The sequence below is a fragment of the Dromaius novaehollandiae genome, chromosome 1 (genome assembly GCF_036370855.1).
Source record: "Dromaius novaehollandiae isolate bDroNov1 chromosome 1, bDroNov1.hap1, whole genome shotgun sequence".
Classification (NCBI taxonomy): Eukaryota; Metazoa; Chordata; class Aves; order Casuariiformes; family Dromaiidae; genus Dromaius; species Dromaius novaehollandiae.
Window position 1 is genome coordinate 187,563,410 of NC_088098.1, and position 222,411 is coordinate 187,785,820.

General features: G+C 38.8%; 2 protein-coding genes across 4 annotated transcripts; one reads left to right on the plus strand and one right to left on the minus strand.

Moving 5' to 3' along the window:
- Positions 1-55,943: 55,943 nt before the first annotated feature.
- Positions 55,944-197,560, plus strand: LRCH1 (leucine rich repeats and calponin homology domain containing 1). Of its 3 annotated transcripts, none has more exons than XM_064504849.1 (19): positions 55,944-56,395; positions 120,548-120,692; positions 125,843-125,969; positions 132,008-132,113; positions 132,698-132,834; positions 134,124-134,251; positions 136,134-136,218; positions 140,362-140,467; positions 141,976-142,091; positions 146,195-146,262; positions 147,316-147,399; positions 150,069-150,105; positions 150,838-150,951; positions 152,824-152,871; positions 154,209-154,281; positions 168,990-169,099; positions 173,559-173,696; positions 176,050-176,127; positions 194,907-197,560. In XM_064504849.1, the coding sequence occupies exons 1-19, from the start codon at positions 55,963-55,965 to the stop codon at positions 195,018-195,020; spliced, it is 2,247 nt and encodes a 748-aa protein (XP_064360919.1). In that variant the 5' UTR covers positions 55,944-55,962; the 3' UTR covers positions 195,021-197,560. The 3 variants fall into 3 exon arrangements, with proteins under 3 accessions (XP_064360919.1, XP_064360921.1, XP_064360920.1); XM_064504851.1 differs by having other exon boundaries at positions 56,052-56,405; XM_064504850.1 differs by lacking the exon at positions 194,907-197,560 and adding an exon at positions 184,295-184,509 and having other exon boundaries at positions 56,052-56,405.
- Positions 197,561-201,507: 3,947 nt separating this feature from the next.
- On the minus strand, positions 201,508-219,713 carry ESD (esterase D). The gene is made up of 9 exons (XM_064504853.1): positions 219,560-219,713; positions 217,009-217,084; positions 213,983-214,071; positions 211,900-211,998; positions 209,052-209,176; positions 208,142-208,261; positions 206,230-206,328; positions 202,808-202,975; positions 201,508-201,732 (listed from the first exon to the last, which is right to left on the minus strand). Exons 2-9 carry the CDS (start codon positions 217,074-217,076, stop codon positions 201,652-201,654), a joined length of 849 nt encoding a protein of 282 aa, XP_064360923.1. The 5' UTR covers positions 217,077-217,084; positions 219,560-219,713; the 3' UTR covers positions 201,508-201,651.
- Positions 219,714-222,411: the final 2,698 nt, after the last annotated feature.

Consider the following 222,411-nt stretch of genomic DNA (forward strand, 5'->3'; position numbering starts at 1 on the left):
GTTGCTCCTTCATATCTGCCAATACCACTAGTTGAGGCTATGCATTGAAAGAAAAAAAAAGAGGTATTATAGAGCTGTTATTAATTTTCATTATTTGGGAATCCAATGTACAACACAACCCCACAAGCAGTCCCACTGATACAGCTAAGGAAGTGTGTGTTTGTTTGTATGTGTGTTTGTGTGTGTGTGTGTGTGTGTGTGTGTGTGTGAAGAAAAAGCAACTGGGAGCAAAGTATGCAGCTGGAAGCTTCTTAAACCAGCTTTGCCATCAAAGAAAATGGATCAGGGAGCTACAGCTATATCACTAGGCTAGGCACTTGTAGCAAGCTGGTTTCCCCTTTTTCATTACGCCCACCGCAGACACTGAGTATCTCACAGCTAGGAAAGAATTTGTCCTTCTGACAAAATTCTTCTGTAGCGGTTCAAATGCTTTCACCTGGATTAGATGATACAGAAAGGCATCCAAATTAAATGTGCTGAGCACTGTGTTTTGCAAGTGGAGAAAATTAGAAAAAACATGGGATTACTAACTGAAAGTTTTTTTAAAAGCTTGATAAGGCACAGCTTGTTTTTCTCCAGTCTTTGCAGGGACATTCAAGAAAACTAAGTGAATCAAGTAAAAATGTGAAGTTGGTGCACCAAATTTACGTTAAAGCTATTCCTCCATTTCAGAAAAAGAGGAACAAAAGGAAGGGCATGGTTCCTTTGGATTTGAGGGGTTAGCACCCAATGTATAAGTGATAAATGTTTCATTCTCAGAATCACCAGTGTGACTTCTGACATCTGAACCTTATAAAATTATTATGAAATTAGAGAGCTGCCTTATAAGGAAGTGACACTTCATCTGTTCTGGAGAGAAACAGTTCCTGGGAAGAAGTGAATGTTGTCACAGGGTGTCTTGCCCTGTGAAATGTTAGACTGGCTGCTGAAAGAGGTCTGCTTGTCAGAAGCAGACCCCATAAAGCTTCCCTATCGTAAAGCCTGAGAGCATTCAGTCACGTCTTCTCATGCCATTTCCCAGGCCTGCAGGGCCGCTACTTGAAAGGTCAGTTTCTAAAATAAGTCCTGGTGACATCTGCTGTTTGTTATACAGAAAAAAAAAAAAAAAAAAAGCTTTTATAAAACAATCATGAAAAAATCATTGCTGAATGAGGAACGGCAGAAGCAAGAAAAATGACATCAGATTATTAGATATTTTTGTTCGCTTCATGGCTGTTCTTCCTACCATCAAGCTTATAGGTCATTATCTACAAGGAACAGTACACAAAGCTTGCACAAGTTTAACAAAAAGGGCTTTTTCCCCTCCAGCATTTTGTCTTCACTGTAGATGGGAAAGTAGCTACAGTAAGAGCACTTCATAGCAGTTCACCATGTTGATGGAAATGCAGATGTTCACAGTTCAGCATCTTTGAAACAGATGACTAGCCATTTGCTTACTTCTGCGTTCCATTTTTAAACAGGAGTTCTGCTATTTAGATATCCACTGTCTTTTCAGCTGTAACTTCAACCATTCGATGTGCTGAGCTTATTTAATTAACTTCTGCTTTTCAATATTTGCAGCAGTAAATTGTTTAACTAAATAAATTTAGCAAAATCAGTTGAAGTTTTTCTCCAGTACAGTCATAGCACTTGCTTAACTAGGCTGACTTACAAATTGATGCAGCGTTTGTATTGCAGACAGAGCCTAAAGACTCATTTTTGGAATAGCATTCGCTCGCACAGGGTCCCTGAGGAATCATGAGGACTCCACTCAGGCACGGCCGTCCACCCAGGCCAACCCAACAGGAGCAACACAGTTGAATGCTCCTTCTCTGAAAAGTTTCCTTGTTATAACAGAACTGTTTCATTCATATAATAGATATATTCTGTTCACACATTAGTCTGTTGACAGAGAACACAGAAATACCAAGATACTCTTTCAGAGAGGAAAACTTTAGAACCACCAAGTGCTTAAAAGAGAGGCAATGCCTGCAGTGAAAGGTAATATTTTTTATTAGACAAAATGATACAGTGGTGAAGAACAGGCCAGCTTTCGTGACTACAAGAAGCCCTTCATCTTATTGATGTTCTGTCCGCACACCCAGTTTCCCCTCACATTGCTGTCGGATCGGCTGGTGTCACCCACACCGGGCTGCCAGGACAGGGGCTGTGTGGCTTTCCCCGGCTCCGAGGTGCGGAGCCACGTGGTTCACTTCACACTCGGGTTGCAGATACCCACTTCAGCGCTGGTCACCCTAAGCTCAGCACATCCCTGGTGCGCTTCCAGGATGGGATTCAGCTCCTCCTAAGAGAGACATCGGAAAGAGATCAGGAACCTATGCTGTAGGCATTGAAGTTAGGGTGCCAGCTTCTGCCTTTAAAGGGTAAATACTTTGGTTAAAGCATTTTACTGAATGCAAAAGCAAAAATCCGGTTTGGCTTGATGTGGGTAAAGCTCATTACAAGAAGTGTTTCAGGTGTAGACTTTATGCCGCCTTTCTTTACCAAGATACATCATGAAAACTTTCCTTCCTGAATTCACTTAAATAGTGACAGTAGGTGATGTAACTTCATTGAATTTAGTTATAACTCTGATTTCCTGCCACTTTTCTTTGTGTGGCCTAGGGAGTTCTGTAACAGTGATGCAAGGTGTTTGGGGCTTGGCCTTAAAATGTCCCACGCATGGCCGAGTCTGTGCCAGGGGTTTGTAAGTCTGCACTTGTCTCCTTGCTATTGCAGCTCCCTTCATTTCCTTGCAAGACATAAATGGTGTCAAACCATAGTTTTGCATTTGGTGGTAGTGCTGCCTTTCCAAGCAGCTTCATTCTCTCCTCTCTGTCCACCACTACCTGTTCCCCCTGCCTCCCTGACCCCTCTCGTGTAGCAACATGATAATTTGCACAGCTGAACCAAATCAGGGAATGGGACAGATCAAAAAGCTCTCCTAAAAGGCTTGTTTTCCAGCCAGATCAGCTCCATGTTCTCATTCATCCTGTGGCAGCCGAGCTGCTGCAAGGCAAAGGGGATGAGAGCTCCATAAGCCACTGTTGTCATTTGAGAAAAGATCTGTGTAGCCATAAATTAACTTAAATAATTCAGAAAATCTTAGTAGGGAAATCTCTAAGGTGTAGATACCTGCTGTTGAAGCTGTAGCTATGCCTTCGAGATGACCTGCCTGGTATTTTTCAATTCCCAAAGATTTGGGAGGGCCATGGTGGGGTTTGATCCTGAGCAACACTGCACCCTCCTTGGTCCTTCTGCTTTCCTTAGACGTTTTGGGGGGAGCAGAGGGTCTGCAACACTGTACAAGTGCCAAATATCTTCTCAGGGCTCAGAGATGCAAGTCCAGTACCCTCCCTGGTTCACATACTGTAGAAAAAGGGGATGTAGCAGCAAAGCGCAGGACATTCGCAGCAGTGACACACTTGGGTAAGCAACCTGTGCCCAAGCCTTGGTTGTTTCAGCAGCTTCCTCCAAGACAGTTTACAACTGCTGTCATAGTATTTGCTTTTGTTTAAACCTATTAAATCCATTGAAGAGTTGAGCCATAACTCAAAATCTTCATATGCCTTACAAAAGGTAGCTTGCGTGTTTTTATGTATCAGTCACTGACACTTCCTCTTAAATTCAGAGATAAATCTCAGGGTATAAATATGCAGCAGCAGCAGCCCTCCACTTTCCTCCCTTAAATATCTGTGTCATCTTGTTGTTAATCTGAGCAGGTCAGAGAAATTTTCATTATGTATTTTTTTCTTTCATAAAAAAAGAACTCTATCTAAATAAAACCATTTTGATGGAATCACAGTGATTCTACTAACAAATAATTTGCCTTTTTTGTTTGAAGGAAAAGGAATAACAAGGAATGTCAGAATTCCAGTTCAGTATTATTCAGGTAGTATGTTAGGTACTGCCATACATATTTTCTTTTCTTTTTCTTTTTTCTGCATAAATGAGAATATCAGCTGGTTTTAATATCATTGTATGAGACTACATCACTTTTTCCAAGATATTTAAACCAGCTGTTATTCTAAGGGCAGGTCTGTAGCTGAAAATCTTTGCTGAAATATTATATGGGTACAGTTCAACAGACAAAATTTTCCTACTGTGTGTGCAGTTTATATGAGTAAACAGAAATCCTAGCCCATACCACCTATTTCAGCCCCTCAAAATTACAGTCCTGCTTATATGTAGGCCTGCAACAGAACTAAATTTCAGAATTTCCTGCAAACCCCAAATCCTATATCTCAGTCACCTACCATTAAAACAACTTTTCAATGAGTCACTAGGTCCTGGTGTAGTTTTTAACCCTCTATTATTTTCTCCATATTAGGGAACCGTAATATTGGTAGCTGAACAAGCGAGCTTTTGCGGCATTTCTGGTTAGGACTCCTTTGAGCAAAGGAGATGAACTAAGTGTGCAAGTTCCCACTTGGCGGCCTAATCTGATCTAACAGTTCACTGCTGTCAAAAGGAAACCACCTTCCTGCGTTAAAAAAATTAGATGTTTTTTGCGGGTTAGGGGGGTGAACTAGCTGCAGAAGTGTCTGACGTGACCTGTCACTGTGAACGTGGCAGGACCATTGGCCTTGGGAGAGGCAAAAGGGAGGGAAAAGTGAAAGGGGTCTCCCAATTTTAGTGGTGGAAAGCTTTGATGTTAGCTCAGCACTAGCAGGTGTTTTCACTTTAACCATGTGTTGAACACTGCGAGTCTTTCTAACTTTTGCTTTGGTATCTCCTTCTACTCTCCCTGGCTGCTTCAGGTGCATTTTTGGGCAACTCTTCAAAACCACCAGCAGGAACTTGTGCGAGTAGGACTTCAGCTGGCAAAATCCTTTAACCCAGATAAAATCTAAAGTGTCTTTAAGACACAGGGCAACCAGTTATGAGAAAGGCGGCTTCTCTCACAATACAGAAGACAGAGTCCACGTTTCTAATTAGCGATTTGGCAATTAGACACCAATTTGTAAATCCACAGTGGGCGGTGGGTGGCAGAGGTTTGAGGAGTGAAATACTGGGCGTGCCTGGGTTCCCAGATGAATTTGCGTTTTAAGCTGTTTTCAAGTGCAGGCTTGTCACTGAGCTTTGCTGTGTGCACAGAAACACATAATTTGTTTTAGCACTCTGGAGACAGAGTTCACACAGCTCCAAATTCTCATTAATGAGGTCTATGCAAATTGCAAAAGCCAACCCAACCCAACTCTTCATTTCCCAGCCTTGATGACGGTCAGGCAGGCTTCAGATGAATTTCATCTTATGGAGGCAGGAGAAGATGTGTAAATAAAAACGTATAAGGAGCAGCTGATAACTCTTCAGAGAAGGGCTTTATTCAAATATGGGTCTTGCAGCCTGGTTCCGTGCTTAGGTATACCAATTTAAAACACAGTGGTTTTACTGAGAAAGGTAGAGCTATAGGGGTTGTAGTAGTGCAAACCAACATCACTAAATAGAGAAGTCAGTTATGTGGCAGAAGGCTTGAGGCTGTGTGTTTTTTAGAGTAGTTAACGTCTGAGTGTTAATTGTGCAAATTACGTTGGAGCTCCAGGTGGCATCTATATACCTTCCAACAGCTGAAGTTTTCACAGAGTTCTTAAAAAGCGTTTCACAGTGAGGGTAAATTATTGCACTAGATAACAAAAGCTGTTTACTGGGGGGCCGGGGCACCACCTTTTACACAGGCCAAGGAGTAAAGTGCTGCGATATTTGAAACGTAGCAGTGTGCTCTCTAAAATGAGCTGTTAACAGCTGCTAAGAACCTACAAATTTTGGAAGAGGCAAGGTCGTAGGGAGAGGCAAGTGTCTTTGACCATTTGAGCAGCTGAGTTCAGCTGGAGAGTAAACAGGCAACCTTTGGGGTTTGCAGCCTTTTATCAGACCTTACACATGCAATGAGTATATTAACCACAAGTGGCTTCGTGTCAAAACCAGAAACATTTGAAGTTACAAATTTACAGCTTATTGACACCTGGGTAGGACTATTTAAATAAACCTTGTTTTTATTTGGCTGCCCATCTGAACAGCTGAAAAAATAAAAGTAACAGTCGTCTCTTTTTGTGAAAATTGTAAACATCAATAATTTAATTTTGTTTTACAGCAAACTCTCCCTGGGAATTGCGAAAAATGCTGCATTTCAGTTACAGAGAAGCAGAGAGCTAAACCTTCGGAAAGAGGCAGTATTCGCGGGCACATTTCTTACTGAGGAAGATGCGGATTTGGTGGGTTCAATTCCTTCCTCATTCAAAAAGGAACTGTGCTGAACTTTGTGTAGACCGCTTCAGGCACCAGGTTCTAGGTAGCTCTGGCTTGCAGTTATTAGGTACCTGAGGAGTTATTAATCTGACAATTAAGGATTCAACATTGAAATAAATTTGCTGAAATCCAGTGGCAGTGCTCATAAGTGCATGTGTTACCATTTTGTCTTCTTTTGATGCTGACCTGTTAGGACAGATGTCTCTCCTGTTACATCTTTCCCTCTCTGGCTCGTTCTAGTTCTGTTTTTTTTTCTTCTCGATCATGTCTGCAGCATCCACTACAGTGCTTTTCAACTCTTTTGATGTACAGACATCCTACACTTTCTTCAGTGGAGGAGCGTAAATGTAAGTGGTGGATGGAAGCCACCATACCCTTGGTAGAGGCCCATACCCTTGCTTTCCTTAGTTGCTTTTCACAGACTCATTAGAAGTAGCCCACAGACACCTCATAGAAAATGAGCGTTCTAATCGGAATGCAGAGATCTTGATATTAATGAATGGCCCTAAAGTCATGACGTAGCTGTGAAGAGAGAAGCTACTGGGTTTTGTTTTGACCTCTGTGACTTACAGAAACCAGATGAAGCCCTGGCAGTGGCTGTGATGCCTGAAGAGACAGATGTCACAGCGGTGTTAGAAATCAGGAGGACTCCATAGGTCACTGAACAGCCCTCGAGTACAATTCGGGAACCACAGACCCTCCTAAATGCAGGAATGACAGCCAAGTGGTCAGTAGGTAAGAGCTACAGAAGTGGGAAGAACTGAATTTTCAGAGATCATTTGTGTATGCAGAGGCTATTCCAGACGCAAAAGATAGATATCCATTCTTGCAATCTCACAGGCATCAAGCCATGGTATGATTCTGCTCTCAGTGATATCAGTGGAATTTTTTTCTCTGAATACCACAAGTAAATGCAGGGCTTGTTCTTTTGCTTCTGGCATGCAGTGTTTGTTACATCCTCTTCTGCCTTTTTTTTCTATTCACTTTCTATTCTCTATTTAAATGATCTATATTTGTTTTCTTTCTTCCCTCTTCTTGACATTTTGATTCCCTTTTATAAAAGCTAATGACATATTGGTGCATACAAAAGAGTTGCTCTGGCTTTGTGGGATCAGAGCCTTGGGTTACAAATCTTGCTGTATGGGATGAAATGACTATTCTGCAGAGTGCCGCCAAGGCTAGCATCGTAGGGTGCTTGGGTAAGCCCATGCTTGGCCAAGGCTCCCTGCTATTTCAGTACTTCCGCAGTGGTGAACCAGCCACAGTAGACCGATATTTCAGGGAATACGGATGAGGCAAATCGAGATAAAGAAGACAAGGACATGCATTTAGAGCTGGGAGAACTTGGAAGGACTTCGGTGCCTTGACCAGTCTCGCCAGCGCTCCCGTGCCTGGCATTCCCAGGCTGACCTCAGACGGGACGTGTCCCCTCGCCTCTAACTATCACCATACTGCTGGCTGAACCTGGTCACCGACCCCAGACCTGCTTGGCTCCCCTGGGTGCTGTGGGGCCATGGTCACCTCCTGGCCTGCACTGGGCCACCCTCGGCTCCCAGCTTTTCCTCGCCTGGATGGCCCGGCTCTCGCGGCTGCCTGGAGCCCCGGGCTGAGCACCGTGGGGGCTGACCCCTGTCTTGCCCCTTGACCCCAAAGTAACCTCCAAACCCTGCAAGAGACTAAAGGCAGCCAAGGTACAGAGGCAGGTCTCTGACCCCACTATGCCCGCAGCAAAGCCTGCCCCCGCTCCCCAAACCCCTCAGTGGAGACCTGGCAAGGCAATGGGCTTCATCTTTATGATCTTTATCAAATGTGGCTCATTTTTACCATCTACCGAGAGGCCTACCCGAGAGGTAACAGCTGCTCAGAGGTGATAATCTCCCAGCTTTTAGGGATGGCCCTAAATTGGGTCACCCCTTGGGTGGAGCACCATGACCTTTTCCTCCAGAGCCATGCCATTATCTGTTTTTCTACTTTGGCCTGATAAGCAGCTGGTTGGATCCAACTTAGCCCAAGACAATGGTTGCTAATGGCCAAATCATGTACGGAAAGCATAGCTTGTAAGAGTGTGTGGCAATGCAAGTCATCATGGAAAATTGAATTGTTCTCATTATCAATTGAGACCCTAAATGAAGGAAATCACTGTGAATAAGTAATGATGAAGGCATTGGTAGTAATGTGAGCTTCTCCTTATGGTTAATGAGGTGCAGGAAAACCCCCATCAATTCTCAACATTGCTTAGTAGCAGTAAGATATGTGATAACAGAAAAAATGTGCTACATTTAATGAGTTGATAATTAAGGTGTTTTAGACATTTGCAGCAGTGAATGGAGGAGTTAGTTAATCTTTGAATATTATCAAGAACTAGACAGCTGTTTAAAGAGAGATTTCCAATTATCACTTTCCTGGAAAAAGGGCAATGAGTTCTCGAAAAATGCTTTCTGCTCTATTTTTGACAAGACCCACTTTGTGCAGGTCAATTGACTTAAGAGATGTAAGCAATCTGTGGAATAAAATGTGCTAGGATCCTCAGAATAGAAGGGATGCCTGTGTTTCTGGTTTTATTTAGGAAAAAATATTAACCTAAATAGAAAGTAGATGGAGCGATGGAGAGCCTTGGAATTGTACAATACTTGACCTGTTGTTGCAGATAAGGTGGTTGTGGCTGTACAATGTCTGGTGCTTGTGTGATCAGTGTGAGGTTGTTAGGACATGCTGTTAAAGAAGCATAAAATCAAATGGTACAAAAGCACAATCAGAATATCACAGATTTTCCTTTGGGTTTTTGTGTGATCTTGGGGAGGGCAGGCTGTTCGTTTTTGGAGAGCCAGCATTTAGGAGCCAGGGAGCTCCTCGTGCAATCTTGTTTCTTTCAGCCTTAGCAAGAAAACAGTTTCTAGCACTGCTGAAAAGCCAGAGGCGATTTATGCTGGAAGAGCAATTTCTGGATGTAGTGGAAAGCCTCTGCTTTCGCTACACTTCTTCAGTGTCCTTATTGACAGTTGTCCGAAACAGCTTTAATTCATCACTAGAAGGCAGGGGACACGGGAGTAGTATAACACAAATTATGCCCAGGAATTGTTCCAGGGACATTGCCAAACCAAACTGACACCCTCCATGGACTCAGATGGCAGAGAGACATCATCTTTTGCAGCCAGCTATGCCAGCCGGGACAGGAGGGAAGGGACCAACCGTGGTACCTCACATTAGATGAGTTCAGGCCATCACAGAACAGTCGCTCCGTGTTTCGCGGCCTGTCCCTTTGCTTTGGGTGGTACGGGGCTGGCAATGCACAGCTGGGGACTCTGGCCGCGTGCCATGCCTGTGCACGGACTTCCCGAAATTTGAGTTTCAAGTTTAAGAAAGGGGAAGCAGCTACGGAAGCTTGATACAAAAGTCTCTATTTATAGGTTATTAAACAAAGACAAATGCTTTCAATTCCAGCAACACACGCAGAGTTTGCAAATATTACTCCCTATCTGGTACTTCACAGAACAGTGTTTTGGTTGTTGTACTACATTTCCTACCTTACATTTTAGGAGGTAAGCTTTTATTTCGATCAGAAATATTGGCCTCTGCTTTTTCAAAAATGGGCATCAGATACTACTTTCCCTGGAATGACTCCTGGAGTTAAGATGCTGATTATACTTGTGTTAGTTTTATATAGTCACCTCTGGAGGGTGAGTGAATGGACGAAGCTGTGTTGGGAGGCCAGAGGTTGATGTTTTGTGTTAAATTTATTGAACAGCTACAGAAGAATCAAAGACAGTGCGGTGCCATTGAAAATATAACTCATTTTGTTCTTTGATGTTTATAACATCACTACATGTGTTAGGAATGAGCAGATATGTATCATTTCCTGACATACTGTTAAAAGGCCCTGGAATATGCACAACTGGAATTAAACATCATCTTCCTCACATTGGATAAATGGAGAAGAAAATCTGACAGTTTTCGGAAGCTGGTAAAGACAATGCACTATCAGCAGATAAATCTGCATTTAATCTTAATCCTAACTGCAATCCTCCCTCTCCCAGGGACTTGCCACTACTGCTGCAGGTATGATGTGTCTGTTGAAAGTTCAGCAGCGCTCCACATGGCGTTTGCAGAAATTTTGCTTGCCTTGGGCCAGCTGCCCAGCAGAGGGAGGCAAAGCCCACCAGTGCTGCGCAGAAATCAGACTGCCTTCAATAGACTAGTGAAGGATCACTCATACCTGGATAAAAAGCCTCGTCAGTCCACCAGAACAAAGCCTGGCCAAAAAACCTGACTGTCTACAGCAACTTCGGCATTTTGAGGCTCGCTCTCGCCTCTCAAAGGTAACCTGTGTAAAGGGGGTGTGCGGCAGCACCAGGGTTGCTGATGCTCTGCAGCATGCTGCAAACCAGCCCTCCTCAACATGCAGAGCCAAAACTTTGCGGCCAGAAACATGCTGGGCCAAGAGCCTCAGGTTGGTTTAAGCCATTGTGGAGACTTTTTCCAAACCTGATATGCGAGAAGGGTGCATTTGCCTAACCTCGGTTTTGTCAGTATCTTTCTTACACCACATTGTCGTATGGTGGTTTAGCTTATTTCGTTGTACAGAAAGATTTATCCTACATAACTTGTCTTCACAACTATTGTATCCGAATACTGCTCTCTGCAAAATAACCCAAGGGAGACTCATAGTACTTCTACCTCTAAAAGGCCAGCTAATGAACCATTGTGCTGATATTACTGGCAAGTATGAAATAAATGAGGTAATGTGTTTGCCTTACCTCCACCTGGCCTGGCAGAGCTTGCTGGCATCGCTGTGTGTCCTCAGTTAAAGTTACAGTCCACATTTACAGCCAGGGTATGTGCACAGGGTGATACCCCATCCACGTTTAGACTGTGTAACTGCCAGAAAGATGTAGGGAATTTTGTTTCAGTAACAAAAATGTTCAACTGCCTCATGATGTCAGTCTTATCAATACTGAATTTCAGGAAAAAGAAAAGGTTCAAGAGCAATTCAGATGGAGTAAAGAGAACATCAGGAGGTAAATAGCAGAAAAATACTTTACTGAGCTGCCAGTGGTAGGCTCAGAAATCCTGTTAAATAAGGCAAGTGTTCCCCTGTCACACAGAGAGTTATAAGGACATATATGTGTGTATGCAGTACATTCATGTGTTCGTGTGCCTGTCTAGTGACTAACCTTTGGATGTTTAAGTTGACATTTGTGGAAATGCCCAGCTGTACAAGAAGTCTACACTGAGATGCATTTGGCCTTGTTTTCACTGGCTTGGCATTATCGTGGCTCTAATTCATTTCAGCTGGAGCTGAACTGGAGCGGCTGGTCCGTGCAGTGCACTGGGCTCTGTAAGCTCGGCCAGGCACGCTCTCCCCAGCATTGTACGAGAAGCCTCAGCTCATTTTTCACTGAGCTAGCCTGGGTGCAACACAGTTTATCAGCTCTGCATTACACTAAGAAAGCTGTACATCTTCCAGATGCAAAGACAGCTATATTTGCAGACATTGTTGTGCACCTAAACCAGTAAAATGACACTACCTGAGCTGTCAATGCAATGTCAATGCTTATAACCAAGCGTAGTTAATCCTTGAACCCAATAAATCCCTCAGGGATGCACAACAGCTTAGTACCTGCAGTATTAAGACTACCAGCTAGATATGCACTTCTTGAGGTCAAGCCTGCTTTCATATGCAGGCTTTCATCTCCGCCATTACCTTCTGTATGAAGTGTGAATATCCACACATGTATTCAGCCAACACATTTGGTGGGCCCCAGACCATTTCCTTCTGGTTGTGACCCAACTGAACTTTTCTTTTTATAGTCTGTCAAGCAGCTCCTCCCTCACCCTGCTCTTCCTGCCTGTGTCGCAACATCTGAGATGAGTCCTAGCGTAGTACTTCGCATGGCGATATGTAGAGGAGGTTTGGGTGAGAGCTGCTTCTCCTTTTTTGCCATTTCCACAGGCTGTGTCGGATCCGGCCCAAAGTCTTACTAGCACCTCTGGGCCTGATTTGCATGATGCTCAGGCGTATGAGCCTAAGACCAGTGTAATCGTGACTGGAGTCCCCCGCTATATAGACGCACCGAAATGAAAGTCACCAGTGCCGAATACCCACGGGTCTTCCAGCAGAGACTCCTTCAAAAATGCTAGGAATCCTTTTCATAATATAGGCTTGATTTAGGTGCTTAATTCTGCCTGTCAAATTTCATTTCAGGCATCTGGAAATGTTGAAGGGGTAACTTTGTTCTTGCAGTTTTACATGGGGAAAGGTATCATTTTCCTTCCCATAAGATAAGGCCAGGATAAAAATTTAAAGCTGATGCAGTCCCTAGTGCCTTCTCTTGCAAATTCAGCAGACATGCAATGGTGCACCCATGCTTGCTAGGGCATAAATTCATACCGTGGCCTGACCAAGTAGTGTACGGACCTGGTATCGGTAACCATGGAGCCATTGGAATTACCTGGTTGTACAAAAGTACAAAAGTAACCTGACAGGAGAATCAGACTGCAGTTCAGTTAAATAGTCCCTCAGCCACAAGTTCCCTCCCCAACACCACATTTCTCTGCCCCATCCACTGTGCAATGCAACAGCTTGTGTGGCTGGGCTGTAAGATGGATTATTGAAATGATTTAAGCTAAAGAATAAAGGAAAAGTTTATTTTTAAACTGAGATCATTTAACTGCTCCTGTTTACAGCACGGCTCCAAAACCAGATGCCTCAGCACAACTGAGGGGAGTGTGAACTGCAGCGTGTGGGTGGGAATGAAGGAGTGGAAAGAGAGAGAGCAGCAACTTTTTTAACCAGTTTTGCCACTGGCAGAGCTTAACCCCACAGATGCTCCGGAGGCATCGTCCTTTCTACACCGACCTCTTTATACTTTCCCCTGCCACCTTGATTATTGTGAATTTGAGGAGACTTCCCAAATGGTGCTAAGCTACCAGAACAGACCATTATTTTCCTTTCTGGAAGAGGACTGTTTTGAAGGGGAGAGAGGGAAAGGTGACCTCATCTCCTGCATTCCAGTTATTCTCAGCTGTTGCAATGCCCTTGACAGGGGCTGTGGCTGGGAAGGGGAAGGGGGAGCTCACTGCAGCTGAACATAAGTCATAGGAGAACCGAGATGATAACTTTTGCACTGTTGATATTGGAGGTTGTCCAAGAGTGCAGAAAAAGGCCCTAAAGCCCTGTCTGTTCCCTGCCACCTCTTCTGTTCTTGGCACAGGAATAAATAAGTCACAATCTAATTTTAGAAATGGACAGGCCCCCGGAAAATCTGTGTACATATTCCTTAACTTCAGGTAAACACCCCCCCGTAACTTGTGCCAAAAGTTATTTCTCAGCCTGGCCTTTTCAGAGCGCTACAACATGCCCTCGCAGCACAGAAGAGGAATGACTGAGCAGGGAATGACAAACACAGAAAGGATCAAGCTGTGCCCGCTAAATCCTGAACGATGATGCTGAATGTGTTTCCTCCTAAATGGGTCTCATCTGACTTTGCTGCCTGCAGGCACAGCCCTGAGGGTGAAATTAAGATATTATGCAAAGTCCGGGATGCAGCAATAAACTTTTCTTTCATGTTGGCAAGAATCATGTGGCCAAGGTACTGTCCAAAGTTACCCTTTCAGTAATTAAGCAACATGCTTAGCCCATAATGGAGAGTTAATAGATTGAACTGATGCTCTATTACCCGGTGGTTTGACTGCACACAGCAGCTTTCATCCTGAGGCACTCCAAAATCTCTGTGCTCAGGCTCGTTTCTCTGACAGCGAGTGCTGAAATTACGCCGGGCTGTCCCTCAGCCCGGCAGCAAGACCTCACGCTGCTTGGCATCGCCGCGGGTGCCTCCCTTCGGAGGTGCCCTGCGGTACGGCTCTGCTCCTGTTTGAAGGATGCAGAGCTCCAAACCGAGCACTGGGCTTTCTTCTCCTAGGCTCCTAAAGGCTGGATGTCACAGCACCGAGCATCGCAGCGCTCAAAGGCTCTTGTGGGTCTCGCCCTAGTTGGTTGGAGCTCCCTGCTTTCTCTCTCCTCTGAATTAACTCCAAAGCATACAACAGTGCAGGAGTCCATTTCAGCGGCACAAAGAATCGAGTCGACTTTCACAGGGCTTGAAGCTGAATTTCTGAAAAATCTGTGTCAGAATTGTGCCTTTTTGTGGGAAAAAAGAGGCAAAACATTAAGCAACCAAATTTTTTTAGTCTAAAAAACTAGACATTCCAACCCCATCTTCAGCCCAGCAAGTCTGTAAGGGGGAGGTTTAATGTTTCACTGCTTTAAAACAGACAAATATTGGTATCGCTCCATATTTATTATTCTGTCTATATTTAAAATTCATACATAAATTAATTTTCTTAAAGTTCTGGGTTTATAAGAAGTTTGGAAGTCTGACATGTTCAAAGTAACCCTCAATCCCTTCTGAAAATGAGAGTAAATTAAACTCAGTGGCTCATTTACCCTCAGCATTATCTACCAGTTTTGAATAAGACTTAATGCAGAACAATGGAGCTATAAAACAGAGAGTTACCCAGGACGTGCCATGGTCTTTCTTTCATTTTGCAAGTTAGCTCCCAGGGCCAGATGGCCCCGTCCGCATTGCTAAAGCAGAGCAGAATTGCTCGGAAGGCTCAGCCCAGAACTGCTACCGGCGTCTTGCTCTGTTGAGGAGGTATATCCATAATTTATTCATGCTCAAGCACGGGCTAGAGTTTCAAATACAATATACAAACTGATCTGGAAGACCTACATGCAACAGTCTGTTGTCATTAATTAAACTCTAAAGGCTTCGATAGGTCCACAAGCCCTGCTGCAGTGATACGATCCTAGTAATACTCAGAACTTATTAATAATGGAATTTAGTAAAGCAGAAATGGAATACCCACATCTCATACTGATTTACTAATTAGTTAATTTATGCATTATCAATTGAATCCTTTTAAAGTCTCACTAGACACAAACGCATATGGACATACAATATGTGCTTGTCTATCAATTTAATGAATTGTCATTCCAAAAGCCTAGTTTTAAAGTATCACTTACTTCCTTGGTAGAAGAAATAGGATTTTGCAAGCAGCTCTTTTGAGTTTTATGTTGTTTCTCCTTCATCTTGTTTTTCATAATGAATTCAAGAAATGTCACACGTACAGGAAACAGGGTAATTCTAAACTTAACCAGATTGCTTTGGCTGGTTGCTGCTATCATTTATGAAAAACAGTGCTTTGATGCGCGGACAGTGCCACTGAATTCAGTGGAGCGAGTAATTTTGAGAAATATGATACTCCAGGGGAATGTGTCAGACTTTACCCACAGGTCGTCTCCACTTCAGGACAGAGACAATGTCTAGCTAGACATTTGAACAGCACACACAGTCTCCATCCCGACTGGCAACTCTGGGCACTGCTATAATACATATTAATAACAATTTTGTTGAAAGGCCTTATTGTAGCCTTTGATTTGCTTTGGCCCAGCCACATGAGAGGACATCCAAGTAAGAACAAAGAATACAGACCATGGCCAGGGATGGAGTCAGCATGTTAGGAGCATTTGGGGCCAAGAGCTCAGGGCCCCAAATACACCAGTCTGCCATCTGATCTGGATGTCTCATTTGGAAAAGGCTGTTAAAAACTGCAGAGAGAAGAGCCGTAGAAACAGTCAAGACTGGAAAAGTACCTAAAGGAGTGCAAGCAGGAGAATCTCTTTTTTGGCATCTCAAAAAGAAAATTAAGAGATGACAACCTTGCACTCTATAAGTACCTTCACTGAGAGAAAATACAGGACTCTTCAGGAGGGAAAGGCTTAACACAAACAGATGGCTGGAATTTAACCCATTTAAACCAGCAAGTAAAATTTTAAAATGGGGCATGAAGTTTCATGTGAGTGTGTCTCGCTATTGCAACTAGATATGAAGGGAAGAGATGGACGGCTCATCTCTAAGGTCTTCAAATGAAAACTGAAGTGTCAATTGTTTGTCTTTTATGACTCCTAACCCCCTTTCCAGGATTCCTGCTTTCAAACATAATGTTTAAAAATGGATTCAAACAAGAGGTCTCTTGTATTTTGGTTACATGCACTGATCCATAGATCTCTTAGTTGTTCCACAGTGGAAGGTTTTTCTTGTTTTTTCCCACAAAGAACTTTCTAGGAATAAGAGCCTTTCTGCCTTAAGTTTCACTGAAACAGAAAATTTGTATGAAAAGGTTTTGATTTAGACAAATTGGTATTTTTGGTTTTTTTTAAAAAAGTTTCATTCAAAAATTCCCAAGCAGCTCTAATAAGAAAATCTTATCTCAACATCTTGGATTTTTAGTCCACACAAGAGGCACAATGAGGCAGCTTTTATCATAATTTATGACTTTAGTGTTTTTCAGCTATCAGAAATGAGTATTTATATCCTAAATGACATCCTGATATATCAACATGTTCCTGAGCTATATTCAACAGTTTGACTTTTCCAATTTGGTTAATTTAAGTTTGAAGCTCCTGCTAATTCTGCAGTGCATAAATGTGGAACAGCAGCTAAAGTTCTGTCTGCTTTCTTCCTTGCAGAATTTAAGTCAGGAAGAATATGCAATATTTCAATTGCATTTCTGAGATCCAGAATAATTCCTGCTCTTCAGAAAGATGGTATGTAAGGAGGATGTTTAGGGGCAGAAAGGCAGTGAATTTTGTTGGAAGAGGCTTTACTGGGTGTCAAGCAAAGTCTTTAGGAGGAACCCTGCTTTTCAGGAGCTGCAATGCCAAGGTGAGGCAAACTCGTACAGCTGGGAGGAGGCTCAAATTGCAGTAATCCAGCCGCTCACTGAGATTTCACAGACAGACCTTTTCCCACACAACCCAGCTGATCAGTCCTGCTCTATTGCTTGTCTGCAGAGATAGAAAAGGATTCTCACCAGCCCCTGACCTCTGCAGTCCTGCAGGGGCCAAGCTCCAAAACCCACAGAGCTAGGCATCCTTAGGAAAGTGCATCCAACTAGAAATGCATTAGGAACCAGGGGGAATTACCAGCTGAGCAGAAGTGTGGTGCTGTGAATAAAAAGCTAATACATTCCTTGCACATACACTGAGGGTGACATTGTATAGGAGCAGGGAGGTTGTTTCCTCTTGAACTGCTCCTGCTAGAATCATTACTGTGTTTAGTTTGGCCTAGTAGGTAGAAGTTGAACCTAGGTGTGTCAACACTAAACTGGAAAAAAATTCCGATTTTGAGGAGCAACAAGCCAGTAGCTGATTTTTCATAATCAGTAGTTGTCAGTTTAACTGAAGACTACTGGCTTACTGTGGGGACAAGCAGAGGCTGTATTTTAAGTGCTTGTTTAGTGCATTTTGGTCCAAGAGCGTTGGGGGAGCAGGGCAGCTTCAGATACACAGTCACAGGTCTTCGGATCTGAAACATGAACTGCTCTGGGGAACACCATGGAATCCCAAAAAAACAGTGACAGTGATCCTAAATATCAATACTGTTGGGTATTGCTAACCTGTGTTTTCTGCAGGCGTTACCGTAATTTCCATGGCTAGATGCTAGTGCAAGTTCTTGATGGACAAAAAGAAAACCTTAGATTTCCTTTGGAAAAGTGGCTGAGCTGCTATGTGGGGCAGCGACACTGCCCTTAAAGCTGTTAATTCAGTTCTTGCACATTTAATCCATCTCTTCAAGTAAGAGGCTATGAACCGAGCTGCTTGTCTCCAAAGATACTTGCGTGAGGAGTCTTCTGTCCTGGCCGGTGGTTGCTGGCAGGCTAGATTCAGTTTACACTCCACTTCCATCCAGCCTGCCCCTTATTTTATGGGGTAGCCAGACACTCGCTGCCCACACAGCCAAATGCCTCTTCCTTCGCTGAGGACTGTGCACAGGGTGTTGCCATTGCCTCCAGCTCTGTGTGAGTGGGCCGGGGCATCACCACCATGCCTCCTCCTGCACCTCTGCACCGTCCCTTTGGAGAAAGGCAGTGCTGCAGCATGACCCTACCCGGTGAGGCATCTGCCAAAACTGGGATCTAGCCCCAGGGCTGTGGTGGAGCCACCTCAGTTCACACGGCTAAGAAAAGGCCAACGCATGTTCATACAACACTAAGAAGCATAGCAAAAGGTGACAAGTTATGAAGGCCACAAGAAAAGCAAATGGAAATTTTAAATCATATCAGTTTGGCTTAAATCACTTCAAATAATTTTAATAAGTGGACAAACAAGACTAAGATGATGTCAGAAGCATATTATATTTGTCCTGCCTGACTGAGGGTATACAACACACATACTATGTGGCTAGAGGGATATAAATCATTAGACATAAATCCTCTCTGGTGGGCTGCTCAGTGCAGAGCAGCCTTTCTGACAGCAATGTTGATGGTGTTTATCTTCAAATCAGGAAGAACTTCCCAGGCCACCCCTCCACAGGCCTCTCCTTCATTTTGAAAACAATTAAAATAAAACAACTCTCTTGTTTTGCTAACTGAAGTACGGTTAAATCTTAATTTCCAAGAATCTGTCTGGATTAAATCTTTTTCTGAGAATATTCATCATATCTTTGCACTTTAAAGAATTAAAAGACGTCCTGTTTCTAGTTTCTTTCAGACAGGAGAATGATGCTGCAGGGCAGAGCAAGATGAAGACTATGAAGCTCTCAGCACCTCCAGCAACATGTGGAACAGGCAAATTTTATTTTGGTTCCTGGCAACACTTTCGAAAATGCCTTCACTGAGCCAGAGCCTGACAACGGTGCTGCACAGAGATAGCTCCAACAGCTGCATTAAACTCATATAGAGGTACCGCAAAAGAGTCCTAGATTCCTGGGTCAGTGAAAATCCAGAAGCTGCTTCCAAAGAGATTCCTGCATTAGTGAAGGACAAGAAGCAGCAGTGTTTCGACATGAGATTTCACAGGACAGCTGGTTTTATCACCTCCTGCTGCCCCATGGGGCGGTTTTTCTTCTGTTCCTTGTCACATAGTCCTGCCTCTGTTCTCATGTGGCCTTTGGTCTCGCCTGGGCTCCTCGGGAGCTGGTTTCATTCACTAACCCTGCCAAAAAAGCTTCACTTTGCTGCTAGCTTAGTCTTCTGCTGAGACAGTGAGCCAACTGTCTTGACTGAGGATGAGGTGAGAGGCACCTACTGGCAGCCATGAGCCGCAAGTGCGTGGTGTGCGGTGTGTGTAGGCTTGTGTGTGGTGTGTATGTGGCGTGTAGGCATGTACGTGTGAGAGGTGAATGGGAAGGAAGAGCAAGACTGGCCTTTTCGGTGGCGGTGAGCTCAGGCAGCTGGTGGAAACTTCCCCTTGGGAAACTGCATTCCCTTTCTTCTGAGGAAGACATCTCTGTCTGATTGAGTAGAGCATCTCCCAGCACCACAGGGAACCTTATACTCACTCGGGGCTGCTATCAGAGACTGCACTGAATGCAGGACAATGCTGAAAGCAAACCAGCATCCATCCATAAGTGTTTTATAAGGCAGTCTAAAATATAACCAAAGACCAGGTGAGCTTTACAAAGCAAGGGCACGTTTTAAGCACTATGTGCATTTTCCCTCTGCATTTTACAATGGCAGCAGCTTCTGGACTTCTGATCACTTCAGTGCACAGAATCCAATATTCTTCATATTCGTAGCACCACAATGAACATCTGTTCTAGACAGAGGCTCTGCCTGAGGCTTCTGCAGTCCTTTCACTGGACTAAAATATAAAACTGAGTAACATGACTGATTATAAGTCATTTTAGGTAGGTCCACGTAGGGTGTTTTTAATTTATAAGAGGTGCATACCTTTCAACTTGTATATGTTTTGTGCCAGGACTATAAGCATTGCTGATTATGCCAGCACTACTGCATAGCCGCAAGCAAGAAGGACAATGAGAGTACTATGTCCACATCCACTGCGAAAAGTGTCAGCAGAATCCTGATGAATAGAAACTGAATTTCCTGTGCATTTCAATTCTTATTGTTTCTTAGGTGTTTTACTGGCAGCTTGTGATGTTAGAACACGAATATCAGGGTTAGAATGATTTATATCTCCTTTGATTTTCATAGCACTCTGGCTATGTATACATTGTGCCCTGCAAGCAAAACCGAGAAGTAAATACGAGGAAAACCACGTCCTGACAAGAAAGAGTTACAGCAAGAAATACTATGATTATGAATGCAATGAGACATAGGGGATTTCTTTTATTGTATCAGTGAGATTGTATTAGGTCTGGACTCTGCATTCAACCTGCCCAAGGCAAAGGCCATTTATACACGTATAGGGAAACATTAGCTATGAGGTGGAGGAATATTTTTCTGGTAGAGCACCAGTGTAAACACCAGGATGACAGTTCTATTTAACATCATGCCCAAAGGAAGAACGAGTTTCTTCTACTTTGGCTCACTCCTGATGTGTTGATTTCAGCCCTCAGTTTACATAGTAACAACTCTGCTGAGGGAAACACAAATGCATAAATATGCCTTGAAGACAGACCACAGATCATCATCTCGTCATAAAATGACCTGGCAAGATCACCTTGTCTGCAGGACCATTTGGGGCAGTTGAAAGCTGACCCAGATTCCTCTTTTCCAAATGCTTTAAGAAAGGACCATCACTCCAATGAAAGGGTCCCTGCAATAAGAAATTGCAGTCCATTCTTGCTGCCACTTTCCTCTCCCTTCCGGGATACCAGTTTGCGGCTTCTCTCCTATGGTGAGGTTATGTATAATGCAGTATTTCTTTGCTCCTGCTGCTTTGGCTCTGAGCTCAACAAATCTAGCCCAAAGCCAGAGCTGGCCCTTGCTCCTCTGTAGTTGCAGGCAGTGTCCATGTGGCTAATCCCTCATCTACGCTCGCAGGAGGCAGCAGCTGCTTGGTCAGCAAGCCCTGCATACAAGTGGATGTTACCGATGAGTCAAAAATGTCCCCATTGATTCTGATAGGAAATTTGGGTGATTGGCAGGTAGCCAAGTCACATCACAGCTTTGGGAATGCTGTTCCCTAATTAATCTGTCCTAGCCAAGTGCCCAGTGAGCTCACAGAACTGACCTGATCCTCCTTCACCTGTCAGCTGTACCACCCATGGTCATGAAGGGTCTCACAGCTCCACCCCAGAGGGTTGGTGCTCCCCATCTCCAGAGGCAGCACACATCTGGCTGGTGACACACATCTGGCTGGAGCTCACACATCTGGCTGACAGCATTTCCTTTCAGCTGTGTTTGGAGCCAGCGGAGCACCTGGTGGCACCTCTGGGGGCGGCTGAGCAGCTGTGAACATCCCAGGTGAAGGTGCAGTCAGCCAAGCTTCCCGCAAGGGACCACCCTGTGTCTTATTCTCTGCAGCCTACAAGAGGAGAAACCTCCACTGACTCTACACTCTACTGCGCTCTACGAGAGGAGTGCATCCGCTGAGCCATGGCAGAAGTTAGCACTCGGCAGCATCCAGGTGTTGGAGGCATTTTGCAGAGTGGGATTCCCCCCAGTGAAAGCTAATCATACAAAAAATAACCACAGAGCTTTAAAAAGCTCCTCCTGTCAAGTTACCCTGAGGTGGTACCGAGTGCTACAGGCGAAACAGAAACCGTGGGCAGGGCTGCGTGTTAGATATGGTGCCTGTTAAAATGCAATACTAACACAGACCCCTCTTTTTTCATCTGTAACCTGAGAAAGAGACAGCCTGCGAGGAGGAAAACTTTGGACAGGTCACTACCAGCTGTGTAAGCAGCGTGTGCTTGTCACTTTTAAGAACCAATGTGTTTTATTGCAGAGCTCCTGTGAGCACAAAAATGGAAAGAGAGGTAAATTGAAAGGATTTGAAGTTTAGTGATGTGTCATTATTAGCACCTGATAAACAAATGCTAACTTTGGAAGACACCTCTCTAGTTACAGATAAGCAGAAAAGAAAATAGTATTTTCTTCTAACTATTCCTACCTCATATATAACATAATATAGCAAAGCATGTTATAGAGGTCATCATTTGATTTTAAAAGCTGCTTAAAAAATTTACAAAGACCTTTTCTCAGTTGTCTAGAGTTTTAAAAATGCAGGAGAGATTTCATTTTTGTTAACTTTGGATACATGAAAATGTCAAGGTATATCTCCAGATGACGTTTTTCTCCATAAGCTTGCATTAAAAGAATTTTTAAAATGTTTTCCAGCTTTTAAAAGTTACTCTGAACATTAGATAAAGATTTCCCAATTGCACGTTTTGCTTCTTGAAGGATCACTTAGATGTGGTTGACAGAGAGATATTATCAGAAGTTTAATATTACTTATATTTCTTTCACAGTGTGCCACAAGATACTCTTTATGATATCCTTAAAATGAAATGACCTTATAATATATGTGCTGAAGTTAATTATACCATGCACTTTTTGAGAGGTAAGTCACAAGATAGAACTGATAATTCTTCAGTCATAAATTTAGCTTTTATCTAAAATATCTCTTAAAGGAGAAAAAAAAAGCATTTGGTCACATGCTCAAATATTTGACTTCACATTTTAATTTCAGTGACAAGAAGCCTTTTGGCTGATTAAAAATGTTGACTTTGGCTCAGAAAAAAATACTAACTTTCAGAACACTGTAAGTACTCCCAAATGGCTTCAATCTGACAGAAAGCTGGATATGACATATTTGCATAAGGATTATTGTACACTGAGAGATCCAGCACAGCCATCTGAGCATGTTTCAGGAATATTGTATCAGGAACGAGAGTGAATCCTGCTTCTCACATGATCCTAGACCTTTCAGAGCTCATTAAGTCCATTCCTACTTCATATGCAAACTAAATGGAGTATTTTTCATGTGTGAACCTGTTAAAAGTTGGCTGGGTTTCAGACTCAAGTAATTTCAGTTCTTCTGGGAGGACCTGTGTTAGCCAATTTCGAGGCACAAATGATAAATTGAAATGTCTGGAAACTAATCAAAGGGCTAGAGGAGAAGGGCTGCAGCAGGGCCGGGCTGTGGGTTGGGTGAATTTCTCTGGCAGGATGCGGGTGACCCAAAGCCACGGGGGACTCATGGGGGACCTCAGCCATCCCGAAGGTGGCCGGCGGGAACGCGGCTCACTTTGCATGCGGCGTTGCTTGTTGAGCTGCAGGAATTCAATGGCTTGCCACTGCGGGAGCAGTTCCTAAAATAAAGAGAGAAGCTAGGCTTTTTTAGCGTGCTTATGCAAGTATTGGATGGCACTTGGTATGCAGTCGGGTTTTTCACTGTGTGCAGTCAGCTTCCTTGGTGTGTGAGCAGATTTCTCACATAGAAAAAAAGAGGAAAAAAAAGACATGGATAAAATGCTATTTCTAAACAAAGCTTGCAGAGGACTCAGGATAAAATACAGTGCCACTCAATCTTCTTCCAAAAGGATGAATTTCAGTTCAATGACCCCTAAAACACACCTACTGAATCCACAGGAACAACCAAAACATCTCTATTTTTTTTATTTGGAGACAAGAGGGAAGGCTTGCAATACAGGCCCCTTCTATCTTCCCTCTTGAAAGACAGTTCTGTGATTCATGGAAGAATGTTTTCATGACTTTTCTGACTTTAAAAATCTACTTTGGAGTCCAGGGACAGGAAGCTACCACTACTAATATTTTACCGGAGCCTGCGGGTTGTCTGCAAGTGCAGGTCCTTCTATAGGCAAGGGCTGTGCTGCTTGCGGTATGACTTTGTCCTGATGTCAACATGTGACTTGTCTGACCAAGCCAAAGTGTGATAAGATTCACAACATGATTTAGCAGTGCAGGAAGAGGGAAAACAATGATTGTTTTTGAGAGTGTCAGGAAAAAAAAAACAGCTCTGCAGAACTTTTTTTTTATTATTTTCCAGAGTAACTCAAGCTTATAAAAAAGAGCTTGTTCTCAGGGTGAATTTTTCTTGTGGGTAATTATTTGGACATACATAAAACTGGGTCAGTGGTTCCCACCCTTTCCAATCCATGTTTGCACTTACTGGATTTCTGCCAAACTGTTCAACAACTCTCATTACCTTCAAGAGGACATGAACTGTGACAAATCAGACCTACATAGCTCTGTCACTTCAGCAGCAGTCATACTAAGAACACAACTGTCTTAGTGACAATCCAGATAATTTTAACTGATCTACAGTTGCTGGGACATGGCTGAAAGCTTGGCCTCCAGTCTCCACATCTGTCAGGGTGATTTAAAAATATATGTATTTAAAGTTTTAAATGCTGAATGATAGGTAATTACAGAACCCAGTGAACATTCAGAATAAAACATTGAATTCTTTTTATGTTGACAGATCTTGTCCCTCGATGACCTTGGATTGCACTGCTGAAGTATTATGAAACTCCAGCTGTAATATACTGCATTGCAGTTCACGGACATTTTGCTAGTATTTCTCTGGACACAAAGAATAGTTTTTTTACCTATGACTGGCCATACCTGGTGCCAGCTGAGGCTGTGATCATTCTTGTTAAAACTCTTTGGGCTCATTACACTGCAGGAAAGATGGGCAACATTCACAAGAAAAAGCACTTGCCAAAGGACAATATTAGCCCAGCTACAGCACTGTTGCAAAAGTAAATCTTAAGTGCATGTGTTTGTGTGTATGCATTTACCTATCGAATGCAGGGATATGTACAACTAGTAACAGCATTGGAGGGTAACGGTAGATATATCCCAGCCCATACATCTAAACTTGATAAGTATATCCCCTAATAGAAAACAGCATCATTTTAGAGCTGAAAAAAAGCAGTCTGGGAAAATCTAGTTCCACTCCCGCATGAAGGCTAGTTCTTCCATCAACAGTATGCCATTCCCCTGTGTGCCTTTCTGTTTCTCGCTCATTCAATGAGGTGACCCAAATAAGACTGTGCGTGTCCATATTGTGTCTTCCATAACATGAAATAACCCTGGAAAGACCAAAAAAAAAAAAAAAAAATACCCAAGGTTTTATAACTCTGCCATGGACATTTCCAAGCTCTGACAGCCCATGACAGCCCATAGGGGACCCCTCACAGAGGATCAGTCTCTTATCTTGCTTGTTCCATAGGATTTGTCCTCAGGGGAAAATTCAATTCCCTTGGCCACCCAACACAACACATCACTCTCATGCAAGTACTGCATTCATAACTCTTCAGGCAGACACAGAGCTTCCTTAATAGGGGTTAATACCTTTGAAGTCATGATCTGAAACATACTGCTGGCAGCAAAAGCCAGGATGTGGGAAGCAAGACCATGGGACACAAGCACCCTGCAACCAGTAGGTCACTTCCTGCTGACAGTAGGGTTACCTCCTACAGGCAACGCCATAAATCGTGTAACCCAGCTGCCGCCAAGTTGAGAAAGCCACCTCTAAACTTAGAAATTCAGTCTTCCACCTATAACTCCATGCCATATTCGCTATGGCTGAATCTGAGGAATTCCTGTTTTTTTAAGCCCAGCTCATAAAAAGTAATGTCCTAGATCAAAGCTCTACTTTGATCTGCAGAACCTTTTCCTTTGTCTTGAGGCACCAGCCTCAAACACCTCAAGGACATCTGCTAATGAGTCTGAAATTAGTCTGCCCTTTGTTCTGCTGAGCAGAGCTAGATGGACAAGAATAAGCAACCCACAGTGAGCTTCTGCAATAGCACGCTGGACAGTTTTTCATCCATCTCAGGTGTTGCAGGACATCCTTTCTCCCACCTGACCTATTGTTTGACTCAGGATTTCATCAGTTGCCTTTAGTTCAATCCCTGATTGAAAACTTCAGTTAATGTTGTAGGAAACATTTCACAGATCAACTCCCTGGCCAGCTAATCTCGAAAAACACTTCTTCCTCAGGGCCAGAATGACCTCAGACTATTGTCTTTTTCAAGAAAAACCTTGATAGTACTCAGGCACAGATTTCTGCTAATCTTGAGCTGATGGAGAAAGTTTGGACTTCAGGTAACCTGTAACACAAACCCAGGTGTACAGCTATGTGCAGTATGGATGCTCTAGGAATACTGTGCCTGTCTTAGATACTTCTGCTGCTGTTCTAGTCACACGTCACGTAGTGATAGGAAAGACCTGGTCTTTCTAGAAAGGATCCTGATATTTCCAGCCACAGGGATAACTAGGATTTGTAGACACCTGAATGTGTGCTACTCTTGTGCAGGTGGGTCCCTACTGCCAAATCTGATGCACGATACAAGTATACATAGACTATGTGTGAGGAAGCACATCAGGTTTTTCTGGCTTGGACAGTTCAACCTGCTTTCTGATGTACCAAAAACTATTGCGCCTTGCTGCAAACTGTCACCACCCCAGTGTTTCCCTCATAAACCTATGATGGCTTAAAGAGTTCCTGGGCCTTGGGAAGAACTAAACAGGGCAGCTGTCAAAAGAAGAGGGTATTTCTATAGAAATAACTGGCTCAGGAAAAGAACTCAAAAGATGTGAGATTCCCCTGCTATTTATTGCTTTAAGGAATAAGGAGGCTCATGGTGCGGACCCTTAGCTGGGTAGGGGAAAAGGGGTGGAGAGTTGCATGGCTGATAAGTTCCCTGACTTGCAAACTTAATAAATTTGAAAACTTTAATTAGGAAATAAAACTGAAGCTCAGAAGAAACCAAGAACTAGAATATCATGTCTATAATTTGGTTTTTGGTGCACAGGCTAAAAAAAATGCCATCCGAGGTCTTGCAGAGCTCTGAAATATCCCAGATGTTCACTGGGAACAAATGTATGGTCTTACAGAAGTGTGCCCATGCATAGGCACGCAACCAGCAGCATGCCAGCAAATTAAGAGGGCACATAGGTTACATGAAGAGGCAAATATCAGGCAGATCCAGTGATTCCTGTAGTTCCCAAACAGATTGCTGTCAAGATAGTAGCTAGAAAAGAAAAGAGCTAGATTATAAAGGCCAAAGTTGAAACGATACATTGTTCTGACACAGAGAGGCAAATATTGCAGTGCACTGCAGAGAAACAGCTGGAGATTAGCAGTTAATACTCTGCCACCAAATCTGATGGGTTTCCAGGCCTCTGCTCCCTGTGTCCAAGGCCTGCTCAGTACTAGTGGGCCATGTTTTAGACATGACGACCTGTAGCGTATTAGCAGACTTCTATCACTGAGGTTTGTATCACTTTCTGACCTTGCCCCCAAAGATTATGGGTGTCATGGAGGGAAGAGTTTTGCTGGGAAATAAAAATGGAATTAAATACAGGGTAAACACACAACATGGATCTGCACAGTATTCCTGCTACATTTGCAAGCAATTTATTTGACTCTTTTATTGATTAAATATTCTGTTTTCTGACCAATCACTGTGTTAATCCATTCACTTTACCTGATCCACTTTGGTATAAGCATATCTATATGTGTGTGTGTGTGTGGATTTATGCTCAAATGAGTAGCTGCTTTAACTCCTGCTGGACTGTCGTTACTTGAGTCACGTCAATCTATATACAGATCCCAAGTCCAAGACTGGCTGCTGGAATTCAACATTTTAATGTTTGAGCAGTTAGGCAGTATTAGGAAACAGATAAAAAACCCAGTGGATATAGGTAGTATTCTTCTGACAGCATAGTAAATGCTTAGGGGGGGGGATTTTTTCTTGCTATTGAATGGTACTGACTCTGAGGGATAAAATGACAGTATAGGACCTGTATATGTATCTGGGGGGAGGGATGTTGCAACATCAGAAAGACACAGCAATCTCTGTATTTCTAATGTCTATGTTGGAATTAGGTCTCCCAGGCTTCCTTTACAGCCAGTGGAGAGAAATGGGCACTCTGATGGCACAATTTCTGACCTAGCTTAGGATGAGGTGACTCACTCTCTAAAAGCATGTGGTTGTCTCCACTGAATGTACAGGGAAGTGGAGGTGACTAGCTCAGGCGGTGACTAGTTACATTTACTTTGGAGATAGTTATTTTTCATCAGATGAGTGAGAAGTCTGAGGTGTCCTCTAAACAACTGCTGGCTTCCAGCAGTGCCACATACCTTAAGAAAACAGCTGGAGAAAAGTGTTATCGTTTGGGAGTGCATAACAGGCAAAGCCAGTCTGATCATTCCATCTTTGCATCCACAGATGCAAAAATAGATCCACAGAACTATATCATTTTAAGCAGAAGTCAAAGATTTTATGTTTTATTTTACTCTTCATTCGTATACATAATCCACTGATAGATATGCTATTCTAATCCTCTTGTCAGCTAGAGCTTTGTGGGGTTTATGTGCTCTAAAATGATATATCCTAGCAACACCAGAATTAAACTAGCTGCAGTGAGACAAGAAAGCTCCAGGAATGTATAAGATATACAGCTGCTCTCAGCCAGGTTTCAAACAGCTCAGTGGCCATAAGATGCATCCTGACAGTGGCATGAATCAAAAGAGGCTTAGACCACTTCTTATAGTCACATTTCCATATCCCTACTATCGCGTTCGTCATTATGTTAATTGGTAGAGACACTGTCACACAGTTATACTGGTAGCTCTCAAAGTTGCTCTCTTCAGGTCTGCATGCCACAGCCCCATCTCCCGGTGTCTGTCCTCCCCACTGGCCGCCAGCCCTCCCTCACCCCCAGGGCTACCGAGGAGCTCGTTCTCCCTTACCACTTTTGGGTTTTTTTGTGCACCCCTGCTTTGCCCTCCTGCTCCCCACCCTCCCGCTCTGCCGTCCTCCCACCTCTGCAGGTCTTTTCCCCGCTCTCTCTTTCCTTCCCCTCTCCCTCTCATTGCTTGTTATTCACTTGAAGCCAGTAAAAATGATGCCAACATCATCTGGCAGAGCTGAGTTAAGACAGAGGGGGCTGTCTTATAGGAGGCAATAACTTCACCATTAATGGGCTGGTTAAAGGTGATAGTTAGGTTAAGTGGACATCACGTCACACTGGATTTGTCTCCCACTTCTCGTCTAGTTCTCTGATTCCCACCTAAATCAATGGGCTCTGCCTGTGGTTGCCAAGAAGATACCATATAATTCTGCAATTGACTGACTTCTTCAGCATCCTCAGTCCCCAGGAAAAGACTTGTCCCTTGAATAAAGGGCTTTACTTTGCTCTGAAAAAAAGAAAAGTGAATATAAATGCTTACTAATTTATTAGATGATGTTTTCCAGAGGTCTGAATTCACCTATGTCCATGCAGTCTGAGCTCACACAACCATTCCCCATATAGACGCTTCATTCTCTGCCTGATCTCTTCTTATGGGGGGTCTCAAACTGAAATAAATGAAAAAAAGAAAGGCCATATAAAAAGCAGCTCGTCTGATCAGACTATCCATTCTTCAGCATGTCAACTTCCAGCTTTCAGAACAATAGGAATCTGTAAATATGTTAATACACGCATGGATAGTATATACTGCTATACCTGCAACATTAACAGGCCATGCTTATAGCACTGCCCAAATAGTTTCCTGGTCCAGAAGTGGTTGATAGTATATGTTAATGATTAGTGTAATCGGTCTGTTAATTACTTGTTCTTTATCAGAAAACTCCTACTAGGCATAATTTTTCCCAGCTTGCTAATTTATCACTGCCATCACAATATCTGGCATTTGGCCACTACTGGAATTATTTGATTCTGAGAAAATTAGAGCTTTTATTTAAAAAGAACATTTTAAAAGGCTTGAACTGTTATGCAATAAGACTTGAAAATGCAAATTAAATAGGCCCCAAGGGCTCAGAAACCAGAAAGAAAATTAAAAGAACATACCATTTATTAAAAAAAAAACTTTCAAGATTTTTAAGCTGGTTTCCTACTACCCAAGAGTCTGTGCTTTGAAATTCTGAGCCTGGCAATGTTGCTAAACTCAAAAAACTTCTCAAAAGTAGAGATCTTCTTAAATACCCTTCCACTGAGACCTTGTGTGCTCCATGCTGAGTGACCTATTTTTTTACAGTGTCACAACTTCCTGTGAACGTATCATGCTTTGCTCAGTTCCTCTCCTCTTGCTCCCTTCTCTTTCCCCTCAGCATAAGACTGAACATTTGCACAGCTCCTGACTCCTTCCCATTCACTTTTGCTTTTTTTTATTTTGCCTGCTGCTTGCTCAGACTTCTCCCATGTCCCTTGTGTGTAGCTGCAAAGAAACGGCCAGCTGCAGAATTACACTAAGGCAACCCAAAAGGGGAAGGTGCGCTGGCCAGCCCAGAGGTGCCCAGGGAGATGCCATGGGACCACGGCAATTCCTAGCACCTTTGCCAGCTTCCCCTGGGCCCCCCACAGCCGCTGCCTCCTCCACTGCATCCTCTTCTTCAGAAGAGCAGCATCTTGCACCCACGGCACTGCAGTCCCCCTGCAAGGCAGGGCTGCGGGCAGATGTCCCTCCTGTGGTGCCATTCCTGCAGCAACATGGGTTATTGCATCCCTCACATCTCCTGCATGGCCTTGGCTGCCCTCACGCTTCCCCTCCTGCAGCCCTCCCGTGGCTGGTAGCACCTCTCCTATTCCCTGCTTCCACGTTCTTTTTGTCCAGCCTTTGTTGGATTGCCGTGCCAAAAGCAAGGGCGTAGGTGGCCCAAAGGATGCATACAGGCAACCAGTGTAACAGGTAAGTTAACCTCCTGTTAATATTTGTCCTAGCTTTTCCAGGAAGTGGCTTTGGCCATATTGATGTCCCTTTCTGTAACCGGTCAAACTGCACCGGCAAAAAAATGTCCAGGCAGATAAGAAGAGGTGCCGGCCCTGTGCGACAAACTCTCCTACCCTGCCTGCTCTGAGAATTATAACTTGATAGACATCATGCAAAATAATTGCTGTGTCACTGCGCTGAATTCTTAAAGCCTTTCTTGCAATTTTTACAGCACTGTTCCTGCCAGCATACACTTATCACCAAAATGCTGCTTTCCTCTGATTTTCTGCTTTCCAAAGGAGGGCAAGAATATCCTGCTGTGAGTGGGAGCATACATTAAATCTGCAGATGACTTCCTGAAATGAGATTTGAGGACAAAACCAGGTCTGACTACACATTACAGTGGAGCTGGCTTATTAGCACAAGATTTCCATAACTAAGCGTGCCAAGTATGCTTTCTAATGCCAAGGTGAAGGTACTATTGTGTGGATGCTGTTTAAAAGCACATCCGTACTTCTCCAGACAAAGTCTAGTTCAAATAAATTGAACCAATCCAGCAGTCAGTGGTAAGAAAGGTTAGAATTGCACATTCATCTCTTCTTTGAATGACAGTCCACTGCTATTCCCATTTCAGCATTTGAGAAACATCTGAATTATTCCCTGGCATATTCAGTGCAGGACACTGGAGCTGTATAAAGGACATTTGATGAGTGATTCCATGCTTATTGCCCCGGTGGCAAAAACCATTTCATCACCACTGAAAACCTCCATCTGAGATAAACTGTTGTCCTCTTCAAAAGAGGGAGATCAGCCAGTCACTGTTCATCCTCACAGGTCTTACAGCTGGCTGACAGGAAAGAGCAGAGAAGCTCCCTCAAAAAAATCTGGGGAGCGTTTTCTGTTTTGTAGCCTGCAGAAGGAGCTGATACTCTTCAGGCAGGGTTAATAACTCTCTTCCAAAGGAGAAGTGTTCTGGTGTTTACAGGTTTCTTACAATGATATAACTTGAATGGTTAATTTTTAGCACTGTGAAAAGGCTGACGGACCAGATTTTGTCCCTGGTCCTAGTAGTCAATAGGAAGAGTCTAGTGGGTATTGAGGATAAACTAGACTCTGGCCTTGTCTCTGCCCTACGCATTGCTCCTGCATGCTGAGTTGAGGTCATGGTCTGCCCAGTGCTTCATGCTCAGACTGCTTCAGAGCTCTCCCTCCGGTCTGGGCTGCTGGCACTAAACAGTCCTACCTGTTTCATCCGGATACTGAAGTTCTGTTCTATTTGTGCAAGCCTGTAGCTTGCCTGTACTGTTATGCAAATTTTTCTTTGCAATGTCTTCTCCTGAAAGGGAGGTTGTCATTTAGCCACTGATCTCCATACCAGAAAGAGCCTCCGTCCAGTGGCGGGAAGTTTTCTGCCTGGGTGTTGACCAGAGTACTTGGAAAGCTCTAGAAGTTAAAGGCACCACCTAATGCCAATGCTATTTTCTATCTAAAATGTATAAAAGGAACTAAAATAGCCTATCTCTCTGAACTGCAGATCTGTTTAATATTCCTCCCTTATCTGCAAGCAGAACTTCTACCAACATTAGTCAGAACTTTATATGCAAAATACAGTAAATTGCAGAGTCCTCAATGCAAGCAGAAGAGGAAAACAAATATCAAGCATAAGAGGAAAAATCTGCATGTTAAGCACCCAAGATCAGAAGTCACAGCTAAAAACTTTGGGGGTGATCCTTCTGGGCTTTGTTTTTTTCCAGTGAATGGGGTTTGCAGCATTGTATGTGTATATTCATTTGTGTCTGGCTCATTCAGATATGATAGAGCATCATATTATGGCTTATGAATAAATACATAAGCTGATCTTGACAGAGAGTCCCAACAGATGGCAGAGTTTTGAATGCATGCCTGACACTCAAAAGAGCATCCCATGTGATCTGGCTTGTGTTGACTCATGGTATAATCAAGGATGCACATATATGGGAAAAGATGTTAGGTCATGATAGCGTGCATCATGCATCCTAGTGCACAACCAGGATGACTGTTGTGTGTATAAATAGCAGGAAAACATGCGTCCACTTGTGAGCAGGTGAATCAGGAGCTTTGTACGAGGGGGATGGGGAACCAACGCTATTGGCATGCTGCTTGGGGACCGCTTTAGGAATCTGCAAGCTGCACAGGAGGAGGCTCTCCAAGGCACTGATGGGTTTATGGAGGCAGCTCTGCACTTGCTGGCCGTGGAAGGCCTCTAACATGTCAAAGCAAACTCTTCCACGTGAAATGCAGACTGGCTTGTCTCAGTGGTAGCAAAAAGTGATGAGAAGAGACATTCAGGTAGGTGCATGAGGGGAGAGCGCAGCAAGCCCTCCCTTGAAATGTGATTCTGGCCTCCTGCCCAGTCCTGAACTGAAAGCAGCAAAGCTGGTATGACAGCCCTCAGAAGTGTGTGTGCTGGGTGTGGGGAGGAGGAATGATTTTTATTCTTGAACCGGATTGCCACAGGGCCATCTTCTCTCTGCATGTCACTATCTCTCGGACGTCACCCAGGCCCCTTCCAAGCAGGACCCCAGCTGCCTGCTGTCTCTGCGTCAAGCCCTGGTCCGAGGAATGCAGCTATGACCACTTGCAGTACACATTTCTCTCCCGCTGACTAACTAGGTCGCTTTAACCTCATCCCTTCTGGTGAAGGAGCTGTGCTGTGACTGCTGTGGGATGGCACCCGCAGAGCTGATCCTTTCTGACAAACGAGCAGTACCACAGTCATAGCGGCCTATCTCCGAGAAGAGAAAATTGCCTGGAAGCGTTCCAGCACGTCCTAACGCAGCCCTCCATCCCAGCAGCCGGCACAGCCCTAAACTAATCAGCAAAGCAGGTTTTGCAGCTATGGGGCAGCGAGGACATGCCTGGAGTTCCTGTGTTCTTGACCAGGAAACCCCATGGTTGCTAACAAGTCCATCTCTCTTTATTTGGAAAAAGAAAGAGAGAGAAAGAGAAAAGGCAGCGTTTTTTTTTTTTTTTTTTTTTTTTTTTTCCCTAGGATGAGAGGGCAGGTAGGAATACTCTTTTGAGGAAAGTGTAGAAACAGGATTTCCCTAGCCAGATCAGGCTGGTTCAGTCTGGGATAGATAAAAGTATGCTTTGAAATGAGATTGAGAGCTAGGGAAAACTCCCATTTTCTGCAGGGAAAAAACTCCCATGGACTTCAGAAGCAGTTTTGTTTAAATGTAGCCACCAGCATGTGGTCCAAAGAAAATGAAAATTGCACGCAAGTGAACAGCAGAGCAGTCGTGAGATCCAGAAAGCCTTTCTTCTGCCTTGTTACAGATGTGGGAGGTGTCAAGCAGGACGCTAAGACCCAAGGTTCACCTACCTATGCGACAGACCGTGCTAAAACATCTGCTGTGATTATTGTGCTTCTAGCGAGAATGTAACCAAACTGGAAGAGCCAGACTGAAACTGGCCAGCGCAAGGCAGCCGTGTGCCTCTCGGAGCAAGCAGCACAGGAGATGCAGCTCGGGAGAGGGTGTGCAGCCAATGCAGGAACAGGGCAGAAGGAGCAGGAAAGTGCCCTAATCGCAGTGCCTTCCCCAAGGGCAAACCCTGACAAGTCTGTGCAGCTCGAGATGCCAGCTCCAGCTGGAGAGGGTTGCATAGAAGTGGTTTTTGTCCCTGAGGACTGATGGGGTGCTTGAGCCCCCTGCATTACCCCACTGAATTCAGTGTCCTGCCAGTATGGCATGTGGCATGACCATAGGGCTGGGGCTGAAATGTTCCTGGAAGGCTCTATAGTCCCCCACACCTTGCTGAGGGGCACTTATGATGCCTCGGCGAATACAGGCCCCACACCATTGCCACAGTGAAAACCTCAGCTCTTCTGTTCACGACTATTTCTGTAAAAGACACCTCTTCAACCTGATCCATGTACAGGCAAGACCACATGGTTCCAGCATTGAACAAAGCAGGAGGTGAAATGTCTCGATAGCTATGAGGATCCCTTGCTGGTGCTACCTTTTTGGTCCTGCTTGAGGAAAGACCCTTGCTTTAAAAACCCTTTTAGATGCTTTCTTGGCCTTGGCAGGGGATGCAGCTGGCAGTGGTGTTGCGGTCGCCCACATCTCCCTTCCCCAGCCGCGCGGCGGAGATGCGGAGCCCCAGGAGATGCAGAGAGAAGGCTGGGGAAGCAGGGTCAGGGCAGTCTGAGTTCAGGTGGGGCAAAACCAAGGCAGAGCTGCTGCCGGGGCTGGGGCAGAGGAGGTGGGCGCACAGCACAGGTTGGCAGTGAGGGTGGATTGGGGACGGTTCAGAGGAGCAGGGCAGGTATTGGGGCAAACGTATTAGGTGACGGAGAAGGCAGGCTCCTTTTGGACTTTGTGTTAATTACTTACAGAGCTTTTAAAATTAATTACCGGGTGGAAGAGTGAGCAGATGCAGGGGCAGCTACACATGCACTTTTCCAGGCCAATTTAAAAACATCCTGGCGATGCTTTGGCCTTCTGAGGGCACCAAACCCCTCTCATCTGTTACTTCTCATTTACAAGTCACCTTCTGTGGATGTGGTGGCTTTACATGCAAAGACAAGAGCTTTTCTTGCAGTTTCATCCCAGACATTGCTCAAGACTAGTAATCTAAATGTAAGGTCGGGAGGAATGATCTGGAAAGGGAGTGACCAAAGACGCCTTCAGAAGACAAGCAGGCTGTCAGCGAGGGCTCAGAGCACAACCGGCCCTCGCTAGGCATCGGCAGCTGAAAGAAACAGCAAGATAAAAAGCTGAAAAAGGCAGAGGGATGTAGGAGGATAAGAACAGCAGGGTGGGATAGGTGACACTGAGAGCTTTCTGATGGACATCAGGTGTAAGGGTGTTGTTACAAGATGTATTTCATGTTCTTACCATGATTAACACTGGCCCCTGAAGGCTAGTAGGGAAACCTTGAAGCTCTGGCTACCCGGCTCAGCAGAGCTGAAAGGATGGTGAAAGCTGAAGAGAAAATTGGGAAGAGGCAGATGACAGCAGATAAAATGAGATGAACTGCCCCTTAGATGTGTCTTATTTTCTCTTTTGCTTACAGAGGTGCCTGTTCAGATATAGACATATCCTCCTGGACATCTCAAATTAGGCGACACGGATCCATCCCAAGTCGCTTGCACACTCCCTGCCACAGAGGCAGCAGTGGCTCTGGTCTTGCAATAGAGATGCACCAAAAGCTTCTGCCTTGCTTTTGGCATAGATGGAGACTTCTGGCTGCTGCCATATCCCTGCCATGTCCCTGTCAGCATCAGACAGCTGGTTCAGCTGCCTGTGCATTCACTCCCAATCCCCTTTCGGTTGAGATGTGTCAGGCTTCAACAGGAAATGACTATTAATGACGTTTTTTAAGCTAATGCAGATCATTTTGACTGAATTGTATTAGGGAACAATCTCATGGGCAGTTCACTTTTCTCTCGCAAGAGAAGAGAGTGGGGAGCGAGTGTAATGAAGAGCATGGTCACTTGGGTTCCAGTTCAATAAGGGACTTCAAATGCTTGGCCAGGTTTAAAAAAAAGTGGCTTCTCCATCACGTTTTGTGTAGAAGGCCATCCACGAGCTTGTGCCAGTAAGGAGGTCTTCCAGCCTTGGCTTCTTGTGGGACCTGGGGGGAATCTCCCTGCTCCAGGCTTGGGGGGGATGCCCTGCATGTGTTCATCACAGCCAAAATGCAGTACTTCTGCTTACACAGACATAAAACCTCAGTTGGCCCAGGGTGTTTTGAAGTTGCAAACTGCCTGCGTAGGCTGGGATGCTTCCAGACTAAGTGGGGCCTGGACAGCTGTTTTCAGCATTGCTGCTCTGGATTTGGGTGACAAATCCTGCCAAAGGCCAACTTTAGGCATCTGTGTCTCCTTCAGATCCGTCCCTTGGTGAACTTCATACTAATGTGGTCTCAAGGGACCCGACCTTTGGGGTCTGCTCCTGTACTCTAACAATAGCACAGTTCTCACTTTTCCTGTGTTTGTCAAGTGGACAAGAAAATGTTTCTACAGTAGCATGCAAATTTTAGAGATTTTTAACAAGGAAATATTAATTTACACTGTGCTAAGATTAGGTAATTTCCTTGCAACAAGTGATTTAAATTCTCTGTGCTGTTTTGCCACTTTGCAAACGTAAATAAAGCTCCAAATTCTTGAGCTTTCTCAGCCCATATGCAGCTAACAGTAGGAAAAGAATGCAGTTTTTGACAACTAAACTTCATGAACGTTTTAGTATAACATAAGCCATTCCCTAAGTAAAACTGCCAAAAGCACTAAGATATAGAAGAGGGGGGTTGGACAATAATTAGCTTTATCACTTATGATCTAGCATTTCTTTAAACCCTTCTTCACTGTATGTCTGTAGGCTAGAATATGTTTTCAGTGTCCTCTAAACTTGTGCACTGAAGTGGTGGAGCTTTTGAGGGTGAAGAAATCACAGTGACTAATGCAGGCTCTCTGAAACATGGCTTTCAGTGAATGAACTGGAACATGGCCTGTTGTAACCAATTGACCCCTCTGATTATAGATTCAGTTTATTTCACATCTATAGTGATGTAAATTCATGGAGGGCAATGGAGTTTGATTAGTGGAAGTGAAGGGAGAACTGTGCCCTTGAAGCATCCTACATCTAGGCAGCCCTTTTATATGACAGAGGCATAATAATATCTTGACACATTCTTACTTTTTATATGTTTCTCAAACAGATGACAATACGTTCCCATAGCAGCCTGCAAAGTTTAGGTATGAACCTGTGTATTTTCCATTTTATTTCTGATTCAGGCTCAGCTGCAACTGAAGTTTTTTTGACATGGGCATACAATGATTTAATAACCAAACTGGTACACCACAGCCTGTCAAATTAACTTGTGGTTGGCTTTAGAGGGGCAGGGTGAAGGGAAGAAAAAGGCAAAACTGTCTGTCATACCACATCACTCTATGTTGCATCACTGCTTTGAACTAATGTCTAGATACAATTTTTTTTGTAATAGTTCCAGTTCTGGTTCCAGAAAGACTTTGAAAGAATGACTCAGGTTTAAATCCTGCTTGCAAAAAGTTCAAGCCACTTTTTGATCGGGCTACAGATCCCTTCTTCACCTCTGAGATTTTATTGCTCTTGAAAATTTATGAGCTAAAATAAATTTTGTTAGGCCCAAATCTAGAGTGCAAGAAGGATCTTTCTTTTTGGCAATGGCAGCATATTGCAAGGAGCCGTCTTTGGTTTCCCAGCTAATGAATTGCCGATACAGGACAATTTGCTGCTGGAAGTGGTCTCAGTGCTTGGAGCTGATACCATCCTGGAGCCTAGAGAGAAAACTGTGTGAAAGATTCCTGATGCTAACTACAGTCCTGCCTCTGAAGACTGGTGCTAACTAAAACAAGGCAATTTGTTCTCTTTTGCTACTTTCCGCATGTTTAAAAAAACCCAAACAAACAGTGAACAAGACTCAGAAAGCCTTTCATAACTTGTCAGGTCGTCTTTACAGGAGGGGAGCTGACGTCCTCCTGCCTGCTAGTGAACGCTTACAGGACAGCATTCAGTCAGATGGAGTCCTTAGCCAGCATTTAGTGAGCTGAAACATTTCTAAGCAGACATTTTTATTTGAACATAAAAGCTGAAAATTCTTTGGAAAACTGAAGCCAAGTGCAAAGCTAAGAAATACCTACATCTGGGGCAATGGTTGGAAATGCAAATAAGTTACCAAGGGTTAAAATAAATTATAGAAATAATTTCCTTATAGCAAAATTGTGCGTAGCAAAGCAAGAAAATGCAGAATAAAGGATCAGCTTACCAGAAAACAAAACAAAACAAAACATGGAAACCATATGGTCCAAAACCATATGGAAATGCACAGCTGAGGCACCTAATCGATCCTACCTTTGTCCTTGTAGTGGAACTTGGCACTCCCTGTGCTTATGAATTATAAATGTAGCTATGTTTACTACAGATCAGTGTCTTTGGTCCAAATAACATTAAACTAGTTGTTAAAGCAAAATAGACTGTTCTGCTTATCCTGTAAATAAAATGTTAAGTTAAGGTAGTTTTAATTACAGATTTTGAGATTTTAATGTGCCATAAAAATCCAAAATTTAAAAATCCCAAACCCTACCGATAAAATGAGTCTGTTAGGGGAGCTACAGGGTATTCCCTCCAGCAAAGCTGCACTGTCTGCATGGCAAGGGTGCTCTGGGAGATGCTTAGCAGACGGCGGCTCTGTCACCCAGCCTGATTGCTCTTTGTTCTTCCCCGAACCATTTATTCTGTCTTCTCCCCTAGTTCAAACACCCAGCCCCCCTCCCCTCCCCCCAGAAGAAGAAAAATAAAATGATTACTTGAAACTTCAATCAGCTCCCTTGTCTGCTTCGCTGCATGGCTGCCCAGATAACTCTGTGGGGGGAGGCAGAAAAAATAGCGCAAAAGCTGTCACCAGCACTGAAAGGAGCCGCTCCTCAAGTGACTCCGTCAGCGTAGCAGCTCTCTCCAGCGCGGCAGCAGAAAGCAACCATTAGAGGCCTTTAAGCCTCAAAGCAATTGGAATTCCCCTGTCTCTTGGCGATGCTTGTAACATCTTGCATTAAATTTGAGGATGGGCTGCTTTGTGTGGTTGCGGCCTTGGTGTATGGAGATGGTCCACCTGAGGGCAATGACCTACCTTCCTGCTCTTCCTCCTATGGAGCTCTCAAAATAAGCCTTGGGAGAAATACCTGGGAGAAAGAGTTGAGAAATTAGCATTTAAACTCTGACCAGCGCTGGTGTTGCTAGAGCTGAACTTAATCCTGGTAAAGTTGAAGGCAAGGCAGGGCCTCTTCCCACAAGAACATTTTTGTTTGGTTCTCAGTCCTGTCGTTCCCATCTTGAAGTCCCCCTTATGCACCCTCACCAGCAGTGGGGAGGAGGGCACCACAGCTGAGGCCGAGCTCCGTAGAGGGCAAAGTGTCCTAGTTCCTTACAGCTGAATCACATTACGACATTCAAAAGGTAATAAAACTCCAGCCTATTGCCACATATTGGAGACATGCAAGATTGGAATAAGATGCTTGTGTTAGAAAGATAAAGATTTAGAGAGCTGCACACAACTGTGGGATGTAATGAGGCTGTTCTGTTCCTTCCTGGTAGCATTTGATTCATGTGGTGTGTGGCAAGTTTTCCGCAGATTCATTGCATGCGGTGGAATCTTACCAACATTTCTACTTCATGACTAAGCCCTTTACTTCTCTTTAAATTTATAATTTCCTTTCTGAAAGCTCTTTACGACTTGCATCTGATACTAATAGGGAGGTATTTTCATACTTTTATGTGCATTACTTATTTGCGAAACTTAAGGTTGTAAGGTCCATGAACTACTGAAAGCATTTCTTCTTGGATGCCTTTGGCTTGAGTTTCAAGCTAATTTTTTGTGCAATATGGATATCATCAAGAAAAGCAAGTTTACTGCTGTCTTGGACCTTGAAAAATGTGCTAAGCAATAATAAAAATTAACCCTTTTATGACCTTTTCCCATTCTAGAGGCTGTTGTACAAAAAATAATGGAACTGCATTCTTTGGACTAGCAGTGAATTCTTTAATTATGAACCACTGCTATCTCTTGTATAGACAGAAATACGGAGATGATGTTTGAGGTCTCAGAGCTGGAAGCAGTATTGCTGATTCTGGCCAATGACAGCATCCATGTTTTTTTCTCCCTGTATTACTTGCTTTTGCCTACCCCACGTTTCCTTGGGAGGCAAACAAAACTCAGGGTGTTTGTCTCGAAGCACATTATAAATAATGCTTGAAGAAAATTTTTATCAGTGTAATGCGTAAAGAATAGCCTAATCAGTCAGTTCTCATAACTTTGCAATAACAAAGCTTATTCAAAAGTATAGATTTAAAATATCCAAAGGATGACAGAAGATTAATGCTTTTAAGATTGCCAAATTTCTGCCATCATTTTCAAATTCTACCGCATTCAGCTATAACCAAGCATGTGCATAATCCAGCTTTTGCAAGATGCTGAACGTTGGAACATCTATTTCTACTATATCCTTTAAACTGCCTCACTGGAAACAAATGGGTACTGAGTCATTTTCATTGAGGAATTAAATGCTGTGTTGCTGTCTCTGTTAAAAATTAACAGGAGATTTTCAGTACCCAGGCTCATATTTCTATTGTTCTGAATCTATCTGTATTCATAATCTACATTACTGATAAAAGGCCCAGACAGTGGAATTAAATATTATGGAAATACAAATGTTGAACATTGTTTCCATGTGTTTTGGCAGTAATGACTCAGAACTATGCTGCTATCTCTAGATGTATCCTGCTTGTATGCTCTAAACTACGCCCTGCAGTTCTGCTGTGTTAAATGCCCTGATCCCCAACTTGGTCTTCTGCAGAAGACATTCAACTCAAGCATGTGAATACTCCTGGGAAGGGTGGACATAGCCAGTCTCTGGAGCTCTAGAAGGGAGAGGGTGGAATTGTAATGAGAATGGAATTATGATTGCAGGGAGGGATGTTGTGGACCAACACATCCTTGTGTTGCTAGGGTTGCAGAGCAGTGGGATGGGACCAGCTGATAGCAGAAGGTATCTTGCAGTCCCGGTAAGCAGTGGCTCCACAGAGGGCCTCATCTGTTTAGACACGTCCAGCAGAACTGGACATCACTGCAGACTTGTGTTTTTGTGTGATTTTGACACTGATTTTTTGTCAAATCAGAAACTTGCCCTCAAAGTATGGTTATTAACAGTGCCTTTGCTAATAGCTGAGGATTAGGTGGTTTCCTAAAGTTTTAGCTAAAAACAATTGCACTGGGACTATATAAAGCATGAATCCTTTTGAATTAGTATTGCACAGTCTTTGCTATTGTACTTGCAGTAAGTGTCAAAGTGCACTGAGAGCCTCAGTTTAACAAGTTAGATCCTGAGCATAATTGCTATATGATTGAGCTTTCATCATACATATTACCCTGACCCACTTTTGGAGCATACGCCTACACTGCATACAGGGCCTTCAGGGCAACAGAGATGCACTGAACGGGCCTTGAATGGCAACAGAGATGCACTGAACGGGCCTTGAATAGAAGTGCTGAAGTGCTAAGATGCCTGCAGTTGTCCAGCTAAGGCAGCAGTCAGCCCAAGCCAAAATGCTTTGATCCTTGAGTGGGATTGGCAGCTCCTAGTGAGTGGCCACAGTAGATTTGAGCAGGGAAGAGGCTTCTCATTTCTTGAAAGAGAGAATTACTTTCAAACCTGCCTATAAGATGCTGATCAACACAGGACACCTTCTCACCTATGGTATGGGAGATGTGGCTCATGGTCGTGCTTCTGGTGGAAGCATGGCAGGGTCCTGAGTGCTGGTCCAAGCTGAGTTATTGAACCACTTTGGTCCAGCTATTCTGACACAATTCAAACTGTAAATTTCTTCTTGCCACATTCCTTTTTTTCTTTCCCTAGAAAAAAAGTTTTGGCTTTGACAAATCAACACTTCTTGACGAGAGATTGTTTCCCAGTTGTTCCTGAAGCTGAGCACTCTCAAACACCGTCAGTCCGTGTGGAAATGCAGTGTCAGGATGTTGCTAACTGCACATGCTTTAAGAGAAGCTGGTCACTATGACATGAGGTTGGGACATCCCAGAGGTGGGTTCTGGCACTTATTCTGTGATTTTGGGTAGGACATTTCAGGCCAGATTAAACAAAATATGTGAAAGATTGCCCAACTTCTGCTGAAGGCCTCCCCACTGATGTGTGTAACTCCTACTACAGTATCTTGGCCTTACTCTTTCAGATTCCTGTCTGTAAAATGAGACTTCCCAACCTCACTGAGACAGGCTGCTGCGAAGAAAAATATTATGGTGTGGACTAAAGTGAATAAGGTAGCTGAATTCCTAAGGTAGATAAATACAGTAGGTGAAATCAGAACAAGAATAACCAGGTGCGTATTTTTGAGATTGTAGCTCCTTGAGAAGATGCTCCAGTGCTAATGCTGAATTTGTATTTTGTTTAGGAATTAATTTTACAAGAGGGTCACAATAACATGCACAGAATCTGATACTTTCAAATAACCTGTCTAGATCTATATTCATTAATGGTTAGGACCATGGAAGAAAACACTGAGAGCCCTGTTTGATAAACTGTTGGAAAACAAAACAAAACAAAAAAACAGAACAGCAAAAGCAACCCTTACTCCCGTCCCCAGTAAAACATGACGGAAACACTACTGTGCATACTGGCAAATGTCCCTGTAACCAGTACAACTCCTTGCTCAGGAGAGCAAGGTGCTTTGGACACACAAAAGCAAGGCTCGTTGCAGGAGGCTCACTGCTTGCTCCGGGTGTTTGGTGAGCAGAGAGACCCTTGCTGCAAGGTTGCTGTTTAGCACGAGACTCTTGTTTTCTAGCTCTTTTCAGAACTGGCTTTACTAGGTCAGACTACAGGTCCATCTCGCTTAGTCTCCCATCTCCAGCTGTGCCTACGTGCGGATGCCTAGGAAAGAAAGTAAGAACACAGCAAGCATGTATGATATTTCTCATCAATAATCTTCTGGCTATTTACAGCTCAGAGATTTCCTGAGAGGGAAGTTTTTATATATTATAAACATTGTACACTGACATATTTTCTATATGTTTCTTAACCATTGGTGGATTTCTCTTCCATGAGTTTATCCAGTCATTTTCAGGCGGAAATACAGCAGAGAGCATTAGTCAATAGCCCACTTTCAGGTTTTTGTAGTGAAAGAATCTGCTACAAGTAGCTTTGTTTTTCTGGAAAGGTAGCTGAGCTTCAAAGAGAGAGGAGAAAGGGTTTAAAAGAAAGAAAACATCTTTACAAGGAGATGGACAGAAGAACCAGTGACATTGTGTGAGTTTTTTGCTACTGCTGGTTAGGATTCAGGGAAGAGGAAACCTGCAACTTAAAAAAAAATAAAAAGGCCACTTGTGCTCAGTTTGCACAAAATGAGGCCAGGGCAGTCTTTGGCCGTGACTGGTGCAAGTCTCAGCTGGCTGAAGTAACCCTGCTCCGATGCACTTGAGCACGCAAGAGAACTGTCTTGGTGCACATCTGTTGCAACTTAACGCTCTATTATTTAGTGATTATTGGAACACGGAAAGTGAACGTCCCAACTCTTCTTTCCTTCTCTTTGCTAAGTTTCTCTCCATCTGTGTAATTACTTTAGTATAATTCTTCGGGTACAATGCTCTCTCCCAAGTTGGTCATTCCTATAAATTTCTCTTATTATTTCCTATTTCCTGTTTGCTCTTTTTGTTCATATCCTTATAGTATTCTCATTGTTATTCTTTTTTTTTACATGCATTAAAATAGATCTTGAGTTCTAGTGGGGAGTGATATGTGAAACCAACTAAAACAGAAGTATTGAGGTTTTACTTCCCTTAAATTTCTGGTGTGCTTTATCTTTCCTTTAAATAATTTTTAATCAGTAAGTGCCATTTCAAAATGTCCTCCCTGGTATTATGAATTTGCCTCCAAAAGCTCCTCAGGCTCTTTTCTTCGCAGCGGTTGGTTTGCACTTTATTGATGCTATTTGCTCTTATTGATTCCCCATAGCTTTCAATTAAATGCCCTGTGTAAATGCAGTGGAAGATAGAAGTAAATGAAATCCTTTGCATACTTAATAAAGATTTTATAGGAAACCTAAAAATAAAAAGATTTATGTTATTGGTGTCACTGTCTACTGTTCTTTGTCCAAAGCTTTCCATCATGGGCTCCTGTTTTCATTTACTTATAACTTTGCCAAATTGTAACAATTGGGAATGAAAATTTCCCTGCTGGGCATCTGCTCATTTAGCTGAAATCTAAGTGAATAAATAAAACAGTTCAGTTACTTTCAAGAATGTGGCTAGAAAAAAAATGTATTGTTTTGATGATGTTAATTTCTGTCTTTCATTTTGGGAGCTCCAGCTTGCTCCCATGCTTTATAGGAGGAACTGAAAATTAATGGTAGATGATCTTTGTGTATTTTTTATCTCCAGAACAATAAGCCCCAATATGGCCCCCTTTTAGGGGAAAAATGCAGTTAGCACAGGCTCTGTAGATGTGTGCTGCAGCTGTGAGCTGAATACCTTAGAGAGTCCATCCGAACTGGACACAGCTCGTATTGGACGGTACAATTGCAATTCTGGGCTCCCGCGGCCTCGGATCCTGTCTTTCTTGGCCTCTCTATGCCCCCTTTTTTCCAACTGGTGGCAGTGAGGAGGGGGAAGTTGTCTGGTTTAACGCAGGGAAGAAAGGAGCTAGGGTGGGAGAGATGCGTGAGCAATCTGGGGCAGGGAGAGGGGAGGGGGAGACTAGGGGAAATGAGGGGGAATTTGGACTGGCTGACAAATAGGACTGAACAAGGAAACAGGAATGGGGAAGAGCTGAGGCTGGGCGGGAGAGCTGAGAGCAGAAGAGGTCAAATTTGGGAAAGGCTGGGGAGAAAAAAGCCTGACTGCTCGCATGCACTCCCCTGCAAAGCCTAGGGGAAACCAAGAGCAGGGTAGAGGCTCGTACAGCCCTCAGATAGCTGTGGCTCTGGCTGCTGAAAGGTGCCTTTCCTCTCTAGCAGGGGCCGCTCAGAGGACGGCCGTCTGTCCTGGCTCTCACACACACGCCGATGTCCTACAGACCTCTGTCACTCAGCGAGTCAGCAAGCTCCAGCCCCGGTGCTGACCCTTGCAGGTGAAGGCAAAATCAGGCAGCAGGGAATCAGCATGTTCAGGCTTTTTAAAGAAAAAAAAGAAAGAAGAGATTTTCTCTGCCCTCCTACCTTCTTCCCCTAGCATTATTTTGGAAGAACACTGTGTTTTGTTGCAAAATCAGATATTTAAAAGGTAGGAACTTTTGGAATTAATATCATTTGTGTGACTTTAATTTAGCTGTTGGCTTTGGCATTATACTACCATCTCTGTTTATAAAAAGGAACCAATGGCTACACTGGAAAGCTTCGGTTGCCTAAGAGCCAGTGATCTGATTACATTCAATACAGGCAAGCACTGTGTACTGGCCACCAATAATACTTGTACTGGTTATCCTGAAAGTTAATTTCCTGAAGCAGGAGAAAATTATGAGCAAAGTGTATGGGAGGTAAATTAGAGGTAGAGAAGTGTAAATAAATATGGGAATTTGTTTCAGAGAAGTTTGTTTAGATGGAAAAAATTTCCCCTTTTGTCAAGGAGGGAGTGTTTGGCCAAACATCCCTTCTGATTTATTAGGGAAGGAAATCAGCCTTTGGAAGGACATCATTTCTGCAGTGAGCAAAAAGGGGGAAAGAGCGATCAGTATAAGTAGGAAAGTATTCATTGCTGAAAACAGGTAAATGAAGATTTCAGAGAAAAATCTGCAAATGACAGAGCTACGAATAATATGAAAGCACTCAAAGCATATTGGGAGCAAAGGAAATCATGACCATGTTTTAGGTCTATCACTAAAAACAGTAGGCAAAATCGATATCAGTGATGCAGAAAAGACAGAAATATTAAAAAATACATTCTTTATTCAGAATGGAGCAGGATTTGCATTTGTATGATAGGAGAATAATATAGGACTTGCAGTGCATTAGCAATTAAAATAGATGTTAAGAAAATGCCTTGAAATCAGGGCTAAATTCCAGGAGACTAGAAGAATAATGAGGCTGTGCCAGAATTCGAAGGGTAAGTGAGATGATCCACTAATTATAGGCTTGTTAGCCTGACATCAGTTGTAGGCAGAATGACAGAAAAATGACATGGGGTTTCAAAGGAACTGACATCTACAAATATAATTACTACCCATCAATATAGATTAATGAAAATTAATTCTTGTAAAGCAAGCCTCATTCCATTCCTTGAGGAACTTCTATATTTGGCTGATAAAAGTACTACATTATGTTTAGATTTGTTAAGACTTAATACCGGATGGTATTCTGTTTAGAACGTGAGCACTAGCCAATTTTCTGAGTTTTTATTGCAGTGGAGTTGCAAATGTGAGGCACACCTGGTAATTAACCTTTTCTATCTGACTTGAAGTCACTCTTACTTACTTATCCGGTTAGATATCTGTGGCCTGACCAAAGTCAGTATGTGTTTGAGGCAGTAGATAATTTGGAGATATCGTGAATGAAATATGCAGTCCTGCTGTCAACAAGTGCCTAACATAAGTAACTCCAACCCAGCTCTAGAAATGCATTTTATATTTCTTCATCATATCTTTCCTCCTCCCTGAATCCCAGTTTTAACAAACCATGGAAGTGAAATGAACTACGTTGACTAAAATCAGGCAGGCTCTCAGAGAAGCCATCCAGACAGAGACAGCCCAAGGAAGGCCTACGGGGACGTAGACATTTGCCCTGTACAAGCCAAACCCACCCAGGGACCAGACCACACATTTCTGTGCCCCAGCATTAATGGGCAGTGCTTGTGCGAGAGTCATGGGCCCGTGTAACAAGCCACGCGAGATGACACCTAGACCATCTCGGGTGGATGACATACCTCTTATCTCACCTGCCCATCCACCCTGGAAAGGTGGGCTCCTAGAGGTGCGGCTGTCTTTGGCTCACAGTCAGAATGAAGGATTATAAAGCGAAAAGCGGCCCACAGCTTCCTAAAGCGGCGGGAAGGAGCAAGAAGATCCCACGTGGAAGAGAGCTCTTCCTCGCTTCCTCTTTGTCAGGGTAAAGGCAGAAAAATCCTGGAGATTTACGGTCCCCCACTCTCCGCACATCACCGCGTGCCAGGAGCCTTCCCAGGACATATTTAATTCTTGCTGAACCCAAAAGGAGGTAACCCAGCTCCTTGCAAGTCTGCGTTCATAATGCCCATGTTCTAGGACTGAATGTGTAAATGAAGACTTTTAAAAGTGAGAATGAAAACTCAGCTACACAGGCTGTTATAGGATGGCAAAGTAGGCATAGCTTCACTACATGTGGCTTGCTGGGAGAACCCAGTTCTGATTTGCAGTAGGACTAACAGGCCTGAAGGACAACTAAGTGGCCATAGATGAAAGACAAGAGTAACTTGCTGTTGGGCTGTGGGAGCTTGAACTGGCTTATACATAAACTAAGAAAGGTGACTTGTGACTACAAAACAAAACTTTTGAAATGGTTTATGAAGCATATCTCATAAATATGGACTTAAATTAAAGAGAGGGGAAACTTTTCAAAGCAGAAGGTATTTGCATTACAGTTGCAATCACTCTGACAATTTTCCAGTTAAATATGTTGGAAAAATCAATTGCTTCTTTGCAAGCATGCAGAGCGGAGAATGCTTTGAAAAAAAAAAATCATTAAAGCACTGATTACCATCTCTAATTTCTCTCTCCATATTTACTATAAAAATAACCTCTATCCTCTGTCTGACTGTCATGCAAGACCTTGAATGTTTTACTTGACCAGCACTTGGCTTCCTATAAGAATATTTTCTTCAGAGTGCTGGGAATATGTGTTTCACTTTGTTTGCTAGCTGTCTTTCTCCTTCCTAGGCAGCTGTAGAGGGTCCCATGAAACAGGTAAAGAACATACCCTCTTTCCCAGCTGTATGCCCAAATGAATTCAGGGAATGCCAGCAAGATCCCTGAAAGCTTTTCCTCGTGGATTTCTGCTGTTTCTCTTTCATTTATTTAGAACCACTGAGCAGTAGTAATTTGCACTGCTGCTTGGGTGTTTTAGTAATAATGGTGTTTTCAGGGCTGCAGGCAACACATGGAAAAACAATCCCTATTCTAACTGCTACATGTAATGCAGGCAGTACAGGCTGCTCTGTGTTTTACATATTAACAGAGATGTACAGCTCCCAGATGGGGGGATGGGTGGAAAATTGCTTTTCCTTCCCCTTCCCTCCACGTACTCTTCATTTAGCTATGCCATTTTAGTGTGCAGCTCCCATTGTTAAAAACAGAGCGTAAGAAATCAATTCTAAGCAAGCATTTGAAGGTGCTAGGCAAGGGAGAAGGCTCCAACAAAACAGGGGGAAAACAGAAAAGGAAATTCAGGTGAGGGTGTCCTTAAACAGAGGTATATTGGGAATACAGTGATTTGTGCCCATCTGGATGGATTTTGCATAAAGGTGAGCGCTTTCCACTCCCAGCAGCTTCTGGAGCGAGGGAGGACACTCAGCACCTCCTGGAGCCAAGCTGCTGTGAGAAAGTGGCCGGAGCACCACTCACCCCTCCGTGCCTTCCTGGCCTCCGCTGCAAGCAGGATATGAAACACTGCATCCAACTGGATTGCCTTTATTTTGCCGTGTCAAAGATCAGGCTGTAACACTATTTGCCAGCAAGAGGGAAAAGTATCCTGCAGCGTTTGGCTGGAGGAAGGGGAGGAGGGGATAAAGGAAGGCGTTCTGCCTGCTCCAGTGCTGCAAGAGCCTGGATTTGCCTCATGTAAACAGATTTGGAGCCGTCTTTTGCAGTCAGTCTTACTAGAAACACTGTATGCCATTTCCTCCCAAGGGGAAGCTATTATTTTGCTCCTTAATATTATGTCTCTTACTTCACCATACGCACTCAGTCACCAAGTGTGCAAGCCTGTGTGTATGAAAAATGACTTGCTACCTGTAATGGAAGAGATCCTGCCCAGCAGCTCCTACTGCACTGTCTGGCGCGAGGAGGTCTTCATCTGATGGGCGTCTCCAGGCCCTGCTTTCATAAATATAAGAGGAACTTGCCCTAAACAATGATCAGCTACTGCAGTTCCCTCAAGTATCTCCTTTTCTGAAGAGTGAGATACGGTCATGTTGTTGCATGATTTGGGAAAGGACGGTCTCAAGTCGCACAGCCTTTGTGCCCCGCTGTTTCTCAGCAGCAGCCCCCGTGCTCTCCCTGCAGTGCCCTGGCAATGTTATCCTTTGTAGAGTGTGGTTTGGGGGATAAAGCCCTTCCACACACTCTCCCTCCCAGCTTAAAAACCACCGTTTTAGAGACTTTAGCCCATTCTGGCACACAACACTACAGGCACCATGTCAACATAGAAAGTATTTCTGTTTCTGGTTTTACCTCCACCGCTGATGTTTAAGATTAAGCAAGTGTTGGCGTGATGGAGGCTTTGTTAGGTGCTGAAAGAAGACAAGACTGCTCTAAACAGACTGTAGCTAACTGGGAGTAAAGTGTCTCTAAAATATTGTTTATATGCTTAATCACTGTAGGGTTATTATAGTTATTTTGGATGCATTAGTGACTTACGCTGAAACAAGCTGAGTCTTTGTCTCTCAAAACAAGCAAGCGCTGTATTTCTTGGTAGTTATGTCAAAATTGTTGTTGCTGGGATGTTTAACATGAACTGCTCAGCATCTTGATCTTTATGAAAGGGGTGAGGACATAAATTGTGGTTAAATTGGAAACTTTGATCTTGATACTTTGCTGCTTTTTTCTAAGAGCTGTCCCACAATAGATGTAGGATAGCAGGGGGAGGGTAAACGTGAATTTAAGTTGTTTTTGAGCACCCCAGGATCTGCAAAACACTATCGGCTGCTCCAGCATCATGTATTAATTAGAAAAGATTTGGAGGCTGCTCTTAGACGTGCTTTTTCTTTTTATGTCATGCAGCCCATAGTTCTTGAAATATGAAGTGTACTGGGTATCCCCCCTCCTAGTCGAGCACATTCCTTGGCAGTGCATCAAGGCAACGTTCCCCCACAGGCCAAAATCTGCCTCTCTATAACAAATACAGCTTCACTTCCATGAAAAGTGATGGAGTTAAAATTGAGGGTCCGTGTGACTTGAATGGCAAGACTTGGTCTTCGATGAAATGTTAGGTATTGGCATCCTTGCTGATGTCTGGGGTGTTGCCAGGACATCCAGGGAGGAGATTACTCTTTGCTGGTAAAAGTCTTATTCTGCTGTTTCTGTTAAAGCAAATAACCCTTGTTCCAGTGACAACAGTGGCGATGTGAAGGGACAGCTACTCTGATGGGACTGTAGGCATCTTGGAAAGCAAAGATGCCCCTTAGGGGTGAAATACCTTTTGATAATGAGATGTTGGTGGTAGCAGGAATCCATATTTTTGTGTAAGCTTATTGTTGCCAATCAACTGGTGATAGCAACATGGCTGGAGTGAGGGGGGGGGGGAGCATAAACACAGGTGGTAAACTCAAATTAGTTACCTGACTCGAGTCAGGTGAGTGATTTTCAGCCACTGGGGTAGCTGGATCACTGCTCTTAGTGAGCTCCCAGGTGTCTCAAGAACTTGTTTATACCAGAGAGACTGTTTGCATGGCTTGCAAGGGAAAAAACTTGGACTTAAATTGAGGTATTCTTTCATTTCCACTGCTGCTTTTGGCTGTTAGGCCTTCACTTTTCCCATATTTTTCACAACTGGTTACTAGGTCATAGTTATATTTGGTCTCACTATTTCTGCTGTTCTTAGAGGCATGTAAAGCATTTTATTTGCTGTCTTTCCTGAAACCATAAATATGGGATTTACAAAATCTTTGCCTTGTGTGCCCCTAAAACTTTCTAGGCTCTACCTAGAAACTGGTGCCCTAATTGATATCTTCAGTCTTCCTGCATTTTCTGGATTTTGCAATAGATTGAGGATTTTGTATTCGTATCCAATTCTGCATGTCTGTGCTGGTAGTCTGCTAGGGGTAGGAAGTCAGATCTGCACAGTTTTCTCACCAAGCAGACAAATTAACTGTAGTATTTCAATAGCACACACTGGAGGCATTGTGCAACTGCCAGCAGCATCTTTTCATAAATGCTGTCTCATTGTTTAGTGACAGTAATCAATTGTCTCCTCTATTTTTATAAGAAAATAGGTTATTTCTTACTCTGATGGCTTCTTCTCCTTGCAGATGCTGTTACAAATGTTCATGAATGCAGACTCCTGCAAGACATCCCTTTCCCAGCTTAGCTAGGTCTTTGTTCTGTTGATCTTGGTGCAAAAACTATTGCCTTTTCCTTTTCCAAGAGCAAGTCTCGTACCCTGGTTACAACCCCAGGAATCTTTAAAGAAGCTCTGTGGAAGCTGTATTTCAGGAATGGATTCAAGGTCAGCATGGATGTAGTTACCTCTCTATCAGTTTGCACATTTCAAGGTCATCTGGGAAGCTTGGAAGAAGCTCTGTAAGTTTACAGCTGCTAATAGTCTTTGAACTAAATTAACATTTCAGATATGGGCATGTTATTAGGTTGCCTTACGTGTTTAGTCAGGTCAAGGGTTTCAGGTATACTAAGGCACTCAGTTTCATCTTGGTTTTAGTTTACCGTTAGGTCTATCTTCATGACCTCTTAGTTGTGAGCTGAGGTTTCGGTCATGATCTCTTGCAGCTTCGGTCCTGTTGTACATCTGTACAGCATCATCACCATGACCATGCAGCTTGCCAGTGCTATTAGCATATACAGTGCTGTTTGGGATCAACAGTGCTGAGCTGACCCTCACTGACAACCACCCAATGTGGTTTTTGTGCCTGCTGCCCACTGGGACTTGGGACACAGTGAGGGAGATGCTTCCCTAAGCTCCCAACACTTGCCATGATCAGCCCTTAGCACCAAGATGTGAGGTACTGCTTCTGCATCAGTAGCAACTGGATAATTCTGCACCACTTATTGCTTGGATCTATGCAAGAATGAACCTTGGCTATCTTCTTTATTATTTTTATTATTATTATTATCATCCTGTGATGCAGGTGCTACATAAGTGGACTCATTTGAGCTCTTTCCTGATGTACCTTGTCTGGCAGATATCCCAGTCCTTCAAATGTGTATTGATAATCTCTTTAGCAGCTTTGCTGCAAGGAAGCTACAGTGCACTGTCTGCTCTGAGCAAGCTATTCATCTTGCTAGTGTCTATGAACCATTTGTCCTAGGTGTAATGTAAGCAGGTTCAGGAATTTATGCTTTAATTGAAAGGAGTATCTTTTTATCTGTCCCATCTGAAGCTTCAACCTGTGTGATTTTACTCTTGGAATTCATCTAATAATTTTCTTTGTCCTTGTGCTATTTGCAGCCATACTGTCAAGGATGTGTAATGTAGCTTTTCTTCGTTGTGACTGCTATTTTGGGTGGCACCGAACTGAGCTCGCCTTGCAAGTGGAATGATGTCCACTGTCTGTTTGGGGCACTTGGCTTATTGTGTGTGTGTGTGTTGTTTCTCTCTTTGTACCGCAGAGCTTGTCCGTCTGGGATATTCCTGCAGAGTAAGTCTTGACGTAACCTGGCTGCATATGAACTACTCCATGCTAATGCCTCTTGAGGATTGTTTTAGAGCACATGCAGAATGAGGTAAATTTCTACACTTTTAAGTAAAGTATGGCTCTCTTGCTGCACACTGAAGTCCCGTAGTAAGTTAAAATAGAATAGGTGCTCCGTACTAAGTTTATATGCTACCTTGTGATGCACCAGCTCCCTCCAGATAAGATAGACTCTGATCTTCATAAACCATGTGGGCTTTTCTTTTGTTTTCTGCTAATTTAGAGTCACAGACAGGCAGAAACTTGCTCCGTGTCTCTAAGGCTCACAGTCTTTCTCCACTATGGTGCTTTCTGCACATCTTTGATAGGATTATTTTTTGTCACAGTCATTAGGTATGACCGGATTTGCAGAACAGTCATCACTGCAATGTTTTTCTTCTTCTGCACCCTTAAGTCTGTCTTCTGCATTTTCTTCTCCTCTGGCTTATTTTGTGTGCACTTGCTGAAGAGCATCCTCTTTTTTCTTTTTCTTCTGGAGTTAATTTTTCAGCTGCTTTAGCTCTCCAGACTGGCTCACTGAAGAGTCAGACAAGTGCAAATACTGTCATATAGGAAATGGCCAGACTACATAGCTGGAGGCAAGGAATGGACAGCCCCTTTCAATGACAGCTTGCCAGTGTCAGACTGTACCTACTTTGTGATCCAAAGAAAGTCAATATATAGAGGGTGACCTTTTATATACATCTGCATGGGGGCAGGAATTCAGTGTTGCTGTGATTGATTTCTTTTTTTTTCCCCCTAGTGTTTTCAATTTCTGATTCTCTGTATCTCTAGGAACAGAGTTACATTTGGCACAGCATTCAAGCATAGAAAGAGAGACTCAAGACTACAGCTTCAGTGCTGTATTTTTTTTCCCTCAACAGTCTTGATAATTGTAACATCTTTCAAAGTGCTGCTTTCAGGAGTTCTTATGCAATATTTGATAAGCACAGGTCATGCCTGTGACTCAGCAGTTCAGAGCAAAAAGCAGTTTAAACCAGACCTACTCCTTGATTATGGCCTTGTGCCCTCATATTGCTCTAAGGGGGAGCCTGGACCTTCACCCCTGCTGGACCGTGTGCCAGGAGAGCCCAGGGTGCCTCTGTCCCTTCGCTGTCCTCATCCTGGGAGGACAAAGGAGACAAGAAAGAGCAAAAAAGCCTTTTAGTTTTATTAAAATCAGTACTTGTAATCACTTTGTCTTACCAGAAGTGCAGGAGGAAGGAACACAGTGTCCCTCAGGCGGGAAGACTTACCAAAAGACCTCTTACCTCACTGTAAATCGCTGATGCTGGAAGATGATTTCTTTCTTCATGTTAATCAGGTTCAAAATAAAGTTCCATGATGATGGATAATTTAATACACAGGAAATCTTCTGTGCAAGGTCATATACTGAGTCATAAAACTTCTGATTTTTTTAGACCTCTGTAGCTATCAGTGTAAAAGAAGATAATGTTTAATTTATTAGAGTCTCTTTTTTTTTGGTAAATTTCTATTACAGGAGAAGCCTTGCAGCTGCTCTTATTTGCAGTTTCTCTCAACTCGAACTACTGTTTGATGCTCTTTTTTAAATGCTGTGAAGATGTAGCATTCATCTGTTTCCTTATGTTTTCCAGCAGTGATGCAAAGACTGCATGCAAGCTGGAAGTGAGCCTCTTAACAAATCCAGAACATGCTGTGACTAGTGGAAATTGGTGGGAAATATTATCTTAATAGCCTGACAACAAACTAAAATGACAAGCTTTGTCAAAAGTAACATGATATATGGACATAACTGATGATGTAATGCCTATTGTTTTCCTTGGGGAAGATTTCCGCTGCATCCAAAGGTCGCTTAGGGAAGCGGTGTCAAGAATTGCTTTCTGGTACCCCTGAAATTTTCTCAAATTTGTGGGACACTGGAGTTGTTGTGCTGAAAACTCAAGATCTCTGGGTAAAACCTGAAGAGCTGGCAATGGCAGGTGTGAAGGGAGTGTGGACTCAAATTCAGCTCGGGGCCTATACTTTACTTGCAGTATAAATGTACTTACAGGAAAATACCCCCCCTTCCTCCCCATCTAGCCTCCCAGCGCTGTCCTTCATGTAGGGCAGTCTCTTTAAAAGTGCTGCTGCCTGCAACACTTTGGCAGTGATGCAATGCTAAAGTACAGAAAACCTGAATGAAAAATGCTGATACTGAGAGCTGCACCAAGCATATCTTAATTATAAAGACCCAGTCTTTTATGGGTGCTTTGATGCTATTATTTGAACAAATCCACCTCTAACACCCTATCTCCCTGTCTTAATCTGGGCTGTTTCTTGTTGCAACAGCTGAGTTTGCTGAAATCTCTGTTTTGCGAAAACTGAGAGTTATCATTTCCTCGCGGCAACTGTCTTCCTTTTCCCTGTAGCGTTCAGTGGTTGAATTTCCTGGAGCCTGAAAGGCTTTGGTTTAACTTCAGCCATCGATCACAGCGCAGGGTAACTGGGTGAAACGCAACGGCCTGTAAATACAGGTCATGCATGATGCCGTGACGGTCCCTTTTTAGCTTTGAACTCCGTAAACTCTGCGGAAACATGAGGACTCGGCCCTCGCCCGCTCCAGGGCTCAGCTTTGCAAAGCTTCAGAAAGGGGAATTAAAAGAATAATAAAAAATAATAAAAAAAGGAAAACGCTTATTCCATTGAAAACCGAACTGACGCGAGCGTGGCTCCCGGGCTTGCTTTGCTGTGCCGGACCTCGGCGCGGAGGGCCTCCCTTCGGCAGGCTGCGCCCCAGCAGCCAGCCCCACGCGTGTGCACACGAGGGAGCGCCGGCGGGAGCGGAAAGCCTCCTGCAGGGCACATGCTCCCGGGGCCCGGCCCAGCGGCAATGGCCGCAGCAGCTTCTAATTTTCGAAGGGGGCCCTGCGCCGTGCGCGCGGGGCCGCCCAGCCGCGAACTGCCGCTTACGGAGCCCCCCGAGCGGGGTGGGCGCCGCAGACCTCCCGGGGCACCCGTGGGAAGGGAGGGAGGCGGAGAAGCCGGACCGAGCCCCGGGGGCAGCGCAGCTCCCACCCGTCCCCTCGCACAGGCGGCAGGAGCTGCCCGGCCGGACCCTGGGGTGCTGCGCGGCACCGCGCCGCCGGATGGCGCCGCAGTGCGCCCCCTCCCTCCCCACGCGCCGCCGCCGGGCGAAGCGTTGGGGTGGGGCGAGGCGGGGCATGCGCAGTGCTGCGCGCGCGCGCTGCCGCTGTTGCCTCCGCCTCCTGCCTGCGCTGCCGCCTCCCCCCTCCCCTCCCCCTCCCGGCGGAGCCGCCACCACCATAGCGAGCGGGCGGCGGCGGAGGAGGCGGCGGAAAGGGAGAGCGAGGCCGGGGCAGGTCCGGCGGCCCGCGGGTACCCCCAGCGGCGAGGCGGGCGCGGGGGAAGATGGCGGCGCTGGGAGGCGAGTCGCAGCCCTTCCCCGCCGCTGCTCTGGCCGTGGCGGCGGCGGGTGGCGGCGGCGGGTCGCTGGGTTTGCAGGCGCCGCTGAACCGCGGTCTGGAGCGGGCGCTGGAGGAGGCGGCGCACTCCGGGGGGCTCAACCTGAGCGGCAGGAAGCTGAAGGAGTTCCCGCGCAGCGCCGCCGCCCTCAGCCACGACCTCTCCGACACGGTGCGGGCAGGTGAGGCCAGGCGCGGCGCCCGGGGGAGGGGGGCGGCGGTGCCCGCCCCGGGGCCGGGGGGAGCGGGCAGCGCCGGGGGCGCCCCCGGCATCTCCGCGGGGAGGGTCCTCGCCGCCCGGCCCTTCGCTCGGCCTAGGGGCTTGCTGTCCCCGCGCAGAAAGTACCCCTGCTCCCAGCTCTGCGTGCACTTCGGCCTTTTTTTCCTTTTTTCTCCCATTTTTTGGGTGTGTGAGGTAGGTGTTCGCTCCCGTATGGCTGGGTCGCTGCAGTCCCCCCCCCCCCCCGCGTTGTACGGCCACTTCTGCTTATAGCGGTTGGTGAGGCAGAGCTGCCCCCGCCCCGTGGCGCTTGGGGGGGCAACGGTTGCTCGCACCTGTCCTTGCCCCGCTGTCCGCCTTGGGCACCGGGGGAAGGTGCGCCTCCCCTGTGCCACCGTCTCTGCCGGCTGCGGCTGTCCTTTGGAGCAGCTGCCAGCCCCGCATTGTGTGCGTCGGGTGAGGAATGCTTGCGTGCACCCGCTTAGAGACCTGCTGCGCCTTCCTTCCTTCCCACAGAGCCACCTGTCACTGGAGGGGATGCCAGCTCACATGTATTAAAATCTGCATGTAACCATGTAAAGGCAGTCATATGCTTCTGCATGCGTCACCTATTTGCACCCTACAGAAGGAGATGTGTCCATAGGAACACTTTTGCTTTGCAGCCACCTTGAAGAGTATGCTCACTTTCACAGATGGTACTTGCCTCTGCTAAGATTCATATCCTGCTCTTATATCCTTACAGTAATGTAGCCATATTTCCACCTCTGTATGTAATGCTGTCTTTCAAGCCAAATGTGGGGAGAAATCACTGTCTTCACATGCAGTATGCATATTCTACAGTGCGGGACACCATAATTACATAAATCTGCAGAGGAGACAGACCTATCAACACAGCATGTAGCAGGGGTAAGGGGAAGTGTATCTAGTCTGCATTTACTGTGTCCTCACACCCTCCTTCCAACGGGAAAAAAGTCACACTTGTTTCTTGCCTAAGGGACCAATTATTCACAAAGGGTCTTCTCTATTTTTCCTACCCTTATATGTGCAGGGAGTAGGAACCTAATCCATTCTTTACATTGTGTCTCTAGGTAGAACAATGCAAACCCTCACCAGAAGAGTGTATTAGCATATTTGTAAGTTCTTTAGTGTGCTGCCTCCGCATGCCCTGTTGTGTCCCCATTTGCCTACTGAAGATAGCTGTGCTGTAACAGTGAAGGAGCAGACAAGTATCCACTTGTTACTCTTCTTATCCCACAAAACAGCAGGTGCCATACCTGCATGCCAACATGTGATAACATGTGCCTAGATGCTCACCCACTCCTGCTTATGAGGGTATTTATGCCTTCCTGTTTACAGAGACAAACCGACTTACTGCATACTTGTATGTATCCCTACCTATAGGAAACAGAATAATGTCTCTGATGTGTAGTAATTTCATATTTAACCATTCTTTAGCTCTGTCAGTTGTTTGCTCTTTCTCAATGGATTGCACAGTGTTCTGCCTGAACACCCATTTCATATCAATAAAAGAGGAAATATGAAGGAAACTTGAAGGAAACCACATGAATTAGCATGCTAACCAGTCACTCAGTAACAGATTTGACACTGAAAGGGATAAGACATGATAAGGGAACAGTGTGCAGTTAGAAGAATGACTTTTAGCTTGTCTCCCCAAGCAAGAGATTTTTTCTCTTTTGTTCTTAAAAACTGTAATTTAATGAAGACATCCTGTGATACCAGATAGGCATTTTAGAAATTCACAAAGTTAGCTTGTTTGATCTAAGCTAATACTGATCCAAATTGTTGGTAAACGAATTTATGTATTGCAGAGCAGTTCTTTGATTGGTAATGAACACATGTTGCTATCAGTACATTGTATAAGCATGTGTTGTATAAGCATGAGCTGGGTATTGTATGTATAGGTAGTGCATGCTTATTACAGCCTTACTTGTTCTAAGTCTTCTATTTTGAGGAAAGCTCAGGGAAAAAGCTGTCTTTGCCTTCAAGCATTGATGTGCTCTTATCAGAGTTTACGTAGAAGACGTTCAATTGGAAATTAAATGTATAATGGGATTTTTGTTCTATTTTTGCTTGGTATAAAAGGCAGCGTAGAGCAGCCCATGTCTCAATTTTGTAGCAGCAGCAGTCCTTTACTCTTTGCCCCGTTTTAGGAGAGCTGTGTGTGTTAATATACAGTTACTTTATGTTTTCGTTTGTAACAGCTTGTTGTAACCCCTTAATGTGGATTGTTTGCCTTGTGAGTTAAGTCATATGTTGATATATTTCTGAAAGATCTGTGTTCCTTTTCACTTGTTATGTTACATAAGTAGAATATATAAACAGAAGATACACTTGGCTTAAGCTCAGATTTCTGAAACTCAGGACAAACTCTTGATGGGAATTCGCTCTCTTTCCCTTTCCATAAACGTACATAGTATAAAAACAGTGGGTTTTTTGCACTACTTGGAGTATGTTCTTGCAGTGGGTGGCTCTTACTTTCAGATTTGGTGTACTGACATGTCTCTGAAGCCCCCAAACTTTGATGTTTGGGGAATGGGTAGTTATTCCCCGTTAAAGCTTTTTTGCTAAGGAAGGGTAATCTCTATGAAAAATAAAGACAATCCATATTTTAGAAAAGACTAGTCTGGGGGATTGAGTTCAGGGGTCTGAGGAGCAGGGGATTTCCAGAAAACTGAAACCATGTCTGCATTTTGACAGTGTTTTAGTATTAGATTCTGGCAGTGTTCTTGGATTGAGAAAATGATGATTACAGATACTCTTGAATAAATACTATCAAGGCTGTTTTCTGGAAAAATTCTGAGTGCTTTAAGTGTGTCTGAGGAAGATAGTAGGGTTAAACTTGAAATTCTCTGTACATTTGTTTTTTCTGAAGTTACAAGTCAGATTTTTATTTATCGATAGATGCATTTACTAAAGGGGCAGAACTAATAGCTGAGACTGAATTGCTTGACTTCTCTAGTTTCTGTTGCAGTTATTCCCTAGTAACTGTAGAGTTTTAACTGTTCACTTCCTATGTATGCAGTCTTTTGGTATGCTTTTTTCTTCCATGACCTTTCTTTGCATTGAGTACATCTTGCTTATAGAGATCCATCCTATAATTCTAGGTACAGCTTTCCAACGCTTCAAACGTTTCTTCCTCATTGTCTTTGGAAGGCTTTGCTCAAAAGCTGAGTGACCTAGTAAGCTGAACTTTCAGAGAGCATGTTGCATACAGAAGAGAGCTTGCATGGTGTGCAGTGCTGTTAGAAGAAAATAAAACCTCTATGTAAAGTATCTTGAGTTTAGTCAGATGTTTTAAACCACATCAGTGTGGATGCATTGCAAAAGCCATTTCAAAAATAATAAATGCTATTCTTATCACTTTTATTACAGGCTGGGTTATGCAGAAGACAGTGGCACAGTAATCATATAGTTCTTAAGTAATTCTATGCAATTATATTCCTCAAAACCACTGGGAATGCTAGAAGCATATTAGCTTATAAAAGAGGAAGAAAAAGCCCCAAAGCTGTTACTTAAATGCGTAACCATGGTTGCCTGTGTCACTTCAACCTCTTTCTGTAGGCTTTGGCTGTATATCTGAAGACAAATCCTGGGCACTGTCTCTGGTGAATACCTGTTTTATCCATTTCGGTTGTGTAGGGTAGGCACAAGAAGAAGGATTACTTGCTGCTGCTTTTTGTTTTTAGATGCAAGAGAAGTAAATATTTTTCAATTAGGTGTTTGTTAGACTGTTTGAAAAGTAATGTGAACTGAATTATTTGAACATTAGCTTGGCTAGTATGAATTTCTGGGAGGTGTGTTTTTTTGTTTTGTTTTGTTTTTTCAATCCTTGAGAATACTCACTACACTAAAGAACTCCTACATGCTGTTTTTTAAAATGTTTCTGTCTGGAAAAAGGTAAAAATCAAAAGAAGAAAATCGTGTTCTGTTTTCTGCTTCATGTTCAACAGTCGGTCGCTGCAGCCTTCCTCTGTTTATTGAAGATTTCTAACATTACTTATTCTGTCTTGTACAAAAACCACTGTACTAACTATATTAGGATGGGGGAGAGGAGGAAGTGGATATTATCCTACAGCCAAAACTTATGGATGTAATTATTTTTGAGGGCACTATATAATATTTCATTATATCAAAGATTAAAAAATGAACAGAATTTCAACATTATGTGCCCACTAGTATAAACACAGATTTCAGACTGTAACTTCGTAGTGTGATCTGTCTGGACAGCTCTGTATTACCATATTCTAGTTTCTTTTTTTTTTTCTTTTCTTTTTTTTTGACAAGCAATACTTCATGAAAGAGCCTTATCAAATTAAAGGAGCTTTTTAGCAGTACAAACATGGCTAGCAACGTCTAACTGCAGCATTACTTTGAAGACTTTAAGACATTAGGTCTTTTTGTTTCTTTGGGTTTTTTTTCTTGTTCTTCCCCAAGTCTGTCCTTCTTGCTTGTGGATCAAATAAGCAGCAAGACTATTGACTCCTCTTGAAAAGAGCCTATTAGTGGCTGCTTAGAGTCTAATCCATTGTGTTTTTGAAAGTTACCTCTTTTGTCTGGAGATTTATGCCTGCATAGCTGGAATGCAGTTAGTGACTGAAGATGCTGTTTGACTATTTTTAGTGAAAAATAAAATGAAATAGCTCAGAGTGGCTTTTGTCACCTGAAAACAAATTAGAAGTAATCAATTACCTAGTTACTATGTTTCAGAATGTGGCTTGAGTAGATTACTGGCCCTCTGCCATTGAGGGTGTGCGTGTGTGTGTGGTGGTGGTGATGGTGGTGGCGATTTGTCTCCCTCTTTAGTGCAGTGTGGTTTTTTTTTCTTTTCTTTCTTTCTTTCTTTTTTTTTTCTGGCTGGCTTGTTTTGTGATTAGAGAAGCTCCAAAACTAATGCAAGGGCTAGGAGGTAGCAGAAAGATGACAGCCTAGAAATCACATGATGGGGAGGGAGGAAGGTGAAACTCCTCTCAGCAGCAGCAAGCTCAGCAGCTTCTAGAACCTTTACACTTAGTATTAACTTCCAATTTAGGATGACTGGTTTCTAAATGGCTCTGTGTAAAACTGCCAGAAGAACATGTTTGACCATGCTGTGCATGTAAATGGATACAAACTGATTGATCTTGTGGAAATCTTGTCACTTTGTGTGCCTGGACATCTACCGTGGAAACTGACTCAGAGCTGCAAAGCTGCTATTATGGTTGTAAAGATGCTACAGGTTTCTTCTGACATGCTTCCAGCTGAACAACTTTGTTTTTTGAAGACCCACTAGCATGTGATCAGAGGCACTGTGGGAAGTAGAAACCAAATATTCCTGTGTGGTTTGTGTCTCTTCTTCCTTCTCCTGGTCTTTCTTTTGTGTCCTTGGCATAAAAGACATCTTGGTTTAGACATCTGTAAAAGAGGAGGGGCAGTGTGAATGTTAATACAGTTACTGTACATATGTGTTGAATCCTTCAGAGAAGTAGAGAAGTGAGAGGAAGAGAACAGGGTAGAATCAGCTATGACAAAGTACAATAAATATCTGCCCGGTGGAACTACGACTTGGAAGTGGAAGGGGGTGAGTGTCAGTGTAATATAGGATAGAGTGAGGAAATGAACAAGAAAATGGGTAGAAAGGAGATATTATTTGAAGTCAGAGGGTAAAGAATCATACAAAATGAGGGAAACTTTATGAAGTACTAAGTGAGGAAAAATGTATGAAGTGGTAAAAGGGAAAGAATGAAGAAAAAAAGATAATCAAGCAGGAGAGCTGTACATTCTTAGTTGAATATAACGGTTTGGGATTTTTTTTATGCCTCAAACTGAGGGAAAATGGGTTTCTTGAGCAGTTACATTAATAATGATAATTAGAATTTTGTGAACAGTGAATTACAAAAAAGGAGAAAATCATTTGACTGTAAGATGCCTGACATTTACAGACCTTACACTTCAGATAATGGTTAACTGTCAAATTTCAGTCTGGGAAGCTTAGCACACCTTTGCTTGCAGCAGGAAAAGCCTGTGGCTTTTTTGCAACTTGCAAAGAGTTGCAAGAGCAACCAAGACCCAAGGACTGATGTTCTGTACATTAGAATAACCATTCTTGGAAGTATGGAGTTAGAAACTTCCCCAGGCCCATAGACTGTTCATTCTGCATATGTTTTTGCTGATTCTGTTAGCATGCATCTCTGAGGATTTATGAACATCCCTAAGCAGATTAGATTCACAGTTAAAATCAATATGATATAAATACTTCAAATGGCACTTTTGAAACCAAATGGGTACCTGTCTTTGCCTCATTCTAGTGAGACCAGAATACAAAAATAACAAAAGCCATTTATCATTCTCCCATGTTTAAAATTGAAAGAGCTGTAAGCGTTATTACTATATTCAGAGTGCAGATCAGTGGCAGAAGTGGAAATGTGTGTTAGTGCTCTGCTGACCATATTTTGTGGTGTATCATACACACATCAGAGTGATTCCAGTACCTGTAAGATACTCTTTGGAAAGGTACTGAGGAGTTAAGCTTCTGGAGAAGTAATTACTTTCTGCTAAATTTGTGGGTAGAGGCATTCTTGTGGGAGAGTTCAATTCTAATGCTTCTCCCCACCCTCTTCCCCCAAGGGTGCCTTGCTGGCCAGCATGCCTTTTTGTCCCTTTCTTCCCTTGTATGGTACAGAACACCATAATATCTGAAAACCTCCTAACTATTTAAAAATAGAAATAACAGTAACAGTCTTCCTTCCTTCTATCCCAGTTCATAGGATAAATACTTTCTAGAGGACAAAACACCCCCTACAAAACTTGTGAGTTAGATGATGAGTTTGGCAGAGCTAAATGAGAGTTAGTTTTGCATTTAATTTGGAACCTGAGGTTTGTGCGCACTTTTGAATCTGCATGAAATGTTTCATGCTTAGCTGAACTTGTGGGAATTCTGACTCCCTTAGTTACAATCTAGTTGATAATTTTATGATGCCTGTGTAAGGTAGCTCTTCTGGGCAAGTTACTGGGGGTAGCTGAGGGTTTTTAATGTCAGGATAGAGCTCTTGAATTGGACTTTACGAGAAGCAGAACAACAGCAAAACATCTGAGTACAATGTTAACAGTGACCTTTGTGGCTGAAGGAATAGATTTTCTGTTGGTTTTGTGCAGATGTGTTCATCCCTAGGTGCAAGTTGCAGGAATTGTAATATTTGAGTCTAGAGGAGGCAGATTTGTATGGTGGTTTTCTTTTTCTTGGTTTGGAAAGACCAAGAATTGGTTCTTGGTAGAATGGAGGGAATTCTTTATATTCAACAAATATCAGAAGATACTTGTTGCCAGTTACCTTTTTTTATCTTTTGATAAGCTAAGATATTGGAATACACCAACTGCTTGTATGCATATGTTACAAATGTTGTAAAAGTTATTGATGTCTCATGTCTCACTCCCATGGTTTCTGCACTTTCCTCACTAATCTTTCCCTTTCCAAATGGATGTTGTTGACATCAAGGTAGACTTGAAACATCTGCTTTAAAAGCTGGAACTTTTATTTCCTTCCAGAACTGCAGTGCTGTAAAGTGTGAGATTGGTAGAAGCTTTAATTTCTAGTTTTTATATTTAACCATAAAGGCAAGAGTCAGGCCTTTTCTACTTATGTAGCTCTATAAATCTTTTTTCTGGTAGACAGAGTCACTGCTGGGACAGCTGGCATTAATATGTGGTGGAGGATTTAAGGTAAATAATTTTTTGTATTAAACCCTAAATTTAGCATAAAAATTCTTGGAAGCATATTTAAACATTACATGTTCATTGTTTTCTTTATATTGCAAATTATAATACAGTAGTATGTTTCAGAAGTAGCCAAGTAACTACAAATGACAAAACTTCACTTTGATTTGTCATTGTGTATATTTAGATATTTTTGTTTCTTTTGTTTTAACATGTAAAGTCTTCATCTTTGGCTGCTTTGTCTGCAGTGGCATCATGCCTGTGTGGCACTGTATCAGACAGGCAAGAAGAAGAAGAAGAAAAAAAGCAGATAAGAGAAACAATGAAAAAACACTTCAGTGTGATGAAGAGGAAGGCACAAGCGACAAGTTGGATCTGTTGTTTGGTGAACAGAAAAAAACAGATTCATAAAATGTGTACAAAGATAAATTGATACTGAAACTGCTGGAAAAGTTTTAGAAAAGAGGCAGAAAATAAGGTAGGAAAAGAAAATTGAATCAGAGCTTAATCTGAGGAAAGAGGTGGGGAAGAATACCTACTTATTTGAGGCTTACAGGAAGTAAGGCAAGCGACTAAGAATATGAATAATACTGTTCATTTATAGTAAAAACCTTGACTCAATTTAAAGATAGTAGAACTGCTGTAATGGTAAGGGAAATTATTATTAAAATTACATTTTTAAACTTTTTCGTAGTTAACTGGATATAAATGTAATGACATACAGGATAAACAGAGGGTAAAACTATTGAGTGATTGACATGTAGTACCAGTGCAGTCTTTACATTAATGTATTTTGAAAATAGCGAGGGCTAGCTGAATATATTCAATTCAAGCTTTTTAAGGCAAAGCAAGTACAGTAACAGCAAAGCTGTCTTTATTCAGTGAATGAGGAGGAGGAGGAGGAACAAAGTGTCATTCATATGTTCTATAATTAAAGAATACAGACAGTGATAAAGACTTCTCAGATGGAATTTATGGTCAAAGATGAAAAAAGAAGCCTTCTCAGAGCAGCCAGGGGATGATGGTACTTGCACTGTTTGTTAAGCAGCTGCTGTGATTAGTTGGGAGAAACTTAAACCCAGGTTTCTCATGCTTGTCGGATGTTGTATTGCTGGGATGTGTGTTTTTGTGGGTTTTCTTGGTGGTGGTGAGTTCATCCCAGTTCAAGAAAACTCTTTTTTTTGCCTTCCACTGTGTATGGTGTCTTTTCCCTACTTGGTAAGTATTGCCTACATTCTCATTTCCAAGATTTGAATTTGAGTTTGGCCAAATGCCTGCTGTTTGCCTGCGTCCTATTTACCAGGCAGTTCAGATTTTTTTGTGTTAATGAGGTGTCTTTGTTTATCTCTTACACACTTTGTGTCACTTGCAAGTTTTAACAGAGGTATTATTTTCCCCTGCCTAGTGATTAAAGAAAGGTGTACCGCCAAGAATTTGTTCACAGGGCCTATCTAAAATGGTGTTATGTGTCTCCCTATTTACAGTTATATTTTAAGTTCTGTTGTACCACTATGTAATTTCTATCCATCATTATACTTTGCTACTGCATTCAGTGCCTGGTTTTTGACCTCTTAATCTCTAGGTAGAAGGTGATGTAGTTCCTTACTCTAAATATGCAGAAACAATGTGCTTTACAGGATTCTAGTTGTATTATAATGGATCTTTTCATTCATCTGAACTTTCAGATTTGAGGAAATGTCACCATGTTAATTTGACAACGCCTACTTTCATCCATTATTTCGTCAAGGTCTTTTTTGAGGGGTGGGAGAAGCTGATCATTCTGAGATTTTGTTTTCTTTTCTACCTCTTTTTTGTAAAAATAGGCATGTTTCTTCCACATCATTGGAACTGCTTTTTTTTCCCCCTATATGCATATTGAAATTAAACATAAAAAGTGCAGAAGAATCTATGGCAAGCTCTTTGAAGAAAATCTTTGATTTAAGTTATGTGGGCCTGTTGATTTGAATGAAAAGATGAGCTAAAATAAAACATCCAATATTAACTTCAGTTTGTCAAAATCTTAAGGGAATTTGGGGACAAGGCAGCTGCTTCCTGGTTAATTCGTTTTTACCATCATATTGCAGCTTTTACTTTATGTTAAAATGTGTTTGTGTTCAACTTTTAAAAGATCCTGGTTTGTTGACTGAATCTGAGGGTAGAGAAATTAGTCTTCTGAATTCCTTGTATTTTGATTTGAAAACCTTTTATGTGATTATACTGAGTGTTAATTTAATAACTTTAAAGATGCTAATTTCTAGTTTTAGTTGACCTAGAACAGACCTTGTTCTGTGTTTCTGCTAAAAATTACCTTGCAAACTTTGTTCTTTTCAGTCAGGAATTTCTTTGTTTTAAAATGATGCAGATAATCTCTGGTTTTATAGATTGGAAAAAAACTGAGGAACAGAAATTTTGAATGGGCTTAATCCAGATCTCAAAACAGATTGAGGACAAAGCTGTGAAAGAAATTTAGCATTGGTTCCCTGGCTTTTATTTTTACAGCTTAGTCAAGACAGTGTAAGATGTGCATAAGAATGGATCTTGAGGCATTTTAACTAAAACTGTCTTCTGGAAGATGTTGGGATAGTAGTAAAGGCACAAGCTTTGAAGCTTTCATTGCGATCTTAAATCCTGAGAATGATTTTAAATGTATTAATGCAATGCAGAAACAAAGAGCTCACTTCATAGTAACATCTGGCATGAAAATGTGATGTTAAGATTCAGAAATGTTCAATCTCTAAGAGTCTTGCTACAAATTTGCTAGCAGTTAAGATCAGGTAATATGAATGAGAGTATGAATTTAGGGAAAAAAATTACTATTTTGGCAAGAAGTACTGTAGTCCCTCTTTCCGTTTTTATGTCTTTGTACATTTGGCTTCGTAGAGAACTGAGAAGGTTATTTTTGGCCTAGTTCCCAAGGCTAAAAATGGCTTCTGGAATCTTATAGCTCAGTTTGGTGTTGAGCAGTTCTGTGTGGTAGTAAAATAACTGCAGTAATTGGTAGTCTGACTGAAACATTTTAGTTATGCACTTAAATATTAAGCTGTGGGAGATGTAGCCATGTGATACTTCCAAAATCCATTTCATCAGAAAAATGTAAGCTGTATTTATCTATGAAGCAATGATAGTCTGAAAAAAAAGGCTTTTCTACGAGTATTCTTTAAAGGGGAATAGGAATGAGTGTAAAGTTTAGCCTCTACAAGGAAAGGCTTTAAAATGAAGAAATGCTGCGTGGTATTATTATGACAATACTGAACCATGAATGTTGTATTTGAGACTATATGTGGGGAATAGAGCTAGTCTGTGAAGTTGCTGTTATCTAGAACAGGACTTTTCTCTTGTGCTAACATTTATGAGAAGAATAAATACACCAGTGACTATATATGAATGTGTGTATGTATTAAATGTAGGATTGGGAATGATTTTTGAAAGGTTTGGGTGATGACTATTCTAAATCCTGATTATGTAAAGAGAATAATGAGAGGCTAACTCTTTATGTGTGAAAAAATCTTATGTTAGCGAAAAGGTAGAACTACTCTGAAAAGGCCAGATATAGCTTCCCTCTGCTTCCCTCCCAAATCTGAGAATTTTTTCCCCAATTGTCTGTATTTGAACAAGTGGCAACAATACTTGGTGCTGCATGAAAGCAAAACTCTCCTGACTGAAACTTTTATACAAATACAATCATACCCATTTTTTGTGAGATCAGCATAGACTTAATTTTGCATGAGAATCATTACTGCAGTAGAAATCGCTCATTAGCACCCGTAAAAGAGTTGCTCTAAAATCTCTTGAGAAATCAGTCTTGATGTTTTTAATGTTCTAAATTTGTAGTGTATGACTTTGTTAGCACAGTACTGTAGAAATACACCAAAATAAAATGAGGTTCTATTCAAGTTTGGTCATGCAGATTTGAAATGGCCAGACCAGTGGTTGACTCTGCAAAGACTATCCATCTCCAACTTTACTGTTTTTAAAATACAAATACTTTTCTTTTAAATCACCTATGAAAATGACTCATTCTAAATTAGCTGCTGTAGCATACCTAATGGTAAATCTTTATAAAGATTGAGTTTTGCTTACCTGGACTCATCAGAAACCTCATCAGTTGTCTTAAATACAGCTGTCTCTGTAAGGCAGAATATTTTATTTGTTTTGATGGCTCAATAGTCTAACATGTGCATTTCTTCCTGGCAACCTCAAGCCAAATAGGTTTATTGAATTTGTTTGCTGACTATGTTCAAAAATACTTTCCCCATGGTAATTAGCGAAGATAAATTAGCTTATCAGTTAATTGTATTTGAAAAAATTATCCTATCTTTAAAAATCTTCCTTCCCTGTCTCCATAGCAAAACCATATTATTTTTCAATGTTTTCATGATAGAGAGATAATTTTTGCAGTGCGTAAATATTCTTCTGCTTGTAATTAATTCAGCTTGGAAAAAGATTAGGTATCTTTTGTGTCCAATCTTAGTGCAGTTACCATATTGCACTGTATTTGTGTGTGTTTTAAATACATTTAAATTTTTCAGAAAGTTCTGTTCCATCTGCCTTACTCTATACACGATATGGTCTACTTTTTCTTGTATTTCTAGATCCTTCCTTGCTACATGAAATAGCAGTGGTCTGAGCATAGACCAATTAATATGTGTAAAAGAGGTTTTGACATAAAGAGAAATAGATTACTTTTTTGGCAATTTTTCTGATTAAGTTATTAATTGAAAGATATGTGAATGTAACTACTATATGTCTTTCCCTGAAATAGTATAATTCAATTCACATTAAAAAAAAAAAGAAGCTGGTAGGGAGCAATAAGGTTTAATAGAAACTGTTTTCTTTTAGAGAAATTTCTTTAACACTTCAAGTCACTTCTGTCATTCTATACCAGATGTATCTTGGCTTATTTCATGCAGCTGTTTTTATTCCAGGATTTTTGGACTATCTGTGTTGAAGCATGGAATAATTGATATATCTTAATACTAAAAGAGACTTTTATGTTGATACAGTTTGACCCTCTGCCTAATGCTGGTCATAAATTTTACTCACTGAGTCTTTGTATCTAGACCAAAAATTTATGGCTCATATACACTGTCTTGATTTTAAAGTATGCCAGTGATAATAGTATGATTAATTACATGTTTCCTTTAAAAAATAAATAAAAGAAATTGCACACACTATTCTATATTTTAATGTCAACTTCTGACTTTGTTCTTGGTTTTTTGTTTAACTGCTAGATCAGCTAATCCACTATATCAGATATTTATTCTTCTGCAGTTGTTTATAAATCACTTTTTAACTTTGTCTTTAATAAACTACTGGCTTTGAGTAATGACGGGTAATTCCTATTATTGTAATTCCAGATGTTACTGCAGCTGTCCATGTAGCCTTCTGTTAAAAGGTACTGCCCATCTAGCCAGGGTGATAACTAAAGGGTACAGAAGTTGGATTTAAACTAACTGAATTGTGGTGTTGAGCTGGCACTCGCTTCCTTCTGCTCTCCCTCTTCTATGGAAGATAACCTCAAATGGGGGAGTGGAGCAGGGAGCTGAGGCAGGTCCTATCTTACGTTGCTGCAGGGAATGTTGCAAGGCTTGTGAGTCAGTCCTAAACAGATAAACCTTTTGGTTTTCTACAATGAAGTGGGATTTCAGATCCCAAATCTTGCAGTTTTGTGAATTTGGGGTGCATTAACCTTTTTATTATCTTTCGCTTAATAATTAACTAAAGGATTAGACGCAGCAATTCATGAGGTACATTGCAGATACTGTCAGTAGTAGATATAACGTGTTCTGCTGTTAGTGCACCCAAACTCTCATGGTAGTCATTTGCATCTAAGAGTCAGTGGGGGTTTGTGATTATCGTCACTCCAAGCTTATGTTTTTGCTTCCCAAGACTATGATTCCGTGCTTCCATGCTCTTTTTTTATTTTATTTTTTTTAAGCTTTCATTTGACAGGGTATTTGTGTCTAGCCTGCCAAGTGTCCCATACCCTCACATATCTAGGACTTGTCCTTGCTATTATTTATTGGATCATTAACATCTGTCACCTACAGATTTTATCAGCAATGACTCTGAAATCTAGGGGAGAAGACCTGGAAAATCTTGAATGATGTTGGATTGAAAACAAATATGTCTAAAAATTCCGTGATACTGTATGCTTAATGACCTGCTTTCTTGAGTATATTGTTCAGTTTCTCTGACACATTGGATTAACACTCTACAACAAGTCAAAATGACTAATATTCTGGAATGAACAAACAAAAAATGCTCATTTTTAGCAGACAGTATATTAATATCAAGTTATAGAACATTTTTTTCAGTGTTATATGAATTTAAACTTCTGTTATCTTCTAAGCTATCCAAGTATTTCTTTTTATGGCTTGCAATAATGTTACATCCTTATTTTAAGTTAGTGTGACTTGGTAGCAATCTGCAGAGAGCAATGATTAACTGATTAACTGCTTGCACTCTAATCTGAGCTGTTGAACTGCATGTGCTTCATTGTTTTTAAACCTGTTAAGATAAATGAAACCATGAGTGTTTTTTAGACGATCTTTAAAAAATTCATTTCTGGGTTAAAATACGATGGACCACCTGACTCAGAAAACCATTTGTATTATAGGAAAGAAATGTAGTCCACTGGTTGCTTTCTAAAGCACTGTAATTTATGTTGTTGGCCTTGCTTCAGCAAATACTTAAGCACATCCTTTTGTGTTTTGCTATATGAATTAGGGACATACAGGAAAGGTTGTTTCTAATGTTGAAGAAGGTTTTAAAACAAATAAATGCAGGGAAGCTGCTTTTTGATTAAATTAAGAATTCCTCCTTGAGTATCCGTTCTAGAACATTGTTGCATGACAATTCTGTTTATAGAAACAGGATGTTTTGGTTTTATGAAATGTGGATTTCTTGGGAACTCACTTTGAGAAAGTGTTTGCCTGCCTCCACCCTTGGTGGAATGCAGATGACATCAGATTTTTTTTTATGTACTAGTACTACAGCCAGTACATAAAGAGCAGCTTTAGAAGTATCAGTAATGTAAAAGGGATTGAATGCTAAGCTGTTTTACAGTTTAAGCTGAATTGGTGATGTTGATATTCAGGTGATCGTATCTGAGGTGATAAATACAGAGTTGGGAGATTAGTTCAGGAAGATTAGAGAACAAATAGAAAAAAATATGAGCATCTGTCCCAAAAAGCACGTCAGTGATAAAAGGTGGCTTAGCTTTTCGTAATACAAACTCTGGGATAAATGGAGATGCCAGTATTTAGTGGTATGTGACAGTTGCACCTAATCATTTTTGTTGTTTGTATGAACAGTTTTTTATTAGGCGAAAACAAGGGTTGAAAGAACTGGAGGGAAGGAAAATGCGGATGGAAAGGGAGAAAGAGAGAGGACCCATATTGTTTACTTGTTCCACATTTTCATGTCTTTGTTCCCAATTTTAGCTCTGGAAGTACCTCAGGGGCTATATGCAGATTCAGCTGGGATGAGGGGTACCCAGCTGAAATGTGGCCCCTAGAAGAACTCAAGAGAATCCTCTTTCCTGCTTTTCTTTTTTCCTGTTTTCTTCTTCCTTATTTTTCCATTCTCTTCCTTCTCCTGCCTTATTAGCTTTGTACTGGACCATGCCCTGTTTCGCCCTCTTTAAGAGTTTCATTTACTTGAGAACTTATAACTAGTGTCTGTGTGTACTGCTGTGTGCATTCCAACAGCTGTGTATGTTGGCCTTTTCTCCTTATCCAGGGTACCTGAGTTTCTGCTTCATACAGGAGTGACTTGGAAAAGGGAGGTAGGTAGCTGACTAATGTCAGCTTTTACTAAGCGTTTTTAAAGAACTTGTGAAAGAGGAGTTGATAACTGTCCATGTACTGGCATGTTCTTGGGTAACTTTTCGAATAGCAAGTTTTAGAACACCTTGAAATTAAAAAGTGAATAGAAGATGCTAATGGTTATTTCATATTAAATGTTTATACTAGAACATGCTTAGCTGACTTATTTGGGGCTTTTCAAATCTCTCGAGTAAAAGCCTACTTTAACCTGCCTAAGGGTTAACAAAGAAACATTACTCAGTACTGAAGGCAGTTTGCATTTTTACCTATAACATTTTAAATTTTCTAAATGATTGCAGCATAGGTTGCACTTTAAATCACTTTGATCTTTCTGAAACATACCCCTTAATGCTTTTCTTGGATGGCAAAGCTCTGTGATTCACTTCTTCTGATCAGGATCTCTATCTGCTCTTTTCTCCCACTTGTCATAATTTTGGTTGAACTGGTATTTGATTTTAACAGTAACTTTTCCCTTTGGAAAGTTCTGGTTAAGATCTGATTATAGCTTCACAAACATAGCTTAATTAAAAAGAGTATTCGTTTGTTAATCAAAAGGCACATATCAGTTAAAATACAGGGTTCAAATAATAGAAACCTACAGGCTAGCTAAATTTCAGGGGAAGATAAGGTAATTGAGGTTGGAAGGGATGCCTGGAGGTCATCTTGTCCAACCACCTGTGGAAAGCAGGGTCAGCTGTGAACCTGTTTAACCTGTCCTTGCTGGTTAAAGCATATTTGGCAATGCCTGAGCTAAATTAGTTATCAGGAGCTCTGAAGATTTCCTTTTGCAAATGCTGCACAGCAGAGTATCTGGAGCGCTCCTTCTCAGCATCTCTTTTCCTCTTTAAATCAAAACCCTCTTTCTGTAGCTTCAGGATAAGACTTTGAACAGGGCAGCTGATCTTTGCCAGACCTCTGTTGTGTGGAAAAAGTGTGAAGTATTACTCCTGTAGTAGATTCCTAATATTTGCTTTGTGAACCTGAGGGAAATAAATTCTGTTTACAACTATTTGTTTTATATTTGTGTGAAATTTATTACTTGGGCACCTTTTTCCCCCTGACTTATTTACTCAGAAACCTGGTTGTACGAGTTTCTGCTAGTGTTATGTGTCAATGTAAATTCTCATATTCTTTGCATGTATTATCATACGCAAAATCTCATTGTTTGTCAAGGGAGTACTAGGGAAGATCTAGGAAATACTGAACAAAGGATTTTTATGAATTTTAGAAGGGATTTTACAACATTTTAAATAGAAAACGGTTGTCTTAGTAATCATTTTAAATCATATACTGTGGTCCAGTGTTTGAAAACTGTTCATTAAGAACTTGTAGCACTCAAGATTGAAATGCTCATAAAGAATATTAAGAAACACAACTTTATTTGTGTTGAGGTAGCATTTTTTTTAAGTTCTGATGGCAGCTGTGGAAGAAAGCATGTGTTTAAAATTATTTACTAAACTATTTAAGTGGTATGGCTATAAATTTTAAATATTATAACAGATCATTTAAAATTTCCCAAAGGACAATTAAATAATCCTTATTCATTTTGTGCCAGTAACAATTTTTTTTACTGTCTTACTTATTCTGTCCTAAGAAGTTAATAGTACTTTTCGTTTCTGTTAATTTATTTTAATGTGGGTCTTAGGGCTTACTGTTGTTTGGGGGAAAAAATGTCATTAATAATTACCATAAAAATTATTTGGCTCAAATACAAACAGAAGTTGGTCTTGATGGTGTAAGTAGATGATGATTAATCAGTGTGAGTTTTTGTTTCAGATGCTGGGTAGCATGTGCCTTCAGAGCTAAACTTGAAAGGAGTTTTTAAATACTTTGATTTTGAGACTCATGTACATTTTTTTAGCATGGACGTACTCTACTGTGTATCTAGCATGATCAGATTGTGCTGTCAGAGATGCAAAAACCTATTTTTTGTAAAATTAAATATTGCTGTTAAGGCAATTTTTGCAAAGTTTTGTATAACCTAAAGAAAATTAATGAAAAATGTGGTTAAAACTTTTTCCAATATTTGTATAAATTGAACAAATATGGTTGAATTTTAACAAGTCAATTTTTGTGCTTAGTTTTCAGATGCAAGATATAAATTTATATGGCAGAATGAGAGCTTAGACTGTTTCTCTATTTACACATCTGGCAGTTTAGCATGATTTACTCTGGTTTACAAAGTCACATTAGTGAAACTTGTTTAAAGCAGTGTGATCATTATTAGCCTTTTCAATTCTTGATGCTTTTTTTACTCTTTAACAAAACTTTATTTTTCAATTGATACCCAGAGTATAAATCATTGCATATTTTTGGACTTCTCTGCTCTGTTTTGTGTAGATATGTCTTAAATGGTTACTTTCAAAAATTTTCTATCCAAACACTTTAAAGGCTAATTAGTAGGTTATTGTAAAATAAATGCAAGTAATTCAGCCTTCATTAAGTGCATATGTTAAACAATTGCTAACTGAGATACTGTAATGCCTATTATTGCAGATCTTAAATGAGAATTGTTCCCAGGAAATAACTGATTTGATTTCACTGCTTCAGAAACTGCCATGAAACCCCCATCCAAATCTCAAAGCTAAACAAAATGAATCAGTCTCTTCTGCTAGGAATAATGTTGCAAAACTTCCTAGGGTTAGAAGAGCTGTAAGAATGGGCAAGTGAGTGCTGAACTAGTACGTACACATCACTGACAAATATATTTCCAGGAAACCTGGAAATTCTGTAAGTGTGTCTAAGTTTACAGCTCAGCATGAATGATGTTCATGTTTCCCTGTTTCATTTCAAGTTAAATCAAAGCCATGTTTTCTTTAGGCTAGTAGCTAAATTTTAATATATTACAGTGTATTGAAGCTGTAATTAATTTTTTTAATGGGTTGACTGGTTTACAAACTTGTAAACCTCCATTGAACAGGGAAGAAGCACACCAGACTTGTTTACCTTTTGTGTATTTCTTGAAACCGACCATATTCTAAAAAAACATGTCCAGACCCTACTTGCCTTCTTTCAACCTCCTCTCTTCACACGTGAGAAATAGGATTGCAAGGTTTCCACTTAATGATAAATACCATGATTCTTTCAGGCTGGCTGTTGTTCTACTGAGTGACTTAGATGCTTGTAATTAAGATAATCAATTTTCTCAGCAATCTTACACTACTGTTTTATGTAGGAAAGTGGAATATAATATCTAGGTGTCCTAAGTACAATTGTAGAAATAACTGGAATAGTATTTTCATGATTTGAAACAATAAGATTATAACTACATTGAAACTCTTACTGTAAAATATGAAAGTATGGTACAGTTTTGTGGTGCAATTGTTTTAATTTCAGTTATTGGTTCTGCTTACAGTGAATAGTCATCCTTTTTCTTTTTTGACAATTTGTGCTAAAATGCCCAAGTGCAGGTAGGGCAAAAGCTAGCTGTAACTGAAGTTATTGGCTAAATTTCTGCTGACTTTGAGTGTGGGATTTTACCCCAGCTGAATTTCTAGAACAAATGCTACTTTATGGGGTGTAAGTCTTGGTGACTTGTAGAGCAAAATTAGTTTCCTAGTACTTGCAGAGGTTTGCTTTGGTACAAAAATGTAATCCGGGTCCACTGTCCCAAACTTCTAATGAGGAGTGTAGTGCACTGCGGTCATGGCAGTATAAGCATACCTGAGGTTTCATTAAACTTGGTAGCTTACTATCTTTTATCTGCATAAACCTCAGCATGGGTTTATTCAGCCCATTTTCTTGGCAAAGTCTCCTTGCTGCTATATTCAGCCTGCTGTCAGCATCCAATTTGGTTAGTTCAGAATGAGCTTCAGTATGCCTGTGTCACTGTGACTGTAGCACAGGTATCTGTGAACAATGTGTCTTAGAAATTATGGCTGTTGAAAAATAGTTATGCTTGCTCATTAGCTGGTCTGTATGATTTTGCTAGTTATGCCTTGCTTGTTATTCATGCTTTCAGCCTATTGACTCTTTGGGGGACTGTAGTGCCATATGTAGTACCATTGATATAAAATATTAAGAGAATTTGTTCTTCTTATATTTCAATATCTGAATGTTATGAAATTGTCTTCCAGTGTTCATATGAACTGCACAATGTATTTTTATGTTTTCATTACATGCAGTGTCACTACTGTGTAAGTCCCCCTCCCCCCCCCCACACACACACAGAGGAAAAAAGATAAAAGGCAAATACTTGTCTTCTTCGAGCTTCTTCTCTTTGGTTGATCTTTAGTAAAATATCAAAAAAATCCAGCTGTTAAAACCAAGACGTAGTTAAAGACAGTTAAACATAGTTAAAGACAAAGTTAAAATGTTTCCTGAGTCTAATCAGCTGAAAATCTGCAGGAGAACTTGTCTGTGGCAAAATAATACTAACTACTTTTATGATGATTCAGTCATACAATAGTGTAAAATTCATTATGTAATCAAATACACTAGAGGCTGTTCTTTTAAGCTAACTATTATGTGGGTTGTTTCTTTTGTGTGTGGTATTACTAGCTTGAAGAACGGTAACATTTAATCAAGTAATGTCTTAGAATGCAATTGTCACAAAACTCTGTTTGTGGTGAACACTTAAATCACAAAGAGATGTTTTAAATCTGCTTAGGCATTCTCTTTTTTTAAAACCACATCAGATTTTGATATTAAATTGTTTTATTAAATAAATGCGTGTAGGTCACCTTATAAGTTCAGGTAAGAGTTGTGGAGAACTCCACACAGAAAAATCTTAAAAAAAAACATTGTGAAACAATTGGAAATGATCAAAGGGAATGGGTTTTTATAACGGAGTTAAGACTAATATGGCTCAATTTAGCTTTTGTATTCCAGATGAAGAACTACTGTAGCGAGAAATCACATCTCTGATACTCTTTATTCTTTCTAAATCTTTCTGCAGTATTATATAAGTTAACTTTAACTGAGGAAAAACTGCATTTTGTAAGTGAGCTTTTACTCATATGCCAGTAATTGTGCACTTATCAGCGTGACATATTATCAGAAGAAAAACATTAAAATGCACTTTGCATAAGATTGCAACTTTTTAACTTGTGTATGATGTTAGAATTGATATTCAGTATTAGTGTTTCACCATTTTAATAATATCTTAGGAGAAAGTTTTTGTGATGATAAAACCCTTCTCTGATTTAGCTCATGAAATTACTTGAAATGCAGAACTTGAAAATGTCCTTACTTGATTTCTCCTTAAATAGTAGCAGAGTTGAAACAAGCAAACAAACAAAAACTTCCCATGTTTTATTGTACTTAGTCTTGATTGGCTACATTCTTGATTATAAACCTTTGCACACAGGCTGGATGTTTAGATGTTTGAAACAGAGACACCAGTATCTATGGCAATTGTTTGGACTGCTTTTAGGTGTTTAGTCTCCTTAAGTTGTATCTAAAATAGAGCAACTGAATCATGCTGTAAAAAAGTTATCTTTCTCTTTTAACTATAAAAGGATCTTCAAGTGGTAAGATGTAGATGCCTAAGTTAGGCGATATGACTCTAACCTTAAAAAGTAGAAATAAGAAAATGTGTCAGTCTCGTGTTCCATCACTTGTGATTTTCTTGAAGCATTTCTTGGCTGTGGAAAATAAAAGGCCGCTTCAAAAGTATTCTGCCTCTAGAGTGCTATTTGTGATAAGACTCTGTAGAGCTTACTTAGCTCAATATAAGCTGAGAAGGTAGCTCCAGTAACACGGACCTTCTTGGAGGTTATCTTGTAGAGTTAACTGGTGTAAGTTAGCTTTAAAGATGCTTTAGGTGGCAACCTCGCTCTCCACCTCAGGTTTGTTTACCCTTGTGTTGCTTCGGTTTTTCTCTGTCTTTGAGGTGGATTCTTCTTCCTCTCTGTTTTCTATAACTGAATTTCATGCTTCCTTCCTGAGTCTGGATCCCAGCTCTTGTTTTTATACCAACCATGGCTGCAATGAATCTTCTTTCTTTTGTGAATTTGGGCTTTTTGTATCCTGAGTGACCCAGGATGCATTCAAGACTGTAACAGTGTCTATAAACCTTGTGTCTGAAGTATTCACTGCTCAGACATTTAATCAAACTCAGTCTCTAGTTCCCCTGCATTTTTTCATTAAAAAAAAAAAAAAAAAACTTTCCATGACACAGAAATAATGTAGGTAACAGAACTGAGATTTTAATTACTAAGAAAATTAACTCCCACCTTTTTATCATTTTTGGAGCTCCCTGTTACTAGGCAGCTAAGATAATTTGTTTGCTGAACTCTTACAGCTTTTCCCAAGATACTATTTCTTGATGCCAATAAAATAAAAGATATCTGGATTTCTTGAACTGCTTTGAAAATCAGGCTGCCTGCCTTATCATAGCTGTGGCAGATTGGAAATATAACCTTTTATGTTAGAACAGATACAATGTGATGATTATGTCTACAAATACTTCATGGCCTTTTCAGCCTCCATAGGTTTTCATGGCTGTCCACCTCCCAGCAACTTTGTATCACCTCTTCTGTTTTGGTGTTTAGGGAAAGCTGTAAATGGGGGGAACTCTTCAGAAGGGGAGCTCAGAAATGAAGACTACAGAAATAGCAGTCAAGCTATCTCTTCTTATCCTTGGGATAGCTGTGATAACGATTGATTGTTACTGAGAAGTGTGTAGCCTGAAAAATATGCCCAAGCTGAGTCTCTAATGATTTTTAAATACCTGGTCTCTAGGCTGTTGTCACTTTTTCACTAAAAAAAGCTGTGTGGAACATTGGCTCATAAACGTTTGTCAGCTGTGAGAGGAGGGTTACAGGGTTTTGGCTCTCTTAGGTATGTCTAAAAAGCTTTATTCTCTTTAGAGCCTCCATCGAAGGGAAGGCAGATGATATGGAAGTATAAATTACAACAGGAAGTGGTAAAAGATATTATTTACTACTTAAATAGTTAAGAAAAGCCATGCTACACTGCAATGTGATTTAATGAATTATCCATCTAATATTTTTATATCTTTTTATTATGCATGTTATTTTTGTACACTGTTTGCATGTGCTGGAAGCCTGAAGTATTTTTCCAAGAAAATACTTCCATTCACTGAATTTGTTATTCTAAAACATGGTTACCAAAATGATTTCTACCTCAGAAAAATATTAGTGTAATGTTTAACAGTATTTCTAATGTTTTCTTTTGGTTTTGATTCCTGTAATAGTGACCCATAAAAGGCTGTAGACTTGATTAAAACTTTCTGAAAGGTGGATTTCAACTGATGAGAGCTTTAATGTTGTAACTGGGAGAAGCTGATGAGGAGAGGAAAGGAACAGACAGCAGTTATGTAGGGAGGTTACACATAATGAATAATGTTTCTTTTTGTGGTATGCCAAGTGGATCAGTATACAGGAAGAGGCTGAGTGTTGCACTTTGTGTTAGCCTTTATGGCTAATGGATTGGAAGCAAGGAGTAAGAATGTATTAGGCCACTGGCCGAAACAGCGAATAAAGTTACATTTTGCTGTCCTTCCCAGTACTGAATGGGTTTCACATGGTTATGGTTTTATCTCCTTCATCTCTTGTACTGTCCTCATAAATATAGTAAGCTACGGTTATAAAGAAAAAGAAAGCAGAGTGAGGATACTCATTTAGTTAATGTCCTATTACTATGTATTTCCACACTTCAGTAGTATGTAACTACTGTTTGCTTTGGAGAGTGCTTTATGTTCCATAACTTTCATTTAAAATGTTTATCCATCAGTCCATCTTGCAGTGAATTAACTAGAAGGAGTCAAGGTTTAAATAACAATATTTGGCTGCATCATATGAAATATTTTTAGGGACTTTCCAAATGGATTTCCATTGTTGTAATAGGTAGTTTTTAAGAGGGTGGGTTTTGTTTTGTTTTTAAGAGGTTTTAGCTTTTGTTCATAAAACCACTATGTAAACATTGTACTTCAGGTACACCATTAGTTAGATGTTTATACTAGAGCTTACTAATTTGGAGCACAACTTATAAGGTATACAGCATGAGTCTGTTACGCATGGTGTTGTAATGCTTGAAATGGCACAGTGAATACAGCTATGCTGCATGTGAAATGAAAATAAGATGACAGGCTAAATCTCACGGCAGCTATTGGAAACATGCTCTTCCTCCCTTCTGTTTCAACCTGCATTTTACAGTAATGAAACTAGTTAATTGATGGAAGAGTTGAGTCTTGGTGCAAATACTTAATGGCCTCTCTCTGATCCTGAGCAAAAATAAAGGAAAAAAATGATCAGGCTGACCTTGTTTTTTGGAAGAAGAAGAAATTATGAAACATAATGCCTTGAAAACGGAACTATTTCTAAAGAGACGAGCTGCAATTCTCTAGGTGCTTTGCTTTCTTTTCTAATGATACTGTGCAAGAAAGTTAATCTTTAATTTAAAAGGTTTCATTTGATAAAAGTTTATGAAAATGAATGCATGTTTTTGCATAGCAAAACAAGCATAGCTTGTTTTTGCCAATTTTGTTTTAAATAGCCTATGTTTCTTAGAAGTGAATCTTGAAAAAAAATTAATACCAAACAGTAGCTTTCGATCCTTAACAGAAGATGATTTGCACAGAGACATCAGACACATTGCACACTTAAAAACCTTGTTTGTAACTGAATTTGGTAATTTATGACTGTATGAAAAAATCATTTGCTACTTCCCTGTGCCCTGTTTGTACTGAGAGAGCCAACTGATGTATAATTGGCTTCCTAGTATCTGTTTCAGATGAATGAGATAAATATGGAAATAGCAGATGAATTAATTCAAGAAACAAAAGCAAAACAAGTAGGCTTACTTGGGACATTATAGTCCCAATATCACTCTGACAAATAATTTACAATACCATATACTTTTAGAAAATAGAAGAGTTGTCATGTAATCGTATTCTGGGGGTGCTAATTTTCATTTCAGAATGTATCAATTGGCATATTAGCACGCATCTTTTTACTATACTCTGCAAAGGCTAAATGAGTCAATATTTCTGAAGTCATACTTAATTTTGTGTGAGCAGATATGTTTCTCTCTTGTGCTGGTGGGGTTTGCGCTTTCAGCCTGCCTTATATTTTAGTCGGTGTTAACTGATGCATCAGTCTTTCTGTGTTCACTCCGAAAATCATGTTAACCACTTAGCTCAATGGCCCCGTTGCACAAATTACTTGGCAAATTAACTGCTAACAGTGATAAGGTTGAAGATTCTCCTAGTAAGCAGCTCTGGAGGGGACACCAGAAAAGCTTCTTTTCCAAAAAGTTGTATTTTGTCACCTACTTTATAATCTCACAGACTAGATGCATAGGTCATTTGTTTGCATGCAATAAGGTTACTAGATCAGTGTCTCTTGTTTTGGTCAGACTACCTAACAATGTATGTGCTTTATATTTCCTTTCAAGACTTTGAGGAAAATTACATTTATAGATCACTGTTACACAAATCAAAAAAAGATAAAAAAGTATGTATTTTACTCAAGTATAGGCCTCTTAAAGCCACTGTAAGGGCGGTAGGATACTTGTATGCCAGATAAAGTCACAGTTAAATCATGAGAATGTCTTTCAGTAACAGACTATTCCCTGGGGTAACTATTCGCATAAAAACGCGTTTGTTTTTAGCTTCATAATTATACGCAGGCAAAATATTTCCAATTATACTGGCCATGGAAATTACTGTTTACCAGTTTCTTGTAAAGCAGTTTCTCAGGCAGGGGTGTACTTGAAAAAACTGCCTCATTCCTTGTTACATAGTGTTCTCTCATATGCTGAGGTGTGCAAGCACATGCAGGTAGATGTGAAAGACAACATACACACTTCAAGCATATAGACTTGCCATTGGATTTTCTTTTTCTTGTAGCTGCGAGAAAGAAGGGAAGTTTCATCTGCATCATTTGAAAGTTGGAGGTCTTTCTGGTCTAGTCATAGGAGCTTTTTGGGAAGAATTTTAAGACCAAAGTTTTGTCGTTTATGCATAGTTTATTAGAAGAAGTTGTGCTGCATATATTTCATTCTGAACTTTTTGACTGCTTCCCAGAGTACATACTTCCTGTAAAAATAACACAGTTTAGTAATTTTTGCATGGTCAGATTTTTGTTTTGTCATATAGTAAACTTTTTACATAAAGGTTGGCCGCTTATTTAGAGTAGGCTCCTGACTACTCCTGTACTTTGTTTTTGCACAAAAAGTGAATTTCAGCAGCGTGCCTCAAAATTCTAACCTAACCTTTTTGATTTTATTTGCATCCTTGTGCACATGATTTTTTTAGTGTTTGTTCAGCTAAAATATAACAAAAAATAGTTTGCTTTTTTGTTTGATTTTATGTTGTCTGTGGATATTTCTGTGTGTTTATATCATTATTGCCAAGACTGCTTAGAGTTGGAGAGCCAGAGAGGAGTTAGTTACCTGTGTCTTAGATGTGTGCCGAGATATTTCTCTAGAACAGTAGTTTATGACATGAAAAGTATTAACTACATGAAAGTTTAATTATGTAAAAGTGCTGTTCCACTCCAACTCTTTACATAACCTTGCCATGAAACCTGAGAACTTCCTGGAAGAACACCCTCTTTGCTTTGATAGCTAAAAATACAAGCAATGGCCAGAAAACAAACGAAACAGTCCTCCAAAGGAGAGCTGGACTGCCTGATATAAAGAGTCTAGAATGAAAATGATTTGGTTCTAAACAAGATTTTCCTTTTCTCCAGTCTTTAAATGTAAACACTTGTAAAAATGTTTCAAGCTCCTAGTAGTGCCGACTTTAAAAACATTGGAATATCTTTTGCTGCAATGACTGCCTTCATGGTCTGTTACTGCACTGTACCAATAAATGAACATCCTTTGTTGATAGTGGTAAAGGATGAAGTTAAGTGAATTTTGTCTGGGATATTAGGGATAGCGTTTAGCTCTGTTAGAATGTTATTCCTTCCTTTCAGTTTGTAATTAATAACTGAGAATCAGTAAATACATTTGCCTTACTTTTGTGGATGTTGGGAGCTTGGAGAAAAGTTACAGTTGTATGTTAGTTAGACCTGAGAGTTAAGAGCACTTCTCATTAACCTCAGAACTTATGTGGCCTATTTGTTGTTATTATTTGTAGTAACAAAAGAGGATAACTTCAGCAGTACCTTTCTTGGAATTGGTTACAAAGTAGTAAGCAAGTCTGAGGGAACAAGGGAAAACGAGGAAGGTACATCATCTTTGTGGGAGAAGCAGGAGGCAGCTCGGATGCAAAACGGAACCAGATGAATTTAAACACGGAGGGCTTTTAAATAGGGGAAAATGCATCACATTTTGGAAGTGGACATAGGCAAATTAAGCAGATTGATCCAGCTCTTCCTTCAAGTAGAAGGAACTTAAACTTCCTATCCAGAGCTGTGAGACTGAGTAGTGAGTTGTGGTTAGCTTTTGAAATGTGTAAGTGATCTTTTACATCTTTGTACACACTGAAAGCAATTTGATCTTAAACCATGAGGCAATATTTAAGCTTCTCAAAGAGCAACATATTTTTCTTTTGTAATTCTGAATATTTTCTTTTCATCGCTCATAAGCATTTTTATTAATGTGATTAAATGCTTGTACGTTTGGGTTTTCCTGTATCACTGAGCCTTGTCCACTGCTAGTCTCTGTGCACGTGTAAAAGCAACCAATCATTATATATCTTACACTGTGTTAAACTGTGTTTTCAGATTCTTGATTTCAGTTTATTTTATTACTCAGAATGCTTGTCAGGATGTTTATCTGGAGTAAGTTCTAGGAGAATATCCTAGATGATGGCCTCAGACTTAAACCAGATTTTTAGAGTTTTTACTATCTACTTAGCTTTCTGTAATCTAAGCACGTTAAAATCTTCCTGGCACCACTTCCGTTAATTTAAGTATGTATGCAGTCATACTGGCTTTGTGTTGTTAACACCATTAGCTTCTTACTTTTGTAGTTAGTTTGCTTTCTAACCTATGGAATTTGTTCTTTGATAATGCATTTCATATTAAAATATTTTATTTAATATAATCAGTGTATTCTCTCCCCCCCCCCGTAAAAATAACATATTTGAATATGGAAGTTCAGTAGAGAAATCTGCTATAATAGGGCATGGTGACTGATGGGTGCTCTTCACTGTGCTTTGCCATGTTAAGATGGAAAGGTTCCACATTTCCTTTGTCACTGAAATTTGCAGGTGGAAGATAGCCATGCCGAATAGTCTGACATTTATTAGCCCTCTGAGAATTTTCTTTGTTTGATTTCCCCCCCCCCCCCGCAGTTTTTATATAGTTAAGAGTTCACACATCTTATCAGCAGTGAATTTGTGGTCATTGTTCCATAAATTGAGTAGTAAACTCAGAGTTTTAATATCTTAATTTTTGAGGAGGCTAAGCTAAATAAATATGGTTAATTTCAAAACTATGTAAGAAATCGAATTTATGGGTGGCGATACTAATAAAGCATATTAAACTCATGAGTAGATTAATCATCAAATATATAATGATTTTACTTTACTGGAGGTCTTTGTTGTTATATTGAAGTTTATATTGATTTCATTTTACTGTAGAAAGAAAGTAGTATATTGGTACCATAGTATCTTTGCTTGCATCTTTATTGGTCTGGGTAAATTTTTACTTTTCATGTGAATGTTTCAAATTCTTAGACAAGATACATTATTCACATCTCTCCTTTATATTTAATTTCAAAATTATTCTGTGTGTATGTATGTTTAGAAGTTGTGTATATTTCTTAAACATGATCAAAAATTTTTTTTCCCGGACTGCCTATTTGGGAATTGGAAACACAAGTTCAGAATCCTTTTTAGTTTTCATCCTGGTTTCTGAGGAATTCTTCTGTGTCTTTGTGGTCGAGATGCTTAGTTTGCAAGGTCTTAGAATGAAAGAAAGGAAATAAAGGAATTTTATATCTCTGCCTGACATTAGTGTTAGGTTTTTAAGGGTTATGTGGAGGTTCCTGGCTGTGGCACTGCTCATGGTTTCCTTTGCAGGGTTGCATATGAAATGAATGCCAATGAAGATAGGACCGCTGGGGAAGAGGAAAAAGCAAAAAAAAAAAGTTCTACATTAAAAAAGGCAACAAAACCTTCAAACAACGTAACAAATTATTATCCTGTGGTTGGCCATAATGAATAAACTAACCACTGTATAGAAACAACTTCTGGATTATGGTGATAGCCAAGACTAAAGTAAGCCTAGTTTTCTGACCCATTATAATTCAATGTAAAATCTAAATTCTCAGTAGAACTGAGCCTTTTTTTATTGACTGTGGATGCTATTTAAGAACATACCAGCATATCAGAGAGAAAACATTTTGACTAATTAGATGAACGTCTATCCTTTGCTTGTAAGTAAGCAATGAAAATCACTTTTTAAATTCTAAAAAATAATAAATTATTTTAAAGCTTTTGGGGCTTATTTACACTTAGAAAAGTGGTGTACAAATTCTCTGTTAGAAGCAACAGTAAAAGTTAAGCAAGGATGTTGTTGTTTATTTCCGAACTTTGTGTATGATTAGACACTGTGAAAGTGTTAAGTGTCTAATACCACTGTACTGGTACTAGTTTATGATCTACACTGTTACTACTTTTGATGGATTTGTACCAGTAAGAACTAGGAGTCTGAACTTTGCCAATGTAGATGTATTCTCTGAATGTTAGATTTTACTTTTGCATATAATAAGTGCTGGGCAATGTAACTCTTCAGCCTGCAGCAAAATGAAAATAAACTGTGTTTGGATTGTGCAGACAAAGCTGGCTTCCTACCCTGGTGTTTAGAACAGTCTGTGTCTGGTAAAGAAAGGGAATTTCTTTGTCTCTTCTCCCCCTTCACCCTCCCCAGCCACTTTCAGTAGTACTGCTGTGCATTTTTTTTTCCCCCTCCTCTGACTCCTTTTACAGCCTTTGACTGATAATCCTCCGTTAGGAAAATAAGATGTCGTTTTAGAACAAATATTGAGTAAGACATACAAACCAGGCTTTGCTGGCTTGCAGTACTTATGAAGTATGGATAACATAATTCCTCCTGCACTTGAAGCAACAAATTAAATGTTTGGTATCTCTGAAAAACTAATTCCAAGTACTTTTGGTGGAATAAAAACACAAAATTCCACTCTAGAGTCAGTCTTTTGTTTGCCACTGGGTGCCAAGAAAAGTATATCTGTCCTGGACTTTTTAAGTACAGAAGGATTTTATGAAAAATAAATAGCGCCAGTTGAATCTTGGCCTGAGAAGAGTCGTCTTGTCTTCCCAAAGCAGCTTTTTCCTTAATTGTATTAGAGAACAGTAGCACTTTCCAGAAGCTATGTAGAAATTCCATGAAAATCAGTGCTGACAAAAACTCCTTAGAGAACTTGACTTTGTTTTAGATTATGTAGTTTAAGAGAAATATGTTTCAGTTAAAATGCTTTTTTTGAAAAGGCTTTCTAAGAGTGAAATAGTGAATAGCAAGCCATTCTTTTCTCACCTCTTTGTCATAACATTGTCATTGTGATGCCATGGTGTTGTGATGCTTGATGTGCACAAGAGAGGGGGAGAGAGATTTGAGACCTATTTACTAGTTGTACGCTTTTGTAGAGCAAGGAGGAATGGCCCTGTAATTACGGCATTAGCATGAGACTCTAAAGATACCATCTTGGTTCCTCTTTCTGTCACAGACTTGTAAAGTGAGCTTTGGCCAGTCATACAGTCCCTGTGCCTCCAATCCCTATCTGTATAATAGATATAATAGTCTTTTTTACCTGGTAGCAGTATAATGAGGACAAGTATGATAAAGAAGGGTACAGTGGTATCTTGAGACCCATGAAAATGTGTTGGCAAGACACAAGAACAAGTGGTGGAATCAGTAGGGGAAGATGGAAAAAAGGTTGGAACTAGCAGTGGGAAAAGGAGGATTGTAATGTAGTAGGAAAGAGTAGCATTTCCACTGTATCCCCCCAACAACAGTTCAGTAACAGTTCAATATAATTTGCAGCCACATTAAGCTGTTGTGAAGTTTTTCAACTCATCTTTTATTTTTGATTTTTAATGAGTACAGTATACCAAAAGATATTTGTTTAATTGTGCTTAAGTGCTTTTTAATAAAAATTAAAACTTTTAATGTTAAAATAAAAATACTGAAAGTCAGTGAAATAGTAACTAAGCTGTCTCAAAACCTTGTTGTTTTTTGAGATCACATGTGTAAGGGTATATGGCTAATGGCTATTCGGATAGAAAGATGGTGACTAGAGGGCCAATGACAAGGTGGGAAACTGAGCCATCTTAATCTGTCTGACTCAGCTACTCCTAAAACCAGCAAGGGTGAATGAGTAAGCCATTATCTGTGTTGCAAACCCACCTGAGTTGATTCCCCAGAAGAAGCTCGCTGGAATGCTTGGTGAGCTAAGGGAGCTATTGAACAAAGGGGGACCTGAGAGGTATTACGGGGTGCCTATGGGGTGGAATTTGAGGACTGAAAAAAATTTTGGGACCGTACAGGACCTGTTATGGGAAATTTAGGGCAAGGGCCAGTGGTGGAGAAGAGAAGGATCTAAGTGGATTAAGGAGGAACAAGTATGGGAAAAAGGAGAACAGGTGCATAAAAGTGGCCAGTTGCATTTAAGCAGGAGGCTGGTCTGTACACTTTTCCTGCGAAACTCTGTGCCTGATCAGCACAGCCTATCCTATCTTACTGAACTGTCTTTCTTACTGTCTTTCTGTGTGAACTTATCTCTAGCATGTGTGTGATCTGCTAGAAAACTTCAAGGTGGACAAGCCAGCAAGTAGGCTGGGGGTCTGGAGCCAGGCAGTAGAGGGAGCGGAGGTCTGGGAGGTGGATACCAGAGATTACTGAAGGCCTGGATCCTTAGAAACAGGATGGGACTGTCTATGCTGTCTGCATTTCTGTGGGTGTCTGTAGCAGCGTTGTCCTCTCTGTGTTACTTTTCTCTGCGTTAATCTGTCTGTAGCAAGTTCTAACTCTACAGAGTGTGTGTGTCTGTCTATTTGGAATTATTGCTCAGCCTTGCTACGGATGGGACTTGGAAATGGGGTTAGGGAGCAGCTGCTCATGCTGACCAGGCAAGGAGGGGAGGAATCCTGTGGGTCCCTCAGTCTACCAGATTCGGCTACCCTTAAGAGTACGTTTTTGCTTTTTTAGTTTTCAGTCATCTGTGAGAGGTTGGCTTCTCCTTCTTAGTGCTTGATCCTGTTCTCGAGGCAAGTAGTTCTGTATCAGGATTGTGCCCTAAGTGGAGTGCAGAACAAATTTTCCCCCACTGGAGGCCTGGTACTCAAAAAAGGTTAACACCCTTAACTCTGCTGGAAGTTGATATGACTCCTGGGTGATTAGCACCTCTGAAAATTAGACCACTTTCATTTTTGGATTTTAGTGCTTGCAGAGTCATAACAACTCACTCTCAATAACCTAGAATAAACACTGTTAGTGATTTAAGTGTACATAATACCTTTTAAGCACAACAGCTAAGTGTTCCTGTGGGGTTTTTTGTTTGTTTTGTTCTAGTAATCCTCTGTTTCGCCTTAGAATTACTTAATACAAACAAATAGGACGTGATGAGGGGGAGAGGCACGGTGTGATTTTTAGACGAGAGTATGATAGACTATTGCAAAACAGTATAACATAAACCCAGGTAAATGTGTAAACAGGTAGATAAGAAATGTGTCTCTAGATCCTGCTTTCCTCCCATTCCTAACCCTTATTTCCCAACCATTTCCAGAAGTGCTGTTAATACACAATTTGCTTTCTATTGAAAATTGTAGGGGACAAGTTTTCGCTTATCCTTCTTGTGATCCCAGTTCAGTTGTCTGCTCACCATAAAGAAGCCAAACGATGAACTCAGCCTTCCAAAAGGGATCAAGTTGCTGTAGGACTGATTAATGAAGCACCATACATCTCAGTAGAAAGAAAATCCACTAGATATAATTGGATGTGTGTTTTTTATGGTTAGCTATTAAATATTTGGATTCTGCAAGGGCATCCCCAAAAATGAGTTTCTTCTGAAGAGGAAATAGCAGTGATCATTTCATATTCTTACATATAATTTTCATTGTAAACATTTTTGAAAACATAAGAATTTCATTTCTCTGTAAGTAGTTAGAAGCTGCCCTCAGACTACAGGATGTGATTAGAAGTATGCTGTAAATTTGAAATGGTGGTCGTGCTTGTTATGTTCAGGTCTTACTTTAATAAAGCTTACTTGGTGGATTAAGGTCATGGTTAGCTTTGTTAGTAAAGACAAAGGCTGAAGTAGAGAGCTTCTATAGCATGAGTTTGATCTAAGAAGTCTAGATGATTTGTTTTACATTAGCTTTATGAAAACCATTATTCTTAGAATACATGTTATTCTGGGGGATCTGCTCCTTCTCTAGCTTAAAACATAATGCTCTCCTGCTCTGTTTTGCTGTTTACTTACTCTTTGTTGACTGGGTTTTGGGTGGTCATGCAGTAATGAAGGAAGGTTAGCTTGTATTTGTCCTCTCCAGATCCTTTAAGGAACATATTTGTTGTGTACCCTGATTGGATAACGTGTGTGGCATCAGGGTGCTTTCTCTGATTTTAGAGATGCCTCAGAAGCAAAGTGATAGAACATTGCAAAATAATATTACAAGAAACTTGAACTTTACCAGCTCCAGTTAGGACTTGAAATGCTCAGTTTGTTACGAATTTGGCATAGAGCCTACACCTGATCTGTAAACATAGTACGTAGAACTACGGGATTGCCAAAATCTATAGCCTCTTCCTTGCACCTTGCTACCTTAAAGCAACTCCTTGTCACAGGGGGTGGCAAGTTTTACAATAATTTGCTGCTTGCAGCTCAAAGCAAAGACTTTCAAAGAAGTTGTTTGGTTCCAAACACAACCTGATTGATGGTTGTGTGCTATTTGCTTATCTGTGGGAGGATCCTTCTGTAGTCTTGAAGCAATTTTAAGGGGCTTGTAAAAAAAAAAAAAAAAAAAAAAAAAAACTTATTGGTATCAAGGAGGTTGAAATTAGCAGAGTGTTTCTACAATTTTATAGGAGACCTAGCTTCACTGGTGCTTCACTGTTCACTTTTTACCAGCTATGGGCATGCTAATTTACCAAGGCTTGCATTGCATGCTGTTCTGATTCTTGCATGATAAATAAACTGTGTGTCATCCAGTGCCAGTAATGAGTTCAAAAGACTCTGTGTAAGACAGCAGATTTAAAAGAAAAAAAATCAACCTAATATTTTTACTGTGGTTATAATTTTTTTGCTGTATGACAGCTGGACCATTTGAAGTTGTTAGGTTGAAAGGTCTTCCTGTGGTTTGTGCAGGTATACGACAGTTCTTGGGCATGCAGTTTGAGTTTCAGCCTTGCCATTGTTTTTCTCTCAAGTTCTTCATGCAACTGTCACTTAAGCCTCATTGGTCTCATAAAACTTGAAGTTTGATCTCATTTCTGACTAGTACTGGCCACCCTTTTTGTAGCATTCTCTGGGTGTAAAGCAGTCCTTAGACCTCAAACTTTCAGTTCAGCCAGGTGAAGTGAATCCATGATGGCTGTGGAAAGTTACTTCCAGGACTCTTTTCCCATTTTTGATTTGGCAAATTTAAAATAGGAATTGTTTTTAAGGAAAAATAGAAAAAGAAAATTATTTTTCATTTTTATTGCATTTATGCTTGCTGTTTTGACAATTAAGTGTATAAATGTTTTATGGATTGATGGGTCTGTTTTATTTAGCAAAGATCAGTAGAGATGATGCAGTATTCAAGCCTATGGCAATTACTTTTTTTAATAATGTCAAAGGAATACTTTCCTTTTAGAAGGGGTAAAATTGTGACTCCTCAGTTTTACCTAAACTATTTTTTGCTAAAAAGAGTGGGAGATAAAAAGAGTGGGAGATTCGTAGAAGGGAAGTCTTATGGGAACATATATCCAGTCCTTGGTTTGTGCTCACTGCGTCTAACTAAACCGTCCTGAATATAGTATGCTTTGAATGAAGAGATTGTTGCAAGCACAACTTTTAAAAAAGGTTTTGAAATATTAAGAGCAGTGCACAAAATTGTAATCATTTGCTTTAAACCAGTACGTATTACAGGGCTGTTGTATGTCTAGTAACTAAATTTCTTATCAAAGAAACCTAAACATAGGTTCTGGAAAGATGTTTTGAGTAGGTAGTTCTGGAAGGAGAAAACAGGCATGGGATCACTAAATCTTCAGTCATCAGGAAAATCTGTGATGGTTGGCTGCTTTAATTCTTTAATTTTTTGATCCAGGAGTTTTTAGTGGGGAGGGTTTTACTTTCCAGGTTGATGCACAAGTTGTCCGTCCTGTTCTTCACCTAACACTGAACTCCCTTGCAAGAGCTCTAGAAGGGATTTCTGCAGCCAGTTCAAAGATGACCATTAATTCTCTATGCATATTGTTGTGTTGGGTGTGTTTGTTTTTAGCTTCTCTGTGTTGTATACTGGTTTTTCAGAATTGCAGTTGTAGGGCATTTGTGGGTTTGGTGTGGACACAAAAATATGCAAGATATTCTTTCTCTTCTTGCCTTTGCACTTCCAGAGATAATATTTAGCTAGTTCTTCTTTCTTTGTGTTACTGGAAGAAAGTTAGGGGTCTTGGGTTTTTTGTTTGTTTGCTTTTTCCTCAGCTTGAGAATGAGTTGAGATTGCAACTAAATTAATTTGCTTGAAGGAAATTATTTATAGGAGTTCATAATGAAATGTTTTTTTCTCATAATACTTTAACATTCTGCTGCATGTTCTCTGGTGGTTTCAAAACTGCAGATGTTGAAGACTAAGGTGTTACATTTAACCTTTTTTCAGATACTAGGTAATTTTCTTTTTTGGTGGTTTGTTGGAATTGCAGCCAAGAAAAATAGAATAATGCAGGCACATGAGAAGCACCACGTGTGCTGCTGCTTCAAAGGAAGACATTGTTTTCATTCACTATATTGTGCTGCTTGAGAGGTGAGGGCTGGAAGTTTTCCAGAACTGAATTTTCTCCAATTAATGCTCTTCTTGAGATAAAGAAAGAAATGCTACAGTCATATAATATTGCAGATAAATGAGGAGACTCGAATTATGCTTGTGTGCTCATGAGCACGCATATGTTTGAAAATAACAGGTTATTTTTTCATGTGTTACTGGATACCTGCCATTCACAATTCAGCCATCTGGTTCATTGTCAAAATAGTTACAATTGTATTGATTCCATAATAGAATATCTTGCCAGTGTGATAAATACTGAAAGGAAGAATAAACGGGAAGGCAACAAATGTTCTGTTGTGTCTGCTCTGATTTTGGTAGAGATTTTTTTTTGAAGTCCAGAGCATTGCATACCATACAGCATACCAGGACTTACACTGCTTTGAAATTAAGGCCCTGTCAGAGCTTCCAAAGTTATTTTTTTGCAACTATAAAACAGAAAAATGTCTATTTATGAATGTAAATTGTGGTGTTTTATCAGATGGAAAAAAGCTTAGGAGTCCATAGAAAGCAAACATGGCATGTAAAAGTTTGTGAATCCTCCAAGTTAAGTATGTTGCTTATGTTACGAGATTACCGCATAGCTTAATTCAGCTAAATTATGGATGTAGTGTATATGAACCAGTATAAAGAAGCAAGTCTGTTTATGTAACTAAGCAATTGTGATCGTTTAATGTTTTTTCTAACCATATGTATCTGTCTTAGTAACTTAATATTATGTTTGCAGAGATGTTTGCAAAATAGTAGGAATTAGGCAATTTAAGTTCCCTATTGGCATTCTGTGTGGGGTTTGTTGCATATATTGCATTTTTATTATGTATATTGTATGTGTAACAGCTTAAGTATAGTTTCTGTGTTGAATAGTTAGCAAAGACAATCGGTAATAGAATGAGTAACCCTACTGAGCTCTTTAAAAAAAGAAATAATTCTTTTGTGTGGCATAGCTTGTTCAAGCGTACTTGGAAAATAGTTCAAATTTTGATGAATGAATGACTCTTTGGTTTTGCTGAAACAGCTGTTCTTTGTCTGACATTACCCATGTTTTTGAATAGTCAGGTTCGTACCGTGTTATCTTTTTTACTTAGCAAAATAAAGGTCTGTTGGCCCAGTTGGAATTTCAGAGTCTTAGAGTTTGTCTAAAAATATAAATTTTCTTTTGCTAGAACATAGGGGTTTTTTTTCCTTTCATATGCCCCAAAATTAAAAAAAAAAAAATATTAATTTGATCAAAACAAAGGCATAACCACTTTTTACTTTGAAGTAAATAAAAACTCATCCCCAGTCCATAGGAGACTCTGGAAACTATTGGCTTGATCTTTTTATGGTATGTAAGTAGTACATTTCTACAGCGTACCAAAGATTCTTTGTGATTTTTCTCTCTAATGAGGGGATTAAAAAGGATGTTTCTCAGAAATTGCAAAAAAAATGTAGTTTTTTGAATGAGTGCAGATCATCTCATATTTTAGAGATTTATTTTAAAGAAGTCCGGTTTGTTCATAACTTTTAAGTGAGATCTCAGTCCACAGGGCTGTTTTGCAATGTATTATGGTTGTTAAGAGCTCCTTGTGCAGTAAATGTTAGGGATTTTGTTTCTACTTTGGGGAGTTGTTTTTCCCTCGCGGAATCTGTATCTGTATCCTCTTCAACTGGCAAATGCAATTCATCTCTAACTTCCAAAGCTGGAAATCGGATTCACTACTGAATGTGATTCCTGCTTTGTGTTTGGTATGGAGCTATTTTTAACATATTTTCAAAAGCACTCATGAATCTTTGAAGTATTATAAAGATTTTTTTCATCATTTCTTCAGTTTTGTTTATAGTTCTGTTAACTTGAGTTATTCTGCTGTGGTACAAGAATTCCACAACTTAATTACATTCCTCAGGAAATGAGACTCTTATACATGCAACGAGGGCAAATACAAAGGAACTAAATCATGACTTTAATCAGCCTCTCCTTCTTTTACCTGACTCGAATGCTGGAATGCCAATGCCTTAAATATGTTTGCAGTAAGATTATATTAGAACATGAAGGAATTATTTTTTTTTATAAGTAACACTGAGGCTGGTTGGTTTATATTCAGACAAGCTTTGCAGGAGCCAATTGTACTACTTGGAGAGAGTTGGAAAATGGTCAAGATTTTCAGCTACGCAAGTGTTATTCTTCCAGACCCCAAGATTAAAACATAAAATAGTGCATGTATATGTTCTAATGGATTGTATACCTAGAATTGATATCCATTTTACAGATTTGCAGAGAGGTAATAGGTTGTCAATTTAAAGAATGCACTTTTGTGCAGTATCCGCTAACTTTCCTTGTTTTCTCTCAAGTAATTGCTTACTCCAGGAATTACTACAAAATCCTAATTTCTAAACTCTTAATAGCTTACAGCAGCTGCTTAATTTCTTTTGTTTCTTTAGGCTAAACAACCTGATATGAAACTTGGAAATGCCTGCTTTCTTCTGACATACCAAACAAAAATGTGTGCCTTGGATGATTTCATTTTTTCCCCCTGTTTAGTCTTTGTGCTAGAAATTCAGGTATTGCATTGGTTGGTTGGTTTTTTCTCTTTTCTGAAAGGACTTTGAAACAGCTGACCTTGTAGGATCATGATGTCAGAAGTACCAAGAGGCAACGCTGAGCAATTCAGAAGGGAGTCTGGCTGTTATTTGAATTTCATGCATTTGAAATTTTTATTACAGAGAAATTAGAGCTTTGTGTTGAAGGAGCATGGCTTTTGACTGAGATCAGAGCAAACTGGCAGTATCATAGATGCTGTGGTGATGGGAAATGAGGGAGAGGAGGAGTTGAGTGTTGTAGTTGGACCACAAGATACAAAGCCATAAGAAGCCTGGGCTTATTTGTTGTTGTTCTTTGCACTGTGCTATCCATTTTACAAGCAAAAACAAAGTGTAGAGAATATTGATGAGTGCTGTAATAGCAACATTGTCACCTGCTATTTCTTGTTTTAGATGATGCTTTGTTTCTGTATGTGTATTATGATTTATTTTTCCATGTTTATAATTTCGGTATCCTTTTGAACTGTTGTCTGTTCCTGGCAGACACTTCTCGGATGGGAAACATACTTGTGTGATTTGAGAGGTGTGGATGGTGCTTGCTTTTTTGCTCACATAGCCATGTTTCCATTAATGAAGATTGTAAGTGCTAATTGGTAAAGATAATGTTAGGGATCAAATGCTGTTTTTCTATGCAGTTGAAAGCTTTTCATGCTTCTCTGGCATTATGTATGTAATGAAGAAGTTCTTCAGTGGAGAGAAATTTCAATTCAGGAGACCTGAAGTCATCTGGCATAGGCTAGGCTTTGTTTGCACAGCTTAAAAAAAAAACAGTAGGAGTGGCATGGGTTTGGGTGTTTTTAACCATGGTAGCTGTGTGTGGGCAGCCCTGGCAAAACAGAGCAAAGACAAAGTATTTTGGTTTCACTGAGGTGTAGTGTACACTTGCTGAGGCAAGACCTATATCTCTACTTGAGACTTACCTTGTGTTTAGTTCCCCCAAAAAGTATTTCTTTTTTTTGTTTGTTTTTTTAAACCTTACTCAAAAGTGCAGAACAGACCTGAAAGCTTGCTGCTGTAAAATCAGATTGGAACTAACATCTTAGGATAAAAGACTTTTTAATCTTATGTGTTTCTTTGTATCTTTGAGCTGTTATTCTGTGATATTAAGCAAAGTTATATGGCTTTTGTCTATTTAATTTAAACATACCTTTTCCTTTCTTTTAGATCTGCTTTTAAGTAAAGTGCATATGTGTGGGATTTCTGATTATGCTTGATATAATGGCAGATCGTGTGGAAGTAGACTAGCATAAGACTTTAAAGACTTGATGATGAGGAGTCCCACTTTGATCTTGATCGGAGATGGAGGAATTTGGAGAGTTTATAAAGGTCCTGAATGCCTCCTTAGGGTTGTACTCTTCAGTCTAAGTCACGTTAAAACGTGTATGTTTTGAGTTAACTGGATGCAGTTGCTCACCAAGTCTTCTCCAAGGAACTGTTCCATTTATATCTTTTCACAAATGAGCATGTTTGTCCTGTATTATCTTTGTACAGTTGCTAAGGAATTTTAGAAATGAATGTGAAGAGCAAAGTATTCAAAGACTTATATTAATTGCAGGGAAAAACTGCTCAGTTCATGTGGTTTAAACCAAATTGGGATCAAAAGCAGTTTGTTCATATATTAATGCAATCAGTGAACTATATGTTCAGGTTCAGTGTCAGCAATACAACAGAGAAACCAGCGTACTAGTTGCTCACGAAAAGTTAGCAAACACCTACAAATATCTAAACACGTTTTATAGCTAGTCCTAATCCCCCTACCTGCATTCTTAATACTCCCTTGTGTATATCTTGTGTTTTAACTTTGGGGTACTTCTATTTTAATCAGAAAATGTTGACTATGTAAAGCATTATGGACAGGGTAAGGAAGCCCTTTTGTAAAATATACCTGTCTGAGGCTAGTTATAGTGGTGGTTTTGCTCTTAGTTTTTCCAGCTGCAAAGTTAGGAAGCATCTTCATTTGCAGTTCTGTTGTTTGCTCAAGCCCTGTACAGCATGATAGAGTTGCTCTTGCAGAGCAGGAGGCTGGGCCTGGTGGCTTCCAGAGATCCTTTTCAACCTAAGTTATTCTATGATTTTATACAGCATATTGATGTGATAGTTGTGAAATTCTGTCTTTGTTTAAAATTATGCCACATTTTAAGTGGGTTTGAAAAGGTCATATTTCACCTTATTTCTATACAAAATTTTATTCATATTGGCTTTGTATGTGATACACTCTCTTTTTACATCTTTTGGAGAACACACTGTTTTATGAGTAAAAAGACAACTGATACCTGGTTCAGAGCTGTTTTTTCCCAGATTGATTGAATTGCATGCCAGGTAGCGGTAGCTTTACTCCACTAAGTAGTTTCTTCTGTTGGTCTGCAATAAAGTCATTATATGTTTTTTTTTAAAAAAAATCAATATTATAGATCTATGGTAGGCAACATTTTACCTCACAGTGGATTTGGCAACAAATTGAATTCAGATAATTTCATACCTTGTCAGTGGCTGGCCTCATTAGAACCAGAAACAGCATTTCCAGTGCTTTGAATTGTTACCAAGGCGTTTCCCTCAAAGGTCTTTATAAAAATTTATCAGTCTTTGCAGGGCTCTTGTAAGGTTGGTGGGGTTTTGTCACTTTTTGGCATTAAAAAAAGGGCTGCAGGGGACTGACTTTGCCCAAGGTTACCAAGCAAGTCGTCATCTGTCAAACCAATTTGTTCTGTGTCTCTAGGTTGTGATTCCCTCAGACAGCAGAGGACCCAGTGACTAAATTGTAACCTTCAAGCCAAAGGAAGAAGCAAATGGTGATAGTTACACTCGAGCTCTCTGGTGTTTACAGAGGAGCAAAGGCCTATTAAAATGGGTCACGGTGAAATACAGTTATTGTGAGTTGAGTCCCAGATGTAACGAAATCAATGGGCTTCTCCTTCCTTTCTTCATGGGAGCTGAGATTTCATGTGTTAAATTCACTGTCAGCATTGCATTTAGAAACCAGTGCCCCCCGAAGTGCTCGATACAGGTCCATCGTCTTCATAGGTACAACTGCTGAATTATTTTACAGAACATGTAAGAATTGTAAAGGAATGACTTAACAGCTCAACCGAGGGGGCTCAGACCATGTAGCCACTTTTTTGCCTTAACCGCAGTCCTAGGCGGGAGTCCCATGAAGCTGGGAATTTTAGTAAATGACTTAATATATTGTGAGATGTTCTGATTAGAAGTCGTGTATGGAAGGTGTCTGATTTAGCACTTTGTGTTGCCTGGCATTTGTTACCTGTCAGGAATACAAATCCGACTGGGATCTGCCAGCTTTGTGAACAGCAGCGGATGGGCTGTATTTTGTTTTTTAGGTATTGTTCTGTTTGTCTGTGTAACTTTGTCACGTTTTGAGTGGAGCACTAGATGATGTTTTTTAATGGAAAGCATAATTCATATAGAGTTTAATGAGGTCTGCTAGAGAAATATGCTCATGAATTTCCCCACATTACTCCTTTGCTGTAATTTAAGAACTTTTCAGAGAAGAGATGATTTTGTTCTTTATGGAACACATATATGTTACTTATTCTTATAAAGCTACCAGTTCTTACATATGGAGATGCAGGTCTTCTTAATATTAGTGCTTCCTGAAACAATAGTTTTTATTATCTATTTAAATGTGGATATATTGCTGGGAAAAGAAACAGCTCTTTTTCAAATCTGTTCTTAGGAGATGGTATAGATTCCATTCAAGGAAAAACTATCATTACATTGACAAAGTGGCAGCAACCATTTTCCATCAGAAGTCCTATTTCTTTTCATTTATCTGTCATCTTAAAATATGAAGCTGGCATACATACAAAGCAAAAGCTTACTGTTATAAAGGCCTTAAGGAAATGTATCAAGGCTTTAACTTAAAACCATTTTAATTGACATTTAATTAAAAAATGCTGGATACCAAGTTTTCTGAAGTTATATAACACAGTGAAATGGTAAAAATACAATTGTAATGAAATGTCAGGTAGTAGGTTCACTTTTCATTGTTGTGCAGCAAAGGGAGTATGGTAAATAAGTGATGTTTAGTCAAAAATCATAATGTAGTGCTGTCAATTGACAGTTTCAACCAAGCAGTTACCCTGAATTTTAGCAGGCTTTAACTCATAGCCTTTATGTGAGTTTATTGTATCCTGATAAGAGAGAATGGTTTAGAATAATAACTATTTAGCCCAATAACGTGTCTCAATAGCCCGTAGTGTGTGCTTAGGCTTTTATTATTATTTTTAGTCTTCTCTGTCCTTTTTAGGTCTGTGATATATTTTGTATTGGGACAACTAGAACCACATGCAGCCTTCAAGATAGGACATGCCATGGATTTACATGGTGACATAGTTGCTTCCTATACAGTTTGTGCTTCCTTCCTTGCTTTCTTTTCTGAATCCTTGATTTGCTTTTATGATTGATATTGAGCAACGAATTGTTGTTTTCGTAAACCTATTACCACCTCAAAATCTCTATCCTCTGAAGTTATATACAGTTTAGAAGGGAAATAAAAGGCTTTTCCAGTTTGGTTTACTGAATGCCTCCTCTTAGACTACAGTAAGGCATTAAACATACTGCAGAGTGTGCAAATCTTCTGGCAATACTTTGCATCTCTCTGGGAACTTTGGATTCCACTCTTGTATCCCATATTGTTAGATGAGGGTTTTCTGTTGCTGTGCTTTAGAACCCATTATTTTATATATAAAATTAGATTGCTTTCCCCCAAATGCGTTATCTTTATGTACAATTTCTCTTCCACTGTATCACCTGGTTATTCAGCGTCAAAAAGTCATTTGACAACTTTTGCAGCCGTGAAAAGCTTGGTATCTTCAACTGTATAATTGTAATGTGGACCACTGTTTGACTTGAAGAATGCAAAGAGCATTATTGACTTAACAGGACTACACATATATGTACAGTTGAGTAGCTGCTTTTAAGTTCTCCCTTTGATCAGGGTTGAGTTACATTATAGCTTGCAAAATAAACATTAAAGCTAAAGTAGTTTAGAAAGATAAAAGCTTCTAAAGACTCTTCAGTTAGATTGTGGTAACTTTATCATACCTACTTATGATTCAGCTAATGTTCTTTTTGCATTTGTTGTTCCAGAGGAATAAAGCAGAAAGCTAGTGATCTGCTCTTTTATAGACTTACATGCACACATACATACATGCACACAAAATATCCTTTTATCAATTTGAACAATTTAAAATAAGTGGAATGCTGAGGCAGTCCTAACTATTGACTGTTTTGGCACTAATATTCACGGTGGACAAGCAATATTTTTTAATTTGGTCTTAAAAAAAAAAAAAAAAAACTTTGGAAATGCTGTAGATAGGAACTTTTCAACTGCAAGATTAGACTAAGCCGGAATGATAAAACAAATGAATATTTTTAGGTACTGTCTCTTTTTGTAATCAGATAATTTTATCTATTTATTTTTATTCTTAAAACTCTAGAATAATTCCTATTAGACTTGTATTATTTCAGTTTTACTATTGTATAAGTAAAATTTCAGTTCTATATAGGCAGTGCAGTAACTCAGACACTCATACTCATTTCGGGACTCCTAGTAAAGCTGTTTAGATCAGGGAGCACATTCTGAAGCTAATACAGTTTTTTGAATTTGTTTTGCTGGAATCAGTCATAATAGATACTATGCCTGGACAACTTTACACCTCACTGCCAGCAAGAGGAGGAATGTTAGTTTGTATTCTACAGGGAATAAATGGTAGATTAGTTTTTATTTATGAAGCTGCTTGCTCAGTGTAGAATTAGAAGTGGTGTACTTTGGATATACATATAGTACACTTTATGAAATGAGCTTAAAATACTGTGGAAATGCTGGTATAAAAACAAAGCTAATCTTTTGTCATGTTTAACATACTCTAAAGTTCCAGATGTCTTTTTTGTTTTTACTTTGCCTATACAGAATTCAAGCTGTATCGAGAGCTTCTATCTTCTTTCCTTCTCTTGAGTTGCTGATTAGCCATGTTTGCTGTAAATTATATGCTTAAACATTCAAAGCAACAGCTGAGACAGTTCAGTTGTCTGTAAATAAACGCATTTACAGTGTTACTAATAATAGCATGGTTAACATTTTTTCCTCATAAACTCACCGCTCTGAATAGACTTGCAGAAGAATTTCAGAAGCTTTATAGTTGAAAACTATATATCGCTATAGGCTTACTCTGCATCTTATATATCAGCCGCTGACTGTGATCTAAAGTGAAAGCATTTAGGCTCTGTCACAACTTTGTATGCTTTGTTAATATGGGCAGTCACTTTTGGCTGGATATGATTTAGCTGTTCCAGGAACCATAAAATAGCACATTTGTGAAATTTTATTTTTACTGAAAAAAGATGGAATTAAAAAGCAGGCTGAAATAATTTAAAAATGCTTACTTTAAGCATATTCTCCTGTCCTTTAGACTCAAATTAGTTTGCAGTGTTTTTGGAAAATATACATGGACTACATTGCACTATTGAAAATGTTTGGGTAATTGTTGGTGAATTAGGAAACTGTCCTGTACTATCCACTGGGCTAGATATAGCTACAGTGTTTTCATGAAAGTCAAAATGGAGTACGATAATCTATAGTCGTGTATATCAAAACACAGATTTTGCTTAGGCCATGAGTGGCGCTAAAACCCCTTGACCTCTTGCCCCAGATTATCTGCCTCTGCGTGACAGGGATAGCAGAGATCCAGACCACATTACAGAGTAAAGCAAGTATGAAAAAGAAACCTTGTGAGCCTGCTACCTTGGGCTCGAAGATAATACATTCATCTGTACAATTCCTTTGTAATATAGGCCTTTCTAAATTAATTCAGTTCTATTGGGCTCATTTTAGTTAATGCTCTTGCCTAAAACTCCGCTTGAAAATTGAAAAAAATACATAATTTTTGTCACTCTTGAGTCCACTAAACTCATACATATTTTAATATTATATTTTGACTGATAAGATGGATAATTCTCTCTCAATAGAGAATAGGCCAAAAGTTGTATGTGAACTCAATTTATTTTAAATTCATCCACTGTATTAGTGTTGTATTAATAACAGTTAATCAGAGTGGCTGGCAGAAATAGCTAGAGAGCAGAAGTTTCTGGCTTGGCATATTTGGGAAGCTGGTATGATGTGGATAATACCAGAAGTCACATAACCTCAGTCAAGAGAGTGCAGACTACAGCTAGCCAAAGCAAGCTTGGGAGAACTTGTGTGGATTTCGGATGAGCAGATGCTGTGTTTCTGTGGACAGTATAACTGAATTTGAGAAGAAACCTTTTTTTTAATTCTGAAAGACAGTGGCCAAGTCACAACGCTACTGCTTTCTAGCTTGTGAAAAGTGTTCTAGATTATTTACTAGAGTATTTCTTTACCCTCACCCACATTCTGGAGACTGCAAAAAGGGTAATAATTTAGAGTCCAGTCTAAAACATTAAATCAGGGAGTATTTTTCCCCTTGCTTCAGTGAGTTTTGATCAAGCTCTTAATGAAGCTGAGTGCTGTATGGTTGCCCACCACTCTGTTTAATTCCTTTCATGTTCATATTACAGAGATAGTGGTTTAGTTAACTTTTCAGTGAGCTTTACAGTTCACTAAGCTTTACAGTGGGGTTAGTGAACTTTACAGTTCTCTAAACCTAGGACACTAAAAAAAAAAATGTTTAGAATTTATAAGCAGTATATAATTACCTGAACACTGTTTTCACAATTCAATAAAAAATTAGTCACATGGAAAAGTGAATGCTGGAAACCTATGTAAAGCCAAAGGGTATGTCGCTAACTGGATTTTCTTGGAAGTACTCAAGATCTGAAAGCTTCTGCAAACACCTAAAAAGTTTAGATTAGAGTTTGGAAATAAATTTTGAAGGGATCTGACCAACTTTCAACCTAGCCTTTGCAGTGCAGAGCCTTACACCTAGAATCTGTGGGCATGGACTTCGTTTATCAGTTACAAGTTTTTGCTTATACTGTTTCTTAAAACCATATCTGATTTGCTGAAAATGTATGAAAGATCCATACAAATCTTAAAAGGTGTATTACAATGCTGCTGAGATAGCTAAAGTGGACTTAAAAGCTTAGAATAGACTTTCACCTGGTCAGAATTGGGCTGAAAACTGCTAAAAAAAGCAGTGAATGAGAGCTAGTGAGTTGGGTTTGGTGGGTTTGGGTTTTTTTCCCTTCTCGGAGAAAGGCTGTATTTATTTATGTAAGGTGGTTCTTATATTTTTTTTAATGACAGAGAAAGGGTTTTTGTATGTTTAGTAGTGGTTTTGGGAAATACTGCTGGTCGATGCCGAAGTTTCAGTAAGCTGTATTGAAAGTTGTTCCGAGTAAAACAGTAAGGACCAAAGAACAGCTGGAAATGACATGAGTACACCATGTGCAAATCATTTGACGATATGTATACAGAGAATGCAGAAACAATTTAAAAAATGTAGGCTACTCTTGCTGGCAATATATTTCCTTGTCTACAACTAGAAGCAGCTTGAGGCAACTTAGTGATACGCTTTATCACTTGCTTTATTGTCCTATTCCAAAAGCAAAGAAATATGTTCACAAGAGACTTCCAGTATCTTATACATTTTAATTTTCCTGTAATTGTCCTTTGTATGTCTAAAAGGTTAATATGTTACTGAGAATGGTACTTTTGAGAGGTTTTTGCCCTGTATTTGCATATTTAATATGCATAGCATATGCAAAGACTGAGATTTTTTCCCCCTATTATTTGTTTCAGTCAATGAAAAAACATTGAGGCAGTCACGTGATATCCGAATTGAAATTTATTTTCTCTTAAAGAGGACCAAAGCACTTTGAGTGTATGTAGACTATGGAAATGGCTACTGCAGAAAAGAGTATAATAACTATAAAAAAGACTTTGTATAAAAACAGAGACAAATCTTTAGTAACACGTCTTCTCTTAATAAGCTATCAATTATCTAGTGGGATGTGCATGCCAATTCTTACCTATTAATATCTTTGATTTTTATAGCTTCTTAAAGTAATACGCTCTTATTTGTAGAAAGAAAATGACTTTTGTTTTTTTCTAAAACATCTGTACTACCTTTTGTAAAGGTAATTTGTTCAGGTTTGCCTAAAACAGACACAGTTTACACAGTGATTCTAGGCCACCAAATCACTAATCCAAGAGAAGAAAATACTTTACTGTCAGTTCCAAGGAACTCTCTGCCAGCATTCAAAAGCTGAACAATGGAGGGGAGGTGTGGTTTTTTTTTTTTTTTTTTTTTTTTTTTGCCTTCCGTGTCAGTAGTATGAGATTGTATAGGAGGATAAACTTTACCTACTGAAACAAAAGAACATGGACTGTGTGCGTTATGCATCTGAAGTGGAACGAACAGAATTCAGTGGAGAAAATGCACCTGCCTTGTTATCTTCTCAGAGGCTGCATTTTTTAGTGGCAAATGAAAAGTGAAGCTATGTTTTTATTTCCTTGGAAAAATAAAAAATTGGTAAGTATTAGTTACGCTGAACAGTCTCCTCTTGAAGGAAAAGCATCCTAACTCTGCTTTCCCTTTCCTTCTCTTCTAACTTGTGTCATTTCGTGTAAGATCGTTGTCCCACAACTCTAGTGCCCACATACTTCATTAAAGTAAATGTAATCTAGCTATACGTAGTTTAAGAGTTTTTGTGGTGTAAAAATTGCACTAAAGTGTTTATATAAATCCTTGTATTTCAAATAATGTAGTAGTCTTGCTAGTGGAAAATGTAAAGAACTGGGTTTTCTTTCTGTTTATAATTAAAGAGATGTCTGAAGTATTAGTCGGTGAGAAGGAAGGGCCTGGGCAATGTTCTCTTCAAACATTTCACAGCAGCAGAGCTAGGAAAATTCAGTAACAAATGCTGATAAGCATAAGAATCCAAACAACCCATTTATAAAGGTGTTCTGGTTATTGGCTTAGCTTACTGATATGTCAAAGCCCTTCTCTTTTTCTATTACACTTGAGAGTTGTAATGCTAGATACACTTAAGGTTGTGTAATATTTTACTGTTATAAACCCATAATAGAAATTACTGTTGCTTACCTTTCTGATTGTTAGCAAAAAACAAAACAAAACCAAAACACTTTGGCTGAATTTTTGTTGTTGTTGTTCTTTAATTTCAACCAAGGTAGGTAACTTTGTTTCTATTACCTCCTTTCTCAGAAATGTTTACTAGCGTTAGGGGTGTGTGTGGTTCCCCCCCCCCCCCCATCTTGTGTTTCTTAGCTATTCTTATTTTTTCTGGTGAAAATGCAGACTCACAACACTAGTCAGGGTATATTTGGTGTTAGAAACATTCATTGGTCTGTGAAGAATGGTCCAGGGAAAAGGCAGTCGAAAAGTCAGGTACTTAAGAGTCAATGAGTAAAGTCTCTGCTGAAAGTCATGAATTTGTCGGTTGTGCCTAACAAGGGAAGAAAACCTGGTTATGATACTTGCAAAGACAGTCATAAGCCACCAGCATGGCAAATCTTAAAAGTCTGATGTGATCCTGAGGCTATATCAGGAGGTGTAGTTCAGCAGGGACAAGAAATTATTCATGACATTACACATAGCAATAGTGAATCCTCATCTGGAGGATCGTGTTTATTCTTGTTTAAGAAAGATGAATTTATGCTGCAGCAGGTGCAGAAAAGGTCTGTTTGGATGATCAGTAAAGGTGTAATGAGAGGAAACAGGAAGAATCAAGCTTGTTTAGTCTTGCACGAGAATGACTGGGAGAGGATATTGTTCTCACAAATAAATCATGGGAGAAGAGGCGGGGTGTGGGAGAGGAAGTATTAAAAGGACAATGCTGGCATGAGTAGCTATGAACTGATAATGAATATATTTAGGCTGGGAGTTAGATGATCAGTCTGGAAGATTTGGGTTGCCTAATTCAGAGCCAATCAAGGTAGCAAGGCAAGTAAAGCTATTTTGAAGATGAAGTCACTTTTTTTTGTTCACATTCTGCTGTTAACTGTTGCAGAAAGTTGGTGCGATTTCATGACAAGGACCATTTGCAGGGCATTCTGTGTAGATAGCTGATAATACAGGATTGTGTGCAGAATCAGGGAATATGTCTTCAGTTTGAATTCAGCACCATATTTATGTAATAAGGAAGTCCTGTTCTGTGTCCTGAGTCTTGCAAAGTCATTTTGGACTGTTATGTAGCAAGTGGGCAGTAGAACCAGATGGAATCCTCTCTTGCATGTGAGGCAATGGAGAGAGCTGTAGGAGAATTTGGTATCTACAGGTGAGTCTGGCAGAAGACTTCAGGTGTAATAGAGCAGACTGATAGAATCTTAAGTTTGCTTAAGCACGTTTAATTCTATCATTTTTAAAATTTGAGATGCTTGTTTATAATAACAAATTTTACTAATCTTTTAACAAAGTTTCAACAGCCTTTCAACCTTTGTTAAAAGAGCATAGTGTATATAGTAGGTATTTCTATTCCCATTAAACATTTAAAATTAACTTTCTATGAAATCAAATACTATTGTATTCAGAAAACAGATCGTCTGTAGATAATTTAAAGTGCAACAGATCTGTAGTATCCTGTATAGTGTATATAGCTTTCATGCAATAGCTATAGCCTTTTGAGTAACATCTTCCATATAACTGCAGGTGATCCTGTCAGAGGGCCTGTCAAAAGCCACATCAGAAGCTTCTGGTGTTAGTTAAAATTGTTTTTCTGCTATCTGTATCAATCTTGAATAAACAAATTCCAGAGATGGGACTTTTCATTAAGAAAGCATAGGAAACACATGAGGGTATATGGTAAAGCCATCTTTCATGAGAAAGATCTGCCAGTTGAATGCCCCACTTTATTATTTCTGAATAGTCAGAGCCTTTTTAGTATTTTTTTCTAGAAATAAAATGTATTTGTATATGTGTATATTCGCTAGTGTATCTCTTTAGAGAGTAAAGAGTTTTGCTTGTATTCTTCCCAAAATAATGAATTTCCTACCCAAATTTTTGAAGAGGCAGGGAGAGGAAGCTGCAGTGTTGACACCCAGGTTGAATAGTACCTTGTTTTTTAATAAGTTCAAACTAAAATTGAAGAGATTCTTGCAAACTGTTCTCACTGGCTCTTTTAGAGTAAAATAGGCTGAACTAGGAGTGAATTGGGTAGGAATGCAAGACTGTTGAACTTCTTATACAGAAAAGAAGTTGTAATCTGAGAAGAACGCCATGCAGTTTTCCAGTTAAAACCACTGTACTTTCATTAGATGTGTCCTCTTCTTGCTGGGCATGACTAAAGACCCTGGCACTTAAATACTGAGTCATGCGAAGGCATTTGCAAAGAGTCAGATAGGAATAGTTACAATACTGAGAGAAATCGGAAAGGTGACAAAATCTATTAAATCACCAGTGCATCATTTTAACTGCCTGTATATTGACCAACTTGTTGATTAAGGGTGCAGTTAAAAAATATCAGTTATTAAGTAAGGTAGTTCTGGAGTGCATTAATGACTTCAAAATTGAATTGACTCGAAATTGAAGATTTAGATTTCAAGATACCAATGAAAGTTTAGCCACTGAGTGATAGCAATGATGGTATAATTAGGTTCAGTACCCCAGTGGAGTAATGCTGCTGAAAGTGAATAGTTCAACACTATCTCATAGTAAAGATTTGTAAATGTATATGCTTGTTAAACAAACCAAACTAACAATTTAGTACTTAAATCTTTTGCATTTTCTGCTACCCCAGTTCAAGGTGAACTGCCCAGATCTCCAAGTTCCAGTCTGGAAGCTTTTAGTTTGGTTCCTGTTTTCACAGAGCCTGGCCTCGATTGCAGCTCCATGCGTTTCAAGCTGTGATTTGTCACTGGTTTCAATAGGTTCACAGCTTGTGCAAGGAAGAGGATTTTTTTCTCTTGCCCAGGGTAATTTAACTCCAACTGTTTCACATGAACTATTGTTTAATTTTTATTAGCTAGCAGGAAGAAAGCAGAGTGAATGAAATGAATTGTTTGTATAACGTAATAGCGTGCACTGCAGTTACTGGATTTCTTAAAGCTAAGGTAGATCTGAATTGCGCTTTCTCTCCTCCCCATAGGGCTGGTAGCTAAAGGGGAATAATGCTGTCTGTCTGTTCTTTACAGGGCTCCTTGTTATCTCCTTGCAGGCCTGAATAAATTAGTCTTTGTAGTCTGTTAGGGGAGTTCAGGGTTACAGCTCAGGGAAGATGGTTTATTACATTTTGTTTTCATTATCGCTCAGAAAAAGGGACGGGGTGGGGGGGGGGCGATTAAGAACACTTTCCTGTCCCCTCCCCTGTTTTATATGCAGCTTGATCTGTGCCTGTGCTAACGCCCTTGTTACCACATTGGGAACAGATTAAGCATCAAGCAAATAGCAAGATGCAAGGTAAGATACACATAAAACAGAACAGAATTACCACAGAAAGAAGACTCAGTCCAAAATGATTCTTATGGAAAAATATCACTCTGGTAGGTGGTGTAAAAAATGGACATTAGACCCCCTGGAAGAGAATTTGAAGAGAAAATAATTAAGGCAGTAGAAATGAATCTATTAAAATCGGGAATTGTAGGACAGGCTCAGTAGGTTATATAGATCAGCATTAGTATTTTTGTGGATTTCATAAGATGGTGTGCGAGGTGCTTCCAAAAAAACAAAAGAAAATGAAGGAAATAAATGAGCAGGAAACATCCCTCTGTCCCTTCAAAATGCTTACTGCCCTTCAGCTGTTAGCTGAATATCAGTGCTCTTGGTATGTATGGTTGGAGACTGAGCCATGACTGCCAGCAGTGCCTGCGGGCTCATTCCCACTTATGTCCCCCAGCAAGTATTATGGCAAGCATAAGCTGCTTTCTGCCTGCCCGCTCACCAGCACCGAGTTGTTTATGTATGGGGGGAGGTGGGTTTTGTCTGTCTTTCCTTACAGTCTTTTTGCAGTCAACATATCTTATGTGTCTCTTTATAAAAAGATGTTATATTAAAATCTTAGTGTATACTCTGACTTAAGATAAAAATGTTACACATGTAGCATCAGGCCTGAACCCTCCCCTGACTGCCAAGCAGCAGTACTGTGTGAGATGTCTTTGCGTGTTTTGTTTTTTTTTCCTTCCCCAAAAAGAGAAGAGGGTGTTGAGAAACACTGTCTGAAACTAAAAAAGAACCATGGACTGTAACAGAGGATAAGGATCTTGGTACAGAATTTACAGGTTGATAATTCCAGTGATTCTAGCTAGGTGGGTTTTTTTGTTTGTTTGACTTTTTAAGGATAAAGACAGTATGTTTATATACTACGGTATGAGACTGTGTTTATTTTGCTTTCAATGAAAGCAAGTCTTAATTTTTTTTTAATCTAGGAATAACCATCTGGTTTTGGTTATTTATTACAATTTAATTTGTTTATTCCAGGGTTTTCTTTCTTGGAACCTCTGTCTCTGGTAATGTCTGAGCAGATTCCTAGTTTGATTAGATGCCTTAGTATTTCTTAACCATTTCTTTCAAATGTTGTAGCTCCTGTGTAACAGCCATATAATTAGTTCATTGTTTAAGGATGTGCTAAACAGTATAAATCAGCTTTTATGGTACAAAACAAATGGGTGTAGATAAACTGTTGTAATTATGCTGTGCTGAGTTCAAGAACCATAGTGCAAGAAGTACATAAATAATTTAGATAACACCCTGGCATTTGTGGGAGAGGCACAGACAGGAGAGGGAAGTGATTAGATGAGTAATACTCTGCTTTCAGTGTCACTGCGAATTAGCATCAGGTACCTTTTTCATATCTTTGCCCACATAGCTTTGATATAGCAAAAGATCAAATAACTTCTGTTCGTTTCCCCGTTTGTAACAAATTTTCTTATAGAACACAACACAGTTCATGTATAAAAATGAATTATAAATAAATGGAGTATTTTAGTCTGCCAGGTGTGAAAAATAATCATCTTCAGGGTGCAGGCAAGTGAGAATATGTACTTGCAACCAGGAAGTTGCAAGAAAAGTCAGAGAAACTGGTTATGTTCTAACCCCTAGATTGTAAATGTGTGGTGCCTCCTCTTCCAGTAGGTCACTGGGCAGATAATACATAGCATGAATAGCCTTCTTGTCTTTGCAGCTATAGGGAAAATAATAATGATAGCCATTAAAACTGAGACTGAAGTGAAAAACAAACAACGACATTGCTTTTGGCTTGTTTTTCTCTAGTAGTGTTGTTTTGGGGCCAGAAAAGGAATTCCCCTGTGGAAGTGGAGAGTGTTATTTTCCAAAGTAGACAGCTTTAAGAAAGGAGATTTTTGTGACTGAAACAAGAGATTCATAACAGAAGACACTGGAATACATCCTTGCAGGGATCTGCCATCTTTGGGATGGGATGTAATTCATGCCTTAGTTTCAGATCTGTTCTTGTTCTCCAATAGGTGGGAGCAAATTGCTTGATTGAAAGGCGGTTTTGTGTACGCACATGTGTCTACACACACAGACAATTTGCAGGTTGGCAGTTTACACCTTTTTGAACTTTGTTTTGAATTTGGTGAAAGTTGTGGTTGTTACTCTTCATTCAGGAAAGAACTTCATAGTCCAAGTCTTATTCCTGTGAGTATTCTGTAATACACACAGAAGTCTCCTCATAGCCCCCCGTTTAGTGAATCTCACAGTGTTCCTTGCAGGTAATTAAATTGTATTTGTGATGGCTGGAGCTCATCTTGAGGGTTTTTAAGGTTTCAAAGTAAGCTCCTACCAGACCTTCTTTCCACAGAAGAGCCAGGGCAGAGCCTGCTTTCTTATGAGTTGGTGTTCAGTATCAGGGGTTTTTTCATGTTCCAAAATAAATAGTTCAGACAACAGTGAAAGATAATTGGATATAATAAAGATGTTCAGCTGGACAGTGTCTATGATGTGAACACTTCAGACTGTTATTTCGTATACTCTCCCATAACCTAATGTAGAGGTTGAAATGAAGAACAGTTTTAAGGTTTTTATATCTGGGAGAATACCTCCTTTTTTTTGCTACTGCATCCACAAGAACACTTGTAATAATTTAAATCCTGCTGAGGCTAACTATTGCAGTACTGGAGCAATAAATCTACTGATCCTGCTCAGGTTTGGTTGTTTGTTAAGGAGTGTAATAATTAATGGCTTGTATCCTCCTGCTTGTGAGGAAGGCGTGGGAGAGGGAGGACCATCTCCTGGCCCATAAACTCTGAGTTTCATACCACATGTTATTAAAGGTCATTCTGTTGATGGCAGGTGTTTGCACTCTGATCAATTGAGAGAGAGAGGTTTTTTTCAATCTTGGGATACAGGTGTTTGGGTTTCTGTTAATCTGCTAATACCTGTCTAGAGATCTGCAGGAAGAATCTTGTTTTGCAGTATGTTTATAGGGAGGCCCATGCACTTCCACATCAGGTTTGTCTTCCTTATGTAAACAGAGCCCCCTCAGGAGTCATTTTCTGCCAACATTAGCCCCATACCGTTGTTGTCCTGAAGAGGAAGAAATAAAAGATAAAGAACAAACTTAAATGTTTTATGTTGGCATCTGAATGCAGATATGCAATGATGAGGCAAACTGCTGTATTAACCTTCTCTTTCTTCTTCTAGGCTTGTGATGGTCTTTTGAGCATGTTTCATGCAGAGAAACTTCCCCTGTCTCCTTGGAATTAGGAGGTGCCCCAGAGGCAGTCCTGAGGATATGCTCCAAAGCAATCATTGTCCTCGGGCTCTCACTACCCTTTTGTTGCCTCCTTCCCCCCTCCCTTATTTCACATTACAAGGAAGCAGGGAAACCTTGAAGTGACATTTGCTCAAATTGTTGGCTTTAGGGACAGCTAGCCTGTGCTGTTCTATTGTTTCAGGCAACTACCTTCTTATGTTTGCCTTGTCTGTGCTTATTAGAAGGTCACAGGGCACTAGAAAGTTATATTTTCCATAATGGAATGATGGATGAAATAGAGTAAAATGGTAGATAAGGGTCTTTGGGCAGAAGTGAGGTTTTTTTAAGCAGAGTCTTCATCAAATATATCAGCTAACCCTCAATGTTCTTGTGATCTTAAATATGCCAGATATTGTTATTGCTGTAACTGCAAAGAGCTAAGCTACCTCAGACTCTGTTATACTAACTAAAGGATGGATGGAGGGAAAACATTTAAACTTGGCTATTTCAGAATAGGTGTTTGTTTGTTTGTTTTGTTAGGGATTGACCTCAGTAGAAATCAGTGTATTAACTTGATTCCTGTAGTAATGATTACAAGCGAGCAGACTGATTTCTCATCAGTTGAAAACTATCATGGGAAATAATTTACCAGATTTGTTTTTGTTGTAGATTTTTGCATAGGTATGTCTTCCTATTTCTATCCTTCTCACACCTTACAGATGGTGTCTTAAGAAGAATAAAATGATTAGGAAACACCGATAGTGATGTTGGCTGAGTCTGTGAGATCAGGCCTCCCTCTAGTGTCTGACTTCTCTGCCAGAATTTATGGTACACTGCTTTTCAGACTGCTGGCTTGTCTTCAGCTCTTCTCCCCCCAGCCCCCCAAGCCTGATTTAGGCACTCTCTGGTAATTATGGTGAATATATATCATTGCTATTGAGATTTATTACTTTGGCAAGCAGTAAACTGATTTATTGATGTGACCATTAGTGTCATTGAGAAAGTAACATTAAGTGCGGGATATTAGCTGATAAACTTGCCCACATATTAATATGTTATGTCAAGGTGTGGAACAAGGAGGAATCGGACAACTCACCTACACCAGGGTCAAGGAGAGTTTTAATGTGTTAAATCATAGCAATAATAAGAAAACTTGATACAAAAATATGTGTATGATCACTTTGAAATTTGCTAAAGCTTAATTTTAACTTGGCTATGGTGTTGAGGTGGAGATTTTAAAAGTTAATTCTTACATTAACAATGGAGGCTGCGAGGAAAAGGAAAATACGTTGACAGTGCTCCAAAATGTAGCGCTTAAGAAGCGTGTGTGAAACAGCAGTCATTTCAGGAGCTGTTCAAAACTTTTTTTTCTTGCAATGCATGTACATTTTTATAGCCAGCTCCCTGGGATAGATACATTTTTCTACATGTTCTGTGAGTCAGCAGTTATACATCTAGACTAAGTGCACATAGTTATAATAATGCTGTTGATCAATGTCTGAATGTTATTGTCATATAATTTGCATCAGTGATAATGATTTCTTTGGGAATCAGCATTAGAGCTAATTTTTTTTCTCAGTCTCTGTTAGAAGTTGTAGTTTCAGAATGAAAAATCTCGAGTGCATGCACTAATAAATATTTTTCTCATATTAATGCTGAATTCCTTTTACTATATTCGGCATTCTTTGTCTTCTGTTATTTTGTTCTTCTCACTGCTAAAGAACACGTATAAAAATGTTTCTTAGTTAAGAAATACCATGCATTCTTTCTGGCATAATTTTCATGAACAAAATAGAAGGCATTAGATATCACGCTTAATAGAGGTCTTTGCTCCCTCTTTATTATGCCTGTAGTGTCACTGTTAGTAGAAGTTACAGACTATAGTAAGAGCTGGCTGCACATCCTGCAGGACATTATTCATTGTTCCTTCCTATCAGGCAGAGATGGCAAGTAGCTGAGACAGAGTATACTGCTACACTGGAAGACAACAAGCTATATGAATGTCTTATTAAATGGTATTTTATAGTTTTACAGTGTTTTCACAGGTAATATATAGGATTTGTCTATGGGATGATGCATTTTCCTACTATTTAGGGAAAAAAATGGGTGAAGGCTAGAATGAAGCAATTGCTTGATGACAGAACATTTGCTAGTTGATGCTGATAGACACAGTTACAGTGATAACAGGTCACTTGCCATCTTTGCCGAGGAAAGGATGGGTGCAACAGAATGTTGCTGAAGAGCCAAAGTGTTTGTAAGTAGATGTTTCAGAAGCTGTCTGAGATGATTAGTACCATGAACTTATGGGTTCGGTTATCAATGAAGATATAGCTAGCTAATATGGAAATACAAGTCTCCTAAGAGCCAAATAAATATATGGGTAATTTACAGTATAAAAAGTAAGGTCTTATACTGTTGCATCATGTTTCATATACGGACATGTACTACTTTTGTATTTATTTCCCAGAATTTTAATTTTCATAATTTGCCCATGGACTTAGGGTTGAAGTTCCTATGTCTTTAGTCTCTCACAGTGAACTCCTTAAATTCTTTGTCAAATCCAGGTTAGACATATCTCATTTGATTATCTTGAACAGTATCTTAGCAGAAATGCAAATACCTTCTTCAGTATAATTCCTGTCTTTTATTCCCTGAGTGCCAAGGAGTACAGAAATAGGAACTTGGCGGGGCATAGTTGAGGTTGTTTGGGTGGCACTTAAACTCTGAAATTTCTTCCAAACTCTGTTAAAATATAATACTGACTTTCTTCTGTTTCAGATAAATATTTGTATTTTTTCCTACTAAGTGTTGAATAGATGCTTACTCGCGTAATTCCAGCTTTTGTCTATCATAAGTTTGTGTTTTATATGTATAAATTTATGGTGATTTTTTTTCAGAATCTGGAAGTTTAAAATTACTGCTTTTTAATAAACTGCACTCATTTAAAATTTTTGGCTAAGATTTTTTTGCTGTATTAGTGCATCCACATGTTTCTTTAATGAACTGCTGCTGTCACCTAAAGTTTTAACTTGCTTGGTTCTCCTATGGCTAGTCTGAAATTTTGATGTAATAATTTAATTGTGAGGTAGGAAAATTGGAGCACTTTGATAACCTTACCAAAAAAATGGAACCATGAAACTTCTGATATGAAGTTATTCTGGTTATTTTGACAGATGCAATTTTGGCTACTGTGGTGGCAGTATGTTTTACACTATGTATAGGGGTATAGTGGCAGCAGGCTTAAAGGCTGTTTTCAGTGTTGGTAATCTGCTTGCACAGCAGTAAGTTGGAAGGAGTCGGAAAGACTCAGAAGGAGTCTAGTCAGAGTTGGGATTTCACTGCGGAGACGTGTTCAGGCGTACAGGAATTGAAGGGGTCTGTGCCAGGTATCGCCGTTAAGGTGGCAGTGTGGAGCGTGACAGTGCTTTCTAGTCTGGACTTTTTGCTTTTTATTGCTGCTCAGCCACAGCTAAGGAAGTGCTTGTTTTGTGTCGTTCCCGTCTAGCTGATAACGTCCTTGTTTCTCCTACAAAAGCAATGTCGTTGCTCCAGAACTGTGCTGAGTCTTTTAAAGATCTAGATTCTCTCTAATATTTTTCTAAGCTGCCTTGCTTATATTTTTGCCTGCCTTTATTTTGGAATCTTAACGAACTTGGTTTTGGCAGGAGAAAAATGAAGTGAAGCCAAATGTAGTTTGAAATCTCTTACTGTCACAAATAATGAACGAGCAGTGTATTCCATTTAAATTGCACAAGAAGCTCACTCTAGTGCTCCCCCTTCACTCAAGTGGGATGTTTGGCTATGTAGCCTGTTTCATAGTGGTAAATTACAGGAAATGGTCACCGCAGGTGAAACCCATGTAGATCGTCTTAGTAACTATCTGCCATCACGGATTCATTAATTTATTAGATCATCTTTCATGTGCTATAAGCAAAATAGTCAGAAACTGCGTTAAACACTAGCAAATTCCATGCCGCTGCTTCTGTCTGTATCTGCAGCAAAAACTGCTCTGTCCAGAGCTTTAATTATTTTTAATTAGCCTGTAGGTTGTTCTTCGAATTAATGAAGTAAGAGGGGGTGTAACATAATGATTTGGGAAATGTAGAAATAAAGAATTACTGTAAGAAAGGTCTGCCAACTAATTATTTATTTAAAAGGTTTTTGAAGGATTTTTAAAATTTTAGCTTCTGCATTCTTCTTCTGAATAAAGAGTCCAGTCATGTTTTTGCAAAAACTTTCAGCAAAAGTGTTCCAATTGTGGCAGAAACAAAATATAGGTGTATTGGGTTTTATGTTCATTTTAGGCTTTTCGTTTGTTTGTTCATTTGTTTTTTAGTATGTTCAAGAAGCAGTTTCATTAAGGCTTGCTGATAGTGAATCCTTTGTATTTCGTTTTAGCACTTTGAATTCAGAGTAAAACAAAAATACATACAAGCTAATTGTGAGATGCAGTAATTTGAGATAAAAGTAGCTTTCTAGAATTAAAATAATTATGTAGCTTTCAGAAGTTTCTATACACGTTTGAATAGATTTTTAAGGTACAGTTTAAAACTGATCTGAAGACTCTTTTCCTCACCTTTCATTTTTGAAGACATGGGCACTTTGTACCTCAGATTCTGTTCCCAGTCCTTTGTTTCTCAAAGACATTCAGATTTTATATTAATGGTACTTTCCATGAGTAAATTGTATTGGCAAGCTTCTGCTTTTTCTATTAAGTTGTTATAAAAATATTATATAAATGTGTCCCAACAGAAATGTGTCCCTTAATCTCTTTCTAGTGAGATAACTGTGCTTTCTGCACAGCCCATTGTTGTCTTTCAGTAGTCCAGTTGTTTATCAGCCTTTTGATTCTGCTGTTAGTCCTTGTTTTCTCTAATAATAATAATCCATATGACATTGGAGTCGAGAGATTAGATCCATTTATTACAGAATTTAATTTATTAACTAAGATTTTTTTAGTTTGGTGCAGATTAAAGCTGTTGTATTTTTATCCTGATTTCTGTTCTAAACAGCCAGCTTTTCTCTGAGTCTTATTACTAAATCATATCAAAAATTCATTAACTATTAATTTAGAAATTTTTTGGTGGAGAACTAAGTCATCACATCCAGAAAAAATTTAGCTGCAACACTAGCAACGTGTATTCCCTTGTCTGTACGTAGGAAAATATCTTCTATGTCATGTTCAAAATATTCCATGATAAAGCAGTTCTGAGAGTTGTTATGGATGACAGGAAGATGCCTGTTCATGTCTAAATCTATATAGCTGCCTTTTACTACTCATTAGTGCTGTCATAGATGAACCTCTCATGCTTCCCTTCCCCAATACTCATTTGAGCAAGATTAGTTGTTTCTGTTGTATTTTTTGTAGTACTTGTGCTAATGATGCAGTATTGCTGCCCATTAACTTCTCTTTTATTTTATCTTTCCTATGTAAAGAAATACTTTCAATGTACATTTTACTCGTACTCGCTGTTCTGCCTGGTTTCTCTTGTCTGTAAGGTTTTTCGAAGCTTGTACCATGGTTCTGGTTCCTCTATTTTATCATCCATTGATCTCATGCAGTGTTTTAACTATGCGGTAAAATTCTGTCACAAAAGGTGCTGTTTGCCACACTGCTGTTTTGATGTGTAGAAATATTTTATCCTGGTTACACACCTTTCTTGGGGCTGATAGTCCTTTATTTCTCAGCATGTCTTTTTTAATCTGTTTCATTTTTCCCTGTGAACTGAAAGCGGGCAGTTTCCTGCATGTTGGGCTTTTTTTTAAGTGTGCTTATGTAAGTAGTTTTTATTCCTCATGTGCTGTAGATATAATTTTTTTTATTGTTTTTTATTTATTTATCAAGAGACAATAGATATAACAGGGTTGAAATGATCTTATTCTTATACTGTGAGAGCTAGGCACTAACAAACAGAATTACTTTGTTGTATACAGATTTTATGATATAACCCACTTGCCTGAGAACAACAGGGAGGATTTTGTCCGTTATCATCTGGGGGGGTTTATTTCATCCTTTTTCAGTTTAGCAGCATTAAAACCCTTAAGAACAGAGGATAGTCAGAAAAAAATGAAAGTTCATTTTACTCATAGTAAAGTCAGATATGCAGGGTTTGGTTTTTACTGGTTACCGTATTAATTTGAAAGAATGAAAAAAGCCTCCATCTGTATACTAGAAGTTATACATTAATTGTACTGAAAATTAGGTTAATTATTCTGATTTATATATGAAAACATCTTTTCTTAAATTACTCTGCTTCATGTGTGAGTAACTAACCTCAAATCATGTGTTCATTTATCAATTGTGAAGCATGGCTAAATGAACGGAAAAGAGAAAATGTGAAGAGGAACAAGATATTTGCACCTTTGTAGTACTTTTTAAATTACTCTCTTAAGGCAGTTGATGTTTCATAAGGTGATAAGTTCCTAAGTTTCATTACTGGAGTATCTAAAAAGCAGATGAGTAACCGAGGAAGTCTGTGTGCTTGGTCAGGAGCCGGCAGTGAGCTAGCTAATAGGAAGGCATCGGGGAACATCCCCACTTTCCTCAGAATGGCACACTTGTACGTCTTTGTCCTTCAGAGATTCAGATCCTGGTCAGAGATCAATGTCCTAACAGTAGGATACAGGCTTAGTTAAATATAGTAGGCTGAAATTAAGTGTAGGGGTATGGCTGCGCTTTTTGACAGCTATAGGAAAAAGGGTCAGATTATCAAGTGCTCACTTTGACTGTGAAGAACTTAGAGTATTATACAAAATTATCAGTCATTGATATACTGCTGAGATTAAAAAAAAGAAAAGCATTTAGTTAAGAAAAATACCAAAATGTAGTATTCAGAAGATCCTAGTGGTGATAAAAACCACTTGATAAGTACTACTTTTCCTGGAAAGGTTCAGCACAGTAAGTATTCAGCTGCGTAGGAGGAGGCACTTTTGACGTACTGCTTGAAATATGAGTGCTTTGATAAATGAACAGGGTCGTTCTGGTTGCTGTTGCACTTTTTTGAGGTACTAGAACATTTCGAGGAGTCATTCTGTTTGCTGTTGCACTTTTTTGAGGTACTAGAACATTTCGAGGAGAAGTCCATTGTTGTGGGAACAGCCCTTTTTATTGGATGTGAAAAGAAATGGGATCAGATGGGGGTTAGGCGATAGGCTGCAGCCTCAATAACATGAGGAGAAGTAGCATTCTTGTGTTCCCAAGTTTTTGTGTGTGTCATTTAAGAAGGGTGAGGTCAAGGATGAGAGGTTGCTCTCCATGTAACATTCGATTCCATGGAGGGCCCTCCTCAGCCTAGGCCTAAGTTTAATTCACTGTTCTGAGTCTTACTGCTGCTCCTCCCGTGAAGGAGAGTAATCTACACATGGTGATGCCAATGCAATAAAGTGTGGCTTTAAAAAAAAGGGGAGGCTTTTCTTTGAGTCTGGATTGTATGAATACCCTCTGCATGATTCTAGAAGTCATCACATGTCAATCTGCTGTTAATGTCTGATAATAAACACAGCTAGGATGGCAGCAGGAGAGGGAGCCAGTGGTATTTTTCTGGAATGCTGTATTAGTAAACAAGTATTCTCATGATAAATAGAAAACAGTACAGTTTCAAAGCACTGAAGCAAAGGAGCGTTAAAGAGCTTTCTCTCCCCTTAAAATAGTCATGACATTACTGAAATAGGGAATGCTGTAGTTGAATTGCAAAAGTGGAGGAAAGGAGAAACTGAGTTAATGCTGCATGTTACTGCCATCGAAGCCTGGCGAAGAGAAAGTAGTGCAGGTCAAGCATTGCTATTATATAGTAACTTACAGGTGAACAAGTTTGACTGAGGAGCTCAATTCAACAGTGTTGCCGTTTGAGTCAGCAGGGACGCACACTCCATTAGCATGCTAGGCTTGTGCTGCTGAAAGCAGGTTTGGTGCAAGAGGATGAAACGATGGAACCAGCATTTCATTGGCAGCTGCTAAGGGAAGCGAACTGGAAGCCAACAAGGGGAATGAAGTGGAGTGAAGTTCAGCTAGCATTGCAGAAGGCAAGAACAAAAATAAAAATGGTAAAACCTGCATGATTCAGAGAGTTATGATGTCTGGGACAGACTAGACTCCCTTATATGGAGTATAAAGAATGTAGATTTCCCTGTTGAGAGAGGTAAAAGTTCTGCCAGTGAAATTCTGGATTGGTTTGCCTCTGGGAGGTGGCCCTTTGCCCTAAGACTTCATTGGGTGCTGGCCTCAGATAGTAATAAATTAGACCTTCCTATTGAAATCAGTTTTGAAGTCCTACTTGAGCTCAAGCTGTGCCTCTGCACAGCAAACTGATAAGTCTGACACTGCAAAGAAAGTTCAATAGATCTTCAGGCTTCTGCCTGTCTGCTTATAAGAGCAAAATGATTTTTTGGAGAGGAGTCAGATCATCAGCACTCTGGAAACGGTTCTCCTGTCCTTTGGCTGTATTTCCCTTCTTGTACGTTAATAAAGTAAGTAGCTTTGAAGGGTCAGGGAGAAGGCTTAAAGTAGCAGCAGGGAAGAAAAGAGAGGGCCATCAAGTTCCATTTTCCATGTTTTCGTCCCGTCAGACATCACTCTTTTTTTGCCCAGGTATATTCCTGTTCCTTCCACTTAAAACAGGTGACCATTCTTCAAGTCCATCTGATGGTATGGGGAGATTTGTGCTGTTCTTGATAGTAGTTCTGCTACGCTATTTAAATGTTTCTTTGAACTCAGTTAACTCCATTACACACCAGAATACATTTGTATTTTATTTGGACTCATGTCAGAATTGTGATACTTATTTTTTTTCATATTGTGATATTGTCAAGGAAAAAAGCTCAGTCACATTTCTTCATACTGATTTTCCTTTGTTTCTGTGTGCTTAAACTGAGAAATAAATGGCTGGTTAAAAATGAAAAGCTTTTGTTCTATGTCTACAAGGCCTCGGGGGATTTGGAATCCATCACTGTTGTCTTGTATGTATTTATGCTATCTATCAAATACATTCCTGAAAGTCTTCACCATTTTTATAGGTAGAATTCTTTTAAAATTAACTGAGATATAGGAAATACAGGTTAGTTTGAAAAGTTATCCAGAGGACATTCTCTGAAAATTTCAAAAAAGTAGTAATCCTTGTCATTTGTTTTCCTCAACTCTATAAATTGTTGAAAATATCTAGCTGTGTATCAGTCTTCGGACATATTACCTGAACTTTGAAAGTTATACTTGCCTCTGTTTGCATGTATTTCCTCAACGATACTGAGTCTTGTGAATAATTATTTTTATTGGACTGAATAAAATGTAATTGTTCTTTTACATACTGTATGTTCCCTTTCAAAGTTTCAAAGGTGAATGCTAATTTTATTTTGTATAATGAAAATATTGGCAGAATTTGCTATCTAACTGTATGAGAACATTCATTTTTAATAAAGAAGCATGGCTTTTCAAAGTCTGTATTTCTAATGGTTCAAAGAATGTATCCTCTCCTTTTTTTCTCTTCTCAGATCTATCCAAGAATAGATTAACTGAGGTTCCTATGGAGTTGTGCCATTTTGTGTCACTGGAAACACTAAATCTTTACCACAATTGTATTAAAATTATACCAGATGCAATAATGAACTTACAAATGCTAACTTACTTAAATTTGAGGTAAGTTTAAGTTTACCTTATTTTCTGTTCATTTGCAAATGTACAACATCTGTTCTTCGTATGTTTCTGGAACAATTGACATTTTTTGTTTTATTCCAAGGAATAAGGCAGAAATTTATTGCCTGTCGGCAGACCATTATACAAAGGCATTGTAAAGACCAAAATGAAAAATTAATGATTTAAGGAAAGACCAAAAAGCATTAATCCTTTTCTCTCCCCTACTATTATAGCAAATTCTGAATGCTAATTATATCAGCACAGAGTCTTTTAATTGCCTTCTAATGACAAATTTTTTTTGAACCTTAACATATGCATTTTGTAGCCAAAAAGATGGAGGGACAGAGGCAGAAGATCGATCTTTTTCTTGGCGAATGGAAAGGAAAAGTGTGCTACTTTATTGCTAGTATCCTGTCATTATGCAAGAAACAGTTACTACTTTTTTAGGAGGCAGGAGCAAAAAATTAGGCATTTCTGTTTCTTTTCCAGGAAAAGAGAGTGTAAATGCTAATCAGTATAGAGAATTGTTATTGGTTGAAATGCGGGTGAGTGCATACTTGCATTTCGAAGAAAGAATATCAGCACTTTTTCAGGTGGGACGAGACAGAGGTTTATTTGCAGCTGAGTGTGGGAAAATGCATTATTGAAGATGTAACCATCTGATCTTTGCAGGGATATTGAGGCTTGAGGGGGCAAAGTGGTGCTGGTGCTTCTAAACCCAAAATACAGAGTCTCGTAAATGCTGAGTATGTTTCTCAAGCCTTCCTTACACTGTTACTGTGCTATAGTTTTTGCCACTGTGAAACTCCAATTTTGTCTCTAAAAGTTGGAAAAAAGAATTGTCTTGAGTATTTTCACACGTTAGGAATAGGACTCTTAATTTATGAAATGGCATCATAATTATATATACATAAAGAAATTGATATTGCATTAAATAGATTGCTTGCATAAAACCTTTTAGTAAATTCAGAAATTAGAATGAAATAACTCACTATGGTAACGGAATTTGTGTGAGTCATATCACAAACCCAGAATAGTTACAAACAGACGAAGTATCACATATCACAGTAAATTAGACAATCAAAACAAAAGGATATTTTTCAGACTTTACTAAGTAAGGTCATTTCCCTCTGTTTAAAATCTTCTGAAATAATTTCCTCTTCATGTGGATGGGCCCTTCCCCCATGTTAGTTGAACAAAGTAAGCAGTCTTTAGAAGAAGGAGAAATATCCTTAACTTTTTCAGCATATTGCTTCTTGTCAAGAAAAGCATTATGGATGAGAGCTGCATATTTTTCTCTCTGGTACCAGCAGAGCCCATACGTTAGGTAGAACTAGAAAGTGATGCCAAGAGACAAAGTCTCTGGGCTTTGGTGGACAGTGCTCTTTCTTTAAATAAAGAAATTTATTTTAAACAGATGTGACAATTTATTATTCGCTTGCCTTGGGATGTGCTGTTCCTTATTTCTTAATGGATTGTTCCTGAGTTCTGTAGAACTTGAGATGAATCCTTTACTTTGTGATTTTGTGTGTGTGTGTGTGTGTGTGTGTGTGTAATATCTACTGAATAGTTTAACCTTTTCAGATTTTCATCTTTCTCAGTTGGGTGGTAAAATAAGTGTGTGTTAATAAAATTGCTTTTAACGAAGGTATTTGAACTCCTGCAGATAAAACAAAACAGGACAATGCATGTATTATTTTCCTGAGTTAACAGTTTCACCAATCTGACACTCCTGTGCTTGTTGTATCTTGTTGACCCAGAGAATAAAAAATTGTAATCAGTTTGGCAAGTCATTGGCTAGGGGCATCTGGGGAACTCAACACTTCTGGATATAGGAAGCATTTGTGCAGTAAAACGAATAATCTCATTCCTTGTACTGCCTTCTTGGATGAGATGAGACTTTTTTAGATCTGTCCATGAACTTTATCTAGCTCCGCTTTCATGAAGTAATGATGGTTGTTTATTTTTTCAATTTGTAGCTTTAAGAGCAGCTGAAGGATTTGCACTCTGTGGTCTCTTTTTTCCGACCATCTTGTACATTACATTATACAGCAATGTTACTCTTCTCACTTATTATTTGTAATTTAAGGATGACAGTTTTAGGACAAATTCGCTGAGGCTATTTTGGAGTGATTTAGTATATATTTTTGAATAAGATTGCACAGGACCGATGACACTTTTCATCGTAACAAGCACTTTTGAGTTCTGAGGTTTGGATTTGGGATTTTTTTTGGTCCTTAGATGGCAATTTTACGGGACCTGAACAGTTAATGTTTCCTTCCCAATGCTGCCTCCTCAACCCCCCCCCCCCCCCCCAATTATTACATTTAGGCTGTTGTTGGGAACAAGCTCTAAATCTTCTACTCTGCTGTAGAGAGAGAATAAGAATATTCTGTGACAAAATTTAGCATAGTTACCTACAGAAGAGGAAAACTTTTTCATTACTTTAAAATATTAAAAAGTAGGGGAAGAGAATTGTTACTTACACTGTTGTTATGATAATGTGGTCTAAACTGATTAATAATAGCAGGTCTTGATAAAAGTATTTACTTTTATATATATAGACAGATATTGCAAAATACCGCTGTATGAGTTCCTTCCAACTTGCAGTAAGTTCTGTGGAGATTCAGAATTGGGCTGTGACTGCACTTACAGGGTCGGTAGTTTTCTTCCTGCTCACGGAGTCCGAGATACGATGTGAGGCCCATGTAGCACCGAGGTTTGTATGCTGGGTGCACAAGTTGTGGGGACAAGAGGAGAAGGTCTGTTATGTGGATCATGATGATATGCAAAAGTTGGTCCTTTATTTTCTGTGTGTTTTGGGAGTTAGTTTTTAGGTTTCATTAAAAATTGTTACTAGTTGTCTGTGTTAGCCTCTATTGAAATGGGATGGAGACAGATCATCCAGAGTTGCCCCTGCTCCCTCCCCTTTTTCATAAGAAGCCAGGCTAAAAGTTTTTGGTTCAGCTGCTATTTAGGTTTTCAGGGTTATATCAGCAACTGTCAAAGGCTTGTTATGTTTTGTTTGTTTTTTAAACTCCTCTTAGATCTTAGAAAAAAGTAAGATGCAGAGATAAAACGAGTCAATATGAGTCTTGGTAGGGAATGAAACACTGAAGATCCCAGGTTTGTTTTGCTGTGTTTAGCTTGGTTAAGAGATCTTATTTTGATTTTATTTCCAACAGGGTTCTTTTTATTCCCTACTTGAGAAAGGTACCATAGAAGCCTTGGAGGAAGGAAAAGCCTTGAAGGGTCTCAAAATGGATATTCAAACCTCATTAAATTAGAAGTGTTTGTCAAGAGAATGAACTAGCCCACTGAGAAGTTTTTAATAGCTTGAGTGTTCAGGATTCAAGGCAGATTAAGAAATTCTCTGATGTTTCTTCCTGGTCACTTGAAGGATCTGCTAACTTGGAATCTCACTGTGTCTAAATTAATGTTAAAATATTTTTGGGAACTGTTTAGATGGCTTCCTTCAACAAATCCTTCCAACGTTCCAGAGTAGTGGACCTTTATTTCTCTGTTATGGCAGCCCTAGCAATTGCTTGCACGTTAAGGTAGGACTTCTGAATGAAGATGTTCTCTTTCCCCTCTCCAGTAGTTTCTCTAAATTCTTTTAACACAAATTTATATGTCTGAAAGAAAACATGATAGCTATGAGCTTGTACTTTTGTACTTAATATTTTTCCCCACTTGGAGAAAGTTCAAATTCTTTACATAGGCTGACTCTGTGTTTATTTAGGTGGTCATGAAAAAATGACCTAAAAGCTTATATCATGATACATCCAAATTTGTGACCAAAAAAGCATAACAGCAGAAAATAGTTAACATAGGCTGTTGTTTTTCTTAGAAAAAAGAGAGTCCCTCCAGCTGTGCTGGACAGAGCGTCACTGGTATCCAGGCAAGGCCCTGACTGAGCAGGTTTAGAGATGATCCTTTCTTGCTGGTTCTGTTTGAAGGTTTGAAAGCATAGTTGATACCTTCTTATATAGGCTAGGTCCTACATTCTCCTAGCTGAAGAACACTGGTCCTCAAATGCTCTAGTCTGTTCCAACAATGCTGATGAAAAATAAGATCAGGGATAAGGCTCTATAAAAGGTTTATCTTGTCTTGCGGACGTCATTGATTTCTGTGCATAACAATCTGCAACATTGTCCTGTGAGGTCAGGAAAAAACCTTTGTTTTATTAGAATAGACTATAATTCATTTTTTCCACATAGAGGAGCAGTGAATGAATGATAAAGAAAATATTTTTCAAAAAGGTGAATTATAGGCTGAGTCATAGGACTGGCAAATAGGTGTTTTTTTGCCTGCATTTTTAACACTTCTGTGAGCTTTCTGTGAGATATTGAGGACATGATTTATTTTCCTTGTTCCTTAGTTTTCCCATCTGCAAAATGAGAAATAAATTTGTCCGTATTATACTGAAAAGTTTAAGATATGTTAGGTACTCAGAATACAGTGATGTGTAATAGCAATTTATATAAATAGATTCCAAATTGGATTGGTTATCTGCCTGCCTTCTGATACTCGTGGGAGGGATAATGTTATGGCTTATACTCATTGGCTACCTCATGGGAAACAAACCGCGAGCAAAAAGAATACACTTTATTTTTCTCCAGACTTTGATTTTAAGTTTGGGTTGCCTGGAAAAAAAAATAGTGGTGTGTACGAAGTAATCTTCAACTATAACTGTGCTTTAAAGGAATTGTGAAAATAACCATTTTTTCTGTAATCAGAAGTGTGTGTTTGTTGTTAAGTTAGAGCAGAAGTGTCATTCTCTGTACTGCAGTAAGAATAGGAATTTGTAGATACTTGAAAAACACTGTTTTAATTGACTTTCCTGTATTCATTGTGAAGGGAAACAGCTGTTCTAGGTGACAATCAGATTGTTTTTACAATGTTCTTAAAGTGATATGATTAATTTTTTCTGGAGTGATAATATTCTGTAATACTGTTTTAGTCAGTAATATAGATATTCTGATGTGCAAGTATTTGCTTGATGACTGCAGGTTTTTTTAATTCCAAAATTTACATTTTAGATATCAAAATGAGAGGGATTTTACAAAATATGTTATTCTCAGACTTTAGGGGAGCATACAGTAGAATGTCTTGTATTCCTAATGCTTGCTTTGTTTTTGTTTTTGTTGCAGTCGAAATCAGCTTTCTTCTTTGCCAGCTTGCCTATGTGGTCTTCCTCTAAAAGTCTTAATTGCGAGTAACAATAAGCTAGGTTCCCTTCCAGAAGAGATAGGTCAGCTGAAACAGTTAATGGAACTGGTATGTTACTGATTTTGCTATTTTCTTTTTGTTTATATTTAACTACGAACAGTATAATTCACTTTGCAATGTTCTTTAAACTAATGCCTAATACTATAATGCAGGTTTAAAAAAAAAAAAACTTGTGAACTTTTTAAGAGTGTTAGATAGTAACACAATAATAGTCTTCCTTATGCTCTCTTGGGCCTCCTGAACACCACCATAGCCCTTTGTTCATTCAAAACATAGCTGCTAATTTCGTTATCTTTATCAGTTGTCCTCACAGCATTTACTGGCTCCCTGTTTTGCTGCCCTCGAGTTTCTAGTTCTGGCATCAGTCTCTTCAAAGCCGCATCCCTCTCTGTAACCTCTTCCCCTTCTACTTTCTTTCTCTTATTTATTACTATCTACTTACCACGCTGCGTTCCACTAGTGATACTGGTCTTATCAGTCTATTTACACTTTATTTAACTATTTTTTTTCATGAAATAGCTATCTAAACAGGCTTACAAAATTACTATTCCCCTTGTTTTCAAAGCTGTCCACAAGGTCTGCAATTCCCACAAGCAGTAGCTCATCTATAATATATTGCCTAATTAATGAGACTAAAAAGGCAGAAATAAACCAGTACCTTAACTTCCTTATGCATTTAATTGTGGGTGGTTTTTTATAACGTTGTATGCTGACATTGTGTATGTATGTTTCTCTTCATTGCCCCTTGCCTTTCTCTTTCATGTATCACAAGCTCTCTGAGACTGCGAACCCCATTGAGGCATGTGTTGCCTCTCCTGGTTATTTCTGTTCACCTTGACCTCTTAAGAAACAAATTGACAAATAAACTCTATGCTTTGACACTGATAGCTTATGCTTCGCTAAACAGTGATGTTTGAACTTTTTTCCACTTGCTATCATCTCCATTGACTGCATTTATCTTATACATCATTTGGACATCTGAAAGTGACAGCTTATCATGTTGTCATTCTTATAAAATTAGTTTCTATATGAAACTTTTACAGAAGGTGAGCTGGCCTTGCTTTAGGCCCTTGTCCTGCTACTGTTTCTTCATATGTGAAGCAAAGTGGTAACTGTGGGACTTTTTTTATTTCTTAAATTCTTTTTGTTCGGCTGCTTGTGGTGTCAGGCTTTTATCACAACTGACCTGGCTGTGGATGGACAGTTATCTTTTTCCTTCTGGGATATACTTGAGCTAAAGACTAACAAGTGTGTGTTTTTTTTTTTTTTTTTTTGGTGAGCTGTATTAATTTACCTTATCAAAGAGTTTTAAATATTTTTAACGTGGGTTTAATTAGATTACTGGAATTGTTTTGATTTACTTAACCTTAAAAGATACATGTTAGCTATAGCATTGTTTCTATATTGTTTAAAATAAATTCATTAAAAGATTATGGCTCCATTTCTGCACATAATTAAAGTTGAAGACTATTAAACGTCTCCTAAAATGGGGAATAGGATGACTGGGTAGGTCACTGACTAAGTTTGAAGCCTGTCATCTATTGGTCACTTCTAGATTAAACGTAACCTGGCTTGGTGGTGAAGGGATGCAATTGTTAGTTTGGGGGCTCGTGTGAAATAAATTGGGGGACTTGGCCTGGTTCCTTCTGTTCACAGCTGTACGTCTTAGTTGATATCAACTGAAGTCTGTGATAATATTTTCAGTAAAGAACTGCTGAAATGCATGTCACTGCAAATTTCCCCTCCTGCTTCAAGTTTGTATCTTTCCAGTAAATGAAGTATTACTGATGCCGATGTGTTTCATTTGTTAATAAGAGTTTGCATATCACTTAACAGTAGCCCTTATCCTTATTTTAGAATTTTAAAAAGTTAAAAACTAAGAGCTTCAAAAGTAATGCAGATTATGCCCAAAGGAGATGGATTTTGGGAATGTTTTTGTACTAATTATATGTTTAGGTTAACTTTTGTAATACTGGCTTTATGAAAATGTAATAATATTGCTTCCCAGTTACAGTGTAATTTCAGCATTACTCTTTTTGTCATGAACACAATTCCAGCTCTAAAAATATTTCAAATGAGGTGCTATAGCATCATGTCACTTTTGGAGCCTAGAAGAATTGTTAAAGCTCAAAAAGGTCTGATGCTATTTCTTTGATTTAAAAAGAAATTTTGAAGAACGGGTATTTTTGCTTTGGGCATGCCTCAGTTCAAATGGCCTGATTTCCTAGGCTGATGCCACCATAAGCGTTTGTTACAATTCCCGTTAAATAAATTGTATTATTTAGCTGGAAAATGACTAAAGTGTGATGTACGGGCAGAAGCAAATAGCTGTAAGATTGAGATCCAGTATCTGTACTGGTCTGAATATAAAACAGTGTTAGATAATAAGGTGGCTATTGTTCTAAAACCCTAAAAAAGGGAGGGGGGAAGAAAGCAAAAAGGATTAAGTCATGCTGCAGTTGCTGCTGCACAACATGTGCAGCTGTGCGCAAGGAGTGCCAGCCTGCCTGGTGCGTGGCCTCCAGGCAACAGCCCGGGCAGCGCTCCGGCAGGGCACGCCGTTGCCTGGGGACCTGCGCGCCGAAGGGCAGTGGGTGCCGTCTGGCCGCGCGCAGTGCCTGCACGACCAGGGCTTTGTTAAGCGCACGCAAGGCTTCCAAAGTGGTTTACACGTTTTCACAGGCTGCGTGCAGTATAGTCTGTGTATATGCAGCAAATAGATTTTTTTTGTTATCTCACTTTTGAAACAGATTTTACACCTATAGTCAGTCCAGGATGGTACATGCATAGGTTGCTGCAGATTGCGTCAGATCTTTCCAACTAACCCCGCTTCCTTCCCTCTTCCCTCCAAAATGGAGTAAGCAGTTCTTTTTCTATTACCTCCTTTTTCTATTATCTCCTATATAAATTAGATAGGTTTCATACTTGTGAGATGAACTGATGTAGATATTACATGCAGTACATTTTCATGAATTCTGTTAAATGTCAGAGTTAAGTCTGTGTTATATAGATCTCTTACTGCTGTCTTACAGGCATCAAAATAACACCTTAATTTCCCTCAGGGTCTGCTCAAATTAATTTCAAAATTTGATTGGGAAACTTATTTGCAGCTACCTAACCTGGTCATACTGCTGCTGCCAGCCAGGAGAATGGGTGCAAAGTCATGTGAAGATGCACTGAAACTTAGTTTCTATCAAAGAAAAGGAATTGGGCAGAGATGGCTCATTAACCGCAGCCAAAAATCCCAAAAGTACAGTATAATTCTGTTGTCCTTCCTCTTGGGCAGTAGTGCTGCTGCCCTCCTGGGGGAATGGCCTTCTCCATCTCTGGAGCACTCCTTTCTCCTGTTGTGCTGGATACCTTTATCTGTCAGCCAGGATTTAGGTCCTTCACCTCATTCATCTAATCTGAACCAGCAGCTTTAGCAATTGGGACCTGCTGCTCTCTGTTTTCTAAAAGGCTGCACATGCTCATGCACCATATAACTTATTTACCCTTCAGTGTGGCTTTGCGTGTCACAAGCTCTGGCAGAATCCATGTGCTTAGTCCTGAGTCCCAAGTCATGAAATCGATGTAAGGAAGGATTTTACCTTAATTTGGAAGGTTTAGATAAACTCCTCCATGCCATCAAATGTGTCAGTATGGAGCTAGAGTACTGTATTTGTTTTTTCTGTGTATATTATGCTGAATTTCATCTTTTTGAGAGCATTTAAACTTTGCCATAAATAAAAGAAAAATGCTGGTGATTTCCATTTGTTTGCACACCGCCAAGCTTCGTGCCATAGTAATTGATGTAAAAAAAAAACCTAAGCCTTACATCTCTCTGCTCTTGAGGAAACTTGTCTGTGTTGTCAAGGCAGGAAACAAACAGTGAGAACATAATTGAGTTAATACAATAAGTCTGAGCTTCAGTGAATGCTGGCCCCTAGAAACTGAATAGGTATCTAGACTTCAGGTCTATTGTCTGCAGCTGTCCTTGATGTGAAGTTCCCAACTGCTAGTCGTCTTGCTCCTTTAACAACATTAATAGTTGGAAAACCATAAGCATTTAATTTTGACAGTATTGCATTCATTATTGCTGAAATAGTTGGACGTTTAAGCTAAACCTCATCTCTGTCACATGTGCACTCATGAAATCTAATGGTAATAAAGAGCAAAAATATAACTAGAAATAAGCTTATAGCACTTTGTTTTCCACAGCTATTCAATCAAAGCAATAAAAAATGAAAAAAAAATGTTGGATTGCAGTGTTTAGTAGGATAAAGGATACTGTGGTCTCTAGGGATCTGGAGTACTGACATGCGGTTGTAATAGATGAGTTTTATTATGAATGTTTTGAAAGGTCATAAGTGGACTTTGTTTTGGAGGCTATACATGACCATAGGTGACTTTTCATACTTTCTTTTAAATTCTCCATCTCTTCCCCTGACTTATTCTGATATATGTGCATAAGTATACTTCATCTAGAGTTTCTTTGCCACAGGGTGACTTTGAATTTGTATCTGTACTCCAAAAAGTGAGTGCTTAATTATGAGCTTGCTTAAAGTCTGTAGATTAGAAATAGGACAGTAAAGTTCTTAAAATAGATGATCTGGGAACGATGCAATTAACTGGACTTTGTAGTAACTTGGGCAAAAGATGCACTCATTAGCTAGGATTTTTAATTTCCTTGTCTAAAAGTTAAAATAGTTTCCTGACTCTGTTTTGACAAGGGAAGGAAGTTTTGGCAGCTGGGAGCTTCTGTTACAAGAAGAAACTTGTCTCTGATTTAGGGAGCAGCATTGTTGAGTCGAGTTGTGTTTTTACTGTTGTTAAATGTTGCTAACTAGTTTTTAGGCTGGAAGACAAGGAGTTTATGTAACACTGTTAATTAGTATTATAGCAATGGTCTTCAAAGAGATGACTCTGACATCTGACTTACTTTTAGAAATTCTGCAGTGTAGGAGCTCTTAGATACTGTGTAAATCCATAATTTGAAACAGGAGTAGGAATGAACATCCTAAAAGTATTCCTTTGACTATTCAGGAAAATTTGGCATTACCACGTAATTCTTGCACTATAAAGCACTGTTTCCTTTTGTTAAGCAGAAATAGAAGCATAATTGGGGCACTACTCAAATTTACAGGTTACTTTGGTTGTAAGCAGAGGTTTCAAGATCCTTTTGATTTCACATTGGCTATATATCAGTTTGCCAGTAAAAATGATTGCTAGTTAGATTGCGTAATGCAAGAGGTTGATCTTTAGCTGCATTCCTAGCATTTTATGATTTTGTTTAATTTATCAATTGTTTAAATACTTATATGGTAGTATTAGCATGTGTATATTTGTTGCTTGAAATGATATGCTCTGTTGCTTAACCCTACCTTATACTTCATTTCAACTTAACAGCAGATAGTCCTTTAGAAATTGAGATAAGCATAGGCTCCAGCTTTATCCAGATTGTTAAACCAGTTGAATTTAGCCATCAAAATCAGACCTGCTTAGAACCTCTCTAGGCTGTTAAGGAATACCTTTTACAACAGTATGTCGAACTTCTATGTATTATTGTGAGCCCCATGCTATTTATCACATCAAGTAGTAGGCTATAATTAATCAGATGTATGCCTTTCTTGAGCATCACTGCAGAAAGCTCTTGCTGTTTTGTTTTGTTTTGAAGTTTGATTAAAAATATTCCCTCTAGAAGCACAGGAACCTTTTTAAAAAATAATTACTTGGAAACCTCAAATTCAAGAAGTTCTACATTTTGTCCAAATTCATTTGGTTATATAGTCATGGTACTCAGTTCTTCACAGTTAATAACAACAGATGACAAAAAAGAATTTTAGCAAATGGTTTTGAATGTTGCTGTAGAAATTAAATTCACTTCTAACATTAGCTTTTTCCCTAAATAAATATTCATTCTGGGTTTTAAGTAATGTGCAAACACTTTCTCATGTGTCTAATTTTGCACTGTGAAGAGAGAACATAGATGGTTGTTTTCAGGTAATAAAATGTTACAGTAGAAACAGCAAATTATCCAGTTTCACATGTTTATTATTTAACATTTAAGAGCCAAAAGTTCACTGCTTCTGTTACTTTCGCTGTAGGATGTCAGCTGTAATGAAATCACAGCTTTGCCACAGCAGATAGGCCAGCTGAAATCTTTGAAAGAACTGAATATCAGAAGAAATTATCTTGAAGTTTTACCCCAAGGTAAAAAACAAAACAAATCCTAATACCTTTACAGTAGCTTTTTAAGTTAGTATTTTGAAAGTGGGTTTTTTAATTGTGTAAGTAAACATGATTAAAAGAAAAAAATTCCTTGTGCTTGAATTTATTCTATTTGAGATCACTGTCTTTACAGAATATACCATTCTGTAGTACTTACTACTAAACAAAAGTTTCTTTTTGATGAGTTATCTTTTCGATTAACAGATGGATATCTCTTAAGTTACACAAATGCTTAACTGCGAATACTGAGTAAAAAAAAAAAAAGTCAGATTTCAAAGTATTTATTTTGAAAATTATTGTTCTTTGTATAACAGTAACAACCTTTTCATTTCGCATCCTAGAATGGAATTAAATGTTGATCGTATTCCTGACTTAATTCATGGGTTTTATTTTGTTTGTTTGTTTGAAGTGTAGTATATGCTTGTTCTCTTTCTGTGACTTTCTTTGCCTGTGCAGTACTCCTTTTTTCCTTATTGCAGAAAAGCTTGATTCAGAAATATTTTATTCATCTTATGGCAAAAATAAATACATATGCAACACTTTTGTCTTTTTTGTTTTGTTTTTAGAACTAGTACAGCTTCCCTTGGTAAAGTTTGACTTTTCCTGCAATAAAGTGCTTGTGATTCCGATTTGTTTTAGAAAGATGGTGCAATTACAAGTATTATTGCTTGAGAACAATCCTTTGCAGTCTCCACCAGCACAAGTAAGTAGTATCTACCATTTAAATTATGTTTTAATATGGGGTGGACAATAACAAATACTAGCCTATAAAATGTCATTTTCTCATAGTTTTATGCAATTGCAGGCTTCTGAATTTTAATCCCCACAGACATTAGTTGTGGAATGGTGGTTCATGGTCTCTGCACAAGACATAAAAACTATCCTGTATTTTGTGTATGATTCTGCACACCACTTAAAACAGCATCATTCTAGAAGATTTTCATTCTATTAACTACATTTAATATGGCTTTTCTTTCATTGCTGTCTGTGTATGAAGCTTAATGTGTGTATAACTGTGAAAAAGAGAAACTTCGGGGGTAAATACTCTTTCTGTTAATAACAAAAAGGCCAGTTCTGGAAAGTTGTTGTGTGATTTACCATCAGTTCAAAAATATTCAAGCAGACTAGAACATTTTCTGTGTGAAATTTATTTTACGTTATATTGTAAATTTATAGACTGTGATAGACAAAAAATATCTAAATCCTTTTCTGAATGTAGGTCATGTTGAGAAATGGTAATAAATGAATGTAACCCATTCTCGCTGCTTTAAGACAATTTTTTTGTTTTTGACTTACTGGACAGTGGGTGTTCAGACTACATCTCTGAAAGCCAAAATGGTTCTACATTGCCCGGCATGCCATTCATGTGCAGTAAGAATTGGCAAAACATTTGGCAATTTTTATTATGTAAGATAACTGTTTTCCATTTACTACTAATGTGATGCAGATACTATCCCCAAAGTACATAAAGCAAATTCCAGCAAGCATTTGAGCTAAAGAGTGCAATTAAAGAAAAAGAATTCTAAAAGGCAAATAAAATATATCATAAAAATGCTTGGACACTTGTAAAAACTGTGTGACTAAGTATATAAAGGATATGCTGTCTAATGAAATGTCATTATTGACTAATTTTAGAAAGTAACTATTCATTTTAAAATTAAAAATAGACTAAAATATATTTTATTAATCTTTATCCTTTTTGAGTGAAAAGCTCATTTAGATTTGTTAAGTAGAATACTTTTTTTGCTATTTCCTGTCTTATTCTCTGAAAGTATGTATAGTAGTACACATAAACATATGGCTGACTAATTAAAGTAGGGTGATTGTGTTTTTTGTTGTTGTTGTTTTTGTTTGATAACCTTTGTTTGCCAGTAGTTGATATCTATGCGATGATATCAGATGCTTTTCAGGAAGTTTTACACTGAGTTAAATTCTGAATAAATTATTTCTTTCATTCTAGTTATAAACCTAACTTCTTTCCTTATCTAACAGATTTGTACAAAGGGTAAGGTGCATATATTCAAGTATCTGAGTGTACAGGCCTGTCAGATTAAATCAGCAGACTCACTGTATCTTAATGCCATAGAACAACCGCATTTGCCACAACCTGTGGAAGAGAGGTATGTATAAAATTCTCGCTTAGTATGTAATGTAATACTTATGGTCTTCGAACTAAGTAAAATATACTTGTTATCTTTAGCTTCCAGAGTTTTTGTTGTCGAGGTGTTTTATAGACTGTTCTGAACAGGGCTTTGATTTGCCTTAACATGTTTTATTCTGGTGAAATCCAGAATTTAGAATAAAAATATTTTAAAAAATCAGTTCTAATTAAAGTTAGCAGCACATTAGGGAAGAGCTTAGGAGGTAGCTACTTAGAAACTTGTTCTTAACCAGCGCTTTCTTTGATAACATGAGAAATTTAATATAACTGATTGGACAAAGCATGGTAGTAATGCCTTAATTTTGAAGAGAAGTTTTCAGTAGAAAAAAAAAATTGTTGGAAATAAAAATAGAGATGTTGCTGCTAACCTCCTGAAAAAAAATCTGAAAAGAACTGTCAGAGAATCTGTCTGTCAGTCATCTATACAATGCTACAAGCAGACCGTTTAACTCCGTTTATATTTGAACTTTGTGCGTTTGTGCATTTCTGTAGGATGCCACAGTTTTCCATTTGGGAAACACCAGCCGTTTTCTTTTTCTTTTTTTTTTTTGTACCTATTTAGTATAAAAGAAGATTGAATTTCTGGTCTTGGAGAAAAATGAAATCAAGCCTTAGCAGTAGGGTTTTGGCTAGCGTGTCTGTTATGGTAGTGGTCTACATACTGTTTTTTGTGCATGCCACTGTCAAACTTGGAAACGTTATCTTTCTTACTAATGCTTTTTCATAGGACATACAGGAGCATCTCTTCTGTTCTGTGGTTGTAAGGGGCTAGCACAGAGTCAGTACCAGTTGGTCATTGACAGCCCAATGTCCTATCACGTAACAATTAACAAAACTAACATAGACGCTCGAGGATGTATTGGGACTATTTCAACTCTTTCCACATCTGTGTCATAATTTAGTTTACTCATTTAATGCATATATTTGAATAAGTATGGGGGTTTTTGTGTAGTGTTTCCAATAGCAAAAATGTGGAAAATATCGTAATTTATTTTTGAAATTCATTTCTTATTTCTGAAGAAAAAAAAATCTGTTTAGGATTTCCACAGGCAGTTTCTGTACAAAATCCTTAATGTTTATTGATAACAGGCAATATATGATTAGATTTAATCAGATACCTGTTTCATACCAGGACTGCTAGAATAAAGTTCTTTTTTAAATTTCTATGTCAATCTAAATTCAGGATTACAGCCTTCAGGTTTGCAAAGGGGAGGAAAATAAACATATACTAAAAAAGAAATAAGACTGTGTGCTGCATCTGATAGTGTGCTTTAAAATGAGTAGAGGTTATACTGGGTAACGAAATCAGGAGAGAAGGCAGTTGCTGTTATTATAGTGATTTTCTTAAAACATTAAATTTCAAAGTCTATTTCAAATCACCTAAAGGAGGTTTCTGTGTTAATAATTACTTCAAACCCTAGGGAGAAATTGGTTCATTTTTAATGCATCAATGATTACATTTAAATCAGCTGAACTCACACTGGAGTCAGTTAATTTAGTTGCTTATCATGCAGCTAAATGACTTTGGTCAGACTCCTGCACTACTTGGCTAATAACGAAGCATTTTTCCATAGTGTGTGGGCAAGAGCAAACTTTGTGGCAGATTATTTCTGTAGTTTTCTTTAACCCTTAGGCTAACCAGCTGTTCAGAATGCCATTGTCATTCTATCTGATCTGTTTTACTACCAGCAAACTCCAGATGTGTAGCTGTAACCATGCTAAGGCTATTGAACCTTACCACTGAGACTGGTTGGAATTTCGTATTGATTCAAATGAAAACAGGGAAGAACTCACACTGTGCCTACCATGACAGTTTTCTGTTGATTTTTATTCCCATCTAGCATTGATGACATCTACCCGAGTAAGAAGGACTCTGATTCAGGTGTTGGTAGTGATAATGGCGATAAACGTTTGTCAGCCACAGAGGTAAGTTGCCCGAGTTTTGTGTCCGCCTCCCCACCGTCCACACCCATGTTTCAATTATCTTTTCAGTTGGGTAGCCATGTGAATAAATTTTTAGCCATCTAAACTTATGCAGCCCCATCCTTGGTATTAATTTCTCTCTAAGTAATGACTGAAGCAAAGGTTAAAGGAGGCTGGGATTTCTTTTAATCTAGTCTGTGTGCCTTCTGGAGAGGGCACTGAAGTTAACTGCAAATGGTCAACACCCTACCACTAGTGAAAACTTGCTACAGTTTTCAGGCGTTGTGTGTAACAATTTAGAGAGCAAGGACCAAACCAGAATCCAGATCTGCTCTTTCCAATGAAGTGGATGCCCTAGCAAGTTACATGTCTGGCTCCTCACTTGCTCTTACTCTGACTGATGACCCTTTTCTGCTGGGAATTAACAGGAAGAGTTCAGCGTGCCTAATCCCAGCATGGTCTATGGTGTCATGGCTAGGGCAGTTGGCTGGAGAGTAGGAGCTTCGGGAGCTTTGCCTGGACTGTGTTGTATGACTGAGCAAAGGGAAAGGACAGCTTTCTGAGGGTAGTGCTGTCCTAAGCAGTTGTAGCTGAGTTTCCTAGACTTGTTTTCTGAGGCACTGCTCAGCAGAACAGGGCACTGAATCCTAGAAAAGTCTTTTCTTAGGTATCCAAATGAGCAGTTGAACCTAAACCTGAACTGAATAAATAATCGTAAATAAGCAAATAATCTTCAAGATAATTCATGGTTATCTTTCTGAAACCTGCAAATAATAACAGGATTTCTAGTCTGACTTAATGGGAAATATTCAAGTCACAATAAAGGAATGTAGGTTTTACTACTTAAAATGATTTTGCACTGATTCTTCAGTGTTTCTCTCCTCTTTTGAGGAAAAGTGATTCAGTTGCTTTTGAAACAAATGTAAAAGGAATCAAGTTTAGATATTGAATTTGTAGTTGCTACAAAAGGAAATTCAAAATGAATCCACTCTAAAGAGTATACACTGATTGGTCTTTTAAATGCAAAAGCACTTTAAGAGAAAACAAAATGCAACAGTTGCCACCTATATTGACAAGTTTCCCACTAGATAGAAATGAAGCAGAATTATTGTGACTTCAAACCAGACTTCTAGTAGTTTTCCTCTGGTTTTAAGACCATGTATTCCATTCAAAGAGGTTTGCAAACTATTTTGCCTTTCTTACACTTCTCTAAGTTGAGTTAGCTTGTTAATGAAACAGTGTTATTCTAGAGTTTCCTCTTTAGCCAATAATAACACCTTTAGAAAATAGATCATCTTTCCTGTCATCAAAATGTAGCAATCTGCATGCTGCAAAACATAGTTGTGAAGACAGCTGGAGTGAACCAATCTAGTTTATAGCATTAAGATTTTTAATATGAGAACTCCATCACTGCCTGCTACTTCTCTACGATTAGTGAAAAAATGGGTGGGGAGATCGGTAATCCCAAATGTGTTTGGTGAATGGCATCACTTTTCCATGTGCAGCAACCTTAGTACCTCTATTACACATGAGAATTGAACAAATAATTAGCATATTGTGAAAACAAATTCACATTATTAATTACAGTCAAAATTTTACATACCAAATGTTAGATAAACATTAAATGATTAGCTCATTTCTTTTATGCTTATGTGTTGTTTTACAACAATTTACATGTTATCTCTGTCTAGCTTTACAAGGTCAATTCTTTAGAGCTATAGTAGTCTTGGGCATTTCAAGTGCAAGACATACTTTGTATTGTTGCTATAAAATTGATTGTAGCAACTGCAAGACAAATTCTCCTTGAAGATAGTGTGCTCTTGTATTCCTTATTCTTTAGGAATGGAGAATAGCACTCAGATTTACTTTCCACTTCTCTTTGGTCTTTTTTTTCATAAATTAAAATTCATTAGAACAGCAGGATATTTGTTAAGATACAGCTGGAGACCCTGCTTCTTTACTCAGAAAGGTGATGCTTTAGTACAAGCAAGACTGTATATGAAGGATCTTTCAAAATGTATCCATCTGAATGGAGTGCTGGAAAAATATTAGGTATTTAAATTGAAAATTGGGCTCTTCATCTTCTGTTTTTAGACTTGTAAGGCTGTTGTCATCTTCTGTTGATAGTTGAATAAAAATAAAACTGTGAATGAAGGAAGTGAGATACAATATTTCACTCATAAAGGAGCAATGAGGACTTTTGTATAATTGCAGGCTGCTTTGGATAGTTTCTGTTTGGTAGTATTCTGACAGGAAACACCTGGAAAAATCAATTGCAGTCTACTGTGGGCTGCAGACCCTAAAAGTCAGTCAGAAAAAGCCTGTTTGCAAATGGGCTGGACTATGGCTTTTTTACACCAACACTCCAAAATCTTTCCCTTAGAAACTGTAGGTATTACTCTGCTGAGCAAAAAATCTTGCCTAAATCATTTAGCATTGAGAATGTGTAATAATGCATGTAAAAACATTTTACTGTAATATTTTCAAACAGTAATTGCTAAATTAACAAAACATGGATCTTTGATCCAGAATAATTGCATTTAGTACCTAACATCACATGAGATATATTCTGAAAGGACGAGAAGGGATTTCACTGTAACTTTGAGATCATGGTCTGAATTTATTTATTTTGTGCATGTCTTTTCTTAAAACTGTTGGATTGTCAGTGTTTTATGACTGAAAGTACTAATGAATTATTGTGCTTAGAATACTTGGAAGATAGGATTTGTTTAATGTCTGTTTGAAATACTAATATAGTCTCATTATGGATTTATTTTAAAAATGGGCAATAGAAACAGTATGGCAGTATTAGGTCACTTCATGATAAAGCTTTGCGAAAATGATGAAGCTTTACAAAGTCCCTGAACATCCTTTAAAATTATTTTTCTCTTTCAGCAGAGCAATACTGTCAGTGAATTAATAATTTTTCAAAATTTCTTTTTATTACAGGGTTAATAACATTGTTTCTTCATAAAGAAAAGCATTTATAATAGTCCATACTTACAGAATGTTTTAAGCCTGAAGGCAAACTATCCTTGGCAAATAAGAATAAGCATATATATTTTCTCAGTGTTTTTAAAAGCAAAGCAGATTTGTTCCATTCTACACCACAAACCGTAGCTTCAGGATTTTAAAAAATATTTTCTGTATAGAATATGAACATATTAAAATAATGAGAATGACATAATTCTATTAAAAGCTAGTGACTGTGGAACTGAATAACACACAATCTCCCATTCCATTGCAAATCTTTTATTGTACAATGGTGTGAACTGATGAGCAGGACCTAAGTGGGAAAATACTGTTTCTTTAAAAATTATATTCTTAAAGGGTATGGAACAAACTATTTTGGTTATAGCAATTGTAATTACAGAAACATCTGAACAGAATACATATATGGAATAGGTGTGTGCAGAGCAGTGGGTTACAGAAACAAAGTATCTAAATAACTAATGCTAGTGGGTTTGTTGGGAAGTAGATTTGCAAAGCTCTGAGGGACTGTTGCAGTGTAAAATTCTCCATCACAGGAGAGCAAGAATAAAAATTTGGCCCCTTCTGCAACCTGTGCTTTTGCTATAGCTCACCTCAGAGGAGAATGAATAGTTCCCACAGCAAGCAGGTCACTGCTGGGCCTGCAGAACAGCAGAGCCCCAGTGGCACGGGATGGAAGTGAAGGCATGAGTGCTGTTTTGCTGTAGCTGGCATGGCAGAAAGTCATAGGCAGAAGAAATGTATTTTAGTGTACCAATTAATATAGTTGAAAAAATTGGACAAGCTTTTAAGTCACTGATGAAGAGCTAGCATACCTGAGAATTTGCACAATTTTTGCAAGAGGACAGTGATTTTCAGCAGTCCCACAAAGGCATGCAAAGTAGAGTAGCGCCCCATGTTACTGGGAGCGGAGGACTCATGCAGTGAGGAGGGTAGGAAAAAGACAGATGACTTGTGCTGCTTGGGAAGCCTCCTGTGAGGATGTATTCAGCGTGACTTGCAGCCTCTTAGAGCAGGATTTGGTCACGTTAGACTCTCAGGTACCCTCTTCCATATTGCTGCTCTTCTCTGTTCCTGAGTGAACACTCTTATCGTATGCATTTTTTTTATCAGTCTCGGTTTGAGCTGAAACCAGTGTTTCTCGTTTCCCCTTAGCCATCTGATGAAGATACTGTTAGCTTTAATGTACCGATGTCAGATATTGTGGAAGAAGATCAGTTTGTAAAAGAAGATGCAGGTCACCGTGCTAACTCAAGAAAAGGTTGGAATGTGAAAAAAGAGGAAACTAAAAAAGAAGAAATTCTGCTGAAAATTTTATATGTAATGTTGTAAATTCAGTTTGCAAAAACTACAGCCTAACAAGCATCAGTCTTTCAGGAGTCTGCAGACATTACCATTAAATTAGATTCTTTGTGTTTACTGCTATACTTTTTCTTAGAATTGTCAGTATTTAATTCTGCACTGGATAAATGTCTTATTAAATCTCTATTTTTATTGCTGATATTCTAGTTGGCGAACAGTTATTTTCACTACCCTAATCATTTTAATTTTTTAATTTTAATCATTTAATTTTTTTATCCAATAGGGTTCAAGCATGCATATACAATCTTTTAAAAGAGTGGGGAAAAAAACCTGTGTTACTTAGAGCAGATTTAAAACTCTGCTGAGTTGAGGTCCTTTTAGTCCTTTTCATGACAGTTCCCAACAACTTTTTACACTTTGTCTCAAGAGTTAATAAGTTCTGGTTCTGACTGAGGAGAGTCCGTCAGAAAATTGAGAGTCAGTTTAAAACATGTTTCCCAGTCAGTAATATCAATGTCTACTGACTTTTACCAAATGTACCAGATTCTGACTTAGTAATGTATAAAAGCAGAGACTTAATGCATATATAAAGCTTTATACATCAAAGTCAGCATTACTTCTGGAAAGAAATGAACCTTTTTAGATTTTGAGAAAAGGTATAATTTTATCCAAATTTATTAGAGTTACATTTTCTGAATTATATCTACATACTGTTAAAAGTTTTATCCAAGGTCCACACATACTAATGATAAATTGCAGGATGGACTCAGTGAGTTACATATGGAAACCACATAAATATGAGAAGAGAAGCCTTTCATCACTGTTATGAACTAGATTAAATAAACTTTTGATGTGATGCTTGTTAGAATTTAGTAGAACACTAAGTGTTAGAATATTGCATCCTACCATGTTTATCAATACAGCGAGTAGCATACTCTAAGTTAAGACATCAGTCCGCTTCAGACAGAGGAGAAAATTATTACTGTCTGTCATACTCCTGGAACTGGTGTGCATAAGGAAGAGGTTGGCATAGTAATCATTTCGTTTGAGTTCTGCTGGGAGAGTTTGAGTGTTTAAGAATGAATATCATAACCTGAAGTTAGACTAAATTGCGAGTCTCACTGTCTGTGACATCCAACCGTGCTAAAATATTCTGTAGCTGTCCAACTGTGTTTTTGTATGGGTACTAGCAAGACATCTTTGGTTTAGTTCAAAAATTGACTCTATCAGTGCCTGTTGTGGTGCTTCTGATTCACAACTGTACGAGCTCAGAATCTGATCATGTATTACAATTTTGAAAGGAAGTGGTATCACTCCTTAGAATGCAAAAGTCTTAACTTGTTTGAGGTTTTTACGTGTTTTGAATTTAAGCTTTGCTTGTAATTGAGTCCTATAATTTAAGTGTTCTCCAGAGTAACAAATGTTAAGCTTAACCAGAAGTCCTTCCTCTGTCTTTTTTATTGTTAGTGGAATTCCACCAGGGAACTTCTCACTTGATTGTCAATGATAAGTCAAGAGAAACAGAAAACCAGTTTGCTGATGAATCGGATACTCTTACTACTGAATTTATGAGTTACATTAAGGCAAGTTTTTGATTTTAATTGGGGGAAAATATCTCGACTACTTTCATAAGTAAAGAGCTTGCAGGGATGACAAATTGGAGACAGTTCAGTGAGTAAGAGACTAATTGATATTCATTGTCGTGAGAGATACAGAATGCAAAAATAAGCAGACAGGTTTAAAATGAAATTTAGGAGGTCAGTTTTTCCCAGAACTCTTTCTAGTGTATGTGAGAGTGCTCCTTTTACTGTGTTTAAGGCTTTGAGGAAAAAATGACAGATATATTCTGCACTGATTGCTTTATATTTTGAATTCAGGGATTTTTGCATTTGTTATGTTAGAAAATGCAAGAAGACTTTCAAAGGTGATGGAGGTATCTAAAGTTATAAAATAATGCTAAAGTGTATTAAAAATACATTTTCTTAATTAAATATTTTTGAATTATGGCAGAAATTGGGAGAACTCTGAAGACAAAGGGTATCAAGCCCAGAATAAGCCTATACTTTTTGGAAACTACCTCTTATAATATTTGACAACTTCTTTATGTGATGGAATTTGGGAGTATATGGTGACTTTCCTATGAACTTTATAGATGCTATAGGAAGGGATAGTAGGAATGGGCATTTGAATAATTATATAGAGTAAGAACATAGTTATTCAAATGCTCTTTCCTACTACCCCTTTCTATAGCATCTGTAAAGTTTATAGGAGGGTATATAAATACACATATACATATACACACATATGCATGGACATATACACATATATACAAGTATACATGTGTGTATGTGTGTATATATACACCTGCTTGCATATAAAATATGTAAGAAAACACAGGTTTTCCACAATAAGAAACTTTGATATTATACACATCATTCTTTTTTGTATATAAAGATGATCTGTCTGGTTGCCAGCAAAACTTCAGTTTCTTTAAGACATGCATTAGTGAACACTACTGGTGTTTTGGATTTCCAGTTACACAGTTGTCATAGGTAGTTGATTAATCCCATCAAAAACATTACTTGTGTATTTCTGTCCTGCTCAGTGAGCACTTTACTTACCAGCCGTGTTATGTCTTGCTGGGTATGTGGCATCTTCATGGGGAACTGTCTAACTTGCTTACTTTTCTAACTTTTTCCGTAATGAATGACCTATGATAGATTGTTCAGTTGTGCCTTTTTGTGTGTTTTAAGCTGTATACTCCCCATTTTCATTATCCTTTACTTGTTTTTTTTCTATTTGTGACATTAAGTTTAGTAGATTTTGTCTACATATATGTGATAAAGTTACAATAGAATCCATAGAAATGAACTACTAGTCATCAGTGATTGGTCTTGGCTATTAACTTAGGAAATTCAATTGGCTCATTATATAGCAAGAGCTACATAATTATTTTTTAAAATGCAATTGGATAGACTGAGGAATTTTTGAAGGATTCTAGAGGTTTGAGCAAGTCTCTCTTACTGTGAAAATTTATTTGCTGGATTGTTTTGCTAGGTGCTTTGTGATATAAAGATGCTTGATAAAGAGTAGTATTTTGTAGTGTTCCTCTGGCCATGAGAAGGTATGTCCTTTCATAATTTATAATCCAGAGAAGATGATCTAGTATGGGTATTTTTGGACCAGTTTGTTCCTTCTGTGGAGATTCTTAAAGGATGTGAAGAAGCTTTATGCCATCTCCATCTTTCGTCCCTTATTGATAAAAGTGTGCTGGATAATAAGAGTGGAGAGACAAAAGATGTGACCTCCCACCTTCTTGAAAACAGAGGGAAATGGATTTCCGGTTCTGCCAATGGTCTCTTGTTTTCCTTGGACAATGTTATTGTTTCTTTTTTAGCAGGTGCTGTTCTGCTGGTTGCTGCTAGTTGAAGAGTCCAAGGTCACAGGCAAAGAGGACTTGCATTTTTTTAAAAAAGCAAAAGAGCCCTTCTCCCCCTTGTATTTATTAAAGACATGTAGAAGACTTTATTTACCCAGTAAATAAATGTTGCTTGGGTTTTTTTTTTTCCTTCCTTTCTTACAAGTATGAATTCAGTAGCATTAAATGTGGCTAGTATTTCTTGACTAACACTGAACTGAATAATAGGAAGAATTAGTTATAGATGCTGAATGTTTAGGGCATTATAGGTTATCTTATACTGGCTTGTTTTTTTCTTACTTTCCTACTAAAAACTTTTTAACTTTAAGTACCAGAAAGTTAACACACCATTTTAGGTTCCCTGCCTAGAGATTTTCAGTAAGTGTGCACATTTGAGGTGAATGGGGCAGGTAAGAGGTGTTGGAATACTTCCATCATTCCTTGACAAAGGTGGTAGTACATACATCTGAGGCTGATCTTACATTATACTATGTTTCCCTGTATTTCCCTGTGTTTCTGTATATCCTGTATTTCCTTTCCCTGTTCTTTTCACTTTGTCAGCTTGGTTTTCAGTAGTGTCCCATCTGAAGGCTATTCCTTTGGGAATGTCCTCTGTTACGTAATAAAGTAGTACTAAATAAAGTAATGTGTTGCAGACAGTGGTTCAATAAAATACAGCTTACTCTACTGAATTTCAGTTTAAGAAGAATATTGCCAGAGTGAGCACTTTCATTTATGTGGATTTTGGTATCTTCCTAATGTTATGGCAGTGGAAGTCAGCAGCTGGTGGCTTAAACAGACTGTATTCTGAGGAGTTTGAAATCGCAGCATTTTTCTGCAGACTTCTGGGTCTCTTGTGTTCTTTGATTTACATTTAGTTGTATACTAGAATGCATTTTGAGACACTGAGGGAATTCTAAGTTTGAAATTCAGGTTAACTAAACTGTAGATTAAATCAATACAACTGGCAGTGTAAAAGGGGCTTTAGTTTTTTTTAGGCGTGGAGGATTTTGTATTTTTTCCAATGTTAGTCCTAATTTGTATGGCTTTATTTTATCTATATAATTATGCAAAGAGGCTGAGAATCCCCTTCTAAAATTAGTGACACATTTTTGTCATCAGATGATATGTGCCTTTCTTACCAGAAAAATCACATACTTCATCATGCATGTAATAAAAAGAAATGCATGAAAAAAAGGCTCTATTTATTCTCCTGGAGATCGGCACAGGGAAATGAGCCGTCCTCGGGGAATGTTTGAGATGCCTGTGCACTCTTCAGTGACACATTTGGCAGAGCGGGTTAGTGTTTATTGGTACAGGGCGATGACTGATATGGCGAACACATGACCCAGAAGAGGATAGGCATCTCTGTCTGCTGTACAGTACAAATGCACATCTATTCAGAGAACTTCTGCCTTTATTGGCAGCTGAACTACTTCAGTATTGCTGCCTATCTCACAGGAAAGAGTAAAGAAATTTGTAAAGCACTCAGTGGAAGCGTGAGTGAGGGATTCAGCTTTTCTAATGATTAGTAGTGCTTTATAATTATAGCTTGGACAGTATGGGGGGGCTCTAATTTATGCTGACAATAAATCCCCAATAACTGGCCAACTTGTATGAGTTGTTGCACACAGTTTTTGTCTGAATTTTTAGAATTTTTTTTATGCAGAGTTGTTAAAATAGTCAAATAGGAATTCTGTTAATAATTACAATGAAATGTACAATTACCAGGCTTTTTTCCTTACTCTTTACAGATTTATGGAGTGCACAAAACTTAAAGATAACATGTGAATATCTTTCAAGGGGGAGGAAGGGTGTTGGTCCAGATTTACTGTTGCAATTTTTTAAGTTACTTGTGTGTGTATTTGGAATTTCCTTGCTCTGTAAACAAATCTGGCAGTGGGAGGAAAGCATTAAGATGAGCATCAGGGTTATGCTTAATTGAAGAATTGTTTGCATACACCAGAAAGGCACAAATGAAATCTGGGACATTGAATAAAGAATTCTCATGCTGCTTGACTTCTTTTTACAGTTAAAGGAGGGTAAGGGCTGTTGACCTGAATAAAATCTGAACACTGAATAGAAGATCATGTAATCGGTATCTTAAATGGGGGTAGAGAGTAAGGAGAGGAGCAGAAGAGTTGGATTGCTTCAACTAGCCACACAAAACTGTTAAAGAAACTAGGTTAGTGCTGAGTCAGAAAGGGAAATTTATCTGTGTACTTAACTGCAAAGTTCTATTCTTGATATCAGCTTGTCTACTTACAGAGCAGAGCAGCAGAGTGTGATGAATTACTGAGAATAGAAGAGGATGCACAATGGCAAACGGAGGAAATGTAAGTATTTTTTTTTTGTCTAAAAATAATTACCTCTGCTGTCTCATTAGATGACCACAACTGGCATTTCCTTATCAGTTAATAACTTTGTATACTAAAAAGCATGATCGAAGCACAGACCAGCACTTTATATGTATGCTCAATGTTTATACAATATTGACAATATTAAGTGGGTGTTATATTAAAATGAATTCATTTATATGCACTAATAATGCTATAATGTTTTAACTTATGAAGAGTCCAAGGTTTTTAATTAGGTATTGATAGTCACTCTCTTAATGTCATTAGTAAAAGGATCTTATGAAATTTTCTAATACTTTACTTTTTTAAGGTAAATTAAATTTATTTAACTGGGGATAAAAAAATTCTTAATCTTCTTTTGTTATAATTTTCTGACCCTGAATTAATCCTTAATTCGTAGACATTATTTCAAGAGCAGTGCAAATGAACATCAGTCAGTTTGGGAGTGTATAAAAAAGGTGATTTAGCATGATTTAGGAACTCTTGAGTTGTCAGTAAGCAGTGACGGAGTCCTATGTAATTAAAAACAAAAGCTGAAGGCAAAAATGAGTACTTTCCAAGAAAGCCTTTTTGGCAGAACTAGCAGGTGATTGTGTTTCTAAACTCCTGAAAGAATTACAAATGTTGAAAAGCAAAAGAGAGCGTGTCAGTCCATTAAAAGAATCTTTGTATTTAATACTTGTTTAAGGCAATATAAATGATGAGCGAAGTTAGTAAGTAGTTAAATATTGGTAAATAAACTTTCAGTTTCAGAAGTTGGTCTGTTCAATTGAAATGCTGGAAGTTTTAGTTCATCACAAAGTGTGTGTATTTATGTATATATATGTTAGATTGGAGGGCTTTGATAAGGAAAATATGCTGGAGAGCTTTTTTCTCTTTCTGTAAATTCAGCACATACTAGTGTGCACAGAAACTTTTTTCTTCTCTAATATTTGAGTCCCTCTTTGAAGATACAGCTCACAAATGGAAATTCAGACTACCCTTGATAATTGCTGTGGTACCTCTTTTTTAATGTTTTTTTTCCTGTTATAGAATAAATTTGCCAGAAGAACAAACGATTGATATAGCAATGATAGAACAACTAAGAGAAGCAGTAGATTTGTTACAGGACCCCAGGTATGCTTATAATAGCTGGTGCCTTAATGTCATATATTTAAAATTTTTGTGAATGGCTTTTGAAATTCTTTTTTTCACTGGTAATTGAAAGTTCCCTGGACTTAAAGTGCTTTGCTAGCATACTGATATTTTTTCTGCAGCTACTTAATTAAAAAGGATATGTGTTCTCTCTGTGAGTATCTTTACATCTCATTAAATTTATCAGGATTTCAGATATAAAAGAAACCTAACTTTAGAGGTGGAAGTGACTTTTCAACCATTCATCTGATTGTGTACCCTACTGTGACTTTGACGTTTTGTCCAGGATAGTCACATTTCTTTTAAGGACTCTAAACTGTGCTCTACTTTTTCATGCTTCATGTATGTTGTGAGGTTTGGAGAAGGTCTTCTGGCCCAGACTCACCCACCTCAATAAAGCACGTTAAGAAGGTGCCTAAATTAGCAGTGAAGTTTCTTTATCCTCTCTCTGAAGTCAAAAGGAGACAGAGGAAGAGGCAGCTAGATAAGATGATTTAAATTTCTGCTGACTGTAGAAAGAGGCAAGGTTTTTCTGATTTAGATACCTATTTTAAGTGGCTAAAATCAGGTGGAATGGCTCTGGGTCTGCGAATAAACCAAGGAACAAGCCCTTAAAAAAAATAGTCTACTGAATAGGACTGACAAGAGTATGCTGGGTGGCCCTATGCAGATGCTTGCTATTGCTTTTCTTTGTGTAATACCTTTCAAAAATTGATCGGGTTCATTTCATCACTTCTTTGGTTTGGCTGTTTCAGAGTTTCATTCCTCTGAAGATGAGAAAGCTCCTTGTCATTTGCAGCCTAAAGTGTGCTTGTTTCTCTCTCTTCCCTTGGCCAGTTTATTACAGCAGTTTGTTCCTGTGGCTGTTCTTTAGTTTAAATGCTTACTTTGATATCACTTGTTTACTTAGCAGACCTTTCCCCTTCTTTGAAAACAAGTTCACTCCTGTTAGATAATTCTCTCTCTAGACGTACTGGCCTTATTTTGGATCACGTAAAGAAGTATTTTTGCTTAGAAAAGAAATCATTCAAATTAGAAGAGGTTATTAGCACCTGTGGCTTTTGTGAAATGGCATTCCATTGCTTCTGCACCTCAGCTGTAGAATACTACTTTATGTGGGAGAAGTGTTGCCATTGAAAAAAAGGAAAAAGCAATGTGGTTTGGAAAAAGGTAACATTAAATAGTTTCAGTCCTCAGCCTTTACAAATTTGGTGTTTTGTTCTTTGTCAGATATTGCCCTAATATTTTCTGCAGTTAGTTTTTCTTACAAAATTTAAAAAAAGGCAATAAAATACAGAAAAAATTAAGCTCCTGGTTTCTCCATGCAGGTTCAGTTTGCTTTCAATAGCTGAAAATTTCAAATGTTGCATTTAAGGATGGCTAATCATGTCATGCATGCCACCATTTTTTCTCCTGGTTTTGTACACAACATCATCTCTTTCTGTGGCTATGTTTTCTTTTTGTAACCTTAAAGTGGGAGTGGAGGGGCTGTTTTGTTTTGTTTTTTGCAAAGTACTAAATAGGCCATTCAAATGTGTTTGTTGTATGTTAAACATACAGACGTACCTACCCTAAACTTCCACCGAAGAGATTGTTTTTATGCGTCAGTATAACTCTTAAGTGTGTAGTCAGAATAAATCTAGTTAGAACAACTCACTGTAGCCAGAACTGTCCTCATCTCGCACCACAGCTAAGCCCATCTGAGATTCAGAAACAGCAGCCCCTGCAGGGGCTTAGTCAGTAGGTGACACTGAAGCACACCTAACTCTCACTGACACAAGTTCAGTGTAGAACATACCAATTGTAGCCACGTTTATTAACAAATATGATTATTAAACTTGTAAGACACACATCCAGGAAGAGAGTTATTGTCATCCTAGTGTTCGGCAGGATCTCAAATCCGTGCATCTTATGTGCACAGAAGCAGTATTGCGGTTTTGGTGCCAAAAAAGATTTGAGACTCCACTTCTCTCTGCACATTCAGATGTTTATTTCAGATGTGTTCACTCCCATATTTCCCATATTGACTGCCTTCTTTCAAATTGTTGGCTATTGTAATTTACTGTTGTTTACTGTGCTACGTTATTCTTGTGCACTGTATATAAAGTTTGAATATTACATTAAGGCTTTGGGTTCTATTCCAACACAAGGAAGGTGCTAGAAGCTGGACATAGAAATCTGCAGTGTTTTAGATAATGGCATGGTTGGTTGTGCTAAACAGGTCCATTTGTTTTGATATATTTTGCAAACGAAGGCACTAATTTTGCCTTGACAGAACTGATGATAATGAAGTATCAAGAAATATTTCAACAGGTGGTTATGAGATAATACTGAACAGGTTAAAAGCATGACTAAAAATATTTTACATATCCATTTGTTTGAAATGAAATACTGAACAGAATGGTTAACAAGACCATACTCCCAGTGCAATGGTTTTATTTCAAACCTTGCAGATTAGATATGGATATTTCAGAGAGCAGTGTTGTGAATCTGTTTCCCATGGAAGCAACAGCAGTTTTAGAATTTCAGGAATCTGCAGTAATGTGTGTTTATCTAACTTTTTTAGAAAAATAACACATTTGTTAGATTCATCATATTCAAGCTTCTACACACTCAATAACATGATTGCATTTCTTTGTCTTTATACATAGCAGTCAAATGCAGATGGAGATGTCCTCCCTTGGTCAGGTATGTTGACAAGCATATTACTGCAAAATACCTGGGGTAAAGACAGGAAGCAAGCCAACAATTTCATGAATTACTAGTCTTCCAAGTAGGGAAGGGAAAAATTTAGTAGGCTGGAGGTCACAACTAATTCTTTTGAACATTTTTGTAGACTTTTTGTTTGTTTTTAAATTTTCTGGGATGATCAATTTCTTTTTGTCTCAGTTTTCCCCCCTCTGTGTGGCTTTCCTCGTTGCAGAGTCACTGTTACCCTTCCACAGGGCCATCTCTTTCAAGTATTCTGTTGGCTGTGAAAATACATTACTGGCTATACAGCTCAGCTACCCATACTCTTTCTCCTCCCCTCAAATCTCCCTAGTTTGGTGTAAGAAAATAGTACATTCATTATGGATAACCCTAAAGTGTTTTATAAGCTAAAGATTATCATTTTCCCAAGGCACTGACACTACAGTTATAGAGAGTATGTATAGCATTATTTGGAGTTTTACAGTGTGATGTATGCTGCTTTATCTGTATTCTGACTGGTGATCTAGTATTCTTTATAAAAGTAATTTGTTTAGATTTTCAAAATTATCTACCTGTAAATGCTGGAATTGCAGGTATATGGTGTCTTGTTACTTTTCTTTCTGGCTTTTCATCACAGTATTTTTAAGAACTATTCTAAGATACTGTTATCTAAAAAAATTACAGTTCTATTTCTAGTTATATGCAGTCTAAAGAGTATATATATTATAGAAAGAAAATGCTGAAGAGGAACTAGAATTTCAGAAGAGGAGGGAATTGATTATGGAGAAAGCCAAGACTGAAGCCAGAACATGCGAACAGGGTAAAAACTGGTCATTGAGTCAGGTATGGAGGATATAATAAATGTGGGAACACTCAGAATGAGTAGTTGCCTTCTGTTTGTTTCTATATGGAAATAATAGTGGGTTTAGGCCCTTTGAGGTTTTATTCCCTGGCACGTGTCTCAAGGTTTGATTGTAAATGAGTGGTTAAACAAGACTTAGCTCTCAGAAAAGAGCTGGTATAATGAAAGTGATAACATTTATTGGAAGGTAGGACTTCCATAGTGGTTGCAGTGGCTGTATTCCCCTAGAGAAAATAAGTCTACTCACAAGTTAGACCCTTGGTAAAAGAAACATCTGATTACTTTTCCCCTCTCCCCAAATACCCCAGCTCTGGTAGTTATATAAACCGCTAAGTTTATGTGAACAGCAGTATTCTTAATATGTTTAATGTTACAGAGAAGACTATATGTAGGTTGAGATGTTAGTTTTAAAGTTTCAAAAATGTTTTCTTTAAAAGATGAAATTCAGAAAACATTTGAGTTGTTTCATAACTTTATTTTTCTGTTGCATCCAGAACTTACCATCATCCTTAGATGTTGAGGTCACCAAACTGTATTTGAAACGGTCCTCACTACGATTTTGAGATTACACATAAATCTAATTCAGTGTCAGAATATGTGTTGTCTCTGTATTTTAGTGAAGCTGTTTTAACAAGAACACTGCTGACTCACTTTTAAGAACCTTTTAAAAAGTAGGAATAAAATCTCCTAAGCTCTTATAGAGGGCCTGGACTGTCTGGTCTGGACTGTGTCATGTAGGTGAAAGCACTAGAGACTTTCTGTTAAGTGAAACAGAAGTTGATGGCACTTAATATTTTGCAGATGGTGCTTACACATCTGGCAAGAGCAAATATGTACTCATACTACATTCTGTAGTGCAGTGAGCATTTGTATCACTACAGTTAAGCATAAATTCGAAATTCTGATTAGTGACCTGCACACTGAGAGATTTGACCTGTAATGTAGGCATAACTAGCATGTCATTCTTGCTGTTTATTCTAGGGAATATTATGGTTGAGGTAAGATTAGATTATGAGAGCAGTCCTCAGCTGAGGAATTTCTTAAGCCTGAGAGGTAGCCAAGAATGCAGCAAAATGGGTGTGTAGTCTTTCTTCCCATCTTGCTAACTTTTGGAAAGCTCTGTGACTGTTGGGACCAAGCGTTCTCTGAGTGTTGCTTTATTTTTGTTTCCATTTCCTTCTTGATAGAAAAAATTGGCCCTATAGAAAGGATTTTGAATTGAATTATAATTTGTTTTTACCTATGCCAGGTCTGTTTCTGCTGACTGGTTTATGACTGATACAGAATTAACGATTGTATTTCATTTTTATTAACATGAGTTAAACAGAAAACATTTAACTATAGCAAAAGCAGTAACAAAAGGAATGTTATATTGCAATTCTAAAATGAATTGCTTACAGAATACTTCTCTTTTTAAATCTAAATATATTAATATATTAAACTATTGGTGATAGCTTAATTATTACCTCTGTGAAACAAAATTAGCTGTTACATTTGAACCAAGTAATACTAAAATATTATGGTAAATGCACTTCTGAATCAGTATTGAAACTAAGAAATTAAAGACAATGTGTGCAAATAATTTCTGCTAGAGAGAGGTTTTTTTTAAATGGTATCTTTAGTTCATCTAACAAATATATTATTCAGGATTTTTTTTCAGCTAAAGATCTTTCCAGCTAATGCTGGAAAAATGCTTTAAAGGTGGAAAGTATTAAATACTAATGCGTATTTAAGTATCTTCAGGGAAAGACCCTGTGGTGGTATATGACTAATACCCTTGCTGAAACAGTTTTTTTTTTTTCTTTTCCCCCTCCACTCTGCCTTCTCTCCCTGCCTCTCCCCCAAACATACAGAATGATCTAATTGTTTGGAATACAAGCGGACAAAGCTCTCACAATGAGGTAAGATACTAGTGTCATTCTTGGGTCTGTGATTTGTAGATCATGAGTTGACATGGTATTTTTTTTTTTAACGTACTGCATGAATATTTAATATACAAAAGTGAGCTAAGTAGTTGAATATCACAGAAAACCTGTATGAGCTGGTAAGTGATGACTTTCATTTGGCCTGTTTGTTTCATTCTCATCTTCGTAAGGATTTAAGTATAAAAATGTAATTTCTGATATGCTTCTTATTTATGTACTTCCATATAAAATATTTACTTTTTTTTTTTTTTTTTACATTTTGCTCATTTTGCCACATTTTCTTTTTTTGACTCTTACCTTGTTCCACAAGAATTTCCACTGATTTCAGCGTGATTTGTTTTTGCACAATGAATTGTCATGTCCTTCAGTTTTTCAGAGAGGAACTTTTTTTTTTTGATGCTGTAGCTTTCACAGTGCGGATAGCAGCAGGTCAGAAAGGGAAAGCTCTGAGGGATTCCTTATGGAAATTATTTTTGCCTTTGTTTCCTGTGCAGAAACAGGGCTTGTTGCTCCCTACAACACTATATATGAGCATCTTACGAATTCATGAGCTACCACATATAAGTGGAAGAGGAGGACCATTTTCTTTCTACTGTAACTTATAGTTGCTCTCTTCCTCCTTACGAGCAGAGGCCCCTAGCTACTTTCCACCAGCCTCAGGGATGGGGCCGTATAGCTCCTGGCTCCATAAGCAATAACTTTTTAAATAGCATTCCCCTTAGGGAGCTTGGTTGTAGGACTTTTCCAGAGTTACTATTGGTGGTATGATGGTTATACCTCACCTTCTCCTAAACGCTGCTGCTACTCCATTCTTTGTGCTGCGACTGTTAGCCTTGTTCAAGCTCAAGTCTGAGGTGTACGATTAACTTCCTCTTTTCTGCTTTTTAGGCAGAAATTCAGTGTTGTAGGGAAAAATAGTTATGCAAAATAGGAATGAATGCTGTATAAGAAACAAGCATATCTAAGGAAAAACTGGTCTTTGTTTTATTTTTCTAAATGTACAACTGCCACAAAAATGTATGCTTTATAATAACCAAGCAGTTACGTGAGAACACTGAGAAATAATCAGACCTAGTTACAGGTAGACAGAAAATCCTGCAGTCTTTGGTCAGAAACTTCTCTTCTCTTGTGAAGGAATGGGATGGAATAAGAAAGGGAGCATATGTACCACATATTTTGAGAATATATTGTGATCAGATTGTGGCAGAATTTTTGTAGTGTGCAGTACTGTTAACCTCTGCATTTTATGCAGTTACTTGTGCTGAGATACTCTGGACGTTACTCTTACTCAGATTTGTTTTTGAATTGCACAGAACAAGGATAAGAGTCCGACAATGTCTCCTACAGCAAACAACATGATCCCTTTTGGCCTGAAGCCACGATCAGGTAATGTAGGAAAGAAATGTGACTGTTCTGCTGTAAACTTTCAGAGCACTTCTCCCTTTTACCTCTCTTTATTTCATTCAGCAGAAATCAACACATTTCTATACACTTTTTTACATATGTTATTGATGGATGTCTGGGGGGGGGGGGTTCCTATAAGAAGGCAGAAAAATGATAAAACATTTTTCATACAACAGTTTGAGGAAGACTAGAACATTTTTAAGGCTATAGGTTCAACTTAAGAATGAATTTATAGCAATAGTAAATATTTGGCACATTTTATGTGGATCAGTTTTCATCCCTTACTAATAAATTATTCTATAAAGCTATGTTGTTCTGTGTATGTATATGTATAAATATGTATGTGTATTTGTGTATGTATATGTATGAATATGTGTACATGTATGGATTAAAAAAAATACAGTTTATTCACATAAATTATTCCGTAAAACCTAATTAGGCTTGTTTGCAAAATGCTTATGCATTACTCTGAAAATATGTCAATGAGTCTTTCTTGCTTTAAGTGTTATAGGAAGATTAGATGTTCACTTCAACCAGCAGCTGAGTTTAATGAATTTGTAATGTTCTAAATCTGCATAACTCTCAATCTTGTAATTAACATGCAACAGTGCATTTAAAAAAAAAAACAACAACTGTTGATGTATTTGAGAGCCTGAATGAACAGCTTTCTTTGAAAACAGGATTAGCTATAGGATTCAACTCAGTTTTTATCTTCTGTGTGCCTAGGTATTCTATATTGTTAAGTCATCTCGCATCATCCCTAAAGAGTAACCCTAGGTTTTTCAATATAATTCAGCTTCCTAAGGCTGTAATTCTAGTTTCTGTCATTCACCACAAATGCTTTTAATCAAATGCTGGTTAAACCACTAGAACCTTGCAGTTTCCATCATAAAATATCTTGGCAGTGATGGCAGCAGTTTCATATTTGAATATATTTTAAGAAACTGTACCCATAGATTTGTTTAAAAAAAGTTTTAAAAATCAAATAAAATGTTATTGAACAACCTTATTTCATGAAGAGGATACTTTACATTTCCCATGTAGTTATGGTATACAAGCTAGGCAGGGTACCAAAAACCTTTAGATCCATTCAGCTGCATTTGTTAGTTTGTTGGACCATTAAACTCTGGCTCTACTTTTTTATGTTCCTGATGCCTTAGATATGTTATTTCTTAATATATACAAAATACCATTAAATGATGAGCAAATGAGTCCTCTTGGGATTTGGCAAAAACCCTTTGTTTGCATTGGGTAATATTGCACAGGTGGTGGCGACAGCAGGATAAAATCTTTAGGAGAAAGACATGAAAAGGCAAATGAGCCCAGGCTGTGTTGCTCCTTTAGCAGGATGTGTCCTGTGTTCTGTTGAGCCCCCAGTGAAGTCTGCTGCCGAGGACAGGAGGCGCAGGGTTGTGAGAGAGGGTGCAAGACCTTGGCTTCTTGTTCAAGTGTTAGTTGAACGGGTACTTCCTGATCTTGGCATATCAGTGCACCTGTCCTGCATTTAATGACTATTATATGTAAAGGGAAATTTTTTTTCAAATAGACTAGAGAAACTTTTTTAGAGGATTTCTAGAGGGCTTGGATTGCAAGGGTTGCAGTTCCTTGCAACGTATCTTACAGGTCAAATGATGGAAGAACCAGATGTGCAACTCCTCCAGTTTTTCCCCATGGAATACGGGGAAGAAGTAGCTGTGTTAGCCTCATTAAATACCAAAGGCAGTTAGGTGTAATCTGTCTGTTGTTTTTCTGCACTGTACCATTACAGAATCATATATTTTAACCACTCTGAGTATGCTGATACTATAATGTCTTTTTGGTCCCAGCTATGAGTAGTGGAAAAACTGAAGTTACCAGTGTTCCATGTCTGAATTTATTTTCCTCTGCATATCATAGACTACTGAATCACCAACCTAGAGCCATTACTGCAGAATCTTTCACCTCATCACATGCAGTTGCAGTCATGTTACCTTAGTTTTTATATCATGCTAAGACAGTAACGTGGCAATAGTAACACTTTAAGTCCAACTTGACATAAAACAGCAATATATTAGTTATGTAGCACAACGTGACAAAATGAAGTCTTGCAAAGGAGAAGTGGCACTGAAAATTGTTTCCTCCCCTGATACTACTTTCATGTAGTATTCAAATTTGTAGTATTCAGTGTAGTATTCAGATTGGTTTTGCGTAGACACAAGAATATTTTTACAAATAAAAGCAGTATGTGACTGAAAATACCAGCATGTTCGTCAGTCTTGCAAATTTTTCCAATGAAAGCTGGTTAGCTTGCTGTATCTCTTATTTCTTCACTATCTTACTCTTAAAGCTTTTTGTGCAAGTCTTGTGCAAATTTGAATCATTCTGTCACTGAGCTTGTGCTTGTTAATTATATACAGTTTTATTGCTGCAGAACTGGTCTTGAGGTCCAGCAGTTCTGTGTTCCAGGAAAGTTTTTCAGCTCAGTTTGTAGTTTATTTTAATAGCTTTTTCATTTAAGTTCTGCATGGCCTCTGGGAATGAACTTTAAAAGTCATTGAAAATGACTTTTAGCTATATAGTTCATTAGATTTTACATTTGAATTACTTGCTCCTATAAATCTTTTGAACCTGAGTGCAAGATTGATTTTTGAATTATTCTAAATAAAATGTGTACAGCATGCTCTGCAGGGGGGAACATATATGGCAAAATTTCAAGGAAAATATATGTCAGCATACCTTTCGAAGACTGGAGAGTTTATTTTCATTATGTTTATTTTCATCTATTTTAAATGGATGTTGCTTTCTATTTAATTTTTTCCAAACTGTTTCATAATGACTTATGTCTGGGGGAAAGGTAAAAGTAAGCAGTACTAGACTTCTGGTAATGATTCCTGTTTTTTGAAGTACACACACAAATCGAAGTGCTTCCAGAGGATAAACCACAGTTGCTTAAGCTCACATAGTGGTATGTGTTCAAGACTAAAGGTCCTTTTATTCTTTCATTTTAAAGCTAAGCAAAGCATGGCGAAAATTCGTATTTGATGACTGATTTGGTATCCAAAGAAAATGTTTTGAAAGGTAATGAATATGTGTATTTGACCTTTTGACAGATTCTTTTCAAGGGTCAGATGTTACACAGAAGGTAGAGAAAGGCTTTCTGATTTTCCAATTATTTCCTTCTGCCTTTAAAATAATTTAGAACATATGGACTTTTCAAATTCATATTCATTTTGAAAATTCTAAAAAATTGCTGTTCAAAAGAAGCAAGAATTATGAATTTTCTTACAACCGTAGTTGTTCTGGGGAATGCTTTTGCTTTCTGAAAAGGAATTGCTCGGAACAGTTAATGGATTTAAATCTCTTGCACTTGAGTCATGAATGGATTATACTGTTTCTACCATTGTAGAAACTGAGTGTTGTAAAGTTCTTGCCCTAATATCTTTAAAATGGCAGACCTTGGGGTTTGAACATCTACTAATACCTCTTGCAATATTTAAGAATATTAATTTGTCTTTTTTTCTGTGCCATTTTGATACTATCCTCTTTCAGAGTTTCTGTCGAACGTAGTGGCAGCAACACAGATTAACAAAGAAATAATAATTGTACCTTTAGAGGCTAAAAGAAGTACAGACAAAGCTGAAAATTACAAAGCAGTATGTATGGGAAAGTAAAAAGTCATTCCCTTACAGATGTATTTTCCTAGTATAATTTCATTTGTGAATCCAGGATCTTTTGGTAATTTGTAGAGTGCTTAACTTGCTCTTTTTCAGGTTTTTTGGAGTACATCATGTTTATTAGAAGTAAACAGTACGGGTCTTTTGAGGGTTAGTTACTGCGTTCTAATCTCTGTATATTTATTCGTTGTATTTATTTTTTCCCCAAGAAAACTAACTGGATTGTCTGTGTACTTTGGAAAAGCATGAGAATCCTAATTGCCAGCATAATTAAAGACTGTTTGTTATTTGCCATAAATTTGTATTGTTTCCCATTCCTGATGCTGCTCAAGGCTAAAGTTTTGCTGACTCTCACATTCAGCTGACCTACTGTCCCAACAGCCAGAGGTAGTGAACTGGCTTTTGGGAAGGACATGTCTTAAGAGAGAGCTGTTGAGAAGAACAGCTGAGTGTGAAGAGAAGTTTAAGATGAAGTTTTATATGATATTGTTTGAATTATCATTTTGCTAATACAGATTCCAGAATTGTGGGGAAGAAGAAAGTTTGTGTGATTAAGCTCCTATATGATTACTGATTTGGAATGGTATAGAATGGGGACTTTCTCTGCTTACTGAACCTTTACCTGCCTGCCTTCTCCTTTAATATTAAATAGTTTATACTGCTTTTTGATCTTAGTACTAATTTCCATGTTAAATTGATTTAGGGTTACAATTTAGTGTTCAGAATGGAGGTAGTTTATAGTCTCCATCTTAATGTGAGGATTCACGAGAGTTGCTTGTGTCTGGATTACAGTAGATAAAGCTTGGAAATATTCATAGAAAATGGAGAAATGAGGGAAAATCTCATTATTTTGGTGGTAGAAGCAATAAGGAATAATGTGATCAGATACAGCAAAAGAACATAAGGAAGTGACATCACTGTGAGGGGCAGAGAAGGAGAGGTTTAAATTCTGTGATGGAAAACAGGAAGGGCGGATGATGTGCTGAAGATAGCAAGCAGGGAGGTGATATTTTAAGGTTGTCCCTGTCCAGTTCTGAAACGCTGTGGAATGGAGGTTTGGGAAAAGCAGAAGAGAAAAGCCTTTCCACAGCAAGTCAGGAGACAAAAGTGCAGAGTAGATATGGTGAAAATGTCTACTGAGGGATCTGAGGAACAAATGAGAGGTGTTGCCATGACTGGTTGAAGAAGAAAAGGCACAATGAATGGAGAGTAGGGACTGTGTTGCTGTACAAATTTAGCTCCATAGTCAGTTGATGAGTAGTCATGAAATGTAAGCCTGGTATCTTCTTACAGCCACATCCTTGTATGGTGAATAGTCTCTGGACTCTGTTGCAGCCTGTGTGGGCATGTCAAGTTTTGCATGCTCTAGGAAGCCCAATTGGATCATTTCTGAATTTGCACTTTTTAGAAGGCTGTCTACAGAGCAGGTTTGCCAAGGCTTGTGATGCAGCCTCAGGATCATCCTTCGGAGGCACTGTACGTCTGTTTTTGTCCTTGGAAAGTCTGCAAAGGTTGGTGAGAAGCAGGATTTTCTTAGGGTGGTGGACCTGTTGTAGGTTTGGACTTATTGCTAGAAAGTCAGCAAGAAAGAAAAGTAGTGCGGCTTATACTATTATGTTAATAAATCAAAAGGAAAACATTTGTAGGACTTGTACTCATAGGACATATTTCAAATAGGAGGAGACTCCAAGGGATAATGTAGTTGCTACTTATCAAAATTAGCTAGCAAGTTATAGTGTGGTAATATTTTCATATGGACTTATAGATCGTTCTCATCTTTGATTAAGGGAAAGGTGTTCTTATGACATAAAGTTACAATATATAACTAAATTCTTAATCTCTGAAGTTTTTAATTGCTGAAACTTCACAGCTGACATTCAGCTATTGATTCACAGAGTCAAGGTTTCTTTAGGCTAGAGTGTAAAATCTGTGGGTACTTTTTCTTAAAACTTGGTTGTAAACAGTTGTGTAAAGTGCTATGGTTATGATAATCTTGTTAAGCTTAACAGCCTTAACTGCACATATAATGTATGACTTGCAAGTACTAACATTTAACTTTTCGTTCTTTATTCTGCATCATGTTTCATTCTCTTCTTCAAAAATTATGCATTTTGTATTAATCATCTTTGAACTGCATCTTCATCATTACCATACAATCCTAATGCCACATATGAAATTCTGCTGCTGCCCCCCCCCACCCCCACTTTTTTTTTTCCTGGTCCTTATACTACCATGGTTGGACTGGCGGTCACTCCCCTCCAGCAGACCCATCCCTCACTCTTCCTCCTATCTCCTTCAACACACTTACACAGGCACAAACATGGGACAGCTATAGCTACAGTATCCCATCTGAAGGAGACAGTGACAATGGTAGGTGTTCTGTAAATATTTACGTAATTTTGTTTTGAGAAAAATGAATATACTGCAAATGCCCCATGTGGCTAAGGATGAATGACAGTACTCCTGAGGGAATGTTTAATAAAACCAAATGCCTCAGAGGATGTGTGTTAATTTACTGTAGAATATGTAGAATTAAAAGTAAAGTGTAAGGAGTGTCACTGTCTTCAACTCTGGCAAAACAAGTTTTCCCATGATACCCAATCCTCGAAATACCTCCAGTGCAGTTTGTTTATTTGTTTTACTTTTAAGGCTTGTAAAAGTTGTGCTCAGACATCAATTAACTTTGCTTTTAGCTTATTAATGCATTTTTCATTTATGACTTTTTTGATTGATTCTGACTTTGTTAATTAAAATATCATGTTCCCATCTGCAGTTATCGATGCAGGTGCATAATTAATTTAATTACAAAAGGAATTCATGAAGTCAATGCTTCATGGGTTAAACACAAAGCTGAAAGAATCAGATAAGCAAAAAGAGTTGTGTCTGTCCAACAGAAACAGTTAGTAATCTGTCAAACTTCTCTGTGCATAGTGAAGGCCAGATACATTAGTGGATGTGGCTACTGCTTCTATTGTTTTGTTTTGTTTTTCTCCAAGACATTATTGTCGTAGTAGGTTGAGTCTTGATACAAAATGCAAAAGCAAGAGAAAATTGGCTGTGTTTGGGCTGTTGAGGTTTTATGCTGCATTAATAGTTAAATGTCAGAGGGAAGAAACAGAAACTAGACAATTAAACCATTTATAAATATTTGATTTGTAGATGTACTTTTTTTTAAAAAAAGGTGGAACTGCTGTTCTTCCAGTTGTGCTAAAATAGAATGGTGTTTAGGTGTTGGAAGGCAATGAAGCTGGCAAAAGCTGGGATGAATGTAAAACATCAGACTGAAACCAAGAACACAAATCTCAAATGATAAATGCCTACATTTAGTTTAGAATGCCTAAATTCTTAGTTTGGTTCATTGCTAGGTAGTACCTGCTATTGCCACTGTATTCTTGGTTATAAAACCGGAAAAGGCAGCATGTATAAGAAACCTGCTCTGTAAAGGAAGCGAGTACACAATGTTAGAAGTCTGTGATAAAAATAAGTTGGAAAATTGAATCTTACTGCAGTGATGGTACTAAGCTAACTTGATGTTTCATGGGTGAACAGTCTATTGGGGGAGAGGGAAAGGTAAAAATGCTTCTAACAGTGCAGCATTTTGTTTGTAGTATGACAAGATTAAAAAAAAATCAATATGTACTTTGGTCTTCCTCCAAAACTAGTTTGTTCCAGGCAAAAATCAATCAGTACATCCCCCTTTTCTTCTTGTTTCTTCATTTGGGGAAAGACACAGCTTCTCTGCCAGCACTATGCTGTTGACAGTTGAGGAAATTGAGACCTGCATACCTGATTTTACTGGATTTAATATTGTATTTTTCTGATAGTGAAAGCTACAGAGAATTTTACTGAGTCAGCTCAGCAAAGCATAGTTATCATAGTAAAATAATGTTTCTGCAAATTCTTTCCTAGCTGAAAAGTAAAATGAGAAACATAGCACTTCCTATACCAGAAATGTTATGAATAATAACGTATAAAAATGAGATGTTCTTAATTTTTGTATATGGTAAAGTCCAAAATACCACTGCTGGTTTTGAGAAGCCATTTACAGTTCTCTAGTAGCCCTTCAGATTTCTCATCAACCCCATCAAATTGTGCTTGCTGCCAGAGAATACTTCTTATGCTTTAATCTGACATTATATATTGTGGGATCACATTCAGGAATTTACCATGTGTTCCCTGAGTCCCATATAGCACAGTTATCAGTAAAGATTGTAGCTAAAATACAGTGTGACTGGTGAATGTTTAATGCTTTAAAGAATTTCGTCAGTCTGGAACAGAACACTTCAGAGAATTCCTTTGGCCGTTACAGGCTTGCATCAATTGTATTTGAATTTATCAGTTTAATGTATTGAATGCTCAACATGATAGCAACTTGATTTTTTTTTTTGATTTTAGTGCAGTTCAGTACTGTAGTATCTATCTTTCTTGAGTATGGATAATACCTAGCATTCACTGGCATAGATTTTAAAAACCAAATGAATTCAACATTGTAGAATTGAGACATTTGAAGTACAGGGGTGGTCATTCAGAATCGAACTAATTTGAGATGTAGACGCAGAAGTTAGTGTTCATCTTTCCTTTTATAAAAAAATTCTTTGCACCAGAAAAAGTAAAGCATGATCTTGCAGGTGTTTAGAATGCTAAAAGAAGGATGTCTATGATTATCTTGTTAAGTATGCTGGAACTTTAGAAGCAGACTACAAAAGAAATCTGTTCTTTCCAGTCGTGTTTAAACCAAATACTCCCACTTGTCTGTCTTCTGCGACTGTCAAATAAGATTCCTTTTGAAGGGTGAGACAACTTTAGATGATATTCTTCAATAATAGCTTGTTGAACAGTTATCTTGAAGATCCCTGGACCGATTTTCTTTATACTCCATTTCTACAGTTTAAATGGAAACAAGCATAAAAATTGGATTGAGTGAGGTTTTTATGCATATTGTTAAGTGCTGTTTCTTTTATGCTTTGCTTCTGCTTTCTTCACTTAAGTATTGCAAACTTGGTCTGGATCCTGAAGATCAGGTCTGGCAAAAAATCAGGTCTTTCTGATTCTGATCCTTTCTGATACAGCAAATTCTATTCCTTTGTCCATATGTCATATCTAAAATCTCAGGATTTGGAGCATTCTGCTTGTTTGTAAAAATGATAATCTTAAACATGAAATGGATAGGGGCTGACAACATTGCCAGATGCATCACTTAGAGCATCTGAATGCACACCTTCACTGAGATGGAATGACAAGCTGTGTATTACTGAAGGCAGACAAGCTTTCTATTTGTTTTTAATTTTTTTTAGTGAATGATTGTTAGCAACAAGCAAAAGTCTGTGTCTTGTTTTGGTTTTTTTGAATATAGCTTTGTAATGTAGGTTAGTCAGGCATGTTACCTCTTTTAAGCTGTGTTTCTCCTCTTTGTGAAATGCTAGTCAATTCACAAATAACTTTTCTGAGTTGATTTTCTTCTTGTAGCATATAAATCCTAGATTCTTATTTTTCGCCAGACTGCTTTGTTTTTAGAAATAGTCAACAGTATTTACCATCTGCTAACATAATCCCTTAAACTACTCAGATCCTTTGTTCTTTCATTATACCCACTACCTTCAAGTTGATGGCATATACAGAATTTTGTGGTTGGAAATAAAATCCAAATGCTAAGCTGCTAAACCTTGTCTATACAATCTTACTTAAAGCTTTAAAATATATTTTCCAGTCACCACACTTCGTAGAGGTCACAGATTTCTTCTATGCTAGTCTTTGAAGTACTAGAAAGAAAAGTGTAGAATGCTTTTAGAGTAATATGCAGGCAGGTAGAAGACAGCCCACAGCTTATTCTGTATTTTAGCAGGGGGTCTTTTTCCCTCTGCTTGTAATTCTAGTAATTACAGTACTAATCTTAGAACCTCATGGGCTCACTAAAGTAAATGAGAAACACATGTACAAGGGATAGAAACTGTATCCTGAAGCTGAACTAAAACATTCCCCCAATTACAAAAATTTGCTTTCAGTGTATATAGGGAGCCATTAGAAAAGTCTTATAATTTTAGTACCATATTTGCAACAATCAAAATATGTTTTCATTATAGAGTCTGTCTTTTCTTATCCCACTAATGTACTTTTTTCAGTAACTGAAGTTTGAAAATACAGTAAATGGTATAATTTTTAAAATTCTCTAACAGATAATAGGGAATTACATTAGTGAAGCTTTTGTTACAGGCAAGCTAAGGACACACAGTAGAGTGAAAACTATGCTATTTTGCTCAATCAGGTTTTAATTTAACAAGATTACACCTTCCACTCATGTATTAAAATTCAAGTGTTATTTTTTTTGGTGGGGTTTAGTGTAAAAAAAAAAAAAAAAAGTGTTAAAAGTTATTCCTCATTAAGTTGTATATGTGTTAACAAATTCTGTCATGGCAGCCTGGCTATGAATAGGAAGATTTTTCTATAAAGGGCTTTATATTTTTTTTTCCCCCACTGCCTTGGAAGTTGCATAGTCAATTATACCTGCAGAGAATGGTAGGGAAAAAATATTCTGGTGTAATTTGGGGTTTCACACTCATTTTCTTCTCTTACTCCCCCCCCCTTCTGGCAGAAGGGGCTGTAAGTCTTCTGGCCTTAAATATAAAAATTCTGCATGTTGTCATAAACTGTTCTATAAATTCCAGTGGAACTACACCAGTTTCTACCAGTTGGCAATACAGCCTTCAGCTTAGTTCTGTTTTAAATGAGTTCAGTAAACAGGAAGATTGGCATTACTCCAGGTTTGCCACTGTTGTTTTACTTTTGTAAATAAAATGAGAGCAGTATAGACTGGTTTGTGCAAATGCATTTGGAATAGGTAGATCTTTCATGTCATTTAGATCTTAAACACTAATATTTGCATTTGGCTTATTACCTTAAGCTTTTACAACAAGAAACAGCTTTTACAAATTTTTAGAAAAGCATTGTTGCCTTTTTTATTTCAAGTTTGCTATCTAAGGCTATATCTGTACTAGTAAGTAAAATGGACCAGAGACCATTCTCTGGCCCTGAGGTTAGTTGGCACAGCATGACTCAAATACCTAAACACTCTTACTTTCCAAAACCAGATGACTGCCTTTAAGCTGCCTTTTGGGAATGTCCTTGGCCTGTGCTATTCTTTGAACTGTATTCGGACACTGTTTAGAAGAGAGGTAGTTTGCACAGACCAAACTGTGCCAGGGAGCAATGGCTTAACAGCACAGATGTTCATGGGCCACTGCTCTGATCCATCCACTAGCTCTGTGTAGCTTGCAGGTGTAGCCTTTCATACAGAAATGCCATCCATCACTGTAATATCCTAATACTCTGTAATCTTAATGTAACTATTTGGCAACAACTCTGTGTAATAAGGGAGGCTAAACCTGGAGTTTCTGAGATTACAAGGCTTGCAACAGGTAGGTCTCCCAAGACTAATATTCATACCACTGGAACATTTTCTGTTTAACAAATTACTGTTTATACTAAAGTTAACGTTACTTAACTAAATTTGCACTGAATAAATCAGTCAAAGTGAAATCTTACTATAAACTTTCTTCCTGACTGTCATTAGTCTGACGTTTTTTGTCAAATATTTGTAGATGCAGGTTCAATCATTTAGTTGTCTACCTAATGGATAATGCCAAACTAAGTATTTGGGATACTAAATTCCTTGAATTGTGCTGTAAGTAGCGTATGTAGGTGCATTGTAACTAAGTACAAAAACTAAATTTTTTACAAGGAATTTTGTCTTTTATTGCAATGTGTAGAATATATACCATGTGTTACTAATTATTACCCATTTAACTTGTTGAGCCATGCATAAAATAATTTTTAAAATTATTGGAACAGGCATTATATAATAACCTAGGCTGACCAGGCATGAGTGCAGAAAGCAGAAACTCTGTAGTACTATCTGAAAAAAGGAAAATTAGGCCTTCAGGCAGGTGTTCCTGTGAGATATGGGCTCCCCTTGCTGGAAAACATATGTAATGCAGTGGCAATAGTCAGCACGGCCAAAACTTAACTCTCTCAAATTATGTTCTTTGATAAGTACCATTTTAGATATTTCTGATTACTTTACACCATATTTAAGTCATTTCATTGAAAAAATCAGTGTATTAGGAAAGTGTAAAATAATCTAGATCAAGGTAGTGCTTTTGAAATGGCATAATTACAATAAGGTTTATGGACTGTTTATAACAGTAGTTAGTTACAGCAGGTAGAGTGACAACTTTTGGGTGATTGGGTATGTGCATATATGGAAGCCATAGTCACACATATATCTCTGCAAAATATTATGAAGTACGTGGGTGTTGATACACTGTGCTTTGGAAACAGCATTCTGTACCAGACTTGCATTGCTACTTAATCTTTGCCTCTGTAGAAGGGAATCTGCAACTGTGGACCTATTGCATCTGAAGGCACGGCTCTGCTACTCTCAAGTTTTTTGTAGGTCAGCGTCATGAGTGTTTTTAATCATCATGTGTGTGCCTATGAATAAGTTTTTCTCAGTGGTGCCACTGGTGGAGCTATATAGTCTGTCTGAAGAGGAGGACTGAGCTGCAGTCATTATTTGTGGTTCTGTCCTGTACGTTGTCTCCAGGAGGCTCTCCCACTATGTCAGTGGCGAGGTTGATGATATTAAGGACTGAAGGATAAAGCTTACCAACATAAAACTGCAATATTTGGGTGTTCCATTTAAAAACCATTTTGTTTACCAAATAGATGTAAATTCCTGAAATTATTAATTTAATGGCAGTGTAGCAAGTTTCAATTCCTTATGGAACGTTATAGCTCTGTATGTATGGATCAAGTAGCAGAAGCAAGCGAGTCTGGTAACTGGCCATAATTTATTCTGTCATGTTGCCTCAGTACCTGCGGATATATCCTTAAACTCCTGCTGTAGTAAATAAGGTAAAGAGCACTTAGTGCCTATGTGCTGAAATGCCCTCAGGTGGTATCTGTCTTTCCCTTTGGCTGGAGAAGTGGCTTAGATTAATAACTTTGTTACTTAACCAACCTACCTATAGTTAGGTAAAATGCCTTATGACTAAACTTATCTGGGATTTCAGGGGATTTCTCCCACAGAAACCCTGCTTTTTTTCTCCTGAGTCCTTGATGCCAGAGTTTACAGTTTTATATGTTGACCCTTGACTGATTTTTGGGCTTCATTAGCAAGTTTACTTTCTGTTAGAACACAGATGAAATTTCCTTCTGCCAAGACTTCAATTTTTTTTTCCATATTTTGAGGACTGATTTTTTCAAATTCAGCTTATTACCTGAACCACAACCTAAATAAAAATTTATGGCATGTCAATCATTTCTAATAGTACTATATTTACACACCCCAAGGTACCTTTCTTACATTTAGAGTAACTCATCATTTTTTACTCTCATAGTAGGTCCAGTTGGCAATTTCTACACTTCCGATTTTCTGGTTTGCCTATTAGAAAATAAAAGGCTCCTCTCTTCTGTCTCATTTCTTATCAACCCAAAGATTATCCTTTCTTTCTTTCTGAAATCTCAGTAAGTTGCAGTCATCCCAGACACTGCTTTCTTCCCTTCCACTTCCCCTGTTCACTGTGTAACAAAGAGGAGGAATAACAGAGTAACCCAGTGGAGGTCTGTAGCATCCTTAGCTTCTGGCAGTCAATCTCATTTGCTGCAATCCTAGCAGCCATAACTAGAGCAAAGGGGCTAATTATTCTGAGGTGGGAAAATCATGCATACAAATATATAATACGAAGCAACTTAAAAAGCAAAGTCTGTGGTAGTTTGAAAATGCGTATGGACATTAATGGATTTAGCTGTCTGTGAATTAACTTCCTTTAGAAGATAAAGAAGTCTGCTGCTGAATTTGAGGCAACAGTCTGGATTGACCCCTACCATCCACAGCAAATTTAGGCAACCTGCAAAAAAAAGCCCCAGTCTAACAAATTTGCCTAACCAGACTAATGTAAGTCAGTTGGTGTATTTAGTGGGCTGCTCCTTTCTAGCAGAGAGAGAGCAGGAGAGACAATTGAATCTTTAACAGGCTTAAATTAACAGAGTTGGAACTGAGCAGTTAACTGTGTATAAAATCAGAGGTTTCTAGGCTTTGCACTTTCCATGGTATTAACTGGTACTTAGGGTGTCAAGTTGCATTCAAAGGGAGAGAGGCAGGAGAGTATTAGTATAGGATGGTTCTCTCTCAAGCAGGATAATTTTTCATAATCAAGCTGGCGCAGTATTTATCCATGAGTGAAAAACAGGTGACCACTGCATTTTGTGAAACTATAATTGAGCATATATCTTCCTGTTCTTCAGAACCATTCAAAACAGTCATTGATTACCAAAAAAAAAAAAAAAAAAAAGTGTAGAGGTACCTATATACAAAGGCTTTTCATGAACTTACTCAAAGGACCTGTGTGTGCATTTGTGGGTGAAGTGGTATAATTCACAGAACTAGGATTGATGGAAGAGAGTACTATGAAGAGTTTGCACAATGCTGCATTTGCAATACCACTTTTTAAAGTAGGTAAACTTACCAAATGGTTGCAATGTTAAGTTCCTAGTAATCAAACCCTTCGACTTTTTTTTCTGAGTATTGCCAGTCCCTAATAAGCAGTTATTGTCCTGTCTGGGAAGGTGCATATTGCAGCTAGTTAAACAGCTCAGCATCTTCTTGAAGAGGGTTCCACTTAAAAGAATCAGAGGTATTTCCTCACATGTTGGATATGGTTTTCTACAGATCAGAATCTCTAAGAGACAATGCCAGTGCTTAATCATCTGACAAAACTTGTTAATCTGTCAAGATCAGGATTTGCTTGAAATATCACGTATTCACTCCATTGATAACATATGATGCAGTTCTGAGAAATATCCAGAAAATACACTTTTGTGACTGTGACCCAAGATCAGATTTATCTGTCTTCATGAGGACAGAGAAATTTTCTGACAGCTTTTGCTGGAGACAGTGCCTGAGGATTTTGCTTAATTTGGACATCAGTAAATCAAGGTGTTTGTTCTTAAACTAAAATATCTCTTTTTTTAAAATCATAGTGTTCTTAAGACCACAGAGAAATTTGGAATCAATAGACCCACAATTTACAATTCGAAGGAAAATGGAGCAGATGAGAGAAGAGAGAGAGCTTGTGGAACAGCTACGTGAGGTATGTGGATGTTGGTAGAATGTGGATTTGTCATTATGGTGCATGTTTTTTAATTTTTCATTGAGAAAGTTGTATAAGTAGGAGAATATGAAATAGGAAAAATGAAGCAATATACTTCTGCAAATTGTATTAGTGAGACCATTCCTGAAGTGCTTTATCCTAGTCAGATGTCTATACTTCAGCAAGGGTGTTGTAAAAATGGCAAAGTACAGTGGGAAAGTGTTACCTGAATGACATACAGTTAAACAGCAACTCTTCTGCTGGGAGAATTGGTGTTGACGTTTATTTTAATTTCATCAGAAAGAATGAATTGGTGGCTTAAGAGGTAGAGAGCTCTAGAAACTGTTTTCTGCATCTGGAGAAGTCTTGAATCTAGCAAGTAAAAAGCATAAGTAAACCTATTAGAAGCAGAAGGTGGACAAATTCAGATAAAATCAGGCACTTCTGTACAAGTAGACAATAGTTGAAATGCAACGAATACTTCATCACTTGAAGATCTGAACATATCAGAAATATTGTCTCATGTATGTAGAAGCTAGGGCCTGATGCAAAAATTGCTGCGTGTGGTTCTGTAAGGGCTGTGTTATGCAGCTAGTACTTAGGTAGCCCTGTTTGTTTGATACCTGTTTGTGTCAAAAAGAAGATGGTAACCTTTACTGCAAGGAATGTTGTGAGCCTGAACCTGTTGAGATCTCCTGTTGCTTGGTGAAGAAGGGTGGAGGTAGCTGCACTGCTGAATGCAATACAAATCCTGAAAGTGCAGTAGGTGACTTTGATATCACACCTGAATTACAAGTTTACTTGTTCTTAGATCGTTAGCCTGATAGAATGACTAATTCCAAAATTATTTGTCTTTTAAATAATGTATTATTTATTTTTAAAGAAAGAGGGTTCACTTTTCTCCTTACCAAATAATTTAAAAGGGGTTCTGTTTACTGTAGAACAATGAAGGCTTTTAGATCTTCATTCTTTTACCTTGAGCCCATGCCTATTTAATACCTGGACTAACCTTACTTTGTTTCATTGATTTTGTGCACGGAACAGATCTTGCCAAAGTTTCAGAGAAGTTGAGTGAATATGGCATATTACTAACTACAAGCTCAGATGATGCCAGAAAGAAACAATGTAGGAATAGATGAGACACCTATTGGTGATGGAAAAGATGGGAAGAGCAATATCAAACTGTTGTAGAATGTGCAGTAGCATGATTCTTATGATTGTAATCTAGTCAGCAGCATCAATACAACTTTTTATATTTAAGAGTTATCACAAGTACATAGCAAGTCCCCAATTGTTCCTAAAAATAGTATCCTGGGGATTTCCGCCTTGTGTGTCAGTATGGCTAATCCTCTCAGTGAAAAGCAGAACAAGATTATTTACTATGTCAAGCACGATCATGCAGACATGATCTAGATCTGTCTTCACTTTATTAATATTAGGTGTTACTGGTAATACTGGATTAATGTTTTTGACCTTGAACTACATGCACTATCCTCCTTTTCCCCCTCCCTGCCCACCCCCCCCAATATTGTGTCCTGAAATGAAAGTTCTGTCATCTCTTGTGAGAAGTTTGACCACAGTCAAGTCATCATGACAGAACCTAAAAGATTGGGCTTATTTGGAAGAATATAAGGAGACTTTCTGAATGAAGAAGTTTACTCTGGTATATTGGGTCTTTTAGCAAAAGAAGCAAACTCCAAACCGTGAAATTGTGCTGTACAAAATAGCCCAGAAATAGGGTATATGTCAGTGAGTCATAAAGGTAATTGTTATTATTGAATAGTTATATCTGTTAGTATATTCTACTTTTGAATTGTTTTATATTATATTAGTTTAGTGAGACTCCAGAGGTACTGGGAACTGCGGCCTTAACTGAGTTGGGTACTAGGCAAGGAGGAAGAACGACTGGATTACTCAGGTTCCTTATTGAGAAGTCTAAATGCTTGGTTACCTTTTGTTCACTGCTTCAGCTGAGTCGTATGTTTTGAGAAAACTGATGTTCTTCCTATCATTCCTCTCTCTTCATTAGAATGGTTTGTTTTTACAGAAATTGTTCCACATAAAAATTTTTGCCTCAAATACATATCTTTCTATTTCCTCCATTTGAAAAACTTGGTTTTGTATACATCTGCAGTTGCTTTAGACACTGGTCATCTTAACAATGATTCACTACATAATCTTGGGCAGTAGGGTCCCACAAAAAATATCGGTTGATTCTGTCACTCTAAAGATAAATATTTATCAGTTTTGACATGTTAAGTAGAACAAGTTGTCTGCTACTGTATGGATGACTTTGAAAGTAATTCTTCAGTGGTGACAAAACTGAAATGGGATGGGCGTGCTTATTGGAGTTGTCAGTTTTAATTCCTTCTAGTCTCAAATTATGAGTTCCATTCAACAGAAAGAGTTGTAGATGCAAGCTGTGCTCATCAAAAAATTACGGCCCAATATACATTGAATGGTCTCCCAACATGCAAATTAGTGGTTTAAAAGAAGAAGAAGATTTTTAAATTAATCTATATAAATCTGTTTATAACAGATTATGAATATGGTTTTGAGAATTTTTTCAAATGCGTAAGTTTCTGTACATATCCTGAATACAAAAAGGTTCCTTAATTTATGAAGTAATCCATGAAAACAATATATATATGTATATTTTTATATTCTTTAAGTAATATTGGTTAGCAAAGGTAGTTTAATGGTGTCACAGGTATCAACTGTTTACCCAAAATTGGTGTTATGCTGGAGGGTAGAGCTTGACAGGCTCGAGATATAGATGGGCAGAAATCTCATGAAGTTCAACAGCAAATACAAAGACCTGCACCAGTGACAGAATAATGTATGCAGGCGTACAGGTTGGGCCCTGACTAGCTAGCCAGCATGTCTGCAGGAAAGGACTTGGTGGCCCTGATACACACTAAGTTCAGCATGAGTCAACAGTGTACCCTTGCAGTGTCAAAGGCCAACTGCTTACAGGGCTGCGTTTGTAAGAGTGTAGCTGCCAGATAAAGGCAAGTGACTGTTCTCCTCTGTTTGGCACTTATGAGACTCTACCCATGAATACTTGAGTACTGTGTCCGGTTTTGTCTTCCCAGTAAAATAAATAAATAAATGAAAGGAGATATATTGAGACACTGGAGTGAGTTCAGTGGAGGGCTTCTTGATGATCTGCAACACAGGCCATATGAGGAGCTAGCGGAGACCTGGGTTTGTTCAGCTTGGAGAAGAGAGTGCTGAGGGGATCTAATGGCTGTCTTCAACTGCCTATGTCTCAAAGAAGAAAAAGCCAGGTTTTTCAAAGGTGCATGGTGAAAGAATGAGGAGCAGTGGGCACAAGTTGCAGAGAAGGAAATTTCAATTAGATAGAAGGAAAAAACTCTGCAATGAGAGTGGTGAAATGTTAGACAAGGTTGCCCAAGGGTGTCGTGGAATCCCCTCCCTTGGAGATACTCAGAATTTAACTGAACAAGGCTCTGATATAACTTCAAAATTGTCCTCACCCTTGGAGGGGGCTAGGCCAGAGATCTTCACCAGAGGGCTTCAGAGATACCTTCCAACTTATGTTGTCTTGTGATTCTAAAGAGAATAATCTATTTTCTTAATCTGTCTAAAACACCCCGGGTAATTTCAGGTAATATAGTAATGAAGAATAATGATATTGAAGGGCCTCTACTATGAATAAGAAAAACCTAGTTTAAGATAATGGAAGTAATTATTTCTGAGAGTTATTCAAGAGTTATCTCTAAGTATTGTGTTGGAGTGTTTTCAAGATTGGAGCCCAATTTAGGAAACTCATCATATGTAACAATCACTGTAGTTTTTTGTTTGTTGGAAAATTCTTAAATATTTTCAGTCCTTTATTTTGTAATATCAAACTCTTTTCAGTGAGATTTTATTTTAATTTACAGAGAATATATAGATACTTGTTAAATCTGAATGTTCTGCCTTGTCTTCCCTGTCTTTCTGATCACTCTTACGCTTCCTAAGTAGTTTTTAGACTGCTAGAGAACAATTGCTGTTTACTCTGTGGTTGTACAGTGCTTGGCACAATGGAGTTCTGATTCAAAGCGCTCATGAAGATAAAGGAAATTTTGAGATGGATAAGTAGAGAACCTGGAAGAATGGTGAAAGGAAGGAGCCACATGTAGTGCAATCACATGGCTACTCATATATATGTGTTTTTTATATGTATATATAAAAATACATGCATATTATGACAGCAACCTTTCAAGTCATGAGTTCTTTTAAGTAAGTTAATTCAGTGACCAGCATAGGATAGGGTAGAGAGTTTTTTAAATCTTTTAAAGAATTATTTATATGAGAAAACAAGTGGCTTTCTTGGTAAACCAAAACTAGATACGTGCCTAACAGCCTGGAAGAAGATGGGTATATATTTGTTGTTTTTTATTTTCCTTCACTTGTTTCTGTATCAAAGTGTATGCATATTCTTCATTTGCAGAACATTGAAACAAGACTAAAGATTTGTTTGCCTGAAGACTTGGGGTCTGCTCTGATGGATGGCGTAGTTCTTTGCCATTTAGTAAACCACGTTCGTCCTCGGTCTGTAGGAAGTATTCATGTACCATCACCAGCAGTAGTAAGTTGAATGTTTGAGGGGACTGGTTTTAAAAAAAAAAGCTTTATTGCCAGATGATATTTGGTTATGTAAAACAGGTTGCTGTTCAGTGAATGTTCTTAGTTAAGGGTGACTCTTAATTAGTACAATTTCAAATGTTCCTAACAAAAGTAAAAAATAAATCTATAACTAAAGAAAATTGGGCTGCCTCTCTCCCATTGCAGCAGATCAGATTTTTTTCATAAAGGCCTCTCTGTTTGGCACAGTATGAAATTCTGTGATTACAAGATTTTATTCTAGGAGATCCTTTAAAAAAAGTCCATTGTTTGTTGATGAAAAATAGAAAAATATAAGGTTAACTTTAACAGTATATGGCTTTGCAATCTCACTTATTAGGATATTCTTCTTGTGTTAAATGTAGAAATTATTCCTTTTTTTACTGCGGACAGAATAGAAGGGAAATATATGCCATAGTGATGTAATATTGGCTCACCATAGCTAAGGACATTAAGGATTTCCTGAAACTTAATTTTTATAGTATTTTCTCTGTTTATAGATGTCTTTCCCTAATCAGGACTTTATTCCAGATTTCTAATGTCAATTTGTTTCTAAGAGGTTTCTTTTTTCTTTTTCTTTTTTTTAATGTATTTCAGAGGTAATATGTGAGAGCTTCCAAGAAGACAGAGGTTAAGAAAAAGACATTTTCTGAGATGGTTTAGAGAGATTTCTTTTGCTATTGCTTGGTTTTAAATGACTTCTGTTCTGTCTTTGATAAAAAATATGACATTGCCAAAATATGCAAACTTGACTTTCTGGGGCAAAAATTTAGTTTATGTTGTTGGATTTAAAGCAAAAAAAAAAAAATCTTGTGACATTGTCTTCTATAAGAAACACCAAACATTTTTTAAATCCATTTTCATTTTGTTTCACCTTTGTATTGCTGATGTTCTCCTGCTTGAAACAGTCTTCAAATGACCCTAGCTTGGAAAATTAGTTCTTTAAAGTCCGTGTACTGTTGTGAATTCTTGGTTTAAATGGATATTCAAGAATTACCATTTTTCCCTATCACGTTGAACAAGTAAAATAGTGAGTTGCTTTTTAGTTATCTGGTACTTCTGCAAAAATTTGGTAGATAGTCCTGTGTGAGACAAATTACAGAAGTCTTTGAAACTTTTGAGTAATAGAAACTTTTTTTCTACAGAGATATTAGAATTGTTTGTAGTTATTATGTATTTTTTGAATATACTATATATCCTAGCATGTTTATACACATTTTAAAAAAAGTAAGAGCTGTATTACAGTTAAATCTGTTTTCATTGATGTATGTTGAAATCCTTTATGGTTTCCCTGGTGTCCAGAAAAGAAATGTATGATAACAAGGATCTCTTGTATACATATAATGCTGTATCTTAAAATAAACTAACTGTAAAATTCCTACATAAAGAAGATATTCCAACTATATCAGTCTTGTATCACAAATCACTGTAAGGGGCAAGTTTTAGACCTTCACAAGCAAGTGCACAAGTAAAGATCTAAATGTGCCAATGGCTTTAATAGCTGTGTAAAAGCAACTGGCATCCAAAACTTAAATATTCAGGTCTTATCTGTGTGCATTATGTTTTTAGTGTGGTAGAAGGAAAAGGTCAGCTGAATTTTATATATAATTTCAGTGGTCCACTGAGAGTGGCGTATCACAAATTCCAGATAATCATCCAGGCACTCACCTACACCTTTGGGGCAGTAGACAAAGCAACAAATTCTAAGCAGAATAAGCTGGGAGAGAGGAGAGGAAAGAGAAAAACATGTTTAAGAGGAAAAAGGGAATTTGAAGAAGAAACTCAGTCTTCCTAACAGTAAGACAGAGGCAAATTTTATGCAGTCACTGTGAGATATTATGAATTTCTTTACAAATAAACGATAAGCGTTAGTCTTTTCTTTTAAAGTATATCAAAGTGTGATGGAAAAACAGTGGGATACTTTTAGTATGTCATGGATTACTCTCAAATGCAGAACAGAGTCTCCAAGTAGGTATGAGGAAAAAATACCTGGAGCCAAATACCACCTGAGCCATCTCAAGCTAGATCATTTCTGTTTAATGACTGTAGTCCCTTTTTGAAGGTTCCCATGTGAGAACATGCTTCAAAAAAGGTTTCACTGGCTTTCTTCTTGTTATTTCCTCCTTAGGAGTCATGTGCCAGTGCAATATGTATGTGCAGGAACATTTTGGCTGGAATGGATTCTACCACTGTATGTTTTCATGAGAAATATCACTAGAAGGGTGCATTAGAAGTACAACAATTACGTACTAGATGAATTTTTATGCTGTCTGCTGAATGTTACTGACTCGTTTTGCTTTTTTTTTTAATCTTTCCAGCCTAAACTTAGCATGGCCAAATGCAGGAGAAATGTGGAAAACTTTCTGGATGCATGTAGAAAACTGGGGATACCAGAGGTAATTAAATTAAGACTGTCATTTCTAAATGATCAAAAATGCAAAGCACATAGGTTATTTTAAAGCTGAAAGATAATTCTGTAAACCAGCATTTTTAACAGTAAAGATGTGTAATATAAAAAAAAGAATCTAAATAATATGATTTAGCACTTCTTTATTGCATTTTACTGGTTGATTTCATAACACTTAAATTGCAAATTTTGTCTTAAGCTAATAATTCAGTAGTATTCCCAATCCTTCCCTATATTTGCTGTGGAAAATAACTAAGGAATGGTAAACGGGTAATATAATAATATAATCAGGTAAAAGTTCACTCATTTTTTCCTTGTATAACTATAACTGCATTTCTACTTAGTGCTTTTAGAATATGGACTTCATTTATTTTAAGTATTATTTTCCTTTTTTACTCAATTAAGTACTTTATAGTATGCTTTGTGACATTCAGTATGCCTTGTCTGCTATATAACAATCACATCAGTACTGAAACGATTTTGCACTGATATGAAGGTGACCATTTTCTGTGTGTTAGCTATGGGATGTACCTGATGAGTAAAATTCTTCTATAATGTAAAAATAAGTGTTTCACAAGTTGGAAGTAGGGAAACTACAGTGCTTGATATATTCTTCTGTATTACACTTAAGAATGGCAGCATTTATTATTGTCTAATTTATTGTCATGTCGTCAGGAAAATATCTTTAATTCTGGAGATATATCATTGGAAATATTTCAAGGTCTCGCTTACAGTCTCGAAGTATTTATTCATAAAACATTCATTTCAAATAACTGATCCTCAAAATAAGATAAGTGTTGTACTGAGGCTTTTTTGATCCTCAGACTTGAAAATGGCATGATATATTTTCCACTGTGTTGTTGCCTACATATGATGGTATGATTAGGACTGAATACTTCTTAGTCCATCTTTCAGGAATGCTGAAACAAAAGAAGAATTTGTGTGTTTCTGCCCCTATCTGAGAGTGTGCTGTAGTGCACAGATTTCAAAGTGGGAAAGAATTACAATTTGAATCTTTTATAATTTATCTATATTTTAGTACTCGATTTGTAGGACAGCAAAGGTAACCATGCATTCCTGCAAATTTTAGGAATTTGGGGGGGGTTGAGGGGCTTTTTCTTACAACTCCAATGAATGGTTCATAATAAATGAAATTCGAGAATGCGTAGTGTTATGGACTGGGCCTCTAAGTTTTAATGGTTGATTTAATTGTTGTAGTTATGTAATTTATTGTGTTAGAACGGTTTCATAGTATAGGTAAAATTTTCCTTCAGAGAAGATCAAAAAGCCTGTCTCTCTGCTCTAGGGTTATAGACAAAGTAGATGTAGAGCGTTTGTTGAGCTGCCCAAAATTTATTGTCTTCTGATGCATAACAACATTTATTCAGCAAAATAGAATACAGATCAAGTTTTTTTGGATATAGTCTGTTGGGAAACAAGAAGCAAAGAGTGGTTGTTCCTAAGAGGTCTTTTAGAAATGGAAATAAAACAGGAAAGTGTACAAAGAGTTCCTTTTACTGCCATATTACAGAGGGTTAAGCTAAATTGAGTTGATCCCTTCACTCTGAATTTTCTTGGTTTGGTTTTCTATAAATGAGCTTTCCAGAAAAATACCTTTCTTTTTTTCTGTGAATTGATGCTTTTATGTATTTTTCCCCTCTTCTTTACAGCTTCCAGTAAAATTTGTGTAGAATTTTTATAGTTTTTTTTGCATTTTATTAGAGCATATTTTTTTGCAAAATTACACAAACCCTTAAGCAAAGGGTTAGATATGATCAGCCTGATTTCTGACTTTGTGAATCTAAGTAAACGCTAACTTCTCTTGAGGGGAAAACTCATTTACTTAAACATTGAGTGAATCGCTTGCAATTGCTAATTTATAGCAGATTGTAAATACCCTGAGGATATTCTTTCTGACCAGCTGTTGGCAACGGGCAAATGGAGATGTTTGTGTTAGATGTGAAAATTCATCATGTTGCAGAGCTAAGAACTCGATGGTAGAATGTTGCTTCATGTTGGAGGGGGAGTATATTAGGAGTCCAAAGTTGTATGATAGCGAGCAATTGTTACTGTATGACAAGCTAGCAGAGGAGGCTAGCAGAGGAGGCATCTTGGAAGGTTTTTAAAGAACTGCAGATGGTGTATTTACTGATGCTTTGGACCGATGAGTCTTACCTCACATAATTACCTCTGGGGAATCCAGCAACAGGAATGCAGTGAATTACTTTTTTAAACAAGCATCTTATGGAAAGTGATAGGTTCTACTTGCAGATCCTAATATCTGTAGGATTTTTGTTGTGATGTTTACCTCTATGCTCAGTTCCTAAGAATTACTAGAAGATTCAACTGCACAGTTTTTGTAAAGATTTAAAAACTTCATAGTTCCTGTTGGTCTAGTTTGAGCTACTTATGGAAGAAGGTAAAGTACATGTTATTCCTCAAACTCCACATGTTTAGAGTGTGGAGTATCCTGTCAGATCATGTAAAAGGAAAACAAGAAAATTGCTATACAAATTATTATGCTGATGTAAATGGTCTCTTACTGCAGTTGCTTCCAGCATTCAATTCTTGGGTCAAAAATGGTTTGCTCAGAATGATCCTAGGAAACCTCTGCAAGTGTAGAGCATATAGTAGGCATCAATACCCAGGTGTGTCACAGTGAGCCTCAGGACTTGTTGCATTTTGACCAAAGAGTCGCAAATACAGAACACAAGAACAGGAACATCTCTTTGTAATGACCTCTTGGGTCGATGATTCCAAAATGTTGTGTGCCAGCTGGAATCAGAAAGCCATTACCTACCAGATTAGAATTTCAGTATGGAAGTGAAGCAGAAGAACATGTACAGTGGGTGACATGTTGAAATTATTTTTTGTTATAGCCATATGATGTTCCTTGTCATATGCAGAAGGAATGGGCTAGATGTGTTTTAAGGGGGTCTGGCTCTGACCCTTCAATAAAAAACGAAATAGCAAGGTTCTTACTGCACGAGTAGGCTATCAGAAATGTGACAAGCAGCATGTGCTCAGCACTGCCACTAACTTTTCCTGTAGAGCCTTTTTTATTCCAAGAAAATCAGAGATCTTTGTAAACTGTATCTTTTTGAGACAAAACAAAATTTTTGCCTATTGTAAGAAGGTGGGTCATGGTGGATAAACATCTGAAAGCCTGAAGATTCCAAAAATGTCTTTGCAGTGCCCACTAAGAAGGTATGAGATAGAAAAGATACAACCTTTATCGCTTACAAAAGTACAAAAGAAGATTTTGTTTTACACTATTAACTAAAAACTGTGAATTTGCCTGATTTCCTCTATAATAGCTACAGAATGACAAGCAGTCCTAATATTTAGCTGGTACAGATTAAATAAGTAAGTGGGAATAAGTGTGCAGTAAGTATGGGTGCCTATCTTTCTGCATTTTTCAGAATGAAATGCGATACTTGGCTGGTGCTGTTCACTGAAGTAGGTTGTTGATTTCATATGATCCCATTACCAACATCTTAACTATCTTGGCTTACCCAAACCACCTATAGTGCACCCACCCGCTCATCACTTTGGAGGTTTAAAAAAATAAAGCTACTTTTTGACTTTTGTTCCTCCTTGTGTGGAAGTGTGGTCCCCGAAGTGTCAAATGTACCAGTTCTAATGCAGTTTTATATTTCTTAGTGACATCTCAGGTCTATTAAAAATGATCAGGAGTGTCTGAATTGTTATTTTATGAGTCTGTATATGACATTATGGAAGTATTTTGGTCTCAGCTGCTCTTTCATAAAGCTAGCAACAATGTAATGAAAGACGATAATATTTGTATACATTTCCTTATCATAAGAAGAAACTCAACTAATGGTTCATACATGTTCTGAAAACACAGTGCCATTTTTAGCACCTGCCACATTAGAATTAGTATTCATACTAGTGGAAAAGCAGTATGCTTTTCCCTTTTAACCCACATATCACTAGTTTAGTGAAGCTTTAGCTTTTATTCTTGGCAGTTGTTATTCTTGGTAATCCATGCAACAGCAATTTTTCTTATATACTTCCAGTATAATTTCTGTCAAAAGGAAAAAAAATCCACTGGTTTGCGGTGGGCTGAATATTATTTTATTGCAAGTGGCAGACATGAGCATAACATTTTTAACTGGAGTAAAATTACTTGCAGTTCTACTGAAAAATGTTCTGAACCACCTATTCACTGAATTATATTGGTGAGATTTAGAAAAATGAAAAGAAAGCTGTAAATGCAAAGTGTGATTTGAAAGGCAAAAGTTTTACAAGTTTCAGTCTATGTTTCTTCCAGTTCCCAATTAGTGAACAAATACAATATATCAGAAATAGGACCTTATGAACATCTTGTCAAAAAGAAGAAATTCAATAAAGTATTTTCAATGTTTATGAGCCAAAAGCAGCAGTAATCTTTGTAAAAAGGCATACATTAATTCTTATGCTCTGAAATTTACCCTAATATAATAACTTAGGAGTTTAGATACTTGAGCATCTTTTGGTCCTTTAATCTTCCAGATACGGGGCCACTTCAGATCAGAGAAATTGGAGTTCTTTAAAAATAAATAAATAAACAAAAAAGACAGACCTTCCCAAAATATACACACGCCTAATGCTTGTCAATCTTCATATAGCTTGAAACAAAGATGGACATAAGCCATCATGATTAATATTCAAATGGTAATTTATGTTGGTAACAGGTAGTGATAACATGAACTGTTTTGCAGCCAGTTGTTTCAGCAGGTTTTGCAGGGTTCTGTGTTCCATCCAGTGTGTCAGCGGTGGTGGAATAGGGTTGAGTGGGACATTCAGTTATTTCTCAGGTGGAAATGCCATGTCTCTCGAATTTTCAGTCAGCTACTCACAGTACACATACTTAAAAGAGGAAGGAACAATGATAAGAAATGGCTTCCTTGATCTCAAATCACCTTATGAAGGTTCAGGTTACGAAGGCTTAGCTGCAACTAAGCAGCTGCAAATTGTAGCTTAGCTGCTAAATAGCTGCAAATGGTAGCTATTACTGCATCTCACCACCTTCTTTGAAAGCCAATTCCAATATGTTGCAGTGTCAGGCAAAAATTATTCACAAGCCCAGTATGGCTTGTGTTAATGTAGGAATTGCCATTAAGTAAAATAAAAACAAACAAAAAAACCAGGAGGCTCTTTGTGGTGCTAAAACTGAGAGAACATAGTAAAAGAAGCAACCAAGCAGAGTGTGTCACGTGAAGTACTTTAGCTTCTACCCAGCTATTAGTTATTCAGCTACTAATTTTGTTCCTCAGTTTAATGCAAGGTGTATTTTCATTGCCACTTATGCTTGTTTTCTGATCAGTTCACATAATGAGTTACTCCTCCATAGCTGCATCATGAGACTTCCATGAAGTTGCAATGAGTTTTATCAGGTATGACGCCCTTCTCCACCCTTTTTTTCCGTGCTCAGTGATGTACACTCTTTGGCCTACCCTATGGAGAGAGTCGTTCAGTGTGCTGTCAATTGTAGTATTTAAATTGTAATTCTGAGGTTCCTTTCACTTGTGTTTTGTACACAGTGCATGTGCACTTCAGACTTCATTTGTTCATGCAGTATTGCAAACTTACCGGGACTCTTTATTATTAGGGGCAGAAAATTAGGTGGGGTGGTCTTGAAATCTGCACCTCTGCTTTTGCAGTCGCTGCAGGTGCATGCAGAAGGCGAGTGGTTTGTGCGCACAAACAGCTGGTGACGCTTTCGTTGTTCCCCTTCTGTCTTGCTGTATGTGTTTATTCTGCACACGTGATTTTGGCAGCTGTACTATTTATTTAATCATGTAGCTTCATAGTCATTTGTGAAAAGTCCATAAATGTAATGAGTAAGTATATGTGTATTTTTAGTTCTTATTACTAATAATTGCAGTCTCTGAAATGAGAAGGGCAGTGCTTGGTTGGGGTTTTTTTTTTTCCTCTTTTGGAGGCTTTTCAAGGTTTATTTAGTGCTAGGGTAACTATTTGTGCAATTTTTCACTGTTTTGCTATGTCATGTGTTCAGTTTGGTATTTTCATTTCACAGCATCTGGAAAATTCTGGTAACTTAAGTGGAAATGTTCTACCACTACTGAAAAGCTTAAAATTATCTTGGGTTCCATTGCAGAAGTTTAAAATACATATAATGTAAACATTTTACCTAATAAGATGAGAACATGACAGCAAGTTTTCTATTGCTGCAGAACACACAAAAATAAGCAAAAAGTCAGAAATTCCTTAGGCTTCCTCTGGTTTTGCTGAAGCACAGCATGGCAGTTTCTGTCCTATGTGTTGGCTGTTTTTGTATGCTTTGGCTTCTCTGGAGACTGCTTAGTATGCTAGTATCTGGTTAGCAAATTCCTCACCCTCTGTAAAAATTAAACCTATTACCAGCTGAAGTTACCATTCTCTAACTCCAAAAATTACTTCCTTCTCCATTTGACTGCAATAGTGTCTGGTTTTAGGGCTTTTCTTTTATTATCAGGAAAAATACCCTTGTTTTAAAGTTTTGTGAAATATTTATATAAGTTTAAGTTCAGTGTATCTTAGATATTTCTTTGGGGATATATTTGTGACAAGTGTGAAAAGTCTTTTGTATGCCATTTTAAAATTAATGCAGTTTGTATTAGGTTTATTAGTGTCATTAGTGGAAGTGCAGTATATTACATAGTGCATAGTAAGTTCTGAATGTTAACATTTGCTTGCCCTGAAATTAGTTTCTTTGGCAAGCAACTTGTAGATGCAGATTTTCTTTTTAAAAAGAAAATCTCATGGTAGTCCTATTCAGATTTTAAACAAGATTAGCATGTTTTATTAGGTCTATGAGTTTTCATCATTTAAAAAAAGCCGTATACAATTGCACTGAAGTTCATAACACACTAGAATTTTGTGTTGAAAAAAATCTGAAAAATGACTGTAAAAATAGCAGTGCTGAGGTGAAGCAGGGTTTTTTTCTGCTCCATGTTCATGTCATATCTGCTGGCTTAAGTAATAAAACTAAAATATTGTTGCTTTAAAGTCCTGTTAAAGCTAGAACCAAGAATGGTAAAAAAAAAAAAAAAAAAAAAAAAGTCACTTTTTCTTTGTGTATGAATGATAGAACTCTCTTCCAGTTTCATCAGTCACTTTTCAGGATAGAAGAGCTTTTTAAATATTTTTAAAGGTTAATTTATTGTGAACTGGACCTTGAAACTTCTTAGCAATAGGAAGTAGACATCTGAACTTCCATGTCTGCCTTAATTTATTGTCATGGGGAATCTTTCCTACTTTGTATAATTTTTATTTCATAAATATTGATCTCCTGCATTGATAGTGAACCCTTATTTATAATATTAGATGGAGTAATATCTTAGGTTGCTGCATTTTTTAAGTATTAGTTTTTGTTTGGTTTGATTTTAAAATTAAATATCGTGCGTGCGTATTGGTAATTTTTCATATCACTATTTTGTGTATCTAGTCTGAATTGCTTCATGAAGTCATTGATATTTTCTGAAAAGTTAATATAGGAACCTAAGCTGCTAATAACTTTTAAAATGTTAACTAAGGAATTCTAGTGTCAACTTCTTCAATTTAGAAATTTTATTAATATTAACTATAGCCAGCCATTGACTCTTTCAGTTCCTATCTCAGGGTATCATTTAAGATGATATTTGAGTGGCAGGTTTTGGGTTATATGTTACGTTAGAGAATTTTACATGCTTCTGAGTTTCTTTAAGTAGTTTTTCCTGAGACTTCATACTGCTGCTGCTTGTGCTCTTAACAGCTTTCTAACCCACTGTTTGCTATTGTATGAATTTGATTTTACAAGTGGTTCCATTTGAATAAGAATAAGGCCCAGATGGACAAAGGTGTGCAGATCTCACTGAAGTAAGTCGATTACATACACCTCCTCACCCTTGTGGATCTGGGCATAATTTTGGAAAGATGTGAAGGACCGAGTTCTTTTATTTAACATTCTGATATTTTATGATAGTTTTAGTATTTAAAGGAAACAAAAGGAAGCTGGTTTGTCTAGTGACTAAAACAATACTAGAAAGAAACTATTCCTACATATTTAAGCTAGAATATTGTGATACTTTATTTATCTAACTCTTTATATTTTTGTATTTTTAATTTTATGCACTGTTTTTTTCTGTTCTAATGGCTGCCCTTCGGGATAGGCTGACCTCTGCTCTCCGTATGACATCCTGCAGTCGGATATTCGTCACATTCGAAAGACTGTTGACACTCTGCTCGCCCTCGGGGAGAAAACCCCACAATCAACTTCTACCTTTCGCTCCTGGGATCTAATAGGCTTTTGTCTTTTCCACATACTTTTTATAGTCTTGATGTATATAACTTATCACTGGAATGTGCTAACAGCATAACCTGTTCGCATGCGCACACAAACTTTCTGCTTTATCTCTGACAAATTACAGGTACTTAATTTCCTTCCTTTGTCTTAAACTTCTCCCTTCCCCCTTGCTTCCCTTCTGTGTAATATCTTTATTAATCTCTTGAATAGGGGAGAGAAGCAGTAGCATCTTGAACTGGTCTGAAGGCAAGTCCCATCTCCTCTCCCACTCCAGCTGTAGTTGAAAAACTTATGTACATCTATATTCATAGTTTGTTTTCTTTGTTGCCTAGATTACATGCTAAATATGTTAAAGCAGTGAGGCGACTCTTATCCCACTTTTGGGTAGGCTAGCTGTGTGTCACAAACTAAATAGAACTGAGCTTCTTTCTTTGTGTGAAAAACCTAGAATCATGCAGGTATTGAAGGAATGGAGGTGGCAGTTCAACAGATAGTATTATCTGAGTTGGTGCCAGTTATCTCAACGTACTTTGTGTTAAGAGCACTTAGACAACTATCTTTCAAATTACTATATTTTTTAATCCTTTAGATTAATAAGAGTACTGTATCTTTAGAGATTGTTGGTTATCTCTACTGTTCTGATTAAATTGCATCCTGGGGCAGTTGAACCTGTTCCTTCGGGTTGCATAGAATAATCTTTTTCTTCTGTTACACAAAGCAGCGTTGAACTGCTTTTAAATACTTGCTGTGTTACACCCCAGAGATGACTGTAAATTAGTGCTGGGTATGTGAAACTCATGATATGCAAGGGGCTTTAGAATATTTCAGAATAAAGATCATGTTATATAATAAAATAGTTTGAGAATGAACTGGTAGATTCTTGTATCTGCTGTTCTTACGTGTGACGTCAAGCAAGTCACGTCACTATCTTGTCTCTGTTTCATCATCTGTGGAAAATGCGGGTAATGTGTTTGCTTGTGTAACAAATGTAATAAAGAAGAGGGAGCTAGGGAAATAGATTGTATAGGCTTTAGTTACTTCACCATCGCAGGCTTTAAACAATAGATTAGACAAAAATAAGTCAGGAAGCATTTCGGTATATTTTGACTTGACCTATGGTTAGAGCACTGGACTGAATGACCTCTTTATTTCTCTTCTTGAATAGGACAATTTTTAGTTTTATTCTTATCAACTTGAAATCTGCAAATGAAGAGTGATTATAGGAAAGTTGAGAATTGAAAGCTATAAAAACTCAAATGTAAACCCATACTGTCATTTGCAATGTCAGACTAGGTACTATTGGCTGAATTTTTAGTTCAGTATCTGGCTAGCTCACCAAAGGACCTCAGTGTCGTGCCTGTGAAATAAATACATTCATTTGTCACTGGCTGTTATATCCAAAAATTAGTTACAGATTTTTAGAGGATACTTATCATAAAAGCTTGTGCATTGTTATTCTGGTAATACGGTTATAGTTTAGTGCTACCCTATAAATATCCACATTCCACAGATATTTGTAAAAGGTGATTAAACGACTTCTAAATGCAGTTCTGGTCCCAGTTTCTGTGGACTTTGTTTTTTGTTTTTGTTTTTAAAGGATGATGTGTGTAATTAGATGTGTATTTTAAGATGGAAATATTACTTTCAGACAATGGATAAATCTGACTTTCTAAAAGCTTGAGTGTCTGTCAGCTCCCAGTGCATACGTATAATTGATCCTACTGTCAAGAGTGTCTTTTGTGGCTAGGCTTAAGTTCAATTAGTGCTTCTAGATTCTATATATTTGAGGGAGCTGTGCCTGTTATTTGGGCACATAGCTATGGACATGTGCCCTCCTACTGCATAGGCCAGTCTTTTAACTGTGCGTGTAATTTCAGTGATTCCAGTAGAGGACACCTGCATAGTCAGTCTGAACTTAATTTTTAAGCTTCCACTTTCAAAAGTGGTTGTCTTGTTTTAACAGTGTTGCTTTCCAAATGACATAAATCTTGAATCAGTTGAGAATCTGTTAATGTATGATTCTTTATAATCCAGTGTACAGATTTGAGACAAAGGTAGTATCTTATGTAAGGCTGGGATTTTACTCATGCTCCCAGAAGAGGTAAACAGGTCTTCTGCCATAGCCTTCTTGCATTGTGTATGTCTTGCATAGTACCTATCCATCTGTAATTTGTATAACTTTAACATTTTGAAATAAGAAAATCAAGTGGCTGAAGTTGTTGCCACCGTTTTGTAATCTGTATCTCTGTCATTGTCTAATATTGTGTGTGACTGCCCATGGCAACCAGTAGGTTTGGGAGGGAGGTGCAGAAAGTAATAGAGCAGTAATTTTTGCATTTCTACTGTGCAGAAATGGAAGTTCATGTCTTCAGTGTTTTTTAATGTTTTATCAGACTAGATAGTGGGTTAGAAACTGAATTATCATTTTAGAGGTGTACCAATGTAGACCAATTGAATATATCCCGGTAATAGTGATACATAACACTCAAACTTGTCCAAAGGAAGTTCAGTTCACAGATGTTTACCATGCAAACTTAGAGTAAATTTTCTCATTATTCTTAACTATAGCAAAATACAGTATTTAAAGAATATTATAAGCACTTCCTTGTAGTTGTGGAGCTGAAACCATCTTGAACCAGCCTGAAAGACCACCATACTTACTTCATACAACTATGGTCTTACCATACGTTAAGCTTATCAGTTATTTTTTCCTGATTGTTGTTGATAACACTTCCAAATATACTTAAATCTTACAGGCAAAGGAACAGTAAACAAACAAAAAGATCCTTACATTTCTTTAATTCTGAATATAATAATGTTTCTCAAGATATATTTCAAACATAATGGAAATGTGAAAAATGCCTGTCTGCCCCTCTCTGAAGCTAAGAGTTCTCGCACCACATGGGGAGGTGGGGACTCAAATGTGTATGCAGCTAATTAACCTCCTCGGTGTTTCCTTGATCAGTTCAGAGGCCATTGTCTGTACTGTCATTCCTGTGGAGCTAATGCTTGGCATACCAACAGTTCTGCTGACTGGTTGTTCTTTACCTCTTAGGAAATCCCAATATTGGGACATTCGGTTTTACACAGTTAGTACTTATTCCTCACAGGCAGTCACATGGTTGAGTTAAGACTGTGTTGAAAAACAGTCTCTCCTGTGGTTCACTCACACATGCATCTATTGATAACATGAATTACATCTGTTCCGCCTGTGCGTTTTCCCCATTTAGTTTTTTCATTGCAATGGCAACATGGTCATCAGAAATTTTCAAACTGTAATTTCTTCATAAATTACTTCCAGTTTGTACTGTGTCCATTATATTAATTGCTTTTTGATCCTGTGGAGGTCATCTCATCCATATCTTAATAAAGTAATAAGTACAAATTTTAATGGTTTAATTTATTGTACATGCAGGTAAAATGTTTGCACTGGATTGCAACTGGCATTTTGGGGTGAGGGTTTGGCTTTGTTTTATTTGGTGAGCCAAAAAACATATAAATATTTTCAGGGACAGGATAGCCCACATCGTCTAATGTAATGTAATAGCCCTTCAAATGCCTCTTGCTTCAGATATATATTATCAAATTTTTTCAGCCAAAAGCTGTTTTTGGATCCCATTTTGTTCTGCATAAGTTTACTGAAAGGCTACATTCAGTTTGAGTGAGGGTTGAATTTAGACCTGAGCAAACAGGTATTCAGTCCAGTTTTCTGTCCATAGTTATTAATAAGTTCTTTCAAATTGTTTTCAATTAGCTGTCTTTTTCACCAAAAAAAAGTATTCTTGACATTTTAGTCCTGTTGTTATGAAAAATGAAAACACTTTCATACATGTAAGAGTAGCAAAAATGGTAGGGCAGGTTTTGTGGACCATTTTATTTCTACCACATAGGCTTCATTTGCAAGGAAAAGCAGTAAGAAAAAGATTTTCAGGTGCTAATCCATCCTACTTTGACGATACAAACACTGTCTCATTCATTCACTTTGTTCTCCCTCAGAATTTAACATGTAAGATGCTGGTTTAATTCATTTTCTCTCTGTAGGTGTATGTTTGCTCTTATTCCTTAATGTGTGTCTGTCTTAAGTTCCTAGAACTTTTTTTTCCTTTTAGCTTCAGGCCACTGTTTTCTTAGCACTATAGAGTGAAATGGTGAGGCATTTTGGCAAAATATACAGTCTACTTCAAAATTTTCTGGCCCAAGGCCAGAATCTGTAAAAGGGTCCCGAATCTGCCATCTGCAAATGCAGTTTTGTAAATATTTTTAATTTATTAGATGCTCAGAAGATGCACATATTTAGATATCAAACTAACTCCATCTACAAATACAGAATTGCAGCTGCAGTATTGAAGTCTTTTTTTGTTGTTGTTGTTCTGTCAAATTCAGTCACGTGTGTGTATTTCACAAAACATTAATTTGTCCCTGAGAAATTAAAAGAAAAAATACTGAAAAATACCCATAGCCAGAATTACTGCGCTTTTCGATCTTCTGCTCTTTTCCATTGTACTTCAAATGCTACTCCAGGGCATTTCGACACATACAGATGTCATCAGTGATACTGGATAAGGAAAATATATTCAGAAAGACATGATGTCAGATTGCCTTAGATATGTGAAAAGGTAAATGTCTGCTAGAGTTTTTTCAGCTCTTCAGGAAGAAAACTTGGCCTTGACCTACCTAAAAAGTCAAGGTTTGTGTGTTTGACATATGTTTGCTTAAACATAAGGCCTTGATGTTTCCTATAGTGACTTTCCATTTCAAAATACTTGGCTACAAGCATTATATGAGGAACATTACATGGATTTATTTTTTAATTTGTACTACAAATTCCAGTATTGTTTTCTGAATATTTTATTTTTCCCTGTAGGTCTGAAATCTCAGGTTCTACAAATATGAGGAAGAAACAGACTGTCTCTTGCCAGACTGTAGAATTTCATTTCTCTATTTATATTTTTGCTAACAAGTATGGTTGAATCCTGATGTTATCATCTGCAAATACAATGTGTTGCAGTCATTTCACTGCTTGTCTGTATGATTTAATGGCAACAATTACTTGTTTGACAACAAACTATTGCATTTTTTGTCATGTTGTTTCCCTAGCATAATCCAATTTGAACAGTTGCCTTGGCTTCGAAGGCATCTGATGTCAAAGAAAACAGATGCGTATATGCTGAGTGTCACGTTTCCTTGTGGGATTAGCTTCCTTTCATATTCCTGTTTTTCTTTCACACTAGCTAAATCAGACATTTTGTTCCAGAAAGTTGTTCTGGCAAGCACATGTGTGTTTGTGGGTATGCCTGCTTGCTGTCTTGTTGTGTTGTCGTGTGACTCAGCGTCCTGGCTTCTCTCTCCTCATTGTGCTTGGGTTTTTTGTTTGTTTGTGTGTTAATCAAAAGGAGTTTGTTCTCTTGCTCCACGATGGGTTGGAAAATACCTTTATCCATTCAAAATGGCTGTATATCTGTAGAAAGTGGCTTCCTTTAACAAGTAGTTAGGTCTGTGCTCATAGGGAGTAAAATTACATTAAAATATAGGTCTTCATTCTCTAGCTTATGAAGACAATTATGCATGCTGCTATGAGTTGACTGGCAGCCCTTCTCTCTAGTTGTTTTCAAAGATTTTTAGACTGATCTTGGGAATTAGTACCCAATTCTCTTGTCTGTCTGTCTGGCCTTTGTTCAGTGATGGTTTCAACAGGATTCTATTTCAGAGAGGTGATTTATATCTATATTAAAGTTTTATGGGTTTGATGCTAATGAAAAAGGGACAGAAACCTTTTCAAAGATGAGAAGTGTGAAATTTTTGAATCATTTAAAATCTTTGAGTCATGAGCGAGTTCTCTTGGTCAGGTATGTTATCTCAAAATGCCAGGTTTTACAAAAAAATTTAAAGTCTCTTTGGTTTTTATCTTCACAGCTCAAATGTCAGTGGTTTTCACAGATTTAAAAATAGCAGTTGTGGGTTAGAGAGTGGAAAAGAGCACACGAAATGGACCCCACTGCAGGGACAGTGGCTGAGTGCAAGTATCTGAGAGAGCTGGGAGCCTGACCCAATGTAACATTTGCTGTTGAGAAAGCCGACTCTATTGTCAGTGTGCTCTGGATTCCAGCCTTAGCAGGACTTGATTTTCTTATTCTGAGAAGAGTGAAATGTATTATTCTAAAACTGTGATTTGAAAAGTGTATTTGAGTCAGAGTTGGTGAAATCCATTTCCGAAACTTTGAAGATGATGATTAGGGCTTAGACGAGAGAATTGCTTCATGACGCGCTGAGATGAAGTTTGTTCTTTTTAGTAGATCATATGGTGATGATGACAGTGGACACTGTCAGTTCTGGGAAGTTCATTGTAGCCACATGTTTAACTGCAGAATTATAAAATATTAGCCAAGTTCCAAGAAGAGAAGTCTGTGAATTGGATTTTTCAAGAATTTATGAAGAAGACTTCTGTATAACATGCTGTAAAACTTCTGACTCCAAGAACACAGTTGTACAGTTTGGTTTTTTATAGGACTCCTGAAATAGCTTCCCTTATTTGAGGTTGCATCTTGTAAATATGGGGAGATGTTTGTTTTGTACAAACTGGATTACTACAGTGTATTTAAAAGGATTAGATAATGCATTCTCTCTAAAAGGAGAAAAAGTATATTGGATAGGGTTGCTCTAATATGAAATGAGGCATGGACTCCTTTATGCTTTTAGTTAAAATGTGCTTGTAAATTGCAAAATACAAAGTCCATTCCTGGTAAGAAAACATGACAGATAAAAGAATAGCTCTCTGAATTCTCTAAGGTGCTACAAAACCGGTAAGTTTTGAACTTACCATTTTCTAAAGGAAACATCTTCAACTGTTCTTTTTTTGCAGTGAATTTGGCCTCAGCAGAAAAATTTAGAATATTCTCAAACATATCTAGCAAGGTAGGTTGTTTTGAGGCTGGGTGTTTTGGATTCAGTCCGTCTCTGACAGCCTTGTAACACTCATCACTTAGTTTTCTGATATTTGATTCAATGGGCCTTAGTTTTTAATGCCTCTTGTCTAGAGTGGAAGTCTAATGAGATACCGGCATATTGTCTGCCACTGAAACTGTGAAACAGGTGAGGGTACTGGAAAGGAGTAGAAAAGAGTGGAGAAAATAACATCTCATTTCAGGTGTGTCATTTATGATCTCAACAAATAACATGAGTATTTATTTTTTTCAAAATGACCAGAATCAGAATACCTTGGAGATATTTAGACGTGAACTGTATCCTAATACATTAAGTAGTCAAAATATTTTCAGTAACATCACACATTTGAAAGAGACTTTTGATAGTTGATAGAAATATTTTTTGTCTTTCATTTGATATTGCTATCTCTATCTTCATTTGTAATTACTCTGCTATCAGTCAGGTATCAGTTTGGGAGTTTGCATCCTATGAACAGTGTTAAGCCCTAAAATTTCTTTATATAGTTTTCTAGAAAAGACTCCTTTTTCCAGAGGGGAAAAAAGTTGAGAACCATCTCTGACAGTTTGCAGATCTGCAGTATCTCAATCACAGAAGAATGAACGAGAATGATCTGCAGAACCCAGTCTCTTAACTTAAATGATCAGTTTAGGGTAGGTTTGGAGTAGAAATTTGGGGGATGCATTGGAATGGCTGCGAAATGGGCATATTCCTTTGCACTGCCTGGACAGTAGCTCCCACAGAGATGAAGAGTAACAGGTAGGAATAGGAGGAGGTTGTTTCATAAATTGTCACACCTGTTTGTCAGTAAATGTGAATCAGAATCTGCAAACTCAACCCAATGCCTATAAGTGTAAATCTACCCTTAGCAAATCACCAGAATGTTGCACCATCTTCCCTGCAAAGAAATGTGTTGTCCATTTATTGCAGACCTACTCAACCAAACTCCTTGAAAATTGCCTGTCTGAAATCATTTCTTGAGTCCATGTGTGCAAAAGGAGTCCACAGCATTTGTTTGGAGTTCTGAATTATAGCCATGAACCTTAAATAAAACATAAGTGAAAAAAAAACCTTTAAAATGTAACATAATAAATATTTTAATATTTTAAACAGTAAATATAAAATTTAAATTTAAAATACAGATAAATTATAATTACCAGTATCAGATGCAGTAATTTAAAATAAAGTTTGGCTCTCACTTTTTAGGGTCTCTTAATTAAGAGAGGAAAAACTGCAAGTTATTATATAATATTTATATAAATAGCCTATTAACTAGGCTATGTACCTTAGGTTGTTTTCTGCCCTGGGCTGCAATAAATCTGCCTCAAACTAAACACAGACATGGTTTGTGGAGGCCTCAAATGGAACCCTCTTTCTGACTTTATTAGCAATTTCAGGAGACGGTGGTACTTTGTCTCTTAGATACGATTTAACTCTGTGATAACTGTTGTCAGCTTGACTGAGGTTTTGATCTGCTGTGGTCCCCTTGTGGCCCATTTTGTCAGGAGCCCAGGCCAAACCAGTTTGAATTCCCCGTTAAGGAAAATAAGTCATCGGAGTGAGAGATAACAAACTGTTGTGCATTGGAGGTTGGCTAAAACAGTGTGATAGTAAATGATCAGTTTTCATCCTCTCTAGGTATTAGCAGTTGAGTGCTTCATACGTCGGTGTTAGGCCCCTGGTTAGTGTTTTCAGCTTTCTTGGAAAGGGAGTGGAAAGTGAGTTGGTAATATTTTCAGATTTTTCTCTCACTGAGGCTAGAGTGGGGTGTGAGGATCTTCACAGTGATTTAAGAAAGCTCGGTGATGTTTGAGCACAAAGGAAATACTTGTTAATAAATAAAAAGTTATAAACATTGGAAGAACCGGAGCAACTGTTTAATGCTAGTAGTTTTGTGATGGAGCTGTGACCCACTAGGGGAGAATCACCGGGCAAGGCCTGGAGGACAGTGGAGGTGGATAAAAGGAATTAAGCACAGGTGTATAACATGGTAAAAACTATTAATTGTTCTTGTATGTACCAGTTCCTGTTCCATCATACTGAATATTATGTTTAGTTTTGAGGGTTCAAAGAGAAGTTAGGGAGGGGCTAGAGCTGAAGAAAATGTATGAGAAAAGAGGTTGAAGAGATTAGGACTGTTTAAATTGGAGATATAATTAATATGAATATGCAGAAATGTAACAAAGGGGGACAGTATCACACATTATATAAAGATGAGATGCTCTTAGTTGACATTGCTCACATTACAAAAGCAAGAATAACATTCAGTAAAATACAGACAAGCAATTAAAACCTAATCTCAAATGCATCAGCAGCTTTAGAAGCTAAAAGTTTATCAAACACTTAAGAAAGATTCAATACTGAGAATATCAAAACAGCCCTCCCTTTCTTTAAAAAAAAAAAAAAAAAAAAAAAAAAAAGACCAAACAGTATCCTGAGTCTGCTTATGTTCATATACAGATGCTTAGGGAAAGAACAGGAAGGTTAGGCCAGGTATATGGTGCTCATTCAAGCTTTCTGACATTTGCAGTTTAGGGACTTCATAAGCCATGGAATGTATCCATGTTTGTGTTTAATAGTATTTGATGGATTTTTTTTTCTATTTGTGTATTTTTGTGATCCCATTTACACTTTTGGCTTCCATGTTGTGGCAACAAATCTCAGTTTTAATTGTAGTTTGTGTGAAGCACTATTTCCATTTGTTTATTATAAACCTGCTGCCTGATTTCCTGATTTTGTGTATTTTATTAACATTAATCCCCCCAGCTACATTAAGGAAAACTTTTTCTTAAAGATACAGCCAATCGTAGCAGATGGGTACCTCTAAGCAAGCCTTTCTATAATAATACACTATGGGGGTTCTTGTTACCTCTAGGAGATAAGTGTCTGTTGTTTGAGAGGATACTAACTGTCTTCTGATACAACAGCCTCTATGGACAGCTAATAGGTTTCATCCTGGCCATGACTGCTGCGTGCTAATGGTGAATAAAGTTGATTCCTGGATATTTCAAAATAAGTTTCTAATTATTCAGAATGAAATGCTTCATCCATTGAAAGCACAGCGTTATTCACACTTTTCTTTAAATGCTAATGGGTGACTTTCAAGGTGCATACCCTGGGAACCAAGACCTGCCCTTCTACAAGTCAGTGCTAAAACTTTTTGGACTAAGTTGAGCCTTCTGTCCCCACACCAACTCATATGTAACAAGGGGCAAATGCCATGTTACCTCACTTCATAGGTAAAAATTTCAGTGTGTGCTTGTTAGCCTTTACTCTTAGTTGCAATGTTTGTATACTGTAATGAAAGTAGAGCAGAGTGGTTTCCTGTGAGGCCCAGAACATTTACAGATCTCAAACTCATTCATAGAATGAGAGCAAAATGAGAGAGCTTCTGTCAAAATCACAAGGTTTTTTAAAATTAAAAATAGCTTATGGTTCCTGCTTGTTGGGCTGTGTATTTCAACTGTGTTCATGTAAAGCAAGGTTTTGCAGTAAGTAATGAATAGTCTAATCTTTACTCCTTTGTTTGTTTTTTCTAGGAGAAGCTCTGCCTACCACATCACATCCTAGAAGAAAAGGGCTTGGTAAAAGTGAGCATAACAGTTCAAGCATTACTAGATGTAACCACAGTGAAACAAGCTTTATTCACATGAAACTACTATTTCTGCTGTAACCAGCTCCACTGTGCCATCAAAGAATCAAAACACTGCCCATCTTTTCAAACTCCATTGAAAAAAACAGTGCTTCAAGAATATTCTTATACTTCTGGTGTTAAAATCATCTTTCAGACTGTAAAGGCGCATCAAACTACAAACCAGAATCTAAACAGGAACATTTTATAGAGCAAACTGGCGCTTCACTGCTTTTATAGCTCACTTTGTACAGTACTTACTAAAACAGCCACCTCTCTGCCACTTAAAATTGTGTGGAGTACAGCTGTCTTGCAGCAAGATACCTTCATATTATTAAACTAGGAATCATTGCAATCCTTTTGGGGGAGAGGAAGGAGAGTAAATCAGACTTCAACCATGTTAGGTTTTTCTGCAGTTGCTTCAGGCCATTGCCTTTTAAAAATATTCAGACATAAAATATTTATATAAATATTATTTATTAGTGAGTTGTTATTCATCCTTTGGATGCAAAAATGTAAATTAGGAAACTGTATTTTATTACTGCTTTTTTGTGGTTAAACACTTTATTTTAATATAAATATTTAGTTATTTTTTATTCTACTTGGTGTGCAGTAGATCTAGATCTCCGTAAATTGTATTTTCTAATATGTAAGATAAAAAGTAAACTAAATAGGTGCTTTTACTAAAAGAACAGCTAGCTGGGATGACATTTTTTATTTTTGGATTTGTGGAACATTGGTAAAAATTTGTCTGCATTCCACTTAGTTTCCTACATTCCAGTAGCACTTTTCCCTCCACTAGACTGAATTGGCTGAAACTGAGAGCACACCCAATTTATTTGTATATAGGTGTTAAAAAAAAAAAAAAAAATGTAAACTTGAAAAAAAAAATGTGAACAAGTATTTTTGATTGATACTTATTTTACTATGCACAAGACATTAAACTTTTGCCACAATGAAATGAATGATGTGCATTAGGATCATGTGTCTTGAAATATAATTTTGCACTGTAACTTGATTTTCTTTAAAGACTACAGCACTACAGAACAAATAATGAAAAAGTACAAGAAGAACATTAACAAGAAGTTTTATCAGGTAGCCAAAAAATTTGATTTTTTTCTTCAATGATTCCTTCAAAAAGAGCTAAAATTATTAAAATTGGTAAAGGCAGCCTTAAAGACCTGATCTTCCAGATACTACCTGCTGGGTGCAGTGCTTCTCCTTGTAGTTTCCATCATTCACTTGAGTCCAGGAGTTTCCCACTGAATTAAGCACAATGTTCTGTAGTGAATGTTTGCAGGATCAGACCTCTAATCCCAAATCAGCAATAGGAAAAAAGGTGGTGGTTATTACTATTACTTAAAATTTTTGAAGAGATTTTTAAAAGCATAATTTATTATTATAACATCACATGTTTTGGATCAAGAAGTTCCAGCACAGGGATTATCACAATGTCTGGAACATCCATTTTTCTTTTATGAGAAAAGCTAGTGATGTAACTTCAGCAAACGGGACAGGAAAGTTGCATGTGGTGAAAAGGCCAGCTGGCAGGGGTCAGTGTTGCACATAAGCACGGAGAGTTTGAAATGCATTATGACACAAGTGAGGCAATGCGGTGGGAGAATTAAACAGCAAGAGAACGTGGAGAAAACGGTTGTGTAAAGACTTTTTGAAAGAAGGATGCATACTTGTCACTGCTGCATATCTAGGCAGAGTTATACACATGTTCACACAGACACTGCATTTAAAAACACCAGTATTCCAATAGCAGATTTTTAATCTTTAGTACAGTGTTTGAATGCAGACTATGCATTTTAACATCACAAATTGCCAGTGTACTGGTATGTATTGATAGCAACTTGTTAGGAAGAGAAAAGTGGTCTTGTGGACAATGAGACATACAGTATGCACAGAATATCCAGTTACTTCAACCAAAGCAAAAGCTTTTGTTATGTAGAGGGAACATTGACTTAAATTGTAATTTTTGATTGGCAGCTAGTATACTGTTTCCTATAAAATGTACTGTGCACTTTAACACTAAATTAAAATGTATTTTAATATTTTACAGAGCTGCACAAATATCTGTTTTGTCAAAAAGCACGAACAATGTAAAGAAAATACATTTTCAACTCAGAGTTTATCAAATTTTAAAAGCATTCAAAGATTCAGTATAAAAATAGGAATATTGATTTCTGCATCTTGAGGGATAAAATGCAGGTTTCCTGAGTATTTTTTTACAATGTATATATGGCAACATGAAGCTTTGTAATTATTATTTTGACAGATCTTGTTTTTCATAATTAAATTTTTTTTCTCCTGATAATGTCTTTCAGTAATTGCTTCAAGTTGGCTGTAAATAGCTCTAAATATTTTGTAATACAGCTTTTTTTATGCAGTCTTAACCTGTACGGCTAAAAAAAGAATCTTCATGAATCTTTGTACACTATTTATATGTGCAATAAAACATGCATGGCAAACCTGTAATACCATAAGCAGTGAACATAATGTATATAGAAGATCTTTACTGTAGTTACAATTAAACTATATTATTTGTAGAAACCATTTACTGACTACCCCTGTGACTGACAGTTTATTTTAAAAAAAAATGCTGTTTGGAGAGCTTAAAATTGTGAATGATGGACAAGGTGTTTGGGGTTGGAGATGACGACTGGATTACACAAAGGTAATTTTATCAGCTAACCTAGGAATAGGATCCAGCTAATGTCTGTGGGATTGTCTAGTTGCATGTTTTGTCAGGCTGGAAAGCTGTTGGGATTCTTCTTTCACAGGCATCTGGTTTTATATACTCCAAGTTCCTGAACACAGCAGGCCCTAGAAGGGCTATTTTTGCCATTCTGTATGTTCGCCACCTTCACAAATCGCTTTGTTGCACTTCCCTAGCAGATCCAAATGCCTACTTCAGGCTTTGGGGAGAGGAGTGAAAATTCCTGCAAATGAGCTTCCTACTTTGCTGCTCCTGTTGCTTAAAATCTCCAGCCTGTCATGTAGGAAATGGCAGTGGTTAACTTAACTGCTCAGTGCTTCCACTGATAGATGACCCAACAGGCTTGGCTGTGTCCTGGCAGCTTGGAGTCACCAGTGTTGGGCGCTTGCTCTGCCTCTGCCCCTCCATGAGGCTGTTCTGAAGCAGCTGAAAAAGGAGAAGGGAAGCTCCACCTTCAGTTTTCTGCTTTCCCAGAGTGGTTTCTCTAGCTCACATTGCTGTATCAGAGGCATTGCTTTTATTTATTGCTTCCTACTTCACAGTGCAGCTTTTTGCCCCCTGTCGTCCTTTTGAAATGCAGAGTTTATTCTTCAGGCTCTTGGTGAACAATCTGATAATTTCTGTGTTTTAGTATTTTCTGTAATTCTGTATTTTAGAATCCAAGGAATAATGCAATAATTTTCTGATTTGGGGATATCTCAGTGTGGCTGGACTGTGCCAGACTGTTTTGTCCTTTTACTCTTATCTGCAGAAATGGGCAGTAGGGACAACTGGAAGTAGAATCCCACTGTGCTGCTGCTGGTAGGTTTAGGTCAGACCATCTCAGCTGGGGCCAGGAAAAGGGCTATGGTTGAGCCATGGATCCTGCTTTTGATAGCCAAGGAAGCAAAACACCTTTGTGCATCTTGCAAGAGTTTCTGCCTTGGGAACAGGCAAGCTTGATGGACTGATAGTTGTGTTAGGCTGGACGTGATTTAGGTGGGAAGGGACCTCCAGTGGTTCCCTGGTCCTGCTCCTTGCTGAAAGCAGAACCTACTTAGAGATGGCAGCCAAGCGCTGTGTGCAGTTGAGTTTTGAGCATTGCCAAGAATGGAGATTTCCCCAACCTCACCCATCTCCTGGTGGAGTTGGTAAGTGTCTGTAACCCCCTGCCCAGCTAATACAAGTCTTTCACAGGTTTGCACTGTCCTGGAATCACAGCCACCACTTTCCTTGGAAGAGGGCAAGTCTGAGGGGCCCCTTTCTTGCCAGCAGTCCGGCACCAGTTTGTAAGATGTCAGGGAAGTTTCTGTGAAGCCTTGAGGTTATGGACTTCCAAAGCAAATTTTCATGGACTGTGGAGAGGGCTCTGCTGACACCTGAATCTGCTCCTGGTCATGAGCAGGGTAAAAGAAAGTCACTTTCAAGGAGGAAGGCAGCAGTGCATATAAATACTAAGTTTTATTAAGAAAGCAAACAGTGCTGAAGGGCAGTCAACGATTAGATGTTGAGTGGAAAATGGGGCAGGTATTTTTAGCTCCAAAACTGTAGTTTGGCTATTGTTTGGAAAAGTTGACATTGTGTAAGATTTCCTTCTCAAGTGTAGATTAACAACATGGGGGGAAAAAAAGCCCTCTCTCCCCTCCCCCCCCCCCCCCCCCAGGATTTTGGGAGACTTAGAATTATGCCATATAACAAACATGAAAGAGTTTATTTTTTTAATTTTTATTTTTTTCCCCATGCAGGGCAAGCTGTGTTTCCTACCTAACAGTTCTAAAATGGTGATTGCAAAGCACTGTAGTAAATTACAGGGTTAAACCTGCTTTTTCGTCTTTTTCTCTCTCACATAAAACATGCAGGTGCATACACTCCTGTTAGGGAAGGTACGTATATCCACTTCACTTAAATGCAATTATCAGACTGCATTGGGGAAAAACTACTAGCTTTGACACACAGCAAATGGAAATGCTTATCAGAAGTACCTGCACTGAACTGAATGCTCTGACCTGACACCACTGCTGCTCCATTTATATTACTTGGCACAGGGTTGTAATACAAGCCCAGAACACTTCTGCTCTGTTCCAGTATTAGAAATAGCCCAGTAATTCATTTGCTGGCTATGGCAGAGGCAAGGCAAAGGGAACAGGATATTTACTTGGCTTTAAATGGGTCGTCTCTATATATGAGGCTGCTATGCATTAAATGAGCCTTTGAGCCCATTTTGATTTTGAGCGAGGAGAAAAATCTAAGAGCTGAACACTTGTGGCTTACAATTTTTACATCAGTGTCCTGCTTTACAAGAAAGGAGGAATGAGTGTTTGTTTTAAACCTACCCAGGGTGGAGATGCCTACCCAGGGCAGAGAACTGTTGTGTTCATTCAGCATTTGAAAGAACCCTTGCAACTGTATCTTCTCCTGCCTTCTAAGCTTACTTCAGAAATAAGTAGACACAAGATGGATAAAAGTCAACAGGCAATTTAAGCTGGTCACCACTAAACATAAGTTCCTAGCATCAGTCTCCCTGCAATCTAGAAGCTAGTCCACACAATTAAGAAAGCCCTCAGCACCACTTACAAATGCAAAGAGCTTCTACCTCTACCTCAGTACTTCTGCTGGCAGAAGACAAGGTTTGAGCAAGGAGAGCTGTCTGGACTCAGCCCCATCATAACTAGCTGTTCTCATGCAATAGGCCACTTACTCAAAACTGTTTCAGTCCCACCACTTTTCCATAGCTGTAAGAATAAGAGTGTTGTACCTCAGGGGAAGCTGAGCATGATACAGAGACGAGCTACTGCTCCACTAAGAATGCAGTTCTACATTGCAGACTGGAAACAGGGTCTTGATAAGGGATGTTCCTCTGCAAGCCATCATTTGCCCCAAAAGCTAGTAGTCAGTCTATGTCTTCCAGTAGCTGGAGTAGCCTGGGCTGAAGCTGGCAGAATACACGTACAAAGCCAGACAGCACACTTCAGGAGCGCAAATACTGCCTCTCCCCTTTTGCATGGTACAGACAGGCTTGGCTCCACCACGGTAAAGAGCTCCTGACTAATTGCTTGAACTTAAGATAAACAACTCACTTGAGCAATTTGCATTCTTGCTCCACACAAGATACCTGGCAGAATTATATTACCAGGAACATCTATCACAGTTACCAGATGCAGAGTCTCAGCAATGAGATTATAGATCATACGGGGCTAGGGATTGCCTCTGCAAATTCTGCCAATTCTTATCCAACCCATAAAAACTTATACCATAAGCCTTTATCACTAAGCAACAGAGGGGAGGGCAGAAAGAACCACCACTTCCAATACAGACTGCTTCCTTCACACTGTTTGTAAGAGGTCTTTCCTTGAAGTACCATCCACTGAATATTCTCTAGATTATAGTTCAGTGTTAATAATGCATGGGACAGTCAACCACAATGCACAGCAAGCTGCTGTCTGTATTCACTGCCAGGCTTTATCCTTAGAACATACTGAGCTGGGCCAAGGAAAAATACACCAACACTTCAGACTAATTAAGTAGGTTGATTAGTTGTGGAGCTAAAGCCTTCCTTCAGCACTAAGTGATAAACTGAACACTGGTATTTAATTAGCTGAAGAGCCACTCTGTTGCTATTTGTGGCCTCTGCATAGCTGTGCTAGAAGCAGTCTTGAGGGCCAATGTACATACATACATCCACATTCTGAAGCTAACTCAACTGCTAATTCTTTTCACCTGAAGTGCAGGATGTTCCTTCAATGGTGATGCGACCGTTTTCAAAGCATGTAAGACCATTCAAAATACTTGCTTTGAAGCGCACACATCAAATTAAGTAGGACTTTTATTTTATTAGCAGTACAATCAGAAGAGCTCCATTTTACAGACACTAATTCAGCAAATTATTTTTGTTTAGTTCACCCATACCCCTTCACTCATATTGGACAGAAGATGCTCCCATCCAAAGGGTTCAAGCATTAAGGTATTTTGCATGGTGTTTGATGTGATCATTGATAAATGTTGCAATGAAAAAATAGCTGTGATCATAACCCTAGAAAAGAATAAGACACAAAAAAAATCAGCAAATACATATAGTTCACGATAAAGCAATCATGCTACACTGTCTTTTCCAGGAAAGTTAATGAGTCTTTCTGTTTTGATCTCTGTTAAGAAATCAAAAATATCTGTATTATATATAAAATCTATTAAGCTTACTTAACTCAAAGACTAAGTATAGGTGAACCTTGGGAGGCTGAACAAACAGAATGTACCTTACACCAGTCTAGTCTGGGCGTGCAACTTAGAGACTGATAACAGCAAGCATTAGCTGTAGAGAAAACAGCTGCTCTCACTGGCATTATCCTACTGGAAAAATAGGGTGTATGGAGAACAGAGCCACAGTTTTGATTAATGCTCCAGCACTTCATTAGAAAGATGAAGAAATCTCTGGAACAGCTCAGTTTTGTTAGCACTAACGCTATCCTTTGGTGTAGGAGCATGTAAAAGCCCTTAAACTAAATCAGAGAGGATGATCTCTCTCACTCTCCATAACCAGGCTCCACCCTGGGTCTGGCTTGAAGTTGAGAGTTGCTTACAAAGAAAGTGCTATTCTGGGCCACTGCGATATAAGAAAGAGCAATCACCAGAGCCGTTAAATGAATCTAGTATTTCAATGCAATTCCACACCATTCCTGAATTACAAACGCATGCAAAATAGATCACAAAGTTTTACACTAAATGTAATACCCACCATACAGATAAAAAAAATTAGCAAAAGTATATTCATCATAATGCTCATACAGTGACTGTGATACCTATTACAAATAGTTAATGCTTCCTCTTTAGCCAACCACCAGCAAATGACCATCTAAGCATATCAGTTTGTTGTAACCAGAATCATGACCCCACCTAGTGGTCAAATGCAGTCGAATGTGATGGATATTGCACTCCTTACCCACTTGTTGGAGGGGAAAAATAACTGCTTGCCTTCCTCACTTGGCCAAGGACAGACTCACAGGTAAATAAGAGTGTACCCAGTGAACAGACAGCCTTCTGATTAGCTGCTGCATCCACTCAAAAATCACGAAGGATCAACCCAACAATCATGAATTGCAGAAGCAACTTGCCTGCTGCAGTCTAAAGACTACTGGGATTTTCCGCTCTGTGCAGGCAGCGATGAAGTTATCAGGCAGTAACTGGCCTGCTGATAGGAACTGGTCATCTTTGCCTTGATCAATCAAGATGTCCAGGCGGGAGTCTGGATAGGACTTCACGAGCTGTGTAGCATCATATGCCTGAAGAAATAAAGTTAAAAGAGAAACAGTATTGGATGCAAGAAAGTAGTTTCTAGCCTAATAATTACATATATTAGACTGGATCAAATTTACTGACTGCAAAAGAATGGCATATATGGGGTTTTGGGTGATACTATATACCAACCACATCAAGACCCCAAATTACAGTTTGGAAAAAAAAAATCAGGACCTCATACACTTCCCTATAGCATAGGTTGGAGGAAAAAGATAAAAAAAAAGAACAAATTCTGCTTAATGACAAAAGACTTGACTAAGACACGCTGGAATTCTCATGCTAGCAGCGATAACACATCTTTTAAAGATACAAATGGGATTTTCCTCACCCTAAAAGTTATGTCCAAGCAAAATACTGCATTAGGATTTCTTGACCACTCAGAAAGACCTTGACACAGGACAGGAGCTCCTGGAAGCTCAGGTATAAGCAGTCATGACCAATTACTATTGCTAACTGCAAAGAGATTTAACTAATACCCTGCCACTGCTGTGATCCAGGGTATAGCAATGCCATCAATCTCACCTTCTCTCCAGCTGTAGCAAGCTATATTCATGGTTTGGGTCTATCCTATGTCTTAAGTTGATTAGAAATCTAAGAATTTTTTTCTGTAGACCCTCTTGAACAAGATATCTGCCATACAGTGTCTGGTTCAGTAGTGGGATAGCACAGATGAGCCAGGCTGGTGCCTTCCCACCATGTGCTCTACATCAGGAGCTAAGCCAAGAAGCACATACAGACTCATACATGATCTGTCTTCAGGGATTGACTTTTAAAGCCAAACGCACTTTTGAATCAGGTTACAAGGGAGAAAAATTCAGACTGATGTAGGAAATGGAAACTAAGACTGTTTATATAAATTATGTATGCTCCCCAAGGTCATTGTGATATCACAGAGGGATCTTAAAAGACTGTGGAAAGCAGTTTATTAACAGCTATAAACATCTGTATTATGTGGAAGAAGTAGGATTTGGGGTATAAATCAAAGCTAGAAACTTAGTAAATGAAAGAGGCAAAAAATGAGAAAATTTTTACCAAGTTATACAAAAAAAATCTAGCCCAGAGTAATTATTTCAAGAGACACACCATCAATAACAATGCCAAAAAGATTAGTACATAAATATCTGTTCCACATTTGGAAAATAGCCAGCTGATGGATTCATATATTACAAAGATGAAATATCCTTTGTTCCTGAAGGAAAAAACATGGTGATGTTAAATTGCAGCTAGTAAAGCAAACAAAACAAGAGAAAAAACACCAAATGTGGATAATATGCATCCAAAAGTTAAAACAGAGCTGACTGAGCCAGTCTTTGTATTTCTGTATCTTCAAAATCTCTTTGACAACTAGGGAAATTCCAGACAACTGAAAAGTTATATTCATGTTTAAAAAAGGGCAAATGATATGATCTAGGTAATTACCATCTTGGCAATTTGACATCAGTTCTGGACAAAATGGAACATCCAGTACAGAGCAAAATGAATAAAGAATCAAAGAACAGGAAATATAATCAAGTACCAATTCATGTGCTTGTGCATGAACTAGATCCTACCGAAATAACTTGCTCCAAATAATTTGGGTCCTAAAGGTCAAGGCGCTGATGTAATGCACCTATGTTTAAGCAAGGCGTTTAACTTGGAATGTACCATAATAATTTGACCGAGAAAACCTGGCACAATAGAGAAACCAAAGTGGCACACACTGCATAAATCGAAGACTACTAACTGGCATGTCCCATAACATAATTGTAAATGGGGAATATGTTCCCAGTGGGGTCCTGTGCTTGGCACATGCTCAAAAAAAGGAAAAAAAGAAAAAGGAAATTCTTAAAAAAGAGCAGATGACAGCTGCTTAAGGCAGTGGAGAGGACAAGTCACCAATAGACAGCAAAATGCACAGCCCTACACGAAGGAACTGGAGCTAGGCTTTCCACATGCAGGACATCTCCAGATACAGAAACGATGCTGCAATGAACGTGGGAGCTTGTACTCAGCTGAATACTGTGGCCCTGGTGTAATATGATCCTTACACATATCAACTTAGCAATTTTAAGCAGCAATAGGGAGATCAGTGGTCGTACACCTGTGCCAGAAGCAGGTTTAAATCTGTTCCTGGTGCCTGTCATGGATATACTGGACTGGGCTTGCAGAAGAGCCTCAAAGTGAATTAAAGGTCCAAAAATGTGAGCTTTTTTAGCAAAATAAATTCATTATGCTTAAGTTTAACCAAGTTTAACTGGGGATTTATGACATTCTTCAGGTAACTGCATGGGAAATAGCAGTTTCATAATACAGGGCTTTTCAAAATCTACTAACAAAGCATACAGAAAATCCAGTGGCTGGAAAATATCATGCTCCAAAAATGATGCTTTTTTTTTTTAAATGTAGGAACTATCTGATTAACAATAGTGAAAGTAACTCATCCTCTCCATCTCTAAAATACTTAAAACAGAGCTGAATGTCTTCCTAAGAGAGGCTTTAATCGAGTTTACAAGGGATTTAATTGCAGTCTGTGTTTAGATATAGGGAAATCAGCGTACCTGGTCACCACAACCCTTCCTAACTTTTCAATCCAGGGATAAAATGCAATGTTTTTGCTGAGATTAAAAAAGCTGAAGGACTGCCCAAATAATACAGTAAAATGCACACAAACATTTTTATAACTCATATAAGACTATTTATTTCAATATCGGGGACTGGAGGCTAAAACCTAACTCAGTTTGGTTTAATCCTGTTCTACTGGATACTGATTTCCAAGTATCCAACGGGATCCTGTTTTAGCTGCATCTGACAGGCTGCTCCCGCAGATGCCATGAGGCTCATCAGTCTCCGACCAGTTTGGATCAGTCTCTTCTCTCAGGCTACTACAAGAAAACAGTTTTGTACACTGAGACTGTGAAGCAGACAGATTTTTGAGGGACATAGCTTAACTCTCTTCTAAACTGCTCACTGCTTTAGGGAAAAGCCTCAGACTGCTCATAATTTTTAAGATTTTCATAAAACAGGGAGGAGTTTACCATTGATTGATGAGAGCCTTTTATCTCATTACATTTGTTACAAGCACCACCAGGCAACAGCAAGTCATTCCCACACGGACAATGCTTACCAATGCTTAGGAGTTTAGCTGCACCGCAACATTAGCGCAGGGGCACTCCAGGGTTTTGTTCCAGACTCGCTGTGTAATGTATTTAGAGATAATTCATTCACAAGTTTTTAAAGGACTGTGAGTTCCAAAACATACCTCCCATTTACTTGTATCTGATCCCAGATATCCACCAAGGGCTTTCTTGCCCCACTGACACTGAATAGGGTTGCAGATAGGAGCAAACGCTGATACAGACTGTTCAGAAAGAAAGCGTAAGAACAATATGAATTAAGAAAAGTGATTTTTGATAACTAACAAGCAAACTAAAAGCATCTTCTGTTCTGAAGTTATCATTGCCAGAACCCAGGATTCCCCCACCAGCTGTCCCAGCTAGGTGCCCTAACCATTACACTACTTGTCTCTTATTTGTTCTCTCCAGCGCCATGTTTTTTTGCTTGCCTTTCTGCACAGCCACCAAGCTTCAAAAGGAAGGGCTAGATGCTCCATTCCTTCCCTCACAGGGAGATGTTGGCTTGAATTCCCTTAAGCAGAGGAGAAGCACCTTAAGACTGTTACTGTCAGGTCAGCATGGTCAGAACATGGGACTATTTCACTCCCAACCAGATTGTGGCATGGCTTTAGAAAGGACTAAGGCATGGCACTGACCAGCCAGTCTGAGTATGCAACAGCATCTCATGAATTTAGACATCTCCAGGATTAGAGGTCAAGAAAAGTGCAGTTCAGATCACAACACTGAGCGCTGGTGTCGGAAATTTAAGCCCTATTTTAGGTTTCCACATCCTTCTTTTGGATTTGGCCCTCAGACCTTCTATATTTCCATTCTTACGTCTTTTAGGAAAAAGCAACAAATAACCTGAGTCACTGACTCTTCTCTTGGATTTTGGTACTTTAAATTTAATTTTTATTTCTTTCATATAATACAGTTAACACTTAAAGGTCAACAGTGAAAATGAAAATCTCTGAGCTACTGGCTCCAAATAATAAGAAGGAGATACCAAAGTAAAGCTTTATCTTACATTCAACTGTCTAATAAAGCCAAGCCAATGTCACTGAACAAAAGTTATGCTATTTTCAAAAATGCAGTTGCTATGAGAGCCAGACCCTTTAAGAAATGACAGTATAGAGAACAGTACTTAGTTAAATAAACCAGCGAGATTCAGGAAGTATGCAGCTGACCACAAAGTGCAGGGACAAGACAGCCTGTGAAAGGACAGATCTGCAAAGGCAGACTCCTTCATCTCTCAGTAAACACCAACACCTGAGTCTCTCTCAGAAACACAGTATGACACAAGTACATCTCCAAAGAGAACAACAAAGTTTCCTTCAACTCTCATGAGTATAAGGAGAATCAGTTACAGCATGTTTGATTTAGGTTCAAGCAGAACACAAATGAATGCAACTTCAGATGTCTTGAATGCTCCAAAAATCAATCTTCAAGAAAGTTGCACTCCAAGTCCCGGAAAAGATAAAAAAAAAAAAAAAAGGGGGGGGGGGGGGAAGAAGCCCAGACGCTACTTTGAGTGCGGTTCAGGTAAGCTGTCCTTACAGTTACATTTGCTAGCAGCTGGAGTTAATATATTCTGCAGTAAATTTTAAGCAGACATATGTGTAATAGTGGTGAATATGTTTGCTGGTAATAAAAGCTCCAAAACAAACAAGACAAGATTTGAAAAGGTATAGCAAGTCACATAACCAGATTTCTAGACAATGTTAGCAGTATGAATTAACACCAGAGCTAAAGGGAACTTGTTTAACAGTAAAGTTGGTTTGGAAGAGTTGGTTTTGATCATCCAGAAGAAATATAACTTTTCTCAACTTTTAAAATTTGCAGGTTTTTAATTTTAGTGATGTCAAATACTCACACTTTCCAGAGTGGGATTTCTAACAATGTTCCACAATATAATACTAGATATACAATATAATATTAGATACCAATTATTTCTATATTCAAGGCTGTAACAGAACTTAGTACTACATCTGACTCTTCACTTCTACAGAAATCTGTATAAACTTCAGTATACCTCATATAAGCTTTAGTGTATCTTACTTTGTACTTTCCAGGATTCTTCAAAGTAAGAATCAGAGCTCCATGGCCTCCCATGGAATGTCCAAATATAGACATCCGTTCAGGGTCAGTTGGAAAACTGGCATTTATTAGTTTAGGCAACTGAAAAGAAACAACAGTGGAATAAAAAAGTTAAAGCAATTTGAGTATGTTTATACAAATAATTACACAAATGACTATTTATTTTAATTACAGGAAAACCACTGAGACCAAAGACACATCTTTGATTCTAATCCGACATCTGTGATCAGGGCTTGAAAGCAACCTGAACAGGACTGTAAAAACAATAGGAAACATTTCACCTGATAATACATAATTTTAAGTATTTTTGTAGAGATCTATCATAACTCTATAACACAGGATGCTGGCATTTCCTCATAACATAGTCTCATTTTAACAGATCCCCAAATATGTATGTGCCCCCATAAGTCAGCAGAATGCCAAGCTATTTTTTGGAAATCATTTGCTCCCTATATTCCCATCAACATTAGTTTTAATCTAGATCACACAAACCACACACACAGTAGATTAATCTACTCACCTTTCTAATACATTTCTCAAGGATTTTGTTTTACAACCACTCAAACAAAAAAAAAATAAAACAATCCCCCTTCTCCCCCTTCCCAAGACAGCTAGTGAAAACAGGCTAAACAAGCAAGGCAACTGATGTACTATTGCAGTGAGGTGCTGTGGATTGTTTCAAAAGCAGCAGAACAGAGGTTTTATGAGAGCAGAGATTGCAAAACTAACAAATCAAGATTAGAAGTGTGTATCAACACTGTGGCAACTCAGGCAGAAAAGCTGCCAAAAGCAAGCTTTGGTGCTTGGGTGCTGAACTGCCCCCATCTTTAGCACACCCAAAATATATCGTAGAACCCAGCAGCAAAGTTACCTCATCCTTTATGTAGGAATACATTCTATAGTTTGTTTTCCAAGGTTCTTCAGTGGCATCCACATAAAAACCAGCACCAGTGCCAAAATCCCAGCTTTCATCTTCTCCTTCAACATTGCAGCCGCCTACCAAGAAAAGTGATTCTATAATTACTGTCTTATCTTTATCAGACATTCAGAATTGGAGAATCTGTCACATAAATCAGAGACCTAGGACAAGTTTCTCAATCACTCTGTCTCTACCTTTCCAACCTATAGGACAACTCAGATTTTCATGGGTATTTTCAAGTCAAAGTTCTGACTTGTTTCAGTACCCCCTCACATAAATACAAATAACTGCAACACACTTAACTCTCCTAAATTAATTCTGCAAATTTTTGTCCAATTTACCTGTGGGCTTACTCCAGTTTTCACTTACTAATCAGTGTTTTATTTACTATACAATGATTAGTAAATTGCTTATTGCCAGTGCAATAAGCTACCAGGTTATTTCAACCATACCCTATCAGACCTCACCCCATCAAGTACAGGACACTACATGAAAAACAGAAACACTAGAGAATTTTCTTCCCCCAGAAGAACAGAACCATATATCACCAAATGGTTTGCCCAGATCAGTTTTATGTGCTTCAGATAGTATCTCCTACTGCTCCCCTTTTAAGATTCCACAATATACCGTTCACTGTCCATATCGTTTTGTAAGTACATAACTCTACCTTTTCTGCAGTTCATTTCATTGCTACCTAAAACTCTTCATAAAACCCAAGCAGTTTCTTCTTCGAATTACTGCAGAGTTGTATCTTCCTTCCCAAGGCTACACTTTCAAACTAAACTGGCAGATGTCTCCTTGAAAGTCAGTCCATCCCATCCAGTGTTCTCCAGTTCTCCCTTTGATTTGCCTTGATTTACAGCTTGCTTTTTAGCTTGGTTTTCAGAACAGAATGTAATATTTTAAGGTGTATGTGACAGAAAATAATGGCCTCCCTTTCTCCAAAATGTTCCCAGTTTTTGCTAGCCAAAATTACACAGGCATTCACAAATGTCAGATTACACTGCAGACCCACGTGTAATTTGAGATAATCTCTGACAATTTGTGCAAAGATACCTACCACCCTGTCACAGCGTGGAATCAGATTTTTACAAGGATCAAAGCTGAGTTTGCTCCAGTGATGTGCCCTTGAACACTAAGTGATTCTGTAACTGAACAGTCCAGCAGTCACAGAGACTGTGGGCGCTTACACAACATGCTGGATATAAAAAGCCCCTTATCTTCAGTCCCTTGGAAATAGACGAAAACTAAGCAAGTCCTGTCAGACAATGATGGCAACACTGATTTTGCTGAAAGAAACTTAAGGGAAATCCTGAAAAAGTAAACTCGAAAAGAAACCAGCAAAGGACTGTTCAGCATACTTGCCTGGTGAAGTAAACCCCAACATGAAAGACAGGTACACTATCAGAGCCTGAGGGACACTCTATAACTTCAAGTGTTTCACATTTTCCTACAGTCCTTTTCCTTGTCTATATACAGCCCCTTGCTCCTAGAAGGTAAATCTTATGTAATCATAACTGCAATTAAAAAAGCACATACATCCTCAGCATTTTCTCTAAATATGCCCAGATCCCTTCACCTGTCATTTTATTTGAACTGTTCTTTGCTTCTTTCTCCAGATAGCTCAAACAATGCAAGAATATCTGGGGTCTCTGAGCTAAAATCTGAGAGTATAATTTGAAACACATACTCAGATTCACCTAAGCAGCTGAGCAAATCCTGATGCCTTATTAGACTAGACGGCAAGAGAGAAACTGCAAAGATTTTAAAAGGAAATGGATAATGCTACAATAGTTAGATACCCACGGAGACAATGTACATAGAGAACACAAAAACAAGCCCCAATACCCAAGGGTAATTCTAATCCTGACATAACGCAATCTGAACAATGCAAAGTTTAGCTGCACATCTACACGAGTTTTGCTCTTCTGCCTCTCTTCTTCATTGGAAATACACATTTCTGTTCTTCGGCCTAACACAACTTCAAAACCTAGGTATGAAAAACCTTTTCTGGAAACAACATCCATTCATTCCCATACTAACTGTGTTCATATCTGATGCACTAAAGCTTGGAAAATATGAGAAGAGTGCCATATTTGTATATAGCACTCATTAGACTTTAGCAGAATCCAGCAAATACTCAACATAATACACCGAATTCTCAAAAGACTGTATATCCAGTACTTGGGTGGGTCTAGTAGACGCATCATTTTCAGGTTTCCCAAACTACATATAAGCTCAGCTTTATACAACTAACATCACATCATTTATTAAAAGCTCTTTACCAGCCACCTATTGAAACCTCAGGGGGGAAGGGGTTTTGGTTTGCTTTAGACTTTTCTAAGCGATTAAATCCTCTGAAGACATGTACTTAATAGGCTTCAGAAGACACAATACAATAAACAGTAAACATTACAGCTTTGTGTGACAACACAGTTCTGTGTTTTTAAGGTGTCAGGAAGCCACAAAGTGCAAGCCCGTGTCTCTGGTAATACCAGCTACTTGTCTTCCTTCTCTCCCCATTCCCCAGTCCTCCTCTGTGCTAAACTCTGCAACCCCTTTGTTCTCGTTTTAGGGCCATCACAATAAAAAAGTGTTTCAAGTGTTAAGTCTTCAATAACAGGTTATTAAGAATATGGATGACATAACCCAGCAAATAATGTAAGATATAAAGGTGAAGCCATATTCTGACTCAGATGGGCAATACACTTTGTAGTAAACTGCAGCAACTCATTCTTTGAGGATAAAGACAGTGAAGTTCAGTATAAAGACTTTTATCGTATCTTGCACAAAAACTTACGTGGGCTTGTATCTGGCGCAACTACAATAAGGCCGTGTTCAGCTGCAGCTTGATGAAAACCAGCTTTCGTTATAAAATTCTGTTCCGTGCAAGTTAATCCTAGGCAAAAGAAATATGATGGTTACATACTGCTCACAGCATTCCAGTTTACAAAACCTAGCTTTTCTATCAGAAAAGCTTTTGAGAAGTATGAGGGATTTCTATTTCCATAAACATTAAAAAGTCCTTTTTTTCAGTTCAACAGTGTTTAATAATCCACAGATACAGATACAGTTGCACTTTCATTTAGTCACAGCAATATCTGATCAAAAGCTGGTCAATCTGTATTCTGCACCCAGACAGCCACTCAAATACCTGCTCATGCCACATATGCAGTTTCCTCAAGTACTGCAATATTTAAGAAAGGCACCACTGGATAGTCAATATGGAATAAAGATACTACTGGCAGAAATAACATCCCGAACTTTTGAAATCTAACCCTGCAACCACATTTTTCTGTCTACTGCCATTTCAGCTAGCTATCTCCACTACAGAATTCTACATGCGGTCTGATACATCTTACATCCTTTAAACAAAATGAAGGCCCATAGCACTCTGACTCCCAGATCCACAGCAATCTGTGTCTTTTGCACTGCAGCAGGTCTGAAACTGAAGTCCAATTGCAAATACAATATTGCAGACCAATATTTCAATTATTCTTCATTGTGCCTGTTCAGATTATTATTTGAGGCTACTGATCATAATTTTCTCTGAAGGAAAGCTGCAGATAACCTCATCTAACAGACATACTTGCCAAGACAGCACACTTCAGTTTTGAAAAATGAAAGTGCTGTATGATTCAGAGCTCTTCAAACAATTTTGATGCTTCCTACTTCAATGGTAAACATTTTTCCCTAGCCTGGTGTCATTCTACAATCACACCTACCAGCTATTCTGTAAAATGAATGCATATAAAAAATACAGTCTCCACACTACCAGTCAATTCTCCAACTTTTTTTAACACAAGCTTCAATAAAACTAGCTACTTCGAAAACTACAGAAGGAAAATCGCTTCTGCTTTGAATTTTGAATATAGAAAAGAGGATGCAAGTAATCATTCCTGATAGCCATCACCAACATAAACCCGGTGATTTTGAAAGCAGTGCTCTTACATTAGCTCTACACTTTCAGAGTTCGACCCAGCTCTGTGGGATATGACAAGCACAGGGCAGAGGAATAAAACCAAGATAACTGGGAGTCACGTCTGCACGTGCAGTCTCATCCCTGCTCACCTTACGCCCAGCAAGACAGGATGGATAGGACATCATGGAAGCTGGACAGGAGGAAGAGAAACATTGCTGCAGACTAGAAAACTTTACTACTGCTGCGCCGCCCTCTTCTGCCCTCGATACTTGCTGATTCCACGCTCTTACCTCACTCTAGATCTGCTCGGTCTAAGCCAGCTAACAGCACCTCCCTTTGCAAGTTCATCAAATGCTCCCTGCAAAACTCAGGATGTGGTAGGGTACAAAAGACAAATCTGCTGGCTCCCCTGGGCTAGATTTTGCACCTACCCTATTAGCTGAATATAGAGAAAGAGAAGCAGGAGGTATCCCAAGAGAAGGCCTGTTAGGAAAACCCTTTATATATACATGTGTGTGTGTATATATATAAAAATATATATATAAAAAATATTATATATACATACACATATATACGTACATACGTTTACATTTATTTAATAGACACAGCAAATCTTTAAAAAAACTTCAAGTCATTCATATACCATATCCTAAAACTATTCAACTACAGTCCCTTCTGTGCATGACTTCTACATCCAGCAGGATTTAGACTGGAGAAAATTCACACGCCTTCTTGATTTTTGTACACAAAAAGACACAAATCTGAAGGCCTGGCCCACTGAGGCCAGGTGAATGCAACGTCATCACAATATACACAAGGGGTGGGAGTGTGTCCCAGAAGCTGATCTTCAACAGAATGCAAGAGCTGCCACTGAAGTATCTCTGTCTCAAGTTTTAGTAACTGTAGCAGCGGATCTTAAATATGCTTTCTTTTTTCAAGTCCTAAAATTTATGTTACTTACCTGAGAGCCAATACAGCACAGGACACTTTCCAGTTTCTGCTTTTGGAGGCAAGTAGATTCCAAATTTCATTTTGCATTTTAGCTCTGTACTGCAGCGATAAAATATGCCCAGTTAGCACTACTACTTAACTAACAAGGTTGTTAACATTAAAAAAGGAAAGTTCAATCAATGCATTTTGAGAATATAAGCAGCCCTAAGAGAGAGATATGGTCAGTGAATTATAAGAAGTTAAATAAAATGAAAAAAAATTTAAACTTAGCTTTAGCCTCTTGACTTGACAACAGCTAACCTTCCTATATTTTTTTAAATATACTAAAACCAGACACTTACAAATAAGCCATATTTTTGCAGTGTTGCTAACAGGGAACAGCTTGAAAATCGAATTTTGAACTCCAGCAATATTTAATTTGAACCTTGCATATTAAATTGTAAAGTAATTTTTACTGAAGAACATCTAACGGCTTATAAAATGTACACTCCACACCATGCCCCACCAAGAGTGAGTGTTTTCCGTCTGCTAAACCTATAAACTAACCGATTGCCTAATTTATACTGAAGTCCAAAACTGCCAATAAAGCTTATCTGAGCATAAATAATAATTTTTTTGATCAGAAATAAAAAAATGAATGCTTCCCTTTTCACCCTCATTGAACAAGAAGATTATATCTATTGCCTTTGTCTGCACAGAGCATTTCTTAAGAGTGCATAAAAATGAAATATCCACTAGAGTGGACAGAGCTTTGTACACACAGCAGATCTCTGTGCTGCAAACAAGGCAACCCAAAGCAATGGAGCTTCATCCTAAAAGTGAAAATACTGCCTTCCAGTCACAGATCTGCAGCAGTAAATATATTAAACATGTTAAACATTAACACAAAAATACAACATAGTGTAGAGAACCGGTTCTCTACATGCGGTTTTGTCTCGACATTGCTGCTGCTGCTGCAAAGCCGCTGCTGCCAAGGCGTGTCGGGCAGTGCTGCGCCGGCACCCCGGGGAGCCGTCCGCGAGGTAAACAACCTCGTGCACCTGCACGAGGTAAAAAGGGTGCGAAAAGGGCAGAAGGTCACCTCTAGGGCACGAACCGCATGTACTCATTTGCCATCTGCGCATGAGCAGGAGACCCCCAGATGCCCCAGCCCGTTTCTGGAAGGTTCCGAGAGGGCGGACTGCGCATGACAGTTAATCTGCATGGGAAGCGAGGAAGCATCTCCCAGAGGTGGGGCAAGAACCTATAAAAACTGCAGACTGTGTGACTGGGGCGGGGGGGGGTTTGCTTGCGACGACTGAGGAACTCGAGCGGAGTCAGTGGAACCAGACGGGAGCTTCCCGCCGCTGCCCCCCACGCCACCGAGACTCCCAAGAGAAGAGGACCAACGGGATGCCGCTGGATCCACGGGTGGTGATATCTATCTTTCTCTCTCTCTCTCTCTGTCTTCCCCTTTTCCTCTCTTTTTCCTAAACGTGTGACGCGGGACGTGTCTAGTTAGTTGATTCCATTTTGCCCAATGAAATCTTAAAACTGGTTGGCTGGTGTCGTTTCACCTTAATTCAGTCCAAGGGCATCACGAACTTGGTCGTTTGGCCCCAAGGGGAGGGAGGTCATCCTGAACGACTCCCTTCGGGCCGCGACACTATCGACAGGGCTCGATATCGATTATCGATATCGAACCCTGTCGAGAGGCCCGAAATCCGCTGGTTTTCCGCAGGCATGCCTAGCTTTTGCTCTGGGGCCGAGGGGTCTCTGGGGAGGCGCCGCAGCCCATCAACACGGACCGTTTTTCACACCGACGGGCCTTGCCGAGTGTGGATTTCCCCACCGATCGCTGGGGCACCACGTGCACAGCCCTCGATCCCTCTCGGTATGCATCGATAGCTCTCGATCTCAAGAGGCCTCGAGGCCTGTGGATTTCCGTAGCTCCTTACAGGGATGCCCAGCACTGGGTGCTGACAGTTATGGCAAAGTGTGGAGATGGATGCTGGCCGGTAGCCCTCGATGCTGCTGGCTGTCGACAGGCATCTGTGGCTTTTGCTGTGGGGCCAATTTTGCTCGTGGGAGCCATGGCAGGGGATCGATATCGAGCGCTCTCCATATTGAGCGGCATCGATGCCTGTCCAATTCCAGACCTATCTGTAGAGGACCGGTTCTCTACATGCGGTTTTGTCTCGACATTGCTGCTGCTGCTGCTGCAAAGCCGCTGCTGCCAAGGCGTGTCGGGCAGTGCTGCGCCAGCACCCCGGGGAGCCGTCCGCGAGGTAAACAACCTCGTGCACCTGCACGAGGTAAAAAGGGTGCGAAAAGGGCAGAAGGTCATCTCTAGGGCACGAACCGCATGTACTCATTTGCCATCTGCGCATGAGCAGGAGACCCCCAGATGCCCCAGCCCGTTTCTGGAAGGTTCCGAGAGGGCGGACTGCGCATGACAGTTAATCTGCATGGGAAGCGAGGAAGCATCTCCCAGAGGTGGGGCAAGAACCTATAAAAACTGCAGACTGTGTGACTGGGGCAGGGGGGGTTTGCTTGCGACGACTGAGGAACTCGAGCGGAGTCAGCGGAACCAGACGGGAGCTTCCCGCCGCTGCCCCCCACGCCACCGAGACTCCCAAGAGAAGAGGACCAACGGGATGCCGCTGGATCCACGGGTGGTGATATCTATCTTTCTCTCTCTGTCTTCCCCTTTTCCTCTCTTTTTCCTAAACGTGTGACGCGGGACGTGTCTAGTTAGTTGATTCCATTTTGCCCAAAGAAATCTTAAAACTGGTTGGCTGGTGTCGTTTCACCTTAATTCAGTCCAAGGGCATCACGAACTTAGTCGTTTGGCCCCAAGGGGAGGGAGGTCGTCCTGAACGACTCCCTTCGGGCCGCGACACATAGCCAAAATATTAGTAGTAGACAACATTCCTTGCCTAAGTATAGATACTAGTGAGACCAAACACTATTTTCCTGTAGACTCAGGGCACTGACAGCAATACTGTGGATTCACTACTTCATGCTAAACTTTTAAATTGTTTTCATAACATTTACCTGTCATGTTCAAACACCTTCTGGAAACCCTCAAAGCATCTGTTGCTGGAAACCTGTTTCAGTGCCATGGCTTTAACTGTTAAAAAAAGGGCAAGTTAAATTTGAAAATACATGTTCCAGGACTTACTTTATAGTAAGTAATGGGAACAGAAAAGTTAAATACAACTTAAAGCATCTTTGTTTAATATCACAGTTTCTCAGAATAAAGTATCTCCTGCAAGCATTTTATGATCTTTCATTAACTACTTCCCTATATTAGCGTCAGCTTGATCGCTGTCCTGCTGCAAAACTCTGCAGTGGCTAACATAGATTATGTCAGAAGCATGCAGAATAAAGCTTAAATTGAGCGTGGATGTACACGAGAAGACGGGGGGGTAGGTGCTGTGAGAAAGGAACTCCTGGGAGCAGACCTGACAAAGCCTGCTTTCCCACAGACCTACATCTCCAGTCCTCTCCACCTCTGCAGTAATCTTAGCTCTCTCCTTTTGCAGTAGTAGTACTGGCTGACAAGAAACACCATGTGGCTAGTCTGGAGCAGCACGTGCCAAGCGGCCAGCCTGCTACCTCCACGATGAACATGCAGGAGATAAACTTATCCTGCCTTTCCTTCCTGGTGCATGCCAGTACCCATCCACTAATTATCACAATATTGAAGACTGTAACCATCTTTGGTATTTTTTTTCAGATTGGGCAGAAATTAGTTACTTTGCTTTAAAAATCTGCATGACAGCAGAAACACAGACCTCCAACAGATGAAGGTGGCTTTTTCCCATGGAAAACAAAATGAAAAATACAAGCAAGGACAGAGTTATGGAAGTTTTAAAATAGCTGGTGACAGACTTGTAGTGAACTTGCTACAGAAAAGAAACCAGTTGTTACAAGACAACCGGGGAAGCTCAGAAAGAATGTCTGAACTAGGTAGATTAGGATAACTTCTATCTCTCTTTTCTAAAAAGAAGCATTCTTTAATCAAGGGCATCCTAGAACTGCTAAAGCCTTAAAAGAAACATTAAATCAAAATGTTTTATTTCTAAGTAAGTAATGCCAATCTGGCAAAAGAATTGCAGGTCCATGTATCCTTAACTGAAGATCTTGGGACTTGAACTGTAAATTATTGAACTGAAGCTGTCTAGAGGTAGCCACTTAGATAAAACTTGCTTAGCATGAGTAGCTAAATTTGCTGAAGCCTTAGGCCGCACTCCTAGTTCAGTAAGAAAGGGCCCCAGAACTGGTGCAGGCTGGAAAGATAAGGGAGTTAGTTACAAGCAGTCTGTATTCCTGTGCCCCACACTCCGAAAGGGAGGATGTCAAGGCTTTGAAATAAGGCCTGCTTGGGCGCCAGGACCTTGGGAAACAAAGCCTCCTCTCACTGCTGAAACAATGTTCAAGACCTTGGGAGATAACACCTACTGTCCCTGCTGGGGCAGTGTTAATTGCTGGAATTACTATCTCCTCCTCGTCAGGACCTTGAGAGACAGGGGTGGGACCCAGGGAATGAAGAAATCACTAACCAATCAGTGTAAAAGGGAAAACTGCAAATCTGGCAATTTGTTTGTATAAATGCTACTTGAAAAGTTGGAGGGCTGTGCTTGATTTGTGGGAAACCACCGAGCACCCAGGCTTGCGCAACTCTGAAATAAATAAGCAAATATCTCTCTTAAGTGTGTAATTATTGGCTTATTGCACACCGGGCAACGAATCCACTTTTCGGACAACACAGTGAAGGGTCACATAAATGGAAACACTGTTAGTTTTCATCGGCAGTAAGGCCAACTAGGCAGCTGAAAGAGGAGGAGGACTGGTGGGAAGGCATTCAAGAACATCCCGATGACGAACTGCGTAACTTAAGAGTAGGTAATAAATGTCAAAATGAAACTGTTCTTTCCCTCATAATTGTCCACTCTTATGGTCAACCAGAAAAGAAAACACATGCACCGCGGACCTCCTTCAGGGCCTGCTTATTTTACCATCCCACCGGGGCTGGAGTTTGAAAGAGTCTGCTAGGAAGCACATTATATCCATCTCAATAACAACATTTTAAAGAGTACCACCCCTGCCCACTCTCTCTTCACTACTGAATTTAAGGGGAAAAAAAAAAACATTTTCAAGGGAGCCCTGAGGCCGTCTTTCAGGGCCTTTATGTAAAAGGGTTTTACCCTTTGGGAAGTTCTGGTGCTACCAATAGCTGTTGTGGTGGGAGAGGTGCCCGTCACCCAAGGGCTCCGGGACCCAGCTCCACTGCAGCCCCCTCTGCCCCCCAGGCCCCTCCACCCTGAAAGGTCAAGCTCCTTCCCAGACAGCGACACCGGCTGACCCCGGCGGCCGAGAAGGGCCGGCGGCGGCCCGCGCCGCCTCACACTGCTGTTTCTGGCCCAAATGCACGCGCAGCCAGGCCCCCCGCCGCCGGCGCCCCCTTCTGCTTAGTATTTACTGTCCCTCCCGCTCGGGTATTCACAGACCGCGCCCCCGCAGCCTCCCCCCGGCCGGGCCGCACGCCACCGCCGCCCTCCCCGCGGGGAGGCCCCGGGCTGCCCGCCGCCCGCTCCCTTACCTCGGCGGCGCGGCGCGGCGGGGCCGAGAGGCGGACGGCGCGGGGCGGCCCTAGGGCCGGGCGTCGCCTGCTGCCGCCCCGCCTGCGCGCTGCGCCCGCCCCGCTCCCGACGGCCCCCCTCAGCGCCCCGCCGCCATCAGCCCGTTCGCTTCTCCTCGTAGGGCCGGCATTAACCCGTTCGCTTCTCCTCCGGGCCCCGCCGCCCTCCCCGCTCGCTTCCCCACACAGCGCCGCCATCTCCCCGCTCGCTTTCCCTCACGGCCCAGCCGCCATTTCCCCGCCCCTCACGGCCCCCCGGGAGCCATCTAGAAAGACGGGGGCGGCGGTAAGGAGGAGGAGGAAGGTTCCTGTCGCCATTAAGGCAGAAACCGGTGCTCCTCCCCCCTCATCCTTGCTGCAGGTTTGCGTAGGGAGAGCGTAAACTTCAGCAGTCTCAGAGAAAAGGGGCTTTTGCTTTTTGCGTCAAGGGAAAACAGCCAGCTTAGGCCAAATGGGTGATCTGAGATAACCTGGCAAAAATGGTTGGGCTTTTTGAAGCGCGGCTTCTCCGCTAGGAGGGCTGAGGGGAGGGTAGTGCCTGCGAGAGGCTGCATGTGCTGCTGTCCTATTCTTCGGGCTCTTTTTGGCTCTTGTTTTATTTACTTTTGGAGGAGAACGTGCATGGCCTTGCCACGTTTGTGTTGCAGTATTGCAGGGGCTGCCTGTCTCTAGATCTGAAGAGGAAGAAAACCTGTAGCTGTGAAATGAAAAAAAAATTAATCCAAAGAATCTGATAATGCTGATGTATTCAAAACTACAAGCGTTAGCATTATTTTCCCTAAACTGCCAAGACCGCAGGGGAAAAAAGTTGATGATGCAGCCTAAACTTTGACCATAGCATCATGAGCTTTTAAATGTTTTCCCTCTTCTCAGTGTTTCAGCATGATTCATAGAAACTGCCTTCTGAAGGACTCCTCATTTTAAAATATAACCAAAGTCTAGTTGAGGCTCAAGTACTTCAGCATGTACTTCATTAGGAGTAACTATTATTGCTCGTAACATTTACAGGCATTGACATCACTTTGTCAATGTGACAGCAATTCTTTCCTATTTCTAATCCATAATTCTAGCAGTGCTCAATACCGTCACCTTTGTCCTCCCATTACTTTTTACTCTTCTCCAGCTGAGTCGATAGATCTATTTGTAATGTGACTGCTAGACTTTGGACCTTGGATACAAACTACATTCCAGACTGTCTTTCCTACCCTGTCACTGTACTTTGATATATCTGATGCAAATCGTCTGTCCTTGAGGTTTCTGTTTTCTTCTCTCAGTTTTCCTTTGGCAAGCCAGTTTTAATTTGCCATTGTTTTGTCAGTAGTATTTCTAAAATACTAGTAGTAATAACAATGGTATTTCAGTAATAAATAGTAATAGTAGTAGTATTTTAGGTGCCTTCCATATCTAGCTATGAACATTCTGATATCTTCCTAATTCCCTAAATCTCATTAGCAATATATTGCCCAATTAGCTTATTATTTGAACTAAACTTCAGCCAGGCTGTTTTCTCTCTCTCATATATATAGTCAGCTGTCATTACGCGTACACTAATTTTCCATGTTCATTTGCAGTTGTTTTCAGCCATTTCTCTCTTGTCAGTGTAAACCCTGCCCACCTCACCGTTCGTACTTATATAATTTTAATATATTCCTGGGCTTCCTGTCCAAGTCCTTTAAATAATCTGCTCAGTGTATTCCCATTTCAGAGTGACATATTCAGAAAGCTCCCACTGGTAGCCCACCAACAAATTCACCTGGCCTCCCCATGTTTGCATGTGTCTTAGCGTACCTGCTAGTGTACCTCCAGCATGAACCCTGTGAGCTGCCACTCACATATGAAGGGCAGGAGAGAGAGGATTTTTTATATAACTTTAGAGAGTAATATGGCCTTGTAGCCAGCCTGCAGCAATGCCCCAAAATAGATATCCTGCTTCTAATTGGATCAAAACTGACCCACTTAGATTTAAGTTCATCACCTTTGGGTTTTTTTGGATGATGAGACATACTTTCCAGTGTTTTATTATGTTTCCCAAATACTCTTTCTTTGATGTTCTTTCTTTCATTTCATTTAATCATCGCAAATTTTTTTCTGTGAGGTGCTCCTGGATACTTACAGTCTATACTGCTAAATAAAAGACCGGGATCTGGAGGCCACATGGTATCATCTAACCTGCATCGGTTCTGGTTAAGGATGCTGTGTCTGTACTTAGTTCTTGGCCTTGGGTCTCGTCTGAGTCCAGGGCCCACATGAGGTCAATATATAATTATTATTTTGTGTATTTTTTCAGTCTGAGGTAACTGAAATAAATGCATAGGTAAATAATGTGAGGGCTGTGTTGTAGACTTCCAGACAGCAGTTTTCATGGCATATGACTGAGTCTGTGTTTTGTGTAGGAATGTGTGAGGAGCAAAGCACTCTAGGACAGTGTTGTGGACAGCATAAGGTAGAGGGTGCCAAGGTGGTTCAGTCTTTCTATGCTGTTTATATAGTTCTTTTTAGGATCTTAGGTTATGCATGTTTGTTCAATCTGAATGCCATTTCTGTCTACTTTGAGACAGTGTCTGCAGCTGCCATCAGTAATTCATCTTGGTATCACTCTGCATATAATTTCGAATTATTCTCTATGAAACAGATATGAAATGGGCTTCCTTTCCTTCATCACTAAATGTTTTTTCCTTATATGGCTCAGCATGGCAATCAACCAAAGGTGTTAGAAAGAAAAGAATGACAAGCTCACTTTTGAAAATCTCACGGCTTATGTGTTCTTGTCTTATGTATTACTTTATGATTTATTTCAAGTACAATACATACTT

Coding starts and splice junctions, on each gene's coding strand:
- LRCH1 (XM_064504849.1), top strand. CDS start 55,963: ATGCGCAGTGCTGCGCGCGCGCGCTGCCGCTGTTGCCTCCGCCTCCTG. Junction 120,693..125,842: donor CTAACTTACTTAAATTTGAG/GTAAGTTTAAGT, acceptor TTTTTGTTGCAG/TCGAAATCAGCTTTCTTCTT. Junction 150,952..152,823: donor AAAACTGGTCATTGAGTCAG/GTATGGAGGATA, acceptor CCAAACATACAG/AATGATCTAATTGTTTGGAA.
- ESD (XM_064504853.1), bottom strand. CDS start 217,076: ATGGCACTGAAACAGGTTTCCAGCAACAGATGCTTTGAGGGTTTCCAG. Junction 214,072..217,008: donor AAGGTGTTTGAACATGACAG/GTAAATGTTATG, acceptor TTATCGCTGCAG/TACAGAGCTAAAATGCAAAA. Junction 211,999..213,982: donor TGTGCTGTATTGGCTCTCAG/GTAAGTAACATA, acceptor TCTTTTGCCTAG/GATTAACTTGCACGGAACAG.